General features: G+C 46.0%; 3 protein-coding genes across 9 annotated transcripts; 1 reads left to right on the plus strand and 2 right to left on the minus strand.

The window, feature by feature from the left end:
- Window positions 1-79194: 79194 nt before the first annotated feature.
- CNOT6 (CCR4-NOT transcription complex subunit 6) lies at window positions 79195-149942 on the plus strand. 5 transcript variants are annotated; one of them, XM_062188585.1, is made up of 12 exons: window positions 79195-79444; window positions 101918-102031; window positions 115761-115947; window positions 118034-118119; window positions 134549-134638; window positions 134736-134804; window positions 136266-136423; window positions 137431-137585; window positions 139572-139726; window positions 140571-140801; window positions 144404-144606; window positions 145875-149942. In XM_062188585.1, the coding sequence occupies exons 2-12, from the start codon at window positions 101920-101922 to the stop codon at window positions 146085-146087; spliced, it is 1659 nt and encodes a 552-aa protein (XP_062044569.1). In that variant the 5' UTR covers window positions 79195-79444; window positions 101918-101919; the 3' UTR covers window positions 146088-149942. The 5 variants fall into 5 exon arrangements, with proteins under 5 accessions (XP_062044569.1, XP_062044565.1, XP_062044566.1 ...); XM_062188581.1 differs by having other exon boundaries at window positions 79196-79444; window positions 134549-134653; XM_062188582.1 differs by having other exon boundaries at window positions 79196-79375; window positions 134549-134653.
- A 6573-nt stretch (window positions 149943-156515) lies between these two features.
- On the minus strand, window positions 156516-157551 carry SCGB3A1 (secretoglobin family 3A member 1). Its single transcript, XM_062189900.1, has 3 exons — window positions 157491-157551; window positions 157015-157250; window positions 156516-156665 (listed from the first exon to the last, which is right to left on the minus strand). The coding sequence occupies exons 1-3, from the start codon at window positions 157549-157551 to the stop codon at window positions 156516-156518; spliced, it is 447 nt and encodes a 148-aa protein (XP_062045884.1).
- Window positions 157552-169107: 11556 nt separating this feature from the next.
- Window positions 169108-207805, minus strand: FLT4 (fms related receptor tyrosine kinase 4). Of its 3 annotated transcripts, XM_062188587.1 has the most exons (31): window positions 207723-207805; window positions 197293-197389; window positions 196688-196932; window positions 196381-196493; window positions 196085-196247; window positions 195776-195915; window positions 195368-195536; window positions 194951-195068; window positions 191828-191982; window positions 191585-191747; window positions 188925-189054; window positions 187764-187872; window positions 186541-186903; window positions 186250-186396; window positions 186019-186150; window positions 185809-185915; window positions 185411-185546; window positions 184892-184996; window positions 184469-184582; window positions 184197-184285; window positions 183941-184091; window positions 183482-183576; window positions 182991-183113; window positions 181938-182049; window positions 181125-181224; window positions 180431-180536; window positions 179445-179599; window positions 178030-178150; window positions 176531-176616; window positions 170574-170786; window positions 169108-170123 (listed from the first exon to the last, which is right to left on the minus strand). In XM_062188587.1, the coding sequence occupies exons 1-30, from the start codon at window positions 207778-207780 to the stop codon at window positions 170585-170587; spliced, it is 4104 nt and encodes a 1367-aa protein (XP_062044571.1). In that variant the 5' UTR covers window positions 207781-207805; the 3' UTR covers window positions 169108-170123; window positions 170574-170584. The 3 variants fall into 3 exon arrangements, with proteins under 3 accessions (XP_062044571.1, XP_062044572.1, XP_062044570.1); XM_062188588.1 differs by having other exon boundaries at window positions 169108-170786; window positions 195368-195494; XM_062188586.1 differs by having other exon boundaries at window positions 169108-170786.
- Window positions 207806-286829: the final 79024 nt, after the last annotated feature.

A 286829-nucleotide genomic window follows, 5' to 3' on the forward strand; every position in this document is an offset into this window, starting at 1 on the left:
GGTGCACTGCTTTTGAGAGCAGGGACCAGCAAGTATGTTGTCTCTCTTCCCCCAAGCAAGCAGGTGGCCAGGGCTGGAAAGGGAAGAGTCACATCTTTGGGGTGCCTTTTCCCTTCCAAAGCACTTCGTGTGGCCACTTTGTGCAGTCTACACTCACGCTCCAGACATTTTTTATGATCACAGAATGTGAGTTTAGCATGCCTGGTTTATGAGGGTTTAATAATTGTTTTTTCTAACTGTAAGTAATAAGGTTCATCAGAGAAAAGCTACCAATTACCAAAGAAACAAGTAAAAATCTTCCTTAAGTCCCACCACCCAGAAATAGCTGGGGATATGTTGCCAAATGTCCTCTCAATATTTCTGCCAGGCGTGTATGAGTATGTCTTGCATTTTGTCCCCAAACCAAGCTGGGATAAAGGTTGTGGTGAAGAAGGAATAAAATACCCTCTAGCCTTCCTCTCCCGGTAAATCCAATTAAAACGCCTGCACACACCTGCAAGGCAGTCTCTAAGTAATGGAAGAGACTTCTTATTTCCCATCCAGCAGGAAGAGCTTGGGAGTTATCACTTTACCCTGATGATGGGAGAGCCAGGAATGCACCTCTCAGAACAGGCTGGGTGCTGGCTTGGTGATTTCACCGGGAAACCATCGACAGAGGAACCTGAGAGGGCCGAATGCTCTGTCTCTCGCAGGAAGCCAAGGGCTCCTCTGGGAGGGATGGCCTTCCTGCATCGAGGCCCAAACCGCCCAGCCCAGCAACCCAGCTGACCCCAGCTCCAGATGCCGTGTGCCTGTATGCCTCAGCGCTGCTCCAGGGAGCCAGTGTATTATCCCTGCAGTGTGTGGCTCTTGCACAGGGTATTATTCTTTGTCTATAGAGTCCAAGAGCGCTGGGCCTCACTCTCTAGGTAAGATACCCCTGTATGTGTAAATTAAAATTTTTTAAAGATTTATTTTATTTATTTGAAAGGCAGAGTGACAGAAAGAGAGACAGAGAGAGAAAGATCTTCTATGCATTACTTCACTCCTCAAATGACCACAATGGTCTGGGCTGGGCCAGACTGAAGCCAGGAGCCAGGAACTCCATTTGAGTCTCCCCTGTGGGTGGCAGGGACCCAAGCACTTGGGCCATCTTCCCCTGCTTTCCCAAACACATTGGCAGTGAGCTGGATTGGAAGCAGAGCAGCCGGGACTTGAACCAGTGCTACAAATGGGATGTCGGTGTTATAGGCGGTGGCTTAACCCTCTGTACCACAAAGCCAGCCCCTGTATGTGTAAATTTAATAAGGCTTATATGTGTTTCTCTTGTTAATCAGCTTTTGTATTAACTGTGCTCCTAGATCCAGCCAAAGAACCCACCTAAGAGCTAAACTGGGGGGGTCCAGGGCATCTTTCCCTCCCCAGCACAAGGGAGAAGCTGACCAAACTGAACGCTTAGCAAGGCTGGGAGCAGCATGGTACATTCTGTCAGAGACGTGGCCCCCAAGCAGAAGAGATAGGCTGGCAGACTCAGAGACTTACAGCTTGCCAGAGGAGAAGCACAGGAGCAGGGACCTGTGCAGGCAGGAACACCTGAACTGCGAGACAAACTCCTGGTGTCCTGGTGCGGACAGGAGTTAAACACTCCTGGAAGACCCGCTCAGAGAGGAGCCTCCGTGTTTTGTGAATTTTACCTTCAGGAGCTCAACCAGGTTCTCACAATGAAAAAGTGAAGAAAATCCCTTGTGAGGAAGGCACTTGGTGTGGCAGTTAAGTTGTCTCTAGAGATGCTTGCCGCCCATTTCAAAGAGCGCCCGCGTTTAAGTCCCAGCTCTGCTTATGATTCCAGCTTCCTGCTAGTATGCACCCTGGGGAGCAGCAGGTGATGGTTCAAGTCCTTGGATCTTTGCCACCCACATTGGAGACGCAGATTGTTCCAGGATCCTCCAGCCCCAACTCTTATGAGAATTTGAAGAATGAATCAACAGATGAGAGATTTCTCCAAGTCTGTCTCTTTGTTTTATTCAAATAAATTTTTTAAAAAGTTTTTTAATCCCCTTGTGCTTTCAGTAGGGGTTTGGGCACAGGAACTATTTGAAATATAGCAGAACATTCTGTTCTTAACAAGGCCTGTCCTCTAGAGAAACTATTTAACCAGAGTCTAACTTGTTAAAGTCTCACCAGAGCCTCCCTGAGATGGGGGAAAACACCCAGCTGCTTCCCCCTCCAGTCTTCCTGCCCCACCTGAGGGCAAACCAGCTGAGAGGCACATGTGAAGTTCCCAGTATAGAGGCCAAGATTTGTGGACTCGTCCTGTGAGGCCCACATTGTTGGGATGGTAGAGTGATGGCGTTCTTCGACAAGAAGCACCAGAGAGAGTTTCAGTGAACATGTCTGTTCATTAACAGTTGGGTATAAGCTTTTATAGGGCAGGCAAAGGAGAGTAGCTAGCTCAGGGTAGCAAGACTAATTCTATAGAATAAAGCAGATACTGGTGCCACTACGCTTCTCCAATCAGCTTGAAGGTCACTTAGCCTACATAGCCTTCCAGGTGGTCTTATGGGGCTGGGCCACAACTGGGAGCTGTTTACCTAGTAGACAATTACAAGGCCCTTCAACAGGAAGTGGGGGTGGAGGAAATGTGCCTAGGGTCCCTGCCTTCTGCCAGCAGCCAGGACATGTATGGGTCTCAGTGTGCTGAGCCCTCAACAAGGATTTTTCCCAGGTGGCATGGTGTGTCATGCCCTCTTAACCTCCTTCGTGGGCTAGGTAGACAGTCTCCCAGCCAGGCACAGGATCACCCACACAGGCTTATGAGAAGACTGAGACCCAATCATAGGACAAGAGAATGTACCCTTCTTCCTATTCCCTTCCAGCACAGTGATTCCTCTTACCTTGTGAATCATGTCTGACTTTCAATAAAAAAAAGAAAAAAAAAAAAAAAGAGGTAGAACAGGCATCAGGCTCATGCTCCAGATATGGCAGGGATGTTGGGATTATCAGGATGTGAACTTAAAAGAACTGTAGTCAACATGTCAAAGACTTTATGGTGAAAAATAGATCACATTCAAGAGCAAAGGTAAGCAGAGAAATGAACACTATAAAAAAGAATTTAAAAATTTAGAAATAAAAAGAACACCATAAGAGGCTGGCATTGTGGCAAAGCCAGAAAACCCCCTGCCTACAACACTGGTTTGCATCTGGCTGCTCCACTTCTGATCCATCTCTCTGCCAGTGGCCTGGGAAAAAGTGGAAGGTGGCCCAAGTGTTTGGGCTCCTGCCCCCCATGTAGGAGACAGGTTGAAGCTCCTCACTCCTAGTTTTGGCCTGGCTCAGCCCTGGCAGTTGCAGCCGTCCAGGGAGTGAATCAGTGGATTGAAGGTGTCTGTCTCTTTGTCTCTCCCTCTCTTTCTGTAATTCTGACTTTCAAATAAACAAATATTTTTTAAAAAACAACACTGTAAGAAATGAGGAATACTTTTGATGGGTCTGTTAGTGGCCTGGACATGGCTGAGGAAAGAATCTCTGTGCTTGAGGACATTAATAGAAACCTCCCTCTGCAGAAAGAGGAATTAATGTGTTAAATTGTAACATAATACCCAAGTACCATCACACAACTATAAAAGGAACAATTCTAACCTTTGTGGGATTCCATGAAAGGAGCACCTAGGGAGAACGTCATAGCATTAAAGTATATAAAGTATATACTATATCATATTAGAAAAGAAGAACAATCTAAGATCAATAATCCCAGCTTCTACCTTAAGCGAGTAAAAAAAGAAGAGCAAATTAAATCCAAAGTAAGCAGAAGAAAAGAAACAATAAGAATTAGAGTAGAATTGAAGTGGAAATAGAATGAGATAGCAATGAAATGGAAAATGTTAAATTAGTAGACTTTCTGCTCTTGAGAAGATAAAAAATTTATACACATCTCTCCAGGCTAACCAGAAAAAGAGAGAGAGAGAGAAGACTCGGATCACTAATACCATAAAGGAAAAAGGGGCCATCACTACAGACCCCAGGGACATGAAAGGAGAATAAAGGAATATTTTTTAAAAAGATTTATTTATTTATTTATTTGAAACTAGAGTTACAGAGAGGCAGAGATACAGAGAGAGAGAAAGAGAGAGATCTTCCATCATTGGGTCACTCCCCAAGTGGCAGCAACAGCCAGAGCTGGGCTGATCCAAAGCCAGGAACCTGGAGCTTCTTCCAGGTCTCCTGTATGTATGCAGGGGCCCAAGCACTTGGTCATCTTTCACTGCTTTCCCAGGCCACAGCAGAGAGCTGGATCCAAAGTGGAGCAGCTGGGACTCAAACTGGTGCCCATATGGGATGCTGGTACTACAGGGAATGGCTTTACCTGCTACACCACAGTGCTGGCCCTAAAAGGAATAATTTTGACAACTCTGTGCTCACAGACTTGATAACTTAGATGAAACAGTCCAATTCCTTGAAAGACACAATTTGTCAAACTCAGACAAGAAGAAAGATATGTTGAGGAGCCCTATATTGATTAAACTGAATCAATAATTAGAAAGCTTCTAAAATAGAAAGCACTATGCTTGGCTGGATTCCTTGGTAAATTCTACCAAGCATTCTGGGAAGAAATTATAGCAATTTTCCATAATCTCTTCCAGATGATAGAAGCAAAGGAAATACTTCCTAACTCACTTTATGAGGTCAACATTATTCATGCTAAAACCAGACAAAAACATTACAAAAAAGGAAAACTGCAGACCAATATCTTTCATGAACAGCAATGTTCAAATTCTCGACAAAACGTTAGTAGATCAGATCCAACAGAGTAAAAGATTTCTACATAGTGACTGAGTGTACAAGAGTGATTCAACACCTGAAAACCAATTAATGTACCACATCAACAGACCTAAGAAGAAATACTCACATGATTGTAATATTAGATTTAAAAAAGCATTTGACAAAAACCCAGACACATTCATGATTTAAAAAAAAAAACAACCCTTTCAGTAAATTTGAATTAGAAGGAAACCTCCTCTTCTCTCATGTTTTTTTTTTTTAAAGATTTATTTTATTTATTTGAAAGTCAGAGTTACACAGAGAGAGGAGAGGCAGAGAGAGAGAGAGAGGTCTTCCATCCGCTGCTTCCCTCCCCCAATTGGCTGCAACAGCCAGAGCTGCGCCGATCCGAAGCCAGGAGCCAGGAAATTCTTCCTGGTCTCCCACCTGGGCGCAGGGGCCCAAGGACTTGGGCTGTCTTCTGCTTTCCCAGGCCATAGCAGAGAGCTGGATTGGAAGTGGAGCAGCCGGGAGTCAAACCAGTGCCCGTATGGGATGCTGGCTCTGCAGGCGGCAGCTTTACACCACAACGCCGGCCCCTCTGCCCTCATCTTGATGAGGAACACTTACCAACATCCTTTTGCGAACATCATGGTTAATGGTGAGACGTCTGAAGGTTTCCTACTGACATCAAACAAACAAACAAACAAACAAACAAGGATGTCAGCTCTCAGTGCTTCCTTTCAACATCTTGTGAGTGCAACAAGACAATACTAGGAACTAAAAAGGGATTCAGATTAACAACTTACATGATCATGTTTTCAGGTGTCAAGGTTAATATGGGGCTGGAGTTGTGACACAGAAGGTTAAGCTGCTGTCTGCAATACCAGCATCCCATATGAACACTGGTTTGAGTTTTGGCTGTTCCACTTTCAATCCAGTTCCCTGCTAAGACACTTGAGAAGGCAGCAGAAAATGACCCAAGTCCTTGGACCCTTGCCACCCACCTGGGAGACCTGGATGGAATTCCTGGCTCCTGGCTTTAGCCTAGACCAGCTTTTGCCATTGCAGCCATTTGGGGAGTGAACCAGTGAATAGAAAATCTCTCTTTCTATCTCTCTCTCTCCCCCGACCCCTTCTCTCCCCTGTCCTCTCTCTCTCTAAGTCTTCCTTCAAATAAATAAAATAAATCTTTTTCACAAAAGGATTAATGTGCAAAAGTAAATGACTTTTCTAAGTACTAGCACCTAATTAGAATTTGAAAGTAAAAACATAACACCATTTACATCAGCACCTGAAAGAATGGAACACTTAGGTATAAATCTAGCAAAATATGTACAAGAGTTATATAAGGAAAACTACAGAACTCTAATGAGAGAAATCAAAGAAGAACCAAGTAAAAAGAGAGATTTCATGTTCATACATAGGAAGATACACTATTGTCAAAATGCCAGTTGTCTTAGTTTGGGTTGTTATAACAAAATATATTAAACTGGGTACTTTATAAACAACAGCATTTCTTGCTCACAGTTACAGAGGCCAAGAAGTCCAAGATTAAGATGTGAGCAGGTTTGATTTCTCATGAGGCCCTTCTCAGAAATGGAGCCTTCTGCTTGTGCCCTCAGGGGATGTGTTGTATTTCATAAAACAGCCCCACTCCTTCTATAAGGGCAATAGTCTCATTCGTTTGGGTGGAGCTCTCATGACCTAATCATTTCCCAGAGATCTATGTCTCTTAATACTATTGCATTGCAATTAGGTATCAATACATGAATTTCTGAGGGCATTAGGGAGATGCAACCTTCAATTCATAGTATCGGTTATTCCCAAATTGAGCTAAAGATTAAATGCAATCCCAGTCAAAACTATAGCAAGTTATTTTATGGGTATTGACAAACTGATCCTGAAGTTTATATGGAAAGGCAAAAGACCCACAACGATCAATATAGTATTGAAGAAAAAAGTTGAAGCAGTGATATTGCCTAACTTCCAGAATTCCTATTTAGCTACAATAATCGAGACAGTTTGGTCTGCTCAAAGAATAGACAAATAGACCAATGGAACAGAATAGAAAGCCCAGAAACAGTTCCACAAAGACACAGTCAAATGATGACTGACAAGGGAACAAAGGCAATACTATGGAGCGCAAGCAGTCTTTAAGAAATGGTGATGGACATACATGTGGGGAAAGAAAATCTAAGCACAATCCCTCTGCCTTTCACAGAATTCACTCAAAATAGATCAGACTTAAATGAAATGTAAAACTGTCTTAGAAGATGACATAGGAAAAAACCTAGGGGGTGGTGTTGACTTTTCAGCTGCAACACAAAAGCGTGGCCCATGAAAGAAAGAATTGGATCAGCTGTATTTCATTGAAAATAAAATCTCTGGGAGCCAGCTCTGTGGTGTAGTTGGCTAAATCCACCATCTGCAGTGCTGGCTGGCATCCCATATGGGTGCTGTTTCAATCCTGGGCTGCTCCACTTCTGATCCAACTCCCTGCTAATGCGCCTGGGAAAGCAGCAGAAGATGTCCAAGTGCCTGGACTCCCGAACCCACACAGGAGACACAGAGGAAGCTCTTGGCTCTGGCTTCTGCCTGGTCTAGCCCTGGCTGTTATGGCCATCTTGGGGAGCAAACCAGCAGATCTTTTTCTGTCTTTCCCTCTCTCCTTTATAATTCTGACTTTCAAAAAAGTAAATAAAATATTAAGAAAAAGAAAAGGAAAACCTCTGTTCTGCAAGGAAAGCTGCCAGGGGGTTGAGAAGATAAGCCACAGACTAGCAGAAAATATTTGCAAAAGAAATGCATGAATAAGAATTGTTATCTAAAATATGCTTAAAACTTAACAGTAATAAACAAACTCTTTTTTAAAATGAGTGAAGTACATATGAAAATACACTCAAACATTGTCACTAGAGAATTGCCATTAAAACAATGGGACACCACTACACCCCTGTTAGGCCAGCCAAACTCCAAAGCCCTGACAACATCAAATGCTGATGAGGATGTGGAACAATAGGAGCTCTTACTGCTGGCCAGCAGAAGTACAGGGTGCTACTGCCACTTTGGGAGACAGTTTGACAATTTCATATAAAATGCATTGTGTTCTTACCATGTGATCCAGCAAACACGCTAATGGCATCAACCCAAAAGAACTAAAAACTTACATCCACACACACACACACACAAATGTTTCTAGTGTGTCTTTCATAATTGCCCAAACTTGAAAGCCACTAGGACTCCCTTCAGTAAGGACATGGTTGGAGTAAGTGTAATACATCCAGACAATGAAATATCATTCAGCACTTAATAAAATGAGGGAAGTGTATCAGACATGAAAAGAAGTTTAAATTCCTGCTAATAGGTAAAAGAAACCAGCCTGAAAAGGCTACATATACCCTGTATGATTCCTGCTGTACAGAGTTCTAGAAAAGGCAAAACCACAGCGACAGTTAAAAGACTGTCTGAGACCTGTGGTTTCCATGAATTAGGAAGTGGGAGAGATGCATAGGCCAAGCACAGGTGACTAAGACAGCGAACCCACATAGTGGGACACCATGATGGTGGACACAAGCCCTTGGACTGTTGTAAAATCCATAGAACACACAGCACCAAGAGTGGCCCCCATTACAAGCTATGGACTTTGGGTGATAGGGATGTGTCAAGGTTAGTTCACTGATTATCAAGGTCATATCATTCTTTAAATGATAGCAGATGTATCAGGAAAGAAAACAGATTGCTAAACACTACTGAACCAGTTTTAGTCCCTTCTTTCACCTCCCTTTGGTATTACCTAGCCTAGACTCAAAACCTGCACTGGGTATAAGTAGAAGTGGCCCTCAGAGAAAGTGTGGGAAAGAGGATGGGGAAAACCATCTGTGTCCATCTCTTCCACCCCATGCACTATCAAAACCCATAGAGGGCAGCCACAGTGGTAGCTAGGAAGGTACCTAAAACCCTGAAGGAGGAAAACCCTTTCTGATCAAAGGAACTGCAATCCCAAGGGTATGGGGACATCCCCAGAGCTTTCTCCGCCCTCAGTCCTCTCACTGCTTGGCTCCAGTTAAAACCCAGGAAGTTAAGACGTGGGGGAGTGGGATAGGATGGGGGATGGGCTGGAGGCTGGTGATGGACTGGAGGCAGGAAGGTGCTGGAACAACTCCCCAGAGGAAGAAGTTCAAAAAGTCCATCTGATCCCCGTCAAATTGGTTGGGAGCTCTTGGACTCGCTGCTCAGCTGTGCTTGTGCTTGAGGGCTTCTGACTCTAACATCAAATCAGTGGTTTGGAGACCTGAACCCCAGAGGAGATCAGCACTCGGCTCCAGATCAGCCACTTGGTGGAGCCCCCGAAGGACGTGTGAGCACAATAGCAAAAACTGAACTGAGACAGGAAGCATAGGCATCAGAAAGCAGGTTAGAAGTTGCCTGCTAAGACATACAAACCAAATCTCAACACTGTCTACAGGGTTTAAACAAGAGGTCTGTAACGTGACAGCCCAAATGGCCAGGAGACTACACAAGATTGCTCCATATAAAAACAGGGAAACCTCCACAACCACAGCAGGTGACCCAGAGATAGCAGAGATGCTAGTAAAAGACCTGGACGCGGCTTCAGCTTTGTGCTGCAGGAAATAAGGGCAAACAACTCTTGATGGAAAGACAGAAAGCCTCAGGAAAGAAAGATATTGTTGTGAAGAATCAAGTGGAAATTTTAAATCTGAAAAATAAAATAACCAAAATAAGAAAAATCACTAATTGAGACAAGAATCTCCGAGCTCACAAGATACAGCAGCAGCAATTATGCTGAATTAATAACAGAAAAAAGTGAGCAGAGCCTCAGGAACTCGTGGGACAATACTCGAAGGTCTAACGTTGCTGTCCCCAGAGTGCCAAGAGGAAAGGACAGAGAATGAAAACTGCAGAAGAAACATTTGGAAAACAATGGCTGGAAATTCCCCAATTCTGCACCCCTCAAGCACCCTTAAACTTACAGATTCAAGAAACTAAGCAAATCCCAACAGTATGAACTCGAAGAAATCTATGCCCAGGCACACTATAATCAAACTTCTGAAAACTAAAGCCAAAGACAGATATCTTTAAAATAACCAGAAAAAGAGAGAGAGTGAGAGAGAGAGAGAGAGAGAGAGAGAAGGGGAGAGAGAGAAGGGGAGAGAGAGAGAGAGAGAGAGAGAGAGAGAAACATTTATATTGTCAGACTCTGGGTCTGTGGTTTCCGAATCTGCAGATTTAGCCAAGTGCAGATGGAAAATATTTGGGGGAAAATTGCATCTGTACTGAACATGTGCAGACTTTTTTTGTTGTCCTTATCCCCTGAGCAACACTGCTTAACACCACTGATGTTTTGTTAGGTGTTAGAAGTAAGCTAGAGCTGATATAAAGTATATGGGAGGATTTCTTGGGGTCTATGCAAATGTTGAACTGCTTTGTAGAAAGGACTTGAGCATCCTCGGGATTGGGTGTTCTGGAATGAATTCCCTGAGGACTCCAAGGGATACTTTCAAACAGAAAGCTGCTCACAGAACTGACTTTTTTTTTTTTTTAGATTTATTTATTTTTGAAAGGCAGAAAGTTACAGAGAGGCAGAGGCAGAGAGAGAGAGAGAGAGAGAGAGAGAGAGAGAGATCTTCCATCTGCTGGTTCACTGCCCAAATGGCCTCAAGGGAGCTTCTTTTGGGTCTCCCACGCTGGTGCAGGGGCCCAAGGACTTGAATAATCCTCTACTGCTTTCTCAGACCATAGCAGGGAGCTGGATCGGAAGTAGAGCAGCTGGGTCTCAAACCAGCACCCAAATGGGATGCCAGCACAACAGGCGGTGGTTTTACCCAGTAGGCCACAGTGCCGGCCCCAGAACCGACTTTTAATATAGCATCTTCCAGCACATGAACAAAGCACACCTCTCCATTTACTTCAGTATTTCATTTCTCAGGAATGCTGTACAGAGCAATATATAGGTCTTTCACATCTCTTGTCAAGCTTAACAATATTTTCAGGATAATTTTAAATGATATTTGTTTTGACTTTTAGTATCTGGTTGTTCTACTCTTGTATATAGAAATTGATTTTTGTATACCTAGTTTGAATTCTGCAACCTTGCCACACCCACTTAAGGATTCTGGGTAGTAAGACGGGGACTGCAGTGCAGCAGGTTAAGCTGCCATCAGGAACGCTGACATCTCATAGGAGCACTGGGTTCGAATTCTGGCTGCTCCACCGCTGATCCAGCTCTCTGCTAATGTGTCTGGGGTGGCAGCAGAAGATGGCCCATGTGCTCGGGCCCCTGCCCCCACGTAGGATACCTGGTTGGAATTCCTGGCTCCTGGCTTCAGCCTGGTCCTGCCCCAGCCGTTGCGGTCATTTGGGGAATAAACCAGTAATGGAAGATCTCTCTTTTTTCCCCTCTGTTTCTCTGTAACTCTGCTTTTCAAATAAATAAAAAAAAATCATTTTTAAAATTTTTAAAAAAAGAATTCTAGTAGGTTTGTAAGATGGATCTCATCAGAACTTTCCCATAGGAGACCATTTGTGGATGGAGCTGGTGTTTGCTGTCCTTTCCCAGTCTGGAAGCCTTTCACTGCTTTGCCACACCTGGTGACCTAACTGTGGCCCCCGGCACTGTCGGCGAATGTCCTCATCGCTTTCCTGGCTGTAAGCTGGGGAGACATTCAACCTTTCACCTTCCATGTTGTGTTAGCCAGAGGTTTTCCACAATGCTCTCTATCAGGCAAAGGATGTCTCCTTCTATTCCTGATTTGCTGAGATTTTTTTTTTTTTAAATCAGGAGTGCATGTTGGTTTTGTCAAATACTTCATCTTCTCTGGCAGAGGTGATCACACTTTTTCGTTTTTTGTTAGTGTGGTAAACCAGTACTTCCTAGGACTGCTGTAGCAAATCTTTAACACACAGGACTTACTCTCCCCCAGGTAAGGAGGCTGGACATGTGTCCTCACAGTGTCAGGCAGAGCCAGGCCCACGCTGCAAGCGCTAGGAGAGACCCCTCCTTGCTTCCTCCAGCTGCCGGCGGCCTCAGGCCCGGGCTATGGCAGCGTTCCTACCATCTCTGCCTAATGCCTCTTCACTTGCCCCTTCTCCAGGTTTGTCTCTTTGACTTCCTCTCTCATCTTCTTATAAGGACACCAGCCACCTTGCATCCAGGACAATTTCTTCTCTAGATATCAAATATTGTAATCGTCATCTCTATAAATTCTGCATAGCTAATTAACTTACGGTAATAGCTGCTTCAATGTCCTTGCCTGCTAATTCTCACCTATACGACAGTTCTAGTTAGTCTTGATTGATTATTCTTCTCATTATGCTTCTTTGCATACCTGGTCATCTTTGGGTTTAGATACCATGGATTTCATCTTGTTTTGTGTGCTATTTATTTTTGCATTCCTTGTTCTGGGATGCAGCTAAGTGACTTGGAAATAGTTTGAGGCTGCACGCCTTGTTTTGATGATTTTTCATGCAGGTTCAAGGCAGTGCGGTCTAGAGAGGATTACTCCTGAACCTTCCTGAACACTTCGTCTAACATCTCATGATTTATGAATTTCCCCAGTGCAGCTGTTAGGAAGAGGTAGTATTCCTAGCCCTGTCTCCATCTCAGACTGTTTTTCCTGTAATCTTGTCACAAGGTTCTTTCCCTGGTCCTGGGTGGTATCCTCCCATGCATGCACTGAGCAGTGCTCTGGTGGATGCCAGGAAGGCCTCCTCCCAGTCTCCTGGGCTCTCTGTCTACACAGCTCTCTCCCGTTTTCTCTGTCTTGTGACCTTTAGCTGACCTGTTACTTCACTCTTCATGTCTCCTCAACTAGGGCTTCTACGGGGCCTGCCCAGTATCACCTCCTGCACCATGCCCTGCAGTCTCAGAGCACGCTGGGTTCACTATAGGATTCATCGTGTTTGTTTCTCATCCGCAGTGGATTTCTGTCCTGAATGGACTGATGTCCTGTGTTTGGAAAAGCATTTTCCTGATTTTGTTTCCTGGAAGAGGGTAAACCTGGCCCCGTTCATCTCTCCTGGCCAGAAGTGGGCGTCCACACTGCCTGGTTTGAAGACTTTTTATAGAGTGATAATGATCAATACAGGGCAGCATTGGAGATGAACTAGACACATCAATAAATAGAAAGCAATGGAAAAGTCCAGAAACAGACCCTTACAATTATGGCCAACTGAATGTTTACAAAGGTGCATAGGCAATTCCAGGGAGAATAGGTGGTATTTCCAGCAACTTTGTTGGGAAAATTAGCCATCTATGCCCAAAACAGGGAATCTGGACCTAAACATCACATGTTATACAAAAATTAAGTCACAGTGGATCAAAGATCTAAGGCAAAAACTTTTCAAAGACAGCATAAGAGGTAATCTTCATGATCCTGGGTTAGGCAAAGAGTTATTAGATAAAAAAAACATGATCCCTAAAAGTGAAAGTGGATAAATTCGAATTCATTAAAATGTGACACTTGCTTTCCAAATTAAAACCAACAGATACCACTGCATACCTTTGAGAAGGTATGGAATTAACCAAACAAGCAAACAAACAAAGCAGAACAAAACCAAGTGCTGCGTAACAGTGGAATCTCATCCACTGTTGACGAGGGCGAAGGATGGTGCATCTGTTAGCGGACCCAAGGGATATATCCGCTTGGGGTGTCACCAGATAATCAGCTACAGCAGGACTTGCTCAGAGGGCAGCTTTGTTTACCTGTGGTTGGTGAAGGAGACTGTGGGAAGGTATAGCAAAGTTAGGGAGTGTCCGGGATATAGATAGGGCAGCAAGAGGATCCTTCATAGCAACATTCAATTTCACACATTGTATGTCCGAAATTCCACTCAGATTTCCTGTAGCTTTCCTTGCTTGTGGTGGTCTGGCCCAGCTCTGAGCTCAATGTTGAAAGACAAACTTTCGGGGCCAGCGCTGTGGCGTAGTGGGTAAAAGCTGCTGCCTGCAGTGCCAGCTTCCTTTATGGGCGTGGACTCGAGACACGGCTGCTCCACTTCTGAACCCAGCTCTCTGCCATGGCCTGGGAAAGCCATAGAAAATGGTCCAAGTCCTTGGGCCCCCACACCCACATGGGAGACCCAGAAGAAGCTCCTGGCTCTTGGCTTTGGATCCGCACAGCTCCAGCCGTTGCAGCCATTTGGGGAGTGAACCAGCAGATGGAAGACTCCCCCCCAATGCATCTCCTCTCTCTGTGTAACTCTCATTTTCAAATAAATAAATCTTTTTTTAAAAAAAAAAAAAAAAAGATAAGCTTTCCCAGAACAACCTCTGAAAAACAAGCCCAAGGGAGTAAATTGTTTCAGATTCTCCACCTGTGTTCCTGTACCCTCTTCTTGCCTAAATCTTACAACCTTCCCTAAATCTGTACATCCACTGTGGATAACAGTTTGGCAGTTTCTTATATGAAGTTAAACATATACTTACATGTGAACTTGTGCTCCCAACTCTTATGTATTTAAACAAGCAAAAATGTACATCCACACACACAGGACGTTTATAGCAGCTCAATTCATCCCTGCCACAAGCTGGAAATAACCCAAATGTCCATAAACAAGTGAATGGATAAGCAAACTCTGATCATTACTAGAACAGAAGACTACTTAGCAATAAAAGCAACGAACTCTTGATCCATGCAACAAGACATACAGATCTCAAATGAATGACATTACATAGTGATTCCGTGTACATGACATCCTGGAAAAGGTGAAATTACAGGACAGAGGACCTAGCAGGTGGGTATCAGGACAGACTGGGGAAGGTTTTGGGGTGGGAGATGTGAAAGTATTCTATATTCTAGAAATCTGAATATAGACCTACCATATGACCCAGCCATCCCACTCCTGGGAATTTGCCCAAGAGAAATGAAATCAGCATATGAAAGAGTGATCTGTACCCTCATGTTTATTGCAGCTCAATTCACAATAGCTAAGACATTGAATCAACCCAAGTGCCCATCATCTGAAGACTGGATAAAGAAATTATGGGATATGTACACCATGGACCACTACACAGTGGTAAAAAAAAAAAAAAATCCAGTTGTTTGCAACAAAATGGATGAAACTGGAAATCATATTTAGTGAAATAAGCCAGTCCGAAAAGGGCAAATACCATATGTTCTCCCTGAACTGTGATAACTGATAGAGCACCTAAAAGGCAACCTATAGAAGTGAAATTGAGACTTTGAATAGCCCTAGTCCTGACTGTTGAGGAACAGTGTTTGTTTGTTTGTTTCAATACTATTTGTTGAACTCTTTACTTAACAGAGTTAATCATATGTGTATAAAGGTAATTGAAAATAGATCTTAGTAAAAAAAAAATAAGAATGGGAATAGGAGAGGGAGGAAGAAGAGGGGTGAAAGAGTAGGGGGGAAGGGTGGGTAGGGTGGGAAGAATCACCATGTTCCTAAAATTGTAATTATGAAATGTATGAAATTTGTACTCTTTTAATAAAGGGTTTCTGTGGGGTGGGGGAAGTGTTCTGTATTACTGTGGCCAGTCTACCCCAAAGCTAGAAGCCGGACTCCCTCATCCAATTGTACAGCCAAGAGATATGTGCTTGCTTGGTCCTGTAGTTGCAAGAACCAGGGCTGCATGGTGTGGGGAACACAAGAGACCCAAATCCTGCCAGCTGTGGGGCTCCCCAGAGATGAGCAGGAGAAGGCAGGACACGAACTCTGCAGGGCATGAACTCTGCAGCACCCAAGTCAGGTGGGCAAGGCTGTGACCCCACTCTCCACTGGCCTTGTTGGTCTCCGCCCTGAGGTCTGTGCCACAGAGCCCTTGTCCAGGCACCCTGAGACCAACACTGCCCAGTTCTGTAATTCCTCAATTACTCTGTGATTGAGATAAATTCCTGCAGGGCTCTCTCTCTGCCCTTCTGCTGAGGGGCAAACAGGTGATAGGAAGGGGGGGGGGGTAGAAGGACACCTGCTGAGCAGGCTCTGTGGACAGCTCCCCAGCCCTAGTGCCTCTTGAGTTGCGGGGATGTCCACACTTTCCCCAGCCCAGCCTCCCCACTCAGTGCTGCTCCCCATGCTGGGGGACTCTCAGAGCTTCTTGCCTCTCTCACTCCCAGCCCCCAGCACCAAGCACCCTAGTGACTGCTCTCACACCTCCCTCCTTAGGTGCCACACTCAAGCTCATCCTCCCAGAAAGGCCCTGCGCCTGGCTGTGCTCTGGCCTGGGGCGCTTGGCTTGAGCTGCCTGTGGGCTCCTGGCTCCCTGGAATCAGCTGGGAAGCAAGGCCGGGTGCCTCTGACCTGAGTTCCTAGAACCTCTCTAGGCTCTGGTCCTGCCTTGCCCTCTAGGAGTTGGAAAAGTTGAATGTAGGGTCCCTTTGCAGAGGCTCAGAGCAGCCCCAGGGAGCTCCACACCTGCCTGGGGACACCTGGCTCTGGCAACATCACACTCACCAGCGCCTCACACTCGACTTTGGCATCCAACTTCCCCTATTTGCTGTACCTAAAAGCCTTTCCCTAGGGTCTGTGGGTGAGCCGAGGCACGGATTTCAAACGTCTCCCAGCAAGCGCCTTACAGCCTGGTGTGCTCCCCTGACTGTCTGTCTCTCCAGGACCCATCTTTCTCAGAGGGCCATGAGGATTGAAAACCGCCTGAACAGGGAGAGACAAGGAGCACGGGGAAGGACATCTTCAGTCATTCTGCAAGACGGCTTTGGGGACAACCAATCAGAAGCAGCTGTGAGGGCCGGTGCTGTGGCATAGCAGGTAAGGATCACCATCTGCTACGCTGGCATCCCACGTGGACACTGGTTCGAGTCTCAGCTGCTTCATTTCTGGTCCAGCTCCCTGCTAATGAGCCTGGGAAAGCAGTAGAGGATGGCCCAGGTCCTTGGGGCCATGTACCCAAGTGTGAGCCTGGATGAACCCCTTGGCTTTGGCCTGACCCAGCTCCAGCCATTGCAGCCATTTGGGGAGCTAATCAGCAGATGTAAGATCTCTCTCCCCAAATCCTCTTTCTGTAGCTCTGTATTTCAGATAAATGAAATAAATACTTTAAAAAGAAGCAGGTTCGGGGCCAACACTGTGGCGTATAGGGTAAAGCCACCTCCTGCAGTGCTGGCATCTTATATGGGCCCCGGTTTAAGTCCCGGCTGCTCCACTTGTGATCCAGCTCTCTGTTATGGCCTGGGAAGGCAGTGGAGGATGGTCCAAATGCTTGGGCCCCTGCACCAGTGTGGAAGACCCGGAGGAAGCCCCTGGCTCCTGGCTTCGGATCAGTGCAGCTCTAGCCATTGTGGCCATCTGGGGAGTGAACCAGTGGATGGAAGACCTCTCTCTCTCTCTGCCTCTCCATCTCTCTCTGTGTAACTCTGACTTTCTAATAAATAAATACATCTTTAAAAAAGCAAAGAAAAGAAAGAGCTGTGAACAAATAATACCTTACTCACTTCCTGCATGACCTCAGTCGCTTCCAGGACCTCAGCCACTGTTTCTTGGCTATGAACAGGGAAGGGAGGCAAGGCAGGCTCCAGGGGCTGCTGTGAGGGGCCAGGAATGGTGGGAGTGGCACACAGAGGGAGCAGCACAGTGGCAATTGTGAGTGGTAGGGGCCTCAATGGGGACACACTGTAAGTGTCTCGAGGGGTCAGCAAGCACCTTGGAAGCAAGCCCAGCGACAATTCCCCCAGGCGCTGAGCCTGAGCCTGAGTGGGTTCTGTCTTAGAAGGGGAGCCACTGGGTGTGGCTAGAACCTCAGCTGCTGCTGCTGCTGCTCCTGGCGGAGAGCAGGCTCTGCCCTATATGCTGCCCACAGCCAGACACTGCTCTAGTGCACCCAAAGGCAGCGTCTTGCCCCAAAGCAACCCCCACAGGAGGCCCTCAGTTCTTGTCTTGGTGCCCCTGAAAGATGAGCAGTAGAACATTAGCAGGGCCAGTCTGCAACAAAGGACAGCAGACCGGGACCATAGGTCATCCCAGTGCAGCAGACAAGGACTCTGTATCTAAGGGACTTCCCAGCACTGTAGGGCTGTGGGGTCAGAGCTCCTGCCATGGAGCCATGTCACACTGGAAAAGATCCAATCTCTAAGATGAGCCTCAATGTATTAGTCTTGAATGGGGCAATAACAAGACAACACGCACAGGGTCACTGTGCAGATCAACAGAGACCAGCCGAGCAGAGTGCATCTAAGCAGCCTCGTTATTAACTCTGCCCTGGTGTTGTCAAGGATGATAGTGATGACGATGGTAGTGGTGGTGGTGATGACACTGTTGCTGCTGCTATGGTAGCGGTGGTGGTGGTGATGGTGATGGTGCTGGTGGTGACATTGTTGCTGCTGCTATGGTAGCGGTGGTGGTGGTGATGGTGGTGATGGTGATGGTGATGGTGGTGGTGGTGGTGGTGATGGTGATGACACTGTTGCTGCTGCTATGGTGGTGGTGGTGGTGATGGTGGTGGTGATGTTGGTGGTGATGTTGGTGGTGGTGATGACAATGGTGATTGTGGTAGTGATGGCAATGACAGACAGGGAGAGCCCCACAACCCAACTGGTTCATTCCTTAAATGCTCACAGTTGGCTGGGGCTGGACCAAACCAAAGCCAACCACCAGAAACTCAATCCAGGTCTCCCATGTGACTGGCAGGGACTCAATTTCTTGAGCTCTCACTACTGCCTCTCAGAGTGTGCATTAGCAGGAAGCTGGAATCAAGAGTGGAGCTAAGACTCAAACCCAAAGCACTCCAATATGGGATCCTAACCAGTAGGTAAAACCCCTGCCTCCTGATGCATTTTTGCTTAGGATATTTGCAGCTTGTGATAGTTTGTAGGTAGGGGGCAGCCTCACTGTAAGTCCAGGACCACCTGTAATCACATATCACCCACAGGCTGTTATTGTTTATTTGATTTGCTTGCCTGGCAAAGCTACTTCTTTCCATCCTGCTTAGAAATTTACCCTAGAATCCTTCCAACTGAGTAGGCTTGAATTGCATCCATAGTTCCAACCCGCCTAATCTTCCATTAACACTTGTGCCAAAGATTGAATCTCTTCCCAATGGAGCAATCTCTTTTTACCTCTACCTTTTCTCCCATTGCTGTGAAACAAGGAAATTAAAGCAGAGCAGCACTGATTTGGGGTACTCAAAACAGTCAGGGAGCCCTTGCCCTAGTGGGCCTCAGGTGTGTCTGCAACTGGGCTGCTGAACTGGGCTGTTTTGCACTTCCCCGCCTGGGCCCACACAGACCTTGTGACTGGGGTGAATAACAGGCTGTGATGGTGGCACCCTTGTTTCTTGAGACTGCATCCTGTCTCCTCCTTATAAGACAGTCAGGAGATGTAATTAAACAACCCTCCTGGTAGTTCTCAGGCTATAAAACGAGTTCCGTTTTGGAAAACCTTGGAGCACATTTTTTAATGTGCTTGGACTTTATGTCTCCTGGGTTGCAATCCTAATAAACTCTCAAATGAATGTTATTCTCTTTGTCCTCAGTGAGGCTGATTCTTTCTTGGTCAACATTGTTCATGGTGTATTAATTAGCAGTTGGTGGGGGAGACCCCTGGTGGTGGTGGAGGAGCTCCAGGGAGGAGGAAGGATTGATGGAGACTAGGCAGTCGATGGCAGTTATGTTTCCAGCAATCTCCAAGTGCCAGGCGCTCTGTGGGAACAATCTTACATCTGGGAAGTCTTCGGAATGTGTCTGATTTAGGAACCAGAGCACAGTTGTCAGCTAAGTTTCTGGGTCAGTGACTTCCTTGCATGGATTTCTGTCCTGTTTGCAATTACTGGGGTTGCTGTGAAGACAGAACCTTGGAATGGGAGAAGGCTAAAGGCACAGGAAGTGGAGGATGCAGAAGGCCCAGTTCCGGGAACCCAACTTGGGCTCATTTCTAAGGAGAGACAGAAGCTAAGTCATTTTTCCACACTGCAAGCACCCAGTGAGGCAGGGCAGGAATTGAGACAGGGGGTCTGGACCAGCAGAACCTGCCACCAGCAGAGGACCAGGATGTCCCAGCCCCTGAAGGAGACTCAGAAGATCTGGGGTCCATCTCAACACAGGGAAGATGCAACTAAAGATCCCCAAAAATGCAGAGGGCTGGATAGACAAGCAGGGGCTAGGGACTGGCTTGCTCAGACCGGGTGTTAGGAAGGCTAAGGAGCAACTAAGGGAAAGGGCAGAACAGGGTCCAGGCCTCCGCACACGCCCAGCTGGAGCCCTCAGCCTGCAGCTTGTCCCTGGAAGAGAACGCTGGGGACGATGGCCCCAACCACCATGCATGAGGGCCTGCTGCAGGCCTGGCCCATGATGGGAGACATACATGTGTCCCCTCCTTTACTCATCAGTTATTGAGATGGGGCCATGGGCTGGGTCCTGGCAGCCATGCATCCTACTTCCTTCTGGGCCTGGGTTGTCCCTGCCCTTGGCAGTCTCCGGGTGGAGATGACAGCAGATTGCTGTTTGTATTGTTCAATTAAGTTCAAGTGCTCAAGTTACAGGTGGATACTTCTCTGTACAAAGTCATGTCAGTAAAGCTGAGGACCCCTGATTTCTCTCCGTCCCTAAATCTCAGGTGCCAGGCAGCACCTGCTTGTTTGCTGTCTCTCCTTGCAGACCGCTTTTACACATTGAGGCCCCCTAGCAGGTGAGAAGAGTTCCTACATATGTCATGTGTCAGCAGAGGCTGCAGCTCACCCTTCCCTGTCTGCCTGTCTCACTGAGTGTGTGGTCCCCCTGCTGGCTCTTTAAGAGGGGTTGTGTTTCCCAAGGTAAAAAGACCAGTGTAGTCTCTCCTACTAGGAGGCATACCTGTGGCTTCTGGGTAAGATTTTGCATTCCCTGCTACTGTGCTCCAAATGCTTTGTTCCCCTCAAAATGCACACCTTGAGGGGTGGGTCCTGTGGCATAGTGAGTAAAGCCACCGCCTGCAGTATGGGCGCCACTTCAAGTCCCAGCTGCTCCACTTCCTATCCAGCTCTCTCTTATGGCCTGGGATAGCAGTAGAAGATAGCCTAAGCCCTTGGGCCCCTGCATCCATGTAGGATACCCTGGTTCCTGGCTCCTGGCTTCGGATCGGCGCAACTCTGGCCCTTGTGGCCAATTGGGGGTGAAACAGCGGATGGAAGACCTCTCTCTCTCTCTCTCTCTGCCTCTCCTTCTCTCTTTGTGCAACTCTGACTTTCAAGCAAAATAAATAAATCTTTAAAAAAAAAAAAAAAGCCAATACCTGCAGAAAACACACACACACACACACACCCCTTGAAACAATCTGCAGGCGGCTGGCATAGAAGGTGGTGGAGCCTCTGTGGGTTGATGAGGTCAGGAACGGGATGAGTGCCCTTACCCTGCTGCATGGACCAGGTCATAGGCCTCACCAGACTGGAACCTGCCAGTGCCTGAATTCAGGCTCCCAGGCCCCAGACATGAAAACCACATTCCTGCTGTTTGCTGTCGGTCACCAAGTTTGTGACATTATGTTGTCACAGGTTGGATGGCCATCTCAGATTCCCTCACTCTCTGCCCCCAAATGGATGTGGTTTGTCCCCCAAAAGTTCATGGGCAAGAAGCTTGGTATCCAGTGGACAGATGTGAGATGCCATGGGGCCTTTGGGTGGTGGGATAGATCACTGGGGGCGCTGCCCTTGGTGGGGATTAATTCTGACCTTGGGGAACCAGTCAGTTCTCAAGGGTAGGCTGTTTAAGGGGAGGTCGCTTCTCATGCTTGGTCCCTTCTACACACAGCCAGTTCCCTCCCCTCTTCTCCACAAGATTGTGATTCAGCCAAGGAGATCCTGGCCAGAGGCTGAACAGGTGGAGCTGCCTGGTCTTAGACTTTCAGCCTCCAAAGCTGTGCACTAAATAAGGTTATTTTCTTTCCTTTTTAAAAAGACCAATAGAGAGAAAGGAAGAGACAGAGAGAGAAACCTTCCATTCACTGATTCACTCTCCAAATGGCTGCAACAGCCAGGACTGGGCCAGACTGAAGCCAAGGAGCCAGGAACTCCATGAACTCTGAGTGCCCCCACACAGATAGCCTGACTACTTGGGCAATCACCTGCTGCCTTCCCAGGCTCATCAGTAGGAAACTGGACTGGAAGTGGAACAGCCAAGACCCCAACCAGCTGCTTAACCTGCTGTGCCACAATGCCAGCCCCTAAACTTCTTTTCTTCTTAACGTACCTGTCCTCAGGTATTTTGTTAGAGCAGTGAAAAGTGGAGTGGTGCTTTCCATGCAGCCTGGCCACCTCCAGTATCTGCCTCAGCTCCTCCCTCTGTGCCAGTGAGCCCACACCTCTGGCTCCTGTGTGACCCTCACCTGCCACCAGAACTGAATGCTCTGGTACCAACAGATTGGACTCTGTGTCTCACAAGAGCAGGGAGAGTAGCCAAACGTTTGGCTCATTTTGTCAGTCCTGCTTGTATCTTTCTAGAAGAAAACTTCTGCTCTTAGCTCTCTCCTGCTCTCTGCTCTCCTTTCCTCCTCTCTTCTCTGCTCTATCTTCTCACTAGCTCCTCTCCTCTGGCTCTCTCTCTTATACTTTCTCTCCCTTTCCCTTCGCTGCCCCTTCACCTCCGTCTGTAGGGTGTTCCCCAATAAGCCCTTTCCCTTACTCCAGTGTCCTGTGTGTTTTGCGATGGCTAGCATTAATATATAACATTGGTGCCGTGACTCGGATAGCCTCACATTGGTAATCCAGCGTCCCCCAGTGCTCTGGGGTCCTGGATTCCTGCCGGTCACAAAGCACACCTCTGGAATTCCTTCCACGCCAGTGAATGCTCTGCGATCTCCATCCACACATCGGCCTTCCAAATTCTGAGGTAAGATGTGGAACGGGAAGCCCTCACGGCGACTGCTATTTGAGTGGTGGTCTACTGTCGGATACTCGCCTGACTCTCGAAAAGGTTGCAGCACTGAGCTCTAGCCACCACTCCTACTTCTCCTACTTAAGGCCTTTAGCCTCTACGGACACTGTGTCCAGGCAACAATGGGTGCGAGTGACTTCATCTCTGTTCGCCTCCTTACAGGCTAGGCCCTGGGCTCCAGCGGGCGCTTGGGTGACGACCCCGCCTTCTGCTCCCATATTCTCTCGCTAGTCAGATAGCCGGGATGCAAGGACGCTTGCAATCCACGGATCTGACTCTACAGGTCGCAATGGGAACTTTTCTCTAACCGCGTTCCGTCTGATGGTCCCTCTAAAAATCAAATTGGCCCCAGCCCTCAAAAAGAGGCCCCTCCCTGGTGGCGCATTTGGCCCTGAGGGATCAGAAGTCTGAGTAGTTTGACCCTGATAACATCTTTATCACTTCCATATGTTCAAGCTTTTTTCCTATCTTCAAACTAAACCTTCCCTGTGTACTTCTGGTCTCCAAGATTTGCAGTAGGGGTCAGAGGCCTGAGCAAAAAATCCTTTCTTCTGCCCCGATCGTATTCCCGCCACTACCACAGCCTCCTTTGATCCTGCAGAAGACTTCCTCCCTAGCTCCTACCCCCACTCTCACTGTATCTCCCCCTCCCACCTAGGAATTCTTTATCTCTGAACCAGTCAGGGCCCAAAGTCTACTATCTCTGTCTTATAGGTTAGGGAATGGCGTTTTCCATACCTTCCAACTGGTCTTTTGTCCCGCTCTTGTCCCAGTCTTACCATAAGAATACCAAGGGAAAGGTTAGTCGCTTCCTTTTGGGCTCCCTGCTTATTGAGAAACAAATTAGGTATCCCACCCTTCTGATGGCTCTTGTTTTATCATAAGCAATGCAAACAGGAAAATCAGGTTTCCTGCATGGACCTAGCCCACTGTAACTAATTTTTCTTTGAATCTAGGGAGATCACTACCTTTAAAAATATTGCTTTGTAACTTGCTGAACTTATTTTGCAATTTATTTTAATAGGTTTCCGGGTAATCAGTACTCAATGAAACAGCAATGGGTAATTAGTACTTGTTTTAGATGAATGCAATTTTAATTTTAATTAAATTCAGATAAAAATATATCAGCATCCTAAGTCATTTAGGTGTAAATGCTAATTTAAATTGGGTAAGGCAAATGAGTGTCTAAATGTAAACTTTCATATACTCAACATGTTATATTCTATAAAAACTATTTGGGCTAGTTTATAAACTGTCTATGAAAATAGTTCAACACTGTTTAAAGTAACTCAGGCTGAAATTTGATGCATTACCTTAATCTTAATTTGGAGGTTTTTTTTTTTTTTTTTTTTTTTTTTTTAATTTTGACAGGCAGAGTGGATAGTGAGAGAGAGACAGAGAGAAACGTCTTCCTTTTTGCCGTTGGTTCACCCTCCAATGGCCACTGCAGCCGGCGCATCTCGCTGATCCGAAGCCAGGAGCCAGGTGCTTCTGCTGGTCTCCCATGCGGGTGCAGGGCCCAAGCACTTGGGCCATCCTCCACTGCCTTCTCGGGCCATTGCAGAGAGCTGGCCTAGAAGAGGGGCAACCGGGATAGAATCTGGCGCCCCAACCGGGACTAGAACCCGGTGTGCCGGCGCTGCAAGGTGGAGGATTAGCCTGTTAAGCCATGGCACCGGCCAAATTTGGAGATTTTTAACAGTTTATCTCAAAATGTAAATCAAGGAAAACATCACAAGTATACTAATCGATTTCTCCTTGACATAAAATTAAAATCTGATTCTCTGTTAAAGCAATGAGTTAAAGTAATATATTCTCTTGATGTCTGTTAAATTCTAATTATTTAAAAACAGCTGAATTTTTATTAAGAACTATGGGTTATTTAAATATGTGCTTATTTTCAAATATTTAAATAATCACCTTGTAACAATGATCAAATTTAGTCTATATTATGCCATGATGTTAAGGAATCCTATTTCAACCAGATATTTTGGGTTTTGAGCCTTCTTGGCATTCTTGACAGGCATTCAAAAAATCAAAAATCAAAGTTTCAAAGAATTTGGAATCTGAAATTTCCAGTAAATTTTGGACTTCGGTTATTCCAGTTCAGGCCCAATTGAAAAAATTGAAGGACCTATGTCTCTCATCTTGCAAAGAACCAACTAATCAGGCTATCTGGATTATATTAGAAGTACTGTCAAGATGTGAAGTGGTGCTAAATTTTAAGTTTCTATAAAATGCTATTGATACAAATGTCTGAGAATTAAAAAGTCTAATGATATTGTATTACTAGACATGATAGTTATGTTAATAAGAAAGCCCCAGAGGCCTAAAGGGTTAAATGCTTTGTAAAATCCTACAGGTGCTTTCAAAAATACTGTGAAGTATGCAAGTGCCTCTTGTTGGTTAATGAGTTTATAATTTTAAACGTGGCAACTTAGTCTTTTGTCATCCACAGTTTTATATATCAGATTTGGTGCTCATAAAACTAAAGTATTGTTGGTTCTGTGTTTAGCTGTCCTCCTATAGGTTCCAATGAACTTTTTCCAGCCACTTCTATTGTATTCTATTGGGACAGCTCTGTAAACAAATGAAGCCAATAATGTATTAAAGGTACCAACTGAGAGAAAGTATGGTTAACTGAGGTTACTAAAAACAAAAAGTAATTCAAATCAATTGGTAATTTACAAACAGGATTTAGATTTTTTTTTAAAAAAAGCTGTTATTGAAACTGCTATGGTCTATTATGTCATGTTATATGTGTATACAAATTGTATGCCTACGTGGAAAATTTATTAAGAGTTTTATTTTAATTGACTTATAGATAAGATTGCCCATAAATTTAAGCTGCTAAAATTAATCAAAGATACATTTTAATTCATGTGACCTGAATCTCTGTATCATATGTTTTAAATTTGTTGGTAGAAAGAAACTAAAGACATTTTATACGCTTGTGCTTAAATTTGCTGGTTAAACAAGCTACACCATGTTAGATATTTAAGAGATGTTTTCAAATTTATGTATTCTTAATATTTATGGAAGGCATTGGACCTTCTGGTAAATGTTTTCTTAAGTTGTTATCTAATGGATGAAACTGTTTGCTAAATTTTCATGTGATATTGCTATTGTCAGCAAGAGATCTGGGACTGGCACCCCCATTTCTCTATTCTAAGCCCGACCTGTTCTATCATTTCTCTGTTCTCTTCAAGGTAGGAAACCAATTCTATACTGAAGGACTCTCTAGGACGCACAATTTAATCTTTAGACCTTATAAAAGAGATGGCTAACATTTTCTGTAATAATGGCATAGACAAAATGAAAACTTAAATTATAATTTCACAGCTAGATTTACTTTGCCATCATCGAAGTAAACAGGGAAAACTCCCTTTCAGACCAAACAGAGAGAAAGAAAGTTTTGAAGTAAGGACATAGCTTTCCTGACGGGCATTATCTACCTAGAAAATGACTATTAGAACATGCCTGTGACTATAGACTTGTAGTTCAGGCCACTGAAGATTATAGATGGGACTTGAGCACCCCCTTGACTTGCATCCTCTGGTCTGCTTTAACAAAAACCAGGAGGAAAAGAAAGCTAGGCATCAGAAATGTAGAGATAGGTGGCAGGCTTATTAATGGCTATTCTGTACAGTGATCTGCCCTCAAGGAGACCAAACAGGCCAGTCCACTGCAGTGACTTTTGATGTGGTAAGCCTGAGCTTCAGCAGAAGTCAGCTTGTGATGAGCCCTGGCAGCTCTGCCAGCCAAGAGTTGCATCACTGGAAATGGAACTGCCCTGGAGTCGAAGGATGCCCAGGTCAGAGCCACAGATCTTATTGGCTCTAAGCTGAAAAGCCCTTCACTCAGCCCAACTTCCAAAGTGACCACCGCAACAGAGGAAATGGCCAAATAGGGTCAGTAACAGTGTAAGCAGAACTGTATATTTCCTGTTGGAGTTGCCACCTGCATTTACCTGGCCAGCTCTCCTTCCAGGCCAGCTAGGTAATGGAAGTCAACAGGGTGCCTTCCCCAAGGAGGTTCTCACCTCCCTTAGGATATAGGCTATATGAAGAGATAGATGAGTCTGAGCCTCATAATTTACAAGGCTTTAAAGCCCACCCAATTATTATCAAGTCCCTTCTGTCAGGTTCTATTTGCCTCTCAATCAGAAAACTTATTTGTAGCTTAGACAGCACCTTTCTTAGCTCCTCTAATAATGACTCTGTCCTTTGTTCTAGACCCTGTCTAGCCCACTTGGCCCTCATTCCTTTGTAATCATAACCTCTACTCTACCACCAATGGCTCTTCTCCCAACCTGTGTGTACTGATTTTCCTCTTCCCCACTTAATGCTGTATAATTGTTCAAAATTTTTCTACAGACAAACCCCGCTACCTGTAAAAGTTAAGTGGCTTTTCTCCCAGTCTTGGCTGGAATCAGCTTTAAGCCACATCCATCAAACTGTCCCCACAAGGGTCCAGAGACCCCCCCCCCCCCCCATTTCCTCTCTATGAAATCCTCTCATTACCTGGTTAATGCTAATCTTAGGAACATTGGTTACTATTCTCACCCTGTCTTTTATGCTACAGTGTCTAAGTGTTTACAGCAGGTTATAATGGAACAAACGAAGGCCTTCAGCAACCAGGCAGTCAACCAAATGCTGCTTCGGGAATATACTCGGCTCCCCACCCAGGAGACTGCAGCTTGAGACATCGCCCCACGCCAGCGAAGAGTACCTCGTCGCCCCATGTTAGCAGGAAGTAGCTCTAAAGACAGATCATCGTCCCTCTACCCCTTCTGGACTTTTGGGACTAATGTAATCCCATACAAATCCTGCTTTATAAAAAACAAAAGGGGGGAATGTTAGGAAACTGGTGCAGTTTTAGCCAGGTGGCCGCATGGCCCAGGCAGCTGAGCCAGGCTCCACCCCCCCATCCTAATGGGATTCCCTGCTCCTGCTTCCCTGCAGGGCCACCCTCAGGCAGTTTTAAAAGGGCCTGTTTCTGAACAAGTGCTCTCTTAGCTCTCCTCTCCTGCTCTCTGCTCTCCTCTCCTCCTCCTCTCTTCTCTGCTCTATCTTCTCTCCTCACTAGCTCCTCTCCTCTGGCTCTCTCCCTCCCTCTCTCTCTCTCTCTCTTTTTTTTTTTTTAACTTTTATTTAATGAATATAAATTTCCAATGTACAGCTTATGAATTACAATGGCTTCCCCCTCCCATAACTTCCCTCCCACCCACAACACTCCCCTCTCCCGCTCCCTCTCCTCTTCCATTCACATCAAGATTCATTTTCAATTCTCTTTATATACAGAAGATCAATTTAGTATACATTAAGTAAAGATTTCAATAGTTTGCACCCACATAGAAACACAAAGTGAAACATACTGTTTGAGTACTAGTTATAGCATTAAATCAAAATGTACAGTACATTAAGGACAGAGATCCCACATGAGGAGCAAGTGCACAGTGACTCCTGTTGTTGACCCAACAAATTGACACTCTAGTTTATGGCACCAGTAATCACCCTAGGCTGTCATCATGAGTTGCCAAGGCTATGGAAGCCTTCCAAGTTCGCCAACTCTGATCATATTTAGACAAGGTCATAAAAGACAGGGTGAGGATTGTAACCAATGATCCTAAAAGTGGCATTAACCAGGTCTGAACAATTATACAGCATTAAGTGGGGAAGAGGAAAATCAGTACCCACAGGTTGAGAGTAGAGCCATTGGAGGTAGAGTAGAGGTTATGATTACGAAGGAATGAGGCCCAAGTGGGCTAGACAGGGTCTAGAACAAAGGACAGAGTCATTATTAGAGGAGCTAAGAAAGGTGCTGTCTAAGCTACAATTAAGTTTTCTGATTGAGAGGCAAATAGAACCTGATAGAAGGGGCTTGATAATAATCTGGTGGGCTTTAGGCCTTGTAAGTTAAGAGGCCCAGACCTATCTATCTCTTCACATGGGGTACATCCTAAGGGAGGTGTGAACCTCCTAGGGGAAGGCACTCTGTTGACTTTCATGACTTAGCTGGCCTGGGAGGAGAGCTGGCCAGGTAAAGGCAGGGGGCATCTCTAACAAGAAATTTACAGTTCTGCCTCCAATGTTGCTGAACCTACGTGGCTGTCCCCTCAGCTGCAGTGGTCACTTTGGAAGTTGGGATGAGTGAAGGGCTTTTCAGCTTAGAGCCAATAAGATCTGTGGCTCTGACCTGGGCATCCTTCGACTCCAGGGCAGGTCCATGTCCAGTGATCCAACTCTTGGCAGAGCTGCCAGGGCTCGTCACAAGTTGACTTCTGCTGAAGCCCAGGCTTACCACATTGAAAGCCACTGCAGTAGACTGGGCTGTTGGGTCTCTTTGAGGGCAGATCACTGTACAGATCAGCCATTAATAGGCCTGCCACCCATTGCTTCTGATGCCTAGCTTTCTTTTCCTCCTGGTTTTTGTTAAAGCAGACCAGAGGATGCAAGTCAAGGGAGTGCCCAAGTCCCATCTCTAATCTTCGGTGGCCTGAACTACAAGTCTATAGTCACAGGTATGTTCTGTAGTAGTTTTTCTAAGGTAGACAATGCCCATGAGGGAAATTATATTCTCACTTAAGAACTTTCTTTCCCTTTGGTCTGAAAGGGAGGTTTTTTCTACTTACTGTATACTTCGCTGATGGCGAAGTAAATCTAGCTATGAGATTATTATTTAAGCTCTTATTTTGGCTATGCTATTACAGAAAAATGTTAGCCATCTCTTTTATAAGGTCTAAAGATTAAATTGTGCGTCCTACAGATTCCTTCATAATGGAATTAGTTTCCTACCTTGAAGAGAATAGAGAAATGAAAGAACAAGTTGGGCTTAAATAGAGAAATGAGGGAGCAAGTCCTAGATCGCTAGCTGACAACAGCAATATTACATGAATACTAGCAAACAGTTTCAACCATTAGATAACAACTTAAGAAAACATTTACCAGAAGGTCCAATGCCTTCTATAAATTTTAAGAATCATGTATTTGGAAACACCTCTTAAATATCTAACATGGTGTAGTTTGTTTAACCAGTAAACTTAAGCACAACCATATAAAATGTTTTTAGTTTCTTTCTACCAACAAGTCTAAAACATATGATACACAGATTCAGGTCCCACAAATTAAAATGTATCTTTGATTGATTTTAGCAGCTTAAATTTATGGACAATCTTATCTATAAGCCAATTAAAATAAAACTCTTAATAAAATTTCCCCATGTGGACATACAATATGTACACACATATAACATAGTATAGTAGACCAATATAGCAATTTTAATAATAGCTTTTAAGATCTTTAACTTTTTGTAGATTGCCAATTGATTTGAATTGCTTTTGTTTTAGTAACCTCAGTTAACCATACTTTCTCTCAGTTGGTACTGTTAATACATTATTGGCTTCATCTGTTTACAGAGCCATCCCAAAGTACTGAATACAATAGAAGTGGCTGGAAAAAGTCCATAGGAACCTATAGGAGGACAGCTAAACACAGAACCAACAACGCTTTAGTTTTATGAGCAGCAAATCATATATAACTGTGGATGACAAAAGACTTTAAGTTGCCATGTTTAAAACTATAAACTCATCAACCAACAAGAGGCACTTGCTTACTTCACAGTATTTTTGAAAGCACCTGTAGGATTTTACAAGTATTTAACCCTTTAGGCCTCTGGGGCTTTCTCATTAAGATAACTATCATGTCTAGTAACACAAGATCATTAGACTTTTTAATTCTCAAACATTTGTATTAATAGCATTTTCCATTATAGAAACTTAAAATTTAGTACCACGTCACAAATTGACAGTACTTCTAATATAATCCAAATAGCCTGATTAGTTGGTGTCTCTATAAGATGAGAGACATAGGTCCTTCGATTTTTTCAGTTGGGCCCAAACTGGAAAAACCAAAGTCCAAGATTTACTGGAAATTTTAGAGTCCAGATTGTTTGGAACTTTGATTTTTTGAATGCCTGTCAAGAATGCCAAGAAGGCTCAAAATCCAAAATATCTGGTTGAAATAAGATTCCTTAAAATCATGACATAACATAGACCAAATTTGATCATTGTTACAAGGTGATTATTCAAATCTTTGAAAATAAGCACATATTTAAATAACCCATAGATCTTAATAAAAATTCAGCTGTTTTTGAACAATTAGAATTTAACAGACATCAAGAGAACATAATAGATTACTTTAACACATTGCTTTAACAAGCATCAGAGTTTAATTCTATGTCAAAGAGAAATTGAGCTTCCTGTGATCTTTTGCTGTGAGGTTTCCTTCCTTTACCTTCTTTCATATTGATGAAGATGTTTCTGTGTATAACACATCTTTAAGCATCTTTTGCAGGCCAGGACGAGTGGCAACAAATTCTTTCAATTTCTGTTTGCTATGAAAAGTCTTAATTTCACCTTCATTCACAAATGAGAGCTTTGCAGGATATAATATTCTGGGCTGGCAGTTTTTCTCTCTTAGTACCTGGGCTATGTCTCGCCATTCCCTTCTAGCTTGTAGGGTTTCTGATGAGAAGTCTGCAGTGAGTCTAATTGGAGATCCTCTGAGAGTAATCTGACGTTTCTCTTTTGCACCTTTTAGAATCTTTTCTTTATGTTTCACTGTGGTGAGTTTGATTACAACATGTCGTGGTGAGGATCTCTTTTGGTCATGTTTATTAGGGGTTCTATAAGCTTCCTGTACTAAGATGCCTCTGTCCTCCAAACCTGGGAAATTTTCTGCTAGTATCTCACTAAAAAGGCCTTCTAATCCTTTCTCCCTCTCCATGCCTTCAGGAACTCCTAGAACCCGAATGTTAGGTTTTTTAATAGTATCCTGTAGATTCCCAACAATATTTTTTAGATTTCTAATTTTCTCTTCTTTTCTTTTGTTTGCCTGTTTCCTTTCCTGTTCTCTGTCTTCTAAGTCTGATATTCTCTCTTCTGCTTCGCCCATTCTGTTTTTAAGGCTCTCTAATGTGTTTGTCATTTGATCTATTGAATTCTTCATTTCATTATGATTTCTTGTCACTATCACAGTTTCTTGTTCTACTAGTTGTTTCATTTCATTTTGATTCCTCCTTAATATTTCATTTTCACGAGAGAGATTTTCTATCTTGTCCATTAAGGATTTCTATAGTTCAAGAATTTGTTTTTGAGAACTTCTTAATGTTCTTATCAATTTTTTGAGATCCACTTCTTGCATTTCTTCTATCTCATCATCTTCATAATCTTGAATTGGGGTGTCTTTTTCATTTGGGGGCGTCATAGTGTCTTCCTTGTTCTTGTTACCTCGGTTTTTGCGTTTGTTGTTTGGCATGTTGGAGATATTTGGTTTCTTCACTGTGGTGTTTTTTCTTGTTACACTATGGCTCTATATTAAGTGGACTGTCTGCTTTCAGTGGAGCCTTAGAGGCTTGAGATGAGTGTGGCCTGAGAGCTGTGTTTGGTTCCTCAGGGTTGAGGGTATGTCAAAGATGACACTCCCAGGTTAGGCGTGGTAAATCTCTTTCTTTCTTTCTTTCTTTTTTTTAGATTCAAAAGGGAAGTAATTCCGCACAGCTGAACGTAATTGGAGGTAGTTAGCAGGCGAATGATATACCCACAGGATCCAGAGTTTGGAAACTCTTTCCCAAGGACCACACAGGGAATCTGTGCTGCCCTCAGTGTGGGCTCCAATTCTCCTGCAGTCTCCCACTGGGTTGCCAAGTTAGATCCTAATCTCCTGTTATTTCACCCCTCCCCCCAGAGTCAGGTTTTTCTGCTAGGCTCTGGGCTGATGCACTCCTGAGGTCGCCCTGCTTATGACGTATGTCCAAAATGGCGCCTGCTCTTTGTCTTGCTCGCCTTTGAGGGGTGAGCGGAGAGGGAGAAACTCGTGTTCGTATCGGTCACTTTTTTTTTCCCTCTCTCTCTTCTAGTTAGCCTGGTGAACTTTTCCCCACGGAGTTTCAAGCCTCGTTCCCTCTAGTCTCCTCTTTCTGCTTGCCCGCTGGTGTCTCGGGCTATTGAGGTTCGGCTCACCTCGCGTTCCAGCGCTGGTGTGTTGAATCTGCCACTGGTGTCCCGAACTTGGGCTCCCATGCTCTCCACGCAGGTCCACTGTGAATCACTAGTTCCGGAAGAGTTTCCTCTGCTGTTTCTTCCCCTACTCTTCCTTGACCCTGCAGTATCTCCACTTTTATTAACCCGTGTCTTCCCGAACTATCAGTGTGCTCCCTTCCTATTCCGCCATCTTGCCGCTCTCTAGGGCTCTCTCTCTTATACTTTCTCTCCCTTTCCCTTCGCTGCCCCTTCACCCCGGTTTGTAGGGTGTTCCCTAATAAACTCTTTCCCTTAAAAAAAAAAAAAAGAAAACTTCTAAGGGCAGCTGTGGGTGCTAGCTACTGACCCTCAACAGAGCCTGAGCCAGAAAGAACAGCACTGCAGAAGGCAAGAAACCCATGTCTACATCCTGCCTTGCCTCTCCCTGGGCCTGTACCCTTGGGAGAGTCAGAACCATATCTGAGCCAATTCTCTCCCTGGTGAGTTAAGAATAATAGTATAGAGTCTACCACAAGGGTAGGATCCCAATTCTCGCTGACTGGTAATCCTACCCGGATCATATCAGTTTTCTCCTTTACCATGTTGTTGTAGAGATCAAATACAGCCCTGTGTCGCTTAGCGTGGGGACACATTCTGAGAAATGTGTCACTGTGGAAATGTCACAGAGTGTGTTCACGCAAGCCTAGATGGTGTAGTGGGCTACCCACCTAGACTCAGCAGTCTACACATATGGTCTACACTAGTGCTCCCAGGCCACAATGAACAGGACACAAGATGAAATTAGGTAATAAAGAGATGCAATCCACGTGGCATATTTGAAGCCACTGCTGGCCTTACAGGGCACACTGTCTAAAGGAAGCGTGTTTATACGTGGAAGTTCACTGTGAAAGAACAGCACAGAATATAAGGAATAGTACAGAAATCCATAAGCCAGTAGCATAGTTATTTATTATCATTATCAACTGCTGTGTCCCATATGTGCTTGAGGATGCTACACCTCTCTGTGACCAGCAGCCCAGTAGATGCCTTTACATCAGTGTCGCAACACACTCGAGGAATGTGTTGTGCTGTGATGTCACAAGGGCTGCAATGTCCCTGGCGACAGGATTTCTTCAGGTCATGATCATCTCGCCACCACATGTGAAGTCCCTTGTTGACAACAACATCATCTTGCAGCACACGACTCAGCAACAGAGGACAGCCAAGCATCAGAATTTTGCTGACACATTAGTAGGTACTCAGTAAGTGGTGGCTTTCCTCCTATTTACAATTTATCTTCAACAGGAAAATGAATGAGTGAGTGAGTGACTGAATTGTGGTGCCCAGCAGCCTCAAGCTGATGAGCACACCCTTGTTGGTTGCTAAGCAACGGGCACCAGTCAATACCTGAACTGTTGATGTGTACATTTACCTGAAGTGGTCAACGTGGGTACCATCCAGAGAGATGCTATGGAATTTCATGTGCCCAAATGGCAGGGCGTGGGAACTCCCAGACCTAATGTTTTTAGCTGAAATGTTGAGTCAAAATCCAATGAATTAACTTTAGAAGTGACTTTCAATTCTTTCGATTTCAAGGAGGAAAGGGAGATGGCAGGTGCAGTTACACTATGTTGGAAGGAGGTGCACTGGGTGGGACAACTGACCTGACTCATGCAACTGCCTGGATCCCGGTGAAGCAAAAATGCGAAAGGACTTCATTGTTTAGCATTGGGGAAATGTGCATACGGATTGGGCATTAGAGGACTCTGAAGACGTCTTGATCACCTAGAGTCGTGAAGGCATTGCCACCCTCTGGGAAAATGTCCTCACAAAGTTTGGAAGGGCAAAAAAGGATTTGCTTTCGATAAAGAGCTGTGACAGCATGCTAAACACTTAGCTGTTTTGGGTGTCTGTTTACCACTGGCCTCTTTGTCCATAATAAAAGAATATTTTGACAAGAAATTTTTCCTTCCAAAACACGAAAGAATGGAGCTATTTGGCAAAAATTTTGAAAAGTTAGGAAGAATCAATGCCAATAACATAGCAAAACCCGCATATTCATTTACTAATAGCAGAAGTACAACAGACACGTGGAGAAATAATTTGACCAAAAGCAGTCAGAATCACAAAAATATTCATGTTTTCTAGCTCAAGAATCTGACTGCTGGGAATTTGCTTTGAAGAAATAATCCCAGAGAAGGGGAAAGCCTTTCACAGCAAGGGTGTGGCCCTGTGAGTTCTGGATTCGTGGCCTTGGAGAGCCCAGTTCCAGGGACTGTGTCGCAACCCGGGAGCTGGAGCCAGAGGCTGGGAGGTGCTGTGTGATGGTGACAGCACGAAGAGGATGCGTGCCAGCAGACAGCAGACAGCCCGGACAGGGGTGGCCCACCGCTCATGACTGGAAGGCAGGGCGAGGGTGGGAGTGAGGGTGTGTTTCAGGCAGGTACCAAGCTGGCATGGCCATGAGCATAACTTCCCTGGAACTAGACAGTGAGTCTGGAGCAGCTGCGAACAAGCCTTCCTGCAGTGAGAGCTGAGCCACCTCACGACGGGGCCGAGCTGGACTTTCAGGGGTTCCGGGGAGGCCCATCCTCAGCAAGTCCCTCTCTGCCCACTGTGAGGCCCTGTGCTGGCACACAGACCTGCTTCTCCCAACAGGAGACCCTTCCCTGGACATGAGAGAGCGTAGAAGCAGAGTTCACAAAATTGAATCCCTCCTGATCCAACCATGTATCCGCCTCTTACCCCAGGTCTTCCACCTAACTCCAAGCCAACCAGGAGCAGTGAGCATCCAGACCCTAACCACAAAACACCCCCCCACTGCCCTGTTAGGGTCTTTACCAACCAAGCATATGACCCAAGTAGCCCAATACAATGCTATATGACCTTCCAGGGGAGGCAGTCATGAGCAATACTGCCAAATTGAGCATGCAACTGCGCCTGTGCAGAACATCGAGCTGGGTGCAAACAAAAGTGCCGTGTGCCGAGGGGGACAAGTCAGAGATGAGGCGGGCAAGGCCATGCCTCTGGAGCCGGTTAAAAGCTCTGTTCAGCTCCTTTGGTGAGCCAGTCAGAAGCAGAACCTCTTCCTGCTGTGCTGTCTCCCTTTATGCTCCAGCGGAAGCTCCCAGCAAACATTGTCCAGGCTAAACCTTGGCCACCTGCAACTCTGTTATGAGAGTCGAGAAGTTTAAGTTGGTGCAATATCTTGAGTGGGAAGTAGCGAGCTCACAATGGGAGAGTGGGAGGAATCACGCTCAGAAGACTTACTGCTGAGGCCAGCGCTGTGGCTGGTAAAGCTGCCGCCTGCAGTGCTGGCATCCCATATGGGCGACAGTTCGAGTCCTGGCTGCTCCACTTCCAATCAAGCTCTCTGCTGTGGCCTGGGAAAGCAGTGGATGATGGCCTAAGTCCTTGGGCCCCTGCACCTGTATGGAGACCTGGAAGAAGCTCCTGGCTCCTGGCTTTGGATCGTCGCGGCTCTGGCTGTTGTGGCCAACTGGGGAGTGAACCATCAGATGGAAGACCTCTCTCTCTCTCTCTGCCTCTCCTTCTCACTCTGTGTAACTCTGGCTTTCAAATAAATAAAAAAATCTAAAAGAAAAAGAAGACTTACCGCTGCTGTGTCCTTCACATCAATTATCACGCTGTCTTGGAACTCTTTTGGAATGAGACCTGATATAAAACCTTCCTTTGCCATAGTCTACAGTAGACGTTACCACCCCTATTTTACAGATGAGGAAACCAAGGCTCCAAGAGATTGGCAATTTTATGACTGAGTGTAGGTGTAGAACTAAGATACAGTGGTTCCCCTCCCGCACTTACCCAGTTCACTTTCTCTGGTTTCAGTCACCTGTGCCCAGTGTGATCAGAATATACTACATGGAAAATTCTACAAGTGAACAGTTGATAAATGTTAAGTTATAGATCATTCTGTATAACATGAGGAAATCTCAAGCCTTCCTGGTCCATCCTCCCCAACCAGGATGTGGCTCCTCCTTCTATGCAGCGTATCCATGCTGTATATGCTACCTGCCCTTTGTCACCAGAGATCCACTGTGTTTGTGTTCAAATAACCCTTATTTTACTTAATAATGGCCCAAAGCACAAGTCTGGCAATGCTGCCAACTCGAATATACCAAAGAGAAGCCCTAGCGTGATTCCTTTCACTAGAAAGGGGAAATTTCTTAGTGAGGGAAGGAAAGCATCATCTGTGGGTGTCGCTAAGACCAACAGTAAGAACAAATTTTCTGGGGCCAGTGCTGTGGTGCAACGGGTTAATGCCCTGGCCTGCAGTGCCGGCATCCCATATGGGCATGGGTTTCAGACCTGGCTGCTCCACTTCCAATCCAGCTCTCTGTTATGGCCTGGGAAAGCAATCGAAGGTAGCCCAAGTCCTTGGGCTCCTGCACCTGCGTGGGAGACCAGGAAGAAGCTCTTGGCTTCTGGCTTTGGGTCGGTGCAGCTCCGGCCATTGTGGCCACTTGGTGAGTGAACCATTGGATGGAAGACCTCTCTCTCTCTCTCTCTCTCTCTCTCTGCCTCCCCTTCTCTGTGTAACTCTGACTTTCAAATAAATAAATAAATCTTTAAAAAATGAAAAAAAAAATCTTCTATCTGTGAAATTGTAAAGAAGCAAAAAGCAATTTGTGCTAGTTTTATTGTTACACTTCCTAACTGTAAGTACTACAGCCACAGTGCTAAGATGAGAAAGGTGTTAGATTTGAGTGTGTATGTGTAGAAAAACACAGTATATATAAGGTTCATATGATCTGCAGTTCCAGGCATGCGCTGGGGTGTTTTGGAACAACCTCCCCACCATGGATAGAGGGGGACAACCTGTGTCTGCTGTATCCTCTGTGTAGCCATAGCTCTACCCTCCCAGAGCTCCATGTTGGCAAAACAGAGCCAAGCTCCCTGTGTCAGTCCTTCAGGCACTGCTAGTTAGGCCAAAGAGGCAAAGGCAAATCCTGGGGAACAAGGATCCATCTGCCCCGGGTCCCCACACTGGGAGTGTGGATGGCTGGCTCCAGATTGGCCACCCCCTCAAAGAGGGCCTGGACCAGTGTCAGGGCCTCGGCCACAAAGCGCCTCTCTGCTCCCGTCCTGCGTGGCAGCTATGCTTCAGGCTGCTGTACATCTCTGACCACCATCCAGAGTGCTGAGAAGTTGCTTTCAGCACGTTTTACACCTGCACTTGAAAATGGTGTGTGACCTGAAGCTGTTACGGTAGAGTGTTCAGTATCCATTGGCTGAGAATATTGTTGAAGGCACCCACCCACTGCTCACTGATTTTTGGTTCACTTTGGTTTTCATCAGTTCTCAGGGGAGAGTGTAGAACTCCTCAGCTCTAACTGTGAATTTGTCTAATTAATCCTCCATCAGACCACTCTGATTTTGCATCATGAATTGTTCTTAAAGATTTATTTGTGTATTTGAAAGGCAGAGTTACAGAGAGGCAGAGGCAGAAAGAGAGAGTTCTTCCATTTGCTGGTTTACTCCTCAAATGGCTGCAACAGCCAGAGTTGAGCTGATCCAAAGCCAAGAGCCAGGAGCTTCTTCTGGGTCTCCCACATGAGTGCAGGAACCCAAGGACTTGGGCTATCTTCTACAGCCTTCCCAGGCAATAGCAGAGAGCTGGATCGGAAGTGGAGGAGCGGGGACTTGAACCCATGTCCTGAAGGAATGCCGGCACTGCAGGCAGTGGCTTTATCTGCTATGCCACAGCTCTGGCCCCTTGCCACACGAATTTTTAAAGTCCTCTATCAAATGTATGTACATTTATAATTACAGTATATTCCTGATGAATAGAGCCTTTTAACCTTATGAAAAGTCATTATTTGTCTTTGGTTACAGTGTGGTCCTGAAATTTAATTTGTCTCATATGAGCCACACTAGATTTCTAATGGTTGATCTTTGCTTGGTATTTTTATTAAGATTTATTTATTTATTTGAAAGTCAGAGTTACAAAGAGAGAGAAGGAGAGGCAGAGAGAGAGGGAGAGAAAGAGAGAGGTCTTCCATCCACTGATTTACTTCCCAATTGGCCACATAGGCTGGAGCTCTGCCATTCCGAAGCCAGGAGCCAGGAGTTTCTTCCAGGTCTCCCATGCCGGTGCAGAGGCCCAAGCACTTGGGCCATCTTGTACTGCTTTCCCAGGCTATAGCAGAGAGCTGGGTCAGAAGTGGAGCAGCTGGGACTCGAACTGGCACCCATATGGGATACCGGCACTGCAGGCGGTGGCTTTACCCACTATACCACAGCATCGATCCCTGCTTGGTATATTTTTAAAACAACACAATTCTTTTTTCTTTTCTTTTCTTTTCTTTTCTTTTTCTTTTTTTTTTTTTTTTTTTTTTTTTTTTTTTTTTGACAGGCAGAGTGGATAGTGAGAGAGAGACAGAGAGAAAGGTCTTCCTTTTTGCCGTTGGTTCACCCTCCAATGGCCGCTGCGGCTGGCGCATCTCGCTGATCCGAAGCCAGGAGCCAGGTGCCTCTCCTGGTCTCCCATGCGGGTGCAGGACCCAAGCACTTGGGCCATCCTCCACTGCCTTCCCGGGCCATAGCAGAGGGCTGGCCTGGAAGAGGGGCAACCGGGACAGAATCCGGAGCCCTGACCGGGACTAGAACCCGGTGTGCTGGCGCCGCAAGGCGGAGGATTAGCCTTTTCAGCCACGGCGCCAGCCAAAACAACACAATTCTTTACAGAGTGCATGTTTGTAAAGTGGATAGCTGGATCTTGATTTTTTAAAAAAGATTTATTTATTTATTTGAAAGTCAGAGTTACACAGAGAAAGAGAGGCAGAGAGAGAGAGGTCTTCCATCTCCTGGTTCACTCCCCAAATGGCCGCAAGGGCCGGAGCTCCAAAGCCAGGAGCCAGGAGCTTCTTTCAGGTCACCCACAAGGGTTCAAGGGCCCAAGTACTTGGGCCATCTTCAACTGCTTTCCCAGGCCATAACAGAGAGCTGGATTGGAAGTGGAGCAGCCAGGACTTGAACTGGCGCCCATATGGGATGCCAGCACTGCATATTTTAAACCCACTCTTGGAGCCAGCATTGTGGTGTAATGGGTTAAGCTGCTGTTTGCAATACCAGCATCCCATATGGGCACTGGTTCGAGTCCCAGCTGCTCCACTTTCGATCCAGCTCCCTGCTAACGCACCTGGGAAAGCAACAGAGGATGGTTCAAGTCCTCGGGCCCCTACACCCACATGGGAGACCTGGATAAAGCTCCTGGGTTCAGCAGCCATTTGGGGAGTGAACGTGGATGGAAGATCACTCTCTCTCTCTCTCTCTCTCTCTCTCTGCCCCCTAACTCTGTAACTTACCTTTCAAAATAAATATTTTTTAAAAAAAATCACTCTTGTATTTTTTGTAGTGTAGGTCTGCTATTAATGAAGTTTTTTTTTTTTGCTTTTGTTTGTTTGAAAATGCCTTCTATTTCACCTTCATTTTGAAGGGTATTTCCAATGGTTGCATAATTCTGCATCCATTTCTCTTTCGTAATTTAAAGGAGCCAGACCATTTTCTTGGTGTTCTGTCATTTCTGGTGAAAGCTCCAAGGTCATCTTGATGGCTGTGTACTGGGTACACTTTTTTTTTTAAAAGATTTATTTATTTTACTTGAAAGTCAGAGTTACACAGAGAGAGGAGAGGCAGAGAGAGAGAGAGAGAGAGAGATGTCTTCCATCTGCTGGTTCACTTCCCAATTGGCTGCAACAGCCAGAGCTGCACCAAACTGAATCCAGGAGCCAAGAGCCTGCTCCAGGTCTTCCCATGCAGGTGCAGGGGCCCAAGGACTTGGGCCATCTTCTACTTCTTTACCAGGCCATAGCAGAGAGCTGGATAGGAAGTGGAGCAGCCGGGATGTGAACTGGCACCCATATGGGATGCTGGCACTGCGGGCGGTGGTTTTACCTACTTTGCCACAGCGTGGGCCCCTGTGTACACTTTTATACTGTGTCTTTTTTCTGACTTTTTTCAGAATTGGCTCTTTATCTTTCAACTATGGCAATTCTACTGCAATGTGACGTTAGGATGTGCATCTTCACACTTCCTGGGTTCTTTGAGCTTCACAGATATATAGAAATCATATTGTCCATCAAAATTAGAAAAATTTTGACCATTCTTTGAGTATTGTTCCTGCTGCCCCAGGTTGCTCCTGTCTTTCTGAGGCCCTCATGGTGCTGCAAGTGTTCTTAGCTCAGATCACTGAGGCTCCGGTCCTTTTGCTTTGCTCTGATTCAGCTTGGCAAGCTTTTAATGATTTTCTTTCAAGTTTACTAATCCCTTCTGCGTGGCTTATTTTGCGGTTAAGCCTGGTTCAAATTTTAAATTTCAGACATTGTATTTTCAGCTCTAGAATTTCTGGTTTTTCCCTTTACATGCTTTCATTTCTATGCTGAGTTCCCATTAGTTCACTCTTTATTTCCATGTTTTCCTTTAACTCCTCAGCTCTCTGTGATAGCTGTTTTTTGTTTGTTTGTTTGTTTGTTTGTTTTAGACAGGCAGAGTTAGACAGTGAGAGAGGCAAAGACAGAGAGAAAGGTCTTCCTTCCATTGGTTCACTCCCCAAATGGCCGGTAAGGCCGGCGTGCTGCACCGATCCAAAGCCAGGAGCCAGGTGCTTCTTCCTGGTCTCCCATGTGGGTGCAGGGCCCTAGCACTTGGGCCATCCTCCACTGCCTTCCCGGGCCACAGCAGAGAGCTGGACTGGAAGAGGAGCAACCGTGACAGAACCGGTGCCCTAACAGGGACTAGAACCTGGGGTGCTAGCACCGCAGGTGGAGGATTAGCCTAGTGAGCTGAGGCGCCGGCCTGTGATAGCTGTTCTAGGAGCCAATTCCAACACATTCGCCATCTGCAGCATTCTACTGAGCTTTCTTTTTTATTTTTATGGGCTTCCTGATACTTCTAATGTTTAGTAATTTCTGGTGGTATGCTGAACATCATTGTGCTGCACTACTGGGGGCCTAGACTCTGTAGGGAGTAGTATGATTTGGTTACCTTTAGGCTATCTGATCTGAATGCTTGCATTCAGCAAGTCCTTCAAATGTTACTACAGTTGTATTGCTGCTTAAGGCAGGAGGGTGAATCCAGTACTTGTTTCTCTACATGGAAGAAACTCTTTTCCCTTTCTCCATTTAATGTAAACCAATAGTCAAGGATACCACACTCTTGAGCAAAATTTCTTATTTTAAGTCTAGAGGCCAAAACTAATAAGCAAACAGACAAATAATCTCAAGGAGGCAGAAACAATAGAAGGAAAGAAAATCTTTAAAAGGAAACTTACTATTAACATCCCTAGGGAAATGTTGCACCCATGACCCAAGGGCAAGATTTTGCATTTTTAAAAGAGCAGAAAATTATTCAAACAAAATGAATTGCTTTAGGAAATAAAAATAGGATCCCAGAAATATGAAGTTCAAGGAAGAAAGAGAAAACATGAGGGGAAGAATATTTTAAAATGTCTACGCTAGTCCAGGAAGACTAACGACTGAGTAGCAGGGGTTTCAGAGGTTACAGAAGCAAACACAACAGCAGAAAGCAGAAATACTGAAGAAATAATCCCATACATTTCCCAGAAACACAAATCTCTGGAACGAAAAGCACACTCCCCTCCAACACACACGCATAGTAAGGGCAGTGCATGCTGAAGAAAACACACCAACACAAAGCACAGCACTGTAGCATTTTAGCAAACTGAAAAAAAGCACACATTTCACAAGCTTTCCGATAGAAAAACAAACGTGGGATCCATAAAAGGAGGTCATCAATAAAGATGCTCCATTTGTCTCAATAGCAGCTCTGGAAGGAAGCAGACATCTTTAGAATAATGAGAAAAAGCGCATTTCCAGCCCCTGAAGCCCACGAAGTTGCCAGGGGTGACATGGGCGGGGGATGAATTAGCAACATTTCACATGTGCAAGTTCTGTGAGGTCCTTATCTCCCATGCTTCTGGATTCTAAAAGTTGTTATAGAGTCTACTTAAAATACTCTGCAGAAAATCCGGACAGAGGACTAGAAAGGATCCTTGAAAGAGAGGTCCAGCTCAGGAGAGGCCCTGATGGTGGTGCAAGGGGTTCTTGGGGGACACAGAGGCCCTGGGAGAGAGTTCCTTAAGGTGTTAAAGCTGCAGGGACATCTAATGTTTTTATGCAATAGGAAGTAGATTTGCCTAACTGGGGAGAGTGTGAGGATAAAGTTAGTGGTGAGTTCGTAGGGAAATAGATGACTGTCATTACCACTGGTGCAAACAAAAAGCTGTTCTAGGGAAGGAAAACCAATTACGGCCCCGGCGCCAGCCCCACATTGTTCAGCCACATATAGCACCTACACAGTCACAGCAAAGTTACTCCTGGATAGCAATCCCCCAGAACGCTGACCAAACTGCTGATAACGGAAACACAAGCAGCTAGAAGAGGTGGAGGAGGGGAGGCAGGGACCCGGGGGAAGGGAAGAGAGCTCACTTTTCTTCTTGCATTATGGAAACACAAGAAATGGAACCATCAAAAAGTTGCAATGTAGGGTACCATGGCTCACTTGGCTCATCCTCCGCTTGTAGTGCCGGTATCCTGTATGGGCGCCGGGTTCTAGTCCCGGTTGCTCCTCTTCCAGTCCAGCTCTCTGCTGTGGCCCAGGAAGGCAGTGGAGGATGGCCCAATGCTTGAGTCCCTGCACCGGATGGGAGACCAGGAAGAAGCACCTGGCTCCTGGCTTCGAATTGGCGCAGCACCGGACGTAGCGGCCATTTCGGGGGTGAACCAATGGAAGGAAGACCTTTCTCTCTGTCTCTCTCTCTCATGGTCTATCTCTATCTGTCAAAAAAAAAAAAAAAGTAGCACTGTTACTTATGCATTGGAAGATAATGCCCAAAGAATCGACTAGAAGAGCTGAACCGGAAGTGGAGGGACTGCTGCTCTTGGTGGGACTCCTGCACATCATATGCATGATGTGATGGCCAATACCAGATTTAAAGCACGGAAGACTGCGATAAGCACCACTACAGGGAAAATTGCTTTGACATGGGGTTTTGTTTTTGACTTTTGTTTTTGAGGAATTAATTTCAGGGGCTGATGCTTGTGAGGCCAGCATCCCATATTGGACCGAGCACCTGTTTAAGTCCCAGCTACTCCACTTCCAATCCAGCTTCCTACTAATGCGACTGGGAAAGCAGCTGGCTCAAGTACTTGGGCCCCTGCCACTCATATGGGAAACACTGATGAACTTCTTGGCTCCTAGTTTCAGTCTGTGCCAGCTCTGGCTGTTGTGGCCATCTGGAGAGTGAACCAGCAGGTGAAGGATCTCTCTCTCTCTCTCTCTCTCTCTCTCTCTCTTTCTCTCTCTCTCTCATTTGGTATTTCAAATAAATAAGTTAATCAGTTTTTTTTTTTTTTGACAGGCAGAGTGGACAGTGAGAGAGAGAGACAGAGAGAAAGGTCTTCCTTTACCGTTGGCTCACCTTCCACTGGCCACTGCGGCCGGTGCTGCGCCAATTCGAAGCCAGGATCCAGGTGCTTCTCCTAGTCTCCCATGCAGGTGCAGGGCCCAAGGACTTGGGCCATCCTCCACTGCACTCCCGGGCCACAGCAGAGAGCTGGACAGGAAGAGGGGCAACCAGGACAGAATCTGGCTCCCTGACCAGGACTAGAACCTGGTGTGCCAGCGCCGCAGGCGGAGGATTAGCCTATTGAACCATGGTGCCGGCCAAGTTTCAGGCCGGTGCCGTGGCTTAACAGGCACACCGGGTTCTAGTCCCGGTTGGGGCGCCAGATTCTATCCCGGTTGCCCCTCTTCCAGGCCAGCTCTCTGCTATGGCCCGAGAAGGCAGTGGAGGATGGCCCAAGTCCTTGGGCCCTGCACCCACATGGGAGACCAAGAGAAGCACCTGGCTCCTGGCTTCGGATCAGCGAGATACGCCGGCCGCAGTGGCCATTGGAGAGTGAACCAACGGCAAAAAGGAAGACCTTTTTCTCTGTCTCTCTCTCTCTCTCACTATCCACTCTGCCTGTCAAAAAAAAAAAAAAAAAAAGACTTTCAAAAGGTAGATTCCCAGAGGTGAAGGCATGGGGCCAATGACTTGCCATTGTCAAAGTTTTTGCATTAGCTTCAATCCATGGGCTGACCTGTTATGCCCCCCAAGTCCGTGGTCCCCCGAAAGTCACACCACCAGAGACCGAAGTTGAAGCTAATAAGCAGGGTCGTTTTTATTTCGAGTTCGAACTCGGGCCTCTCAGTGCCTCCAGGAGAGGAAGCCCTCCGAGAAGCCCCGAGCCTAATTGTTACAGAGTTTTTATTACCCCTTACAAGCAAGTGTTAAGGGGATGCTGTAGATCAAGTTGACACTTCTGATAAGTCCCGGCATTGCAGCTGCTGACTCCGGGGGTAGTGGCTAGTTGTTATCTAAAGCTTTGAACCCTATAGGTATAGATAATTGCTTTACATTCCTGGGCCTGGGTCAGGGTAGGGTCACATCTGGCCAGATGGAGGGAAGGGGAGGGTACAATAAAGAGTGCCAGGAATGGGCAGCGGTTCAGGTCGTACAATAATCAACTTAATATAGTTACTGGATTACTTAGCTCATCACCTAACATAATACATATTATAAAGTCAAAGACATCTAGCATTGCTTCTTTTTACTAACGGTTGCCTAACAAGCTAACGTGGTTACACTTTAGGTTACATTGAAATAATAAAGGCATAGTAAAAGCTGGTTGTGCAGGTGCCTTCTCAGACCTACACTTGCCTCTGCTTCCTGAACTTTGTGCTGGGCTCTGGTGACACAGGCATTGGGCATTTCCATCTAAGTTTGCTTCACTGTGGGTTGCAGGACCCCCAGAGGATAGAGGGAGCTCTGGCAGAGGCCCCTGGGGTGGACGTTGTGGAGGTGACATCCAAACTGATCTTAAAGAAGCAGGAAGAGGTTTTTGGTTTTTTGTTTGTTTGTTTGTTTTTTTAATTTTTGACAGGCAGAGTGGACAGTGAAAGAGAGAGAGAGACAGAGAGAAAGGTCTTCAGGTTTTTTTTTTTTTTTTTTTTTTGACAGGCAGAGTGGACAGTGAGAGAGAGAGAGAGAAAGGTCTTCTTTTGCCGTTGGTTCACTCTCCAATGGCCGCCGCTGCCAGCGCGCTGCGGCCGGCGCACTGCACTGATCCGATGGCAGGAGCCAGGTGCTTCTCCTGGTCTCCCATGCGGTGTAGGGCCCAAGCACTTGGGCCATCCTCCACTGCACTCCCTGGCCACAGCAGAGAGCTGGCCTGGAAGAGGGGCAACCGGTTCAGAATCCGGTGCCCCGACCGGAACTAGAACCTGGTGTGTCAGCGCTGCAAGGCGGAGGATTAGCCTAGTGAGCCGCGGCGCCGGCAGGAAGAGGTTTTTTTACATGTGGGAAAGGCAGGAGGCAGGCTTTCTGGTAGGATGTGAGGGAACCGTGTTCCGTGTTGTTCTAATGTGATGGCCAGTGAGGCGTGGCCACAAGGAGAGGCACAGGTGGTCTGAGAGCCAGGAGTAGATGTTTGGTACAGCAGTTAACAGGCCACTTGGGACACCTGCACCCCCGTCAGAGTACCTGAGTTTGAGTCCCAGCTCCTGATTCCCTGTGAATTCTCCTGATTCCGGATTCCTGCTAATATATACCCTAGGAGGCAGCAGGTGATGGCTAAGGTACTTAGGTCCCTGCCACCCAGGTGGGAGACCTGGTTTCAGCCTGGCACAGCTATGGCTGATTGCAGGCATTTGAAGAGTGAAACAAGTCTTATGTGTCTGTCTGTCCCTTCTGTTTCTCTCTCTGCCTTGCAAATAGAAAATAAATAGGGGCCGATGTTGTGGCAAAGCAGGCTAAGCTGCCCTTGTGATGCCAGTATCACAGTGCCAGTCTGAGTCCTGCTACTCTGCTTCTGATCCAGCTGCCTGTTAATATACCTGGGAAAGCACCAGGAGATGGCTCAAGAACTTGGGCTACTACCATCCATGCGAGGGACCAGGATGAAGTTCCTGGTTCCTGGCTTCAGTTTTGACCGGTCCCAGCCATGGCGGCCATTTGGGGAGTGACTCAGTGGATGGAAGATGGATGTCTCTCTCTCTCTCTCTTTCTCTCCCTCTGTGTGTGTCACCCTGCCTTTCAAATAAATAAATGATTTTTAAAAATAAAATAAATAACTTTTTAAAAGAGGCAGAGAGGGGCTGTTGCTGTGGCATAGGAGGTTAATCCTCCTGCAGTGCCAGCATCGCATATAGTCTCTGGTTCTAGTCCCAGCTGTTCCTCTTCCAATCCAGCTCTCTGCTATGGCCTGGAAGAGCAGCAGAAGATGGCTCAAGCGCTTGAGCCCCTGCACCCCCATGGGAGACCTGGAAGAAACTCCTGGCTCCTGGCTTTGGATCGGCACAGCTCTGGCTGTTGCAGCCATTTGTGGAGTGAACCAGAGGATGGAAAACCTCTCTCTGTTTCTCCTTCACATTGTCTGTAAACTCTACCTCTCAAATAAATAAATAAATAAATAAATAAATCTTTTTTAAAAATGAGGCAGAGGGGCCAGTGCCATGGCTCACTTGGTTAATCCTCTGTCTGTGGCACTAGCATCCCATACGGGTCCTGGTTCTAGTCCTAATTGCTCTTCTTCCAGTCCAGCTCTCTGCTGTGGCCCGGGAGGGCATTTGAGGATGGCCCAAATGCTTGGGTCCTGCACCCGCATGGGAGACCAGGAAGAAGCACCTGGCTCCTGGCTTTGGATCGGTGCAGCGCCAGCCATAGTGGCCATTTGGGGGGGTGAACCAACGGAAGGAAGACCTTTCTCTCTGTCTCTGTCTCTCTCACTGTCTATAACTCTACCTGTCAAATAAAAAAAATAATCTGAAAAAATGAAGCAGAGGACAAGCATAAGATAAAGTCTAGGCTAGAATCTTTACTGGGATTTCCACAGGAAAGGTGGGTCAGGGGGCGGGGGTTTGACAGTTTAGGATTGGCTAGTTTGACTCTGAACTTCAGAGGTATGTGGGATGATGAAGGCAAAAAATGTTGCTTCCCAGCATGCACAGACAGGTAGGGGAGGTCTGGCCCCAGTTGTTGCCAGTTAAGCTTCTGCTTTCTCTAAGAACTGGCTATCCAGGGGCTGGCGTTTAAGCTGCATCCCACATGGATGCCAGTTTGAGTCCCTACTGCTCCTCTTCTGATCCAGCTCCCTGCTAATGCACTTGGGAAAGCAGCAGAGGGTGGTCCAAGTGCTTGGACCCCTGAACCCATGTGGGAGACCTGACCCTGACCATTGCAGCATTTTGGAGGGAACCAATACATGGAAGATCTCTGTCTGTCTAGGTCTGTAACTCTGCCTTTCAAATAAATAAAGTAAATCAAAAAGAAGAGGAGGACGAGAAGGAGAAGGAGGAGGAGGAGGAGGAAGAGGAGGAAGAAAAAGAAGAAGAAGAAGAAGAAGAAGAAGAAGAAGAAGAAGAAGAAGAAGAAGAAGAAGAAGAAGAAGAATTGGCTAACCCCAGGAGGAACATTCTATCCCCAGCAAGAAGTTGTTGTTGTTTTTATTTTATTTTATTTTATTTTTATTTTTATTTTATTTTTGACAGGCAGAGTGGACAGTGAGAGAGAGACAGAGAGAAAGGTCTTCCTTTTTGCCGTTGGTTCACCCTCCAATGGCCGCCGCGGTAGGCGCGCTGCAGCCGGCGCACCGCGCTGATCCGATGGCAGGAGCCAGGTGCTTCTCCTGGTCTCCCATGGGGTGCAGGGCCCAAGGACTTGGGCCATCCTCCACTGCCTTCCCGGGCCATAGCAGAGAGCTGGCCTGGAAGATGGGCAACCGGGACAGGATCGGTGCCCCCACCAGGACTAGAACCCGGGGTGCCGGCGCCGCAAGGCAGAGGATTAGCCTAGTGAGCCGCGGCGCCGGCCCTGTTGTTGTTTTTAAAAAAAGAAAGAGGGTAAATACAATATGTAGAAAACCTGAGTGACACTGAGTTGGAGAACATGCCTTGGAGCAGGTTGTGGCCCCCAGATCAGCAGCTCCTGGCCAGATTCCCCTGTGCAACCCTCTTCCCCTATTCAATAGTTTCAGTGAGACACATCCTGGTGCACAAAAGGCCACTGGCAGAGGACACCCTGGAGCCAGGAGCTGAGGTGAGGCCAGGGACCAGTACAGACACGGCTGAGGCTTCCTGGGCGCAGTGCCTCCCTTGGTAGGCAACTCGCACCCTCTCAGGGCAACCTCTTGTAAAAGCTCCATGGGGGAAGGACCCCACACTGCGGAGTCCCCCTCGCCCACCCTGCTCTGCCCGTTTCCCCTGCAAGACTGGGACAGGCAGCACCCGCCTTTGCTTCCGCGGCTAACAAGGCCCCACTCAAGCATCCACCTTCAGCATTCCAGGCCTAATCCACTCCCCGGGGAGCAGAACTGGAGGGCAGAGGTCAGTGTGGTTGCTCCTGCGTGTGTCTGGTCCTGTCCAAGGCCTGCCCCAGGGTTTCCCAGAGCTCAGCTGGCCTCACCAGTCTGTGTGTACACAGAGGGGTGCAAGCAGCCCCCAGGCCCTGGCACTTGGGCAGACACACAGTGGATACCTTTGCTCCATAAAGCAATGAATAAACAGAAGCCATTCTGTTATCTCCGCCTTCCCAGGGCTGTGTTACTCAGCTCCTCACAGGAAGACAAATTCCTGGGGGCTGAGGGATTGGATGGCAGAAGAGGGTGGTCTGGCCAGGCTGCGGGGGCATAGGGGAGGCAGGGCACAGTGGCGTGGGCTGACCCCAGCAAAGGAGCTTGGTGTTCCGCGGGCCTTCCCAGAAGCCAGGGAGCCAGGTGGAGTGGGTTTTCCCTCCTTCCCTGTCCTCCTGCACTGCCAAGCCATCACCAGGGTGCTGCGTGGTTGCTCCTGGGTACCTGGCGCATTCTGCCCTTGGCAGAGAACTGAAGTGAGCTGAGAGGACTGGTGGGAGGGAGGCTCCGGGGTGAGGCTCTGCCCTGTGCTCAGCATAGAAGTCCAGGGAGCTAGCAGGAGAGGGTGAGGAGCTGCCCTGTCCAGCTGTGGTGCCAGGGAAAAGGCACATCTGGGGTCAAGTTTCAGGGCCACCAGGAATGCAGCACAGCTCAGGTGATCTGGACACAGGAGCTCAACCCTTACCTGTGGATTCAAGTTGAGCTCTCTAGGCCTTGTTCAAGTTCAACCCAGCCCCTTCTTGCGCTTTCTCCCTTGCACACCCCTTCCTTGCTCCCCTGCCCCTACCTCTGCCACAGCTGACACAGCAAGAAGACCCTGTCTAGCCTCCAGAACAGAGAGATCCATCAGTTCCTGTAGACTACCCCGTCCATCGGTGGTGCTCTGCTACGGTGCAGCTGGGCCCATGCAGGAGGAGCCAGGCTGGGAGGGGCCCCAGGGCAGGAGCCAGGAGCAGGGCTTCCAGCCCCAACACCTGGACGGCCCCGCCAGGAGGTACCCGAGGCCTCCTGTGTTCACATCCTGACCTCTGAGCATTCCCAGGCCCTCCCTGCACAGGTCAGTTTCCACCTCAGCTCTCACACTTGACCCTGACTGAGACCGTCTGCATGAAGCAAGGACCCTCGGATGCTTTTCCTGAGCACTCTAGCCCCCTGGGCTTGGATGTCTCTGGATGCTGCCCTGCGGTGACCGCTCACTCGGCACCCACAGAAGGTGAGAGGCAGTCACTCAATATGCAAGAGTCGTGAGGGAGAGAACGGCACAGCTGGGGACTGAGACAAAACCTGCAGCCGCAGCCGCGGTGACACAAGGCATCCTCAGTGCCACCTGCTGGCCTGCATGAGGGAACTCCTCAGTGTGCTGACAGCAGAGGCAATGGAAAGCCTCAATGAGCTGGGAGGGTGGGGCCGGGGCCTGCCTTGGAGTCTGCACTGTGGGTCCTGAGACTGAGAAGAGCCAGCCTGCCCAAGGTGCAGGAGGCAGGCTGAGGGGACTGGAGCCATGGCCGTGGGGACAGAGTTGCAGAGGTTGCTGGGCCCTGGAGACAGCTTTGGGCTTTGTTCTACAAGCCAGGGGGCACCACCTGCTCCCCACCCTGCATGGAAGTAGTCAGTGACAGCCCTGAGTTTGGGGAGGGCGAGACCAGGAGGCCCCTTGCAGGATTCTAGATGATGCTCTTGGATGGGTGTGGGGGCCTGAGTGAGGGTGAGCAGCAGGGACCTGGGGACTTGAGGGGGGAATGCCCAGGGTTCTGGCAGAAGTGACCCCTGCTGTGTGCAGTCCAATGAGGGAACCTCAGGAAGGGCAGACTCTGGCCACCCTGTGAGAAGCCCATGACAGACTAGGGGAGAGGGAGGTGACCACACTGTCACAAGGGTCTGGCATCTCTAAGGAGGGAGCTGGGCAAAAGCTCACTCACCAGCAATTTCTTTTAGCACAGAACCAGAGGAACTGAGTCTGCCCCCTGCACCCAGGCCAGTAGGTCACCCTGTCCCCTTCCATGCCATCCACTCTCCCAAAGGACTCACCTGTACTGGGGACTCCCAGCTCCCCACCACCACAACTTCAGAGACAGAGACTGTTCTGGGTAATTCTCCAGGCGAATTCCATAGACCCAAATGGAATTCACCTGTGTCCCCCCAGCCCCACATGCCTGCTCCCACTCCTCCATCCTGCGTCATGGGTGACGTCACTGTCACCCACCCACCGCAGCCACAGTGCTGCTCATCACCACAGACCTGGGCTCCATGGACGTCGATGTAGGCACAGATCCCTGGGGGTCTTGCTGAAGCACAAGTTCTGAATCAGCCCAAGAGCCTGGACTGCTGGAGGCCTGGACTCCCTGGCAGGATGCACCCAGCTGGTGAGTCTTTCCACAAAGGGAACTAAAACCACTTGTTAAATATGAGGGGTCCTGGGGCCGTCACCATGGCTCACTTGGTTAATCCTTTGCCTGTGGCGCCGGCATCCCATATGGGTGCCGGGTTCTAGACCCAGTTGCTCCTCTTCCAGTCCAGCTCTCTGCTGTGGCCCGGGAAGGCAGTGGAGGGTGGCCCAAGTGCCACCATGGCAGACCAAGAGAAACACCTGGCTCCTGGCTTCAGATTGGCGTTGCACGCCGGCCTTAGCAGCCACTTGGGGGGTGAACCAACGGAAGGAAGACCTTTCTCTCTGTCTCACTCTCTCACTGTCTATAACTCTACCTGTCAAGTAAAAAAAATTATTTAAAAAAATATGAGGGGTCCTCATGAAAAATGCATGTGATGAAAAAACTGCACCGATTCCCAAAATGTTTGCACCAGCAGCTTCCAGTTCCTTTTCCATGAACTTTTTGAAGTACTTGCAAATGTATGCCCTACTGCACAGAATGGTGCTTTTTATAAGTGATGATGCAGTGCCTACATCTAAATTGCTAACAGAGTAGATTTTAGTGTTTACACCATAAGGTGATCGATCAGTTTGCCAATTAGCCCAATTCCACACTGGGCATCACTTTGTACCCCAAACGATAATAACTGTTATTTAGGTAAGAAAGCTACACAAACTACAACACCGTGGATTCCGATTCTGCCTCTCTGGGTAGCCATTATTTTAAAAGAAAAACACAAACAACCTACTAAATCCTCTCCGAACTGCCTAGCCAGGATCTCAGCGAGGTTGCTCTTCCTCGCTGATGCCAATGGCTCCACCTAGCGGCCATCTGAGGAGTTGCACCCGTCCTTCTTGGACGGTGGACTGGGTCTCCACGCACTCCTAATCTTCTCGACAATTCTGCAGCTGAGATCCTCATTCCTATTTCCCTGTTGGTGAAAATCAGACGCAAAGAGTGGAGGAGACGTCTCCAAAGTCACACAACTGGGAAGGGAGGAGAGACTGAACCCAGACCTTGCAAACCCTGCTGGCAGTGACAATCACGTCCCTGCCTTCTTGGGCTCGAGGTGAGACCCCCAGGATCACCCCCAGCACGCAGCTCCTGCCCTGCCGCTCAAGGCAACATGCAAACAGCGGGAGCAGGGAGACTGTGGCCACCTGGCCAGACAGTGGCTCTGGGGCCGGATGGGCTCTAGAAGCCCCTCCCTGCTGGGCTATGGGGACAGTTGGGGCTCAGGGAGCTCCAGTTTACCACAACCAGGTATTTCCTCTTAAGGACAGGGCTGTATGCGTGTGCATACTTGTGTGTAGACCTCAAAAAATTTATGGAAACTATTTCTTAATTCATTTTCTATGAACTTGTTGAAGCCCTTTCATATGTCCAATATATATTTTAAAATGCATTAAATCTGTATTTAAATATATGTTATAGCTGTGCATGTATACCTAAGAGCATGTAGCTTTCAAGTCCATTTTCCGTGAGCTCTTTGAAGTACCCCGGCAGATTTAAACTGGGGACATCAGTGTATATACTTAGATATAGAATGGTCCTTGGTTTCCAAAGATCCATTACAGGACATTCAGGGATGCCACTGTCCGTGGATGTTCAGGTCTCTAACAGAAAATGGTGCAGTGCTTGCACAGAATTTGTGCACATCCTCTAGCATCTCTTAAACCATCTCTAGATTATTTGTAGCACCTAATATGATGCCTTTCCCCATTTCATTGGTGTGGATTCTGCATACTTGGTGTGGGACAAATTCAAGGTTTGTGTTTGTAACTTTCTGAATTTTCTTTTCCCAATATTTTGGATCTGCAGTTGGTGGGATCCACAGATGTGGAATCAAGGGACACACACACACACACACAGGTGCACAAGGAGGACTGAAGAGGGGACAGCAGCAACATGCTTTGGAAGCCAGATCGCAGGGACCCCAGGGGCCCGTGGCTTCTAAATGTGATTGGCAGGATGCCTGCTGTCAGATGGGGCTCCGTGAGAGTGGAGGCATGTACTCCCCAAGCTCCCCTAACACAAAGAAAAGGGCAGATTGCAGGTAAATGTTTCCACAAAGGAACGGGGAGGGGTGGACTCCCTCGGGTCCTCAGAGCTGCACCCCTCTTCCTGGCAGGACCCGACAATACCAGGCTAGCCAGGAGAGGAGAAGGGAGTCTGCCACCCACACCCTGGTCTCTAAAGGCAAAGTCAGCCCCATGGTGACAGCTGCGAGTCAACAACAATTCCTACCCTCAACACCTGGGAAGTTTCTCCCATGTAAATGTGAACAGAGCATGAAAGAGTTGCACAGGAGCCCCTGGGGAGGGGCCACAAAACCCAGGGTGAAACCAAGGACCCTGCTCTCCTCCTGGGGCCCAGCCAAGGCTGCCCACTTTGTGGTTTCCCTTGTGGTTAAAATGGGAACTGATTGCTAGTCATCAGGGAAATGCAACTCAAAACCACAATGAGCTTCACCTCACCCCCATTAGAATGGCTTTCATGCAGAAATCAGCAAACAACAAATTCTGGCAAGGATGTGGGAAGAAGGGTGCCCTAACCTACTGTTGGTGGAAATGTAAATTGGTACAGCCACTGTGGAAGACAATATGGAGATACCTCAGAAATCTAAATACAGACCTACCATATGACCCAGCCATACCACTCCTGGGAATTTATCCAAAGGAAATAAAATCAGCATATGAATGAGTGATCTGTACCCATATGTTCATTTCAGCTCAATTTACAATAGCTAAGATATGGAATCAACCCATACGTCCATTAACTGAAGACTGGATAAAGAAATTATGTTGTATATACACTATGGAAAACTACACAGTGGTAAAAAAAAAAAAAAAAGAAATTCTGTTATTTGCAACAAAATGGTTGCAACTTGGAGCCATTACACTTAGTGAAATAAACCAGTCACAAAAAGACAAATACCATGTGGTCTCTCTGATCTGTGGTGACTAATAAAACACTTAAAATGTAATCTATAGGAGTGAAACTGACACCCTGAGATGTGATGATTTTGAACAGCCCTAGTCTTGACTGTTGAATAACAATGCTTTTCTTGCTTGTTTTTTTGTTCTTTTTCTTTTTTCTTCATACTGTTAGGTATACTCTCTACTTAGTGTACAGTTAATCTTATGATTATAAAAGTAACTGAATATTGATCTCTGTAAAAAACAAGAATGAGAAAGGGAGAGGGAGGAGGATGAAGGGTAGAAGTATGGGGAGGGAGGAAAGTGAGGGGGGAAGAATTGCCATGTTCCCAAATTTGTATATATTAAATGCATGAAGTTTATATTTCTTAAATTAAATTTTAAAAAGAAAAGAAACAATGTAATTAACACTGTAGTTTCACCCCTCCCAGCCAGGGGCATTCCCCATGCTTGCTGGGAAGCTACATGTGCAGAAAGTTCAAAGTATGCAACTCCCAGATGTCAACCAAAAATGCCAGTTGTGAGGATCTCGGCTACCTCACTAGTCAACGCCCTTCACGCTTCAGGGATAAAGCCAGAGGAAAGCAAGGCCACATTCTTGCTCTGCTGGCCTGTTCCCCTCCTTATATACAGTAATAAACTTCCTACTTTCATCTCGCTGAGCTGTAACTCATTACTCCACTGACAAAGAAGAATGGGGCAAGCGGGCCCAGTGGTGATGGACACACAGGAAGCTTCAACACCTGCCGGGAGGCAGCTTCCCATAAGGGAAAGACCAAGAGGCAGAGGTCCCGGGCTGCAGCTCCCGTGCACACAGCATCTCTCTGGAAACAGAAAAGGAACTGCAGAAGCGACTCTGATCAGAGCCCTCGGAGACATTACAGGGGATATTGCATGCTTTATCCTCTCTAAAATGTGTAGGCAACTTGCTTTTTTTTTTTTTTTAACATTCACTTCCTTTTATGATTTATTCTTAAATTCATTTTTTAAAGATTTTTTTCTTTTTATTTGAATAGCAGAGTGACAGGGACAGAGCTCTTCCATTCACTGGTTCACTCTCCAAATGGCCGCGTGGCCAGGACTGGGCCAGACCGAAGCAAGAATCCAGGAGCTCCATCCAGGTCTCCCTGTACATGGGTACAGTGGCCCAAGACTTGGGCCATCTTCTGCTGCCTTCCCAGCAGAGAGACTCAAACTGGCCCCCTTATGTGTTGCTGGTGCTACACCATTATTACATTACTCCACAATGCCAGCACCTTAAATTCATTTTTTTAGTATAGTATAGTTTTAAAGTACAAGAGAAGAAAATTACCTAAAAACGTTTTCTCTGTGGGGTTGATGTTCCTCTGGAATGAGGAACAGGAAGAGCAGGGCCACTGTCCTTGTTTCTGTCATCACTGCACTAGTGCTCTCTGTGTTTACACTGCTTCTCCCCATCACTGTAGTTGTTTTTATCCACCTGCACTGTTTTTCCATATCTCCATAACAGTTTCTCTTCATCACTCACTGCTGGTCAGGACCTGTATATCAAGACCAGAAAAAGATGGACCGAACAATGCTCACAACTTGCACAAGATGTGTAACTAGCTACAGAAAATTCGAGTCTACTAGTGTAATTTGATTTTAAATCTTTCTACATTTTTTGAAGCAGGTACTTGCCTCTTATTACTGCTTTTGGTGTTTCCCATAGTTTTACTATGTTGTGTTTTTACCTTTATTTGTTTCAAGACATTTTTTAATCTTTCTTTTGATTTCTTCATGGGCCCATTGATCATTTGAAGTAATGTTTAATTTCCAAATGTTTGTACAATACTTGGATTCTTGTGATTTCTAGTTTTATTCCATGTGGTCAGAGAAGACACCTGCTATGGTTTCAACTTCTTTGAATTTGCTGAGACCTGTTTTGTGGCCTAATATATTGTCTGTGCTGGAGGATATCACACGTGCTGCAGCTGCGAAAAGAATGCTGCACAGACGTCTATTTGGTCCATTAGATCCATGGTGCAGTTGAATTCCCATTATGTCTGTTGATTTTTGGTCTTGGTGATCTGTCAGTTGACCAAAGTAGGGTGGTAAAGTCCCCGCTGTTACCGCACTAGAGTCTCTCTCTCCTTTTAGATCTCATGTTTGCTTTGTATAAATGGATGTTCCAGTGAGACCCAAAAAAACAGGTGCTGCATGCTCAGAGATCCCTGGTGTCCCAGGTCTACTCTGGCACTCCCTTTCCCACCCCTCTCCTAGTGGGCAGGGTCTTCCTCCTCACTGTGCTGCCATTGTCTATGGGAACCAGCCTGGGGCCAGAGATCATAGGTCTTTGTCCAGCACTGGGTTTCATGCAGCACTGGGTTTCACTGTGGTGGATGGGATCTGAGCCTGCACTTGATTCTTGGTCCCTCCCCTGAGCAGAGATGACTACTCCCTGCAATGCATCTTTTCTTGTTATTACACTGAAACCAGGCACTGTGGTCTTCCACCTGGCTTCCCCAGCTCTTGGAAAAGTGGTGGATACTTGGAAAGCTGCTCCAATTGACATCTCTGCAGGCAGCCAACCCATGGAGACAGGATCTTATTCAGCTACCTGCCTGTTCTGCCTCCTGCAACTCACCTTTTCCTCTCAGTCTTGTTTCCGGGATTTATTCATCACAAATGAATCAAGCAGTTAATTTGTTCTATATTCCTTTGTGTACATGCTCTACAATTTCTTTCATTTTATTTTTTGAAGGTTTATTTATTTATTTATTTGAAAGGCAGAACAACATGCACACCGAGAGAAAGAGAGAGAGAGAGAGAGAGAGAGATGAATCTTCCTTCTGCTGGCTCACTCCTCAAATATCAGTGACAGTTATGTCTGAACCAGGCCAAATCTGGGAACCAGAAATTCCATCTAGGTCTCCCGCATGGGTGGCAGGGGCCCAAGCAGCTGGGCCATCTTCCACTGCCCCCCCAGGTGCACTAGCAGGGAGCTGGATCAGAAGCAGAGCAGCTAGGACTTGAATGAACCAACAACAAGATATGGGATGCTGATGCTGCAATCTGCTGTTACACAATACTAGCCCCAAGAGAATATTATATCTGTAAAAAAACCTGTTGAATGCAAAGTAAAACTTAGAAGATTTGTAACATTTTATAAAATAAAGAAAACTGAAAACAAAGGAGTTGCACATTCACTTGTAGAAAGAAAATAAATAACAATAAGTACCAAAATGTGGAGGTCGCCCCACAGCATCTGGCAGGCAGGAAAAATTCCCCAGCAAAACCTTCCCAGTTCTACCTAGAACAGCAAGTTGCCTCACTGGGAGAGCCATTGGACTGCAAGAAGACAAACCCAGAGGAGGCTGCTCTTACGGGTGTACCCCAATAGTTAGCTTCTGTCTGTGCCGCCTGCTCACTGCTCATTACGGCTGCTTTGGTGAGTTCCTTCACCGCCCACAACTGGTCGTTTCCCACAATGCAAAAGAGTAGGAGGAGGAAATCATGAAGAAATTAATGACATACCAAAAAAAAAAAAAAAAAGTAGTAGCCTCAATAAGGAACCACTTTTAAAAGTAATAATAGAGATAAAGAAAGGGGGTCCTGCCCTGTGGTGTAGTAGATTAAGCCTCCACCTACGGTGCTGGCATCCCACATAGGCACTGGTTTGAGTCGCAGCTGCTCCACTTCCAATCTAGCACTCTGCTGCTGATGGCCTGGGAAAGCAGTGGAAGATGTCCTAAGGGCTTGGGCCCCTGCACCCACATGGGAGAACTGGAAGAAGCTCCTGGCTCCTGGCTTCAGATCAGCCCAGCTCCGGCTGTTGTGGCCATTTGGGGAGTAAACCAGTGGATGGAAAATCTCTCTGTCTCTCCCTCTCTCTATCTGTAACTCTGCTTCTCAAATAAATAAATAAATGACTCTTAAAAAAAAACTGAGAGGGCAAGGATTATGTCATATTTAATAAACAAAAATAAAGAAAGAGAAAACTCCAACCATCTGACTTCAAGGGAAAATGAATTATGAACAGAAATAAGCAATATTAGAAACAAGGGTGGCCGGCGCCGCGGCTCAATAGGCTAATCCTCCACCTTGCAGTGCCGGCACCCCGGGTTCTAGTCCCGGTGGGGGCGCCGGATTCTGTCCCGGTTGCCCCTCTTCCAGGCCAGCTCTCTGCTGTGGCCAGGGAGTGCAGTGGAGGATGGCCCAAGTGCTTGGGCCCTGCACCCCATGGGAGACCAGGGAGCCAGGAGATGCACCTGGCTCCTGCCATCGGATCAGCGCGGTGCGCCGACCACAGCGCGCCTACCGCGGCAGCCATTGGAGGGTGAACCAATGGCAAAGGAAGACCTTTCTCTCTCTCTCTCTCTCTCACTGTCCACTCTGCCTGTCAAAAAAAAAAAAAAAAAAAAAAAAGAAAAGAAAAGAAAAAAAGAAACAAGGGTAAGGATGGGACCATAAACACAAGGATACTAGGCAGCACCGCGGCTCAATAGGCTAATCCTCCGCCTTGCGGCGCCGGCACACCGGGTTCTAGTCCTGGTTGGGGCGCCGAATTCTGTCCTGGTTGCCCCTCTTCCAGGCCAGCTCTCTGCTGTGGCCCGGGAGTGTAGTGGAGGATGGCCCAAGTCCTTGGGTCCTGCACCCCATGGGAGACCAGGAGAAGCACCTGGCTCCTGCCTTCGGATGAGCGCAGTGCGCCGGCCGCGGCGGCCATTGGAGGGTGAACCAACGGCAAAGGAAGACCTTTCTCTCTGTCTCTCTCTCTCACTGTCCACTCTGCCTGTCAAAATAAATAAATAAATAAACACAGGGATATTTCAAACAAATTCGTGGGAAAATGCAATTGAAAGATAAGTTGACTTGGTGCAGAGAATTTGAAATCTGTGCATAATTTTACTGTGATATGTATTTTCCATTAACTTTTTGAAACATCTTCTCACATAGGAGATTAAAAATTATAAGAAGGAACTTTTTAAGGAGTAGTGACTATATCCATTTGATTTCACCCATTTCCCCAAACCCGATTAAAACTGTATTAATGGGAAGGTTCCAGGATGGTCCGATTTATGTGGGATGAAATTAATGTTTGAAAAAGGGAGAAGGTAGGATAGAGCTGCAGGAGAACCCCAGTAGGACACGCAACAAAAGCAATAGAAAAGGCCCAGACCTACACCAAAAAAGCAAATTCGTGACATAAAAGCAACCAAAGCTTGAATCCATGGAGGAAGACGCCTGTCCCAGCAAACCAGGGAGAGGGGAATCCCCAGGCCCTCAGCACTACTGATCCAGCAGGAGGGAGAGCTTGAGGACGCCCTAAGACAGCAGAGGTGGGAAGACAAAGAAAAGGGTGGCGCATGTCTCCCCCCACCCCCAGCTACAGCAGAGACCTGCAGCCAGCAGAGGGAGGGTTCAGGCAATTCTATCTGGACACAGGCAGGTAGCTGCCGCCCCCCGTCCTGTGCGTGCACTTGGCAATAACAGGGCTCAACCCGCACCCAAGCAGTGAGGACCACAACAATTCAGAAGAATTCCTTCCCTCTCCGTGCCAGCTGCATCGGGAGGGGCAGGGGAGCAGCCCCTAGAGGGGAATTGTCGCCTGTGGGACTCTCACCATCTAGCACCATGAAGAAGTGATAGCTAGACGAATGGAACAGAATAGAAATGCCAGAAATCAATCCACACATCTATAACCAACTTGTTTTTGACAAAAGAACTAAAATCAATACCTGGAGCAAGGACAGTCTATTCAACAAATGGTGCTGGGAAAGCTGATTCATGCAGATCCAGTTTTGCAGAAGACCCCTACCTGTCACCTTTCCCTAAAATCCACTCAAAATGTATTAAAGACGGGGCAGGCACTGTGGCTTACTTGGTTGATCCTCCGCTAGCGGCGCCGGCATCCCACATGGGCACCGGGTTCTAGTTTGGTTGCTCCTCTTCCAGTCTACCTCTCTGCTGTGGCCCCGAAAGCAGTGGAGGATGGCCCAAGTGCTTGGGCTCCTGCACCAGCATGGGAAACTGGGAGGAAGCACCTGGCTCCTGGCTTTGGACCAGCGCAGTCTTGGCCGTAGCAGCCATTTGGGGAGTGAACCAATGGAAGGAAGACCTTTCTGTCTCTCTCTCTGTCTGCCTGAAACTCAACCTGTCAAATAAATTAAAAAAAAAAAAAAGTATTAAAGACCTAAATCCACAACCCAGTACAATCAAATTATTAGAGAACATTGGGGAATCCTGTAAGACGTTGGCATAGACAAAGTATTCTTGGAAAATATTCCAGAGGCACAGGCAACAAGCCCAAAATCAACAAATGTGATTACATCAAATTGAGATGCTTCTGTACTGCAAAAGAAACACTTAGGGAAGTGAAGAGGCAACTGACAGAATTGGAGAAAATATTTGCAAACTATACAACTGATAAAGGATTAATATCAGAATATTTAAAGAGATCAAGAAACTCAACAACAACAACAAAAAACCAAACAACCCAGTTAAGAAATGGGCAAAGAACTTAAACAGACATTTTTCAAGAGAAGAAATCCAAACAGTCAACAGACACATGAGAAAATAGCCATCAGGGAAATGCAAATCAAAACCACAATGAGGTTTCACCTCATCCCAGTTAGAATGGCTTTCATATAGAAATTGGCCGGTGCCGTGGCTTAACAGGCTAATCCTCCGCCTTGCGGCACCGGCACACCAGGTTCTAGTCCCGGTTGGGGCGCCGGATTCTATCCTGGTTGCCCCTCTTCCAGGCCAGCTCTCTGCTATGGCCCGGGAAGGCAGTGGAGGATGGCCCAAGTGCTTGGGCCCTGCACCCGCATGGGAGACCAGGAGAAGCACCTGGCTCCTGGCTTCAGATCAGCGCGATGCGCTGGCCGCAGCGGCCATTGGAGGGTGAACCAACGGCAAAAAGGAAGACCTTTCTCTCTGTCTCTCTCTCTCACTATCCACTCTGCCTGTCAAAAAAATAAATAAATAAAAAAAATCAACAAATAAATGTTGATGACGATGTGGGGAAAAAGGTACCCTAATCCACTGTTGGTGGGAATGTAAACTGGTAAAGCCACTATGGAAGACAGTATGGAGATACCTCAGAAATCTGAATATAGATCTACCATACGACCCAGCCATCCCACTCTTAGGAATTTATGCATGGGAAATAAATTCAGCTTATGAAAGAGTTATCTGTACCCTCATGTTTATTGCAACTCAATGCTAAGAAATGGAATCCGGCTGGCGCCGCGGCTCAGTAGGCTAATCCTCCGCCTTGCAGCGCCGACACACCGGGTTCTAGTCCCGGTCGGGGCACTGATCCTGTCCTGGTTGCCCCTCTTCCAGGCCAGCTCTCTGCTGTGGCCAGGGAGTGCAGTGGAGGATGGCCCAAGTCCTTGGGCCCTGCACCCCATGGGAGACCAGGATAAGCACCTGGCTCCTGCCATCGGAACAGCGCGGTGCGCCAGCCGCAGCACGCCTACCGTGGTGGCCATTGGAGGGTGAACCAACGGCAAAAGGAAGACCTTTCTCTCTGTCTCCCTCTACTGTCCACTCTGCCTGTCAAAAATTTAAAAAAAAAAAAAAAAAAAAGGAAATGGAATCAACCCAAATGCCTGTCAGCTGAAGACTGGATAAACAAATTATGAGAGGAGCCGGCACTGTGGTGCAGCGGGTTAAATCCCTGGCCTGAAGCACCAGCATCCCATATGGGTGCTGGTTCTGGTCCCGACTGCTCCTCTTCTGGTCCAGCTCTCTGCTGTGGCCTGGGAAAGCAGTAGAAGATGGCCCACCCGCATGGGAGACCTGGAAGAAGCTCCTGGCTCCTGGCTTTGGATTGGCGCAGCTTCGGCCATTGTGGCCATCTTGGGGGTGGATCAGCGGATGGAGGACCTCTCTCTCTGTTTCTACCTCTCTCTGCAACTCTGTCTTTCAAATAAATAAAATAAATCTTAAAAAAAAAAAAGAAATTATGGGATAGATATACCATGGAGTCCTACACAGTAGTATAAAAAAAAAAAGAAAAAGAAATCTGGCCATTTGCAACAAAATGGGTGAAACTGGAAAACATCATATCTAGTGTAATAAGCCAGTCCCAAAAGGATGACTACTGTATGTTCTCCCTGACCTTTAATAACTAATAGAGCACCTAAAGGCAACCCATAAAAGTGAAAGTGACACTTTGTGAAGCAAGACTTTGAACAGCCCTTGTCTTGACTGTTGAGGAACAGGGTTTTTTTGTTTTTTTTCCCTTTTCTTTTATCTTATTTTACTTAATTTTTTTCTTTCATACTAATGGTTGAACTCATTACTTAACATAGAGTTAATCATATGTATATGAAGTTAATTGAAAAATAGATCTTAGTAAAAAAGAGTGAGAATAAGAGAGGGAAGAGGAAGGGAAGTGGGAGTGTGGATGGGAGGGTTGGCATGGTGGAAAGACTCACCATGATCCTACAGTTGTAATTGTGAAATGTATGAAGTTTGTAACTGTAAATCAGTATACTTCTACATACATTCCTATGGATTTAATTCTAAGGGCACAGTTTAAAAACTTGCCATGGATCCAAATCCCCTTAAGCTGAGTGGTAAAAATAACATTTTAAGTGTTATAGAGATCATATGGATAGGATTAAGTGTTAAAGTGATCATATAGATAGGATCAAGTGTTAAAGGACTAAGTCTTTGATAATAATAATAGATAGAATTAAAAAAGGTGTGACTGCTCCAACATGGGAAGCAGTCCATACAGCAGACTCATAGAATAACAATTGCCCTAAGTAGTACTCTGACCTCAGAATCAGCTGTTACCGCATTCTGGTCTGGCTGAAAAGCCCATGGGAGCATTTCAGAAATGGAAAGCCAAGACACCGTGGCAAAAAATTCTACATTGCTGTACCTGAGTGAGTGCAAACAGAGGAGCACCACACATTGATAAAATGTGATGGTCCTTTATTGCTGGCGACCAAGAGTTGGCTCATGCCACAAAGAACTCTGGACCCCAAATCCCAGAGCAACAGGGTTTGTAAAGGCAAAAACCACATAACCAGGGTGGGAGTGGAATACATGGTTACTAGGATCGTGGGAAATACATGGTTACTGGGGCCAAGCTAATCTAAAGCCTATATGAAACTAGTATCAGTTATAATCTTAACAATTTCAATTATAATCTTTATATTAATCCAGGTAGTGGCCTAAATCATATGTGGGATATAGACAAATTACAATCTAATCATTAACCCAGATGCAGCCTATCTGTTTTTAAGCTTGAGCAATCATGCTAGTGGGTTTATATGCTTTGCCAAGTGTGATATAGTGGACTGCTATTGTCTGGGTGTTTTAGGTCATAGTTTCAGACCAGAGTCTCATAGTGGGGGTGCTGCTTTCTCAGATGGAGTCTCGGGTGCTTCAAAATTGAGTTCCTACTGTCAAGGTGTTACTTCAACATGAAGGACCTCTGTGAGTGAGACTCCAGCAGAAAGAAGCGGCCACCAAAGAAGGATATACTTTTCTCTGAAGAGAGGAGGGAACTTCCACTTTGCTTATGGCCTTGTCAAAAAATTGAAGGAGTTTGTGGATCCAAAAGGCTTCCATAACCTAGGCAGCTCATATCTAGAGCCTCGGGTGGTCATTGAAGTCATACATAAGAGTGTTAATTATTAAATTAACAACAGAAGTCACTCTGCACTAACTCCCCATGCGGGACCTCTGTCCTCAATGAGTTGTATTATGAGAGTTAACTGTAAAACTTGTTCTCAAAGAATTACTTTGTTTTAGTCTATTAAGTGGAGGGTAATTTTATGTCTCATAAGTTATAGTTATGTCTGGGGCTTTTCTTTAAAGATAATTAAGTTTCTTTAAAAAAAAAAAGCGAAATTATCTTAGAGATGCAATGACTTTGAACAGCCCTTGTCTGGACTGTTGAAGAACATTTTCTTCTTCTTCTTTCTCATACAAAGCATTGAACACTTTACCTAGAGTAGAGTCAATTTCCTGTGTATAAAGTTAATTGAAAATATATTTTAGTAAAAAATATGACTGGGAACAGGAGAGGGAAGAGGAAGAGGGGAGGGAGTGTGGGTGGGAGGGTGGGTACAGTGGGAAGAATTACTATGTTCCTAAAACTGTATTTATGAAATTCATGTAAATAAATAAAAAATTGTATTAAGGGTGTGAGGAGAGGTAAATAAACCTACAAAACAAAAATAGGGAGAAGGAAGGAGGGAAACAGTGATAATACCTTGGAAGCCAGAAAGTAGATGTTTGATTCCTTTTTTTTTTTTTTTTAATTTATTTATTTGAAAGGCAGAGTTCGAGAGAGGCACAGGCAAAGAGAGAGAGAGAGAATGGGGGGGAGGAGGTTGCCTCATGGTTCACTCCCCAGAGGGCCACAATGGCACGAGCTGGGCTGATCTGAAGCAGGAGCCAGGAGCTTCCTCTGGGTCTCCCACACAGGTGCAGGGGCCCAAGGACTTGGGCCATCTTCTACTGTTTTCCCAGGCCATAGCAGAGAGCTGGAATAGAAGAGGAGCATCTGGGACTCAAACTGGCACTCATATGGGATGCCAGCACTGCATCCCATATGGCTATACCTGCTATGCCACAGTGCTAGCCCCAGTGCTTGATTCTGATACTTGATTTAGACTCCAGACTCTACAAAGTCAACCAGGAGAGAGGAAAGCTGAGGAACTGGATTAAAACCTCAAGATGTAGCCTCTGCACCACAGTCTGGGCTGTGCAGTCTTCTGGGACATAGAGTAGCAAAGCCCTGGGCTACTCCAGCTCCCACTCCAAGGCCAGATGGCAGCCACAGGGCTGTCTGCCTGTAACTGTGGCAGTGGAGCCTCGGAGTGACCTAGTCGTGGTGTGCTATCTACCTTGGGCACTGGTGGCTCTGCCATGACAGCATCAGCAAATCCTCTTTCTGCTCACCAGCCAGGGGCTTAAGGAGACCCAGGTCTGGTAGCTTCTGTCTCTTCTTCCAAACAATGTCCCTTGACAATACCAGCAGGCCTGGGAAGTGCCTCTTGTTCCCACAAAGGCACCAGCAGAGAATGAGCAGGAGCCCCCATAGAACAAAGCAGACCGGAAGAGTATTGCAAGGACTTGGAAAACTAAATTGTCAGCGCAGGGGGCCTGCATTGTAGCTAGCAGGTAAAGCTGTCCCCTGCAACGCTAGCATCCCATATGCGCACTGGTTCAAGTCCCGGTGGCTCCATTTCAGATCCAGCTCCTTGCTAATGGTCTAGGAAAAGCAGTGGAAGATGTCCAAAGTCCCTAGGCTCCTGCTACCCTCATGGTCAACCTGGAAGAAGCTTCTGGTTCCTGGCTTCTGCCTGGACCAGTTCCAGCCATTGTGGCCATTTGGGGAGTAAACCAGTAGATGGAAGATCTCTCTCTCTCTCTCTCTCTCTCTCTCTCTCTCCTTGTCACTTTCTCTTCCTGTAACTCTGATTTTCAAATAAATAAATAAATAAATATTTAAAAAAAGAAAACCACAATGACATGAGTAATTGCAAAGCTCTTCAATCCAAAATAGTTTCACTGGAGTATTTCACTATTCAAATAGTTAATATCAATTAAATCTACTTCCAAAAATAGGATAGGAGGAACATTTGGCAACTCACTGTATGGCCAGTGTTACTTTGACACTAAAACCAGACAAAGACAGCACACACACACAGAACACACACAAAACTGTAACTGATATCCCTTTTGAATTGAAATGTAAAAATCCTCAGGAAACTTTTAACAAATCAAATCCAAAGATACGTGAGTATTAAAAAACAAAGCACACCATGACCAAGGTAGTCATACTATGTATGTAAGATTGGCTCATATTTCAAAATTAAGAAGAAAATCATATGATTATTTCAAATTTATGCATGAAAAGCATTTGACTAAATTTAGCAACCATTTATGGCTAAACATTAATTCTAAAAATTCTCGGTACACTTAGAATAAAAGGGAGCTTTTCCAACATTATAAAGAGCATCTACAAAGCGTGTTGCCAGCATCAGACTTGGTGCTGTAGACTCTAAAATTGGGAGCAAGGCAAGGATTCTGCTCTCACCACTGTTATTCAACACAGTTCTGGGAGTACTAATCACTGCCAGGAAAAGCAAAGGAAAGCAGAGCCTGGAAAGGAAAAAATAATATGGCTTCTGTTTGTAGACAACATGATTGTCTGCAGAGAAAACTCTGAGGAATGTGCAGAAGTCATAGAGCTAACAAAACTTCTCAGCAGGGTGCCAGGAGCCTGGATTACCATGCAAAACCCAACTGAATTTCTGTATACCAACAAAAAAGTATAAAGTAGGGGCCAGCATTGTGGCACAGAAGGTTAGGTTGCCACCTGTGATACCGGCATCCAATAATGGAACCCATTTATGTCCTGGCTGCTCCACTTCCTATCCAGCTCCCTCAATGCACCCGGGAAGGCAGTGGTAGATGGCCCAAGTACTTTGGCCCCTGAACCCATGTGGGAGACCTGGATGGAGTTCCAGGCTCCTAGTTTCCACTTGGTCATTTGGAGAGTGAACCAGCAAAGATCTCCCTCTCTCGCTCGCTCTCTGTAACTCTGGGTTTCAAATAAATAAATAAATCTCTTTTAAAATAAGCATAAAACACACAGAACTACAAAGGATATTAGTTACATTGAAATAGAGTTAACAAAATGTCTTTGGTAAAACAAACAACATTTGTGCATTTAATAGCAGCCCTCTCTTTCTGGCCATCTCAAGGTGAGCTTCTCTAGTTGTGGGCTTCCCTACACTAATGCCTGAATGTACACTCACTCTCTCTCTTTAAATAAACCCTGCTGTCAATGCACTTGATGTATGCCTCTGTATTAAATTCTTGTCTCACATAGGAGTCTGGAATAAAAACTGGGAAACACATTCCTACAACACATACATATTCTTTTAAAAAATTATTCATGTATTTGAAAGGCAGAGTGACACACACACACACACACAGAGAGAGAGAGAGAGAGAGAGAGAGAGAGAGAGAGAGAGAGAAAGAAAGAGAGGACTTCTATTTGCTGGTTCACTTCCCATACGCCTGTAACAGCCAAATCGATCCCAGACTGTAACTATGTACCAGGAACTCTGGGTCTCCCATATGGGTCACAGGTTCCCAAGTACTTGGGTCACCTTTTGCTGCCTTCTCAGGCACATTAGCAGAGAGCTAGATCGGAAGTGAAGCAGCCAGAACTCCAGTACCCTGATATAGGATGTCAGCACTGCAAGTCGTGACTTAACAAGCTATGCCACAACAATGGCTCCTGGTGACAGCCTTCTTGTCGGTAGAACCCAAGGCAGTACTGTGCATCACGTGGTGAGAGATAGGGAGCACATGAGAGACCCAAGCACACTGGCTTTTCCAGCAGAATCACCCTTGGGACACGAACCCAATCCTGAGGGCAGAGGCCTGATATCACCTCTAAAAGGCCCACTTGGTCCCATCTCTTCGTATCTCATCATGAGGAATAAATTTCAACATGAGGCTGTGTTTTGTTTTGTTTGGAAAGTCAGAACTACAGAAAGAAAAAGGGAGAGATAGAGATCTTCCATCCATTGGTTCACCCCCCAAGTGGCCACAATAGCCAGGGCTGGGCCAGGCCATAGCCAGGAGCCAGGAGCTTTCACCTGGTCTCCCATGTGGGTGCCGGGACCCAAGCACCCAGGCCATCCTCAACTGCCTTCCCAGGCCATTAGCAGGAAGCTGGATGGGAAGTGGAGCAGCTGAGACTTGAACCAGTGCCCATATGGGATGCTGACATTGTAGGCTGTGGCTTAACCTGCTGTGCTACAGAGCCAGCTGTGTGAGGATTTTTTTTTTTTTTTCTTTTAAAAGATTTATTTTTAGGCCAGCACCATGGCTTAACAGGCTAATCCTCCACCTTGCGGCACCGGCACACCGGGTTCTAGTCCCGGTTGGGCTGCCGGATTCTATCCCGGTTGCCCCTCTTCCAGACCAGCTCTCTGCTATGGCCCGGGAAGGCAGTGGAGGATGGCCCAAGTGCTTGGGCCCTGCACCCGCATGGGAGACCAGGAGAAGCACCTGGCTCCTGGCTTTGGATCAGCATGATGCGCCGGCCACAGCGGCCACTGGAGAGTGAACCAACGGCAAAAAGGAAGACCTTTCTCTCTGTCTCTCTCTCTCTCACTATCCACTCTGCCTATAAAAAAAAAAAAAAAAAAAAAAAAAAAAAAAAAAAAAAAAAAAAAAAAAAGATTTATTTTATTCACTTTAAAGGCAGAGAGAGAGAATGAGAGAGAGATCTTCTATCTGTTACCGGAGAAATTGCAGGGTTCTTGTCTTCACGCAAGAAAGAATTCAGGTGTGAGACATAGAGTAGTGGGAGGTAAAATAGCAAGGTTTATTAGGGAAGGGACGTCCATAAGAACGGATGGGCACTTCTCCAGACAGGACCTGGGAGAGTGCAGTTGCCCAGACTGGGCGGGGTGGGGGGAGGAGCGAGGTTACATGTTGAGTGGGGAGATTACACCTGGCCAGACCAGGCGGGCGGCTCAGCAGAGAGGCAGAGGGCTGAGCGCGCAGTCCGGTTGAGGCCAGGGCAGGGGTGGGGTGGGGGTGGGGGTGGTGGTGGTTAAGGAGATGGGTCTTGCTTCCCCACCTCTGCTCCTCTTGGAACAGAGGGCTATCAGACAGGAGGTATCAGACAGGAGGAAGCCTAGCTGGCGCCATCCTGAGTTTAGAGGAAGGGTGAGCAAGACCCCTGGAGAATGGGGATCTGGAGCAGGGTGTTTGAAATGCAGATACTGGGCTGCACCTGGGAGATTGTGGAAGATTTGTCAGGCAGAAGGAGTGGGGACCTCCACCTGGCAGGTTATCAGGTAGAAGGGGGCAGGGCAGGATGCGAATACCAGGCTATCCCTGAAACATTGTCAGGATGACTTTGAGATGCAGATGCATATGCTGGACATATGCTTCTCTTTAGGCCTTTATGTCACACACACATAAGCTCATAACTGACTTCCTACCTAAAACATCCATTGGTTTACTCCCTAAATGGTCAAAACAGCTAAGGCTGGGCCAAGCTGAAGCCAGGAGCCAGGAGCCTCTTCTGGGTGCAGGGGCCCAACCACTTGGGCCATCTTCTGCTGCTTTCCCAGGTTCATTAGCAGGGAGCTGGATTGAAAGTGGAGCAGCTGGGACTCGAACCAGTGCCCATATGGGATTTCTTCACGCCTAACTTGATTCATGGGCCTCTATCTCAATTTAATGGGGTTCATTCTAATTCTAGAATAGAATCCTGATTCAACGTAACTTAAGCAGAAATGGGAATTCACAGGTGCTGCAGGTGGCAGCTTTACCTGCTATACTGCAGCAGTGGCCCCTCAATGTGCGTTTCAGAGGGGAGAGACAATATCCAAACCACAGCATTACCTGTATCCAAAATGGCAGGAAATGCTAACTTTCTTCCCCTTCTCTGAATTTTGTGTACAGATCTCGTGGAATTCCATGGACCCCAGAACAGAACCTCTGTTCTAGGAGATGACAGGCCCATGTAGGAAAGGGATCTGGGTTGGTGGAGAAGAAAATCACCCACTGAGCAGATACACCTCGACAGAGGGCCAGCAGCAAACGAATTGCTAGTGTGTTAAACTGTAGAAACGTCTGTATCTGGTTAGCATTACCCAAAGCCAGTGAATTCCCATTTTGCTTTAAGTTATGTTGAATCAGGCTTCTATTCTAGAACTAGAATGAGCCCCATTAAATTGAGATGGAGGCCCATGAATCAAGCTAGGTGTGAAGAAACCTGAGACTTCTGGGAAGACCCACATCCTCTGGGTCTCTTCATATTTTTGCCTTCAGCCCTACTGAGGTTCCCCCAAGGAGATCCCTGCAGGGTTCTGGGCCAATTCCTCACCCACAAAAGCAGAGGCGCCACAAAGGGGCCATCTGTCCCGTGAGCAGGACCCCTGGAGATGTCCCCATGCCTCAGCTGCCCACAGTGGCTTCTGGGGGGCTGGGAGGTCAGTCGGTGAGGTCAGGTTTTGGAAACGTAGCCTCTTGTTGCCTGCCAAGAACAAGAGTCGCTGTTCCCTAACCTCCGGCCATCATGCTGGAGTTTGTAGCAAGATCTCTGTAAATGATTGTCTCAGGGGAGGGTTAGAAAGTGATCTTCCTGTGGGCCGTGGCATCTGGTGATGCCAGAGTGGGAGAAATCACCAGGCTGTCCTGAGAACTCACAGGCCCCTCGCACAGCCTACCTATTGCCTCCAGGGCTGCTGACGCCAAAAGCCTTGGTTGAGATCATCCCTCACTCCCCTCTGCCTCTCACGTCACACACCCAGATGGCCAAAGAGTCCTGGCAGGAGGACAGGGAATATTGATACAGAGCAGTGCACACAATCAGCAGCTCTGTTTGGTCCTTTTTCCCCCATTGACAAATGGACCCTCTGGTTTACATGTCAAGATTCATTTATCTACAATGGTATCTGACAGTTGAAGAAATGCATATTGGGCATATTATTTGAAATACACCTAAGTGAGAAGGTGGATATGGTGGGAAGAATAACTATATTCCTAAAGTTGTACTTATTAAATTTGCATTCCTTAAAAATAAATTTAAAAAAATATGCCTACGGCGCTGTGGCTCACTTGGTTAATTCTCTGCCTGCAGTGTCAGCATCCCAGATGGATGCCAGGTTCTGGTCCCGGCTGCTCCTCTCCCAGTCCAGCTCTCTACTGTGGCCTGGGAAGGCAGTAGAGGATGGCTCAGGTGCTTAGGCCCCTGCACCCGCATGGGAGACCCAGAAGAAGCTCCTGTCTCCTGGCTTCGGATCAGTGCAGTTCTGGCGGAAGCAGCCATTTGGGGGGTGAGCCAACGGAAGGAAGACCTTTCTCTCTGTCTCTCTCTCACTATCTGTGGTTCTACCTGTTGAATAAAAAAATAATACGCCTAACATACTATCTAAAAATAAATTTGTTCTGTTTCTAGATTTTTTCAATACCTACATTAAGCCTTGCATCAAGCAACTCTCAAGGCTACTCTACACAGGGTGTCAGGGTGGTGGCTGGTTTGCAATTTAAGGTTGAAGCATTGCAATCAGTTCTGATGCCTGTCTTGGAGACTGGGGTAGGGAGAGGAATGAGGTCTCTCTCTTGTTCATGCCTTTCTGCTTTTCAAGTTTTAATTAAAAAAAAAAAAGACCACAAATGATTTTTAAAAAAGGTTTATTATTTATTTTGAAAGTCAGAGTGAGAGAGAGAGATTGATTTTCTTTCCATCTACTGGTTCACTTCTGAGATGACCACAATGGCCAGCCCTGGGCCAGGCCAAAGCTAGGAGCTAGGAGCTTCTTCTGGGTCTCTCACATAGGTGCAGAGGCCCAAGGACTTGGGTCATCTTCCACTGCTTTCCCAGGCACATTAGCAGGGAACTGGATGGGTAATGGATTAGCCAGAACTTGAACCAGCCCTGCTGTGGGATGCTGGCCTTGCAGGTGGCAGCCCCACTTGCTATGCCACAATGCTGGCCCCCACAAATGATTTTTCTAACAATGAAAAAAGGAGGCTTAATGTTTTAAAAAGTAACATATATTTAAAAACAGGAATGGGGGTGTGCTGCTGGGCATAGTTTGTAAAGCCAACGCCTGCAGTGCCAGCAATCCCATATGGGTACTGGTTGGAGTCCTGGCTGCTCCACTTCCAATCCAGCTCTCTGCTGTGGCCTGAGAAAGCAGTGGAGGATGGCCCAAGTGCTTGGGCCCCTGCACCCACGTGGGAGACCTGGAAGAAGCCCCAGGCTCCTGGCTTCAGATTAGCCCATCTCCAGCTGTTGGGGCCATTTGGGGAGTGAACCAGCAGATGGAAGATCTCTCTCTCTCTCTCTCTCTCTGTCTCTCCCTCTGCAACTTTGTCTTTCAAATAGAAAAATACATCTTTATTTTAAAAAAATCAGGAATAGGTTTGATGTCTTTTCCTCTTCCCATCAGATGCACCTGAGCCTCAGTTGACAGTCCTCTAGGTCTCCCAAACCTGAGGCATCAAGGCATCCTGGGAGTGAGCCCAGACCAAACAGGTGCCTGGAGAAGTAGCTTGAGGGAGGCCCACGCATGTATAAGGCGGATGCACAAGGGATCTTGGACCTCTGCGTTTCTGTTTTCTTCCAATAACGGTAGCCCCTATTCTTCTCTGGTCCCTGTGGTGATTTGGGTATGCTTTGAGTGTCCGCCAAGGATTCATGTGTTGAAATTTAATACTCATTGTGAGGTGTTAAGAGAATAGAAACTTAATCTAACCATGTTTGGAGATGGGGCTTTTGGGAGGTGATTAGGTGTAGATAATGTCATCAGGGTGGAACCCCCATGACTGAATCCTGGTGGTGTTTACACCTGAAGCAAGTCACAGGGAAGCGCCACACACTGAGAATTTGGAATGAGTCCTTTATTAAGCCCCGGCTGAGAGCAACCCCTCAAGATTTCCCGACTCCACCCCCATCCCCAGCAGAGGCAAGGGTTGGTCTTTTAAAGCTGAAAACCACAATTGCATTTGGGGAGGAATAAATGGGAGCAAAGTACAGAGGAGTAACACTTGGCTGTTATTGTGTTACAAAACAACTGCAGGTGCAATTCAGAACAATTATACATGTTGAATGTACTGCCAAACAGGATTCTTGGGGAGATTTCCTGGAGCTGGTCACATGGCAGGGGGTGTGAAAATGGAGTCATCGGGCACTTCAGTGGCTTTTTAAGAAGAGTGAGAAGGGCCAGCACCGCAGCTCACTAGGCTAATCCTCCGCCTTGAGGCACTGGCACACGGGGTTCTAGTCCCCGTCAGGGTGCCGGATTCTGTCCTGGTTGCCCCTCTTCCAGGCCAGCTCTCTGCTGTGGCCAGGGAGTGCAGTGGAGGATGGCCCAAGTGCTTGGGCCATGCACCCCATGGGAGACCAGGATAAGCACCTGGCTCCTGCCTTGGGATCAGCACGGTGCGCCGGCCGCAGTGTGCCGCCCGCGGCAGCCATTGGAGGGTGAACCAACGGCAAAGGAAGACCTTTCTCTCTGTCTCTCTCTCTCACTGTCCACTCTGCCTGTCAGGAAAAAAAAAAAAAAGGAAGAGTGAGAAGGGGAGGGTATTGTGATGGAGCAGATTCGGCTGTCTCTAGCGACACCTGTATCCCACACTAGAATGCCTGGGATAAGTCCTTCTTCCATTTCTGACTCCACTTCTAGCTAATGTGCCTGAGTGGCAGCAGGTGATGATTCAAGTGCTTGGTCCCTGCCACCCACATGGGACACCCGGATGGCGTTCCTTGCTCCTGGCTTTGGCCTGGCACAGCCACAGTTGTTGCAGGCATCTGGAGAAAGATAGCAGCTGACAGAAGATCTCACTGTCTCTCTCTCTCCCTCTGTCACTCTGCCTTTCAAATAAATAGATAAACTTTAAAAGGGAAAAGGGAGAAGAGAGAGGGACCAGAGGACACAGCCAAACACTTGCTCCCTCTCACTATGTGACGTCGTATGCTGCCTTGGGACCCTGCCAGCAAGAAACCTTTACCAGAGATAGGCCCTCAACCTGGGACCAGAACCGTGAGTGCATATAAGCCTTTTTTCCTTCTGAAGTACTCAGCCTCAGATGTTACATTATAGTAATACAGCAGGACTAAAACAGCCCCTGGCTGCCTCCACATGTGCTCTGGGTGGTGCTAAAGACAATCCACCTGTAGGAGTGGACATGCAACTTTCCCAGCCAGGATACGACATTCCTCAAACATGGCATTTGATTCAGGAATGGACAGAGAGTCAGGCTCGCGACGTTTGTTCAACTGTTGCTGGAAGCGCTCTCCTCTTTGCTGGGCTTGCCTTTCCTAGAAGTTGGCATCCACGTGGCATCTGATAAGTTCACCACGGAGGTGAGCAGAGTCAGTCGCATTAGCCCCCAGATCGAGCCACACCCGAAACTGGAAAACTCTTCCTGGCCTTTTAAATTCTTCGGGTCAACTAATTCCTTTTTTCCCCCTTGAAGCTCTTTGAGTTGGGGTTTCTCTGAATTGCAGATTAATACATTGTGTCCAGAGACAAAGAGTAAGATGTGGGAGATACAGTTGGGATCTACACCTTCTCCTGGTACACAAGACCCAATCTGAGGAAAACTGGAACAGAGACCTTGAGCTCAGAAGCGAGGCAGCCAGCCAGGTTCTACCCATGTCCTTGCCAGGCATTTTTTTCTTTTTTGAGATTTATTTTGAGAGTCAAAGTTAGAGATTGAGAAAGAGAGAGAGAGAGAGAGAGAGAGAGAGAGAGAGAGAGATCTTTCATCCACTGGTTCTCTCCCTAAAAGGCCACAATGACCATTGCAAGACCAGGCCAAAGCCAGGAGCTTCATCTGGGTCTCCCATGTAGGTAGCAGGGGCTCAAACACTTGGGGCACCTTCTGCTACCTTTCCCAGACCATTAGCAGGGAGCTGGATCTGAAGTGGAACAGCCAGGACTCGAACCAGCACCCATATGGGATCCTGGCATCACAGGAGGTGGCCCTAGCTGCTGTGCCACAACACTTGCCCCATGAGTGAGGAGTTTTGGTTATCAGTGCTGGCCCCTGACTACAGGGTCTCCAGCCCTTAGAGAAGTATCCCACTGTCAGAGCTGAATGAGCCCACGGGGTCCATGCCTTAGGCTTCCCTGCAGGAAGAGGGCTCCTGGATCTTCCAGCCAAGCATTTTGGTCACTAAGTGTTCACTTTGTGTTGCAGATAGACCTTAGGACCTGGCTTACTCAGCAGTCTCCTGTGAAACTTAGTTGCTGTAGGCAGTCTGATCAACACTGCCTGTCTCTAAGGATCCTGGCAACTCCTGAAGCTGGATCCCTAAGGTTATAAGCCACATCCTGCATCAAGCCTAGGTTTGTATTGCAATTCTCCAGGATGGTTGAGTACTCGAGACCACAGCAATATCAGTGACCATGGTTTTGGAAGGGTTTGTCCCTGAAGAGTTCATTTTTTTTTTTTTTAAGATTTTATTTATTTATTTGAGAGGTAGAGTTACAGACAGTGAGAGGGAGAGAGAGAGAGAAAGGTCTTTCATCTGCTGGTTCACTCCCCAAATGGCTGCAACAGCTGGAGCTGCGCTGATCCAAAGCCAGGAGCCAGGAGCTTCCTCTGGGTCTCCCATGCGGGTTCAGGGGCCCAAGAACTTGGGCCATCCTCCACTGCCCTCCAGGGCCACAGCAGAGAGCTGGATTGGAAGTGGAGCAGCTGGGACTAGAACCGGCAGCCATATGGGATGCTTTTGCTGTAGGTGGAGGATTAACCTACTGTGCCACAGTGCCGGCTCAATGTGTTTTGAACTTGGTACGCAGTGTGGCTATGCTAAGAGGTAGGTGGGAGGTCCTGAGCTTGGCGGCTGCCCTCAGAAGGGTTAGGGTGGTTCTTGAGGGACCTTGACTCAGTTCTCACAAGAGCAAGTTGTAAGGATGAGCCCAACACCCACATTGCCTCTCGACTTCTGATCTGGCAATGCTATTTTTTGTTCTTGTGGGTGCTCCCACCAGTTTGCCATCAGCCATTAGGCCCTCACCATAGAACACACCAGTGCGGGGGTGGGGGGGAGGGGGGAGGCCGGCACTGTGTTGTAGCTGATAAAGTCGCAGTCTGTAGTGCCAGCATACCATATGGGCACTGGTTCAAGCCCTGGCTGCTCCACTTCTGATCCAGCTCTCTGCTATGGCCTGGGAAAGAAGAAGATGGCCCAAGTCCTTAGGCCCCTGCATCCATGTGGGAAACCCGGAAGAAGCTCCAGGCTCCTGGCTTTGGATCAGTTCAGCTCTGGCCTTTGTGGCCAATTGGGGAGTGAACCAGCGGATGGAAGACCTCTCTCTCTGCCTCTCCTTTTCTCTCTGTGTAACTCTGACTTTCAAAATAAATAAATAAATCTTTAAAAAAATAACACACCAGTGGGTCCATCTGACCTTGGACTTCCAGCCTCCTATACTGCGAGCAACCTGAACTTCTTTCCTTACAGCTGGTCTGCCTCAATTATTTCATCATAGTAGTGAAAATGGACTAATACAGTGGCTACCACCTGGCTGTTTATCTTGATTATTCACCCACCCAATGCATTGCTTGAGCATCAACTTAAAATTACTTTGATTGTGCATGACAGAAGCCCAACTCAAACTGCCTTAAGCAAAATTTAATTATTTGGGTCACACTTGGGATAGGTTAGGACCTGAGACTGACTCCATGTTGCCACAGCTGTCTCCCTTCAACAGTCTCTGTCCACTCCATGTGATAGGGACAATGGTGCTGGCTGCCACTAATTCACACACAATGCAAGAACTCTCTTCCAATATCCCCCCATCAATCGCTGACTGGTCCTGCAAGATTCTCTTGACAGAAGGAACAGGGAAAAGCCTGCCAAGTGGCAAAACCTCAAAAGCACCCCAGGTGATGGTGTGCAGGCCCAAAGAGGAATGGAACAGCTCTCAGCCTGGCAGGGGCAGTGGTAAACAAATGGCAGGCACACTGTTTGGGAAGTGCTGCCACCATGGATGTGGGCAGTGAGCCTGCAGGAGAGAATGCCAGGGAAGGTCTGTGTCCCTTCTCCTGGCCGTCCCCACCAGCTGTGAAGAATCAGTTCCCACTCTCGGCACTTCTGATTCATGAGGGACTGACCTCACGGTTGGCTGCGGGAGGAGAAGCAGGGTGCATTCCACACCAGTCCTGCCTGGGGCCTTCCGCTGGGACTTTTAGGAAAAAAACGACTCCCTTGATCCACATGCAGAAGCAGGCAGAAGCTAAACACACAGGTGCAGGTGGCCATTTCTCCCACTGTGTGAAGAGGCCAGCTGGGAGAGCAGAGTGAGATTGATTTTTTTTTCAAGATTTATTTATTTATTTGAAAGGCAGAGTTACAGAGAGGCAGAGGTAGAGAGAGAGAGAGAGAGAGGTCTTCCATCCGCTGGTTCACTCCCCAATTAGCCGCAATGGTCGGAGCTGCACTGATCTGAAGCCAGGAGCCAGGAGCAGGAGCTTCTTCCAGATCTCCCATGTGGGTGCAGGGGCCCAAGGACTTGGGCCATCCCCTACATTTTTTCCCAGGCCATAGCAGAGAGCTGGATCAGAAGTGGAGCAGCTGAGAATTGAACCGGTGCCCATATGGGATGCTGGCACTGCAGGTGGCAGCTTTACCTGCTTCGCCACAGTGCCAGCCCAGAGATTGATCCTTGCTGACATCTTGTGGTGCCTGCAAGATTTAGTTATGTAACACCTGAATAAAGAAATATCCTTTTTTTTTGCATAAGCCAATTTGAGTGACACTGCAACTGGATCTGAAAGGATGAACAGGCATTTTATGGAGTTCTCCCCAGCTATGCAAAGAACATAATGTGCACAGGTTGGGTCGATGCAGTTTCCACCCCCACCCCATGGGGGCTAGTTCAGAGTCGACTCCAAATAAGTCTGTGGCATGGCTGCTTCCGTGCTACCAAGTATTTTGTGATGCAACCATTCTTCCCGTCCACCATACATACTGTGCCAACCATGAGAAAATAGCCCACTGTGGGCTGAGGAATTACAGAAAAGCACCCCTTTCGGTAGGCCAGAGCGCTGGCTGCCGGGGCACAAGCACACATGCCCGCCCCGCGGGCCACCGGGGCACGGCACACACGCCTGCCCTGCTGTCCCCTCAGCCTGGTACACAACTCCAGCAGCCTAGGGGCTGGTGGCCACGCTGGGCTGCTTGTTTTTACTGATCCCCACCTGCGCTGGGCTTACTGCCAGTGCCCTGCCCTGTCCCTTGTTCCGACCCTACCATTCCAGGCTGTCACTGCTTATGTCTTGGCAAAGGGCAGGCAATGCCCATCTCAAGGCAATTCTGGGGAGGAGCAAGTGTGGAGCTCTTGCCTCTTGGGCCTATCCTTGTCCTGCCAGGTCTGTGCCCAAGCAACAGCCCCTCTCCTTCCACACCCCCTGGAGCTGGAGGCAGTGGGTGAGTGAGGATCTCACTTGTTAGCTCTTGGAAGCCATCTCATGCTCATCTCTCAGGGTTGACTTTCCAGGCAAGATCCTGTCCTAGTGTGTCATTTAGGTGGATGGGAAGTAGCTTCAGTTCCTTTGTACCATACACCTCTGACTTTCCAGCTGTCCTGCCCCTATCAGTAGTTCGGGCAGGGTGAGGTCTGAGTCAGCCCTGTGTCCTTTCTCTGTTCACCAAACTCCACGGCCTGCCCTGAATAGAACCTCTTGGTCTTTGAACACAATTATGGGCGGTTTCACAGGCATGGCCAATACCACCAAAACTGTCCATTAACTTACAGGACTGAAACGGGCCTCGTGCATTTTTTTTCTGCATAATTGGGCCAGGCAGAATTACTGGGCTGCTCAGGACCACCCGAAGTATTGCCTTTAGGCAGATTAAGATACAGGTTTAAGGTCAAAAGTCCCGAGCCTGTCTGTGTTCCCACGTGTTGACAGGCTAAGGCTTAAGGCAAAGGAGGAGACTCAAGGAAGAAGAGGGAAAAAGATGAGATAAAGGAGAACCACCTGAGGCGAAAAGAGCAAGAAGGAAAAACGAAGAAGCAGAAAACAGAGAGGCGGGGCAGGGACCCAGCGCTCAGAGGGAAGAGAGGGCGGGCGGGCGGGGCGGAGAGCGCCGGGCCGGCTCACTGCGCTCCTGCGCGGGGGGGGGGTAAGGGGGCGGGGCCTGGGTACCCTCCCGGGGGAGGCCGATGGTACCTCCCGGCGGCGTCGGCCAATGGGCAGCCGGGATGTTAGAGCGGCGGCGGCGGCCGGGCTGGGGGACGGCGGCCGCCGCCATGATGCTTGTTTGCTTTCAATGAAAACGAGGGGGGCGCGGAGGAGGAGGCGGCGGCGTCGGTGGCGGCGGCGTCGGCGGCGCGGAAGCGAAGGCGGCGGCGGGCGCAGCGCAGAGGGCGAGGCCGGGAGCCGAGAGAGCAGGAGGGTGTAGCGGAGGCCCGTCGGGGCGTCTGAAGCCGGCGGCTGGAGCGGCAGCGCTCGGAGGGGAACAAAAGAGCGGCGGCTGAGGCGGCAGACGAGCGGCGGCGGCGCTGCAGCAGCGGGCGGGACTGGTATGGTGGTTCCACAGGTCAGACCCCGCTGCACTCACAGGGAGGAGGCGGCGGCAGCGGCGGAGGAGGGCGGCGCCCCCCGAGAGGTGAGCGAGGCGGGCCCGCGGGCCGGCCGCGCTCGGAGCCCGCTCGGTCGTGCCCGGGCTGGAGTTCCGCGGGCGCTGGGCCCGCTGCCTCGGCCGGGCGGGCGGCTGTGGCGGCCCGCGATCCCGCCCCCCCGAGCGCTGGCTGGGGGCGCTGCTGGACGGCGGCGGCGCGCAGGGGGGCGGGCCCGGCCCCGCCGAGCCGAGGAGCAGTCCCGGGCCCGGGGTGCCGAGGCGGGAGTGGCGCGCCGTGGAGCGTGGAACGTCGCAGTTACTGCCGAGCGGGAAGCCGACTGTTACCCCTCCCCCCGAATTGTTTACCATTCAGTCTGACGCCGACTTTCTTTTGGGGAGGGGGTGTTGCGAGGGTAGAGCTTACCTAGCACCTGGTGAAGAGATCTGTTTTACCGTGTTGCTAAGACTCGCATGTGGGCAGCCGCGTCGCTGGGAGCAGTTTTCTCCAGTAGCCCCAGGCACATCTCATTTTTTATTTTTCAACACCGATCGTTATTTTCGTTGGAAACTTTTTCCCCACTGACTCTTTTCCTCCTCTGCCTGGCAACCAGCACCTGTAACCTTATTTTATTTAACTTACTGCAGATGACAACGGTGTGACTGGTCATCTTGCTCGGCCACCTCGGATTTGTTGATGTGTTCAACTGACACAGTTTATCGAATGCTTGGATTTGAGTTCTTGTACTTAAAACCTGTTTTCTAGGTACATTGTCTCATCACTCCTGCTTGAGCGTCTTGCCTGCTTGTGTCTGGGGCTTTAACTTTGCAGTGGGTATGAATAAGGGAAAAATAAACTAGTGTGTGGTAGCGCTTCGTATTTTTCATAATACAGTAGACTTTAACATTGCTCTAAAATAGTTCTGAAGGCTGTAGGAGCTGATGTGGCCTGTGAGAAATCGGCTTTTTTTTTTTTTTTTAAATTGTAGTGAAGACAGTCACCACAGTCTTTAGAATGTGATGAAGTCGTAAAGACTGCTTAGTATCTTTAGACCAGTGATCTAGTCCAGTCTTCTTGCCTCAAGGGAACTATTTGAACAGCTGCTGACGAGGAAACTGAAGTGCACAGTGGTTAAAGCCACTTGCCCGAGATACTGCAGTCAGGAGGGAAAGGACCAGGTTTTGTGTGCATGAGCATGTGATGTGACTGGGTGATGTCACTGCCTGACATTCTTTGAGGAGAGCAGGGGGTGTTTGGCTGAAGTTACTTAAGGTTGTTTACTCTGATCAGTTCTCAATAAGTGACCAAGATGTTTAAAGACATGGTAAAAAGAGTTTGTGACTTAAGACATATATTTTCTTTTGAGACTTCACATTCTCTGTGAAATCTATCCTTGGCATAATTTTAAGTGTATTCATCAGTGGTGATGTGGTTGAAGAAGCTGGGTTTGAATGCCTGTTCAATTGGAAGGTATTTTCACTCTTTTTTTTTTTTTTTTTTTAAACCTGTTGGCAAAGTCACACTACAATTACTGGGAAACTTCAGATTGTTTTCTTTTGAACAGACAAGGCTGTGGTTTGTAAGAACTTGGGCTGCAAATAAAAGTGTTACAAGAATTTGCCCACTAGTAGTATATAAATATATATTTTGGTTGATACCCAGATATTCATTCCACTCTACACATATTAACCTTATAGTCTTTTCATATCAGTGGTGCAACAGGAAAGAATATTATTATCTAAGGCCTACTGGAATAAATGTTGAGGGCTGCTTATAGCAGGAACCTTGGGGCTGTGAGGGGTGAGAGTTCAATATCTTTTTTTTTTTTTTATTATTTATTTATTTGACAGAGAGACAGAGAGAAAGGTCTTCCTTCCGTTGGTTTACCCCCCAAATGGCCGCTACAGCTGGCGCTGTGCTGATCCGAAGCCATGAGCCAGGTGCTTCCTCCTGGTCTCCCATGCGGGTGCAGGCCCAAGCATTTGGGCCATCCTCCACTGCCCTCCTGGGCCACAGCAGAGAGCTGGACTGGAAGAGGAGCAACTGGGAGTAGATGCTGGCACCGCAGGTGGAGGATTAACCAAGTGAGCCACAGCTGGCCCCATCAATATCTTAAGCACTTTGTTTTTTTTTTTGAAAGGCAGAGAGGGGGAGAGACAGCAAATCTTCTATTTGCTGGTCCCCTTCCCAAATAGCTGCAATGACCGGGGCTGGGCTGGGCCAGGCTGAAGCCAGGAGCCTGGAAATCTATCTGGGTCTCACTTGTGGGTGGTAGGGGCCCAAGCACTTGGGCTGTCTTGCTGCTTTCCCAGGTGCATTAGCCAGAGGTAGATTGGAAGTGGAGCAGTGAGGACTCGAACCAGTGGTTGTATGGGATGCAGGTGGCGGCTTAACCCACTGCATCACCACATCAGCCCCTTTTCAGCACTTTTGTAACCCATTTCCATGTGCTAGGTTCACTGTTGGAGAGAAACACTGCTTTTAAAGCATTTATCACTTTGGAAAAGTTCAGGTAGGTTTAGACAGGAGCATGTATTTTACTGGAGAAAAGATTTTTATTCGTGTATATGCAGAACTGTTTGCACTTTTGTTGTGATTGGAAATTAGTACATTATCTAGAGGAGTTTTCATTTTAATTTTAAAATTCCCTATCTTCTACAAAATGATGTACCCACTAATCACTTTAGGAAGGAGCCATTTTACAGTGAAGTGCAGTTAATAAACTCTATTACACTGTAAACATACTGTACACCCAGTCTGTGTATCAGAGTTCAATGGAATGTGCTGTATTTTGATATTTGAACAAGAGGAGAAGGAGGATTATATCTGCAAATGGGGACTCATTTGGGCTGCTTTAGCTGTATCCTTTTCCTGGCTTTTCTTCTCCCTCATTTATTTATATTTTTGTAGTAAGTAACATGGCAAGAAGTAGTACTTGTTGGCCACGGTGATGGACACTGCACATTCAAACACATAATACTCAGTCTCTGCCTTCTTGGAGTGTGTAGACTTAGAAGGTGCACCAGATGCTGTGAGAGAACAGAAGAGAGAGGATTAAATTTGTGGAGGGAATGGGAGCAGTTTACAGAGAATAGCATTGAACAGGAGTTCAGCAGACTAAAGAGAGGGGGGTCATTTCTTAATAGAAGGAACAGTGGAAACACTCAGGTGTCTAGTGTTGGGGTAAGGCTAGTGATAAGGTGTTACTGGAACAGTGGGAGTGACTTCAGATGCCTGCAAAGGTGTGTTCCACCCTGGATTTTGAAGGACCATGTTTGTCAAGCTAACGTGAAGTTATACCTTTATTCTATCGCCAAGGGGAGAGACAAAATATTTTTAGCAAGGGGGCAAGGTGATTTAGACTTCATTTTTAGGTCTGTGTTGTGAATAGAGTGGAGGTCCTACAAGTAAAACTCAAGTCACATTTGAGATAGTATAGAGTTAGTGATGGAGTCCATTTCCAACTTGGGTGTTGGTGTCTCTTGTATCTGTAGTCCCTTTTGTGGTGGGCTTGAGGACCGTGCCCAGTTGCTCTGTAGTATAGGGTCATTTAAATTATTTTGTTTAAAGATTTATTTATTTATTTGAAAGTCAGAGTCACACAGAGAGGAGAGAGAGAGAGAGAGAGAGATCTCTTCCATCGCTGGTTCACTCCCCAAATAGCCGCTAATCTGAAGCCAGGAACTAGGAGCTTCCTCCGGGTCTCCCATGCAAGCACTTGGACCATCTTCCACTGCTTTCCCAGGCCACAGCAGAGAGCTGGATTGGAAGTGGAGCAGCTGGGACTCGAACCAGCGCCCATATGGGATGACGGCACTGCAGGCTGGGGCTTTAACCAGCTGTGCCACAATGCTGGTCCTCAGAATCCTTTTAAGTGACATGATGGTTGAAGATGGTAGACTTAGGCAGATTGTGGACTTCAAGCTGGAAAAATCAACCTTGCACTCACAAGTCACAGCTTAAAGACACACATGATGAGGGTCTGTTAGAGTATGGGCTATAAAGATTTTTTGGAATTTGAGAAGGCAGAATTTCCTGACCTGTAGATTATTGGAATTGGAATATTGAGACTTTCTTAACCTAAGAACTCATACAGCTGTTAATTTATGCAGTTTTGTTGTAAAGTCACATATGTTCTGAAAAATCACCAACCTATGTAGAATTGTGTAGTGGAAACTGTGAATCTTAAACTATTATGTCAAATATGGTACTTTACCTTGAAAAGGACTTAGTTGCTTGTGAAAATGGACATTGAGAGGAATGCTGTTTGGGAGTTTTTGTGAAGCAGGGAGAGTTACCCGAAGTCAGATGGGTAACTGTGAGTGGATACAGCTCATAACACATAGTGAACTTACTCAGCTGGTAGAATTTGAGTGTGGTGTTTGTGTGTGTGTCTGTATTGTATATTCTTCACAGCTCAGTTCAGTTGGGTGTGATTTTCTACCCTCAGTGTGTGTGCTTGCAGACAAAATAACATCTAAAAAATCTGTTATACCCAGATTGTTCCCTAATACGTTAGTCATATTGGAAAAAATCATTTTTAAAATAAGTATTGTAGCAGAATTGGTTATAATTGAATATAGCTTTTTAAAATAGTGCTATAAATCAGTTCCAAAAATACTTGTTGAACAACCCATATATGAAGCACTGTGTGTAGACTCAGTCTTTCATCCCAAGTGCGTTTAGAGAGAGACAAATGAAACAAGAAAGCATCCTTCAGGTTATGCAGTAGTAGTTAGGAGTATGTAGAGTGTTTTGGGATTGCTAAGGAAGGAGTAACTAAATTCTGCCTGGGAAACTGTAGACCTTTAAGCTGGGTGTTTAAGAAGGATGAATAGGGGTTTGTCAGGCTGAGTGGAGTAGATGGGGAGGAGCATTGTGTCCAAGATCAAATTATATACAACTGGGTTGTGAAGCATAGAATGCTGCAAGGATGTGGACAAGAAGAATGGTCAGAAACAGCTTGGTTTTAGTTTTTTCCTTGAAGCTGTTGGGACTTCCCTTTGTTTATGAAGAGAATGTATTGAGAATTTGGGTGAATAGGGGTGGGAGAAAGGTGTGTATGAGACCCTTTTCAGGAGGAACATGAAAATATAGAAGCTAGATAAAAGGAGTCAAGATGGTGGGGTAAGGGCCAGTGCTGTGGCATAATAGGTTAGGCCTTTGCCCGCAGTGTCGGCATCCCATAAGGGCATTGGTGCATGTCCCAGCTGCTCCTCTTCCAATCCAGCTCTCTGCTTATGGCTTGGGATAACAGTGCAAGATGGCACAAGTGCTTGGGCCCCTGTACCCATGTGGGAGACCTGGAAGAAGCTCTTGGCTCCTGGCAGTGGATCAGCCCAGCTCCGATCATTGCAACCATTTGAGAAGTGAACCAACTAGTGGATGGAAGACCTCTTTCTATCTCTTCCTCTCTGTCTCTGTGACTCTGCCTCTCAAATAAATAAATAAAATCTTTAAAAAAAACAAGAAAAGATAGTGGAGTAAGAGTTCATTTTTAAGTCGTGTAAGATGGACATCAGCATAGGAGTAGAAAACCTAGAATGATGTTGAAAGATAGCAGAGTTAGGGACAGGCAAGCAGTGAGCTATAAAAAGAGGAAAGGATTGATCATGAATCAGAAGTTAATTAGCTTAGGGAGCTGATGGTATGTTTTAACATGAGAAATAAAGGAAGAAGAGCAGATTTGGGTAAGGGAAGTTAGAATTGTTTGATAATTTTTATGTTAAGTTTAACAAACCTCTCATTTAGGTTGCTATGTCTTAATAGGCATCTGGAACAGTCATGAGGGATTCGATAGATTTGGTCATTATGTAGTAGTTGGCAGTGGAAGTTAGGCAATCATTCAGGAAGCACGTATGAACATAAGTTTTTTGCCTTTTGAAGGGAGGTAAGGTCCTTACTTGAGGATGAGTTGAGAATTACAGACATTGGTGAAGAGATTGAAAATATGTGCATACACAAATGTGAAACTCACTCATGGACCACAGATTAATTAATACAGGAAGGAGGAGGACCAAGGGACCCTAAGAAACAGCCAATATTTAATTTTGGACAAGGTTATTTAAGGAGGTGGGAGGAAGACAGATTACAGATGCCTGAAGAGCTAAGAGTGTCCAGAGAAAGAGGTGGTTTTCATTGGTGAAAAATGGTGCCCAGGTTTATGTGAAAGTGAGGTTTAACCATGAGATTTGGCAGGCAGGTGAATTTAAGCAGAGCAGCTTTTCATGGGATCAAGGAAATAAAAGTCAGATTGTACACTGAGCTACCAAGCAAATGGGAGGTTAAGAGGAAGAAGGTAGTAGACTGCGGTTTGGAAATATTTAAAACGGAAGAGAAGGGAAAGAGGGTACTAGTAAAGAAGAGGCAGTGTAGAAAGAAGACAAGCACCTAGTCACCAGCTTTGTTTCCTTAGGTCTAAACTTAGGAAATAACTTCCTTCCTTCCTTCCTTCCTTCCTTCCTTCCTTCCTTCCTTCCTTCCCCCTCCCTCCCTCCTTTCTCTCTTTCTTCCTCTCTTCTTCTTCTTTTTTTTTTTTAATTTATTTAAAAGGTCAGGAGAGTGAGATCTTCCACCTTCTGGTTCACTCCCCAAATGTCTACGACAGCCAGGGCTGGGTCAGGCCAATGCTGAGAGCTTGGAAATCAATCCAGATCTTCCTCCTGGGTGGCAAGACCCATGTACTTGAGCCATGAACTGCTGTCTCCTAGGGTATGCATTATCAGGGAACTGGAATCAGGAGCAGAGCAGGAGTTGCACCCAGGTGCCCGCCCCTAGAAATAAATTTTATTTTATTTTATTTTTTTGTTTTTGACAGGCAGAGTTAGTGTGAGAGAGAGAGAGACAGAGAGAAAGGTCTTCCTTTTTCATTGGTTTACCCCCCAAGTGGATGCCACGGCTGGCGCGCTGCGCGGATCTGAAGTCAAGAGCCAGGTGCTTCTTCCTGGTCTCCCATGCGGGTGCAGGGCCCAAGCACTTGGGCCATCCTCCACTGCACTCCTGGGCCACAGCAGAGAGCTGGACTGGAAGAGGAACAACCGAAACAGAATCTGGCGCCCCGACCGGGACTAGAACCGGGGTGCTGGCGCTGTAGGCAGAGGATTAGCCTAGTGAGCTGCGGCGCCGGCCTAGAAGTAAATTTTTAATGTACTATGTTACATATGTATTTTTCAAGCTTTTCCCTGATAGATGGGCTGAAATGACTGAGGTTTTATTTGATTACATAAAATTATCTTATTTGTAGACTTTATATAATTTAAAGCAGAATAAAAAAAACTTTCCCCATTAGTGGTGAAGCTTATCTGGGATAAAATCACAGTATTAAAATTTTTTATCTCCAGTTTCTAGAAGACTAAGAATATTCATATTCTCTGCCAAGTTTGTACTTGTGCTGTACTCCACAGCCCAAAGTTCATTTAAATATTGGTGCATTTAGCCATATTTACCCACAGGATGGCTGTTAAATTGCCTAGTTGTTTGTTACCTTTCTACCTGTTTGTAGCAAATAGCTTGCTATATAAGTTATTGTAGCAAATGACTATATGTGATGGTTCCTTCCTTGCTGGTATTCTACATTTAAAACTGCACCAAAAATTTTTTTAAAAGCTAAAATGTAGCATATATATATTTATTTATTTACTTGAAATGCAGAGTTACAGAAAGAGAGCTTCCATTCGCTGGTTCACTCCCTACATGGCTGCAGCTGGGCCAGGCTGAAGCCAGGAGCCCAGAGCTTCTTCTGATCTCCTGTGTTGGTTCAGGGGATCAAGCACTTGGGCCATTTTCCACTGCTTTCTCAGGCACATTAGCGGGGAGCTTGATCAGAAGTAGAGCATCTGAGTCTCTGAAACCAGTACCCATATGAGATGCTGGCATTGCAGGTGGAGGCTTTACCCACTAAGCCACAATGCTGGCCCCAAAATGTGACATCTTGAGTGAGGTTATTAGTGCTTTAAAGCAAACCACTGTTCTTAGTACTCATTTCTCTATATACTATTTCCTAGGTCACATGGGCATTTGATGTAGGTTTGATAATATAGGGAGACTCTGTTTCTCCTGGTAGCTTTTCATGTTGACACAGTAGATCTCATTGGCAATATCTTTTTTATTTTTTAAAGAGTTATTTATTTGAAAGGCAGAGTAGGGGCCAGAGCTGTGGCGCAGTAAGTTAATCCTTTCTTTGTGGCACTGGCATCCCATATGAGCGTCAGTTCTAGTTCCGGCTGCTCTACTTCCAGTCCAGCTCTCTGCAATGGCCAGGAATTCCATCCCTGTCTTCCAAGTGGCTGGCAGGAATGCAAGAACTTGGGCAATTGTCCACTGTCTCTCAGGAGCATTAGCTGGAAGCTAGATTGGAACAGAGGTGGGACTTAACCCAGGCACTAGGATATGGGGTGTGAATGTTTGAAGCAGGGATTTAACCCACTGTGCCACAGTGCCTGTTTTCCCCATCTTTCTTTTTGGTTTGGATCAAAAACTTCACTAGAGTACGCTTAAAAATACTCTTTATGTTGGTCAAAAATCCAGTTTCACAGCATGTTCAATATTTTGGAAAAGCCAATAATGTACACATCTGCAGTGAAAAAGCAATGTGTAGCAGAGCTCCATGAACACAAGTGCTTTAGATTACCTGGCAAATTTTTTGAAACTGTATCATTTGTTTTGGAAAAAGATTTTTGTGTACTTTTTAAAGGTTTATTTTTATTTATTTGAAAGCAGAGTGACAGAGAAATCTTCCATCCTCTGATTTCACTCCCCAAATGTGTGCAGTAGCCGGGACTGAGCCAGGCTAAAGCCAGAAGCCAAAGACTCCATCTGGGTCTTTTATGTGGGTGGCAGGGTTCCAGTTAACTTGAGCTATTAGCTGCTTCTTCCCATAATGTGCCTTAGCAGGAAGTTGGATCAGGAGCAGAGGCAAGACTAGAATCTAGGCACGCTGATAAGGGATTTGAGTGTCACAAGTGGGTAGCCTAATCGGCTGCAATGCTGTACCTGCCCCTAGTGTTATTGATGCTTTGTAAGGTCAGCATTTCATGAGTAATTTTCTTTTATAGTTTTAGGGGAAAATAGGAGTAGTGAGTCCAAAGTGTTTGCTAATATTTAGAAACTCTTAAGTGATTGCATATGTGAGTTAGCAGCTGGAATAAATTAACATTGACTACCTCAAAAGGCCACAGTTGCTGTTAGATGGTGGTAACTAGAATGAATGTTATTCATTGTGAGAAAGGGGAAAGTAAATAGATGTTGGAAAATCTGGCCAAAGCTAAGGAAAGGAAATGATGTTGGCAGCCAGAAACTAGATGGTTGTTGCTTGGTTCATGATAAGGAGACAGATTTAGAATTGATGGCCACTCTCTCAATTTTTTTTTTTTTTAACAGTCATTTTACTTATTTGAAAGAGTTACAGAGAGAGGTAGAGACAGAGAGAGAGAGGTCTTGGATCCACTGGTTCACTCCCCAAATGATCGCAGTGCCTGGAGCTGAGCCCATTTGAAGCCAGGAGCCTCCTCTGGGTCTCCCACGCAAGTGCAAGGGCCCAAGGAGTTGGACCATCTTCTACTGCTTTCCCAGGCCATATTAGAGAGCTGGATTGGAATTGGAGAGGTGGGGACATGAACTGTTGCATTCATATGGGATGCCGGTACTGCAGGGGGTGGCTTTACTCGACTAGCCACAATGCAGGTCCCCCTCTCCTTACTTTTAATCTTGATGAGTTTTGTCCACATAAATCATGATTTTGACTTCATACCCTGTATATTAGTGGGTGGATGTTAAAAAGATTTTCAAAAATGCATGTCACTCTTCTTACTATATTTTACTTTGTTTTTAAAAGTAGTTATCTTTCATATCTTTTGAATGTGATTTGCTATTTTTATTGAGTTCATAAATAGTATAGTTGGAAATTTCTGATTTCATTTGTTATTGACAGCTTTAACTCAAAAAAAGGAAAGTCCTTTGAGGTACTGGTTAGTTTTTAAATGTGAAGGGATCTGGAAATGATACTATGTGAGATTTGCTTTATCAGTGTTTTAGGGAAGACTTGGAGTAGAAAGCACAGGTAAAAATAATATGATAAAGATGATACAACTGAGATGTAAATTAGAACCTTGGTTCCAGCAACATAATATCTGGAGAATGAACATGAGATCTTGATCTTGTAAAGTCACCGTTATGAGGACTACAGCTTTGGAGCTAAATTGTCCTACATTCAAGTCCCAGCTGTTACTTACTATATAATCTTGGGCAAATTAAACTAGTCTCAGTTTCTCATCTAAAAAAACCTCATCTCGTGGGGTGCTAGGAGAATTGAGATAACATAGGCAAATTATTGCTTAGTAGTTAAAAGCAGTCTTGAACCAGACTCTGGTTAAAGTAACAGTTGTGCTATTTTAGTATCTGTGATCTCAGTCAAGTTCCTCATTCTCTGGACCTTCCTTTCTTTATGTAAGGAGAATTATGGCATCTACTTAAGAGAATTGGTGGTTAAATGAGTTAACTGCATGTAAAGTGCCTGATAGGCCTGATAAGATGTCAGCTGTCACATACCTAGTGCAGTGTGTGGCAGATAGGTGCTTAACACAGTTTTGCCAGGGTGTCACTAAGATTAAGTTTATACAATTTAACCTTTAAGTTGTCTCTATCTAAAATTGGTATTCTCAGTTTCCTTGGATCTTTAGTTACTTTTAGTCTGGTTTCTCTAGATTCTGTCTTAAAGGTTATAAGCCTAGACATTAATTTTTCTTAATTCATGGTGAGATGGGCACTGCCTCTGATCCTTTTTTAAAACAAAATTATTTATTTATTTGAAAGGCAGAGATACAGAGAGGCAGAGGTAGACAGAGAGACAGACAGACACACAGGTCTCTCATCCACTGTTCATTTCCCGGGATGGCCACATCAGTTGGAGCTGGGCTGATCCTAAGCTAGGAGCTTGGAGATTCTTCCAAGTCTCCCACACAGGTGCAGGGCCCCAAGCCCTTGGGCCATCTTCTACTGCTTTCTCAGGCCATAGCAGAGAGCTGGATCAGAAGTGGAGCAGCTGGGACGCGAACTGGTGCCCATATGGGATGGTGGCACTGCAGGCGGTGGCTTTACCTGCTACACCACAGCACCAGTTGCTCTGTTTGTTGCTTTTTGTTTTGGCAACAATGTTTGCCTTTTAACTATCATAGCTTCTCCCCTTGGAGTCATGTAAGTGCAGGGAGCCCACATTAAAAAGTAGGTAAGATATACTAAAAAACAACAAAAAAAATTAAGATGGGTTAATTAATGCCATAGTAGATAAATTTTCAAAGTTTAGAATAGCTCAGTGCAGGGAACAATAATTGCACTGTTTGGGAGGGATAGGGAAGAAGGTTGTAATGCTTCTTTTGAAATTGGATATTTGAGCTGGGATTTAAAAGATTATTTGGGGTCATTTCATGCAGAGCCAATTGTACAGGCTAAGGCATGGAGGTTTGTGAGAAGTAAGTGGGAACTGGGGAGATGAGAGAAGCACAGAGGGGCAGGTTGTAAGCACACTATTTAGTGAATGAGCCAGGGTTTCCTTTGTTTAGTTCGTCACACATGGACTCCAACTGTGGATTGGAAATATTTTTAATAGATGTGTCTGTACTAAACATGTACAGGCTTTTCCTGTCATTCTGTAAACAATACAGTATAATTTTTACATAGTATTTACATTGTGTTAGGAATTGTAAGTCATATGGCTTGGTGCTCATTTCTTGTTAATCTGTTTTGAAATTTGTAGAGTTTTCATTGAGTCTTCTTTCCACAGTAAGTTCTGAAAATAATAGACTGTAATAAATTTGTCATAGGATTATTGAAAGCCTGAGTTTTATTTTTAAAATTTTTTTAAAGATTTATTTTATTTATTTGAAAGAGTTACAGAGAGACAGAGAGAGGTCTTTCATCTGCTGGTTCACTCCCCAGATGGCCGCAATGAATTGGAAGAGGAGCAGCTGGGACCAGAACCTGTGCCCATATGGGATGCTGGTGCTTCAGGCCAGGGCTTTAACCCGCTGCGCCACAGCACCAGCCCCAATTTTTAAAAATTTTTGAGACACTGAAAGACACACACACACACACACACACACTCTGAAGGAGAGAGAAAGAGCAGGTGAGCTCCCCTGTCCCCCATCTATTGGTTCACTCCTCAGATAACTGTAACAGCTGGGACTGGGACACGATGGAGTGAAGCCAAGAGCTCAGAATTCAATCCAGGTCTCATGTAGGTGGCAGGGACCCAACTACTTGAGCAGTGACCACTGCCTCCCAGGATCTGCGTTGGCAGGAAACTGAAGTTGGAAGCTGGGTATCAGACTCAGCAGTAATGGGATGAAAATCTGGAAAAGCAGGGTATATTGAATTCTAAACTACAGGATTTGAATTTGTTTTCTAAACTGTAGAATTTTTTAATTTAATTAGCCGAGAGGTAGACAGGAGAGAGTTCCATTTGCTAGTTCGCTCCATAATGGCCCTAGGCTTGGTCAGGCTGAAGCAAGGTAAGAGTAAGAACTCAATCCAGGCCTCTTGTTAGTGGCAGGAACCCAATTACTTGAGGCATCACTTGCTGCCTCCCAGGGTTATCATTAGTAGGAAGCTGGAGTTAGGAGTGGAAAAGGGTGTCCAATCCAGGCATTACAAGAATATGGGATGCTGGTACTTCACCACTAGACCAAATGCTTATCTTGCTTGCTGTAGAGATCTTAAAGGGAAGAGTAGCGGATGCCATATAATCATCCTTTTAAAGCTAGTATAGGAACAGAGTCACTCCGGTTAAACTCTTCAATTTTTTAGTTTGAAGTCTGCTCTACAAAAGATGGTTCTTCGGGTTGGTACTGTGGCACAGCAGGTTAAAGTCCTGGCTACTCCACTCCAATCCAGTTCCCTGTTAATACACCTAGGGAAGCAGTGGAGGATGGCCCAAGTTCTTGGTTCCCTGCAACCACGTGGAAGACCTGGAAGAAACTCCTGGCTTCAGATCTGTAACTCTATCAAATAAATAAAATAAATCTCTTAAGAAAAAAAACTTGGCTCTTTTTACTGCAATTTCCAGTATGACTAGAACTTGGTCATTTAAGAATTTAAGAGTGGTATATAGATATATAGGTTAGTTGTACTCTTAATAGCATAAGTACCAATTATAAGAGACTATCATAGTAGTTGAAGAAATGGGAACCAAAGTCCTAAATTAGAGTGGTGTCAGTAAAAGTAAAGGGTTGTAGTGTGATTGTGTGTTGATGAGATTTTTGATGGCTTCTCCAGTAGATGAAATGCTAAGATCATATATTTCTTACTCTTTTTTCTAGCACCTAGGAGAGTGCTTGATACTTAATGCTCAGATAGTATTTGTTGAATGAATGATTCTATAAAGAAAACTCTCTTAAGAAAGCATGGCTGGGGCCAGTGCTGTGGTGCAGTGGGTTAAAGCCCTGGTCTGAAGCACCAGCATCCCATAGGAGCGCCGGTTCTAGTCCCAGCTGCTCCTCTTCCGATCCAGCTCTCTGCTGTGTCCTGGGATAGCAGTGGAGGATGGCCCAGGTCCTTGGGCCCCTGCACCAGCGTGGAAGACCTGGAGGAAGCTCCTGGCTCCTGGCTTTGGATCAGTGCAGCTCCGGCCATTGTGGCCAACTGGGGAATGAACCCTCGGATGGAAGACCTCTCTCTCTGTCTCTACCTCTCTCTGTAACTCTGAATTTAATTCATTAATGGATTTTTCTCTCTGAAAACCTAATTCTGGATCATAAAGGAAAGAATAGACTGGTTCATTAGTGTAATATGGTATAATGTAAACAGATAACGTTTGAGGTGATAGATGCTCCCATGAATGTTTGATGTGCAAGGAGGTAGTTTGAGCTTGTGCCTGCCTTTGCTGTGAAGGGGAAGGGCTTAAGAGTTCAAGTGAAGATTGTCTTTGTTAAAGGGATTAACATGTATTGAATGACTATGTCTTTTTTTTTTTTTTTTTTTTTTTTTTGACAGGCAGAGTGGACAGTGAGAGAGAGACAGAGAGAAAGGGTCTTCCTTTGCCGTTGGTTCACCCTCCAATGGCCGCTGCAGCCGGCGTACCGTGCTGATCCGAAGGCAGGAGCCAGGTGCTTATCCTGGTCTCCCATGGGGTGCAGGGCCCAAGCACTTGGGCCATCCTCCACTGCACTCCCTGGCCACAGCAGAGAGCTGGCCTGGAAGAGGGGCAACCGGGACAGAATCTGGCACCCCAACCGGGACTAGAACCCAGTGTGCCGGCGCTACAAGGCGGAGGATTAGCCTAGTCAGCCGCGGCGCCGGCCTGAATGACTATGTCTTAGAAGTAGATTTGTGCCCATTAATATAAGACTTTATAGGGTGGCTTGTGTGGATATGGTTGAAGATGGCCAAGTCCAAATTGTGAAGGAATTTTGTAGGTAGACAGGGCCTTCTTCGGTTCTTTTCTTTCTTTTCTTTTTAAAGATTTATTTATTTGAAAGGCAGAGTGACAGAGATGTCTAGTGACAGAGAGATATTTTCATTTGCTGATTCCCTTCCCAAATGGCTCAACCAACTGAAACCAGGAGCTCCATTCTGGTCTCTTCTGTAGGTGGCAGAAACAATCAACTGCTTCCCAGGTGCATTAGCAGTGAGCTGGTTCTGAAGTAGAGTAACCAGGACTCAAACTGGTACTCTGATATCAGGTACTGGTGTCACATAACCCTTTGCACCTCAGCATCCACCCATCTTGGGTTCTTAACAGGAGAGTGATGTAAGCAAGCACTTAACTAGAAGATAATCAGTAGCACTGTAGAGAAGGTTATTTAGTAGCAGAAGCTGAGAAATGAGTGAAAATGGAGAATACAAGATTGTCTAAAGAAGTACAATTCAATAGAAGTTAGTGAGAAATTAGATGCGGGGGCCAGCGTTGTGGAATAGCAGGTTAGGCTTCTGCCAATGATGCCGGCATCCCATGTGGGTATTGGTTTGAGATCTGGCTGCTCCACTTCCTATCCAGCTTCCTGCTAGTGTGCCTGGAAAGGCAATGGAAGATGGCCCAAGATGGAAGAAGCTCTGGTCTTCAGCCTGACCTGGCTCAACCTTGCCTGTTGTAGCCATTTGGGGAGTCAACCAACAGATGGAAGATCTCTGTCCCTCTCTCTCTCTGCCTCTTAAATAAATAAAAATAAATCTTTTAAAAGAAATTGGATGTGAAGTAGTGAGAAATTGGAGTTGAAGAACTAAATTGGCATTGAGGTAATATTATATATAGTTATATACAGCATATATATGATGATGATTATTATTACATATATGTAACTGGTGATAGCTCCAAGAAGTGCCTGAGCAGTCAAATTAGGGGCTCTTTTGCACTTGAGTTTATTTCTTCCAGCTTTTCTTCCTTCCTTTTCTCTACCTGTGTTGCTTTTTCCCCCTCCTTTATGATTGGGAATGAAGTAAAATACAAAGAATAGAGAAGACTTGTAAAAGGAAAGATGGTGGGGCCGGCACTGTGGTGTAGTGGGTAAAGCCACCGCCTGCAATGCCGGCATCCTGTATGGGCGCCAGTTTGAGTTCTGGCTACTTCACTTCCAATCCCGCTCTCAGCTATGGCCTGGGAAAGCAGTAAAAGAGGGTCCAAGTCCTTGGGCCTCTGCACCCGTGTAGGAGACCCGGAAGAAGCTCCTAGCTTCTGGCTTCAGATTGGCACAGCTCCGGCTGTTGCAACCAATTGGGGAGTAAACCAGCAGGTGGAAGACCTCTCTGTCTGTCTCTCTTTGCTTCTCCTACTCTTTTTGTGTAACTCTGAATTTCAAATAAATAAATAAATCTTAAAAAAAGAAGGCAGTTCATCATTTTCTTTGTCTTGTCAATTAAGATTGGCTGTAACTCGATCACATTTCTCTTGAAGAAAATTTGACCAATTAAATTTCAGAGAACCTTTAATAAAAAACCATGTTTATTTTACATGGCTGAAATAGCATCATATAATTATTAATATTATAAATATGAAGTAGCTATTAAATGTTTTCTCTAATGTTCTTTATTGCTAACTTGTGGATCCAATGTAGGGACCATTCATAGCATCTGTTTATGTCCCTTAGTTCTCTTCAAATCTAGACTGGCCCTGACAACAACTTGTTGAAAGCTGCAAACAGATTTACCTGCGGAAAGTCCTACATTCTCATTTTGCCTGAGTGCTCTTTTGATCTCATCTGGACATTTCCTCTAATTTTTAATCATGGAAGCATTTTTGATGTGTATTTGTATTCCCATCACGTGTTTTCTCACCATTAGTTTTGCCAGGTCTGATGAAGGGGGTGACAGGTTATTCCTCCATTGAACATTCTGTAATTTTTTTTTTTTTTTGTGACAGGCAGAGTGGACAGTGAGAGAGAGAGAGAGAAAAGTCTTCCTTTTGCCGTTGGCCGCCGCGGTAGGCGTGCTGCGGCCGGCGCACCGTGCTGATCCGATGGCAGGAGCCAGGTGCTTCTCTTGGTCTCCCATGGGGTGCAGGGCCCAAGCACTTGGGCCATCCTCCACTGCACTCCCTGGCCACAGCAGAAAGCTGGCCTGGAAGAGGGGCAACCGGGACAGGATCGGTGCCCCGACCGGGACTAGAACCCGGTGTGCCGGCACTGCAAGGCGGAGGATTAGCCTAGTGAGCCGCGGCGCTGGCCATTCTGTACTTTCTGATCAGAAAGTAATCTGTGTGATGTTAGCATTAAGTTAGTACCAGTGATTCATCTAATGGTTTTAACCTGGTTCATAATCTTTGCTTGAATAGTATTTAGTATTCAATAGAGATTAGAAAATGATTGTAGTTTGTACATTGTAATATTGCTGTTTTCAAACTTTTTTTTGTTTTTTAAAAATGTATCTATTTGTTAGGTGGAGTAACACACACAGAGAGAGAGAGAGAGAAAGAAAGAGAGAGAGAGATCTTCTATCTGCTGGTTCACTCTCCAAATGGCCACAAAGACCAGGGCTAAGCAGGCACCAGGAGCTTTTCCTGGGTATCCAGTGTAGGTGGCAGGCCCAAACACTTGGCCCATCTTTCGTGTTTTCCCAAGCCATCAGCAGGGATCTGGATTGTAAGTCCAAGCTGGGACATGAACAGATGCCCATATGGGATGCCAGCATTGCAGGCAGCACAACTCCGGGCCCTTCAAACTTTTGTTTTTCATACTTTGTATATTAGCGATCATTCTTTTGTAAAGTAGGACTTCACTTCATTGGTGCTATTTGAGTACTCTGAATGTAGTTCCTGCTGAGGGAATGACTTTAAATATTTCTCTTTGGTTAACAGTTTTTTTTAAAGATTTATTTATTTGAAAGAGTTACACAGAGAGGAGAGGGAGAGGGAGGGAGGGAGGAAGGGAGGAGAGAGGGGGAGAGAGAGAGAGAGAAAGGTCTTCCATCTGATGGTTCACTCCCCAGTTGGACGCAACGGCCAGAGCTGCGCTGATCCAAAACCAGGAGCCAGGAGCTTTCGCCAGGTCTCCCACACAGGTGCAGGGCCCCAAGACCTTTGGCCTTCTTCTACTGCTTTCCCAGGCCACAGCAGAGAGCTGGATCGGAAATGGAGCAACCGGGTCTCAAACTGGTGCCCATATGGGATGCCTGTACTTCAGGCCAGGGTGTTAACTCACTGTGCCACAGTGCTGGCCCTGTTTTCATAGTTCATTAGCTGCCACATACGGTGTGTGCATATACTCTCTCTCTTTGTCTTGCTTCCTTGGTTTGATTATAGTAGTTTCCTCTGCTGCTAATTCATCTTTTACATCATACATCATTGCCAGCTCTTTCTGAGGCACAAACAGGAGCATGTTTTCCTTTGTTTTAATTTTCTTTGAGGTACCCATAAAATGTTATTGGTTAAGTGTGTTTCAGTCTACTATAATTGTGATTGTGTTTGCTTAAATTGGCTGGTGAAGGGGACCCTTCTAGCTGGTTCTTGTATCATGTTGACATGACAGCCCTCATTAGTCTTAATTTTTGGGCCCTGAAAGATGTCCCATGCTCCTCTTAAACATTTCCTCTCCAAGACATGTAATTGATTATTTTACAAAAAACTTTGCCTTCTTGTACAGTACAGTAGTCCTTCTTTATCTGTGGTTTTGCTTTCCAGAGTTTTTAGTTATCCACAGTCAACTGTAGTCTAAAGATATTAAGTAGAAAATTTCAGAAATAATTTGTGAATTTTAATTTGCATGCCATTCTGAGTAGTGGAAAAATGTGCTGATCCCAGAAAGTGAATGAACCATGCCTTTATCTGTTGTATTCCTGCTATGTGCTCCCTATCCATTAGTCACTTAATAGCCATCTGGGATATCAGATTGAAAGTTAGAATATCGCAGTGCTATGTTTAAGTGACCATTATTTTACTTAATAATGACTCCAAATCACAAGACTATGATACTGGCAATTTGGATATGCCAAGGAGAAGCTGTAAAGGGATTCTTTTAAGTGGAAAGATGAAATTTCTCAATAAGGAAATAAAGAAAAATAGGGTGCTGATACTACTAACTGTGATGGAAAGTAATCTGTGGAATTGTGTGAATTGAGGAATTTGTGCCAGTTTTCCTACCACACCTCAAACTGCAAAAGTTAGGACCACAGATTGTGATTAAGTGCTTAATTAAGATTAAAAAGACATTAAATTGTAGGGTTTAATAAGTTGTAGAGCTTCAGGCATCCACTGGGGGCCCTTGGAACATGCTCCTTGTAGGTAATGGGGGACTACTCTGTTAAAGATCAGAATTGAGGATTTGGAGGGCTTTTATTCCAGAGGTAACATTGCTTCTAGTACACCTAAATAAACAGTTGGAAATAAATTAAAAAGCATGAGTCCCTATTAATAGTCTCAAGTTAATTTCAGAGAGACCAAATAGTTTATTTGGGAATAAATAGCTGGGATTGCAATCAAGGATATGCATGCTATGCTGGGGGCCACAGGTGTATTGGTGGGTGTTGGGGCACAGGGGAAGCTTTTAAAGCCAAAAAGAAGACCAGATAAGCAGTTTTGAAATAAAGATGATTGGTTACAGGGGCTTTAGTGTAGGAGTTGGCATTAGTTCAATGCTAGAGATGTGTTGTTACAAAAGTGGCTTTGTGCAAGTGGCTTATCTGAGAAACCAGAGTTTCCCTATATCTGAGGAGACATTTTCCAAGACCCCCAGTGGATACCTGAAACTGAATAGTACTGAGTCCTATATATGCATGTTTTTTTTCCTATACATATATAACTGTTATAAAGTTAATTTGTAAATTAGTCATAGTCATAGATTAATAGTAAAACAGCATGGATTTCTTATTGAGTTGAGAATCTTTTCACTTAAAAGAAACACTTTATGGCTTTTTTGCAGCATGTCTGAATTTTCAACATCGTTACTTTTGGACATTAGGGCACTTACTAAGTAAACTATGACTTGAATACAAGTAATTTGATATATCAACAGCCCATCTGATCCCAGAGACAGCTACTAAGTGACCAATGGAGGAGCAGTGAGTTTGCCACAGTGTGGCAAATACAGCCTGGTTAAAAAGCATTGTTCAGCCAGATGTTGATGCACAGTGGCTTTTCATGCTTTGCTTCAGATCGAGATCCCTGCTAATGCACCTGGGAAAGCAGCAGAGGATGGCTCAAATGCCCAGGCCTACCACCTGTGTGGGAGACCTGGATGTAGTTCCTGGCTCCTGGCTTTGGCCTGGCCTGGCCTGGCCAAGATTTGGCTATTTTGACCATCTGGGGAGTGAACCAGCAGCTGGAAGATCTCTCCATCACTCTGCCTTTCAAATAAAATAAAAATTTAAAATTTAAAAGAAATCATGACTGACAGAGTGACCACATGTCCAGGACATGGTGTTAAGGTTTCTGAGTTCAGTGACACCTCTTTGAAGTGTGGTCAGTTTCTAGACATGGGTTTATATCAAGTTAACATGAGAATTGGTAAACTTCCAAGCTTTCACTGAAAAGTTGAATGATTAATAGGACTAAAATATTGATCTCAGGTGGTCAGAGCAGTTTCTTACTGTTTGAACATTTTGTTTGGGAAAGCTAAGAAAGATCATACGGTTGTTCTGTAAGTAGAATCTGGTTGGAATGTTGGCATTTGGGTAATCTTAGGTGATATCAAGTTGGGTACACAACATTTCCCATTTCCTAGAAAGGACCCTTCACAGATTGTCCCTCTCACAGAATGGATAGTTCTTTACTGTGTAACTTTCTGTATCATCTATTTTGTATCAGTATGAAAAATAGTTATTGTATTTTTACACGGAAGCAGTTGACATGTAAGTCAGAAAGCCGTTTTTAGATGTGCTGTTTCTTATGCAGTTAAATAATCTCACCATTTATATATTCATATTTCAAGTAGCTTGTTAGGATTACTTATCTCTTGTGTTTTGACTACATGGTCAAAGCCCACTTCTGTGTTGCAAATTAGTTCTGCTTTTGATTATTAGGGAGGCAGCATAGCTTCAGAGAGAAACTCCCATTGGCTGACTTAATTGTCCAGAACTACTGAGGCTGGGCTTGGGCCCAGGCCAGAGCTGGGGACTTAGACCAACCCTCTTTTGTGAGTGGCAGGATCTCAGTCACTAGAGCCATCACTGCTGCCTCCCAGGGACTGCTTTAGAAGGGATGTGGAGTCAGGAGCCAGAGCTTGATATTGAACTCAGGTACTCTGGTATGGGATGCAAGCATCTTAACTTGTATGTTAACCAGTAAACCAAGCCCCCTTGTATTTAGTCCAATTATTGGTCAGTTTTCCACTGCTATAACAAAATAATTAAGCTTTGGTAATGTATAAAGAAAGGGTTTAGGTCACAGTTTTGGAGGCTAGAATTTCAAGATCTGGCAGCCCCATTAGTGCGGCCTCTGGTAAGAGTCCCCTTGGTTGAGTCACAGCTGTGGAATAGCATCATGGTGACATCACAAGACATGACAGGAAGCAAGACAAATTCAGGATCAGGTTCACTGTTTTCACTCTTGTGAACTCAGGTTCACAATTCACTGTTGCCTGAGATCCCACAAGAATTTTGTTAATCCCTTCCAAGGCCAGCATCCTGCTGACCTAACAACCTCCCACTAGGCCCCACCTCTTAAAGTCCCACTACCTCAGCACCACCACACTGAGAACCAGACCCTCAACAAATGAACTTTTGAAAGACAAACCATAGTATGCGATCTTCAAATTTATCTGATTCTCAAAAAATGCCATTTTATACTTAATTTGTTCAAATTGGAACCAAACAAGATCTACATGTTGCATTTTTTGCTGAGTCCCTTAAATCACTTATTCTGTGTCAGTTTCCTTTTTTTGTTGAAGAAATTGGGTCCGTTGTCATTCTGAACTTTCCATATTCTGCATCTAATTGTATTTTTGTGATTTATAAAAAAAGATTTATTTATTTGAGAGGCAGGTTAACAGAGGGAGAGAGGAAGGGAAATTGAAGTTCCATCTACTGGTCTCTCCCCAAATGGCCCAACAGCCAGGTCTGTGCCAGGCTGAAGCCAGGAGCCAGGAACTCCATCTTGGTCTGGGCCATCCTCCACTGCCTTCCCAGGTACATAAGGAGGAAGCTGAATCAGAATCACTGCAGCTGGAACTTGATCAGGCTCTCTGCTGCAAACAGCAGCTTAATCTATTTTGCCAAAATGCTGGCTCCGCCTTTTTTTTTTTTTATATATATAATTTTAACTGTGATGAAATACATAAAATAAAAGTTGTCACCATAAGCAGGTATACAGTTCTATAGTGTTAACTTTATTCATATTTTTTAAATTTGTTTGTAAGGGAGAAGGGACGTAAGGAGTGTTGTGTGCTCCCTGTAGTATGTCATCAGGAGGCACATTCAGTACAGTTGCGCTTGCCATGAGATTCATCACTGAGTTTAGGTCTTACAGCATTTTTTTTTTGTTGATTTGTTTTAATAGTTTTATTATTTTTTTAAGATTTGTTGATTTATTTGGCAGAGAAAGACCGAGACAGACAGATCTTCTATCTGCTGGTTCATTTCCTTAATGGCTACAACAGCCAGAGCTGGACCAGGCTGAAGCCAGGAGCCAGAAACTCCATCCTGATTTTCCATGTGGATGGCAAGGACGCAAGCATTTGGGTCATCCGTCATCCACTGCCTTCCCAGGCACATTAGCAGTAAGCTGGTTTGGAATTAGAGTAGCCAGAACTCAAACTGACATTCTGATGTGTGTTGTTAAGTTAAAATTAATATTTCATGCAATTTATAATGATTCAGTTAAGATTATTCTTGTGATGTCCAGATTGTCTTACATTTGGCTGGTGGAAGCTTCTTCACATTGGCTCCCATGTCCTACAAAATGGCACCCCCTTGTTGGTATCCAGGTTTGTTTGTTTCTGCTTGTCCTGGACTTGAAATCACCTGTTTCTCTAAGGAGCCCCTTGTTCATTATTTAGTGGGAAATGATATTTAAAGGCCATAATATGTGTCCACTTAAAAAAAAAAAAGTATTGTTTTTTACTTATTTGATTCTTTAGAATGCTGATTGGTTTCTTTTCTTAATTCAACAGGCATGCCCAAAGAAAAATACGAGCCCCCTGACCCTCGGAGGATGTACACGATCATGTCCTCTGAGGAAGCAGCAAATGGAAAGAAATCACATTGGGCAGAGCTTGAAATAAGTGGTAAGACATGGAAGCGTGAGTTTATGATATGGAAGTTAAAATATGGTAGGAAATTAAATTTTCTAATGCCAATACACAAGAGAAGCAATGATTGTGTTTTATACATGGTAATTTATTTTAGAAACGGGAGGTTCAGTGAAAAAGAACATGGCTTGAAAATTTAAAGCTCATTCATTGCTCAGTATCATTTCCTGTTATAAAATGAAATGAAAACAACACATGTGAAATAACCTAGTGCCCAGAAGTTTGTTCTGATACTTAATTCTCTGATAGTAGAGTCTCAAAGTGGGACTGTTCTTTTACATTATGAAATAATAGATAATCTACTGGGTTGGGAAATGACTGTTGTGTATAGGTTTTGGGATAGATTCATTTCTCATTTTCTTTATTTGCTTTTAAGTCTGAGTCTCTATATAGCCTTACTCAGCAACTCGAAATCTTTTTTGTTTATTTCTGTGGATTTTTTTGTTTGTTTTTAAGATTTGTTAATTTGAAAGGCAGAGTTACAGAGAGGAGACATCTTCTGGTTCACTTCTCAAATGGCTGTAGTGGCTGAAACTCCATCTGGGTCTCTCATGTGGGTGCAGGGGTCTAAGGACTAGGTCATCTTCCACTGCCTTCCCAGGCACATTACCAGGGAAGTAGAGCAGCTGGGACTTGAACCGGTGCCCATATGGGATGCGTGCGTCACAAGCAGAGGCTTTACCCACTGTGCCACAGTGCTGGCCCCATGAACCTGTGCTCTTGTGGGATGCTGGCATTGCAGGTAGTGATTTAACCCATTGTGCCACAACACTGGCCCCAGAAACAAAATCTTGAGCTTGAAGCAGATCTTTAAGGTTCTTCCTACCATTCATGTGCTGTAGACATATTGAAATAAATATATGAGCCACTAAAGATATCTTTTCAGCATCCTGCCAGTGGGCATCCAGGTTCTTTTTAAATATTTCAGAAGTAGTGAAGTGGCATGATTTTTTCTTGCAAGCAGTGCTAAATAAGTTTTGTGTTCATGTTGGCCTGATATGCTCCCCTAAACTTCCAGATTGTCCTGAGTTTTGCCTTCTGGGATAGTGTAGAAGAAATTTTCTCTTCTTCTACCTATTGATTTTCTTAAATTTAATGTTGTAAGCACATGCTAATGTGGAAAACATTACCTGGCATTGTCTTAGGCATACGCAAGATACATAGCTGAAAAAACTATAGGGGCCGGTGCTGTGGCTTAACGGGTAAAGCTGCCGCCTGCATTGCTGACATTCCACATGGGTGCCAGTTCGAGTCTCGGCTGCTCTACTTCCAATCCAGCTCTCTGTTGCTGAGCCTGGGAAAACAATAGAAGATGGCCCAAGTCTTAGGGCCTCTGCACCTGTGTAGAAAACCCAGAAGAAGCTCTTGGCTGCTGGCTTCAGATCAGCTCAGCTACGGCCATTTGGGGAGTGAACCAGCAGATGGAAGACCTGTCTCTCTCTTTCTGTAACTCTTCCAAATAAATAAAAATCTTAAAAAAAAAAAAAAAAAAAGGGAGGAAGGGAGTGCAGAAGTATGAGACAAATTAGAAGCAACACGCCTAGGTAAAAAGAGACTAAACAGGAAACAAAGAGGATGTCATGGTAACAGTATAATTCAGGATTTCTGGTTAAACTGTTGAATATACTTCTGTCCTCTGCAGCCATAGCAGAAGTTGGTACCACGTGAATCTCTTCTGTTTTCCCACTTCTGATACGTCAAGTGCAGGAATTAGTTAAACCAAGTTTAGTTCAGTAAAGTAGATGTAGTAATGGAGAGTTTTCCCCTTTCTGTCAAATTGGTCTTTTTGTGTCAGGGGAGCCCAAAAGAGAAACAGTCTCTCGTTGAGTAGTTATCTCTCAAAGAAAGGGCAATTACTGTCCCCACTTTTTTAATTCATGCAGAATTAGTATATTGTATTTTTTCCTCCATTTTCAGCCTGTACCAGCAGTTGGTTGGAGGGAAGGTTCCTCTAGAAAGTACTCACTTAGATCATTGAGACTATATATTTGAGGCTCTTCTACTCTTCTTTCCATGCGGGGAGGCTCCTTGGCAATTTTGAGTCACTGATTTGGAGTAGGGGAGACAGCTTTAACATTTTTAACATTTAGTCATGTCTTTATCAACTGTCTTCATGGAGGATAAATTATTGGTTTAAATAGGTTGATAGAATGAGACCTTGTAACTAAGAAAGCCACCATAGGAAAGTTACTTTATTCTCATAGCCCTGATACCTAAGCTAACATGTGTACAAATTATGTAGGTTGAGTTATTCATGCTAAGATAGTTACTTCATGTGGATAATTTAGCGCTGGTTGCTTTAGATCCTGTGATAAAGTTCTAGGGATCCTGGGTCATTGAATTCAAACCTGTGGTTTGCTCTTGTGCTGTTCTGGTTCCAGGGAGATGGGTATTGACTTCCTAGTGCCACTTTGAGGTAAACAGATAAGCTGGATGACTCACCATTGTTTGCTTTTAAAAGAAAGAGTTTTTAAAGATTATTATTAAAATAAAAAGGACAAAAAAAAAACCCATGTCATTGATGTATTAATTATTAAAATATCAGAAACCACAAAATCACCATGCAGGTTAAGAAATAGAATTTTCAACTTTTCCATGTGCCACATCCAGTCACAACCATTTAACATCAAATTATGTATACGTAAACCACAGAGGTAGACATACAGGTATATGTAAGAAGTATTCCATTTTTAGTTCTTTGACCCTTCTTAGTGTGTCTTTTTTTTTTTTTTTTTGACAGGCAGAGTGGACAGAGAGAGAGAGAGACAGAGAGAAAGGTCTTCCTTTGCTGTTGGTTCACCCTCCAGTGGCTGCTGCGTCTGGCGCGCTGTGGTCGGCGCACCGCGCTGATCCCAAGGCAGGAGCCAGCTGCTTATCCTGGTCTCCCATGGGGTGCAGGGCCCAAGTACTTGGGCCATCCTCCACTGCACTCCCTGGCCACAGCAGAGAGCTGGCCTGGAAGAGGGGCAACCGGGACAGAATCCGGCGCCCCGACCGGGACTAGAACCCGCAAGGCGGAGGATTAGCCTGTTGAGCCACGGCGCTGGCCCAGTGTGTCTTAATTTGTCAGTTCCCTCTCCATCCTTTTCTTTTTTGCCTTGCAGCTTCTCTAATGAAGACCAGGCAGTTTGACCTGTTTTTAATTTGATTTTCAATAAGCTTTTTAAAGTATTAGTCCATTTTCAGTTACTATAATGAAATATATGAGGCTGGTAGTTTATAAAGAAAAGAGGTTTATTTTGATTCTTGGCTCTGGCCCAAGGTCAAGCAAGGGCCTGCATCTGGTGATGTTTGCTGGCCAGAGTCCAAGAGTGGCACAGAACATCACACAGCAAGGAATAGGAGTTCATGTGTGTCTGTATCCACTTCTCCCTGTCTCCTTTTTTATTTAAAGATTTATTTATTTATTTATTTGAAATGCAGAGTTATTCTGAGAGGGGTGGGAGAGAGATGTTCTATCCACTGGTTCACTCCCCAAATGGTTGCAATGGCTGGAGCTGGGCCAATCCTAAGCCAGGAGCCAGGGGCCTCCTTGAGGTCTCCCACATGGGTGCAGGGGTCCAAGTTCTTGGGCCATCTTTTACTGCTTTCCCAGGCCATTAGCAGGGAACTAGATTGGAAGTGGAGCAGCCAGGACTTGAATCAGAGCCCATATGGTATGCCAGCACTGCTTACCTTCTGTGCTACCGCAGTACCAGCCCCTCTCCCTCTTATAAAACCACCAGTGTTTAATCCTAGGGCACTACCCTGATGACCTTATTTAACCCTAGTCACTTCCCAGAGACTTCACTTCTAAACTGCTTAGCTGGATTAAGTTTCCACTTTGTTAATTCCTCAAAATGGGGTTAAATTTCAGCACGTGAAGCCTAGGGGTAAAATCCACCATATCCCAACTGCAGCAGGCCATTTTGTGCTTTTTCTTCAGGAGGCACTAAGGTCTGTATGCCTTCCTTTCTCTTGCTGTTCATTGTCTAGAGCCTTTAATTCTTTGAAAGTTCCAAATAGTGATACTCTAGTTTTGTCATTGCTTTTTCATTAGCTAATGTATGTTTATGTTTTGATTTACTTAGCATTTCCAAAGTTCTTCATTGCTATGCAAGTGTAAGTTTCTGTGTTACCTACTGCCTTTTCCAACCAAAGTACTTGAATTGGAGGCATATGTCAACTCTTTTGTTTGTTTCTAAGAAGTCCACTGTCATTCTGGTTAATATGTATGTCCTTTTTCTGTGGCTACCTTTAGAGTCTCTATCATTGCTTTTCAGCAGTATGATTTTGATGTGACTTTTAGTTTTGTTTTTTTACTTCTGTTGTGGTCAGGTTTTGTTAAGCTTCTTGGATCTATGGGTTTATAGTTAAGGCCTCTTTTTTCAGAGTTTGCTTTTCTTCATCTGGTCCTTTGAAAAGTGTAATTACTTGTATTTAAGACTACTTGAAGTTGTCTTGTAGCTTAATGATGCCATGTTTAACTTACTATGTTTTTTTATTTTTTTATCATTGTGGACAGTTTTTAATACTGTGTCTTAAATACTTTTCTTGTGGTATCTAATGTGTTGTTAATCCCCTCTAGTAGTAATAGTGTGTGTTTTCATCACTGGGAGTTAAATATGGGTATTTTTTTTTTAAAAAAGATTTATTTATTTATTTGAAAGGCTGAGTTACAGAGGCAGAGAGAGAGACCTTCCATTTGCTGGTTTATTCCCCAGATGGCCTCAATGGCCAGAGCTGAGCTGATCTGAAGCCAAGAACCTGGACCTTTCCCCAGCTCTCCCACGTGGATACAGGGGCCCAGGCACTTGGGCCATCTTCTGCTTTCTCAGGCCATAGCACAGAGCTAGACTGGAAGTGGAGCAGCCAGGACTCGAACCAGCGCCCATATGGTATGCTGGCACTACAGGTGGTGATTTTACCCACTGTGCCACAGCACCGGTCCCACATATGGGTACTTTTAAAAAACATTTTCCTTTTTTCTATGGCATAAATAATATGGCTGTAATTTTAATGTCATTAATTTTGTCATCTTTTTTACTTCTAGATTTGTTTTAATTCATTTCTCTGTGTGGCTGACAATTTCTGATTGGACACAGTACTTTGTGAAACTTAAGCCTTTTTTTGATTTTTTTTTTTTTTAAAGATGTATTTATTTGGAAATGTTAAAGAGAAAGAATGAGATACAGAGAGCTCTTCCACTTGTTAGTTCATTCCCCAGATGGCTGTAATGGCTGGGTCTGGGTCAGGCTGAAGCCAGGAGCTTTTTTCTGTCTTTCATGTGGGTGGTAGGGCCCCAAGCACTTGGTCCATCTTCTGCTTTTTTCAGGCCATTAGCTGGGAGCTGGATTGGAAATGGAGCAGCCGAGACATGAACCAGCACCCATTTGGGAGGCCAGTATTACAAGTGGCTGTTTACCTGCTGTGTCACAATGACATAAGATACTTTCGTGTTCCTGGTAATACTAATTACTTGGAAACAGTTTGACTCTCTTGGAGTTTACTTTAAATAGACCTCCCTGAATCCTACCTTACTTTTGGACACAAACTGTTCCTGACCCTTGTGATCCCCGATTGTTCCCTCTGCTGTTTTTGGTTTGTCTCTACTCCGATATCCTGGCCTTAAGTTACTCCTCACATGTGTTTCATGTGTTTGCTAATTGATACTTAGATCACCAGAGCTTTCTACCAGTGTTCTCTCCTGTTAGCACTCTGTGAACTGTGGGCACCTTGGCATCTGTCAGTTTTATCTCAGCTTAGGTCAGCCATCCACCCTGCCTGGGTCCTGTCCATCTGCACTGCCATCATGAAACTGGCAGGACAGTAAGCTAGAGCTGTTAGTTCTCACTGTTTATTTCCCATCTGTTACTGTGCTGCCTGGTGTCCAGTGTCCAGTTCATATATTTTGTCTGGATTTTTAGTTGCTTTGGGTGGGAGGGAAAATCTAGTCCCTATTACTGTCTCTTGGCTGTGTAAGTCTATCGTTTTTTTAAAGACTGTATCTGGTGACTTCAATATCTATGCCTTGGGGATCTTTTTTTTTTTTTTTTTTTTTAGTCCTTCAATTTGATCATTTATCTTGAATACTTGAAATTATATGTGAAATAATAGAATAATTTGGTGTTCTCTTCTTCAGGGATGAATTTATGTTTATGTTTTCCAGGCAGTTGTGGTAGGAGGTAGGGGGTTTTTATCTACTCAGGAATTCAATTTGAATCTACCATTTAAGTGGTTGTGAGGGTTGGCCTATCGTTGGAGCAGCTGTGTGCTATTTATAGCTCCAAACTGAGTTCAGGTGTCCCCCCCCCCAAGATTTATGTATTTATTTGAAAGGGAGAGTAATAGGGAAGGGTTTTTAAAATTTTTCAATTAAAAAAAAATTTTTTTTTTACTTGAAAGGCACAGTTAGGGGAGAGACTGAGAAAAGGTCTTCTGTCTTCTGGTTCACTCCTCAGATGGCCATAATGGCTCAGGCCAGGCCAAAGCAAGGGTCTTGGAACTCCATCTGAGTTTCCCACTTGATTGGTAGGAGCCCAGGGAGTTGGGCCATCTTGTGGAGTCTTTCCCAGGTTCGTTAGCAGGGAGTGGGATTGAAAATAGAGTAAAGCTGGTACTTAAGCTGTCACTCTTATATGGGATGCCAGTATTGGCTTAACAACTGTACCACAACATTGGCCCCTGAGAGGTCTTTGAATCGTTGGGAGCCTGTAAATCCACCCAGTCTCTCACACAGGTGGCCAGGGGCCCAAATACTTGGCCAGCTTATACTGCCTTCCCAGGCACATTAGCAGGGAACTGGATGGGAAGTGGAACAGCCAGGTCTCTAACTGGCACTCTGATGTAGGATGCCAGGATTGCAGGTGGCAAGCTTAACTCACTGTGCCACAACGCCAGCCCTATGAATTTAGGCTTTTTGCAGAGACTTCTTCCCTATTGGTCCCTGAGTTTCTTTTCTTGTCCTCTTCGCTTGTAAAATGGTTTAACATCTCAGCCTCCCAGCCCCGGCTTTCGTTCATCTCATTTCTGCTTAGCTGCTCCTTGGTGATTTCTCACGTTCTTCAAGAAGTAACTTCTCTGTGCTTCTCTTCAGCTTCTTTTTTCTTCTTTTTTTCTTTGTTTTTTTTTTTTTTTTATTAAGAGAATTTAGACATTTAATTACCAGTGGATGTTATTTGATGAAACCTCCCATTCCATTACATAGCTTCCACAAAATCTTTTCCAAAAAATTGGCCTCTTGGAGAGGCATAAAATTATCGAAAGAAAAAACATCACATTCCAAATCTGTGATATTCTCTTTTTTATTTTATTTTTTGAAGGTTTTATTTATTTATTTGAGAGGTCAACTTAATAGAGAGAGGGAGAGACAGAAAGGTCTTCGATCCAGTGATGGAAGCAATGGCCAGAGCTGAGTAGATCCGAAGCCAGGAGCTTCTTCGGGGTTTCCCACATGGGTTCATAAAATCCCTATGTGGTTGCTCGGGCTCAGGGGAGAGGGTAATGGCAGGTGAGAACTTATGGGTGTGGAGACTCTCTAGGGAGACTGCAGCAGTGTTCCAGGATCAGACAGCTGTGATGGTTGAACAACATTAGGAATATTTGTTTTGTTTTCAAGATTTACTTATTTGAAAGAGCCACAGAGAGAGAGGGAGAGACAAAGAAAGAGTGGTCTTCCATATGTTGGTTCACTTCCCAAATGGCTGCAGCAGCTGCAGCTGAGCCAATCTGAATCCAGGAGCCAGGAGCTTCTTCCAGGTCTCCCACGTGGGTGCGGAGGTCCAAGCACTTGGGCCAACCTCTTCTGCTTTCCCAGGCCATAGCAGAGAGCTGGGTTCGAAGTGGAGCAGCTGGGACTTGAACTGACACCCATATGGGATGCTGGTGCTGCAGGCAGAGGCTTAGCCTACTACCTCACTGCACTGGCCCTTGTAATGTTCTCTTTAAGTATGAATTTTTGTGTACACTGGACCTTAGGGTAATTTGTAGAGGAGTTTCCCTCATTGCATTTACATAATTTCATCTATAATTTACAAAAGGTTTATACTACTAAGCCACTAGGATCAGAGTGAGAACATCAGAAAACTTCCTAAATATGCACTCAAAAGTTAGGGCCCTGGGTCCAGCTGTCAGGAAGGAAAAAAAAAACACTCACCTAAGGCAAGGTCTCTAGAGACATCCAAGCTGGTGGTCATTAGACCAGTAGTGACTCCCCAACTACAGAAAAGGAAATTATGTCCTTGCAGCCCCTGCGCAGAAGTGGGACAAGGACTCGCTGGCCCTGGAACACCAAGGCCTGAGCTCTCAGGATGTCAGGAATTGGAGAAGTGATGGCTTCAGTCATCCCCTCATATCTTTATCTCCAAATCGGCCCCTTTTCAAGCCCTCTGCATAGTACCTGTCCTCAAGACTATCTGTTCTCTTTTCCACTGCCGCAGGGGCGGTACTACCAGCTCTCAGATGGTAGTGCATGTGGCCACCTTGCTGTGGTTGAGGGAAGACCTGGCCTAGGGGCATGCAGCACTTTGTCCTATTGATGCCACTGGCTACTGGGGTATGAGCTGTGGCTGGGAGAAATACGTATATGTTTGCCATCATGCTGCTGGGACTCAGGGAAGCTGTCAGAGCAGAGGTCACATCTGGTGAGAGCCTCCATGCTGCGTCTAACATGATTGAAGGCATGATATGGCAAGTGAGCATGTGAGAGGACAAGATGGGGCCGGATGTGCTTGTATAACAATCTAACTTCTAAGGTAACCACAGTGATCTGTGACCTGTGCACTTCCCATTAGGCCTCACGCTTGTTTCATTGCCTTCCAAGTCCTTTTTTTTTTTTTTTTAACCTTACTGCACTGGTTAAAACCTCCAGTATAATGTTCAGGGGGAATCTTGAGACTGGGTTTTTTTTTTTTTTTTTTTCCCCTTAAAGATTTATTTATTTGAAAGTTAGAATTAGAAAGGTGTAGAGATAGCGATGTCTTCCATATACTGGTTCACTCCCCAAATGGCCACAAATAGCCAGGACTGAGCCAGGTGCCTGGAACTCCATCCTGGTCTCCCATGTGGGTGACAGGGGCCCAAGTACTTCAGCTGTCTTCTGCTGTTTCTTCAGGTGTTGGATTGGAAGTGGAGCAGCCTGGACTTCCAACAGGCATTGATATGGGATACCAGCATCACAAGATGCAGCTTAACCCACTGCAACAAAATTATTTTTAAGATAACATTTTTAATTTACCTTATTGTCAGAAATTTAATGCTCCACTAAATAAAGAATTCAGTAAATGAAAAATCAAAAGACCATAGTTGAACAGGAAAATAGACAAGGGCTATAAACCTTAATTAAATGAAAAGATATTAAAAATCACACAAAAACTTTTTTTAAATAATCACAAAGTATTAAAACTGTAGTAGTATATGATTCTTAGCAATTTGTTTGACAAAGATTTAAAACAGTTTGATGAAAGTCAATTTTTATGACATACATTCAAGTTAACTGTTTCTGAGTGTGTTTTGGTAGCTATGTCTTTCTATGAAATTGTCTAGTTCATCTAGTTTGTTAAATTTGTTAACATAATGTTCAAAATACTCCTTTATTATCTTACTATGTATTTATTAAGGTATACGTTGCAGTAAATTTCACCCTTTTTAGTGTACAAGCTTTGACAAACCTATTGTTAGTTGTGTGACTCTCTAACATAAAGAAATACAACAGTTCTGTTATCCTCTCAAAATCGTTTCACCCACACCCTCTGGCAGTCAGTACTCTATTTTTATTTTGTATCCTTCTAGTTTTGTCTTTGTAAGAATGTCATTTTATATATATATGTGTGTGTGTGTATGTATGTGTATATATAAAACCATAAACACAGTAAGAGGCTTTTGCATTTCTTACAAGTTGTGTAAATTAGTAATTTTCATTATTTACTAGCAGTTTAATGTCAGCATTGCATCACTGTGTGTTCATGCATATCATAGGTAGAAAACATTTGGGTTATTTCTTGTTTCTGCCACTGGAAACAAACCTTTTTTTAATGATCCTTATCCTTTTAATACTTTAGAATATGTAGTGATTTTTTTCCCTTTTATTCCAAAATTCCAAATTTTGTATATTTTCTTCTTTTACCTGATCAATTTGGCTGAAGGTTTCTCACTTTTGCTCAGCTACTCAGAGAACAAGCTTTTGATCCGTTGGTCAGTCTGTTTTTCCTTCTTATGACTTTTCCTTCTTATTGACTTCTGCTCTCAGGTTTATCTCCTTTCTAATTCTTCTCTGGCTTTAATATCTTTGCTGGTTTCTTAAGGTAGATCATTGATTTGAGACTTGACTTTTTTCTAGTACTTGAATGGGTATATAGTATTATAAATGTGTTTCCCAATACTGCTTTGCTATATCCTACAAAGTTTGATATTGTTCTACATTCATTTTATTCAATTCAAGATACTTCCTAATTAAATTACTCTTTTGCTTGCTCATGGCAGGTGTTTTATTGAATATCCAATGTTTAGGAATTCTCCTGATATCTTTTTTGATGACTTAATTCCAACATGCAGAAAACATTCTTTTTATTATAGTATCTTTGAATTGATTGAGGCTTTTTTTTTACTTATGACCCAGTAATGTCATTTGTCTTGGTAAATATTCCTTATGCCCTTGAAAAGAAAGTGTATTCTGCTATTATTAGGTTGAGTATTCTGTAAGTATTATTTAGGTCAAGCTTGTTGGTGTGTTCAAATCATCTATATCTGCTCTGATTTTTTTTGTTGCTAATTGAGAAAAACATTCTGAAATCTGTGTATTTGTTTTTTTTTCCCTCAGTTCTATTTTTTTTTCCAAGTATTTTGATGCTTTATTAGTTGTATAAACAGTTAGGATTGCATATCTTCTTGATTTCATCTCATTTCTGGTGTTCTGAAATCTATTTTAACATAGCCACTTCAGTTTTGTTTTGGTTGGTATCAGCAAAATTTATTTTTCTTTTAAGTTTATTTGAGAGAGTGACAAAGATCTTTGATCTACTGGTTCACTCTCCAAATGGCTGCAATGGCAGGGGCTGGGCCAGGCTGAAGCCAGAAGCCTAGAACTTACTTCTTCTGGATCCTTTGTATGAGTGGCAGGGCCCCAAGATGTGGGGCCATTGTCTGTTACTTTCAGGTTCATTAGCAGGGAGCTGGATTGGAAGCAGAGCAGAGAGGACTCGAGTTACCACTTCTATATAAGATACCTGCATCAGAGATGGCAGTTTGACCCACTGCAGCACGGTGCTGCCCCAGCCTAATCTATTTTTTTATGTTCACATTTATTTTTATTTCTCAAATGAAGAACATTTCTTGTAGAGAGTGTATAGTTGAGTCTTGCTTTTTATTTAATTTTGTGGTGGTTGTTTGTGCTATCAGTGTCACAACTAACAGTTGCCGAAAACTTATGTGTATGTTTTCTTCCAAGGGTTTTTGAGTTAATTTTTTTTTTTTTTTTATTTTACAGGTAAAGTTATGGACAGTGAGAGAGAGAGACAGAGAGAAAGGTCTTCCTTCTGTTGTGCACTCCCCAAATGGCCGCTACAGCCAGCGCTGCGCCGATCCGAAGCCAGGAGCCAGATGCTTCTTCCTGGTCTCCCATGCGGGTGCAGGAGCCCAAACACTTGGGCCATCCTCCACTGCCCTCCCAGGCCACAGCAGAGAGCTGGACTGGAAGAGGAGCAACCGGGACTAGAACCTGGTGTCCATATGGGATGCTGGCGCCGCAGGCAGAGAATTAACCAAGTGAGCCACGGCACTGGCCCCTTGAGTTAATTTTTGTAAATAGTGTGATTATGGCCCCAGCTTCATTCTTTGTATATGAATTACTCAGTTGTCTCTTGTTTATCTTTCTGAATATATTTTTTCTGTCCCCTTTCTATCCCTGTTTTAAGAACTCCAAGTACATACATACAGGCTGTTAAAGTTGTCCCAGACTTTACTGATCTACTTTTCTTTTTTTTTTTTTTTTTTTTCAGTGTATTTTCTCTGTTTCATTTTATATAGTTTCTGTTGCTGTCTTCAAATTCACTTATCTTCCAATCCAATCCTGTTTTTTCTTTTAGACACTGAATTCAATTTTAGAATAAAATTTGAGGGACCAACGCTGTGGCATAGTGGGCTAATAAGCCTCCACCTGCAGCGCCGGCATCCCATATGGGTACTGGTTCCTGTCCCAGGTGCTCCTCTTCTGATCCAGCTCTCTACTGTGGCCTGGGAAAGCAGTGGAAGATAGCTCAAGTGTTTAGGCCCCTGCGTCCACATGGGAGACCTAGAAGAAGCTCATGGCCATGGCCCCTGGCTTTGGATTAGCCCAGCTCCAGCTGACAAGGCCACTTGGGGAATGAACCAAACTTCTAGCTCTGTCTCTCCATCTCTCTTTCTGAACTCTACCTCTCAAATAAATAAATAAATCTTTTAAAAAAATGAATAAATAAATTTTTTTAAAGAAGTTGAGTTTGTGGGGCCTGCACCGTGGCTCACTTGGTTAACCCTCCGCCTATAGTGCTGGCATCCCATATGGGTGCTGGTTCTAGTCCCAGTTGCTTCTCTTCCAGTCCATCTCTCTGCTGTGGCCCGGGAGGGCAGTGGAGGATGGCCCAGGTCCTTGGGCCCCTGCACCCGCACGAGAGACCAGGAAGAAGTACCTGGCTCCTGGCTTCGGATCGGCGCAGTGCCGATATGAACCAGCGCCCATATGGGATGCTGGCACTGGCTGGTCCCTCACATAGTTCTTGATACAGTTATTATTTTGTACTGTGGCCTAAGAGCTCAACTGAGACTATCTTGTTTTCTATTTTTTTTTTTTTTTGTAAGGTAAAATTTTTGTTCTTTTTCAACAAAATTCTTGTTTTAGCCTCTGAGATAACTAGAGTTTATGTTTTTGCAAATCAGTTTTATGATGCCTAAATATTGTATCTATCATCACTATTAAGCATTTATCTTTCTGTCATATAACAGGCCATTTTAAAGGATAAAATCTTTCCCATTGTGCAGATAAATTTCAAAATGCAATTTAAGTATTGCTATTCAAGGATGCCTCAGAAAGTGAAATGAAACATTGTTTATTTGGGTGTGAAAAAGTTTTGAGGGGCCGGTGCTGTAGCTAAGCGGATAAAGCCACCACCTGCAGTGCCGGCATCCCATAAGGGTGCCAGTTTGTATCCTGGCTGCTTTACTTCTGATCCAGCTCTCTGCTGTGGCCTGGGAAAGCAGTAGAAGATAGCCCAAGTTCTTGGCCCCTGCACCCATGTGGGAGACCAGGAAGAAGCTCCTGGTTCCTGGCTTTGGATTGGTGCAGCTCCAGCCGTTGTGGCCAGCTGGGGAGTGAATCAGTGGATGGAAGACTTCTCTCTCTGCCTTTCCTCCTCTCTCTAACTCTTTCAAGTAAATGAATAAATTAAAAAAAAATTTTTTTTTTGAAATTCACGCACAGTTTTTCATAATAGATTTTTTCATAATACTTATTTTCCATGAACTTTTTGAAGAGCTGTAATATAACTTTAATATGTTAAAAGGTTATAACTTAATCATATAATGAATTGTTTTAGAGTAAATAACATTTCTTGTTAAACCATTCTCAGAGTTTTTAGATAAATTTTATGATTTGAGCTACTCATAAAAAAAAAAACCAAAATGTTACGTTAATAAACTGACCAGACCGTAGAGAACACTATTATAATCCTTCCCCTGTTTTTTCCCTCTCTTTCAGGTAAAGTAAGAAGCTTAAGCTCATCATTATGGTCGCTAACACATTTGACAGCTTTGCATCTGAGTGATAATTCCCTGTCCCGAATTCCTTCAGACATTGCCAAGCTTCACAATCTGGTATATCTGGACCTGTCCTCTAATAAAATCCGTAGTTTACCAGCAGAACTCGGAAACATGGTATCACTCAGGTATGCAGATTCCACTTAGTGCTGCTGTACTGTATACCCCTAAAACAAGACAGCATTCAGTTGGTTAGGAAGTAGACTATCCATTTAATAACATTGGAAGAAATGTAAACATTACTATATTCTTTATGAAAAAATTTAAGGCAAATTAAATGTCTGCTAGTAAATAATAAATTGAATAGGTCCGTTGCTTGAAACTTGTTTAAATTACTGTGTTTTGTGTGACGTATTTTATTCTTGAACTGAAAGTTTTGATCAGAGTGAGGGTAAACCATTGTAAGGCACTGTGTTATCCCAAAGACTCACCTGTTACAGACATTTGGGGCATCATCCATCCTTAACACAGGGTCCAGGAAACCAATGCCAATTGGTGAAACTATTTTGCCGTCTCAGTACTGCTATACATCATAGTAGTAAAGTCTGAACTTGAAGGATCCTAGAATTAGTTCTTAAATTTGGAAGACTTTAATGTGGTATGTAGAATTTGGGGTCATACAGAATTCAGGTTAAAATCCTGACTGCTGTTTACAAGTTTCATGATCTCAAGCAAGCTTCAAAGCCTGACATTAGAGATGTTTTAGATAATGAGTAAAAAGCTGTTTGTACCCTTCCTGGTACCTATTTTTTAACAAATGATAATTGCTTTTTTAAAAATTTGTATCTTTTTTATAAGGTAGAGAAGATCTACCCAAATTAAATATAAAGCCAAATTCTAGCTGCTATGTTAACCTTAACGTGATATTACCCCCCTTGTCTTTGTGGTTTTTCTATCATTAGCCACATAGTGAAAAAAATAGGATCCCCATGAAAATTGTTTCGTTTCTATAGCTTCCAGTGTTTTGGCATTTTTCTAGGCTTAACTATTGAGTATATACTATATTTTTAATTTGCTGAGACAGAGTTACTTAAAGAACCTCCTTCCTAGGTAACACACTTCAAAGTAAATAGGAAGTAATACTTAGAACTAAATATTCTTTTTTTATTTTTTAAAGGTTTATTTTATTTATTTGAAAGAGTTACAGAGAGAGAGAGAGGTCTTCCATTTGCTGGTTCACTTCCCAAATGGCCTCAATGGCTGGAGCTGAGCTGATTTGGAGCCAGGAGCTTCTTCCAGGTCTCTTATTTGAGTGCAGGGGCCCAAGGACTTGGACCATCCTACATTGCTTTGCCAGATGCATTGGTAGGGAGCAGGATCAGAAGTGGAGTAGCTGGGACTCAAACTGGCACCCATATGGGATGCTGACACTGCAGGCTGGAGCTTTAACCTGCTTTGCCACAGCTCCAGCCCCCAAAACTAGATTTTCTTACTCAGTGTGTGGCTCCATAGGTCTGGTTTACTTAGTAGTAGTCAAAGTTCTTAAACATTGATTAATAAAACTTAATGTAGGGAATTGCTAGTGTTGGGGTTGGGTTTCTGTTTTTTTTTTTTTAACACTGCTACTGAAAATTCCTTTTATATTTTTATTACAGTTGTCTGTACAAAATAAATAATTAAAATAATCAGTAGTTAAGATAGCTGACTTTTCTAAAGTGAAATCAATATATTGGAGAAATAGTAATCATAGGCTTAATTATGCAGCTATAATAAACTCTTTTGTGTGGTTACAATCTGATGATTTTACTTGTCTTAACTACTCACGTGGTAGACTATCTTGTCATCTCTGCTTTCCTAAATGTGGGTAGTAGACCCCAGGTATACTAGACCAGTACTGTTCAGCAAGGCTTGAGGATTGGTGCAGTCTGTACCACGTGTGTATGCCAATCTGCAGTAAGACATGTGCAGTAACTGAGAGTTGATTTGATATGTCTGTTCACTCTTAATAATTTATGAAAATGGGGGCTTATATTTTGTCTCCCCCCCCCCCCCCCCCCCCCCGTTTCATTTTTAAAGACTCCACTTTTTCTTGTACTTAGCCTAAGTATTCATCTGTGGCAGTTTAGTTACCACTTATAGTTCGAGAAGCACTGTACGAGATATTAGAATACAAGATTTTGTCATTTGTAGGTGCTTATATCCCTAGAAATTATATTGTTCATTTTAGTTAAAGTTAATATATCTTTTGACATCCTGGAATTTTTACATCAACAGGGAACTCCATTTAAATAACAACCTGTTACGAGTTCTACCTTTTGAGCTGGGAAAACTGTTTCAGTTGCAGACTTTAGGCCTGAAAGGTATGGCTTCCATGTTTGTGCTTCTTACTATGTATGTCTTTAAAGAATCTAGAAACTCCTTTTCTTGGGGGATTGTTTTTCCTGTAGGCTCACTTTTAACCAGATTTTATCAGTTTCTTAGATGTAGTCCATTGGTTTTCCTTCTTATCTGTAGACTGTATACTACTCTTTGTATTCTTTTGCTCCTAGACCAACCTTGCTTATTCAGCTTCTGTTTTCATCAACTCTGTGTTCTGATGATAAATTTTTGAGGCCTTACTTTCTTTATTTTGTCATATTACAAACAGCTTTTTTCTTGAAAACTGTAAAGTGCAGTACTGTAGAAACAAGAAATAGAAATTTTTTGTTCATTTGGACCTGTTGATGAAGAACATTGAACATAATATTTTAAAACTTGATTTATGAGGGCTTGATTAATATGTTAGGAATTAGGAGCATGATTGATCCAATAAAAATATTAGGCAATATATAAATATATTTTTTAAAGATTTATTTATTTGAAAGACAGAGTTATAGAGAGAGGGATAGACAGATTTTCCATCTGCTGCTTCACTCCTTAGATGGCCTCAACAGCTGAAGCTGGGCCAGTCTGAAGCCAGGAACCAGGAGCTTTCTCTGTGTCTCCCATGTGGGTGCAGGAGCACAAGGACTAGGACCATCCTCTGCTGCTTCTCCAAACACATTAGCAGAGAGCTGGATCAGAAGTGGAGCGGCCCGAATCTGAACCAGTGCCTTTATGGAATGCTGGCATTGCTCATGATAGCTTTACCCGTATACTACAACACCAGTCCTAGGAAAATGTAAAAAGAGTGACAGAAAGGAGAGACAGCAAGATCTTCTGTTGAGTGGTTCACTCCCCCAAATGACCCCAAAGAGCCAGGGTTGGGTCAGACCAAAGGCAGAAACTCAGAACTCTATTCAGGTCTCCCATGTGGGTGACAGGGCCCCAGGTACATGGACCATGTCCACTAGGTGCATATTATTATGTGTCCCAGGTGCATAATTAGGGAGTTCTGATAGGGGGTACTGACAGTGCAAGTGGAAGCTTAATCTACTTGCCACAACACTGGCCCCAGAAGTCATATTTTGACATTGTCAGTGCCTATAATTTTTAAAAATTACATTAAAGATTCTTCACCAGTCTTGGTTAGTTATATCTATTTTGTTATATAATTCGTTCCTTTAAAAATGTCACAGGATGAAGTCTTCAAGAATTATACTCTCTATTCCTAAAAATATAATTGTAAAATGAGGTTTTGGGGCTAGTATTACTATATAGTAGGTTAAGCTGCAGCCTACCAGCATCCCATATGAACACCAGTTGAGTCCTGGCTGCTCCACTTCTGATACACATCTGCTGATGTGCCTAGGAAAACAGCAGAAGATGGCTCCAGTGATTGGGCCGCTGTCACCTTTTTGGGAGACCCTGATGGAGTTCCTGACTCCAGCCTGGCCCAGCCCTGGCAGTTGCAGCAAATTGGGGAGTGGACCCGTGTATGTAAGATCTCATGTACTCTTTTTTTTTCTTTTATAATGTATTTATTTATTTGAAAGGCAGAGTTACAGAAAGGGGGAAGGTAGGAAGAGAGAAAGAGCGAGAGAGATCGAGATCTTCCATCTGCTGGTTCACTCCCCAAATGCCTGTAATGGCTGGGGCTGGGCCAGACCAAAGCCAGGAAGGAGCTGAGAACTCCATGTACATCTTCCACATGAGTGGCAGGGACCCACACGCTTGGGCCATCTTTTGTTTTCCCAGGCACATTATTAGCAGGGAGCTGGATGGGAAATGGAGCAGCTGGGACTTGAATTGGTGCTCCTAAGGGGTGCCAGTGTCACAGGCAGTGCCTTAACCCACTCTAGCACATCAGGCTTCCCCCCACTGCCCTGTTTCTCCCTCCCTCTCTGTATCTCCGCCTTCCAAATAAATAAATAATCTTTAAAAACATACAAAATAAGGTTTTAGTCTTTTAAGATTATTTCATATATCAAAAATAATAGTATTCAAAAAAATAAATTTAAAAATATAAGCATACATTTACAAATGTATGTAAAATCATTTAACAAACAGGTTTTTTTTTTTTTTTTTAAGATGAATTTATTTTAAATGGCTGAGTTACAGAAAGTTTTTTTTAAAGATTTATTTATTTGAAAGAGTTACACAGAGAAGGAGAGGCAGAGAGAGAGAGGTCTTCCACCTGCTGGTTCATTCCCCAACTGGCCGCAGTGGTCAGAGCTGCATCAATCTGAAGCCAGGAGCAAGGAGGTCCTTCTGGATCTCCTACTCAGGTGCAGAGGCCCAAGGATTTGGTCCATCTTTTACTGCTTTCCCAGGCCATAACAGAGAGCTGGATTGAAAGTGGAGCAGCTGGGACTTGTACTGGCGCCTATATGTGATACTGGTACTGCAGGTGGCAGCTTTACCCACTATGCCACAACACCGGCCCCAAGAAAGATATTCCGTTTGCTGATTCACTCCCCAAATGGCCACAGTGGCTGGGGCTGGGCCAGGCTGAAACCAGGAGCCTGAAACTATCTGGTCTCTCACGTGGGTATAGGGGCCCAGACTTGGGCCATTGTGTGTGTTTGTGTGTGTGTGTGTGTGTGTTTTTTTTTTTTTTGACAGGCAGAGTTAGAGAGACAGGTCTTCCCTTCTTTGTTGGTTCACCCCCCAAGTGGCCACTACAGCCGGTGCGTTGGTCTCCCATGCGGGTGCAGGGCCCAAGGACCTGGGCACTCCACTGCACTCCCGGGCCACAGCAGAGAGCTGGACTGAAAGAGGAGCAACCGGGACTAGAACCTGGTGTGCCAGCGCCACAGGCAGAGGATTAGCCTATTGAGCCGTGTGCCAGCGAGCCATCTTCTAAAATTGTTTTTGCAGGTGGATTAGCAGGGAACTTGATGGGAAGTGGAGCAGTGCGAACACAAAACTGTGCACATATGTTATGCTGGTGTCACAGCCAGAGGCATTACCCTCCAGTGGCTTTACCACCCCAACACTAGCTCCAAACATCAGTTTTGTAAATAGTTTTTGGAAAGTTCATTTTTTTTCCTTGAGACCCAGACTGGCTGAGGCTTCTTTCTTTCTTTCTACCTATCTTTCTTTCCTGTTTTTCTTCATTTTAAAAATTCTTTGAGAGGCACAGAAAGAGAGCTAGCAAGAACTGCCATCTGCTTTTTCACTCTTCAAATGGCCTAGGCTGAAGCTGGAATTTAGGAATTCAGTCTAGGTCTCCCACGTGGTCTCTCTTCCTGCTCTCTCCCAGAGTCTGTACTTCAGGAAGCTACAGTGTGGAGCCAGAGGCAGGTATCAAATCCTTATGTCCTTAACCAGTCTTTAACTTCTGGGGCAAATGTCTGTTTCCTGGCTGAGGCTTCTTTTTCTTCTTCTTTTTTTTTTTTTTTTAAACTTTTATTTAATGAATATAAATTTCCTGACTGAGGCTTCTTAAAATGAAGGCCAGTGAAATGTAGGCTGAAGTTGCCTTTTTTCTGGTATATCTCCCAGCCTGGCTCCTTTTTTTTTTTTTTTTTTTTTTTTTTTTTTTTTGACAGGCAGAGTTAGAAAGAGAAAGAGAGAAAGGTCTTCCTTTTTCCGTTGGTTCACCCTCCAAGTGGCTGCTCCGAAGCCAGGAGCCAGGTGCTTCCTCCTGGTCTCCCATGCGGGTGCAGGGCCCAGGGACCTGGGCCATCCTCCACTGCACTCCCGGGCCACAGCAGAGAGCTGGACTGGAAGAAGACCAACTGGGACAGAATCTGGTGCCCCAACCGGAACTAGAACCTGGGGTGCTGGTGCCACAGGCAGAGGATTAGCCTAGTGAGCCACGGTGCTGGCCCCAGCCTGGCTCTTTTAATTTATATTCTGTCTATAAATTTGAAGAACAGAAAAGTGCTTGAAGTAGTAAAGCATAATACATTGTCATTTTTGTTAATTTTTTGATGCAAAAGAAATAGAATGCTACAGAATGTTGAGGCCTTTGTTTTCCTTTCCCTCTCATGGTGGAGGTAGTTAACTGTTGTATGTCCTTCTACTTCAAGGGTTTATAATCTTAGATTATGTGCTTTGCAAACTGTAACTCAGATTCATTAAAGATTTGCAAACTTTATTTGAAATTAGGATCATCAGTTGTACATTTTCATACTGAAGTAGTATACATAAAAGCTTCTGAATGTAAATGCTCTGAAAGAATGGGTAGTGTGCAGTCTTTATAACATTTTTGTTTTTATTTTTAACATTTATTTATTTATTTTGGAAGAGCAACAGGGAGAGAGAGAGAGAGAGACAGATCTCCCATCCACTGTTTACTCCCCAAGTGACTGCAACATGCAGGAAAGCCAAGAGCCAGGAACTCCATCCACATGGGTGGCAGAAGCCTAAGTACTTGAGCCATCTTCTTAGTGCCTTCCCAGGTGCATTAACAAGGGAGCTGGATTGGAAATGGAGCAGCCGATTTGATGTGGCAGCTTAACCTGCTACGTTGTGATGCTGGCCATAGCACAATTTTGTTTTTGATGATCTCTTTTCTCCTATTTCAGAAAGTTCCTTACGGTTTCTTTGGGAGTTTTGGTTCATTGAGATAAGATGGTCTGTTGGATGATGTTACGTGTTTGTAATAGCAGTCTTCATTTCACTAACTTCACCTTCTTGGGACAAATCTTACTGTTTTTCTGAATTTTTGCAGTTTATACTCATAATTCTTTTTTTTTTTAAACAGTTACCAGATTTTTTAAAAATATATGTATTTATTTGAGAGGTAGAGCTATAGACAGTAGGAGGGACAGAGAGAAAGATCTTTCATCCACTGGTTCACTCCCCAAATGGCCACAATGGCCAGAGCTGGGCTGATCTGAAGCCAAGGGCTTCTTCCGGGTCTCCCATGGGTGCTGGGACCCACATCTTCTACTGCTTTCCCAGGCCATAGCAGAGAGCTGGATTGGAAGAGGCATAGCCAGGACTAGAACCAGTGCCCATATAGGGTGCCCACCCCAACAAATTACTTCTGAAAGAAATTCTATCTTCCTTGTTCCCTGAAAAGCTACTGTCTTTGATTTCTTGTGCCACCTGTTATTGGGAAAAGAGAAATTGCATCACCTAATTCAGCGTTATTCATACAGACAGCCTTATAAGGCTTCTGTGTTTCTTTTATTTAACATTGTTCCCTGTTCTTCAAAATTCATGCTACATTTAAAGGCAGGACTGTGACATTGGGTACTCATTCTTTTTTTTTTTTTTTAGTTTTTAATTTTTTTAAAGATTTGGTTATTTATTTGAAATGCAGAGATGGGGAGGGAGGTCAGTCTTTGATCTGCTGATAACTCCCAAATGGCTACAAAGAGTCAGGGCTGGGTCAGACCAAAGCCAGGAGCCAGGAACTCCATGCAGGTCTCCCATGTGATTGGCGGGGATTCATCATTCTCTGCTTCCCAGTCACTAACCAAGGGAACTGAATCACAGGTACTGGGACTTGAACTGGCACTCCAGTAAGGGATACAGTTTCCCAAGCAGCAGCTTACCCTCTGTACTACAATGCCTGCCCCTAAACCTTGTGTTTTGAAATACTTATTGATTTATATGCAGTTAAAAGGAATAATGCATAACAGTCATTACACAGTTTCCCCAGTTTCCCCTAGTGCTAGCATCCTTCAAGACCCCAGTGCAGTATCACAAGCAGAACAGTCAAGGTACAGAACATTTCATGAAGTAAGCTTACACAGAGAGACAGACACTGCATGATATTCTTTTTATGTGGAATCTAGAGAAGTCAAACTCACACAAGTTGAGAGTAGAATAGTGGTTATTAGAGGGTGGTGGTGAGGGTGGGATGAACAAGAAAGGGGAAGTGTTGGTCAAAGATACAAGTTTCAGTTAAACAGGACTAATGGGTTCAGGTGATATATAACATTTTGAAATTGGCTTTCTTTTGCTCAGGTTAATTTTTTGACTGTCCACCCAAGATGTTATTATTCATAATTTATTCCTTTATATGGATGAGTAGTATTATGAGTGTGTGTCTTGAGGTTTGTTTAACCATTCACTTGTTGAAGAACATCTGAGTTGCTTCTGCTTTTTGGTGTTTATGAGTGAATCTGCTATGAACACATCTTCATTTCTCTAGAACAGGTGCCCAAGAGTGCAGTTACTAGATCGTTGTATGTTTAGTTTTTTAAGAAACTGGCAAACTGCTTTCCAAAGTGGCAGTACTATTTTACGTTCCCTCTAGCAGTATATGGGTAAAGTAGTTTCTCTGCCTTCTCACTAGCTTTTGGTGGTGTTACCATTTTTATTTCAGTCATTGTGACAGATGTGTTATATTTTATGGTCTTAATTTACTATGTTTCTATGATAGCTAAAGATAGTGAACATCTTTACATGTGCTTACTTGTCATGTGCATTTCTTTGACATATCTCTTGGTGTCCTTACCATATTCTAACTGGATTATTTGTTTTTTGTACTGTTAACTTTAGGAAATCCCTTATATACTGTAGTTACTAGTCTTGTGTTGTATATGTGGATTGCACATATTTTTTTCCCTGTAGGTAGCTTGCTTTTTCAACCTTTTGACTCTTTATTTCAATTTTAATCTTAATTAATCTTTTATGGATCCCACTTTTGGTGTCAAGTTTAAAAACTTTGTAAATTGCTCTAAATCCCAAAGATTTATGTTGTGCATTTAATTTTTTATTTGTTTATTTTATTTATTTTTTAAGATTTATTCATTTATTTGAAAGAGTTAGGAGAGAGAGAGGGAAAGAGAGAGATATCTTCCATCTGCTGGTTCACTCCCCAGTTGGATGCTGTGGCCTGAGCTGCGCCCATCCGGAGCCAGGAGCCAAGAGCCAAGAGCTTCTTCCAGGTCTTCCACAGGGGTGCAGGGGCCCAAGGACTTGGGCCGTCTTTTTCTGCTTTCCCAGGCCATAGCAGAGAGCTGGACTGGAAGTGGAGCAGCCGGGACTAGAACTGCTGGGCATATGGGATGCCAGCACTGCAGGCTGGGGCCCTAACCTGCTGTGCCACAGCGCTGGCCTCAAGTACATTTAATTTTTAAAGATATATTTTATTTATATGACAAACAGAGTTAGAGGGAGAGATCTTCTGTATACTAGCTCACTCCCCACATGTCCTCAAAGGCCAGGAGTGGGCTAGACCAAAGCCAGGAGCCTGGATTCCATCAGAGTCTCCCACATGGGTGGCAGGGCCCAAGCACTTGGGCCATCATCTACTGCTTTCTTAGGCATGTTAACAGGGAGTTGAATTGGATTCAGAGCAGCCAGGACTTCAGTCAGCACTCCAGTATGGGATGCTGGATTTACAAACAGCTTGCCCTGCTGCATCACAGTTCTGGCCCTGGTAACTTGTTTTAAGAAGGGACAAGATGTTATTGAAGATGAAGCCAGCTTCGTTTATGAGGAAAAAATGTAATCTTGTTCATGCCCTTGTTGAAGGGAACCAACTAAGTTTAATAGCAGAAACAGTGGCCAACACTGTAGACATCTCAGTTGGTTCATTAATTAAAATTTGAAGTTGAGCAAACTTTCTGTCTGATGGATGCCAAAACTGTTGCACCTAGATGAGCTTCAGAAAAGAGAACTTTGAATGAAAATTTTAGGTGGCATCAAGATCCATCAAGATGCATGTCTTTGAAACATTGGATAAGGAGATGAAACCTGGTTTTATGCATGATCCTGAAGGGATGATGCTGATGGTTGGCAGCAAGAAGTGGAATGGTCAAATCAAAGCAAAAGCAAAGGAATGAATATCAAAGGTCATGACAGCAGGTAACTTTCTGGAAAATCAAGAAACAGTAACATCTGCTTATTAGGAGAGTGTTTTGAGAAAGTTGCCCAAAGCTTTAGCAGAAAATCTCAGGAAAGCTTTCCCAGAGAGTCCTCCACCAAGACAGTGCTTCTGCCCATTCCTCTCATCAGACAGGGGCAGCTTTGTGAGAGAGAATTTTGTGGAAACTCATTAGGCATCTGCCTTATAGTCCTGATAGGTCTTCTTCTGCCATCTTAAAATATCTTTAAAGGATCATCTGTTTTCCTTAATAGTGTAAAAAGAAAAGACTGTTGATACAGTTAAATTTCCAGGACCCTCAGTTCTTTAAGGGATGACCAAATGGCTGGTATCATTACTCAGCAAAAATGACTACCTTGGTGAGGTTTATGTTGAGACATACTGTTTATATTTTTCATTTTTATGTTTTTATTCTGTTTCTCCATAAACATGTTGAAGTCTCCTGTACAAGGAGTTTTCAAAAATTACTTGAGGGGCTTGCTCCATGTTATAGAAGGTTAAGCCATTGCCTGCAGTGTCAGCATCCCATATGGGTGCTGGTTCAAGTCCTGGCTGCTCCACTTCTGATCCAGCTCCCTGCTGATGTGCCTGGGAAAGTAGTAGTAGATGGCCCAAGTATTTGGGACCCTACCACCCACGTAGGAGACCTGAAAGAAGCTCCTGGCTCCTTCCTGGCTTCGGCCTGGCCCAACCCTGACCGTTACAGCCATTTAGGGAGTGAACCAGCAGATGGAAGATCTCTGTCTTTCTCTCCTGTGTATTTCTGCCTTTTAAATAAATAAATAAATATTTCAAGAAACAAAAAAGTTCTTGGAAAATACATGTTATATATTAAAAAACTGCTTGATTTTTCAGTATTTTTTTTAAGATTTTATTTATTTATTTGAGAGGTAGCGTTACAGATAGTGAGAGGGAAAGACAGAAAGGTCTTCCTTCTGTTGGTTCACTCCCCAGATGGCTGCAACAGCCAGAGCTGCATGGATCTGAAGCCTGGAGCCAGGAGCTTCATCCGGGTCTCCCATGCAGGTGCAGGGGCCCAAGGACTTGGACCATCTTCTATTGCTGTTCCAGGCCATAGCAGAGAGCTGGACTGGAAGTGGAGCAGCTGGGACTAAAACTGGTGCCCGTATGGGATGCTGGCACCGCAGGCTGAGGGTTAACCTACTTCGCCATTGCGCCGGGCCCCAGTATTTTGTTTTTTTTTGCACCAAAATAAAACTCATAATTTGATTCGATTTTTCCATGAACTTTTTAAAGTACTCTCAAGGCTGGATTTTGTTTTTAAATCTACTTTGTTAATCTGTCTCTTAATTGGTGTATTTAGATAATTTATATTTACTGTAATTATTAGTAAGATAGGCCTTATGTTGGCTATTTTATTTTGTTTTCTGTTTGTTCATCCTTATTTTTTCTGTTTTCTTTTCCTTGCATTCTTATGGGTTACTAAAAGAGGTGTTTCTAAGATACCCGTTTAGATTTATCTGTAAGGTTTTTGAATGTTACCTATTTGTGCAGCATTTTTAGTAGATGCTCCAGGCATTACATTATTGTCTGTGTAAAACTTACTGTACTGTGCTGGTGTTGTTAATTTCCTTGTTCAAATGGAACGTAGTAATCTTACTTCACTTTACAGTCTTTATTTACCTCCATTTGTAATATAAATCTTTAAAAAATATTTTCTTAGTGTAGATTTAGAATTGAATCAGTCTTATAGAATATTTTTAACTCTCAAACATGATTCTGAAGGAACCTTCCATATGTGTCCATATTTTTTTGGTTATTGTACTGGTTTTTTTCTTCCTTTCGAATATTTCACGATTTTTTTAAAAATTATTTCCTTTCTGTTAGAGAACATCCTTTAGTGGTTCCTTTAGGGCAGGTCTGCTGGCACTAGATTCTCTGAGTTGTTTGTCATTTGAGAATGTTTTTATTCCTCGTTCATTCCTAAAAGATGTTTTCACTGGATGTAAAATTCTGGGTTGATATTTCTTACAACACTTGAAAAATGTTGTGTCACTTTTTTGGCTCCTGTGGTTTGTGATGACAAATCTGTCATTCAAAGTGTTCCTCCTACAGGTAAAGTGTTACTTTTCTCTGGATGCTTTCAAGATATTTTACTTCGGCTGGCGCTGTGGCTTAACAGGCTGATCCTCCGCCTTGTGGCGCCGGCACACCGGGTTCTAGTCCCGGTTGGGGCGCCGGATTCTATCCCGGTTGCCCCTCTTCCAGGCCAGCTCTCCGCTATGGCCCAGGAAGGCAGTGGAGGATGGCCCAAGTGCTTGGGCCCTGCACCCGCATGGGAGACCAGGAGAAGCACCTGGCTCCTGGCTTCGGATCAGCGCGATGAGCCAGCCGCAGCGGCCATTGGAGGGTGAACCAACGGCAAAGGAAGACCTTTCTCTCTGTCTCTCTCTCTCGCTATCCACTCTGCCTGTCAAAAAAAAAAAAAAAAAAAATTTTACTTCGTTTAGCTTTCATAAGTTCAACTATATTGGGTCTTGATATAGATTCTTTTGATTTTGTCCTGTTTGGGGATTTGCTTAGTTTGAATTTATAGATTTACATTTCCTGCTTACTTTTGAGAGTTTTCAGCCATTTTTATTTTCTTTTTAAGATTTGTTTATTTTAAAGTCAGAATTATAGCAAAAAAGGGAGAGACAAGAGAGAGATCTTCCATCTGCTGGTTCACACCCAGATCGCTGCAACAGCTGGGTCTGGGTCAAGCTGAAGCCAGGAACCAGGAGCTTCATCCGGGTCTCCCACGTGGGTGGCATGGGCCAAAGCGCTTGAGCCATCTTCCACTGCTCTTCCCAGGTTATTAGCAGGGAGCTACATCAGAAGTGGAGCAGCCAGGACTTGAACTGGCACCCATATGGGATGCCAGTGTCACAGGCAGCAGCCTTATGCACTATACCACCATGCTGGCCCTGATTATTTTTTTGAATATATTTTCAGGCCAGTGCTCTTTGTCCTCTGCTTCTAAGACTCATGATGACGTGAGTGTCAGGTCTTTTTGTTACAGTCATACAATCCCTGAGACTTTATTTCTTTGGCTTCTTTTTCAGTTTTTGTCATTTCTGTTGTTCTGTTTTCCAGGTCACGGAATCTTTCCTGTGACCTTTTGTTCTGCTGTGGAGCCCCTACACTGGACATTTTTATACATTCTGTCTTTCAGCTCCAGTTTTATTTTTTTAAGATTTATTTATTTATTTGAAAGAGTTAAGAGAGAGGGGGAGAGACAGAGAGAGATCTTCCATCCACTCCCTAGATGACCGCAGTGGCTTTGGGTGAGGCAGGCCAAAGCCAGGAGCCTGGAAATCTATCTCAGTTGCCCACATGGGTAGCAAGGACCCACACACTTGGTCTGTCTTCCACTGCTTTTCACAGGCACATTAGCAGGGAGCTTGGTCAGAAGCAGAGCAGCTGCGGCTCAAACCAGCACTCATGTGAATGTGGCATTATGGGCAGCAGCTTAACCTACTATACCACAGTGGTAGCCCCCCAATATTTTCATTTGAGTCTTCACATGTTTTTTGTTTTTTTTTTTTTTTTTTTTTTTTTTTTTGACAGGCAGAGTGGACAGTGAGAGAGAGAGACAGAGAGAAAGGTCTTCCTTTGCCGTTGCTTCACCCTCTAATGGCCGCCGCGGTAGCGCGCTGCGGCCGGCGCACCGCGCTGATCCGATGGCAGGAGCCAGGTGCTTATCCTGGTCTCCCATGGGGTGCAGAGCCCAGACACTTGGGCCATCCTCCACTGCACTCCCTGGCCACAGCAGAGAGCTGGCCTGGAAGAGGGGCAACCGGGACAGGATCGGTGCCCCGACCGGGACTAGAACCCGGTGTGCCGGCGCCGCAAGGCGGAGGATTAGCCTGTTGAGCCACGGCGCCGGCTTCACATGTTTTTATTGAGTTTCTGAAATTTTACTTTTGTTTTCTGCATTGTCTAGCACTTTTTTCTTCTGTTTATCTCAAGCATGTTTGTAATTTCTTGTTGAAGCATTTATATCATGAGCACTTTGAATTGGTCATGTAATGCTAACGTTTCCATGGTTCGGTGATGGGATCTATTCTTTATCTTAATTCATTTGAATCTTCCCAGTTCTTTTTTTTTTTTTTTTTTTTTTTGGACAGGCAGAGTGGACAGTGAGAGAGACAGAGAGAAAGGTCTTCCTTTGCCGTTGGTTCACCCTCCAGTGGCTGCTGTGGTGGGCGCACCGCGCTGATCCCAAGGCAGGAGCCAGGTGCTTATCCTGGTCTCCCATGGGGTGCAGGGCCCAAGTACTTGGGCCATCCTCCACTGCACTCCCTGGTCACAGCAGAGAGCTGGCCTGGAAGAGGGGCAACCGGGACAGAATCCGGCGCCCCGACCGGGACTAGAACCAGTGTGCCGGCGCTGCTAGGCGGAGAATTAGCCGGTTGAGCCGTGGCGCCGGCCTGAATCTTCCCATTTCTTGATGTGCTGGGTGGTTTTCAATTGAAACTGGGCTTACTCATGTTCTAGCTGGTTTTCTGTCATTGCTCTGGCAGGGAAGTAGCCATACTATCTACTTCCAGGAGAGGTGGAAGTTCTGGTCTGCTTTGCCTCTGTTAATATCCAGGAGTAGAAAGTTCCTTGTTACTGTTGGCTGGAGGTCACAGTTGGGACTCTCCACATGGTTGCCACACAGACTGCCTTGGTGTGGCCTCATTCCTGCCAGGAAGTGCTGAGTGAAGGTCTTGACTGTACTTGACAGCCTCTGACAGCACTCCCTAAAGGGTGGCGGCGGCGGACAGGCTCCTTAGTGCCTGCCTGGGCCCTCTCCAACATTGCCCCCTGGGGGTGTTGACGCGCCTTGCTTCTACTTGAGTGGAAGTCCAGGCTCTGGCATGGGCTGTGTTTTTTTTCTTTGATGTTTAGCTGGAGTAGAGTGATCCTCATCTGAAACTTTGGTCTTTTTGGGTATACCGCTCCTTCTTGGTCCTTTGGCTTTTATTGTTTAGTTGGATTTTTTTTTTTTTGCAGGGCCCAAGGGCTTGGGCCATCCTCCACTGCACTCCCTGGCCACAGCAGAGAGCTGGCTTGGAAGAGGGGCAACCGGGACAGAATCCGGTGCCCCGACCGGGACTAGAACCCGGCGTGCCGGCGCTGCAAGGCGGAGGATTAGCCTAGTGAGCCGTGGTGCCGGCTAGTTGGATTTTTATTCTTGTTTTTTTTTTTTTTTTTTTTGGGGGGGGGGGTCTTCACCCATTCAGACATCGTTGGTATTTCTGTATTACTGACTTATTTTACTTTATTTTTTTAAGGTATATTTATTTACTTGAGAGGCAGAATTACAGACTGAGGGAGAGACAGAGAGGTCTTCTATCTGCCAGAGCTGAGCCAATCCAAATCCAGGAGCTTCTTTTGGGCCTCTCACGTAGGTGCAGGGTCTCAAACACTTGGGCCAAATTTCACTGCCTTTCCAAGTCATTAGCAGAGAGCTGGATTGGAAGTGGGGCAGCCGGGACTCCAACTGGCTCCCAGATGGGATGCCAGTGCTGTAGACAGATGCTTAACCACAGCACTGGCCCCTGTTGACTTCTTTTAGCACCGTGCATGGGATATATGAGGCAAAAAGTAAAACCAGAGAACTTAGCACCATTCCTCAGGGTCTAGGGTCTCTAGCCATTCTGCCTTCTGTTCTCATATCAGAGCCTTGTGTTTTCACACAATGTGCAGTGTTTTTATTCATACTTTGGAGGATTAGTAGTTACCCCATCTGCCCTGAAGCAGCTTATCTTCATATCCCTTTATTCTTACTTATGAGGACTCAGTAGGATGTTTTAATTGCAGAATTTCAGGGGCCAATGCTGTGGTGTAATGGGTAAAGCTGCCTCCTGTAGTGCCAGCATCCCATATGGGCACCAGTTTGAGTCCCAGCTACTCCACTTCTGATCCAGCTCTCTGTTTGTGGCCTGGGAAAGCAGTAGAAGATGACCCAAGTGTTTGGGCCCCTGCACCTGTGTGGGAGAGCAGCTCCTGGCTCCTGCCATTGCAGCCATCTGGGGAGTGAACCAGCAGATGGAGGACCGCTCTGTCTCGCTCTCACTCTCACACTCTCTGCCTCTGTCTCTGTAACTCTGCCTTTCAAATAAATCTTTTTCTAAAAAGGGAATTTCAGAGAGCAAACAGATGTAGGAAGAAATGCACTATTGAGGTTTGGATGCACTTATGAGAAGGGGCATAAAGCTGTTTGGGAATGGTTTTCAGTGTATAAAGACCTTAGAGAGCAGAAGCACAGGGTCATAAGGAGTCATCTCTAATGCCTTTGTCACTGGGAAGTAGGGACAGCAGTGTCTGTGGGGGTTTCTTCAGGGTGTGCTGCTTAGCTAGCTGACAAGCTTTCATTTGACTCCATTCTCTCAAGATGGGCTTTAACAAAGGGTCCTGGTGACTTCCATGTTATGAGCGAGCCTGTCTCACAGGATCGTGACTAACAAGTGTAAGGGCTGTGTAGGACTAAAGAACTGTGCTTATGTGAGGGATTGATGCTCTTGGAACTTGTCTGCAAAGACATACTTGGCATTTAGAGCAGCACAGTTTTTCCTTTCTAATTCTTAGAGTCTAGAATCTTGAAACTGAAAGAGTATGTAAAAATCAAACCAACTTTGCTGATTTTCCCATCCGTGTAATGCAGCTTGGAAGGATGTTTAGCTACTTCACTGAATGGGGCATTTTACCCTCCGTAGCTCTTAAGATTCACCTTCCTTTTCTGTCCTGAGTTGCTATCCCTTGTCCTCATTCTGCCTTTCAGTCTAGTCTTTCATAAGAGAATAGGAAAAAGCTGCTTTTTTCCCCTGGGCTGTGCTTGTTACTATATACCATACTCTTTGATTTTTATTCATTGTATGATTACAGTCTTTTACCACTTTATGTGTCTTCCTTAGTCTGTAAAATTTTTTTTTAAGATTATTCATTTGAAAGGCACAGTTATGGAGGGGGAGGGGGAGAGAGAGAGAGAGAGAGAGAGAGAGAGATTTTCCGTTCGTTGGTTCACTCCCCAAGTGGCTGCAGCTGCCAGAGGTGGGCTGATATGAAGTCAGGAGCCAAGAGCTCATTCCTGATCTCCCATGTAGGTAGCAGGAGCCCCCAGCCCTTGGGCCATCTTCTATTGTTTTCCCAGGTGCATTAGCAAGGAGCTGAGTTGAAAGTGAATTGGCTGGGACTCAAACTGACACCCATATGGGATGCCAGCTCCGCTGGTGGTGGCTTTACCCACTTTACCACAGCACTGGCCCCATTTGATGTTTCTTGAAATGGAGCTGTAACATCCCGAATCACATGCACAGCACTTGTGTGGGGATTTTTCTGTTTGAACATTGCTGCACATGGGGGATCATCCTGAGAATCCTCTCGTCCATACATATAAATAACCGAGTTTGCTTTTATTTTTGGCACTTAGAAAAGAGTTATTGAAGTGACAGATGTTTTGTGACTCTGGGGTTTTTTTCCCCCTTCCTTAATACATTAATTTCTAAACCAGGCCTGCCCTATCTTGTTAATTTATTCAGAAAGGATTTTAAAAAACTAAGGGCCAGACTACAACTGTAGTATTTGTAGCATTCTTGAATTTTGATTCTCTGATTCATTATACTTTCTGTTTTTGTAATCTCTCTTGCCACCCCTTCACCCAGTCTAGTTTCACTTGCTTTTTTTTTTTTAAGATTTTTTTTTTTTCTTTTGAGAGGGAAGGAAAGAGGGAGAGAGATCCTCTATCTGTGGGTTCACTCCCTAGATGGCTGCAATGGCCTGAGCTAGGCCAAAGCCAGGAACTAGTGGCCTCTTCCCAGTCTTCCTCACAGGGGCAGGGGCCCAAACACTTGGGCCATCTTCTGCTTCTCTCCAGCCATCATCAGGGAGCTGTATTAGAAATGGAGCAGCCGGGACACAAACCAGCACCACATGGGATGTCGGCGTTGCAGGCAGTAGCCTTACCTGCCATGCTACAATGCTGGCCTCTTCACTTGCTTTTGATCGTTATACATATCTGTGCTGTTGAAACTGTTGGTGAGGCTCATGGCCACCACTACCAGGGCACTTCTAGATGATAGCTATCTATTAATAGTTTTTAGGTACTTCTGTGGAACATAGCACAAATCATTTTACTCATCATGTCAAAAACTGAAAAATTTCTGTAATGTTATAGATGATCTGGGCCGGCGCCGTGGCTCAACAGGCTAATCCTCCGCCTTGCGGCGCCGGCACGCCGGGTTCTAGTCCCGGTTGGGGCACCGGATTCTGTCCCAGTTGCCCCTCTTCCAGGCCAGCTCTCTGTTGTGGCCAGGGAGTGCAGTGGAGGATGGCCCAAGTGCTTGGGCCCTGCACCCTATGGGAGACCAGGAGAAGCACCTGGCTCCTGGCTTCAGATCAGCGTGGTGCGTCAGCCGCAGTGCGCCGGCCGTGGAGGCCATTGGAGTGTGAACCAATGGCAAAGGAAGACCTTTCTCTCTCTCTCTCTCTCTCTCTCTCACTGTCCACTCTGTCTGTCAAAAATAATTTAAAAAAAAAATTATAAAGAAAAATGTTATAGATGATCTGATAATTGTACATTTTTCAGTTTCGAAATATTTTAGTACTTTGTCTTGGTTTTCATTTTGCCTATTTAAAAATATTTTCAGGAAATCCACTTACGCAGGCTATCTTGAACCTCTATCAAGAACCTGATGGAACAAGAAGGTTACTGAACTATTTGCTTGATAATTTGTCAGGTACTGCAAAAAGAAGTAAGTGGTCATTTATTTAAGCCTTTTTATTAGGAAGACGTGTAAGAATATTGTTTTAATTCTGTGTTTTCTGTTCAACTAGTTTCAGTAGAACAGCCACCTCCAAGATCTTGGATTATGTTACAAGAACCAGACAGAACAAGGCCAACTGGTTGGTAGCTTCATTTTATTTTAAAGATTATTTCTTTATTTATTTGAGATGCAGAGTTTACAGACAAATGGAGAGACAGAAAGGTCTTCCATCCTCTGATTCACTCCAAATAGTCGCAAAAGCTGGAGTTGGGCCGATTAGGAGCCAAGAGCTTCTTCCAGGTCTCCCACGTGGGTGCAGGGGCCCAAATAATTTTGCCATCTTCCACTGCTTTCCCAGGCCGTTAAGAGGGAGCTGGATCAGAAGTGGAGCAGGCAGGACTTAAACCAGTGCCCACCTAGGATGCCAGCACTGCAGGTAGAGGCTTAGCCTGCTATGCCACAGCACTGGCCCCTTGGCTGTATTTTTTAATTTATTTAATTAATGTTCTTGGCAAAATTTAGATTATAGGCAACATTAAAGTAGAATGCTTGAGGCCGGTGTCGTGGCTCAATAGGCTAATCTTCAGCCTGCGGCGCTGGCACACTGGGTTCTAGTCCCGGTTGGGGCGCTGGATTCTGTCCTGGTCGCTCCTCCTCTTCCTGTCCAGCTCTCTGCTATGGCCCAGCAGTGCAGTGGAGGATGGCCCAAGTGCTTGGACACTGCACCCACATGGGAGACAAGGAGAAGCACCTGGCTCCTGGCTTCGGATCAGTGCGATACGCTGGCCGCAGCATGCCTGCCGTGGTGGCCATTGGAGGGTGAACCAACAGCAAAAGGAAGACCTTTCTCTCTGTCTCTCTCTCACTGTCCACTCTGCCTGTCAAAAAAAAAAATTTTGATTTGGTCTGGGAGATAATAATAAAGACTTTATTCTAGACCATCTGCACTCTAAATATAGATATGGGCAGTATGTTATAAAGCAGTACTTTTCAAAATGAGGTAATTTTGTCCCCCAAGGGACTTCTGGCAATATCAGGTGACAGTTTTGGTGGTCACGGCTTGAGGAATCCATTGGCATCTGATGGGTAAAGGCCAGGGAGGCTACCCAACATCCTCTAGTGCACAGCACAGTTTCCCCACACCAAAGGCTTTACCCACTCAGAACGTCAATAGTCCTACTGTTGAAGCCCTGTAGTCTGTAAAGTATTGGTCTGTGATAATTCTCCTTTTTTGTATGAGTTAACATCACATAGTTGCTTTATAGAAGAAAACTAGACATGCCTATTAAGGAAACTTAATAACGTGTCAAGTTTCCACAATGCCTGGAGGAGGGGGTATGGAAATTAGGAATGTGAATCCTAGAGAGTAAAGGATCCAGCATCTTAGTCTTTTTAGCTTCCAAACATTCTGCACCTACTATTTTGGTTTGTTCACCACCTCTCCTCCTTATGTTATCCCCCTTGTCTGGCATACGATAACTGTTCAGAGAACATAAATTAAATAATAAAGTGAAACTTAATATTTACATGAAAGTTTTACTGAAATTACATTTTTGTTTTCTGTCACGTGTGTGAATAAGTAAAGTTATTTTTCCTACAGCCTTGTTTTCTGTCATGTGCTATAATGTTCTTTGTGATAAATATGCGACCCGGCAGTTATACGGCTACTGTCCATCATGGGCACTAAATTGGGACTACAGGAAAAAGGCCATTATTCAAGAAATCTTGAGCTGCAATGCTGATATCATAAGCCTTCAGGTAAGTCGTACATAAGTGTATAAATAGCATAAATTCCTCAGCAGTGATAAAGCAAGGTTCAGGTATACTGGTAGAAGTACATGGACACATTTGAAGTCATAGCTTCAGTGGTTCTTAAAATACTGCCTATTTTCTTATTTTAGTGAACTTTTTTTTTTAAAGATTCTATTGATTTATATAAAAGGCAGAGTTACAGACAGAGAGAGGGAGACACAGAAAGGTCTTCCATCCACTGGTTCATTCCCTCAAATGGCCGTAACAGCCAGAGCTGGAAGCCAGGAGCCTCCAGGTCTTCCATGTGGATACAAGGGCCAAAGTACTTGAGTCATCTTGTACTGCTCTCCCAAGCCATTAGCAGAGAGCTGGATTAGAAGAGCAGCAGTCTCGACACAGACTAGCTGTACCTGCTTTGCTTTGTAGCCCAGCACTGCCAAATAAAGCAAATAGGTTAAGCTGGGTTATAATCATTTGCTCTGACAGCTAAATACTTACCTTCTGTCTCCCTCCAGTGTCCCTATGCACTTTTTTAATTGAATGGCAAAGTCATTAAAATTGTGATATTGCCAAAGTATAATTTTGCCTTGCCATCAGAATAATTAGGGCATAGTGATCAAAGGATCAGACCCAGCACGTGCTATCATTGGGTTTCCATTACTTCTTTCGTAAGGACATGTGAAATCCTGGGCAAGTCGCTTTCTCCTCATGGATCTGAAGTTGTGATGTGTGAAGCTTTGTTCAACTCTGATTCTTAGTTTACATCGTTTCTATATTTGTAGGGATATATGATTGTCCATTCATTACTCCTGAACAGTAGGGAATTGACCCTGGCAACTAGTATCTGTAAAATGACAAGTAGATATTCAAGTTTTGTTTAAATGATACTACATTTTTTAGTTTACAGATCTGTCCTTTGGAGTTACTTCAGGTTCTCAAACTATTCATATAAAGTTAGTACCTAGAACTGATTTTTGTCTTATGTAATAACTTTGCCATTAACCATTTTTCAGGAGGTTGAAACGGAACAGTATTACAGTTTCTTTCTGGTAGAACTGAAAGAACGTGGGTATAATGGATTCTTTAGTCCTAAGTCTCGAGCTAGGACAATGTCAGAACAAGAAAGAAAACATGTCGATGGCTGTGCAATATTCTTCAAGATAGAAAAGTAAGTCATCTTAAAACTTTTTTTATAAAGATTTATTTATTTCTGGGGTGGGGAATCTTTTTTCTTTTTTTATTTATAGTACCATTCATGACCCATTAAAAAATTTTTTTTTTATTAAAGACTTATTTATTTATTTGAAATGCAGACAGACAGAAGTCTTCCATCTGCTGGTTCACTTCCCAAATGGCCACAATGGCCAGAGGTGGACTTGATCTGAAGGCAGGGTCCAGGAGCTTCTTCCGGGTCGCCCATGCGGGTGCAGGGGCCCAAGGACTTGGGCCATTTTCCACTCTTTTCCCAGGCCACAGCAGAGAGCTGGATCCTAAGTGGAACAGCTGGTACTCGAGTCGGCGCCCATATGGGATGCAGGCACTGCAGGAGGTGGCTTTACCTGCTACACCACTGTGCTGGCCCCCTGGGCCATAAAAAATTATCAGAAATTAGCCTGCTGTAGATTTACTGAATTTCAAGTCCCGCCTATGATTGCCTTGGGAGGGTCAGACCAAATGATTTTGTAGGCCAGACATTTCACACCGTTGATTTATTTGAAAGGCAGAGTGAAAGGCACTCCCCAAATGCCTGCAACAGCTGGGACTAGACAAGGTGGAAGCCAGGAGTCTGGAACTCCATTCTGGTCTCCCTCATGAACTGATCATTATCTGCTGCTTTTCCAGGCACATGAGTAGGAAGCTGGATCAGAAGAGGAGAAGCTGGTGCTCAGCTTGGCATTCTGATACGGGTCCTGGCATTGCAAGCAGCAGCTTAACCTGCTGTACCACAATGTCAGCCCCTTTATCTTGTTTTCTAAAAAGAAAAAGTTCTCAAGGGCCATTATTTGATAAATAACAGAAATTCATTACTCAAGAAAACAATGCTATTGACTTAGGGGTGTATTTTTTGCCTTCTTAAAAAAGTTTTATTTATTAGGGCCCTCATTGTAGCATAGTGGGTAAAGCTGCTGTCTACAGTGGCAGCATCTCTTATGAGTGTATTAGTGTCCTTCCTGGCTGCTTCACTTCCATCCAACTCCCTGTCAATGGCCTGGGAAAAATGGCAAAAGATGGCCCAAGTGTTTGGGCCCCTGTCACCCACATGGAAGACCTGACTGAAGCTCCTGGCTTTGGCTTGGCCCAGCCCTGGCCGTTGTGGCCAACTGGGGAGTGAACCAGGAGATGGAAGATCTCTCTGTATCTCCCTGTCTGCAACTGAAGCTTTCAAATAAATAAGTCTGTTTTATTTAAAGATTGACTTGTTTATATATTTGAAGAGTGGAGTGAGAGAGAGAGGGATCTTCCATCTGCTGGTTCACTTCCTAAATGGCTGCAGCAGCTGGGGCTGGGCTAAAGCTAGGAGCCAAGGAATCCCTACATGTCTCCCACATGAGTAGCAGGAACTAAAGTCATTGGACTATCATCCACTGCGTCCCAGGTGCATTAGCGGAGTAGCCCAGACTTAAACTGGTGATCTGATACTGGATGCAAGCTTCCAAAGTGGTAGTTTATACTGCCATACCACCACACTTGCCCTGAGTTTGTTTTTATTTATTAAAAATAACCTTGTTTTGCAGAGATGTTTAAAGTGCTGCTGTTTCTTCAGGTGTTTACTAGGATTTAACTCCAGTTGTTAGTTGAAAACACCATGTAGTTAACATTCCTCTAGGATGGTAGAGGGATTCCTAAACCCATATTTTGGGAAACAATTGTTTAAAAATCACAAAATGGGATATACCAGTATTGAAATCTAAAGATGACTACATTATCTTAAGTTATAAAGATTCTAAAAAGTTATAAAGATATTTCAAGGTGTTATTTGTGTTGGTCACAAAATGAGAAGAGCTTTAAATGGATGTGGGTTAAATGGATGTGAAGGTTTTCCATAATTTGATTTAAGTGCTAATCTGTTAAGGAAGTTTGAGTAACTACATTTCCCACATAGTTTTGGTAATCCCAATTTATGTTTGTGTGTGTATGTTTGTTTTTGTTTTAGATTTACCTTGATTCAGAAACACACTGTTGAATTTAATCAGCTAGCAATGGCAAATTCAGAAGGGTCTGAAGCTATGTTGAACAGAGTCATGACAAAAGATAACATTGGAGTTGCAGTACTACTAGAACTTCGGAAGGAATTGATTGAAATGTCATGTGAGTGACCCTTTCACTTCCTGGAAAATTGACCTCCAAAATTTAGTAGTTTTGACTAGACATCTTCAAAATGAATAGAAAACAGAAATTTTATTTATACATTAATGGTCTTCTTTAACACTTGAAAAAACTCAGTGAGAATTCTTCTTTTTAAAATCATACCTCTGTTGCTCTGCATCAGAGCTTAAGATGAGGAATCATTGCCCAGAAAAGTATTATTTGCTTGCAAGAATTTTTCACATAAAAGAAATACTGATGTAAATGCTGATTTAAATAATTGCTCAGGGATAAGAGCTCCATATACTTCCATAGTTCCTTGGTAGCAGAGAGACCATGTAAGCTGACTCCTGACCTACTCACTGTTTTAGTTTTGGTTAGATGGACCACTTACTTGGTACTAAAAGTACAGTTAGAGTGACCATCATTTGAGATCTGAAACGGTAGTTACTTGAGGAACAGTTTCACTGGGGATATTTAATTTAAAGATAGGAAAGATAAAAGCTTAATGATTATTTTAAATACATTTAAGAGAGAGAGTTTAGATTTACTTTTGTGAAGCTTGATTTAGGACATCTGAGCTAAGGCCAAAAGTTTTAAGCAGACAGAACTGTTTAAAAAACGAGAATTGTTCCAAATAGAATGAGTCCTGTGCTGAAAGTGTCAAGCCAGGGTTTTGGAGTGTTTCTCAAGTTTATGGCGGGTCATATTCATTTGTCAGATGGGAAATGCTTAGGTGCATTTGAGGGTCCTTTTGTGTTCTAAGACTGAGATATCAATTCCTCAGACTCTAAGAAAATATGGGCTGACGGGCAGGTTTTATCTGTTTTCTTTTTATCTAATGTAGCTGGAAAGGCACATCTTGGAACAGAGAAGCAACTCATTCTTGTGGCAAATGCTCATATGCATTGGGATCCAGAGTACTCCGATGTGAAGTTGGTACAAACTATGATGTTCCTCTCTGAAGTGAAGAACATTATTGATAAAGCTTCTCGAAGCTTGAGATCTAATGTACTGGGAGAATTTGGAACTATTCCACTTGTGTTATGTGCAGACCTTAATTCTTTGCCAGACTCTGGTAAGAAAAGAATCCTACTTTATATGAATGCTTTTTTGACTTAAAATGTTTTCATAATGCATTATTGCCGACAATTCCAAGTTCAGTCAAAATGAAAATTTAACTTTTAGTGGCAGCTGTGATTAGGTTTTAAAATGTTGGGTGTGTGGGATGTAGAGACTGTTTTTGAAAATGGGATGGCATTATGGAGACTGAGGAGAAAGGATATTAATCACCATTGATAATTTGAAATAACTTGGTAAAGAACACAGAGTTGTATTTTGTAAATCATACATAATCCAGACTCTGAAAACATTAAGACTGTTTCTTTGTAATTTCAGCATGTGGAAGTATAAGTTTGATGACTTGATTAGAATACACCTTAAGGGGAAATTGAGATTGTTTATATAAATTGTCAGGTGATTTCAACAAAAAAAGAGCAAGAATCTTTATAATCACAAAGTAGAATTAAAAAAAAAAAGAGCCTGATTTTGTACGTTTCCATAGATGGTACAGAGAATATATATCATAGTCCTTGTAATATCAAATTATTCTTTGTTTATTTTAGTATGAATTCCTTGCTTATATTCATTCACACAAGAATACTTTTGCTTGAATTTGCATGCATGCATAAATACACACATTCATGTTTGGAATAAATAGCATATAATTGGCATAGATAAAAGCCATTAAGAAGAAAAAAACTACATTAAAATTTGTTTTCAGGGAAAATACAAGTGCCTGAAATCTGAAATTATATAATATGTCACATCAGATTGAAAGATTGGGGATTATTGCCATTGAAACAATTGAGGATTTATCTCTTGTCTAATTCTCTACCTATGTGTAAGCTATGAAATACCTAAGGGACAAGACAATCTTTTTTTTTTTTTTTTTTTAAGATTTATTTATTTATTTGAAAGAGCCACACAGAGAGAAGAGAGGCAGAGAGAGAGAGAGAGAGGTCTTCCATCCGACGGCTCACTCCCCAATTGGCCGCAATGGCCAGAGCTGCGCCGATCTGAAGCCAGGAGCCAGGAGCTTCTTCTGGGTCTCCCATGCGGATGCAGGGGCCCAAAGTCTTGGGCCATCTTCTACTGCTTTTCCAGGCCAAAACAGAGAGCTGAATCTAATAGGAGTAGCCAGATCTCGAACCGGTGCCCCTATGGGATGCCTGCGCTTCAGGCCAGGGTGTTAACCCACTGAGCCACATGCTGGCCCCATGGGACACCTAAGACCCGTTTGAAAATAGTTTTTGTTTTTTGACAGGCAGACTGAGACAGAGAGAAAGGTCTTCCATTTCCGTTGGTTCACCCCCTCAAATGGCTTCTGTGGCTAGCGTGCTGCGCCAGTCCGAAACCAGGAGCCAGGTGCTTCTTCCTGGTTTCCCATGCAAATGCAGGGCCCAAGCACTTGGGCCATCCTCCACTGCATTCCCGTGCCACAGCAGAGAGCTGGACTGGAGGAGGAGCAATGGGGACAGAATCCAGCGCCCCAACCAGGACTAGAACCCGGGGTGCCGGTGCCGCAGGTGGAGGATTAGCCAAGTGAGCTGCGGCACCGGCCAGAAAATATAGTGTCTTTATAGCAACCATGAGAAAGATATTTGATTTTTGCTGACTAATTTATTAAAATTAAAATATTTTCATATGGGGCAGACATTTGGCCTGATGGTTAAATAAGGCTTAGAACTCAATAAATAAAGACCCACATCCCATGTTGGAGTGCCTGTTTCATCCAGGCACTAGCTTCCTGTTAGTATGTACCCTAGGAGATAGCAGATGATGCTCAGGCATCTGGGTCCATGCTACCCCATGGGAAGCCTGGATGGCTCCTGGCTTTGGCCTGGTCCAGCCCCAGCTGTTGGCGGTCTGTGAACATTTGGGAAAATGAACCAGTAGAGCTGGCACCACGACTCACTAGGCTAATCCTCCGCCTTGCGGCGCTGGCACACCGGTTCTAGTCCCAGTCGGGACGCCGGATTCTGTCCCGGTTGCCCCTCTTTCAGGCCAGTTCTCTGCTATGGCCCGGGAGTGCAGTGGAGGATGGCCCAAGTCTTTGGGCCCTGCACCCCATGGGAGACCAGGAGAAGCACCTGGCTCCTGCCATCGGATCAGCGCAGCGCGCCGGCCGCAGTGCGCCAACCGCGGCGGCCATTGGAGGGTGAACCAATGGCAAAGGAAGACCTTTCTGTCTGTCTCTCTCACTGTCCACTCTGCCTGTCAAAAAAAAAAAAAAGAAAAAAAAAAAGTGAACCAGTAGATAGGAGATACCTCTCTTTCTCACTCTTCTGCTCAAAATACAATGAAAATTTAAACGGTAAAGCTGCCGCCTGCTGCACCAGCATCCCATATGGGCACTGGTTCAAGTCTAATGAGCCTGGGAAAGCAGTAGAAGATGGTCCAATGGCTTGGGCCTCTGCACCCATGTATGTGGAAGACCCAGAAGAAGCTCCTGGCTTTGGACTGGCCTTGCTCTGGCTATTGCAGCCATTTGGGGAATGAATCAGTGGATGATGTGTCTCTCCCTCCCTCTCTATAACTCTTTCTTTCAAGTAAATAAATAAATAAATTTTAAAGCCTATTTTATGCACATAACATCAGACCCTGTTTTTATTTTTTAAACCTTTTATTTGAAAGGCAAAGAAATTGAGACACACAGAGGTATTTTATTGGCTGGTTTACCCTTAAATGTCAGTAACAGCTAGGGCTGGGCCAGGCTGAAGCCAAGAACCTGGAACTCATTCTATGATTCCCATGTGGGTTTAAGAGACCCAAGTACTTCAGCCATTCCTGCTGCCTTCCAGAGTGCACATTAGCGGGAAGCTGGAATTGGAAGTGGAACCAGAACTCAAACCCAGGCACTCTTAAATGGGGTGCAGGCATCTCAAGTGGTGGCTGAATTGCTGAGCCAAATGCCCATCCCTAACTGCATTCTCTTCCAGAGTGCTAGCGTTGAGCCGTACATCAAGTAAATAATTTAGTGTAAATAGAGACCTGTGTACTAAGATGACAGTTGTGATGATAACTTTTAATTCGTTTAAAGTGAAAACAACCTGAATTTTCGAAAATAAAGAACTAGTTTAGCAGGCACTGGACCTTATTATGTAGCCATTAAAGAAAATAATAGGAAGATGTACCTGCTCATGTGATACAGTTTTAAATGAAAAAAGAAAAATATATAGAATATTCAGTGTACTAAAACGAGTTTAGACAGAGTCTGGCAAAGTTTTTAAAAGAAATCTTGTAGGGGCCAGCCCTGTGGTATGGTAGGTTAAGGGCACCGGCATCTCACATGGGCGCTGGTTCGTGTCCAGCTGCTGCTCTTCTGATACAGAGATGGCCCAAGTGCTTGTGCCCCTGAACCCACATGGGAGACCCAGAAGAAGCTCCTGGCTCCTGGCTTCAGCCTGGCCCAGCTCCAGCCATTGTGGCCGTATGGATATAAGACCTCTTTCTCTGTCTTTCCCTCTGTCTATAACACTGCCTCTCAATAAATCTAAAGAAAAAGAGAAACATTATAGAAAGTGGGAATATTTATGCTATTGCATGATCTTTTAAATTGCATCTTGTGCCCTGTATATTGTACTTGATAATGAAAAAGTACATTTCTTTTTATTTTAGGTGTTGTAGAATATTTGAGCACTGGTGGAGTAGAAACAAATCATAAAGACTTTAAGGAACTGAGATACAATGAAAGTCTTACAAACTTCAGCTGTAATGGGAAGAACGGAACAACCAATGGAAGGATCACTCACGGTTTCAAGTTAAAGAGTGCCTATGAGAGTGGCCTGATGCCTTACACCAATTACACATTTGATTTCAAGGTGAGTCCTGAGATTGGTAAGCTTATAAAACCTCAGCTTACCAGCAAGCCCTTTAACTTCTGTATGTCGTTAAAATGGGGGTATGGGAGTGAGCATTTAGCCTAGCAGTTACGATGCTGTGTCCCACATAAGAGCAACTGGGTTCTAGTCCAAGCTCCTAACCTTGGTCCTGCTAATGCAAACCCTTGAAAGCAGTGGTGATGGCTCAGGTAGTTGATTTCTTGCTACTCATGTGGGATACCTGGATTGAATTCCTTGCTTTGGCACTGGCTAGTATAAGCATTTGGGAAGTGAACCAATAAAATAGGAGTAAACAGGGCTCTGTCTCTGCCTCTCAAAAAATAAAAACAGTGGATATATGTTCAGACTAGAATTAAACAATCTTAAATTTGTCGGCAACAATATTCTTCTGTTAGTCTTCTGTAGAATACCTTACTAGCAGTTGGATATGCTGTACGGTGTTATCTAATTCGTTTGGGGTGAGGTGTTCCTTCTATTATATTTTAATTTAACCAAAACTGTACTCCTTTGAAAGATAGCATATGGTTTCTCTAGCTATTCGGAGATTTTTATTGTTTTAATATTTAATTTACTTCAAAAAGAGAGGGAAAGAGACATACAAGAGAGAGAAAACCCTTGGTTTACTTTCCAAATGCCTGTAACAGTGGGCCTGGGCTCTCCTCTCCCCCTCTCTGTCCCTCTTTCCCTCTCTCTCTTTTAGCTCTTTCAAATATATAAATCTTAAAAAAAATTCAGATGGGAAGAAGAATGCTTTTTTGTTGCATTTGACCTTTGAAGGGATCATTCCATTTGTATAGTACTAGTAAGTTTCTTTTTTCTTTCTTTTCTTTTTATTAACCCAACCTAACATAATGGTAAGGCTATGTCTTTGAAAGCATTCAGGCTGGTGCCGTGGCTTAACAGGCTAATCCTCCGCCTTGTGGCGCTGGCACACCGGGTTCTAGTCCCGGTTGGGGCGCCAGATTCTATCCCGGTTGCCCCTCTTTCAGGCCAGCTCTCTGCTATGGCCCGGGAAGGCAGTGGAGGATGGCCCAAGTGCTTGGGCCCTGCACCCGCATGGGAGACCAGGAGAAGCACCTGGCTCCTGGCTTCGGATCAGCGAGATGCGGCAAAAAGGAAGACCTTTCTCTCTGTCTCTCTCACTATCCACTCTGCCTGTCAAAAAAAAAAAAAAAAAAAAAAAAAGAAAGCATTCAGTATTTTGGTATTAATCATATGTGGGGCTTTGTCTTTTTCTTGTTTTTCAGGGTATAATTGACTACATCTTCTATTCTAAACCTCAGCTGAACACATTAGGCATCCTGGGACCTTTGGACCACCATTGGTTAGCTGAGAATAATATCAGCGGCTGCCCACACCCTCTCATCCCCTCTGACCACTTCTCACTTTTTGCACAACTGGAGCTCTTACTGCCTTTCCTGCCCCAAGTTAATGGCATTCACCTTCCTGGCAGGAGGTAGTCAAGTACCTTCAGAGGACAACCTCAGTTTTACTTGTAAACTCGTGAAAATCTGATGATGGGGGAGTGAGGTATGGCCACTAGGGATTGTTTTGGTTTTTTTCTTAATGATGATTTGAAATTTCTGATTACTTGGTAAGGATTTAGTATGAAAGCCAGGTGCTAGCAACAGACAAATTCTGAGCCCAATATGCTTTATATACTGCTAGACAGGGATTGGTGTGTTTGCACCTATCTTTAATTTGTTACAAGTAATTTTCCTGTTTCTTCTATCCAGTATATTTTCATGCCTTGAAATAGGAAAATGTTTGAACAGCATATTCTCTTTGCACAGAAATCTGTAGCACTACTTTTTTGAGGCCAGTAGTAACATCCAGAGACCATTCTTCCATACTTTTACTCCCTCCTTTTTCAGACTTGTTTGTAAAATATAGAATTGAATTTAGCCTTTATGATTGTATATGATCCATGAAGACCTGATTTATGAAATTTTTGTACTAAAATCAGATTTGAAAATGATTGTATTGTAACCTAAGGCTAAATTTTTTTTACCTGTTTCATGTGTTATTATAAAGGCCAGCTTGTAAAAGAAGTTGCAACAGACTTTCTCTGCTAATGATTTGCACTGTTAGGGTTTTGTTAGCCCTTTTATTACTACTTTATTTTTAAGTTGAGAACATTGCTCTTTAAATCCAAATCTTGAACCAGATGCAACTTATTCATGAATTGCTGAATTTTTATGAAAGCAATCTACCAGGACAGATAAGCTGAACAGTGTGTGATCTGTAGACATTTGTGGACTGAATGTAATGGTCGATATATGTACATTCTGATATTTTTAAATCTTTAACTTTTTTAAGTTAAACAATTATAGCTGCTTGGGTACAGCTTCTTAGCTCCTTTTTGAGACACTTCCTGTTCTATCTCCACTGTGCCTGCCTAAATTTATTCTCACCAAGCACTGCCTGTGCATGCAGAGAAATTCTGTGCATCTTCTTTTCTATTTTTTAAATACTATTTAACATTTGTGAGAATTTTATGGAAATGCTTTTGTATGAGCTGTGGCTTTTTTCCCATTGTGAAGCATTGAACACCATGTTTCGGAACATGTTCATAGGATGGGTCCCTGGGTCTTGTCTTTGCTCACCAGACCCGAGCACTGCTTCTTGGTGTCATTGCACAGTGCTGTTTGTCACCCAGAATACTACTATCATGTGAATTCTTTTTGTTACCCATGTATTCGTTAGTCTTTGTGTTTTTTTAATCATTCCTTTTTTTAAGAAAAGTAATTTTCCATTTATGAAGCAGTATAAATTAGATGCATTTTTAAAGCAGGTCCCTAAGACAATTCTTCAGATCAATTTTGAACTAAGTCATTTTAATATGTCAACCAAGGTAAAACTTGTATTGCACCGTGAATTTCACCTTTAGTGCTGTAGATTAGAGATTATAGCCAGCTTTAACGTTGCAAAGTTAACTTTTATACGTTCTGTTCTCATTTGTTCATTCTTCACTCGAAAATCAAATGAATTTAGAGGGATCCTGGTCTAACTGCTTTTGTTTCAACTGCAGGCAGGGGAGCAAAAGGACACTATGTGAGCATTAAGGAAAAAAATGTTGAATGTTATTAGCAATTTTTATACAGAGAATGAGTCATTTTGGATAATGACTTAAAATTTTATGAAAAATGTTTAGCACTCAAATGTGCTTATTCTGTTTTTAAGAGAAAATAAAATTACATGTTGTTTAAATAAATGATTCTTTTTTTTTTTTTTTCTTTGAAAAAATTCTTCAGAAGGTTTTGATCTTGAATCTTTGTCTTGGACCTGATTTTTCCTTTGAGGGTTGTGTTTTGTTTTTTTTTTTTTTTTTTTTTTTTTTTTTTTTTTTTAAGATTTTGTTGTGATCGTTTTTTAAATTTTTGCTTTTTAAGTTATGCTGATATCAGACACATCCAGTTTATAATCAGTACATTGAAAACCTTGGTATTAGTGATGTAGAACCAGTGCATAACTTTTTACGGGGTTTTTTGGTTTTGTTTTTTGTTTTGTAAAGTGTGAATAAAAGATGTGTTTACTTATTGTTTTCCTAAACACTGTGTTGGTAACATGCATCATGACAATGTCCAGGGAGGGTGAGCCAGAGCTGGTCGGAATGACCAAGGAAGCCACTCCTGTGAGCTGCACTGTGCAGCCCCAGGTCCAGAGAGCTTCGCTGAGGAGGGAGGAGCACTTACTCATCTTGTACTTGTTCATGGAAGGTGTGTTTCTTCATAGATGCTGGAACGAGAGTGCACTTGTTAGATGCTAAAAGGTTTGAGCTTTACACAAGATGTTTTCATCTGTATTTGTTATTGTCTACAATATATTTGAATTTGGGGACAGCATATTAAGGCATGTTGTGTCCCGAAAACACTTTTTCTTTCTTTCTTTCTTTCTTTTTTTTTTTTTTTTGTCTCTTCCAAGTATACTGCATTCTGTGGATCACTTTGAACAGCTTTTCCACCTTACTTGGATAGTGATAAATTGAACCAAGAGTGTAGATTACAACTGTAATCTTCAAAAGAAAGACTTACAGGTCTCAGAGGGATAAATGGTCACACCAAAATAGACTGATGCTTTGTTAAGTAAGGTTTTCTGTTTTAAGTATTTTCTGTGTCCTGAATAATTTTCAATGATCCACACTCCTGAAAATGCAATAAAAGCTAGTGTTTTTACAGCATAGTTTTTTTTTTTTTTTTTCAAAAGTTCTGTAACAAATATATTTAATGTGTTGCCATAATGTAATCTCAGTGTTCTTGCTGGATAAATCCTTTTTAGGAATCTTTTACAGAAAATTTGGGGTATGTTTTTTAAAGATCAGAAATCTGGAGACGCACAATTCCTTGTCGTACTCTCTTGAACATTTTACCGTATTGGTAATTATTTATGCTTTGAGAATTTAAATAATGTTCATCAAAATTAATTTATGGCATAATTTAAACTAAAGTTATAGAAATAAATTGATTGCAACTTTAATAGTCCAAGAAGATAGACAATGAACATTTCCAAGCAATGTATTTCCGTTTTTATTATTTGATTTAGTGACAACCAGGAAAATTTATTATGAGTTAGCACTTTGAAAGCTGAGGACATCATTCATTTGAATGGAATGCACTTCTAAATGTTGAAATTAAAAGTTCAGAGCTCTTCTCATAAGATTCAGGTTTTTAGTAATAATGCTCAAATTTTGTAGAGTTCCACTTTTTTTAATTAACTATTTAAACTTACAAAGTTATTTTCCATAGTAAGTTTTAAGGTTATGGGTCATGTTGTATATGGACAAAAGCCAAGTTAGCCAAAACAATTAGAGCAGTTCTTTTAATGAACCAATCAAGAACATTCAGTACAAAAGTTGCAAATAATTCAAACACCTTTTAGCAGGTGTTTCTCCCCCATTCATAAGCAGTGTTTTAAGATGTTTACTTTTCTCCTTTTCAGTTACATAAATTTAATATCTACTCTGTTGAAGTAGTGTCTAAAATAGAGTTTCTAGTGCTTACTCACATTACATTATATTGTGTAATGCACTGGACTAACTCTTGTTTACCATTCATGCAACAAAACCCAGCACGTTATCTGCACTAAGCTCAAAGAATGTCACATTGCCTAGGCAGCTCTTTGGGAGGGGGATGGGAAACTGAATATATACCATGTGGACTGGTGGTAACAAGGGCTTTTACTGTTCTTTTTGGTTTGGAACTTTCTTGGTCAAATTGTAACTAGCTAGTATTATATTTATATACAGGGTCTCTTTCTTTACCTGATGTATTTTCCTATTCATAGCCAACCAATAAATTCAGTATCTGTTTCAAATATTTTAAAAGTGTAATTTGTATAGCTGTAGTACTGAAGTTTGAGAACAATAATGTTGGACAGCAGACCACCTATTTAAAATTCTCAGTCATCTGGGACAGGGTTATAACTCACCCTTTCGAAGGGAAGAGTGGATGGGGACAGGGCCATGGTATGGGGAAATTGTGTAAACTTATGTATCTCCTTATTGGTTGTGTTATTCTGTATAACACTCATATATCTTTGCCAAAGTTCACTTTTATATTTAGACGACTGATGGTCCTTTTACATTTAGAATTTTTGTTGTTGTTGTTACCATAATACCTCATAATATAAGAAATGGGCTCGTGTGTCTTCCTGTCTTTTGGAAGAAGGTTGACATATTTTAAATAAATGCTTTTAAATACAGTAGCAAACATTGTGTTGGGGTTATACAATTTGTTAAGTATTTTACATGTTACCTGTGTATTTTTTTTGCATAAACTTTTAAAATATATGGCTTCCCAAGTCTTCAGATGTTGGCTTACAATTGAGAAGGAAACTTCAAGTCTGTTTGCTTTGTAGAAACTACTTCTTTAACAAATTAATGTGATTTTTTTTTGTAGAGCTGGAGAAAAGTCATTTAAAACCAGAAAACAATTTAGATAAAGTGAAATTGTGCTGAGATGTTCAGCTTTTTTTTTTTTCCCCCCAAGATTTTATTTATTTATTTAAAAGAGTGAAAGAGAGATCTTCCATCTGTTGGCTCATTCCCCAGATGGCTACAGCAGCCAGCACTGAGCCAGGCCAAAGCCAGGAGCCATGAACTTCATCTCAGTTTCACACAAGGGCTCAAACAACTTGGGCCATCTTCTCCTTTTCCAAGGCCATTAGCAGAGAGCTGGGAGATGTTTTAAAGTAGGCTGCTCTACCCAGTCCGTCATAATCTCACCTATAAACAAGCTTCCTCTAGGTTTCCCACGTGGGTGCAGGGGCCCAAGGACTTAGGCCATCCTCCCTGCTTCCCCAGGTACATTTGCAGGGAGATGGATCAGAAGTGGAGCATCAGACCCGAACTAGCACCCACAATGGGATGCCAGCATCACAGGCGGTGGTCCTACTCTTCAGCTCTGGCCCCTAAAAGATTTTAATGTAACAGGTTTTGCGTAAGAAGAATCTTCTAGCAGGGTCATTTTGGGCTAAAATTTTAGAATTTGAGAATTAAATAGATTGTTCCCCAAATAAGTGCCCAACTAATCTATGGCTGGGAACTGAAGAAACTGCCAGGATGTTTAACATTTGGAATCAAATGAAGTGATGTCCATTTTCTCATTTTCCTTGAACTACAAATTTCAAATTAGTCTAATCTCCTTTAAAAGGTAGTAAGTTATATTGGATTTTTGTCATGAGAAACTGCTTCAGCAAGAGCTGTAAGGGCTCTTACACCAAATACTTTCCAGCCTCATTCAGAAAGTGACCCTTAATGTGTGCAGAGTCCCCTCAAGTCAGTGAAGGACAGCTTAGCCAGCTTCTGAATAGACCCCGTGAATAGAAGGACTAAGTGGTTGGCTCATTTTGGTGAATCACAGGTGTTCACCCAGTTTTCTAGGTCACATACTGATTGATTCTCATCACTGAGACACTTGGAATCACCAGGTGCTGTATTTAGTTCGATAATAGATTGACAGGGACAGTCCCTGACTTCAGGTTGCTTGCTGACCACTATAATCCAGTGCCGTACAGGCTAAAGATACTGGCATTGCAGCACAGCAGGTTAAGCTGCTGCTTACAACTCCAGCATCGAGCATCCAGGTCACATCTGCTCTGTTTCCTGTCCGGCTTCCTGCTAAGGAATGCCCTTGGGAAGGCAGAGGAAAATGGCGCAAGTACTTGTCTGCTACCCATATGGATGGAGCCCCTGGTTTGGCCCGGATCTGGCTTTTAGGATCATTTGGAGAGTGAAGGTGGAAGATCCCTCTCTCCTTTCCTTACGCCTTGGTCACTCTGCATTTCAAATGTATAAATATATTTTTAAAGGTAAACCAAGTGTGGCAGGAACAAATAAGCCTACTTGGGTCTATAAATTATTACAAGGTGACCTTTGACCTTATTTGCTATTTAGTGCTATCTTTAAACCTTTATGATATATGTGTGGCTATTGAGCGGGATGAGATCAGAAAATAAACTGGATCCCAGGGTACCTGTGGAGTGGTTGGAACACACCACCTTCTGAACCCAAACCATGTGGTAAAGTTTGAACATCTTGGCAGGAATTGTGAAGAGAGCATCACACAGTTTTTTTGTTTGTTTTATTTTTGATAGGCAAAGTTAGAAAGATCTTCCTTCTGTTGGTTCACACACACACACACACACACACACACACACCCAATGGCTGCTACAGCTGGCGCGCTGTGCCGATCCGAAGCCAGAAGCCACGTGCTTCTCCTGGTCTCCCATGCGGGTGCAGGGCCCAAGCACTTGGGCCATCCTCCACTGCACTCCCGGGCCAGAGCAGAGAGCTGGACTGGAAGAGGAGCAACTGGGACAGAATCCGGGGTGCCAGCGCCGCAGGCGGAAGATTAGCCAAGTGAGCCACATGGTGGCCCGTCGCAGTTTTAAATGGGGGCGGGGGGTGGTGTGCCAGATTTCTGCTTGGAAAAGTCACAGAGCCATGGGCAGCGCGGAGAGGGGGTAAGGAGAGGGAGACTTGCAGGTCAGATGAGTCAGCAACTTCAGTGGATGGGGCTGATGAGCTGAGAAGGGGTTATAGTGCAGTGAGATGAAAAAATGAATTTCATTGTAACAGATGCCTAACCAAAATCATGATAATTTCTAAAGTCTGGATGCACAGAGCATGGGTTACTAAAGCTGTGTAAGTTAAAATTGCTAATTAAGATATTTAATTGTCATACTAGTTTTTCTAGGGTGGGCATTTGACGCAGCAGCTTAAGTTACTGCTTGTGATGCCCACACACCGTGTCTGAGCTGGTTGGAGTCCCAGTTGCTATGCTTCTCTCCAGCTTCCTGCTATCGCACCTCTTGGGGAGGCAGCTTATAGTGTCCAAGTGCCTGTGTCCCTCCGGTCCGTGTGGGAGACCTGGCTGGAGTTCTGGACTCTTGGCCTTAGCTTAGCCCAGTCCTGGCCATGAGCATTTTGGGAGTGAGCCAGTAGTTGAAAGATCTTTGTGTGCCTTTCAGATAAAATGAAGAATAAAAATTCATAATTAACTTCCCTAGTTTAAAAGATGTGGACAAGTTCCTGAATGTAAATGTGCAAGTTGAGTGGAAATGCAAACCTAGCGCCACCTGTGGGAGCAGTAAACCACAGAAGGTATGCCACAGGCTTTGGGATGAATATAGCTGCCATTTGCTGCACCAGAACAAAAGAAAACCCTGTTTGTCAAATGTATACTGAATTAATGCTTCCTTCCCAGGGTAAAAATAAATTAGTCACCTGAAGTCATAAATGTCCACCAGGAAGTTTTTAGATGATGCATAACAGAATTGTAACTGGTTTTCAGTTTAGCCAACAGTGTCCTTTGCTGATGGTCAAAGTTTCCTTGTCTGGCTCCATTTCTTTAGAACATAGGCAGCTTGGGTACCTGCCTCCTATTCTGGACTCCAGTGGTGTTGCAGGTTCACCTCTCATCTTCCCCGCTCCACATTTCTGGAGAGTTTCTCCCAAGAGCTTTGGTTCTTTGTGGGAATAGAATCCAGAGACCACAATCCAGAAAGACACCTCTTGCTACTTAGTGGGCCAGTTTCTAGTTCGGCTTAGTGGACAAAGATAAGAGTTTTTTTTTTCCTCAAAGAAGAGTACGTCAGGCATTTGCAATTACACTTCCAATTCTAATCTAATTGACAAAATGCTGTGATATTTTTTCATAACCTTAATCATCGTACGTCAGCATTTCCTGACTTTGCCAGAAATCTTGTTTCAGCGACACTGAGTTAGCGTCAGCCCTCCTGCCCGAGTTACCGCAGAGAATGGCTTCAGCACAGCATCACCACACACAAGAAAGATGTCAGACTCTGCTGTTCTTGTCCTTGAGGGTAGACCTGTTCCCACCCCAGGATGTGGAGTTAAATTTCCATATTTTCCTGCTACGTTGAATTATTCCTCTCTGGCAGTTATGTCACCACCAGAAACAAAGCTTTTTTTAAAAAAAATTTTCCATTTTTAGAGGTTTCTTTAAAAAAACTTTCGGTCTTCTATAAAAAGTAATGTGAAATATTCCTGTTACCAATTGGCTAAATAAAATATATTTAAAGAAATCTAGCTTTCTACTTCTGCTTCCTCCCCAACATGTCATCATTTAAAAAAAAAAAAAGTTGTTTTTTTTTGTTTGTTTATTTGAGAGACATGTCTCACATCTCCCATTGACTGAATTTACTCCCAGATGCCTGACAGCCAGGGCTGGTCAGGCCAAGGCTGAGAGCCAGGGCTTCGTCCAGCTCTCCCGCATGGATGGTAGGGACCTGTCTCCACCTGCTGCCTCCCACGGTGTGCATTAGCAGGAAGCTGGAGTTAGGAGCTGGGAACCAAACCAGGGACTCTGACGAGGATGTAGAGTGAGTGTGCCTGCCCCAAGTAACCATTTCCAGGAAGGCCTGCTCCTGTTTCTGATGCACCAACACCATGCTTAGCTGAACAGTAGTGCATTGTCTGAGACTCAGCTTGGCCTGCAGTGTGGCAGAGCCATCTGGAACGGGGAGTCCAGGTCCTGTGTGGGCGGGAGCCACTTTCCAGAACACCCTAAGTGGGCAGCCACTATGTATTGGGTGGAGAAACGAAGGACTTTTTTTTTTAAAAAACATTTATTTTATTTGTTTGAAAGAGTTAACAGCAAGAGGTCTTCATCCACTGGTTCACTCCCCAGATGGCCACAATGCCTAGAGCTGAGCCGATCCGAAGCTAGGAGCCAAGAGCTTCTGCTGGATCTCCAACATGGGTGCAGGGCTCCAAGGACTGGGGTCATCTGCTGCTGCCTTCCCAGGTGCATTAATGGGGAGCTGGATCAGAAGTGGAGCAACCAGGACTCGAACCAGCATCCATATGGGATGCTTACAATGCAGGCTGCAGCTTTAACCTTCTGCGCCACAGCACCAGCCCTGAAGGACTGTATTCTGTTCCTTCAGGGGCAGCTCCTGGTCGTCCGGGCACCACCTCAGGCTGCCTGGCTGCTGACATGGCCTTTCCTTCTGACCCATCCCTCCAAGAGACTGGGACGGCAGGCCTTCTCGGAGGTCCCCTCTCACCAGCAGATGGCCACTGGGCGAGGGGCGTGAACTCGGCGCAGTCTGAGGTGGATTTCTCTGAAGGCAACTCCCAGCACCCATGAGCGCCATGGGTACGCTTACACCATTGTGGCGGAGAGGGCTGGGGTGGGCAGCCTCTCTGCCCCCACCACTTGCACTGCTCATGTCCACTCCTCACACTGCTTCTCCTGGACACTGAATCCAGCTCATTAATAAAGGAATTGTGACCAGATGGCCGGCGAAGAGCCTAGCTGTGTCACCCTGGAAGAGGTTTGCCGGGGGTCATGTTGGGGTCTGTGTCCTCACCAGAGATGTGGTAGGGGCTCGTTACTGTCCAGAGGGGAGCCTTCTATGGACACAGGATCCTTGACCACCTCAGGGGCAATGCTTTGATAATGAGATTTAAACTGAATTTGAATCTTTGAATCTAGGTGGCTCCTCCCTGCGCTGGGTTGACTCTGAACTCAACGCTCATTTAATACCCTGAATATCTTTGTCAAAATAGGGGCAGAAAAGGCCAGACCCATGTTTTAATTTCAAATAGCTGGAGATGGCTTATGTTTGTCCAGCACGCGTGAATAGTGAAGATGGACAGCTGTGCCCCAGGGGACGTGAAGCAGCTGCAGCGGTGCCGCCTGGTCCCGGCCCCTCACATGGTCATTGTGTCTGGGTTCTGGGGTGCCCTCCTGCCAGCACCAGGGGTGGACGGTCCTTCTGGTGAGACAGGAGGAGCGCCCCAGGGACTGGGAAGAACACACAGACACACACACCCCACAGAGGAGTCCATCCACCAAGGGAGCAACAGAGGCTTCCACACGGGAGGGGGCTTGAACTGCTTCTTGGGAAATGCATGATCTGAAAAGCTTCATGGATTTCAAAACCTTTTGCACCCATATAGACTTTTTATTTTTTATTTTTTTTATTTGAGAGAGGTCTTCGGTCTGCCGAGTCACTCCCCAAATGCCTGCAATATTGGGGCTGGGCTGAGCTGGGAGTCAGGAACTTAGTCCAGGTCTCCCATGTGGGTGACAGGGACCCAACTACTTGAGCCCTCACTGTTGCACGTTAGAAGGGAACTGGAATCAGGAACAGGGCCAGGACCCAAACCCAGGTGCTCAGCTATGGGATGCAGGTCCTGAGCAGCATCCTAACCAGTGCCAAATGCCATGAACTTGTCAGGGTACCTTCTGGTTAGCAACAAATGGCCTTGCTTATTTGCTGCGTTCTCACCAGCTTTCAACAATCAGATCATTTCTGTGCTTCATGAACGAGTACAGAGCATAACAAGGATTCTTCGTAGTTCTGGTCCCAAATCCAGTGTAACTGATGTTTGCCATTCCCTGTCGCCTTCGGAATTGTCAGCCCCCCACGGCGGCAACATGCAGGCAAGAAACACTACTCCAGGCTGCTGTGGCCACGTTTATTAAAGAGGCAGGGGAGGGGCAGCTGCTCAGGACCCAGCAGCAGGGATCCCATCTCTGGACGGGCAGCACCTTGTCCTGTGCGAGCTACTCCAGACACCATTCACCCTGTGAGTGTCAGGGCCCCCTGGGAAGGAGAAGCCAGGCTGGGGGTGGGGTGCCTTTCACAGCCTCCAAGGACAGCGGGGTGACGAGAAACCCATGTGGGAAGAAAGGGGCAGCTGCCTTCTTTGGGGAGGGGGCACTGGGGCAAAGCAGCATAGCTCACTGGCCACCACCCTAGGAAAGGAGCCACCAAGTAGCCCCTGCACCCTTCACAGTCCCCCACTGTTAACATGGCCCTGTGGAGGACATGGAGCTTCTCTCCGGGCTGGCTTGGAGAACAGGTTGGGGAGCAAGGTGTATCCACCCAGGAGGGGCCCAGGACCCTAGTTACCAGCAGCGTCTTCATGGCACCCACGCTCTTGGGGCCCAGCTCAGCCACACACCTGCGGGAGCCCTCGATGAGGTGCTCCACAGGGATGCCCAGGCTGGCCAGGATGAACTTCAGGAAGCTGAAGCGGCTGAAGGCCGGGCTGCCCACAGCCCCAGCCCCAGCCTCCACAGCAGAGGCCAGGGCAGCTGCAGGCTGGGCCACAGGCTTGGCATCAGTGTCCATAAAGAAAGCCACGGCTGCAGACAGAAGCAGGGAGAGTCAAGCACCTACGCACAGGGTTCCCGAGGAAACCCGTGGGAGGACCTGTGTCCTCCAGGAGGTGCCATGGGAGCCCCTACAACCTGCCCAGCATCTGTGAGCCCCACTGTGCCCTGGGTATGGGAGCTGCAGGAGCTGCAGGAGTCAGGGCCAGGAAAGATTAGGCACCAAGGCCAGGTCCCAGCCTCGCAAAGGCTGGGAGCCAAGGCCCCAAGGGCTCTCAGCAGAGTCACTGAGCAGGACCAGGCAGAGCACCAGGCCGTCCGCGGCGAGCTTCATGCTGGTGTGGGCTTGATGGAGCTGCCTGGGAATGAAGACGACCTTTCCTCAGTGGCCCCAAGGGGCCTCATATACCTTAGCGGGAGCCTCACCCCATCTTCTCCAGTAGGCAGTTTGCTCAGGCAGAGCCCGGCCAACTTCCTTGCGTGGCGGGTGGGCCCTGGGAAGCCTGTGCCCCCTAACCTGCCAGGACCTTGGGGACTTCCTCTTGGCACAGCCTCTTGGGGCCCAGAGCTGAGAGCAGAAACCCAGGCTATGCTTTGTCTCCACAGGGGCCCCCAGCGCTGCCCCTTTCCTTTATGGGCTAACCTCGTCTCCTCTGCCCCACGGTGAGGCCCAGGGGAGGCGCTCAGACCGGCAGGTCTGTCCTTACCCACATGGAGGAGCCCCCATCCCAGACCACGGAGATGTCCTGTAGGGGGCGGGTTCCTGTGCCCCCTGGTCCTGGGGAAGCCAGGGTGCTGCAGCCACCAGAGAGGCCTCTCCATGTGGCTATGCAGGTGATCGGCTCTCTCTGGCTGGGCCACTGGCAGCCACTAATGTGAACCAAGGCCCTGCTCCTCTGCCCGTCCTTGAAGCCAGTTGTGACTTGGATCAGGTGGTGGTTAGGGGGCGGGTCTGGGGTACTTAAGAACCCCTTTTGCAAATCCTCAGTCACCGGCCACCTGCAGAAGGTCGGTAGCTGGAGGGTATAGCCTGTGCTTACCCTGGGCTGGGCTCGTGGGTGGGAGGCCCTGCTGCCATGGCCGCCCAGCCTGGGAGCAGCAGTGAGGGCCGTGTGAGTGCTCCCTGTTTCCACACAGGTGCACCCTTGCCCCTGGTGGCTGCTCGGAGCTGGCTGTTGCATCATAACCCCGGCATGCAGTTATGTAGCGTGTTGGTCGTTGTGGAAGTTAACTTCAATGGGAGATGAATTTTCAGCTTGGGAAGATTCAGCCCCTTCCAGGAATTTTCTGGAAGGGATGTTGTTCACCAGGCAGGGGCCACGCTACCTGCCTTGTTATGGAAGCAGCAGGTCCTGTGGCCATCACCTGTGTGCCCCAAGCCTCCTTCTCTGAAGATGACACATGCCAGCTGGACTCTGCTCTGGCTGGCCTTCCTTATTGACACCCCATAACTGGTTTCATTCTCTATAGTGGGAAATTCCAGAAACAAACAATTCCCAAGTTGAAAATGGCATGCTGTGGGGCCATCACTGTGGGCATAGAAGGCAAAGCCATATAGGATGCGGCATCCTATATGGGTGCCAGTTCAAGTCCCGGCTGCTCCACTTCTGATCCAGCTTCCTTCTAATGCACTTGGGAAAGCAGCAAAAGATGGTCCAAATACTCGTGCCTTTGCCACGCATGTGGGAGACTCGCTTGGAGTGCTAGGCTCCTGGCTTCTGCCCAGGTGTTGTGTACATTTGGGGAGTGAATCAGCAGACAGAAGATATCTGTCTCCCCATCGCTACCCTTTTTCTGATGGTCTTTCAAATAAATAAATCTATTTTTAAATAAAATATTATTATTGAGGTATTGACATTGTGGTGTAACGGGTTAAGCTGCCACCTACAGTGCCGGCATCTCATATGGGCGCCAGTTCAAGCCCCAGCTGCTTCACTTTTGATCCAGCTCCCCGATAACACACCTGGGAAGGCAGTGGAAGATGGGTCAGGTGCTTGGGCCCCTGCACTCATGTGGGAGACCCAGAGGCTCCTGGGTTTGGCCTGGCCCAGCCCTGGCTGTTGGCAGCCCACTGGGGAATAAGCCAGTGGATGGAAGACCTTTCTCTCTCTCCCTTTCTCTCTTTAACTCTACCTTTCAAACAAATAAAATGAATCTTTTAAAAAGTTATTACTGAGTTGAGATTAACAGAATGTTAGCCATTTTCAAGTGAGCAATTCAGTGGCTGGGGCAGTCAGTGCATTCATGGCGGTGTGCAGCCACCAAGTCTGCTCAGTCCCCAAATGCCTCCCTTACCTAACCCAAGAGGAAATGCCTCCGGTCCCTGGCCCCCGGCCCCATCCTCCAAGCACAGCCACACACTGCTTTTCGTGGCAGAGTGATATCCCGCTGTGTGATGGCGCCGCTCTCCCGGTGATGGGCACCTCTCGGCCGCTGTGAATGGTGCTGCTTTGAACATCTGTGCTCGGGGTCGCGTGGAACAGTTGCTTTCATTTCTTCGGGTGCACACTTAGGAGTGGAATCGCTGGGCCCTCTGAAAATTGGATGTCTCATTTATCGAGGGGCCACAGAACATGTTTCCACAGTTGCTCCACTGTTCTCCATTCCCACCCCAACGGATGTGGGTTCTCCTGTGCTCTTGTAATTTTTTTTTTTTTTTTTGACAGGCAGAGTGGACAGGGAGAGAGAGAGAGAGAGAGAGAGAAAGGTCTTCCTTTTGCCGTTGGTTCACCCTCCAATGGCCGCCGCGGCTGGCGCCCTGCAGCCGGCGCACCGTGCTGATCCAATGGCAGGAGCCAGGTGCTTCTCTTGGTTTCCCATGGGGTGCAGGGCCCAAGCACTTGGACCATCCTCCACTGCCTTCCCAGGCAGGCCACAGCAGAGAGCTGGCCTGGAAGAGGGGCAACCGGGACAGAATCCGGTGCCCCGACAGGGACTAGAACCCGGTGTGCTGGTGCCGCAGGCGGAGGATTAGCCTAGTGAGCCGCGGCGCCAGCCGCTCTTGTAATTTTCTATATTACTACAACGACCTTGCCCTCCAAGATGGGGCAGAATCACCTAACTGCGATTGGGTTTGGGTTTGCTCCATGACTAAGGTCGCTGAGCGTCGCTCCCGTGCCTGTCGGGTGTTTGTGTATCCCCGTGGAGAGACGTCTGTTCAAGTCCTTGTGGAGGGTGATGACCTTTCCTTGCTCTGTGGTGTGACTGTGGCCTGAGCGCTTCCCCCTCTCGAGGGTTCAGGTACTGGGAGCTTGGTCCTCCTTGTGTGGGGCCTTGCCAGGGGTGGGGCGGAAATGAGGCAGAGCCCTCAGAAGGGAGTAAGGTTCTCTCCCGGGCCGAGCTCCTCACAATGAGGAGTTGCTGTACATCCTGGAATGACTCTGGCTTCCTATTCTGTGACTTCTCCCCCGACACAAGCTCCTGTCACTGCCGCTCACCAAAGGGACACAGCCATGGGGGCCCTGCCCAGGGTCTGTGCTGTGCTGTTTGGACTTCAGCCTGCCAAACGGAGAGCTAAATAAGCCTCTTTTCTCTATAATCTGCCTCACTTTTTTGCTATAGCAACAAAATCAGATGAATCCACCTGCCTAGCATGCTACCCCCACCCCCAGGCACCACCCCAGCACAAGCAGCCAGGTCACCTGGAGTCTGTGCAGGAGCAAAGTGCTGGTGGTGTGCAAATCCCAGCCCTGCCCTGATGCTCAGTCAAGGCTTCCAGATTCCTGCAGCTGGCATCCCATACGGATGCCTGTATAAGTCCAGCCTGCTCCACTTTTTTTTTTAAGAAAGATTTATTTATTTATTTGAAAGGCAGAGTTACATAGCAGCAGAGGCAAAGGCAAAAGCAAAGGCAAAGGCAGAGAGAGGGGGAGAGAGAGAGGAGTCTTCCATCCATCCTCTGGTTTACTCCCCAATTGGCCACAATGTCTGGAGCTGCACCCATCTGAAGCTGGGATCCAGGAGCTTCCTCTAGGTTTCCCACATGGGTGCAGGGGCCCAAGGACTTGGGCCATCTTCTACTGCTTTCCCAGGTCACAGCAGAGAGCTGGATTGGAAGTGGAGCAGCCGGGACTTGAACCGGTGCCCATATGGGATGCTAGTACTGCAGGTGGTGGCTTAACCCACTACACCACAGCACAGGCCCCTCCTCCACTTCTGAACAGCTTAGTGACTGATTGAAAGGGAGAAACAGAGTTAGAAATGGATCTTCCAGGAGCTGGCTCACCTTCCAAATGGCTGCAATGACAGGAATGGGCCAGGGATGCCAGTGTGTCTATGTCCTCTCCAACACTGTCCCATGCCAGGGAGGCCATGGCCCAAGGAACCCAAGCAGGTAGATTTGGGAGCTGACCCAGGGCCTCTCCCAATGTGAGGCCTTGAGGACAGAGGGAGCCGACTGCAGAGGCCAAGTGGAGTGGAGGCTGAGAACCCACAGGCTCCCAACAGCTCATGGGTCGCTGTGGCCGCCTGCACCCCCTTCTTGGCTGTCTCTCTCTGTGAGATCACCTCCCTCCACCACTGCAGCTGCACTGGCTCAGGGGCAGGGTGCTTCTGGGGAGCCCAGAGTGCCGACAGCCCTCCTCCACGTACCCCAAGGTTTTTGTCCCGAGAGAACAGCTGCACAGTGCCCCAGCAAAATGCATTCCATTGCATCCCCATCCCACCGTGGAGGGGCCGGGGAGGGCAGACTCCTGAGCCAAGGTGAGGCTCTGCCTGCTGGACTACTCTTTCCCCAACACAGGCTCTCAGTGCTGCTCCTTGCAAACCATCTGCAGCAGCGGCCGTGGAGGCAGCTGGGGCCTGCCAGAGCCCAGGTTGCTCGGGTGGCCGGTAGATGCCCCTTTGTGGTCTCCCGAGGCTGCTCTCACAAATGGCTGCTCATCTGATGTTCTCGCTCACAGCTCTGGAGCCCAGCATGGGGGTGGGGGTGGTGGAGAAGTCAGGTGAGGGCTGAGCTCCGCTTCTCCTGGAAGTGCTGTGGCCAACCTGCTCCTCATCTCCCCCAGGCTGCTCGCAGCTCTGCCTTTGTGCTCACGTTGCCTCCTCCTCCTCCTCCTCCTCCTCCTACTCCTCCTCCTCGGTGTATGTGTGTACATGTGATGTGCATGAGCCCGTGTGTGAAATCGCCCTGCCTCCTCCTAAGAGTCCACATGATTGTGTGTAGGACCCCCCCAGGAGCATCCACAAGAGTCTTCTTCCTCTAAGAACCACACCTCACGATGGCCAGACTCCTCCCGAGTGAGGTAACACTAGAAGTTCCCAGGAGCCAGCACCGGGGTACTTTTGCAGGCTGGCCATGCCCTCCAAGCCCTGTGCTGTCTCCCTGCTTGCCAGGCCACTCGAGGGTCTCCAGAGTGGACATCAGACTCCACCTGGCACAAAGGGAGGGTGCACGTGGGCAGCAGCCGTCAGCACCCAGCCCCTGCCTGCCTGTCTGCCTCCAGCTGGCTGTGACTCTGAGAGAGCACTTGGCATCCTCTGCAGGTGACAGGGTCAGCCTGAACTGGGCAGTGTCTGCAGGATGTCCTTGAAGCCAAGACAAACATTCACACCTCAACCGCTGCTCCGGGAATGCAGGAAGTGCCCGAAGTAAACAAGAGCTTGGTGGCCCTGAGGCCTGGGCCAAGAACCAAGCTGGGGCCTGTGGAAGGAGCACACTGGCCTCGGGCCTGGCACCCTGCCGACAGGTGCTCCAGCGTGGGAGCTGAGAGGGCCATGCCAGCTGCCTCCCCTGGCATCACGGCTTGTGGCCTCAACAAATCACACTTGGTCACTGGGGCGCCCACTAGTAAGAAGGGGCCCTAGCATAGACTCGGCCGACTGTGAGGAATTGTCCACTCCTGGGAGACAAAGCAACCAGCGCCCCTGTTTGCAAGGAGCTCCTCAGGCTGCTGACACCTCCTGGAGCCCGCCCTTCTCTTTCCAAGGCCTGATCGGGGCTATGTCGGGCCCACGATGCGGCTGCTGCGGGCGTGAGGACTGGAGCCTCAACATGCAGGCTGGCACGCCACCCTGTCCCCAGCACCCTAAGTGTTCCCCAGGGTCCCAGGAGCTCTGGTTATTCTTTTCTTCTTGTCTTTATGATAAACTAGCATCTGTGGTTCTTTTTTGCTGTTTTTTTAAAAGAAAGATTTATTTATTTATTTCAAAGGCAGAGTTATGGAGAGGGAGGAATGGAGGAAGAAAGGAAGAGAGAAAGAGAGAGAGAGAGAGTGGGAGAGTGAGAGAGAGAGAGCTAGAGAGGAATCTCCCATTCTTCCACCTGCTGGTTCCCTTCACAAATGGTTGTGGTGGGCAGAGCTGGGGTTTCCCATGTAGGTGTGGGGACCCAGGCATTTGGGCCATCCTCTGTTGCTTTCTCAGGTGCATTATCAGGGAACTGGATCAAAAGTGGAGCAGCTGGGACTCGAACCAAGATACCAGAGTTGCAGGCGGTGGCTTAACCTGCTGCACTGCAATGCTAGTCCCATTTTTTCCCTCCAGATTTATTTATTTATCTGAAAGGCAGAGTTAGAGAGAGAGAGAGAGAGAGAGAGAGAGAGAGAGAAACATCTGTGTTTCTTGGTTGTCACCCAGGAGCCCTCTCTGATGCCATCTCTAACAGCCAGCTAAGTAAATTATTAAGCAAATTGTTGGGAATGTTGGAACCCAGCTGTTGTGTGGGGGGGGTCCCGCGTTTTCTGGGCCAGGCACCACTGTGTGGTGTCACAGAGCCCACTGAGTGGCTGCTGTGCCCTGGGACATGTGTGTTCCTATAAAACTATTCCTATCACACTCTGCATTTCTAAACCAATGTGTGAGTGAGATGGGAACAGACCCTGTGCGGCCTCCCCTGCTCTTTCCAGTTCCTTGACCACGGGACGGTAGGGATGGGTGGGCAACCCCGAGAGGCTCGGTCTGCTTCCTGCTGCTTCCCACAACCCCAGGGTCCCTCCTCAGGCACCCCTAGCCAACTCAGCCACACTGCTCTCTCTCTGGGGACATCTTTCTGGTCAGGACCACTGTAGCAGCCAATGCAGGCTCTCCCTCATCACGGGGTCAGGTGGGCATATCTGGGGCTCTGCTGGGAGCTGAACTGAGGCCGCCAGTGGGACCTCATTGGGGGGCTTGAAGAGGAGCAGACTAGCATCTGGTACAGCCAGGCCATGGGCAGGGCCAGAGCAGTGAGGGCTCCTGGGCTCTCCTAGCTCCCCAGATCACCCAGGAGGCACCAGGGGTCGGTGTCCTGCCCAGGATCTCTGCCAGCACTCCTCAGCTTCCTTCTTGCTTCCTCCTAGCTCAGCCATCTGGGCCCTGGGGCTCTGGGCAGTGCTGGCTACACCTGCTGCTCCCCCTTGTGTGTGTGCCTGCCCTTAGATCAATATTGACCTGGCTCTCTCAAGCACTTCCTCTGCCTTTGCCTTGGTAGGGACCCTCCTCCCCTTGGGGCTCCATCCTGGAGAGGGACAATGGATGCCATCAGGAGGATTCTGCTTGCATGGGCTCCAGGCATTGGTGACAGTGATAGTGACAGAAAAGCTGACCTATGTGGTTTAAGCAAAGACAGAAATTCCAGGGATGGTTCTACCTTCAGGCAAAGCTTGATCCAGGTTCCAGGGATGTCACCAGTACCTTGCTGTTCTCTGCCATCTCTTGGTTCTCATTTCTCAGGTCACTATCTTCCCTGGGGGTGACAGGCTGGCAGCTGGCAGTGTCAAACCTTACACACTGGATCAGGACCAGGGGAACGGGACCTGCCACCATTCCCAGGGTTCTTCTATGTGGTCTCACTAAAATCTGCTGCTCTCAGAGGCTGTGCTGACTGTGGCAGTGGGGGCCAGGAAAAGCATTTCATCATTAGGTCCAGTCTAGCTGCTTCATCCCAGGCTAAGGCAGAGCTCTGCCAAGCCGGCAGCGGTTCCCTAAGTGAAATGTGTGGGGGCAAGGAGTAGGGATAGTGCAGCCCTCATGACCCAGAAGAAACAGAGCTGCCTGGGACACTTGGACAGTTACAGGTGCAGGGGGCTTTGCACAGTGCCCAGGTCACGTGCTGTCCAGCTCCAGTGCCCTGCCCTGTGCTCCCTCCACACAAGGGATGTGACTTGGTGGGCCAGACCCTGGGGAGGGGGAGCACTCCCATCCCAGACTTCAGACGAGGGTCCCGCCCTCATCCGAGATATCCTCCTGCCACCTCAAAGCAGCTGAGAACCCCAGAAAGCCCTAGCGATCCCTTTCTCACTCCTATCTCTCAGGGACATGGGAGGGGTCAGACACAAGGGCATTGAGGTCCGGGGACAAGGCCACTCCCGACTACTAAGCTGTGTGGCAGCCAGCTCTGATGGGGCTTCCTGCAGTGCCCACAGCAGCCCAGAGACAGGTGCCCAGGGCTGTGCCCACCTGCTGACCTCCCATCTCACAGAGGGAATTCTGGGGCTGTCCAGGATGCTGTGTCCTGACATGCTCCAAATCCCTGAATTCCCTCTCTCTCGGTCTCTAGTCGCTGAGCACCTCCCTGAACCCCAACTCAGTCCCCATTGTGGATGAGCAGCGTCTGGGTTACAGCACGCACTGCAGCCCTGGGTTCCAGCCGGAAAGTGTATGCATGCTTGGCCCAGGACCAACGGTTCTTGCTCTCAGCCTTGATGGCTGCAGCCAGGGGCAGAACTGCAGTGGCTTGCTGATCCGGGACACTGCCCAGCCTGGTCTCCTGATGGATGTCTTTCCTCCCCAGCCTCACTTGATCCCAGCTCTTCCCACATCGTCCTGAGGACGCCTTTGCCTACACACTCCACAGCTGCAGCCTCTGGAGGATTCTCTGTGGCCCCTCAGCGGCTGGGATGATGGATGGCAGGATGGCGTCTTAGCCAGGAGGTTCACACTGCACACTTCCATTTCTCCCAGTCTGGGAGGCTGGAGTCTAAGGTCAAGGGACCACAGATCTGGCGTCTGGTGAGTGCCACTTCCTGGTTTGCTGCCAGCTGACTTCTGGAAAGGCCCCACCCTAGTGGCACTATCACCCCAAGGCTCCCTCCCAAGACCATCACCTTGGGACTAAGGTTTCAACAGAGGAATCTGGTGAGGGAGAGGCCTGAATATTCACCGCATTGCAGGTGGGCACCTGGGGCAGGGGATGGAGCGTGTGTTGGTTGGGTGGGTGGGGGACGTCAGATGCCATGGCTGATGTGTCTTGGTGGAACCGGGGCTTCCTACTGGGTGCAGCCACTCTAATTTCCCCAGTAGTGCACTGTGACTGTCACCATCAAGGTGTTGTAAAGCAAGCAGCCAAGTTACAAGTGAGAAGCTGAGGCTCTGAGGGCCAGGGTGGGTCCCCCAGTCTCCACGCTCAGCCCTGGGCAGCCCCTAGTCACGGCTCTCTGCCCTGGAGTCCCAGTGCTGGCCTCTCTCTCAGTGATGCTCTGTCTTCTTCTAAACACGGGGCAGCACCTCGGACACTCTGTGGCCAATTATCTGGGAGGGCCCATGGCTTTGAGAGCAATGTGGGGCTGCAGGGCCTGGGGGTGTGGTGTATGTGGAGCCAGGGTTCTGCTGGAGGCAGCTCCCTGGATCTCCTCCCAGGCACACAGACCACAACAGGCAGGAACTCTGTGGGTCTGGAGGTACTGTCTTTCCACCTGCAGGGGGAGTAGCAGCTGCCTCCCTGCCCCCAGACCTTCCTGAGCCTGCTCTCCGGATTCCTTCTACTCCATCTGGACCTCGGCACCTTCCCAGGCCAGAGGAAACCATGACGTCCCTGTCTGTGGGGTGAGACTCTACCTCCACCTCCTTCTGTCCTCCCAGCCTACCCTTGGCACATGGCCTCACCTTTCCTCCTCAGTCAAGGGCATCCAGGTTTCAGGTGGTGTGGGTGGAGCAGGTCCTGGGACCCACTGTGGTTGAAGACTAATTTGGAAGGTTTTTTTTTTTCCATAGGTCCAGACTGGATACCTGCAGACACCACAGACCCACGTGAGAGTGGACTCTCCCCTCCTCTGTGCCCATGTGAGCTCTGCAGCAGACCTTGCTCCTGCCCTTGGAGCTGCCCAGCCGCAGCCCAATCCCTCCTGGCCAGGCTCCTTCAAGATCCCTTCTTTTGGGGGCAGTGTTGTGGTCCAGTGAGCCAAGCAGATGGTTGCAACTCCAGCATTGCATACTTGAGTACCTGTTTGAGTCCTGGCTGCTGTGCTTCTGATCCAGATCCCTGCTAATGCACCAGGGAAAGCAGCAGAAGATGGCCCAAGAACTTGTGCCCCTGCCACCTATGGGGTGGGTGGGGGAGCCCGGAATGGAATTCCAGGCTCCTGGCTTCGACCTGGCCCAGCCCTGGCTGTTGCACCCATTTGGGGAGTGAACTATTAGAAGGAAAACTTCTCTCTCTATCTCTCCCTCTCTCTCTGTAACTCTGCCTTACAAATAAGTAAATAAATCTTTTTTTTTTTTTAAATGATCCCTTCTTTTCAAAGCATCACTGACCCAGCATGTTGCCCCTGTAGCCTTAAAGTAAGAAACAGAATGGGGAACTCTGAGCTCCCAGACCCTACGGGACAGGTCTTCTGTCCCACCTCAGACCACGTCCTCTGGTTCCACTCTTCCTCCTGGTCCCAGACCCGTTGCCACCACCTTTGTCCCTGCTTTCCCTGTTCATACCCATCATCAGTCACCCCTCCAGCAGGCCCCCCAGCCTAGGTAGTGCCCCAGGTCAAGGGACGCTGTGACCACAAGACAGAATCGCTGCCATCAAGGGACTGTCCAGGGTGCCCCAGGTTCCCGCTTAATGCTCTCTAGCAGAAATGAGCAGGAGAGAGGGTCTGAGAAGGGACAAGCGGAGGATAGGTTTTGCCTGGAGGACTAGAGCCTGGAAGGAGAAGGCAAGGCTCCTAGGGGTGGGAGATGCTGGGAGACCCTCCAGGGCGAGCACCCGTGCCCGGAAGCCTGGTGTGACTCCCCCTGGCCCAGTCCCCTGGCCAGCGGGGTTCCCAGCCGGTCCGGGTAGTGAGGGTGCGGCAGGGAGCTGCCTAAGGCTCCAGGTAGGACCAGAGTGTGAGCACAGCCCTTGCCTCACCCCAGTAGACCGGCTGCGCAGCACAGGCTGGGCAGGAGCCCACAGCAGGTGGGCATTTTGGGGTTGATGACTAGGGCAATGGATGTCCCCTGAGGACATCCCATTGGACGGTACCAGAGTTAAGCCCTGGTCAAAGTCCATCCTGGTGTTTTCTGCATCCCCATTTAGATTCATTTTATTTGCCTCCGGGGGTGGCTCTCCCCAGGACAGCTGCGCTCCAGGACGCGACCAGAGGCGGCGCGGGCCCCGGGCGCTCCTTCGGATTCCGCCCAGCGCCTGTGCCTGCGTGGGCGACCCGGCTTTCCCGGGCTGGCCTGTGTCCGCCGCAGCCGCTCGTGGTCGTTGCGGCCCTTCTCCCTAAGGCCGCTTCCAGACGGCGGGTGTCACACCGCGATCCGTGGCCTCCACACCTCAGAGTCCAGGCGAGCGCCTAGGTGCGTGGTCGCACGACCCGGGTGTACACCCGAGCGCCGCCTCCACCTGAGAGGGGCAGCCAGCGGCCTGGACTGCGCTGCCGCTACACAGACCTCCCGCCGAACCGCTGATGCAGCGCGGGGTGGCGACGCGCCAGGGAAGGCGCTTGCGTCCGCGGCGGAGCTGAGCTGTGCGCTCGCTCGGACCCGGGCCGCTCCCAGCGTCCTGCTGCCTTGCCGACGCTCTCTGAGGACGACTCTGGAGGACCCTCGCCCCTAACCCCCACCCCAGCCGCCATAGGGAGAGACGGGGCCTCAGGCTTAGCAGCGAGAGCCAGGGTCCCTGCCTCTTAGCATCGCTTCCTTTGAGATCTCCAGGAACTAGGTTAAGCCCGAATTTTCGGAGCGCTGACTTTACTTCGAGTCTATTCACTGTAACTCAAAGACTGGCATCAGATTTATTATTATCTTTTGTTAAATATTTTAGATCTTTTCAGAGAGCGCGGTCTACGGGGAGGAGGTGGTCGGTTTTCCTCCCCAGGACATCTCTGCGCGTGCTGTAACCTGGCAGGAGAGGTGACACGGGCAGGTGGTGTGCACGTGGTGGGGTGGGGTGTGGGGTTTCACGGACCTGCCCAGACTGCCACTAGATAAGCCTGAAGCCTGGGCCCACGGTGAGGGGACAGGAGAGGAAGGAGGCCACGGGACGCCGAGGATCAAGGCCAGATGCACACGCAGGTTGGCGGAGGACTCCACCCTGCTCCCCGCTCGGCGCCTGTCCTGCAAGCGTCTCAGCGTGCGGGTTGGGTGGCTGGGGGCTGATCTCTGGGAGGAACTAGCTCGGGGGCGGGGCCTTCTCTTGGTGGGGTGGTTGGGCAGGGCAAGCTGGGCTGGCGGCCTGAGCAGAGCTGTTCTCTGGGCTGCTCCCCTCTGAGGGCAGAGGCTTGGCCTGCTGGGGTGTCCACAGGACAAGCAAGGAGGGTGCCACAGGTAGGATACCCCCAGGGCTGGGTTGCTGGGTGGCATGGGCAAAACGGCGGTGCAGGCATGTTCAGGTCTTGGGTGGCAGATTGCAAGGCACCAGAGGAAGAAACAAGTGGGCAGCTATCGACCATCCGTCCACTGCTTCTGGGGGGCCTTCTCTAGGGACAAGTGACAATCTGACTTGGGGGTCTGAGGCCAGAATCGACTAGATTTGGTAGGACCGTCCTGGCTAAAGTTCTGGAAGGTGAATTCTTCACAGCGGCCAAAGAGTCTGTGAAGTTCCAATGAAAAAACTGTCGATGGGTCCTTTCAGTCCTTGCAGACGGCCGCTCTGCCTTGCTCTAGGTGCCTGGCTCATCCTGGACAGACGAGGCTCGGCTCAGGAAGGGGCCTCCACAGCCGGCCTCTGTGGCTCTGAGATGGCGCCTGGTCCCTTAGCAGGTGAAGGAAGTCACCGCCCATAAGGAGAGACTGCGTGTGGGTGGAGGAAAGCGATTTCGTGGGGCTGGGAGGGGTGGCACTCATCCAGCTCTGCCTCAACCGCACGGGACTCAGACCCACGTAGGAGTCATCAGAAAATGGCACCACGCCGCCCCCTGTTGGTGATGCAAGGAGGGGACCAAGGGCTGTTCATGGAAGTGCCCAGCCCAGAGGCTGCAACTGCAGACATGGAGCTAAATGGCATTGGCATCTAGTGGACTGCTGGGGGAGGCTGGGGACAGGTATGGTGGGAGTTTGCAGGGGAACCCGTGAGCCAGGAGTTCTACTCTTCCTGGCTCTGGAGGCCGCAGAGGGAGAGGAAGCTCCTCCAGGGTTAGAACCAAAGGAGAGGCGTTTCCAGCCGGGGGCCCCTGCCAGCACGCCCCGCACTCCCTACCCCCAACTGTCAGGGCCCAGGCTCAGGAGGGCAGAGGGTCTTGCCTGCTGCTGCCTTAGTAGCTGCTGTCTGTGAAGAAGGGTGGGCCGGCAGACCCTGGGGAGCTGTCATTGTCGTCGCGTGGCCGTGACAGCTCTCCATACTCGCTGTTGTAAAACACCTGGCCTCCTTGTGCTCCCCGGTCAGGCCGCCGCCGCCGCCCAAGGGGGCCAGGGTGCCCCCTGGTCACATCCACAGTCTGACCAGGTCCTTTACAGCTGCCAAGACAAGGAAGGTGGCGTTAGCGGGACCGGAGGCGAGGGAACTGGCCCGGGGTCGGGGATGGATCAGGATCATGATACAACTGGAGCAAGAAGTGTGCATAGGGGCTCTGGGAACCACACAGCCCAGCTGTGACTGAAACAGACACCACACCGGTCAGATTTGTCCCAGGCCTGGACAAGGAGCCATGGAGAAGCTCCAACTTCATCCCCCAAACCAACCCTTTGACCTCTCAGGCCCATCTCAGTAAATGGCATCAATGTTCACTCGGCCACTCAAGCCAAGCACCTGTTTGAAGTTCCTGTGTCCTTCCTTTCCCTCCCACTTCACACCCAGTCCATCCAGAAGTCCTGTCCACTGTACACCCAGAATGCACTGCGCTCAGTTGCCTACTGGTGCCCCTACTGAAGAGCAGGCTGCTGTCTCTGTAGGCTCTGCCAGATCTTCACCCCTGCAGCCAGACTCCTTAGGTTAGATGTGACATCAAGGTCTCCTGTCACACTTTCTAATGGCTTCCTGTAGCTCTGGGAAGAAAACCCGAGCTTCTTCCCTGGGGCCTGCGGGGCCCTGCCGGTTCCAGTGCCACCCACCTCTCTGCCCTGCTGAGCTTCAGCCTTGGCTCTCGTTTTCTTTGATTTTTTGAAAGAGTTGGTTTAATTATTGCTTTGTTTTGCATGGAGCTGTTGAGATAAAGTCTGTGGCCAGTCTGACTCTTTTCTTTGTGATTTGTTCTTTATGCCTGAATTTCCAGAGTGCACTTCTTTTTATATTTATTCATTCAAGAAGCAAGAAGCAGCATGCACATGGATATCTGTGTGTATGCTGAGAGAGAGAGAGAGAGAGAGAGAGAGAGAGAGGCATTCCTACTCACTGGTTCCATCCCCAAATTCCTGCAGCAGCCAAAGCTGGGAGCTGGGAACTCCATCCAGGTCTCCTGTGTGCTTGGCAGGGACCCAACTGCTTGAGCTACCATGTGCTGCCTTCCAGGGGTCAAAAGTAGGAGCCAGGAATCGAACCCAGGAACTCTAATGTGGATCATGGATCATCTTAGCTGGAATCTAAGCTGCAAAGCCAAACACATGCCCCAGAGTGTCCACCTTTAAAGTTGAATAGCTCTGATATCTCTCACAATTTTCCATCCTGTGCCAGTTTCTCCAGATATTCTTGCCGACATGTAGAGTCAGGTCTTCTTTTATTTATTTAATAAATAAATTGAGTTGTAGGTTTCAAATATTAGGTCTATCCCATTGTTTGCATATTCTTCCCCAGGGACTGCAATTTCACTTTTACTGGATCTCTCCATGCCTTCTATAACCTGCCACTTTCTCTAACCCTTTTTAACCTCATTCAGGTTCATTATCTTGACCCCTTTGGCATCCGTCCCACTGTGCAAGTCTGGTCATGTATACAGCATCCTCCTTCTCTAGGGGGATGCATCCATCACCCCAGTAGCTGCCTGAGACCTCGGACAGTACTGAACCCTATATATGCTAGGTTTTGTCCTATGTGTACATGCCTATGGTAAACTTTTATTCTCTAGTTTAATTTTCATAAACTAGGCAAGAGATGAACAGCGAATAATAAATTATTACAATGATAGACTGGAATAAAGGTTTCCATGCATGCATTCTCTCTGGAAAGTGACAGCAAATGTTAGCACTTTCAGATGCATGGAAGGGGACCCTGCGGGGCAGGGGATGGCTGCACTGTCCCTGGCATACTCTACTCTTTGTTTCGAGCGGATTTGTCTTTTGCTTCAGTTTCTTCCCTGAATTTCGTCGGCTGTCGTTTTATGTCTTTATCTTGTCTGTATGTTTGCACGTGTGTAGCTCCTGCTTCATTCCACATTTAGTTCCTGTAGTGTAGCCTTACAGTGTCTCTGCTCAGCAAGTTGCTACTGCGACATTCAGATTCTAATATCCTGTTTTATTCTTACAAGAACTTTGTATGGATACTGCTTATTTTTTCTGTTCATGATTATTCACTTTGGAATTTCCTACACCAGAAATGGCAGGTTCTCCCATGCAAGGCGTGAGGGGCCGAGGTGGTGTTGTGGTTTGAATGTGTCCTTCTAAGTTCATGGTTTGGAAACCCAGTGCCCAGGACAGACAGTCTGGACAGCTGGGACCTTGAAGAAGTAGTTAGATCCCAAGGGCTCTCATGAGCAGATTCACATTGTCATCTCTGGAGTGTGTGGATTAGAAAAGCGGACTTCCCAGTCTCCAGCACCGTGAGTCAAAGAAATTCCTACTCATTCTAAATTATCTAGGCCCAGGTATTTTGTTACAGCAGCAGAAAATGAATGAAGATAGGTGGCTTTTCCTCCACTGAAAAATGACATAGCACCCTGCCTCTTTGGTGACACTCAAATCCCTTTGACTGCATCCTTCTTTCAAAGGCTCCTTTCAGATCCTGCATCACACCACTGCCAGGGTAATCCAGTGCCTGAGGGAACGCAGGGCTCTCTCCTTGGCTCTCCCATCAGCCACCTGTAGACTCAGATAAAAGGCCATAGGGAAGGGAGTGGGATCTGGCATCCTGGCTGCTGAAAGGGCCAGATGAGGCAACCTGGAAATGAGGGGAGATTAACTCCCCAACGGCGTGAATCTGACCAAGGGTTAGCAGGAAAGGACCGGGCAGATAAACTCCTCCCTTCTTCCCACATAGACCTCTCCAGGGGCATGCATCTGCCCAGTGATCTGCTGCACCTGGGTCTCAAGGGAACCTGTGGGAAGAACAGTGCCCTCTGTTGCCATTGTCGTGAGGAGCATTTTTGGTAAGAACCAGGCACTCTGTGTGCGTGTGTGTGTGTATGAGAGAGAGAGAGAGAGAGAGAGAGTGCGAGCGAGCTGTCTTCTGAATTTTGGACACTATCATCCTTCCATAGGATGGTTATCTTCTGGAACTTTCTTCTTTGACCACCCAGCAGCACTCCCTGCCTGCTCATTGCTCTTCTGGAAGCAGTGCCCTCCCCAGCCAACCACTCCTTGTGCCTCAAACGTTCACAAACACGGCTCTGCTCCTCCTCTGTTGGGCCTCAGTCTCTTCCGCTGTGTCCCCTGTCAGTGCAGCCCCTGTCCCCAGGGCTTTGCCATGTTCCTCTTCTTTCCCCAACTGACTCCCCTTCTCCTGTGGCTCCTGCTTGGATGTGCTGGTCACTGTGTGGAGGGCCCTACTCATGATACACGGAGTCTGCCTACTTCACAGGCTTGGGCTGAATGGTGGCCCTGTTTGATTCCGAGCGAGATTCAGAGATCAGCATTTAAATGGTAGTCCTCTCTGGTTTACCATTTTACTTGCTTTTTTTGAACACTAGCATGCTGTTTGGGAACGAAACAGCCCTTATAGTTCTGCAGGTGTAACTTCTGCTGCCTTTCCAAGCCCATGTTGCTCACAGAAAATAGAAGTCACCTGGTGGAACTGATCAGAGAGAAAAGAGACAGGGAGGTAAAGGTGCAGGATGCAGATGCAGGGGTGGTTCCTGGGCAGGCCCCACAATTGCCAGGGCCAGCCATGCCGCCAACATGGCCTTTGTAGGCTGGTGCAAGACACAAGCAAGTGGTTGGCTTAGTTATAAAGTCATAAATACACCTGTGAGAAAAGCAGAACCAAAAGACACCAACCATCAGAAAGTCAGACAAAGGTCTTAGCCCTCAGCTGCAGGGGTGAGAGCCAAGACTGGCCATGGAAGCTTGAGACCACAGACGGCACGAAGCCCTGTCCCTTAGGGCCTTCCCATGTTCACTGAGCACCTGCCACACACCAACAGTGTACCTCGTGCAGTCTGAGGCGTGACGGCAAAGAGGGCACCCATTCTTTTTCTCCTATTTTACATCACAGTAACCTCAGCGTAGGGTTTTTTTCTATCTAAACTTGCAAACTTCCACCTTGTCTCTTCAAGGAGGCACCTTTCTGCTTCTCTGTAGCATCTGTGGAACTGCCAGCATCACCACTCCCGCATGTTGAGCCATTCTCAAGGGTTATGTAAACACCAGGGCCAGGGCCAGCAGTGGTGAGCGCATGGCGGTGGCAGCAGCGGCAGCGGCAGTGTGGATGCGCTGCACAAGGGCAGGGTGGAGTGGAGGCTGTCAGATTGCATCATCCAACTCAAAATGGTGTGCACATGAAAAGGGGCTGCCTGTTCATTTCTGGCAGTTTTCACTTAGTGTTTTCAGGCTGCCATTGACCACAGTCCAAACAGCAAACACAAAACTAGGATCAGTGCAAATGCTCACGGCGGAGGGTAGAAGATTCAAAGATTCAAAAACTGCAGGGCTGGTGCTATGGCATAGAGGTAAAGTGGCGGCCTACAGTGTCGGCATCCCATATAGGCATTGGTTCGAGTCCTGGCTGCTCCACTTCTGATCCAGCTCTCTGCTATGGTCTGGGAGAGCAGAAGATGGCCCGAGTCCTTGGGCCTCTGCATCCATGTGGGAGACCCGGGGTAAGCTCTTGGTCCTGGCTTCGGATCGGTGCAGCTCTGGCCATTGTGGCCATCTAGGGAGTGAACCATCAGATAGAAGTCCTCTCTCTCTCTCTTCCTATGCCTCTCTGTAACTCTGCCTTTCAAATAAGTAAATGAGACTTTAAAAAAAAAACTGCACAGGTATAAGTAAAGAATTGTCGCTGGCAAACTGTGTCAGACACCCCCATGTGGGCCCCCGACAAAGGTCCCCATGTCAGAGCTGCTGGTGAATGATTTGGATAAAATGGCTAAAGAAAGGGGAAAAGACTAATGTTTCACAAAATATTGCAGGTCCTGTCATTTAAACAGGTATGTGTTAGTAAACTGACAAAATAAATATTTTAAGTAGACGTTTAGTATTTTTGTCTGCACCCTACAAAGTCTAAAGATTCAAGTTGACAAACTTCTTTTTTTTTCCTGGTTATCTTGTTGGGGACACAGAGATCATCTTCAATCCAGACTCCCTCTGTTAACAAAATACAGTGCCAGAGGCCAGTGCTTGGTGCAGCAGTTAAAATGCTACTGGCGTCATGTAGTTAAAATGTCCAACTCCAACTCCTGCCTCCAGCTTTCTATTAATGCAGACTGTGGAAGGCAGTAGTGATGGGTCCCTGCCACCTACGTAGGAGACCCAGATAGAGTTCCTGGCTCCTGGCTTCAGCCTTGGTCCCGTCAGGGCTGCTGCAGGCATTTGGGGACTGAACCAGTGGACAGAAAGTCTCCCCCTCTCTCTATCTTGATCTGTCTCTCAAACGAATAAATAAAAATCAAACCACAATCATAAAACAACTCCATAAGGATGTTCCCAAAAGGCCAGAAACCATGAACAAAAACGTGACACCAGCAAAAGTTATAACGATCTGTGTGGCTTCTGTGGTCACCAGCCACAGAAGGTGGTTCTGCGGGGTGCTGGAGGTTTGAGGCTGGGGGTGACCCCCATGGCTATGGGAGGGGTGCATGTGCATGGTGGCTCATGCACACTTTCAGCATCTGAATGTCTGTCAAATGAAAGGGAGATGTTGGGACAGGAAACAGATGCTGCCGGGTCAAAATGGTGATGGGGAATTGTGCGGTGGGGCTAGACAGCTGAATGTTTCGAGCCTCAGAGAGGCCCACCTTCAACATCCACACAGGGAACAGGGACGCGTGAAAGGTTTCAGGTAGGAGTGACGGGGCACACCCAAGCCCCAGTCCCCTCCCTGGGCCCCTCTGCTTCTTCCTCTCCCCGGAGGGCGCCATTCACCTTGGCAGGGGAGGCAGTGCCGCAGCCCTTACCTGAGCCCACCTTCTGGTTTATGCCTGTCCTCTATCTGCTCCAGCTCCTCTGAGGCCAGCACCATCCCACTGTCTGTCTGGTTGTCCTGTGCAGAGAGAAAGTGAGGCTGTGGGCCACACGGGGGGTCCTGCTGCAGACAGCTACCTCAGCTAGGAGACAGGGCCACTGGAGCCTGCGTCCTCAGGCCCTACACGGTCCCTCAAATGGGAACTTGGTTCATCGCCAGGGCACATGGCAGAGGCTCACATGTCCCTGTCATGGACAAGGGAAACTGCTTGGTCCATGGGCCACTGTGTGCTGGGGTCCTGCAAGAGGCCAGCCTGGGTGTGGGAGAGATGGGGCAGGCATGGCAGTGTCTGGCAGCTCGTCATTTAAAGGCTCAGTCCCCCTCGCTGTGAACCACGCAGGAGGGAAGGCTGCAGCCTTCTCAGAGCATGGGGGCCCCCCAGGCCTTCTGCTGGTCTTAGTCTGTGCCTGTTGGCCAAGGGTTCCCACTGCTGCCCACTCCCCACCCCACCCCCACGCCCCCCGCCAACCCAGGCTCTCTGGGGCCCCGAAAGGGGATTGACAGGGAAGTCCTGCCTGGTCTCCTGGCCGTGTGCACCCAGAACAAGGTCTTGGGGCCTTGGTCTTTCCTCTGATCAAATGGACACGCTCCAGCCTCATGGGGCCAGCTGAGCTTAGCTGGGCGGCCCTGCCTGACACCTGAAGCTTTCCCATGTCCCCCCTCTTCTAGTGACACTGTCTCCTACTCTCAGGCCACATGGCTCGGAGGTGCCTACTGCCACCAAAGTGGGCCGAAGACTCAGGTGGACACCATGAGACTTGCTGGGGCAGGAGCTGTCTCTGCACTAGAGTTTCTGTGCTGCTGGAGGGTCGCAGGGACCAGGGGAAGCTGCAAGTGGGAGCAGCAGCTTGCTGGGGCACTGTAGGGCCTGTTCCCTGGAGGACCTGTGTTGGAGGTCTGGTCCTCGGTGTGGCGCTGCTGAGAGGCCGTGGGGGATTTAGGAGGGAGCTTTAGTACCTTGGGCAGGGAATTAGGTCTCTGGAAGGGATCAGCGTGGCTCTCCAGGCCCCAGTTAGTTTCCTGGAGAACAGATAGCTGGGGAAGAGGTCGCCTGGCCGCTGAGTCTGTCTCCGGCTTCCTGTCTTGCAGTGAGATTTTTTCCGGCATGAACTCCCCCACTGGGATGCCACCTGCTTTGCGGCCCTCACAGAGGCGGCCCCTGGTCTTGGGCTTTCAGCCTCCAGTACCGTGAGCCAAGAAAACCTCTTTTCCCTCTTCAGGGATTGTATTGCAGCTATACAAGCATACTATGACACATCCCATGAGCACCCAGACCTAAGGGTACCTGGCCTTGACCTAGCCCAGGTATGATCTGTCCTGTTTTCTTTGTCCCAGGTGGTTTCTGTCACTGGCATGCCTTGCTCCCCATGGGGTTCAGTAGCCCTGGGGCCTGAGGCACACAGCTCCTCCCCTCCCCCAGCCCCACCTTACCCCGGAGGCTTTGTAGGCTGTCGGGGTCATGGGGAACTCCTCAAACGTTTTCATCCCGGAGGCACCTTGGGCCTGAGTCCCTCTGGCTAGGCAGCCAGGGAAGGATACACAATTGTAGTATCTGCGGGGAGAAGATGGAAGGTGCTGAGCAAATGCACCCAGGAGTCCTTCTGACAGCTCCTTCCCCCTCTCCTCCTGGGAATGACCCCCAGCCTGGGTCTGAGTGCTGGTCTGGGACCTGCCTTAATGTCCATCGTGAAGCTCTAGGGGAAGGACCTGGGCTGTGTGCCTCCCCACAACACCCACCCTGAGCTGTGTTTCCACTCCTGTACAGGAGGAGGGACAGAGCTTGGCGAGTACACGGCTGGTGCTCAGCTGCGGGAGGTGAACGGTCGTCCCCAGCCCGGCTGTCTCCCCGGGATGGGCCGCCATGCCAAGGCAGGCTGTGTAGGGGGTAGTGATGGTGGAGAGAGCCTGGCCAGGGCAGATCCCTGTTTGTGTCACCCAGGTCTGGCCCTGTTCTGTGCTGAGGACAGCCCTCTCAGGACAATGCCTGTCAGCCATGCTGGTGGGAACGTGGAGGGCCGCTCACCCGAGAGCTTGGATCCAGAATTCTGGGGGACTCGGGCTAAGTTCTGACTTCGGAAAACAGTTACTGAGGGGTCTTTCTGCTCACAGGGCCCCTGTGGCCCACAGAGCTTGCTTCTGAGGCATGGGAGGGATCCTGGCCCAAACCCAGCCCATTCCACTCTCTCGCCTACTGCGAGAAAATGTGCCTGGGATGGCTGTTCCGCAAAGTTGGGGTGAGGGGGCTTTCAGGGGGCCAAGAGCACAAGGAACTGGAGGGTGGCCCCAAGGTCTGGTCCTCAGTGTGTTGAAGCTAAGAGGTGGGCCTGGGGAAAGTCATCAGGTTATAGGGACAACACCCTCAGAAGGGACTATTGTAGTTCTCTGGGACCCCAGTTAGTCCCCAGGGAGTTGTCATAAAGGAACCAGGCTGGGCCTGAATCTCCCCGGCCTCCTATCCTGCCTTGTGGTCCTTCTCGCACTCGCTCCATCGTGGAGCCCTCTGCCGTGAGGCCCTCCTCAGAGCTGGGCCGGTGCTGGCACTGTGCCCCCGAATCTCTCTAAGAGTGAGTTGAGTGAGTGTCCTTTCTCGCTAAAGCACCCAGCCTCGGGAATCCGGTCACGGCAACACCAAACACCTGCGGCACTGGCAGGCATCGAGCAGGGAAGCACAGCGTAGGCCACGTGGCCCTTAGGCGTCCCGACCCCATGCTGTCATTTAAAGCTGCTCTGCTTTTGGAGTCGGTGTCCCACGGTCTCTCAGGTTTGTAGTTTGCCTTTCCTCCGTGATGCCCTGTCCGAAGCACTCTCCCCCTGCCCCATGCCAGGCCCCAGGGAGCACTGCTGACCTGGCGGCCAGGCTGTGGCGGTGCAGGCGTGGGGGGCTGTCGTCCGTGTCAGCCTCGGTGACGTGCAGGGCCGTGGTGGACGCCTGCAGGAAGCTGCTCTCCTCCTCCGAGCTCTGAGAGCCAGCGTGAGGCGCAGTGCAGCCTTCTTCTCCCTCCTGGCAGGAACAGGAGAGGAGGCCAGGGTCACAGACCTGCACTGCCCCTCTTCCCCCAGCCCTGAGCTCAGGCCTTCGTGGAGCCCTAAGCCCTGGAATGGGAGCGAGTGAAGTGCTGAAGTTACAGAAGCCCAGGCCAGGTCCCCAGCACACGGCAGCTCTTGAGGCCAATGAGGTGTCAAGCACACTGACTACTCACTGTGCCAGGCTTGTTAAATTCTCCTGACAGCCCGCTCAGGCCCTGGTCACAGCCCCTGCTTATAGAAAGTGCGGGAGAGGTGGCGGGACAGAGCTCTGCTGGGGTGTCCTGACAGCAGCCTGTGGCTGCTGCTGCAGGCTTAGCATCCACTACTCGCCCTTTCTGTCTTGTTTTTGCTGTGAAAACAGCCCCACACTGCCTGTCGCCAGCCCCTGAGGCCTGGGCTGCAGATGGCTTTCTTGTGACTCCTCTGGGTCCCAGAGCCCGGGGTGCCTGCTTTGTCTCCCACCCCTGTGCCACTCCAGCATGGACGGAGAGACGCAGGACTCACAAGTCCAGGGCCTGTGTGCTGGGCAGGGGCAGAGGGCAGAATGGGTGCAAGGGGAAGGAAGGAATAATACGTTAGTGAGAGGAGGGCTGCCTGGAAGGTTGGTGAGTACCAGCCAGCGGTTCCCCAGGGGCAGGAAGAAGCTCTGATCTTCACTTCAAGGGACATGGGGGCATGGGCAACAGGCATGAGAGGGCAATGCTCGAGGTCTGGACATGCCTGCCCCTGCCAGATAGCTGAGCGTGGGCAGGGTTTGGAGGGGCAGCGAGGGTGGGAAGTCAGGGCAGGGGCAGAGGGGACTCACCTGCCGGCCCCCGGCTTGGAGCAGGTCCCCCAGTATCTCCACCAGCTCTGAGAAGGCAGGCCTTGCTTTGGGGTCTCCGGACCAGCAGCTCAGCATGATGTGGCGACTGTGGGGTACAGCTGGCTGCTGGACTGGGGTCTGAGGGGGTCCCAACCCCCTTTGCCCACCAATCCTGGTGGACCCCAGCTTTCTTGCTGTAGGCTTAGGCTCCTGCCTGGAGCACCCTCCCCTCTGCCTCTAGTGGCCTCTGGCTCCTTTCTCTAGGGTGTGCTTGCCCTGGTCCCCCTGACTCTGCGGCTCCAGTGTTCTCAGAGCGCTTGTGCCCCCCCATCCCCTCCCTGGCTTGTGCCCCTCGCAGTTACAGTGCAGTTCTCTGTTTGTCCTCTAGGGTGGAGGCCAGGCCTGTGCTATTGGCTCTGGCCTCCCTGGGGTCAGCATACAGCACCGGTAGAGGAGAGATACAGAGGCACAGGCAGTGAGTAAGTCATCCGCTGGGTGAGAAGCCCTGGGCCTGCACACTGCCCCCAGCCCCCAGCCCCACCCGACCTGTGCCCCTTCCCACATCTGCCCATGGCAGCATAGCCCTCTCCTGCCTCAGCCCTCTTCTACGCTTGCACACAGACCCCCACCCACAGGCAAGCCTCTCTCCCTGTACCCATCTCCCCACCCCCACAGGCCAGTCAGGGAGACTCACATGGCAGGGGTGGCCAGCTCTGGGGCCCGCATCCGGGTGCCATCTTTCAGCCGCTGGCAGAACTCCTCATTGATCTGCACCCCAGGATATGGGGAGGCCCCTGGTGGCAGGAAGGGGAGGGGTGGGGCGTGGGCTGCCAGCTTCTCAGCCCAGCCTCCCATCACCCCTGTCCTGTCTGCTCCCCCTTTTTGGGGGGATAGCTACCCCCAACCACAAGCAGCTGCCCTTCTTCAGCTCCAAGTTCTCCATGTAGTTAACAGATCACAATGGCCTGCTTTCTGGGGGTGCCAGGAGCACCCACACATTCCAGACACGTTAGCAATGCCTCCTGCAGCAGCCCAGACCCCGGCCCCTCCGGCTCACAGGCAGCTCCCCCTCCAAAGCCTTGCTGCTCTTTCACTTTCAGGCATGGTGCCCATTGCCATGGCCATATGAGGAGACTAATTTTCCCATGTGTTAACTGCCTCCCCTGCTCTGGTGTGGGGACCCCACTCTGTTACCCTGGTGCCCGGGTCCCTTGTGGGACTTGCATCAGCAGGAGTGTTTAGAGTAAACACTGAGGCTCCTCCAGAACCTGCAGTGACCAGGGCTGCTATGTGCACCTGGGCTCTGCCCTGGCACAACCTCCTGCAGGCTGCCCCCAAGGGTGGTGCCAGGGTGGCTCCTGTTGGAGGCTCAGGCCCGGAGGATCCTGGGCCAGGCTGGGGAGAAGTGGGTGCTCCTGGTGATCTGTGAGCCCACTTGCCTCAGAACGGCCTGGGCTGCTTGCTTGCGGGGCTGGCCCCCGAGCTGGGCACCTCACTGTGCACTCACCCAGAGAGAAGATCTCCCAGAGCAGTACCCCGAAGGACCACACGTCACTGTGCGTGGTGTACACCTTGTCAAAGATGCTTTCGGGGGCCATCCACTTCAGGGGTAGTCGGGCCTGGGGGACGCAAGTGTGTCACACGGGGAGAGGGAAGACAGGACTGCAGCACCCCCACGCCCCACAGCAGGTCCCTTCTGCCCCCGCCTCCTGCTGTTGGCCCAGGACACAAGTCCCCTCCCCCAGATTCCTCCAGCTCCAGGCCCTCAGCCTCACCCTGTCACCCTCTACAAACCTCTACAAACGCGCTCTACCCATTCTCTCCTCCTCCTGTGGGCCTTAGGCATCTTTCTCATCACCTTTCCCTCTCCCTCTCACACCCTCCACCTGGGGGCCCTTGTGGACTGGCCTGTGTCTCCATCCCAGCCACCCCCACTGCCTTCTCTTCACAGCTTATGGGGGAGCTCCTGCGGACACATGACCGTCACCTGCCGGTGCCCCCACACTTGACAGTTAGAATGAAGGACCAACACCTCTCACACAGCAGCCATGTAGGGCAGGCGGCCATCACTGCACATCCTGTACCCAGCCTGCTCCTTTCCTCCAGTCCTACCCTTTCTTCCTGTCCCCAAATCAGAGAGCGGGCTACCAGGCAGATACTCTGCAGCTTGTGTGCAGATGGACTTCCTTTGGTGCCCTGCACCAGGCCTGCCCGTCTCTGTTCTACCACCCCACGGAGCAGGTGCAGGAGTCAGTGTCCACCAAAGGGACCAGGCCCCAGTGCAGCACGGTGCTCCATGCTTGTCAACTCCTCTGCCCCAGGATGCCTCAGTGGGCAGGACTGTTAGTGCCCTGACCTCAGATTCTCAGAATTTGCTGGGGCCCAGGAGGACAATGGGTCTCCAGTATTTGGGCAGGTGGCCTGGCAGACCAAGAAGCACATGCCACCCTGTGCCAGCCTCTCTTGCCCACTCCCAGTCAGGAGAACCGTGGTCTTCCCCTTCCCTCCCCCGACATCTGCCCAGCCCTCATCTCTGCTCCTCCTGGTGGCCTGCACTCACACTGCCCTTGCGGACGTAGTCAGGGTCTTTGTAGATGTCCCGGGCAAGGCCAAAGTCACAGATCTTCACCACGTCACTTTCTGACAGCAAGATGTTCCGAGCAGCCAGGTCCCTGTGGATGCACTGGGGGTGCAGAGAGGTGGGAGGGGGCAGTCAGCCAGGGTGGAGCTCCTGGGGTGCCCCAGGCAGTCAGGGCCCTGGGTGTGCCCTGCCTGAGCCTTGCTCTTTCAGGTGAAGACTTCTGTGTGCCCCCTGGGATGTGTCAAGTGTGGGACGGCAGAGACCATCAGTCAGCTGTGCACTAGCTCGTGAGAGGGCCTTGGAAGTCATTTCCAGGCTTCGGGCTTAGTTCCCCACTGCAAAAGGGTGAAAACCTGCTGGCTCCCAGGACCACTGTGAGGTGAAGCACGGGCAGAGCACAGCTGGCTGGTGGCAGGATGGGCCCTCTTCCCCACTGAAGGGCCCGTGGAGGTGGGGAGAAGGATGCTCACTTTCCGGGAGGCCAGGAACTCCATCCCTCGGGCCACCTGGAAGCTGTAGCAGACAAGGTCTTCCATGGTCAGTGGGGTCAGCCACAGGTCCTCGGCTGCACGGGGAAGGAGGGTGGACTCAGGAGACGCCTCTGTCCTGGCTTCCCTACTCATCCAGCCCCAAGGGGGACATCTGCTCACCCAACTGCATCTCTCCTAGCTGGGTCCCTGAAGCTCCCAGCACTCTGTCAGCCTCCACTCTCTCCAGGACACCTGCTTACCTCCCGGCCTTTGCACCTGCTACTTGGCCCTGGACTACTCCCTTACTTTGTCAATTCATCCCAAGCCAGATGTCAAACATCTGTGAAATCTGTCCCTGAGGGCGGATTCTTCCCTTCCTTGGCAGAAAGCCAGGACCTGCTCTCCCGTGGAAGTCCCGCAGACCCCAGCGTCCCCTGGAGGGGCGGGGCAGGCTCTTACCTTCTTGAACTGGAGGAGCCCGCCCTGCCCCGCCCTTGCCCATCAGGAGCCTAGCGAGGACGGCCCTGTCGCTGCTCCTCGGCCCCCTTCGATCAGCCTTGGCCCCCTCCACCATGGCGCGGAAGCGCCTTCGTTGCTCCGGAGACTTCTCCTGCGGGTGCACAAAGCCGGGCGGGTCCCAGGGTTGCCGACCACCCGCGGGCCCCGCCCGCCGGCTCGCCCTGAAGCTCTGCGTCCAGGCTGGGGAGCCACTTACCGCGAAGGGACTGAAGGCGTCCCGCTTGGCTCGCAGGAAGTTGGAGAGGTTGCCGTACTTGCAAAACTCCACAATCACCATGAGGGGGCCTGCAGAGGGGTCGGCCCTGGGTGACCCAGAGCACTAGGGCCCCGGGTGCGCAGCCACACCCTCGCCCAACAGGATGCCCCACCCAGTATTCCCTCCTGCCCTTCAAACCCAGCAGGCTCCTCCCTCTCGGAGCGCCAAGCGCCCGACGCCTGGGCTTCCTCGAAGGGCGCCCGAACGCGTACCGTTGGGTTTGGTGCACGCCCCTAGGAGGTTGACCACGTTGAGGTGGTTGCCGATGTGGATCAAGATTTTGAGCTCCGACATCAGGGCGCGGTGCTCACTGGCTGTGGCGCCCTCTGTAGGGAACACAGGACCTTAGCTTGACCCAGGCTCTGCCCCAATCCCTGACGCCCCTCCTCCCTCGCTACTGAAGGCATAGTCAGGCCCCAGGCTCTTTCTGGGGCCCCAGCATGTTCAGCTGGCTCCTCGCTCCCCACCCTCCGAGGAAGCGGGTGAGCTTGGCTGTACTCTCACAGATCTCTCTGCAGAATCTTGGATGAGAGTCTAGTTCTGAGCTTCAGGTTCCCTTCTGGCATCACAGTCCCCAGCCCCGGCCCCCCACCCCCACAGGCCTGCTGACTCCCATCCCCCTGCCGTTCCCACACCTTTGAGCATTTTCACTGCCACGGTGTCGCAGCTGCTGCCCTTATTGATGCCAAAAGCAGAGGCTTCTACCACTTTCCCAAAGGCCCCATGGCCCAAGACTCTCCCTGTGGAGGCAGAGGACGGTTCAGGTGAACTGTCTGGGGGGTGAGGTTGGGCGGCAGGGGCAGCCTGTCCCAAGGGTCTGGGGCAGGAGCCTCTGCGCCAAACAGGAAGCGCGTGGGCAGCTGCAACGGGAAAAGAGGGAGAGGACAGGCAGACAGGAAGCCCCCCGGCATCCTCTCCGGGCAGGTGTGACAGGCCCACCCAACTCAGAGCAGCAGGAAGTGACCCCAGGGCCTGGGAACTGGGAGCCCTGGCCGTGGCTCTGTGGCTTTGGGAATGCACGCCCAGATGAACAGGTCAGCCAGGTGGGGGTCCGGCGGGCCTTCCTGGCAGGAGTTCTGAGAAGGGTGGGATTTCTGGCTCCAGCCTGCTCGACTGTGCAGGGGCTGGGGGGGCAGAGAGGGTGCTGGCCTCACCCAGGTGCAGCCGCTCGCGGGGGAACTCCCACTGGCTGGCGTCGTAGGACAGGTATTCACATTGCTCCTCCAGAGGCACCTCCCCGGGGTCCATGATGATGGACAAGTAGCCCGTCTTGATGTCCGCGTGGGCTGGCTGGGGACCGGGGTGGGACAGTTCTTTGCTTTGGCCATTCCACTGCGGTTTGGGCAAAGTGGATGGCACTTCCTTGGGGTTTCTCATTGACTCGAGAGGACAGAGACCAATCTCTTTAAAGCCTGGCATGGAAAGGTAGGGGAGGTTTCCAGGGAGACGAGGCTGCCAGGTGAACCAAGGTAGGGACCCTATTTGGAAGGCTGGCAGCAGTGGGCGCAAGGGCAAGGGAGACCGTATTAGGAGCTGGGGGAGGAGCACTCACCCTCCTCATGTTACAGAAGATGAGCAGGAGGAGGACCCAAAAGAACACGGCAATGACGCCGGTGCCCACGAGGATCACGATCTCCATGCTGCCTCTATCTTCGGCACCTGCGTGGGCAGAAAGGGGCAGGTTCTGGTGCACGCCGCGCGCAGGAGGGGCCGCGAGGAGCCGTACCAGGGCGCTGGTCGAGGGGCGAGGCGGCGGCCGGACCTCCCACAGCCACGCTGGCGGAGGAGTTGACGCAGCCCTTGGCGTTGCACACGCTGCACAGGTAGCGGCCCGCGTCCTCCTCGCGCACGCGCTGGATGCTCAGCCTCTGGTTCGAGTCCGCGAGGTCGATTCCTATGGCAGGTGAGTGGCGGGTCGGGCTCAGGCGGGTCCTGGCGCGTGGGACTCGCAGACCGCCAGACCCTGCCCGCCGCCTGGGGCTACCCTGCCCACCAGATTCTTCTTGCAGCAGCCTTTCATCTTTGTACCATACGATGCTGGGCACGTGCGCCCCGGCCACCGCGCACCGCATTTCCAGCGAATCGCTCACGTTCACCAGGAGATCGGTCAGGTTCTGCGTGAGCCGCGGGGCTTCCAGGGCTGGGACAGGGGGTCGAGAGAGAACTAAGCAGAGCTAAAGAGAGCACCTTGGGGTTGGGCGCAGATGATGCGGAAGAGGGGCAAGGGAGGAAGACAGGGACGAGGTGGAGCTGGTGAGGGAGAGCTCCCCGCCCCGCGCCTCACCCTGCACCGACAGGTACTTCTTATGGCAGTGTTTGTCGCGGCTGCGCCGGTCCTGCACCTCGCACACGTAGTCACCCTCGTGCTCGGGGGCCACGCGGGGGATGCTCAGGCTGAGCGTGGCGTGGCGCGCCCCGGGCTCCGCCTCCTCTAAGCTGGCGGCCAGCGGCGTGGCGAAGAGGTGCACGTTTTTGCAGTCGAGCAGCAGCGGGTTGCCCTGCGCGTCGTGCAGCGTGGACAGGTTGAGGCGGTACCAGCGCAGGTGCTCATAGGTGAAGTTGTCGGCGCGGCAGCTCAAGCGCACCGCTTGGCCCTCCAGGGGCTCCTCGGACGGCTCAGATTCGATGCTGAAGCCGTCAGGGATGGCTATGGAGGGCAGAGGAACCCCTGTGACTCTGCTGGGAGCTCGTTCCTTTTCCCTGTCAGCCTTTGAATTCACTCAGATCTCAGCCGAGAGTGTGCACCACGTGGAGCAGGGCCCTCTGCACTCCAGGGTGTCTGCTCTCGGAAATCAGCCCCATAGCTCCCCTCCTGCTGCCATCTCTCTCCTGGACAAGCCCCATTTCTCCCCGGAGCCCAGATGTCTGTGAGTGCCTCGCACCACACTCATCCGGGACCTGACTTTCTTCCTACTGACCACACCCTGCGCCATCATCCTCTCCTTGCAGTGGTTTCCCCACTAGCTTGGCCCTGTCGTCCTGATGACCTTTTGTCTCTCTGGCTGCTTCTGGTCAGGTTCTGGTGGCCCCTTCTCTCTGGCTCCATGCCTCTGGAGGTGCCCTCATCTACCCTCCTGGGCCCATGACTGCTTACTCCTGGGCTTCTTGGCTGTCCTGAGGGCACTAACACATTTGAAAATCTGGGTCAACTCTGGAACTCCTCCCCTCTGAGCAAAACACATCAGTGGGCTGCAGGGCTCCAGGGCTTGGGGTCGGGGTGGGTTGGGTGACAGGGAGGTAGGGCCAGGTGGGGCTTCTGGGAGCAGGAGGACATCCCTGAGGGCAGAGCCTCCAGGGTTGGGGGGCAGAGAGTACCATTCCACTCTGCTGCACCAGGACCTGTCTAGATGCTGGTGAGCTCAACTCCCATGATGACCCAGTGGGCCAGCAGGCCGTGGATATCTGTCTTGGGCATCCTATGGTTGCTTGAAACTCAGTGCCTCCTCACCTGGATTCTGACCCTGCACCCAGGCCTGCCCAAGGGGTGGGGGCTCTCGGGCCACTCACTGGTCACGTAGAAGTAGATGAGCCGCTCGTCCCGGCCCACCTTGTTGGAGACCACACACTTGTACATGGCAGACACGTTGGCATCTTGGATCACCAGCTTGCTCACCGTCTGGGCAGAACACAGGCAGGAGGTGGGTCCATTTCTCCTGAGTCCCCCTACCAGGACCTCCCTGTCTGCACAGGGGCCTGCTATGCCCACCAGAGCAATGGGGGAAGTGGAGGCACTGGGAGTAGAGATGACCGGAGCTCTGAGGCAGGACTGGGAAGAGAAGATGAGGCCCTCGGGCTGTCCAGCACAGGCAAGGGCAGCACATGGATAGCTGGCCCAGGCTGCAGCTGAGGTCAGAGGGCAGTGCGTGGAAGACCAGAGAGACCTCTGGCACTAAGGAGGAGTCAGGAGCTTGCTTGCCAAAGGAGTCAGCTCAAGCCACAGCGACACTTCAGGCTGTGGTTGCATGGAGAGTCCAGCCCCTCCTGTGCTAGGGTCAGCAGCTGCGAAGTGTGTGAGCTCCTTGTGCTTGCCATGCCCACATCGGCCCGTGGGCTGTCCACAGCACCTCTCCTGCAGTCCTGGGGATTTGCCAGGGGAGAGGGTGGTCCCAGGATTCCAGAAGGACTCTGGCCTCAGGGAGTAGGAAGCTTGAGAAGGGTGGGGGTGGGGGAAGAGAGGGCCACAGGCTCTGCCTACGTCCCAGGACCCCCACCCCCACCCCAAGCCGGGCACTTCCTGGCCAGGCCTGGAACAGGAAGAGGCTCTGGAGGTGTGTAGGAAAACAGGAAGTGACTGTAGGAAGTGGGTGCCTTTGTTCATTCCCCTCCCCCGCCTGGCGGCTTGTCAGCATTGCCCCCAGGCTGGTCCACTGGCTCAGCAGCCCTTCTATGGAGACCTGGCCAGCCCCCACTCCCTCCCTTCCTAGCCCTGGGGCCTGTGGGTAGCTGGGGTCACCTTGGATCTCAGCATCTTTGTGTTGGCAGCAGCTGGAGGCGAGGCCAGGCCCCGTCCACACGCAGGCAGAAGGGCTGAGGCCCAGATGTTGTAGAAAAGGTACCTGACCCTCAAGAACTATCTCCAATCCTTAGTTGGCCAGGTAGAAGCCAAGAGAGGCAGAAGAGGCCCTTTCCCCTCTCCCCCCACTCCCCTGGTGGCACCGTGGACTGTACCTTGTTCTTCCCCTCCACAAACTCTGACCAGGTGTCCAGGCTCTCAATGGGGTTCACAGCGTCCTGTGTGGTCACCTCCCTCCAGTCCTGGCACTGTGGCATGCGGTCTCGCTGCCGCCGCCGCCGCCGGCTGCCAAGGGTCAGGAGAGGCAAGGGTGGATGCGGGATGCGGGCAGGGAGGCCCACAAAAGGGGTCAGGTTCATCTTCAGGTTCATCTCCCATCATGGTGAGTGAGGGGGATGGGGTGCCCTGCCCCTTGTCCTCCACAGGATGCCAGACACAGCCCTCCTGTGGCACTGCTCGTGCTCATGTGGGCGCCCTGCGTCCTGCTTCTGCTGGCCTCTTCCTGCCCACTCCACCTTGGAGCTGCCTGCCTAGCTCACCAAGTCACCATTTCACCCTGCTCTCCCTCACTCCCCCTTCTTGGAACTGCAGGCTCCCCTGCAGGCTGCTGTGCAGCCCTGGCACATCTGGCCTCCTCCTATGATGAATTGGGCATTCCAGGGCCCCAAAGGAGGTCCCTGTCTGCCAGCACCAGGCAAGCAGGGGGCCCCAGGCCTCCCTTGCTTGGCACAGATAATGATAGTGGAGCCCTGGAAGGAAGCACATTTGTAGAGGCCAGTGCTAAGCTGCAGCCCACGTGGCTCAACACAATCCCTTAGGGGCCTTGGACATTTCAGGCCCACAGTCACTCCTACTGAGCCTGTCCCCAACCACACCAGAGGTGCAGTCCTCACCTCCTGCCTGGGTTCCCAGCTTCTGTCCTTCTCTGGCCTGTGATGCAAGGGTCTCTGGCTACATGGCACACCTGCCCTGGCATATCCCCTGCTCAGTTCCCTGGCTGGTTCCCTGGTGCTGTCAAGATCCTGGCCCGGGGCCAGTGCTGTGGCACAATGGGTTAAAGAACCAGCCTGCAGCGCCAGCATCCCATATGGGCGCCAGTTCAAGTCCTGCCTGCTCCACTTCCAATCCAGCCTGGGAAAGCAACAGAAGATGGTCCAAGTCCTTGGGCCCTTGCACCTACGTGGGAGACCCAGAAGAAGCTCCTGGCTCTTGGCTTTGGATTGGCTCAGCTGTGGCCGTTGTGCCATCTGGGGGGTGAACCAGTGGGTGGAAGACCTCTCTGTCTCTCTGTCTGTAACTCCACCTCTCAAATAATCTTTTTTTTTTTTTTTAAGACACTGAGCCACCTCAGCACCTGCTCCCCATGCCCTGCTTGTCTGAGCCCTCAGTCTGTCCATGTGCTGACAGCAAGCTCGGGAGGGTCCTGTCCCAGCAGAGGAGCACGCTGTGTGGCTCACAGTTGGGACCTTGGGAGAGTCACCTGTCTCCTCTTGTGTAAGGGGGATTATGAGTTGCATGGATTAGCAAAGCGTGTGCAGGTACCTGGATTGCCACACGGCTCAGTGCAGGTGTCACAGCTCTACCCAGGTCTGCCCACTGGGCCAAGCACTGTCCTTGCTGCATAGAGGCCTGCCCTTTTGTCTGCTTCTGATGATGCAATTATGGGTCTGGGGACTTTGTTCTCAAAGGAGGTGGTATGAGCAGGCCCAGCTCCGGTGTCCTGCCAGGCTTCTTGGATTGACAGAGAGAGAGAGATTGAGCCTGGCTCGGGAGGTGAGGCCAGAGATTGGCTACAGCAGGTTAGATGAGTTGGAATTGTTAAAATGCCCATACTAACTGAAGAAATCTACAGATTTAATGCAATCCCGAAGACATTCCTCACAGAAGTAGATAAACATTTCTAAAATTTGTGTGGAGGGGCTGGCATTGTGGCATAGCAGGTAAAGCTACCACCATGTGGGTGCTGGTTCCAGACTCCTCTGTTCCACTTCAGATCCAGCTCCCTGCTAATGCACCTGGGAAAGCAGCAGAAGACAGCCCAAGTGCTTGAGTCCCTGCACTTGCATGGGAGATCTACAAGAAGCTCCTGACTCCTGGCTTTAGCCTGGCCCAGCCTCAGCCATTGTGGCCATTTGGGGAGTGAACCAATGGATGGAAGACCTCTCTCTCTCTGTCTGTTCCTCTCTCTGTGTATCTCTGATTTTCCAATAGATAAATAAATCTTTATAACAAAATTTGTGTGGAATCACAGAAGACGCTGAATAGCCAAAGCGATCCTGAACAGAAAGAACAAAGCTGGGGGCAACGTGACCTAAAAGCTCACTATCGAGCTCCTTTAACCACCATAACTTGGCACTGGCATAAATCAGACATGCAGCCATGGAGGCAGAATCCACACACCTGCCCCAGATCCCTGAAAGAAACCCAATATCTGCAGCTGATGTGTCTTCAACAAAGCTGTAGGGGAACCCACCCTGGGGACAAGACAGTCTGTTCTATACACGGGACATGGAAAACCAGAAATCCACATGTGAGAGAAGGTATTAGACCTCTGTCTCTCACCTCTTTCAAAAACCAACTCAAATGGATTAAAAGGTTTAAAAAACTAGGTTTCTAGAACCTAATTGAAGAAAACAGAGAGAAAATGTTTCATGACACGATCTGGGTGGAGATTTTTATGAATAAATCCTCAAAGGCACAGGCAACACAAGCAAAGATGGGGTGCAAGTTTAGAGCAGGGTACCCTGGGCGGTGGGTGAATGGGGCTGGGGCTGGGACCTAGACTGGGAAGCAGAGGGGCTGCAGCCGTACTCACAGGCTGTGCTGGGCAAACGTCTTGCACGGTGTCCAAGGTCTCCAGTGCCACTGGATGCCGAGCGGCGGGGGCACCCCAGAGGCGGTGCATGTGAGGGCCTGGCGACTGTGGCGGGAGTAGATGCTGGGGGAGGCGGCCTCCTTCTCGTGGATGTGGGGGGGCACTGCAGGGCACAGGCAGATGGCTGGTCAGCTGGCCTGCCCCCAGACACCTGGGCCCAGCCCTGGCCCTGGCCCCATGTACCATTCACCACCAGTTGCAGGCTGATGTTGCATCTCAGGCCGGCTGCAGAGTTCCACAGGGCAAGGGTGTAGATGCCCGCGCTGGCTTCAGTCACCTCTTTGAGTACAAGGGCGTGTGGACTGTGGCGCCCAGACATTGCCTTCCTATCTTTGTACCTAGAGGCCAGGAGGGGAGTTCAGTGACCATGTGGATCCTGCTTTAGCTCCAGCTGGTAGTCCCATCCCCTCCAATGTGATGCAGCTGTCCCTTGAAATCCATAGGACCCTCCTGGATTCCAGAATCTGCTACTGTTTGAGTCACCTTATGTACGATGGCATGTTGGATCTGCATAGAAACTGTGAAATCATTATAGCACTGGATGACTGATAATGCCTAACACAATATAAATGCCATGCAAAGTTGTGCTGTATTGTTTGGGGAATAAGAATAAAACATTCTGCACATACTCGGTACAGACACAATTTTTTTCCTCCCCAAATATTTGCTATCCCTGGTGGGTGGAATCCATAGAGGTGGAACCCATGGCAGGTTCATGTTTACTGCTGGGAGGAAGGAAGTAAGGGCCCTGAGGCTTGTCCTGCAGTCCAGGCAGCTGCACACTTCTTCCTGGGCCAGGCCGAGAGGGCCCAGCAGCAGAGGTGATGTCCCCAGGCCTGATCTGCCTGTTCCCACAGCCACACCAGGCACTGGGCTTGGGTCTGGACTCACCTCCAGAGCCTCCAAACTGTTTTTACACACAGTGAGAAGAGACCATGACCCGTGTGTGGCAGCCTCCTTCTTTTCCCTTGCCCTGCCTGTGGCCATGACCAGCCCTCTGCAGCCAGGTCACCAGGCCCAGCCAGGAGGGTCCTGCCCCCTGCAAGTCTTTGGCAGCGGCTCTTCCACCCTGCCTTGGGGACCAACTGCAGGGGCGTCCTTTGGTCCTGTCCTCCTTCAGGACCCCGGGAAGAAGATTCAGTCCCCATGCAAGACAGCCCAGATCCTGCCCACGAGGGGCGGTCCCTGCCGGCTTTCTGCCCGCCGCCTCTCGAATCTGCCTGTAGTTGATTTCTCTAGAGTTGGGCACCTTGCTTGCGGGTCAATCTTCCGGGGCAATCAGCACATTTCCTTCCTTCTGCTTCCTTGGGGTTTGGCTATTCCACTCATCAGAGTAGCCCTACTCACTATCTTGATTAGACAGCCCTAGTCAGCAACAGTGGTTCCTGTGTGTGGCTGTTGGCTGCCACCCCCACTCCACCTCCACCGAGCTGTGAGCCCTGGGGGTGGAGATTGTCTCCTCACAGCTGCACCCAGCACACGGAGGTCCCTTGCAGCCAGGTGCCTGCTGTCTGTGTGTCAGAGGCCTCATATCTCAAGGGGGCTCCTCCCCAGTCCTGAGCCAGACTTTTTGCAACCTGAGTGCTGGGAAATGGTCCCCTTGGGACATATTGGCCAGAGAGGTGCTACGGTGGGGTCTGGGAAAGAGGCGCAATGCCCCTCTGGCAGAGACCAGCAGCGAGGGCAATGTAGGGATCTGCTTTTGACTTTCCACTGTGATGCCATGGCTGGGACTAGAGGGAGGTGATTGGTCTGGGATCACAGCGCAAGGCAGAGCATGGGTGGAGCCGAGGCTGTGCTGTCTGCCTAGCTCTGGTGAACAAGGCTGCAATCCTGAGTCTGTCACCAGCCAGATCTGTGACCCCAGGAAAACCCCTCACCACCATAAGCTTCTGTGTCCTCCCCTAAACACTGGGGAAACCACCTTGTAGTGGGCATGGAGCCCAGCTGCAGCGGTGTCAGCAGGTGGCACTGCTATTGTGTTGGGCATGCTGTGGGGCTTCTAGAGCCGAGGAGTGGCCTGCCTGTCTGTCCTCGGGGACTTCCCTCTATGTACTGGTGTGGTCCTCGTTGGAAGAGTGGCACCTGTGTGGCTATGCTGGCCGCTGGTGCCCTGGGGCAGCTGAGCGCTTCCTGGAGGCAGGTATTGGCCAAGCCGGAGGAGAAGGGCTGCACATGCTGCGAATGCTCCTGAAGGAAAGCCATGTGAGACTCATTGCCTGGGGAGTGGGCTGGAGACTGATGTGGCACAGCGAGTGGCTTGGGGGTTCCCACGTCCCCAGGAGCTGCACCTGTGAGTGAGGCTCCAGGCAGCAGCAGTGTCCTCAGGACCGTGCCCAAGGGCCCCTGTACTGCACCATGTGTCTCCAGAGGACCCCAGGATCTGTGGCTTCAGAAGGGTCATCCTGGGCCTTGGGTGACCAGAACCCTCCCAGGAAAAGCTTGCTTTTCCACCTCTGGCCAGAGCAGGGGATACTGGCTCAGGATGCCTGGGCCTGTTGTTGCCCTGCTGGGAGGGTGGTGCCCCAGGCTGGGAGGAGTGTGGTTCCTTTGGTCAGAAGGGGAAGGACAGACTAGGAAGGGCTCCAGGCCCAGGTTGGACTGCGGTTCCTTTCCCTGGCTTGGACTACAGTGCAATATATCAGGATTGGAACTGAGGATGGCTCACATGGCCTGAGGGTGCATGGCGTGGTGCTATGCCCTCCTGAGCTCTCTGGGGAGCACCTGGTGGGGTCAGAGCCACTACTAAGAGTCCCATCAATGCCTCTGGCACTCTCTTCCGGGGGTAACAACATTCTTTCAGCTCAGAGACTGGCAGCCTGGCCTCAGGCTTCCTGGATGTTCTCCTGCTCACTGCCATGCAACCCAGCTTGGCCCAAGGCTGGGCTGCACGACACTGGGTCAGAGCCACGTAGCATCTCCAGATTTCTGGACAGGAGGCTCCTGGGAGAGGCAGGAGCTGGAAAGAGGCCCAGAGAGCCTGAAGCTGTTGCCATGGGGCAAGCCCTGCAGGTTACCCAGAGTACAGGTGGGCTCAGGGGACATAGGAAGCAGGAGATAATGCAACATGAGGCGTTGTCACACCCACCCATGCCAGAGGGTGCTGTTCAAACTCTTCACAACTCAGCAGCAGCGCAGGCCACCTCCTTGGAGTTGGAATCTCGCCTCATGTGCATGCCCCTTGGGGGTCTCCCCAAAGTCCCCAGCAGGACTCAGCACATGGACTCTAGTGAGGAAGGACACTGCCTTTCTCGTCCCTGGGCCCAGTGTGGGCTGGGCTTGGCAGGGAGGTGCCGGGGAGCTTACCACTGGAACTCGGGAGGGGGGTATGCTGCCAGCTTCACGGGCAGCTTCACCAGCTCGTCTCCCGCGGTTGCCTCCAGGACAGGTCCTTTGAGCCACTCCACGCTGATGAAGGGCTTTTCTGCCAGATGGGAGGCATCGATGTAAATCCTGGGCTGACCAGTGCTGAAAGGGGGTGGGGAGTCGCAGCACGGCTCCTGCATCCCCAGCAGCCAGACACCGCAGACTGGTGCTTGCTGGGCCATCCAGCGCGTGCGAGCCGGGTAGGGCCTTCCGCTCACCACCCTCCCTTCCCCTTGCTCAGGTGCAACATGAACTCTGACTCCAGACCCCACTGCCCAAGGACCCTGGTTCTTCACCCTTGATGCCTTTCCCACCCTAGGCAATGTGGGGCACAAGAACCCTGAGCTCGGGCCATACCATGCACGATGACCTCAGTGCTCTCCCGGAAGCGCTGCACGCCGTTGTTGGCCTCGCACACGTAGGGGCCTAGGTCACGCAGGCTGACGTTGTGGATGGTCAGGATGCTGGACAGCTCTGTGTGAGTCTGCTGGGAGCGCCGCTCGGGTACCCACTTACCCCGCTCTGCCTGCCCGCCCCAGGGGAAGCCCGGGGTCAGTCGCTGGGCCTCGGCAGGGCTAACCCACGGAGGGCACAGGCCCGGTCCCAATGGTGGGGGCTCCGGGAGCCTCAGACCCAGACCCAGATTTCTCCTTGGGGTGAAAGACATCCCCATTGTGCTGGGGCACGTGGGGCTGGCCGACCTCCTCCACGCAGTGGCCCAGAGCGCACCAGGCACAGGTAGGCGGGGGCAGCTGCTGAGCTCACCTGCTTGCCTGGGTAGTCCCAATCAAAGGTGACGCCTGAGTTGAACTCAGCCCACACGGTGCAGTTCAGGACTAGCTTCTCCCCCACCAGCAGCTCCAGGGACTTCTTAGGGAACAGCTGGATGTCGTAGAGCTCGTTGCCTGGTGACACAGGAGCAGTGATCCCCAGGGCTCTCGCGCGGCGGTGCACACAGCATGCCAGCTGCGGCAAGGACAGCACGCTTCCAGGGGTGGTGGGTGTGGCCCATGTCCTCCTGCCCAGGCACTGGAGCAGTCATGGGGCTGGGTTAGTTACTAGGGTGCTTCCTACCTGTGATGTGGACGAGGAAGGGGTTGGACAGGAAGTCCCGGCCGCCCCACGTGGTCTCGCATTGCAGATAGAGGGCGTCTCGCAGCAGCGGCGTTGGCACCCGCATGCCTTGGCGGTCGTCCCACACCACCTCCTGCCCGTCGGGCCGCAGCACTGAGTTTTGCTGCAGGGACATGGCCACCATCAGCAGCTGGTCACTCCCTCTCTCCCTCCCAGCTAGGAGAGTGGCTGCCTTGCCCGGATAGGGTGAGAGGGCCAGATCCCAGGGCAGGGGTGGGGAGCTGGGGGCTGTGTACCGAGCGCAGTGTGACGTTGAGGCCAGGGACGGACACCAGGCAGGGCACCCACATGGAGTCCTTTCTGTTGACCAGGAGTGTGTCGGGCTTGTTGATGAACGGCTGCTCGAAGTCTGAGGAGAGGGTACGGGTGATGGGGGAGACTATGACCAGGACTGGGGCAGCGAGGCAGACCTGTGGGACTTGCAGCTGCTGCTGCTGCTGCCCGCATGCCACCCTCCTGAGCAGGATGAGGTCCCCTTCCCTCCTGCCAGTGCCAGGATCAGCAGGCCGGCAGGGAGGGGACGCAGGGGCCTGGCGGCCTCACCTCTCACGAACACATAGGTGCTGGCGGCTGTGGTGCCCTCGATGCGGGCCTTGATATACTTGTAGTAGCAGAGGTAGCTGCCTGTGTCGTTGGCGTGCGCCTCGCGCAGCAGCAGTGCCTTGCAGTAGGGCCTGGTGTCGCTGCCCTCGCAGTCTCGCATGACGCCTGTGTCCTCGCTGTCCTTCTCCTCCGTGGCTGGCACTGCCGGAGCCCCTGGCCAGGCCCACTCGAGGGGGTGCTGTCCCCTGGCAGGGGACCGGGGGAGGTCAGAAGAGGACAATCCCCAGAGAGCCTCCCTCAAAAGCCAAGCCTTGCAGATCGCTGTCTACGGCGGAGGACTGGATGGTGCAGGGGTCAGGTGCACACAGCACACACTCAGGGCAGGGCAGTCACGAGCCCCAGGGGGCCAGTGTCTGGATCACAGCCAGGGCTGGAGGGAGGCCACCATCTCAGGGCACACAGAGCACCTGGGGGTGGGTGTGGCTGAGGCTGGATGAATGCAGCCTGTCTATGTCTGTAGGGCTTCCAGGCACCCACACCGGGGATAGGCTGCCTTCTGCATCCTCAGCCATCACTTCCTGCCATGGGGGAGGGGGCCCACATACCTGCAGGAGATGGACAGGCTGTCGCTGGTGTCAATGACGTACACCTCATCTGTGATGTTCAGGGTCGGAGGGGTCATGGAGTAGCCACTCACCAGGCCTGAGGTGGGAGACAGGGTTAGTGTGGCATGTAGTCTGAGATTCACCTGACAATGTCCATCAGGTGCTGTGAGGTCTTCTTGGCCCACGGGAACAGTCCCCAGCCTGGGGCAGGGGCAGCCTGGTCTTGCCATGTGCACCCGGAGCAGAGAGGCAGAACGGCTCCAAGACACCACATCCTCCACCAGAGCCTGCCTTGATGGCAGATCTGCCCTAGGGGAACTGTGGTCAAAGCGTGGACTGAGCCCAGGCACCTGGCTCCAAGCCAGCTGTGGTGCTGGCAAGGAGAAGGCCTCCTCCTACACCGGCCCTGTGATCCTATAGCTCTGCCTGAAGGCCCCTCCTTCTTGAACCCCAAGCAAACATTCCCTGATCATGAGTGAGTCTTGCACATCCTAGAGCCTGCCCCTCTGTTCCCTACCTGTGACTCCACCCTTGCCCAGGCCCCATGGGCGATTCTCTGGCCCATTCAGCTTCTCTGCACCTGCACAGCCTCCCACTGGCTGCCCCAGCCTCCTCCATGGGCTCCTGACCTGGGCCTCCCCCGACGCCTCATTCTCATAGGTCATCTCCTTACTTGCACAGAGAAACCTGCCTCCTTGGCTGAAACCCATCCTTGGCAGGTGCAGGCTGACTGGGACTCAGCCCTCTGTCCCACGGGACCCCAGCCTGCATTTGTGTGTGTTGACAGGTGTGGGTCCATGTTAGTTTCTGTGGGTCTGGGTGTGAGTCTCTGTTGTGTGTCCATGAGGATAGTGTGTGGCTTTATGCATGTACAGGAGTGCAGATTTATGCATCAGTGACAGGGTGGTGTGTGCACCCACATGTACATGTATGTGGGGGGTGGGACTCTGGTGGGGCGGGCCGGGCCCTGCAGGAGGTCTGGGCTTGGCGCTCTGGCAGATGTATCCTGCCAGGGCCAACCTGAGACAACAGGAAGGGAGGACTCTGTGTGGCCAGAGGCCCAGAGCTGCGTCCTGTCCCTCCCCCAAGTCCCTGTCCTGGAGGGGGGAGGGAGACACAGCCTCGTCTCTCGCCTCCAGTGATTTCTAGTCCCACAGGCCCCTTGGGGTTCCTGCATTCCCTTCCTGAGGCTCTCCTTCGCAGGGTCCAGGGCATGTACCCCTGCCTTGGGGACCAGCTGCTCTTACTCAGGTGGCTCCTACCTCATCTGTGCCCCTTGTGGCTCCTGCTATTAGAGCACATGGACTGAACTGTGGTGGCCAGATCTGGACACATCTTACTAAGCCCCAAACAGAAGCTGATGAGCAATATGGTTCCAGCAGGTGAACACAGGAGTGGCTGGATGGATGATGGAGGGAAAAAAGACTGATGGATGATGGATTATTAGATGACTATAATGGATGGGAGATGTGTAGATGGATGGATGAATGAGTAGATGAGTAGATGAATGGGTGGGTAGGTGGATGGGTAAATGAACGGATGGGTCAGTTCTGAGTGTGTGTATGTGTGTGTGTGTGTATGGATTCATGGATGGGTGGTGGGTATGTGAATGTGTAGGAGGGTGAATGGATGGATGGATGGATGAGTGGTGTGTGTGTGTGAATGGATAGGGGAGGGAGCCTTAAGGACAGTACACCAATAGAGGAAGCATCCATACCACTGTGCTGAACAGGACCATCCATAGTTCTTGCCAACCCTTTCCTCCCATCCCCGCAAGCTCGCCTTTGCCTTCACCAACCTTCCACAGTGCCCTCTGTGATCACCAGATTTTGCTGTAGACCCTGATGTCCTCTGATGGCTCCTCTCATCTTATCTGCAGCCTGGCTTTCTGGGGACATCACTGCCCTGGGGCAGCTGCTGCTATCACCCGCATGCCTGAGGGGATGATTCCTGTACACACCTGACGGCACCACCCTCTGCCCCTCTAAACCCTTCAGCAGAGGCTGTGCTGCTCACTTCCCCTTTTCTCTGCAGACCGTAGCTCACCATCCCCTCCTGGCCCAACTCAGCCCATTCTACATGATGTCATCATCCACCGATGACTCACCAGCACCCTAGCCTCTCCCCTGGCCACGCACACTCATAGGCATGTCCTGAATCCTCCCCACCTTCAACCCAGCACTGGGGCCCATCTTCTCTCTTTCCTCCTGGCTCAACGCCCCTGTTCCACTGCCACTCAGCCCTTCAGCCTCATCAGAAGCCCATGCTCCTTCCTCCCACCCACTTGGCCCTGTCCTGGTCCATGGAGATCCAGGGCCCCACACTTGAATTGTGCCCTGAGGGGAATCCCCAGACTCAGACCCCCACCACCTTCCTGCCAAAAGCTCTTCCCTTGACAGTATCCATCTCCTCCCATGGGACACGCTGTGGACGGCCACCTCCCCTCCCCCTGCCCACTTGTCTACCACCAGCACCTGTCGGGCCAGAGGCATCCCAGAGCCAGCTCCTGCTGTCCTGCTGGGGTCTGTGCAGCTGCACCCACCCCCTGCAGCCCTCTTTCACACCATTATCTGTGGTACTTTAAAAACATAAATGGACTACATCAGGCTTACTTTACCCCACTGTGGGCTTCCCACTTCACTCTCCCAAAATCCAAACTGCAGACTGGGGCCCAGCCTTTCCACCTGCCACCTAATATTCATGTCATTCAGCCACCACAGCCTCCAGACTGTTCTGCAACACACTGGCTGCCCTTTCCTACCTCAGGGCCTTTGCACACACCTCTCCTCCCATCGCCTCTCCTCTTCCTGCCCTGTGGCCTCCTCTCACCTCAGGTCTCAGCTTAGATACAACCTCCTCACATCCTACAAAAACCAGCTCCCTTCAGCTTCCTGGTGCTTACTCGGTCCTCTGGCCTACTCGTGGTGCTCTCATGAACTTCTTTGTGTGTCTAATTGTGTGAGTCTATGCTGTCTTCAGAGCAGTTTCAGTAGGGCAGGAACCAAGACAGCTCCCTTTTCTAGCCCATCCCATGGCTGGCACAAGGCTGGCACAGCAAATAAATGTTTGTTGAATGACTGAGTGCATGGTTGGATGGATGGAGTGACAGATGGGAGGAAGGGAGGATGGACAGGTAGGAGGATGGACAGAGGAGGGGACATCCTACAGAACCTCCATCATCCATCTTCCTTCCGGCTGGAAGTGTGCCAGACCCCGTCATTCCCGTGGGAAAGATGCTCCCTGGTGACTGCATGCCCCTGGCCACTCAGCAGCGGGCCAGATTTGGGCCTGACGCTGCTGTGTCCACAGGCTCTGGGGCGGCCCAGCCCCCACCTGCAGCTCTGAAGAAGGCGCATCCTTCCTGCCTGGCTGTTGTCTGTCTCTGCTGGCCTTCCCTTCCCGCAGCAGGAAGTGCTGTCATCCCGGCCTCTACCACACTCACCCTGCCTTCCTGTTCCTGGCCCGGGAACTGGCTTCTTCCTTCCCCCGGCCAGCATGGCCCTGGCCCCAAGGCCTGCAGCAGAGGGGCCCGGGCAGGCGCCGGCTGGGGTCAGCGGGCCAGAGCGCACGCCTCCTCTTCTCTGTACTGTCAGCAGCCCTGGGACACCCTTTGGCCTGGGGCCATGGGGACCTGTGTGTCAGCCACAGGAACAGTGGACAATGGGGGTCCTGCTGCCTCCTGCGGCAGCACCAGCACCCCTCGGCAAGGGACAGGGTGGGTGGGAAGTCCTGTGGGTAGGCGCTGGTCATGAGCCAGGCAGCGGTCGGCTGTCGCTGTCTCGTCTCATCTGGTCTTCCCAAAGCCTGGGAGCGGGGCTGGTAGGGATCATAGGAAGTCTACAAATGTGAGGAAACAGGCTCCAGGCCTGGCAGCAGCGGGCTGCTCCGCAGCTGTGCAGTGACTGGCCCGTCCCTGCAGGGGGCACCCCAGCCTCCTTTCTGCAGGCACAGGGTGGAGGGGCTCAGACAAGAATCTGGCCCCTCTGGGCCTCAGCTCCCCCAATCTGAAGCCCCACAGCCGCTCCTCCCCCACGGGAGAGCACATGGCCACCTGGGCCCTGGTCACTGCACTCCTCCTTCTGGGGTCTGTTCTCTGCATGGCCTGGTCCCTGCAGTCAAGGCCCTTTAAAGCACCAATGCCAGGCTTCAGAAGGATCTCTCCTGGGAAACTGTGGCACAGGCAGAACTGAAACAAGAGAGTGAGGCTGACTTTCACCTCATGGACATCTCGGTGTGGCCCTGGGGAACTGCCATCCCCTCTGCCCTCCATCCCGCACAGAATTCCTATTTTCCTCTGCGTCCGCCTCTATGGGATTTGGGGACATGGTCTAGTGAGACAGGGCCCGGTTCTCTCTGCAGTGCGGGGGACAGCACTGCTCTGAGCTGCTCCTGGGAGCTGTTCCCAGGAGCTGCTCCTGGGAACTGCCTGCAGGTGCATGGCTGAGTCCACAGGGCAGTGAAGAGGGAGAGGGCTGGGGTCACAGCAGCACCTCTCCCACAGCTTCCCTGAACTCAGCCTTCTGCCTGGGTTCCATCCCCCACCTCAGCCCAGTGGAGCATCAGGGCCTGAGGGTGCCCTCACCGGCTCTTCACAGCCATCTGAACCCAGAGATGCCCTCGACATGGCCTCCTGGCAGCCCCCACCATCCTGGCTGGCTGCATCTCTCAGTCCTGCCACATCAGGACCTCGCCCACTGCCCTGCCTGGGTTTGCCTTGTGCCCTCTGCCCACCTCTGCTGCCCGGGCCCAGTCAGTGTGCTCCAAGGCCTGTGCACCCATCCCTGGTGATGAGGTCAAGAGCATCCAACCCCTCTCAGCTATGATCTGCAGCAAGGAGGGTTTGTGTCTCTAGGTAGTTCCCAGGCTATGATGGCACTGGCCCTGACTGCCTCCCTAGGTCCTGCACACAATGACACCAGGATCCTCTGTGAGCTTGGGGTCACTCTGGCTGAGAGTATGAGCAGGAACAAGGGGACAGCTGGCCAGGCATAGCTGGGCTTGAGGTCTCTGTGCATTGGTTCTGGGTCTGGGCAGAGTGGAGAGACCTATGCCAGCTCTGTCTCTTCTCTGGGTCAGGCATATGCAGAGTCCTGGCAGGGTGGGGTTCCTCCCTAATTCGCGGGCAGTCCCTGTGCCTCCAAACCTGGAGTGTGAAGGCCAGGAGGCCACCAGCCTCCCACTTCACCCTGTAGATCTGGGACGGTGCAGTGGGAGGGGCTGTGGCTGGATCCCATGATGCCCCTCTCTCTGGCTGCAAGGCCTTAGGCAAGTCGCTTCTTCTCTCCAAGCCTGTTTCCCCACGGTGAAACAGGGCTTGCTAGGACCCACAGGCTGCAGAGAGCACAACAGCACCTCAAGAAGCCCTGTGAGCAGAGTGCTGCCAGCTCTTCCACACTGAGCCTTTGCTGTCACCACCTGCTGAGTGTGAGGTCGGAGTACAGAGGCGTGGGGGTCAGGGAACACCTTGCTGGCACAATGTGGTCTTTGTAACCTAGGGCTTTGTAGGTGGATTAGGAGCTTGCTGGTCCAGGAGGTGGCATCGGTGGTGGGGTAGCTGGGAATGCCAGGCTCCTGCCCCTCCCCTCTGCTGGCCGGGCTAAAGAAGCACTTGGCAGTCATAGTGTTCAGACACGTACATTGTCCTGGCCACAATGTGAACTCTCTCCCCACCTCTCCCCCTGTCCCCACCTTCTGTCCAGCTTCAGTGTCCCTCCCATGGACCAACCCCTGGTGTGGCCCCATTGGTCCTGTCCTTACCTGACATACTTTCTAGAACACTGATCCCTGTCTGGCCTAAAACCATTCCCGGCTTCCCACTGTTTGTGACTGGAATCTGAGCACCTCTTGGCCTCCTTGCCCCTCACTTAGTGCCCTGCCCACCCCAGGAGACTTCACTATCCATGTGACATCCATGACGTCACAGCTGCCCCCCTTCTCAGAGCCCCTAGGGAGGCTCCTCTCCTCCTTGTAGCGGCTGCCTGAGTTCCTGTGTCTTCTCACCCTTGCACAGCCAGCATTGGGCTTGGCTGGTGATTGGCCCAGGACTGGCCCAGAGGATCCAAGGGACAGAAAGTACCTAAAATATGGGTAGGTGTGGAAGGTGAGGGAGGCAGTGCCAGGGAAGGTCAGCTGCCAGGTACTGGGGGAGGGGCCATCAAGCGAGCAGTGGACCTGGGGGACAGACGATCTTACAAAAGGTCTCTAGGGCATCAGGGTCCAATGTCCGAGAGGTGGCATCCATCCACCACTCAAGGGCTTTCCTTGAGGAATGCAGCCAGCTACCTGCCTGCTGCTCCCTTCTTATCCCTTGATCCCCATGGCATTCCGGCCAGACACCAGACATCTGCCACCTCCGTGACCTGAGCCACTTTGCCACTAGCATCTAGTGAGCTACTGGCTCCTTTCATCTCATTTTCCCAGTTTCTAGGTTGGGTCCGACTAGCCCTAGTGGGAGGCAGTTTGTTTAACCATTTCGACACCGAGGCGTGTTCACTGTTAGAAATTCAAGCGTGGGCGTGGCAGGCGTGGGCCCTGCCTCATCAAAGCAGTCTCTTCCGTTTTATAGAACTGAGGGCAACCTTGGGCTGAGAGAGAATAAAGCCTTCCCTAAGCCCATCCGAAAGCCTGGGTTTTACAGAGAGGGTGGAGTGCAGAGCACGTGGGAATGAAGCCCCCTCCAGGCCTGGCAGACCTCTGGGGGCGGTGTGTGTGTGTGTGTGTGTGCAGCACCTTCTGCCTGGCCTCTTAGCTGCCCCCCTGCAGGGCATCTGTGGGGCTTGGGAAAAGCCATGGTGCTGGGGTCAGGATGTGCAGTGGCTGCCACTGCTAATCTTTTGGGGGTCACACCTGTGATGCAGACGGTCCCTTGGGGTCAGCCAAGGAGCAGTGGGAAGGCTGAGGCAGGACTGGACCTGCCAGGGAGCTGGGGTACCTGCACACCCCATGCAAGTGGCAAGGGGGAAAGGGCCTGAACAGATGCTGAGTGCCCAGCGTGGGGCAGCTGCCCCGGCCTCCCTGGGGTCAGGGCTCTGCTGGCAGCCGGCAGGACGAGCTGTGTTATCAGGCAGCCCAGCTGGCTCAGAGGTGGCCCCCAGTGCTGCTAAATCGGGGCCACCGGCTCCTGCCGCAGGAAGAGGGAAACGCAGGCAGGATGTCCTCTTCTGTGGCCGACAAGTCCTTTCCCATGAACCCCTGCTGACCCTGTGGGCCACGTGGCGGGGCTCCCCCATCTGCCACCCCGACCTGGCCAGCCATGGACCATGGTGGGGCTGGGCCCGAGGTTTGCCCTGCCCCCCCGCTCTCCACCAGAGCACTTCCCCGGAGCGCCTCGGTGACGAATGCCCGCACTTTCCTGCTCCCACACTGTCCCCTCGGCGTGACCGGAAAACTGAGATCCCAGAGGAAGCCAGTGTCTGAAAAGGATCGAAACTCAGGAATCCCTGGCTCCAGCCGGGACCTGTCGCCTGGGTCTCACTCAGAGGCCGAGCCGGGGAGAGCGAGGGTCCTCTGGAGCCCTCTGCCTGCCCACTCCCCCACCTGCAAGGGGAGTCTCAGAGGGCCATGGGGCTGAGGCTAGGCCTGGGCCACAGAAAATCCGCCCAAATGCCAGCAGGAGGGATGCAAGCCAGCACAGAGAACCTTCCTCCTCACACTAGGACCTCACTCATTTTCCTGGATAACCTCGTTCCACTCTGCCCCATCACACCTGCGTGCTCCCAGCCTTCCTCCCTCCTTGTCTGGCTTAGTCACGTGACCTGGGGTCTGCAGGACAGCCCGATGGACACCTCCAAGGGGAGGCTATGGGTTCCTTCCTCCTTCCAGGGTCCCCACCTGCTGCACAATCTCAGGACCCCCCTGGCGCTCTTCCCTTCCACCTGCCTTGCAGAGAAAACGGCTTCCTTGCTGCTACTGCCCTGCTGGCTCCTGTCACTGTCCCCTGTGTGTCTGACTGTCCTCTCGTCCCATTCACCAGATCTACTTTCCTGCTTGTGGCACTTTGAGACAGTCGTTGCCCTGCCTGGGGTTCCCTTTCCTGGAGTTCTGCAGGAAGCTGGTGGCTGGAAGTGACATCGCCTTCCTGTGCAGTCTTACAGTCACCTGCTGGCCGCACAGAGGCCGCTGAACACTTTCGTCCCTGAGCCACAGGTGTCTGTTGCCATGTCTGTGTCCCTGCCAGTCTGGCATCGGGAAACCTCTGCAGAAAGGGTGCGGGTCCAAATCCTCCCTCAGCCACCCTGAGCAGGCACCATGGTTCATGGTTTGTATGGAATTGCAATTTCCTTCCTGGGCCAGTGAGCCACTGCTTGGGGTCAGGCTGGGGAGGGCATGCTGAGGAGTAAGCCAGATAGTTCATCATCTCGGGCCTGGCCCCAGAGATGCTGTGCACTGGGGAGGCAGCAGGGCCCCTCAGCCGCAGTCCTGGCCTCAGGTCTGCACTGGAGTCCGCAGAGTACTTGGGCCCCTTGCATCCTGCCTCATCCCTCACACTGCTGTCCGCCTTGGGTCTGAGGCAGGGCTGAGGGGCAGGGACTGGCCCCTGCATGACTCAGGCCACAGCAGTAGCCAGTGTGCTCAGCCTCCCATACACATCCCTGAACTGACCAGTGGTGCACACAGCCCTCTCTGCAGGCACTCTGCTGGGGTGGGATTGCGGACCTGGCTGGGTTGTGAACCTGGCAGTGCAGCCCAGGCATGCACAGCCCTTGGGGGCTGCCAGCCTGCCCCACTGCTGTTCTCAGGGAGGTGGAGGTGCAGGGAGAGGAAAGGAGCTGAGGCCACAGAGCAAAGGCACTTTGGGGCACAGCAGGGGCCAGAGACCACTTCTATAACCATTCTTACACCTTGAAGGGTCAGCTTAGCGTTGTCAGGCTTCTCGCCTGCCTCCTGCTCTGGCTATCCTGACACTTGACAGTACTTGGGGGTACAGGACACAGCATCCCTTAAGACTCAGGGCTTCTAGGGTTCTGCTTAGCACAGCTGGCGCTGGAGAGAGGTGAGTCTCTGTCTCTTGCCATTTCCCTGCCAGCCTGGGACACCTCCTTTCCTGGGTGTCTCCTTGTCTGTCCTTTGCTGGTTGATTTGATCAGTCACCTGCACGGACTGTGGGATGCGGCCTTGCCTCCTGAGGCTCCTCCACCTCCCACACCCTCTGGCCTCCCCGGGTTCTTTCCTCCTCCTGTGGAATCTTCCTCATTTCTCTGGAAGCTCCCCTCCCCCCTGGCCTCCTGACCTTAGTGTCCCCTCCTGGACCCTTGCCTCTGCTTCCTGCCCAACGTCCCAGTCCAGCCTCTCTCCCAAGTCTCAGTTAATGTCGCCTGAAGGTGAGGGGGGACAGCTCCCATTCCACACCCAGGCGGTCCAACCAGGGCCCCATTCACTCCTCCACTCACACTCACTCAGTCACTTAACACACACAGCCAGAGCACCTGGGAGAGCCTGGCCGTGGGATGGGTGCAAGGGTCCTGGGAGACCCTCCTCCCCCAGGCTCAGCCACGCTTCCCTCTCCTCCCCTGTCCTGGGTCCTCCAGCCTGGGGAGGAGGGGACAGAGAGAGCCGAGCTCTGTGGTCCTAGAGACCTGGACCAGAGGAAGCAGCAAAGCCACCTCCATCTGCATATCTCTCCCTTCAGGCCTCTTCACGCCTCCCTGCACCTGGGGCACCCGAGGCCCCGTGCCCGGTGATTCCCAGGGCCACGCCATCTCCTCTGCCGTCCCATCCAAACCTCCACTCCCGCCCACACCTGAACTCTCTCCTCTGACCCTCGACCCTCGGCCTCAATCTCCACAGCCCCCTTTCCCAACACACCTGCGCTCTCCCCCCAAGGGCACAAACCCAACCCCGCTTCTCCTCTGCTTGGTGGCAGACTCTGCCTTCCGGTCCAGACTCCTTGGTCCTCCTTCCTCCTGTCCCCTCAAATCTGAAGAGTCCCACGTTTCTGCCCTTTCTGCGGCGCTGGTTGCCCACGAGAAGCGGACCTTGGATTTGCCTTAAGTCCGTGCGGGCACCTGCGCCCTCGCGACCGAGGTTGCGCCGCGGAGGTCCAGAGCCCCTGCGCCTGCACCGCGCCTCCCGGCTGGAGGAATGATTTCCAGCGCCCACGCAAAGCGAGCTCAAGCCTGGGCCCGGCCAGGTCGGTCGCTCCGGCTCCCTGCTACGATCCCGGGGATTGCGGGTCGGGCCGTACTGCGCCGGGACCCAGGGGACAAGGAGAGGGGAAACGCAAGATCCGGGCTACGGCTGCAGCCCGACGGAGCCCCGCTCCGAGAACATTGGACGCAGGAGCCGGTCGGGCACCCAAGGCGCAGCCCGCTCGCCTCCCCGGCGCCGGGACAAACGTCCCGCCGACTCTTCCTCCTCGCCGCGCTGCGGGCCCGCGGATCCCCGCCCGTCCGCGCCGCGCGCACCCCCTTCACCTCCAGCCCCGCGCTCACCGTCGAGGAATCCGAGGCAGAGCCAGAGGAGCAGGCCCGGCGCGGCGCCCCGCGGCATCTCCGGCCGCTGCGGCGCGGGTGCGACCTGCGCGGCCGCAGCGAGGGGCTGGGAGTGAGGGCGCCTGCGGGCAGCCCGGGGCGGGCCGGGGCGGGGCCGTCGCGGAGGCGGGCCGGGGGGAGCCCCTCCGACCGCCCCTCGCGCCTGGCGCAGGACCTCCCAGCGGTTGCTGGAGAGTGCGGGGTCGGCGAGAAGGACCTCCGCTTTGCTCGGCCGCTCTCCAGAGCCCGCACTTCCCAGTCTGCGGCGTCCTTGTCCGGCGTGGCCGCCCCGGGCCGTGGAGGTCACAGGCGATGCCCACCCCTCGCTGCGCTGGGAAGCAGCTGGGGCCTGGCACCAGGGATGGACGGAAGGAGGTCGCTCGTGTTTCTCCGTCCTTTGCTCTGAGCAGCAAGGACAACAGCGAGCTACTTGAAGCAGCAGTCGGTCCCATCTTCGTCACCGTCCCGCAGATGTCTCCTTCCCGAGCGCGAGGCGTGCGTGGGGGCTGCGCCCATCCCCGACTGCAGGCCTGGCCTCCGCTGTGGGTCCCCTCGAGGTCTCCGTGGCAGACTCGTGCCCACATTGGCCCCTGGGGTGACACCCGTGCTTTCTAGCCCGGCCACCCTCCCATATGCCTCCTTTCTGTTTTCAATTCTCCTTCTCAAAATTTCTTTAAAAATAAGTCCCGCGACGATGACTGTCTCACCGTCTTCCCCTGCGTGTGCTCACTTGGTTCACACTTCCCCATGGGCCCCCAAAGCCGGTTTATCCTCGCCCCCAAATGACCTCAGAGGGTCGGCTGCAACCACTACTGCTTTCAAGGAAGAGGCAGAACCACTAATCGTGGAGACCGTTTTGCTGATTTAATAAGTAACGTTGGAGGAATTAAGACAACCAAATAATGAATGGGAAGACTTTTCCCCTTTAGTCCTATATTTTGTTGCTTTCTTTCAATTTTAAAACAAAACTTACTGTGATATGTAACACTTGGACGAAGTATATAAGACATCGGTGTATTATAAATGTGAATTTTAGAGCAAACACCCGTGTTTGCACTACCCAGGCCAAAGGATATGGAATGGCACTGGCATTCCAGAAACTGCCTGCCTTCTGCCCCCACCCCACCAAAGATTTCCACTATGCTGGCTTTATCACTTACCTGCTTTTTTCATTATTTCACCCAAATACATGCTTTGCTTGTTTAAAAAAGTTATTTAAATAGATACGTAGCAAATATATTTTATCCTTAAACACGTTTGTGAGATTCATCAATACTGCTTTGCTCACTTGCATACTGTAGGATAAACAGTTTATTATGCATCTACTACTGATGGAAGCTATTGCTTGCTGTTATCAGTTTCCAGCTTTAGCTGCCATGAACAGTTTTGCATATTTCCTGGTGTTTATGTGCCCTGTTCCTCTCTCTCTCTCTCTCTCTCTCTCTCTCTCTCTCTCTCTCTTTCTCTGTCTCTCTCTCTGTCTCTCCATAGCTGCAAAGTGGCAACTGTTTTATTCTGCTCCTGTTTTTATGGGTCAGGAATGTGAGAAGACTTGGCAGGGTAATTTCTGCTTGGGTCCTTCAAGCTGTTGTTGTCAGCTGGTGAAGGTTTGACTGGATTGGATGGACGGTGGTTGGTGCTGGCTGTCATGAGTTCAACTGGGACTGGCAACCTGTGCACCCATTCATGGCCTTCCCAGCATGGCAAGCTTGGGATGGTTGTTTTGTAGGATGCTGCTGGCTTCCCCAGAATGAGCATCCCAAGGGAGCCAGGTGGAAGTCTTACCATCTCAAAGAAGTCAAAACCTGCCTAGGAGACATACTCGTCAGCGCTTGATGGGAGAGGCAAAGTCCTCCAGAAGAGCATGTGGAATGGGAGGTACTGCTGAGGCCATCTTTGGAAAATACCCTTAACCACCATGGGCTACATCCCGTTTCCATTCCGTGTCCCACTTTTCACTCTCTTATTGGTATCTTTTTATTTTTTTTCCCCAGGCAAGGGGAAGATCTTAATTTTAATGCAGCCCCCCTTATGACTTTTTCCCTTTTTGTTAGTGCTTTTAAGTCTTCCCTCTTGATGTTGTGAAGAGAGTTATCTTTTCTATCACTCAAAATTTTTAATTGGTTTTTCTTTCACATTTAGATAATTGATTTTTCTCTGTGATGTGAAGTAGACAGGGGCCAAGTTTCTTTGTCCCATGATCACTGATGAAAAGGTCATTCTTTCTGCACTGTTTTCTAATTCTAATTTGCTCATAAATTTCAGGCCTACACTGAATGAGTTATTTTCTGGGTTTTATTGTTTTTTTTTTTTTCTGTACCGATGCTATGATGTCTTAATTACCTTGGCTTTATAAAATGGTGTGTCTGAGAGCATAAATCCTCCCAATATACTCTTCAGAGGTGACTTTGCAGCACTTTACAAGTTGCTTTTCTATTCAAATTTCAGACTTGTTTTGTCAATTTCTACACACAGGTGATATGCCGTGACTTAGAGACTTCAGTGGTAATTAAGCTATAATCAGTTTGAGAGAAACCAGCTTTTTATTTGATTCATAAACAGAATCTCTATTTTTAAATGTTTGATTTCTGCCAATAATATTTTATTGCTTTTGTGTATATCACATGGGCATATTTGTTATATTTATTCCTTGATATCTATTATTCTTATGCAATTTTAAAGAAAATGTATATTGGCATTTCATTTCCTTGTTTGCTATTTGTGTATAATTATACATTGTTTTTTGAAAAAATCAGGTAAGTTTTTTCTCTATGAGTGAGTTTTTAGGTTTTTTAATATACCATAGATACAAATTTTTTTATCAGACCTATGATTTGCACGTATTTTTCTAGATATTTGTTTTCTTTTCATTCTCCTCAGAATGTCCTTTGAGTAGTAATTTTTAATTTTCATGATGTTTAAGTTATTATTATTTTTTGTTGTTGTTGTGGATTTCACTTTGTCTAACATTAATATAACCACTCCAACTTTCTTAGCATTAGTGTTGGCCTGGCACCTTTTTGGGGACCTTTTACCTTTAACCCATATGTGTTTTTATATTTCAGTTGTGATTAGGTCTTGTTTTTATTTTGCATTTGACACTTTCAGCTCTTTGATTGTTGATGTGAATTAAGTTAAATTTGCCATCTTGATCATTGTTTCTTATTTGTCCCATCTGTTATTTGTTTACTTTTCCCTCTTTCTCTGCCTCATTTTTCTTGGATAGAGTATTTTTATGATTTCATTTTATCTAATTTACTGTCTTATTAGCTACACTCTCTTTTATAGCTTTGGTGTTTACAATATACAACTTTAACTTATAACAGCCCAGCTTCATATATACAACCTCGCATATAATGCAAAACCTCACAAAAGTCACCGGTGTTTCTTCCCTCCAAGCTCTCAAGCCAGGTATTGTTGGTCTCATACCTATTGTTGTATTTCATAATGCAGTTTCAGAGTTTTTGTTTAGTTACTTATCTTTTATAAGCACTTAACTAGTAAGAAGCAATCTTGTATCCTTACCATTTTTTGACATTATATTTTCATCAGGTAGCATTTTCCTTACACCCAAAGAACTTCCTCCAACACTTCTTACAATGTGAATGTGCAAGTGATCAATTCTTTCAGCTTTTGAATGTGTGTCTAAAAAAGGCTGTTTCTCCTCCTTTCTTCTGCAGGTACTCCAGTTAAAAGTTTATTAGACCACCTAATATTATTTCATAGTTTCCTAAAACCATCTTCATTAATTTTTAGCTTTTTAATGTTTTAATTTCATATTTTAAATATTGTGGTAAAATACAGCATACAATTTATCATTTTAACCATTCTTTCTTTATTTGTGTATTTTTAAAAATATTTTATTTTTTTGAGAGGTAGAGTTACAGACAGTTAGAGGGGGAGAGAGAGAGAGAGAGGTCTTCCAACTCTTGTTCACTCCCCAGATGGCCGCAGTGGCCAGAGCTGGGCCGATCTGGAGCCAGGAGCTTCTTTCAGGTCTCCCACGTGGGTGCAGGGGCCCAAGTTCTTCAGCCATCTTCTTACTACTTTCCAAGGCCATAGTAGAGAGCTGGATTATTGGAAGAGGAGCAGCCAGGACTGAAATGAGCACCTATATGGGATCCTGGTGCCACAGGCAGAGGATTAACTTACTGTGCTTCAATGCCAGCCCCACCACTCTTTCTTTTAAAAAAATTAAATTTTATATGAAAGAGTTACAGAGAGAGAGAGAGAGAGAGAGAGAGAGATCGATCTTCCATTTGCTGGTTCACTTCCTAAGTGGCTAAAAAAGCCAGGAGCCAGGAACTTCATCTGGCCCTCCCATGTGGGTATGGGCACTCACGCTCTTGGGCCATTCTCTGCTGCTTTGCCAGGCCATTAGCAGAGAGCTGGATTGGAAGTAGAGCAGCTTGGACTTGAACCAGTGCCTATAAGGGATGCAGATGGTAGCTTAACCCACTGTTCCACAGCACTAGCCCCATCTTAACCATTCTTAAGTGCACAGTTCTGTGGCATTCAGTATGATCACATTGCAATCCTACCATTACCCCCAAAGAGCAACACTATGGTGTTTGTGTGAATAAACCTCACTGAAATAGTAAGCAAATCATTAAACAGTGAGTAAGCAAATAATGGCACCATGTCCAAGATTTATTTTACAAAATGATGAGACGTGCAGAAACACAGGAAATTTTTATCTATACACAGGAAAGAAAACAAGCAAGAGGAACTGTCTGAGAGACCAGGTATTTGCTTTAATAGACAAAAACTTCAACGTACACATTGGAAATAGCTCAAAAAATAAAGGAAACCACTTTTAAAGAAATAAAAGAAGCCTGACAACAATGTCTCATCAGACATACAATGTCAATAAAGGAAAAGGCATAATGAATGAAAAAGAAAGGACCAAGAAGGGATTTGAGAACTGGAAAGTAAAGTAACTGAGATGAAAAACTCGCTATATAGGCTCAATAATAGACTTTCCTTGGCTGAAGACAGCATCTGAAATCAAAGCAAGATAATAGACATGCAGTCTGAAATACAGTGAGAAAAAAGGAAAAAAAGGAAAAAGAATGCAGAAAATTATGAAGATCTTTAGAGAAGTGTGGGCTGACATTGAACACATCATCTTATATGTAATGATGGTGGCATTAGGACAGGGAGAGGGGGCCGTGAGACAGGGAGATAGTAAGAGAGAGGCCCAGAGCAGAAAAACTATTTGAAGAAATAATAGTTGAAAACCGTGAATTTGAAGAAAAAAATATGTACACACACACACACACACACACACCCCTCAATGTACTCCAAGAAGGTATAATGTATAAAGAGATCTATTTATATATTTATATAAAATATATTTATATAAAATATATAGAGATCCACAAGCTGATGCATCACAGTAACAATGATGAACCCCAGTGATGAGAAAATCTTGAAGGCAGCAAGAAAAAACAGCTACGTAGAAAGTAACCCAAGAAAGATTTAATTCAACTTCTCATTAAAAACAATGGAGGCCAGAAGGCAATTAGATAACATGTTAAAAGTGCTCAGAGAAGACTTGATAAAGAAATTATGGGATATATACTCTATAAAATACTATACAGCAGTAAAAAATGAAATCTGATCATTTGCAACAAAATGGAGGAATCTGGAAAACATCATGCTGAGTGAAATAAGCCAGTCCCAAAGGGACAAATATCATATGTTCTCCCTGATTGGTGACAACTAACAGAGCACCAAAAAGGAAACCTGTTAAAGTGAAATGGACACTATGAGAAAGAGTGACTTGATCAGCCCTTGTCCTGTCGAGGAACAACTTACTACTTTATTCCTTTTAGTATTTTTTTTTGTTCTACTTAATACCATTGGTTAAACTCTTCAATTAAAACACAATTATTCTTAGGTGTTCAAATTTAACTGAAAAGTAATCCCTATTAAATATAAGAGTGGGAATAAGAGAGGGAGGAGATGTACAGTTTGGCAGAGGCTCAATCGGACTTACCCCTAATGGTAGAGTTAGAAATGTGCCAGAGGATTCCAATTCAATCCCATCAAGGTGGAATGTACCAATGCCATCTCACTAGTCAACGTGATTAGTTTCAGTTCATAATTGATCATGATAGAATTAAGAGTCAAAGGGATCACACAAACAAGACTAGTGTCTGCTAATACTAACTGATTGAATCAAAAAGGGAGAGAACGATCCATCATGGGAAGCGGGATACACAGCAGACTCAGAATAGCAGATGTCCTAAATAGCACTCTGGCCTCAGAATCAGCCCTTAAAGCATTCAGATATAGCTGAAGAGCCCGTGAGAGTGTTTTAGGCATGGAAAGCCAAGACACCCTGGCAAACAAAACAAAACAAAACAAAACTAAAAACCAAACAAACCTAAATGAAAGATCTCTGTGAGTGAGATCCCAGTGGAAAGAATGGGGCCATCAAAGAAGGAGGTACCTTTCTCTGAAGGGAGGAGAGAACTTCCACTTTGACTATGGCCTTGTCTAAATAAGATCAGAGTTGGCAAACCCAAGAGGCTTCCCTAGCCTTGGCAGCTCATGACAAGAACCTTGGGTTATTACTGACGCCATAAATAAGAGTGTCAATTGTTAAATCAACAACAGGAGTCACTGTGCATTTACTCCCCATGTAGGATCTCTGTCCTTAATGTGTTGTACTATGTGAATTAATGGTATAACTAGTACTCAAACAGTACTTTACACTTTGTGTTTCTGTGTGGGTGCACACTGTTGAAAGCTTTACTTAATATATACTAAATTGATCTTCTGTATATAAAGAGAATTGAAAATGAATCTTGATGTGAATGGGATGGGAAAGGGAGCTGGAGATGGGATGGTTATGGGTGGGAGGGAGGTTATAGGGGAAAAAGCCACTATAATCCAAAAGTTGTACTTTGGAAATTTATATTTGTTAAATAAAAGTTAAAAAAAAGAAAGAAAAAAAGTGCTCAGAGAAAAACATTGTTAACCTAAGAATCTCCTATTGATAAAGCTATCTTCCTAAAAGAAAGCATATAAAGGCATTTCCAGATTAAAAAAAAAGTTGAAGGAATTTGTTGCCAGCAGATCCACCTCACATTAAATAACATCAGAAGTTTTCTGGGCTAGAAGTAAGTAACCCCAGACAATTATTTGAATCCACTTGCAAAAACAAAGAGCGTCAGCAAAGGTTATTATCAAGACAGAATAAATGTATATTTCTAGTCTTCTCTTCCCTTCACTGATTTAGAAAGCAATTGTACAAAGCAGTGAGTATGTTAATGTATTGCTGGGCCTCTGACATATAGAAATGTATTATATTTCAGGACAGCCCAATGGAGGAGATTGACAGCAAAGCTGTATTGGGTTAAGGAAAGACTTCAGATGGTAACTCATGCCACAGGAATGCATGAAGAGAACAAGAAATGATAAATAAGAAAATCTTTTCATATATACGTTATATATCTTCTTTCTTTTCTAGTCTTCTTCAAAAGATATAAAATTATAAAGAGTAATAATTTTAATAGTACATAGTATGTATTTGTAACTTTAAAGATTATATATCACAGAAAGCAAGGTAAGGAATTCAGAGACATAGTGGCAAAATTTCTGTATTTTATTGGAATTTAGATAGTATAAATCTGAAGTAAAGTCTTTGCACATTTTAAAATTCTTTTTATTGTTGAATTTTACTTCTTGGTGTACTTTGGTTATAAATCTGTAAGATACATGATTCATAAATCTTTTCTCCTCCCATTCATTCCATCAGTTGCATTTAATTCTAGTAATAGCATTTTCTTAAATTTTATCTATGGGGACTGGTGCTGTGGTCTAGTAAATTAAAATTCTTCCTGCAGTGCCAGCATTCCATATGCAGGCCAGTTCGAGTCTCTGCTACTCCACTTCTGATCCAGTTCCCTGCTTATGGCCTGGGAAGGCAATGCAGGATGGCCCAAGTGCTTGAGCCCCCGTACCCTTGTGGGAGACACTGAGGAAGCTCCTGGCTCCTGGCTTCAGATCAGTCTAGCTCCAGCCATTGTGGCCATTTGGGGAGTAGACTAGCAAATGGAGGACCTCTCTCTATCTCTCTCCCTCTTTCTGTAACTCTGCCTCTCAAATAAATAAATAAATCTTTACAAATTTTTTATTTATGTATTTATTTTATAGGTGTGGGAGAGAGGGAGAGGAGACAAAGGGAGAGGAGAAGGAGAAGGAGGAGGAGGAGGGAGAGGTGGAGGAAAGGGGGAGGAAAGGGGGAGGAAAGGGGGAGGAGGAGGAGAAGGAGAAGAAGGAGGAGGAGGAGAAGAAGAAGGAGTAGGGAGAGGGAGGAATTGCTTATCCATTGTTTCACTCCTCAAATGCCCATAACAGCTGGGCCTGGGCCAGGTTGAAGCTGAGAGCCAAGAACTCAGTCCAGGTCTCTCACATGGGTGCCAGAGATCCAACTACTTGAGTCATCACCTGTTGCCTCCCAGAGTGCACATTAGCAGGAGGTTAGAATTGGGAGCAGAGCCATGACTTGAACCCAGGCGCTTTAATATGGAGTGTGGCAATCCCAGTGGTGTTTTAACTGCTAGGACAAATGCCTGCACAAATAATATCTTTGATGCACAAAAATTCAAAAATTTTTATGAACTCTAATTTGTCTATTTTTTCTTTTGTTGCCTTGTCATTGATGTCATTATCCAGTAAATGACTGCCAAGTCTAATGTTATGAAGCTTTACTCCTGCAATTTCTTCTAAGAGTTTTATGGCCTACATTTAGGTTCATTTTGAATTAATTTTTGTATATGGTGTTTGGTAAGGCTTCGATTTCATTCTTTTAAATGTGGATATGCAGCTTTCCTAGCACTATTATTGAAAAGATTGTCTTTTTCCTATTTAATGGTCCTGGCACGCTTGTCAAGAATCACTTGGCTCACTTGCAACTCTTACCCTGTTCCATTGGTCTACACATCTGTCTTTGTGCTAGTACAGCACTGCTTTGACTATTATAGCTTTGTACTGAGTTTCGAAATCAGAAAGTATGAATCCTCTGGCCTTGTTTAGCTATTCGGGATCCCTTTAGCTTTCATATCAATTTTAGGATGAGTTTCTGTTTCTGAAAAAAAAAAAAAAAAGTGCCAGTACAGTGAGAGGATGGGACCGGCATTATGGCATAGCAGGTAAAGCCTCCGCAGTGATATGGGCATCTTATATGGGCATCGGTTTATGTCCCGGCTGCTCCATTTATAATCCAGCTCCCAGCAGGTGGTCTGAGAAAAGCAGTAGAAGATGACCCAAGAACTTGGGCCCTTGCCACCCATGTGGAAGACCTTAAAGAAGCTCCTGGCTCCTGGCTTCGGCCTGGCCCAGCGTTGGCTGTTATGCCCATATGGGGAGTGAACCAGCGGATGGGAGATTCTCTCTCTCTTTCTCTCTATATCTATCTCCCCATTCTCTCTGTAACTCTTTCAAATAAATAAATCTTTAAACAAACAGTGGGATTTTGATCAGGATTATATTAAATATATTTAATAGATCATTTTGGGCAGTATTGGCATCTTTTTTTTTAAAAAAATTTTTTTGACAGGCAGAGTGGACACAGAGAGAGACAGAGAGAAAGGTCTTCCTTTTGCCATTGGTTCACCCTCCAATGGCCGCCGCGGTAGGCGCGCTGCAGCCGGCGCACCGTGCTGATCCGATGGCAGGAGCCAGGTGCTTCTCCTGGTCTCCCATGGGGTGCAGGGCCCAAGCACTTGGGCCATCCTCCACTGCACTCCCTGGCCACAGCAGAGAGCTGGCCTGGAAGAGGGGCAACCGGGACAGGATCGGTGCCCCGACCGGGACTAGAACCCGGTGTGCCGGCGCTGCAAGGCGGAGGATTAGCCTAGTGAGCCGCGGCGCTGGCCAGTATTGGCATCTTAACAACATTAAGTCTTCTAATCCATGAACATAGTGTGATTTCCATTTATATCTTATTTTTTTATAAGGTAAGCAGGCTTAGGTATTTTGTTATAACAATGGAAATGTATTGAAACAACTCCCTAACATATTATTTGACAAAATGACTCATGTCCATTTATTTCTTCTTTAATTTCTATCAGGAATTGTTTATAATTTTCATTTGCAAATGTATTACCTCACTGGTTGAGTTAATTCTTAAGTATTTTATTATTTTTGACTTTTTTGTAAATGGGAGTATTTTCTTAATTTTATTTTCAGAATATACATTGTTAGGTATAGAAATACAGCTGGTTTCTGTCTGTTGATTTTGTAAACTGCTTCTTCTCTTAACACATTTGTTGGTTCCAACAGAAAGAGAGAAAGAAGGGAGAGAGAGAGAGAGAGAGAGAGAGAGAGCGAGCAACCTTTAGAGCTTTCTATATATAAGGCCATGTGATCTGTAAATAGAGATAATTTTACTTTTTTTAAGATTTATTTATTTTACTTGAAAGGGAGAATTACAGAGAGGCAGAGGCAGAGAGAGAGAGAGAGAGAGAGAGAGAGAGAGAGAGAGAGAAGCCTTCCATCCACTGATTCACTCCCCAAATGGCCACAATAGCCAGAGCTGCACTGATCCCGAGCCAGGACCCAGGAGCCAGGAGCCAGGAGCCAGGAGCCAGGAGCCAAGAGCTTCTTTCAGGTCTCCCACGTGGCAGCAGGGGCTGAAGAACTTGGGCCATCTTCCACTGCTTTCCCAGGCCATAGCAGAGAGCTGGATCAGAAGTGGAGCAGCCGGGACTCAAACCATCACCCATATGGGATGCCGGCACTTCAGGAGGTGGTTTTACCCACTATGCCACAGCTCTGGCCCCAATTTTACTTCTTCTTTTTTTTCCCCTAGTGTAGATGTTCTTTATTTCTTTTTCTTGCCTAATTTCTCTGGTTGGGACTTGTACTATTGTGTTGAGTAGAACAGCATTGTTGCTTTATTTGTGTTCTTCTAGCACTTTTCACTGGATGTAATTGTGGGAGGGTTTTTATGTATGGCTTTTATTGTGCTGATTTGATTACTTACTACAAAGCTACAGTAATGAAAACAGCGACAAGAAGACAGCAAACCAATAGATTATCATAGAGAATCATGAAACACACACTCGGGTATATATCAAATCATTTCATTATTATTTCTATTCCTAGTTTGTTGAATGTTTCTATCAGAAAGGGTGTTGAGGGGCTGATGTTGTGGCATAGCAGATAAAGTTGCTACCTGAAATGCTAACATCCTTTATGGGTGCTGGTTTGAGACCCTGCTACTCAACTTCTGATCCAGCTCCCTGCTAATGCACCCGGGAAAGCAACAGAATATGGCCCAAGTGCTTGAGTACCTGTACCTATGTGGGAGAACTTGAAGAAGCTCCTGGCTCCTGGCTTTGGCCTGGCTCAGCCCCGGCTATAGGGGCCATTTGAGGAGTGAACCATTGGATGGAAGATCTTTTTGTCTCTCTTTCCCTCTCTCTCTCTAAAACTGCCTTTCAAATAAATTAAAATAAATAAATCTTAAAAGAGAAAGGGTGTTTAATTTTGTTGGGCTCAACTGAGATGATTATTATGGTTTGGATATTTGTGTGCCCTCAAAAATTCATGTTGAAATGTATTAGAGGTGGGACTTTCAAGTAGTGAGTAGGCCATGAAGGCTTCTCTCTGTGAATGACTAGTGCCTTATAAAATGGCTTGAGAGGGTGAATTTGCCTCCCTTGTCCCTCCACCAAGTGAGGACAGAGTGTGTCCCCTCTGCAGGATCCAACATTGAGGCACTAACCTGGAAGAATAAAGAAGACTTCACCAGACACCCAAGCTGACAGTGTTTGATCTTGGACTTCCTTACCTCCAGAAGTATGAGAAATATATTTCTTCTTAATATCAGTTACTCATTGTCATGTATTTTGTTACAGTGGCACAAGCTAATTAAGATAATGATCATTGGGGCTGGTGGTGTGGTGCAGTGGGTTAATACTACACCTGCAAGGCTAGCATCCCATACTGGTTTGAGTCCTGGCTATTCCACTTCTGATGCAACTCCTTGCTAATGTGCCTGGGAAGACAATGGAAGATGGCCTAAATGATCAGGCCCATGAAACCCATGTGGGAGATCTGGGTGGAGTTCCTGGCTTCTGGGGCTTCAGCCTGGCCCAGCTCTGGATGTTGCAGCCATTTGGGGAGTGAACCAGCAGATGGGAGATTCTCTCTCTCTCTCTCTCTCTCTCTCTCACTGTGCATGTTCTCTCTCTATAACTCTGCCTTCCAAATGAATAAATAAATCTTTAGTAAAAAATTACAAAATATAATGATCATGGAGTTTTTCTCCATTCTATAATGTGATATATTGCATTAATAAAATCACTGTACAATTCAGGAATTAGACTCACTTAATCATGGTGTATAATCCCTTAAACATTTTTCTGAATCCAGTTTGCTAATATTTCATTGAGGATTTTTACATCAATGAGTATACGGGACATTGATCTGTAGTTTTCTCTTCTTGTAGTGTTTTTGTGTGATGTTAGTATAGGTCAGGCTGTACTTACAGAATATAATAAGGAGTTGTTGTTTATGTCTTTTTTTAAAGATTTATTTATTTATTTGAAAGTGAGAGTTACACAGAGAGAGGAGAGGTAGAGAGAGAGGTCTTCCATCTGGTGGTTCACTCCCCAATTGGCTGCAACGACTGGAGCTGCGCTGATCCGAAGCCAGGAGTCAGGAGCTTCTTCCAGGTTTCTCATGCTGGTGCAGGAGCCCAAGGACCTGGGCCATCTTCTACTGCTTTCCCAGGCCATAACAGAGAGCTGGATGGGAAGTGGAGCATCCGGGTCTCGAACCGGCACCCATATGGGATGCCGGCGCTTCAGGCCAGGGTGCTAACCTGCTGCACCACAGTGCCAGTCGCCATGTTTTTGTCTATTTCTATGGCTTTCATAAAATACCCAGGGCTGGGTACTTTATAAAGAAAAAGTTTATTTAGCTCACAGTTTGTATAGTTTCAAGAGCATGTTGCCAAGCATCTGCATGGTTTCAGTGACAGTCCTCTTGCTACATCAAATCCTGATGAAATGGGCAGAGAAATGGCTATTTGCAGAAAGGGTCAGTCACCATGGGTTGGCCTTGCTCTGCAGCAACTTGTTCTCCTGAGGGCCCCATGAGAACATCAGTCCCTTCCCGGGGCAGTGACCTTCATGACTCAACAACCTCCAACGAGGCCCACCTCCTACAGGTTCCACCACTTCTCACATCATCACACTGGGGACCCAGCTCCCAGCAGCACACCCATACTTAGGGGAGAAACCATATCAAAACCATAGTAGACGTGTTCTCTTGTTTGATTTCTTTGGAAAGCTTGAAGAGGATTCATGTTCATCATTCTTCAAATATTTGGTAGAATTTACTAATAAAACCTTTGGGTCCAGGACTTCTCTTTGTTGGGAGATTTTTGATAACTGATTCAATCTTCCTACTACAGATCCCTTGAGATTTTCTATTTCTTGATTGCTTGGCTTTGGTTATTTTTGTGTTTTTAGTATTTGTTCATTTCATTTAGTTTATCCAATTTATTGGTGTACAATAGTTTATATTACCCTCTTACATTCCTTTTTATTTCTGTAGAATCAGTACTCATACCCCTACTTTCAGTCCTGATTTTAGTAACTTGAATCTTCTCTCTTTTTCTGTAGCCTGTGTACCTAACATTTTGTCATCTTATTTGACAAAAGTCAAATAACAAATAACAAGAGTCAGCTTTAAAAAAATATTTACTTGAGAGACATAGTTACAGACAGAGAGAGGGAGAGACAGAGAGAGAGGTCTTCCATCTGCTGGTTTATTCCCCAAATGACTGCAATGACTGGAGCTGAGCCAATCTGAAGCCAGGACCCAGGAGCTTCTTTTGGATTTCCCACATGGGTGCAGGGGTCCAAGCACTTGGGCCATCTTCTACTGCTTTCCCAGGCCATAGTATGGAGCTGGATTGGAAATGGAGCAGCTGGCACTCGAACAAGTGCCCATATGGGATGCTGGCATTGCAGGCTGATGCTTAACACCACATCTCTGGCCCCTAAGAGTCAACCTCTGGTTTTTCTGGTATTCTCTATTATTTTTCTATTACTTCTTTCATTTATCCCAGCTTTAATTTTTGTTGTTTCCTTCCTTCTATTGATTTGATTTTACTTTGTTCTGTTTCTATTTACTTAAATTATAAAGTTAAGTTATTGTCTTGAGGGCTTATATTTTACTTCATGTGTTTATAGCTATAAATATTGCCCCACCAATGATTTTGCTGTGCCCCCAGAAATTTTGGTATGTTTTATTTCATTTTCATTCATCTCTGAGTAATTTATAATTTCCCTTATGATTTCTTTTTTGATCCAGCATTTACTTTAAATGTGTTACTTTATTTCCACAAATTTGTGGATTTTATGGATTTCCTTCCTGATGTTGTTGGAAAAGACACAATGTTTTAAAATTTCTTGAGGCTTATTTCGCATCTGTTCTGGAGAAAGATTCATTGTAAATGAGAAGAATATTCTGTTGTTGTTGGGGGCATGTTCCGTGTATGTCTGGTATAGCTGGCTTACAGTGTTGTACAAGTCCTCCATTTCCTTACTGATTTTCTGTCTTGTTGTTATGTCCATTAGTGAGAGCAGAATATTGATGTTTCTGAATGTTGTGAAGTTACTTCTCTTTTTAAAATATGTATGTTTTCTCTTCATATGGAGCTCTTTTGTTAGGTGCACACACTTGAAATTGTTATATCTTCCTGATGGTTATTCTTTTATCAACATCTAATATCCTTATTTTTTCTGTTGTAGCTATTTTTGACTGAGGTTTATTTTGTCTGATGTCAGTATAACCACACCAGCCTCTCTTTTGGTTACTACTTGCATGGAATATAATTTTCCTTCCTTTTACTTTCAACTTTGGATCTAAATTGAGTCCGTTATAGATATGTAGTTGATAATTTTTTGGTCTATTCATCCAATCTTTTTTTTTATTAGGGGAGTTTAATCAACTAACATTTAAAGTAACTACTGATAAGGAAGAACTTAATTCTGTCACTTTGCTATTTGCTTTATATGCCTTTGCTTTTTTTGTCCCCTATTACCCTTTACCATCTTCTTCTTCTTTTTTTTTTTTTAAAGTCAGAGTTACACAGAGAAAGAAGAAGAAGAAGAAGAAGAAGAAGAAGAAGAAGAAGAAGAAGAAGAAGAAGAAGAAGAAGAGAGGTTTTCCTTCCACTGGTTCACTCCCCAATTGACTGCAACGGCTGGAGCTGCGCTGATCTGAAGCCAGGAGCCAGGAGCTTCCTCCTGGTCTTCTCATGAGGGTAAAGGGGCCTAAGGACTTGGGCCATCTTCCAATGCTTTCCCAAACCATAGCAGAGAGCTGGATCGGAAGTGGAGCAGCTGGGTCTCAAACTGGCGCCCATATGGGATTTGGGCACTGCAGGTGGCAGATTTACCCGCTATGCCACAGTGCCGGCTCCTGCCATCTTCTTTGTTTGGTTGATTTCTGGGTGGTAGTGAGGCATTTAAATCCCATTCTTGTGTCTTTTGATGTATATTCTTTAGCTATTTTGAAAAGAAATAGAAAATCAGAAAATGCCCGTGATAAAGAGACTGAGTTATATTTTAAAAATTAATTTGATTGTCAGTGACAGAAACAGAGATAGAGATGTTAGAGATGATATAGCTAGAGATAGAGGCAAACACAGAGAGATCCTATGTGCTGGTTCACTTGCATAGAAGGGACCCAACTACAGCCATAACCTGTTGCCTCCCAGGGTGCACATTAACAGGAGACTGGAATTGCACTCAAACCCATGCACTCCAGTGTGGGATATAGACGTCCCAACTGGCAAATTAACCACTAAATCATTTGTCAACTCCAAAATTACGTTTAACATCCTAAATTTGTGGGACTCTCATTTGAGTTTATATCAGCTTGACTATAATAACACAAAACCTGCTCCTTTCACTGCTCTACCCCCAACACTTTGAGTTGTTGTGGAATTACATTTTTACACATTTTGTGCACCAAAAATAGTCTATTCTAAAAAAATACATTAGGGGCCAGTGCTGCGGTGTAGTGGGTTAAGCTACTGCCTGCAGTGCCAGCATTCCCTATGGATGCTGATTGGATTCCCAGCTGCTCCACTTCCAATCCAGCTCCCTGCTAATGTACCTGGTAAAGCAGTGATGACCCAGTTGCTTGGGCCCCTGCACCCACGTGGCTCCTGGTTCCTGGCTCTGAACTGGCTTAGCTCTGGCCGCTGCAGCCATCTGGGGAGTGAAGCAGCAGATGGATGATCCCCCAACCCCCACCCTATAACTCTGTCTTTCAAATAAAATGAAGAAACCTTAAAAAAGTGTTTTAGCCTTTTAGGTTATGTTGGAACCAAAGCATTATTTATTCAGATACAGCAATCAACAGAGCATGATCTCCAGTGTTTGGAAGACAGAGTCCTTTTTGCCCACCCTGGCTCCCACAGGCTGTGTGTAAGCTGCTACAGGAATGTTCACATAGGCTGCCAGCAGGGTGAGAGGTGGGAGATTAGTAGTTGGTCCTGTGCTAAATTAGATGAGCTTCACTTCCTTTTTTTTCTTTTTTCTTTCTTTTTTTTTTTTGACAGGCAGAGTGGATAGTGAGAGAGAGAGTCAGAGAAAGGTCTTCCTTTTTGCCGTTGGTTCACCCTCCAATGGCCACTGCGGCCGGCACATCTCGCTGATCCGAAGCCAGGAGCCAGGTGCTTCTCCTGGTCTCCCATGCGGGTGCAGGGCCCAAGCACTTGGGCCATCCTCCACTGCCTTCCCGGGCCATAGCAGAGAGCTGGTCTGGAAGAGGGGCAACCGGGATAGAATCCAGCACCCCAACTGGGACTAGAACCCAGTGTGCTGGCGCCGCAAGGCGGAGGATTAGCCTGTTAAGCCACGGCGCCGGCCTGAGCTTCACTTCCAATCCTTCTCCTGGAAGCCTTCAGTAGTCTTCAGAATTCCACAGCACTGGCATCTCACAGGTTCTGCCAGGGCCATTTTCTAGGTGAGGACAGATTATGGTGCTTCCTACTCTCCCATCTTTTGAGTCAATTAGTTTTTAAAAAAGATGTATTTATTTTTATTTGAAAGTCAAAGTTACACAGACAGAGGAAGGTGTAGACAAAGAGACCTTGCATCCTCTGGTTTACTCCCCAGATGGCCACAATGGCCAGGACTGGGCCAAGCTGAAGCCAGGAGTCAGGAGCTTCAGCCAGGTCTCCCAAATGGGTGGCAGGGTCCCAAGCACTTGGGCCATCTTCCGCTGCTCTTCCTGGGCATTAGCAGAGAGCTGGATCAGAATTGGAGCAACCAGGATATGAATCAGTGCTTTTATGGGATGCTGGTTTTGCAGGCAATGCCTTTACCCAATATGCACAATGCCGGCCCTGGTCAATTAGTTTTGACAAGGCTCCCAAGACCATTCGATGAGGGAAGAAACAGCCTCTTCAATGAATGGTGCTGGACTTTGATCACACACATTGCACACTATACACACAAATAGACTAAAAATGGATCAAAGCCTAAATCAAAAGTGAAACTATTAAACTCTTTGAAGAAAACAAAGGCGCAAGTATTTCTGGTCTTGTATTTGGCAGTGGATTCTTAGTACATCAAAAACAGAAGCTAGAAGAAAAAATTAACTGAATTATACATCAGCAAAATTAAGACATTTTTGTGCAACAAAAACACAAGTGACAATCCATACAATGAGGAAAAATACTTAACAGATTCTATGGAATCCATACAGAACTGCTTTAAGTCAACAAGAAAATCACAAAGGGAAAAGATCTTAATATCTATTTCTCCGAAGGAGATACAAATATGGCCAACACACTCACGACAAATGCTTACCTCATGAGCCATCATGGAAACACACATCAAAATCACTCTTCACTCCCCATGGGATGGCCAAAATCAAAACTATGGACAATACAACCCATTTTTTGGCAAGGATGTAGAGAAATGAGAATTCCCCTTCAGGGCTGGGGGTAATGTTAAAGGGTGCAGCCACTCTGGAATCACTCTGGCAGTTCCTCAGAGTGGAACATAGAGTTACTACATGAGCCAGGCACTTCACTCCTAGGGGTGTACCCGAGAGAGATGAAAATGTGTGTCCTTCAGAAATGGCTCCATTATCCAGAAAAAGCTCAGCAGTGGAAACTACTAAAATGTCTGTCTATTAAGCACAAATAAATTGTGTTGTATCCATACAATGGACTGTTATTCCAGTATAAAATAAAGTGTTACATAGATGAATCTTTAGAACCTTACACTGAGAGAGGAGCCAATCACAAAGAACGTGCATTATGCAATTCCACTTGTATGTATTGTCAAAAACAGAAAGATATGAAGAAGCAGTGGCTGCCTATGGCTGTGGCGGCTGGGGGAATGGGAGCATGCAGGCTGATGCCTCAGGAGCATAGCGTTTCTTTCCAAGGTGATGGAACATTCTCACATTGATTGTGCTGATGATCACCCAACTTTGTGAATACAGGAGAAGCCACTATTATTATTATCATTATTATTATTTTTGACAGGCAGAGTGGATAGTGAGGGAGAGAGATAGAGAGAAAGGTCTTCCTTTTTGCCGTTGGTTCACTCTCCAATGGCTGCTGCGGCTGGCACATCTCGCTGATCCGAAGCCAGGAGCCAGGTGCTTCTCCTGGTCTCCCATGCGGGTGCAGGGCCCAAGCACTTGGGCCATCCTCCACTGCCTTCCCGGGCCATAGCAGAGAGCTGGCCTGGAAGAGGGGCAACCGGGATAGAATCCGGCACCCCAACTGGGACTAGAACCCGGTGTGCTGGCGCCGCAAGGCGGAGGATTAGCCTGTTAAGCCACGGCACCGACCACCACTATTATTTTTTAAAACATTATTTGTTTATTTTGAAGGCAGAGTTAGAGAGGGAGAGAGAGAGAGAGAGAGAGAGAGAGAGAGAGAGAGATCTTCCATCTATTGGTTCACTCCACAAATGTTCACAATAGCCAGTGCTAGGCCAGGCCAAAGCTTCATCTGGGTCTCTCATGTGGGTGCAGGGACCCAAATACTTGGGCCATCTTCTGCTGCTTTTCCAGGTGCATTAGCAGGGAGCTGGATTGGAAGTGGAACGGCTGGGACTTGAACTGGTACACATATGTGATGCCGGCATTGTAGTTGGCAGCTTAATCTGCTATGCACAGTGCTGGCCCCCATGGTGTATAAATTTATCTCAATGAAACTGATACCAAAAATATATCCACGCAGTTTTATGGAGCATAAATGTGGCATTTTCCGATGTAAAAGAAAGACCTTGGGTTGCTTGTCTTTAAAGTGGTGGAAACTTTGAAATCAGGTGAGATGGAAGGTTGTCCCAGCAAAGGTGGATGGGTGTGGCACACACTCTGAAGGCAGGTGGTTGGCACACATGTGTGCATGCATGTGTGCTTTTTGTGCTCTTTACCAACGTGGACTGGGAATAATTTTCTGTGTTCATTCAGTTTCCTGTAAATGAAATTCAGCATGTGCAAAATTTGCCTTATGCTCAGATTCTCCCTAGGGTATCACTGGACAGTGTTCAAATAACCAATACAACCGTTATGTAATTGTGGCACTCACATTTAGAATGTTTCCTGTAAGTCTCATGGAATTGGCTTCTTGACCAACAATTTTGAATTTAGTCCAGTGGCATTTAATGTAATTAGTGATATATTTGGGTTGATATTTACCATCTTGCCCTTTGCTTTCTATTTGTTCTGCTCTTTCATCATTCATTTATATCTTCTTTCTTATCTTTTATTGATCAGTCAAGTGTTCTTTATTGTTACATTTTTGTCTTTTCTCCTAATGTGGGAGACTGTAAAGATGGTAGACAATCCCCACCCTTCATTCCTCCCTGTATCTGCCAATTTTACAATAGAACTGTGTAGCTCTCCCATCAAGATTTAAAGTTGGGTTTTCCTCCCTTTGATTATAAGATGGCCTCTTATTTTTAATTAATTAATCAATTAATATATTTATTGATTTTACTTGAAAAGCTGAGAGGTGAGGGAGATTTTTTCATTTGCTGACTTACTTTCCAAATTCTCACATCAACTGGGGCTGGGCCAGATCAAAATTGGGAGCCTGGAACTCAATTTGGGTCTCCCACTGGGATGGAAGGACCCAACAACTTGAACCGTCACCTTCTGTCTCTCAGGCATTAGCAGGAAGCTGGATTGGAAGTGGAGCTAGGGTTCATACCCAAGGGCTCCAATATGGGTTGCAGGTGTTCCAAGCAGCAAGTTAACCATTGCACCAAATGCCCACCCCCAGGTCTCTAATCTTACTTTAGCCAAGAGAAGTCAGCAATAGTGACAAAGGGAAGACTTTGTCCCATTCACTCTATGACCCTGCCACAACCGTGTGTAGTGTGTCCAAAGGGGCTGCTGGAGGATGAAAGCTGAGCAAAGGTGTAGTGACTCCGCTGTGAATGACCGATGACATGAGTCCTGCAATCTTAAAGGCTTTGTAATGCAAGTGCCACTTATGGGACAGAGAAATAGTTTTGATTTGACCACCAGCAAAAGCCAGTGTGGCGGACTCAGACCACAGAGTTTCTAAAAGCCGCAAAGTAGGAAGGAAGCAGCTCTGGCAGAAAATGCTTCCCCATGGGAAGGCCGAGCATACCACAGTGGACAGGAAGCAGGGAGCGAGAGAGACAGGAACTGAAGAGGAGTCATAGGAGGCCTGCATCCTCAGAAGAACTCAGTGTCCCCGGGGGTGACAGGGCAGGAGAGGACGGCTGGAGGAGATCTCGGGATGCAGGCAGTGCCTTGTTTGCATGGAGGTGGGGGCAAAAATAGGGTGGGTGCCACGGAGAAGCCCACAGCCTGTAGACCTTTGTAGAGTAGTCACACCCATGCAGAGGCAGATGCCCAAGTGAGAGCCCCTTGGCTGCCCCCAGAAGAGCCCAGCTCAGGGCAGGCCAGAAGGGCTGGAGTGAGGTCCCTGCACCACTTCCTGCAACACACAGTTGGGCTGGCAGCCTGGGGAGAAACAGGCACACATAGGGCACAGGCCTATACCTCTTCACTGCCATCGTCCCAGGGACAGTGGCCGGCTGTGGGGGCTCAGGAGGACCTCGACAGCCAAGGGTTTGCTAAAAGGAGCCCAAGTCAGCCAGGGGAACTGAGGATTACTCTAGAGTTGGCTTTGGCTCCCTGAGAATGAAGGTTTGTTATCATCATTGGTGGAAATGGATTCTAAGTTCATTCACTTACGGGTAAAGAAATGTGTGTTTGTGCATGAGAGAAAAGCCCTAAGAGGGGATTTGGCTAAACCCAGTAACCCAGTTACCCAGGGTGGATCCTGGCCAGCCATGGAAAAGTGTGACTTGCCTTCCTGTTCCAAGGCAGAGACATACAGGAGGGTTCTGTTGACAGAACAAAATGTGCAGAGTCCTTCCCTATGGCCAAGGAAATGCATCTGTCTCCATCCGTGTCCTGTGCAGTGCAGAGCACTAGAGCCCAGGTGATTCACACAGTATAGAAGTTTGTTTGGCTCACAGCTCAGGAGGTTGGGCAGCCTGAGAGCATGGGACCATCCAGTGTGGGTCTCGTGCTGCATTCTGCCATGGTGAGGGCATCACACACCCAGCTGGATGCTGGCTCAATCCTCTCTGCTTCTTCTGAGAAAGCTGTAACCACCACCATGGAGGCCCCGCCCTCACGACCTGACCTGCTCCTGATGGCCCCCCAGAGGTTCCATCTCCAGGTCCCATCAACACAGAACTTTGGGGACTAGGTTTCCAGTACATGAGCTTTTGGGGGCCATATCCAAAGCCCAGCTGGAGAGAATGAAGAGGAAAGGAGGCAGACCGGATGGATCTAGGGAACCGCCTGCCTGTTTCATGGTCAGGGACAACTGCTGCCCCAGGCTCAGGGCACCCAGAACAGAGGAAGGAGGAAGAAATCCCTTTGGGGAGCCTCCTGCCCCACAGCAGCCCTGGCCTGCAGTACCAGGCCACCTTGCGTGCTCATCTTCCACCCTGCCCCATAGCCCAAGGTGTGCCTGTGATTTCATTACCCCTGAGATGGACCCACTTGGGGATACAGGACAGTGTACCATCCTCAAATAGCTAAAGGGATGTTGTTGTGAGGAATGGGATTGGATTCCTTCTACCTGGCTCTGGGGGATAGATTTAGGAAGAGGGCGTCAAATTTTCAAGGTGGTTCTATCTTATTGAACTACTGTGCTTCTGAAGACTCTAGGAATTCAAAATACACATTTGGTAAGACGAATGTTCCCCTTTGACATGTGTGTGTGTGTGTGTGTGTGTGGTGGCTGTGGCTGTGATCATGCATATCTGTGTCAATTCTGTCTGTCCTCTTCTGCATATCTCACACTACCCTATAGACTTTCACTCTTGTTTGCCTTGCTCAGCTCTGGCGTAAGGACTGCTGCCTGATGAATTTCTGTCTTACCTTGCAAAAAGAATTGTAAACAGCAGTCAGGGAGCACTTGCAGATGAGTTGCTGGGATTTAGCTGCTTGTGCTACAAGACACTGACCCTGTAATGAGTCACCAATTTGTGGACTGTGTAAATGCTGCCACCGTGTGGCCATATTATGTCATGTGGCCTCCTGTCCAACATGCGTCTGTATTTATATAATTTAATCATTTATTTTTCGTTTAACTTGAAAGATGAGAGAGAGAGAGAGAGAGAGAGAGAGAGAGAGAGAGAGAGAGAGAGAGGAAGATGGAGACAGATCTTTCATCCAGTGATTCACTTGCTAAATATCTGCAATAGCTAGGGCTGGACCAGACCAAAACCAGGAGATTGGAGAACTCCATTCGGGTCTCCCATGTGGATGACAGGGACCCAGCTACTTGAGTCACCACCTGCTACCTCCAAGGATGCACATTAGCAGGGAGCTGGATCAGAAGCTGAGGGTTTGAGTTTCGAAGCAGGCACTCAGACATGAGAAATAGGTGTTCCAAATGGCAACTTAGCAGCTGCCACACACCCACCCCCTCACATATTTAAAACCACTCCTCCAGTTATACTTTTCAATGACTTAGAGGAACAGTTGTGCACACCTCTATGAAGGTTAGTCTTTCTTATCTTTTCCACCTGTGCCCTAGAGGAAAGGAACCCTCTTTAGAGCAGATGGCAAGGTGAGTAATGGTCATTATACTTACTAGGTCCTGCCTGCGTTCTAAGGACTCAACATGTCCATCTATCTACTGATTTACAGCTAGATATGAACAGAGCCTGACTGTCCCAGGAAATCTCAAGGGCTTTCCTCTTCATAATGACCTAGAAACTATAGGGCTGGCAGGTGTCCCAGAGAAGGCAGCCACACTGTCACCTTTATTAACCCTAAGCTCATTATAATATCATTAGCGCAGCAGTTTTGACTGAGACCCACCTCCAGTCACCAGGACAGACCTGAAAGGAACCTACTAAGAAAGAAAATAGATGCTACCCCTATTCCAGGAATCCCTGACTCTTTCCCAGAACTCTCCTCCCTATCTCCCATCATTGCTGGATAAAGAGAAATCTCCTCAGACTCTCTGGGCAGATGCTCTCCTTCCAGCTCCAGCCTGCCTGCTCTCCTTATCTCGAGAGTACAGTTATTGCTTATGATAAATTCTGCTTGCCAGCTCAGTTCAACCCAGACACATCCTAAAATTCTTTCTTTTTTTATTTATTAAACTTTCATTTAATGAATATAAATTTCCAAAGTACAGCTGATGGGTTACAATGGCTTCCCCCCTCCCATAACTTCCTTCCCACCCGCAACCCTCCCCTTTCCCGCTCCCTCTCCCCTTCCATTCACATCAAGATTCATTTTAAATTCTCTTTATATACAGAAGATCAGTTTAGTATATATTAGGTAAAGATTTCAACAGTTTGCCCCATATAGCAACACAAAGTGAAAAAACTACAGTTGGAGTACTAGTTATAGCATTAAGTAACAGTGTACAGCACATTAAAGACAGAGATCCTACATAATATTTTTTTAAAATTAATTAATTTTCTATGCCATTTCCAATTTAACACCAGGTTTTTTTTATTTCCAATTATCTTTATATACAGAAGATCGATTCAGTATATAATTAGTAAAGACCTCATCAGTTTGTACCCACACAGAAACACAAAGTGTAAAAATACTGTTTCAGTACTAGTTATAGCATCACTTCACATTAGACAACACATTAAGGACAGATCCCACATGGGATGTAAGTACACAGTGACTCCTGCTGCTGACTTAACAATTTGACACTCCTGTTCATGGCGTCAGTAATCTCCCTAGGCTCTAGTCATGAGTTGCCAGGGCTATGGAAGCCTTTAGAGTTCGCTGACTTTGATCTTATTCCGATAGGGTCATAGTCAAAGTGGAAGTTCTCTCCTCCCTTCAGAGAAAGGTACCTCCTTCTTTGATGGCCCCGTTCTTCCCACTGGGATCTCACTCACAGAGATCTTTCATTTATGTCTTTTTTTTCCATGGTATCTTGGCTTTCCATGCTTGCAATACTCTCATGGGCTCTTCAGCCAGATCCTAATGCCTTAAGGGCTGATTCTGAGGCCAGAGTGTTGTTTAGGACATCTGCCATTCTATGAGTCTGCTGTGTATCCCGCTTCCCATGTTGGATCCTTCTCTTCCTTTTTGATTCTATCAGTTAGTATTAGCAGACACTTGTCTTGTTTGTCTGATTCCTTTGACTCTTAGACCTATCAGAGCCATCAATTGTCAGCTGAAATTGATCACATTGACTAGTGAGATGGCATTGGTACATGCCACCTTGATGGGATTGTATTGGAATCCCCTGGCACATTTCTAACTCCACCATTTGAGGCCAGTCAGATTGAGCATGTCCCAAATTGTACATCTCCTCTCTCTCTTTTTCCACTCTTAAATTTAACAGGGATCACTTTTCAGTTAAAATTTAAACACCTAAGAATAATTGTGTGTTAATGACAGAGTTCAACCACTAGTACTAGAACAACAACAACAACAACAACAACAACAAATACTAAAAAGGATAAAGTATTACATTATACATCTAGAGTCAGGACAAGAGTTGATCAGGTCATTGTTTCTTATAGTGTCCATATCACTTCAACAGGTTTCCCCTTTGGTGCTCAGTTGTCACCGATCAGGGAAAACAAATGATATTTGTCTCTTTGGGGCTGGCTTAATTCACTCAGTATGATGTTTTCCAGATTCCTCCATCTTGTTGCAAAAGACCGGGTTTCATTGCTTCTTACTGCTGTATAGTATTCTATGGAGTACATGTCCCATAATTTCTTTATCCAGTCTACTGTTGATGGGCATTTGGGTTGGTTCCAGGTCTTAGCTATTGTGAATTGAACTGCAATAAACACTAATGTGCAGATGGCTTTTTTATTTGCCAAATTAATTTCCTTTGGGTAAATGCCAAGGAGTGGGATGGCTGGGTTGTATGGTAGGGTTATGTTCAGGTTTTTGAGGAATCTCCAGACTGACTTCCATAGTGGCTTAACCAGTTTGCATTCCCACCAACAGTGGGTTAGTGTCCCTTTTTCCCCACATCCTCTCCAGCATCTGTTGTTGGTAGATTTCTGAATGTGAGCCATTCTCACCGGGGTGAGATGGAACCTCATTGTGGTTTTTTTTTTTCTTTTTTCTTTTTTTTTTTTTTTGACAGGCAGAGTGGACAGTGAGAGAGAGAGACAGAGAGAAAGGTCTTCCTTTTTGCCGTTGGTTCACCCTCCAATGGCTGCCATGGTAGTGCGCTGCGGCCGGCGCACCGCGCTGTTCCGATGGCAGGAGCCAGGTGCTTATCCTGGTCTCCCATGGGGTGCAGAGCCCAAGCACTTGGGCCATCCTCCACTGCACTCCCTGGCCACAGCAGAGAGCTGGCCTGGAAGAGGGGCAACCGGGACAGGATCGGTGCCCCGACCGGGACTAGAACCCGGTGTGCCGGCGCTGCAAGGCGGAGGATTAGCCTGTTGAGCCATGGCGCCGGCCCTCATTGTGGTTTTGATTTGCATTTCTCTGATTGCTAGGGATCTTGAACATTTTTTATGTGTCTGTTGGCCATTTGGATTTCCTCTTTGGAAAGATGTCTGTTGAGGTCTTTGGCCCATCTCTTAAGTGGATTGTTTGTTTTGTTGTTGTGGATTTCCTTGATTTCTTTGTAGATTCTGGTTATCAACCCTTTATCTGTAGTATAGTTTGCAAATAATTTTTCCCATTCTGTCGGTTGCCTCTTCACTTTCCTGACTGTTTCTTTTGCAGTACAGAAACTTCTCAGTTTGATGCAATCCCAATAGTTAATTTTGGTTTTGACTGCCTGTGCTCCTGGGGTCTTTTCCAAGAAGTCTTTGCCTGTGCCTATATCTTGCAGGGTTTCTCCAATGCTCTCTAATAATTTGATGGTTTCACGTTGTAGATTTAAGTCTTTAATCCATGTTGAGTGAATTTTTGTGTAAGGTGATAGGTATGGGTCTTGCTTCAAGCTTCTGCATGTGGAAATCCAGTTTTCCCAGCACCATTTATTGAATAGACTGTCCTTATTCCAGGGATTAGAATTGGATCTTTGATCGAATATAAGTTGGCTGTAGATGTTTGGGTTGATTTCTGGTATTTCTATTCTGTTCCATTGGTCTATCCATCTGTTTCTGAACCAGTACCATGCTGTTTTGACAACAACTGCCCTGTAGTATGCCCTGAAATCTGATATTGTGATGCCTCCGGCTTTGTTTTTGTTGTACAGGATTGCTTTGGCTATTCGAGGTCTTCTGTGTCTCCATATGAATTTCAGCATCATTTTTTCCAGATCTGAGAAGAATGCCTTTGGTAATTTGATTGGTATTGCATTGAATGTATAAATTGCTTTTGGGAGAATGGACATTTTGATGATGTTGATTCTTCCAATCCATGAGCATGGAAGATTTCTCCATTTTTTGGTATCCTCTTCTATTTCTTTCTGTAAGGTTTTGTAGTTTTCATCGTAGAGATCTTTAACGTCTTTGGTTAAATTTATTCCAAGGTATTTGATTGTTTTTGTAGCTATTGAGAATGGGATTGATCTTAGAAGTTCTTCCTCAGCCATGGCATTGCCTGTGTATACAAAGGCTGTTGATTTTTGTGCATTGATTTTATATCCTGCTACTTTGCCAAACTCTTCGATGAGTTCCAGCAGTCTCTTAGTAGAGTTCTTTGGGTACCCTAAATAAAGAATCATAACATCTGCAAAGAGGGATAGTTTGAGTTCTTCCTTCCCAATTTGTATCCCTTTAATTTCTTTTTCTTGCGTAATAGTTCTGGCCAAAACTTCCAGAACTATATTGAATAGCAGTGGTGAGAGTGGGCATCCCTGTCTGGTACCAGATCTCAGCGGAAATGCTTCCAACTTTTCCCCATTCAATAGGATGTTGGCCGCGGGTTTTTCACATATTGCTTTGATTGTATTGAGGAATGTTCCTTCCATACCCAGCTTGCTTAGAGTTTTCATCATGAAAGGGTGTTGTATTTTATCAAATGCTTTCTCTGCGTCTATTGAGAGAATCATATGGTTTTTCTTCTGCAGTCTGTTAATGTAGTGTATTACGTTGATTGTTTTGCAAATGTTGAACCATCCCTGCATACCAGGGATAAATCCCACTTGGTCTGGGTGGATGATCTTTCTGATGTGTTGTTGTATTCTATTGGCCAGAATTTTAAGAGTATTTTTGCATCTATGTTCATCAGGGATATTGGTCTATAATTCTCTTTCAATGCTGCATCTTTTTCTGGCTTAGGAATTAAGGTGATGGTGGCTTCATAGAAAGAATTTGGGAGGATTCCCTCTCTTTCAATTGCTCTGAATAGTTTGAGGAGAATTGGAGTTAGTTCTTCTTTAAATGTCTGGTAGAACTCAGCAGTGAATCCATCTGGCCCTGGGCTTTTCTTTGTTGGGAGGGCCTTTATTACTGTTTCAATTTCTGTGTCAGTTATGGGTCTGTTTAGGTTTTCTATGTCTTCCTGGCTCAATTTAGGTAGGTTGTATGTGTCCAAGAATCTGTCCATTTCTGATAGATTTCCCTGTTTGCTGGCATACAAGTCCTTGTAATAATTTCTGATGATTGTTTTTATTTCTGTGGTGTCTGTTGTTATGTTTCCCTTTTCATCTCTGATCCTATTGATTTGGGTCTTTTCTTTTTTTAGTTAGTTGGGCCAATGGGGTGTCAATTTTGTTTATTTTTTCAAAAAACCAGCTCCTCGTTTGGCTGATTTTTTGTAATTTTTTTTTGATTCAATCCTGTTGATTTCTTCTTTGATTTTAATTATTTCTCTTCTCCTACTAGCTTTGGGTTTGGTTTGCTGCAGATTTTCTAGATCCTTGAGATGACTTGAAAGCTCATCTATTTGGTGCCTTTCCAATTTCTTGATGTAGGCACCTATTGATATAAACTTTCCTCTTAACACTGCTTTTGCTGTATCCCGTAGGTTTTGGTATGTTGTGCTGTTATCCTCACTTACTTCCAGGAAATATTTGATTTCTCTTTTGATTTCTTCTATGACCCATTGTTCATTCAGGAGCATGTTGTTCAATCTCCATGTGTTTGCACATGCTCTAGGGATTCCCAAGTTGCTAATTTCCAATTTCATTCCTTTGTGGTCTGAGAAGCTGCATGGTATGATTCTAATTCTTTTGAATTTGCTGAGACTTGCTTTATGGCCTAGTATGTGGTCAATCCTAGAGAAGGTTCCATGTACTGCTGAGAAGAATGTAAAGTCTTTAGATGTAGGATGAAATGTTCTGTAGATATCTGTTAGATCCATTTGGACTATAGTGTCATTTAAATCTACTGTCTCCTTGTTGATCTTCCGTCCTGTTGATCTGTCTATCTCTGAGAGTGGGGTATTGAAGTCCCCCAGTACTATTGTGTTGTGGTCTAAGTCTCCCTTTAATTTCCTTAACAAGTCTTTTAAATAAACTGGTGCCCTGTAATTAGGTGCATATACATTGATAATCGTTATATCTTCCTGTTGAATGGATCCCTTGATCATTAAATAGTGCCCCTCTTTGTCTCTCCTAACAGTTTTTGTGGTAAAGTTTATGTTGTCTGATATTAAGATGGCTACGCCCGCTCTTTTTTCATTTCTGTTGGCATGGTATATCTTTTTCCAGCCTTTCACTTTCAGTCTGTATGCATCATTGTTGGAAAGATGAGTTTCTTGTAAGCAGCAAATAGATGGGTTTTGTTCCTTAACCCAATCAGCCAATCGGTGTCTTTTAACTGGACAGTTGAAGCCATTAACATTCAATGTGACTATTGAGAAGAGTAACTTTGCCCTACCATATGCCAAAGATATTTTCTAATGTATGGTTTGAGATTCCTGTGATCTTTTGCTGTGAGGTTTCCTTCCTTTACCTTCTTTCATATTGGTGACCGTGTTTCTGTGTTTCTGTATGTAACACATCTTTAAGCATCTTTTGCAGGGCTGGACGAGTGGCGACAAATTCTTTCAATTTCTGTTTGCTGTGAAAGGTCTTTCTTTCACCTTCATTCACAAATGAGAGCTTTGCAGGATAGAATATTCTGGGCTGGCAGTTTTTCTCTCTTAGCACCTGGGCTATGTCTCGCCATTCTCTCCTGGCTTGTAGGGTTTCTGATGAGAAGTCAGCTGTGAGTCTAATTGGAGATCCTCTGAGAGTAATCTGGCGTTTCTCTCTTGCACATTTTAGGATCTTTTCTTTATGTTTCACTGTGGTGAGTTTGATTATGACGTGTCATGGTGAGGATCTCTTTTGGTCATGTTTATTAGGGGTTCTATGAGCTTCCTGTACTAGGATGTCTCTGTCCTTCTCCAAACCTGGGAAATTTTCTGCTAGTATCTCACTAAAAAGGCCTTTTAATCCTTTCTCTCTCTCCATGCCTTCAGGAACTCCTGGAACCCGAATGTTGGGTTTTTTAATAGTATCCTGTAGATTCCTGACAGTATTTTTTAGATTTCTGATTTCTTCTTCTTTTCTTTGATTTGACTGTTTCCTTTCCTGTTCTCTGTCTTCTAATTCCGATATTCTCTCTTCTGCTTCACCCATTCTGTTTTTAAGGCTCTCTAATGTGTTTGTCATTTGATCTATTGAATTCTTCATTTCATTATGGTTTCTTGTCACTATCACAGTTTCATGTTCTACTAGTTGTTTCATTTCATTTTGATTCCTCCTTAATATTTCATTTTCATGAGAGAGATTTTCTATCTTGTCCATTAAGGATTTCTGTAGTTCAAGAATTTGTTTTTGAGAACTTCTTAATGTTCTTATCAGTTTTTTGAGATCCACTTCTTGCATTTCCTCTATCTCTTCATCTTCATAATCTTGCATTGGGGTGTCTTGTTCATTTGGGGGCATCATAGTGTCTATCTTGCTCTTGTTAGCTCGGCTTCTACGTTTGTTGTTTGGCATGTTGGAGATAATTTATGTTTTTTTTTTTGCTGTGGTGTTTTTTTCTCGTTATACTATGCCTCTAAGTGGGCTGTCTGCTTTGATGGATCCTTAGAGGCTGTGATGGGTGTGGCCAGAGAGTTCTGCTTGATTCTTCAGGTTTAAGGCTGTGCAAAAAGTGACTCACCTTGCTCCTTACTGGATCTCTCTCTCTCTCTCTCTCTCTCTTTTTTTGACTCAGTTGGGAAGTAATTCTGAATGGCTGAGTGGAATTGAGGGTAGTTGAAATCTGGCCTCTGTGAGTATTCGTTTGATCTACCCCTGGGACCACACAAAGAGTTTATGCAGCCCTCAATGTGTTCTCAAGTTTCACCAAAGTTCCAAAGTTACTGAGTTTGTGTACTAGTTGGCGGCGCTTTACATATGTAAAATGGCACCTGCTCTTTGTTTTGCTCCGTGAATGAAGATAGAGGTTTCTGCCTTTCCCCCCCAATGTCTCGGGTTTCTGATGTCTTTGTCTTACCTTCCGTTCGTTCCCGCACTGGCAAGATTCTGCGGCTCGGCTCCCGTGGTTTGGTTTCCACCTGGTGGGCTCCCTGTAGGTTCTCTGTGTCACATCCACTAGATCCGGAAACGTTTCCTCTGCAGTTTTTTTCTGGAGTCTTTTCCTGACCCTACAGTAATTCCACTTTTATGAAACTTTATTTTCCCCAACTATGGCGCAGGTCCTCACTATCTGCCATCTGGGCTCTGCCCCCCTACATGATATTTTTAAAAAAAATTGATTAATTTTCTATGTAATTTCCAATTTAACACCAAGTTTTTTTTTCACTTTCAATTATCTTTATATACAGAAGATCGATTCAGTATATAATTAGTAAAGATTTTATCAGTTTGCATCCACACGTAAACACAAAGTGTAAAAATACTGTTTCAGTACTAGCTATATCATTACTTCACTTGGACAACCCATTAAGGACAGATCCCACATGGGGAGTAAGTACACAGTGACTCTTGATGTTGATTTAACAATTTAACACTCTTGTTTATGGCGTCAGTAATCTCCCTAGGCTCTAGTCATGAGTTGCCAAGGCTATGGAAGCCTTTAGGGTTTGCGGACTTCGATCTTATTCTGACAGGGTCATAGTCAAAGTGGAAGTTCTCTATTCCCTTCAGAGAAAGGTACCTCCTACCTTGATGGCCATGTTCTTTCCACTGGGATCACACTCACTGAGATCCTTCATTTAGGTCTTCTTCTTCTTCTTCCTCCTCCTCCTCCTCCTCCTCCTCCTCTTCTTCTTCTTCTTCTTCTTCTTCTTCTTCTTCTTCTTCTTCTTCTTCTTCTTCTTCTTCCTCTTCTTCCTCTTCTTCTTCTTCCTCTACCTCTTCTTCCTCCTCCTCCTCCTCCTCCTCCTCCTCCTCCTCCTCCTCCTCCTCCTCTTCTTCTTCTTCTTCTTCTTCTTCTTCTTCTTCTTCTTCTTCTTCTTCTTCTTCTTCTTCTTCTTCTTCTTCTCCTCCTCCTCCTCCTCCTCCAGAGTGTCTTGGCTTTCCATGCCTAAAATACTCTCATAGGCTCTTCAGCCAGATCCAAATGCCATAAGGGCTGATTCTGAGGCCAGAGTGCTATTTAGGACATCTGTCATTCTATGAGTCTGCTGTGTCTCCCCTTTCCCATGTTGGGTTGTTCTCTCCGTTTTTGGTTTTATCAATTAGTATTGGCAGACACTAGTCTTGTTTGTGTGATCCCTTTGACTCTTAGATCTATCAGTGTGATCAATTGTGAACTGAAATTGATCACCTGGACTAGTGAGATGGCATTGGTACATGCCACCTTGATGGGATTGTATTGGAATCCCCTGGCACGTTTCTAACTCCATCAATTGGGGCAAGTCCGATTGAGCATGTCCCCAATTGTACACCTCCTCCATCTCTTTTTCTCATTCATATATTTAACCGGGATCACTTTTCAGTTAAGATTTAGACACCCAAGAATAATTGTGTGTTAATTACAGAGTTCAACCATTAGTACTAGAACAAAAAAATACTAAAATGGATAAAGTATTACATTGTACATCAACAGTCAGCACAAGAGCTGATCAAGTCACTATTTCTCATAGTGTCCATTTCACTTCTAAAGGTTTCCCTTTGGTGCTCAGTTAGTTGTCACCGATCAGGGAAAACAAATGATATTTGTCTCTTTGGGACTGGCTTAATTCACTCAGCATGATGTTTTCCAGATTGCTCCATCTTGTTGTAAAAGACCAGGTTTCATTGTTTTTGACTGCTGTATAGTATTCTATGGAGTACATGTCCCATAGTTTCTTTATCCAGTCTACTGTTGATGGGCATTTGGGTTGGTTCCAGGTCTTAGCTATTGTGAATTGAGCTGCAATAAACATTAATGTGCAGATGGCTTTTTTATTTGCCAAATTAATTTCCTCTGGGTAAATTCCAAGGAGTGGGATGGCTGGGTTGTATGGTAGGGTTATGTTCAGGTTTCTGAATCTCCAGACTGACTTCCATAGTGGCTTAACCAGTTTGCATTCCCACCAACAGTGGGTTAGTGTCCCTTTTTCCCCCACATCCTCTCCAGCATCTGTTGTTGGTAGATTTCTGAATGTGAGCCATTCTCACCGGGGTGAGGTGAAACCTCATTGTGGTTTTGATTTGCATTTCTCTGATTGCTAGTGATCTTGAACATTTTTTCATGTGTCTGTTGGCCATTTGGATTTCCTCTTTCGAAAACTGTCTATTGAGGTCCTTGGCCCATCTCTTAAGTGGATTGTTTGTTTTGATGTTGTGGTTTCTTGATTTCTTTGTAGATTCTGGTTATCAACCCTTTATCTGTTGCATAGTTTGCAAATATTTTTTCCCATTCTGTTGGTTGCCTCTTCACTTTCCTGACTGTTTCTTTTGCAGTACAGAAACTGCTCAGTTTGATGCAATCCCAATAGTTAATTTTGGCTTTGACTGCCTGTGCTCCTGGGGTATTTTCCAAGAAGTCTTTGCCTGTGCCTATATCTTGCAGGGTTTCTCCAATGCTCTCTAATAATTTGATGGTGTCTGGTCATAGATTTAAGTTTTTGATCCATGTTGAGTGAATTTTTGTGTAAGGTGAAAGGTAGGGATCTTCCTTCATGAATCTGCATGTGGAAATCCAGTTTTCCCAGCACCATTTATTGAATAGACTGTCCTTACTCCAGGGATTGGTTTTGGATCCTTGATCAAATATGAGTTGGCTGTAGATGTTTGGGTTGATTTCTGGTATTTCTATTCTGTTCCATTGGTCTGTCTACCTGTTTCTGTACCAGTACCATGCTGTTTTGATAACAACTGCCTGTAGTATGTCCTGAAATCTGGTATTGTGATGCCTCCGGCTTTGTTTTTGTTGTACAAGATTGTTTTGGCTATTTGAGGTCTCCTGTGTCTCATATGAATTTCAGCATCATTTTTTCCAGATCTGAGAAGAATGCCTTTGGTAATTTGATTGGTATTGCATTGAATGTATAAATTGCTTTTGGGAGAATGGACATTTTGATGATGTTGATTCTTCCAATCCATGAGCATGGAAGATTTCTCCATTTTTTGGTATCCTCTTCTATTTCTTTCTTTAAGGTTTTGTAATTATCATCGTAGAGATCTTTAATGTCCTTAGTTAAGATTATTCCAATGTATTTGATTGTTTTTGTAGCTATTGAGAATGGGATTGAACTTAGAAGTTTTCCGCAGCCATGGCGTTGCCTGTGTATACAAAGGCTGTTGATTTTTGTGCATTGATTTTATATCCTGCTACTTTGCCAAACTCTTCGATGAGTTCCAGCAGTCTCTTAGTAGAGTTCTTTGGGTACCCTAAATAAAGAATCATAACATCTGCAAAGAGGGATAGTTTGAGTTCTTCCTTCCCAATTTGTATCCCTTTAATTTCTTTTTCTTGCGTAATAGTTCTGGCTAATACTTCCAGAACTATATTGAAGAGCAGTGGTGAGAGTGGGCATCCCTGTCTGGTATCAGATCTCAGTGAAATGCTTCCAACTTTTCCCCATTCAATAGGATGTTGGCCGTGAGTTTTTCATATATTGCTTTGATTGTATTGAGGAATGTTCCTTCTATACCCAGTTTGCTTAGAGTTTTCATCATGAAAGGGTGTTGTATTTTATCAAATGCTTTCTCTGCGTCTATTGAGAGAATCATATGGTTTTTCTTCTGCAGTCTGTTAATGTGGTGTATCACGTTGATTGTTTTGCGAACATTGAACCATCCCTGCATACCAGGGATAAATCCCACTTGGTCTGGGTGGATGATCTTTCTGATGTGTTGTTGCATTCTATTGGCCAGAATTTTATTGAGTATTTTTGCATCTATGTTCATCAGGGATATTGGTCTGTAATTCTCTTTCCATGCTGCATCTTTTTCTGGCTTAGGAATTAAGGTGATGGTGGCTTCATAGAAAGAATTTGGGAGGATTCCCTCTCTTTCAATTGCTCTGAATAGTTTGAGGAGAATTGGAGTTAGTTCTTCTTTAAATGTCTGGTAGAACTCAGCAGTGAATCCATCTGGCCCTGGGCTTTTCTTTGTTGGGAGGGCCTTTATTACTGTTTCAATTTCTGTCTCAGTTATGGATCTGTTTAGGTTTTCTATGTCTTCCTGGTTCAATTTAGGTAGGTTGTATGTGTCCAGGAATCTATCCATTTCTGATAGATTTCCCTGTTTGCTGGCATACAAGTCCTTGTAGTAATTTCTGATGATTGTTTTTATTTCTGTGGTGTCTGTTGTTACGTTTCCTTTTTCATCTCTAATTCTATTGATTTGGGTCTTTTCTTTTTTTAGTTAGTTGGGCCAATGGGGTGTCAAGTTTGTTTATTTTTTCAAAAAAACTAGCTCCTCGTTTGGCTATTTTTTGTAATTTTTTTTTGATTCAATCCTGTTGATTTCTTCTCTGATTTTAATTATTTCTCTTCTCCTACTATCTTTGGGTCTGGTTTGCTGCTGATTTTCTAGATCCTTGAGATGACTTGAAAGCTCATCTATTTGGTGCCTTTCCAATTTCTTGATGTAGGCACCTATTGATATAAACTTTCCTCTTAACACTGCTTTTGCTGTATCCCATAGGTTTTGGTATGATGTGCTGTTATCCTCATTTACTTCCAGAAAATTTTTGATTTCTCTTTTAATTTCTTCTATGACCCATTGTTCATTCAGGAGCATGTTGTTCAATCTCCATGTGTTTGCACGTGCTCTAGGGATTCCCGAGTTGCTAATTTCCAACTTCATTCCTTTGCGGCCTGAGAAGCTGCATGGTATGATTCTAATTCTTTTGAATTTGCTGAGCCTTCTTTATGGCCTAGCATGTGGTCAGTCCTAGAGAAGGTTCCATGTACTGCTGAGAAGAATGTAAAGTCTTTCTGTGTAGGATGAAAAGTTCTGTAGATATCTGTTAGGTCCATTTGAGCTATAGTGTCATTTAAATCTACTGTCTCCTTGTTGATCTTTCCTGTTGATCTGTCTATCTCTGAGAGTTGAGTATTGAAATCCTCCAGTACTATTGTATTGGGGTCTAAGTCTCCCTTTAATTCCCTTAACAAGTCTTTTAAATAAACTGGTGCCCTATAATTAGGTGCATATACATTGATAATCGTTATATCTTCCTGTTGAATGGATCCCTTGATCATTAAATAGTGCCCCTCTTTGTCTCTCCTAACAGTTTTTGTGGTAAAGTTTATGTTGTCTGACATTAAGATGGCTACGCCCGCTCTTTTTTCATTTCTGTTGGCATGGTATATCTTCTTCCAGCCTTTCACTTTCAGTCTGTGTGCATCTTTGTTAGAAAGATGAGTTTTTTGTAAGCAGCAAATAGATGGGTTTTGTTCCTTAACCCAATCAGCCAATCGGTGTCTTTTAACTGGACAGTTCAGGTTATTAACGTTCAATGTGACTATCGATAAGTAGTAACTTTGCCCTACCATTTTTGGGTTTCCTGTGATCATTTGCTGTGAGGTTTCCTTCCTTTACCTTCTTTCATATTGAGGACCATGTTTCTGTGCTTCTGTGTGTATCACATCTTTAAGCATCTTTTGCAGGGCTGGACGAGTGGCGACAAATTCTTTCAATTTCTGTTTGCTGTGAAAGGTCTTTCTTTCACCTTCATTCACAAATGAGAGCTTTGCAGGATAGAATATTCTGGGCTGGCAGTTTTTCTCTCTTAGTACCTGGGCTGTATCTCGCCATTCCCTCCTAGGTTTCTGATGAGAAGTCAGCTGTGAGTCTAATTGGGGATCCTCTGAGAGTGGTCTGGCCTTTCTCTCTTGCACATTTTAGGATCTTTTCTTTATGTTTCACTGTGGTGAGTTTGATTACGACGTGTCATGGTGAGGATCTCTTTTGGTCATGTTTATTAGGGGTTCTATGAGCTTCCTGTACTAGGATGTCTCTGTCCTTCTCTAAACCTGGGAAATTTTCTGCTAGTATCTCACTAAAAGGCCTTCTAATCCTTTCTCCCTCTCGATACCTTCAGGAACTCCTAGGACCCGAAAGTTAGGTTTTTTAATAGTATCCTGTAGATTCCCGACAATATTTTTTAGATTTCTAATTCCCTCTTCTTTTCTTTGGTTTGACCATGTACTTTCCTGTGCTCTGTCTTCTAAGTCTGATATTCTCTCTTCTGTTTCACTGACTCTGTTTTTAAGGCTCTCTAATGTGTTTGTCATTTGATCTAGTGAATTCTTCATTTCATTATGGTTTCTTGTCACTATCACAGTTTCATGTTCTACTAGTTGTTTCATTTCATTTTGATTCCTCCTTAATATTTCATTTTCGTGAGAGTGATTTTCTATCCTGTCCAGTAAGGATTTCTGTAGTTCAAGAATTTGTTTTTGAGAACTTCTTAATGATCTTACCAATTTTTTGAGATCCACTTCTCACATTTCTTCTATCTCATCATCTTCATAATCTTGAATTGGGGTGTCTTTTTCATTTGGGGGCATCATGGTGTCTTCCTTGCTCTTGTTACCTTTGTTTCTATGTTTGGCATCTTGTAGGTGTTCTTTGTATCCTTCGCTGTGGTGTTTTATCTCATTATACTATGACTCTATAGTATGTGGACTGACTGCTTTTGATGGATCCTTAGTGGCTTTGCTGGGTGTGGCCAAAGAGCTCTGGTTCTTCAAGGTTAAGGGTGTGCCCAAGGTGACTCACCCAGATTGTTCTCTGGCTTGCTCTCTTGCTTTCTCTCTCTCTCGCTCTCTCTCTCTCTTTTTTTTTTCAGTTTGGAAGAAATTCCACACAGCTCTCCAGGTTGCCTCGGTTACGGAGTTTGTTTTACATATGTAAAATGGTGCCTGCTCTTTGTCTTGCTCGTCATTGCAAGGTGAGTGGAGAGAGAGGCTAGTGACCCTGCTGGTTCCCCCTATTTATTTGCTTTTTTTTCTCTCCTCCAGTCAGCCTGTTGCACTTTCCCCCTGTGTGAGTTCAGACCACGCTCTAACCTTCCCGGCCAATGTCTCGGGTTACCTCTCCTTCCAGTGCTGGGGCTCAAATTCTGCGGCTGGGCTTCTGTGGCTGGGCTCACTGGGTTCCCCGCTCCTGCAGCTCCTCTCTCGCGGCTCCGGTCCCACAGCGCGGCTCGGCGTGGCAGTGGGCCACCTTGCTCTCCCCGTAGGTCTTCTGTGACACATCCACTAGATACGGAAGAGTTTCCTCTGGAGTTTTTTTTCTGAGTCTCTTCCTGAGGGTACAGTAACCCTACTTTTGTTAAACTATCTTTTCCCAGACTGTTGGTGCGCACCCTCACTCTTCTGCCATCTTGGCTCCGCCCCCTGTGCCATTTTAAAAGAAATCCTAAACATTACATCTTGCTCCATAATAAAGGATTGACTGGAGATTCAACTGGAGAAAATAACAGAAAAAAATGAAAATGTAAGTAATCTAGACTGTGGTTTATCTTCAGTGTGCACTTGTTGGATACCCTGTTGTATCTACTAACCAATGTAAATGTAAGTAAAATGAAAAGTAAAATGTAACTAAGTGAAAAGTAAATGTAATCTGGGCCAAAGAAGAAAGGTAGAAGTCATTTTCTTCTGGAAAATGTGCATTGGTTTCTCCTCATGAGCTTGTATTTGATGAGACATATGGCCATACTCTTGAAATCACGAAAATAACCTTTTGTTGTTGCATTTGCCAGATTCCTAAGGAGACCAGCTGGGGCCCGGAGGAATATGGAAACCAGATTAGAGATCAGAGACTTCAGAATCCTAAAGGTTCACTTTACCAATAGCCTCAGTTGAGCGCAACAGTTACTTTCCTATAGGTAAAGGTCTCTCTTTCCCTCACTCACTCGCTCCTAGCTACCCCCCAAAGTCATCCAACATCCACCGATCTTGGAAGGTAAAGCACTCTACCCCTCAACATCCTATTTGGGACGCCAGGGCCTAGCACATGCGCGCTGGACGTCCAAGGCCCACGGGCCTGTGTGCGCGCGCAGCTGCGCAGCGCGTTTAGGAGCACTGCTCCGTCTTCCCTTGTGTTTAACGGGTTGCCTCGCTGCCGTTACAGAGATAAGACGTTGGGACGAGACGGGCGGCGAATAGCCCGCATAGCCCGCCGTAGCCTCCGCAATGAAAAGTATTTTCACCTGGGCGGGTAAGAAGCACAGGTGGTTCTTGAGGGACTCCGTAGGATGTGAAAATAGTTTAGGGCTTCAGTCCCAGTTGGGCTACCACATCCGAGACAAGGATCTCAGGCAGATCCACAAAGCCGCTTGTGCTGGCGACGTAGCCAGGGTGCAGCAGCTGCTGGCGCTGGGGAAGAGCGGAGTAAACGCCAGGGACAGGAAGAGCAGGTAAGGGTCGCGCGGCCGGGCTGGGACCCTGGGCGCCCCCCGTCTTTCCCAGCGGCAGAAGCAAAATGAGAACTGGAGCTCGTGTCGCGGCTGCTGCTGTTTCCCTGAGCGTTGTACTGGCCGTTTACAGCGATGTAACGAACAGAATTAACTCCAGACCTCGGTTTACCTTCCGTGTACTCGTGTCCGATACCCCGTTGTATGCAAAACCCAAACCAAACCAAACCAAAACAAGCAAAACAAACAAACAAAACAAAAAACAAAAAAACCCGAGAATTTAAAAGTTTTGAGTTACACACGTGCCTCCTACTTAATGCTGTGATAATACCAGCTTGTAATGTAGTGAACAAAGATGTGTCTGTCTAGGTACAAAATATGGTATTAATTTCCAGAAATTAATCATTTACTGATAGTTGAAAGAACAAATAAATGAGTGGAACTGAGTAAGGTATCCGGAAACACCAAAATGTATGAGGATTTACAGCTTGATTCTGATGACATTTCTTATTACTTGGAAAACGAATTATTTATAAATGAACCGACCCTTAATGGGAACTTGCTAGATTTTTGTGTCACAAAATTAAGTTCCTGATGAAATAGAAAGCAAAAATTTTCATTATACAAACTGAGTAAATTACCAGAAGAAGACACAAATGCCTATCAATACATTTTCCTGTTGATAAAGACGTTACAAGAAAGACACCAAAAAGAAATATTCGGAAGGTTTACTGAACGAAATAAAAAGTAAAACTGCACAGCAAAATAAAATACAAAAATTTTACAGCTATATAATTCAGATAAAAAATTTATCTTCATTTTACAGAAAATTTTTTGAAATGAGCAAGAAAAAAATTTATTTTTTAAATTAAATTTTAATTTGAAATTGGGAAAGTACTTTTTTTGCAGATCTGTAACCCAACACTTAGCGTCCCTGGTAAGAGAAGGAATTTAAGTTGAAAGACGAGTTAAATACTGCTTTCCTTACACGTAGCTTGTGAGAATTAAGAGCAGTGTTATATATACTGCTGTGTGAAACTTGTAACATTTCAAATAGACAATTTGGTGGTAACTACTGTGTCACATTTTAAAAATGCATATGCCCTCCATCCTTCAATTTTATTATACTAAAATATCGTTAGGATATACAGACATACATCTCTTTCATCATTTTATAGTGACAGTGTATTAAGAATAAGCCATATAATGTATAGGAAGCATTGTTATGTGACCACTGAAGAAGGGATTAACACAGATGTGTGTATGCCATATGGTATATCAGGTGGGAACAAAAGCTTGATTATATGTACACGTAGATTATGGCTCTGTGTTAGGCAACAAAATGTGATAAGATCTGTCATTTCCATGTATTTGAATTTCATGTGAGATTTTCTTATCTGTGATTTCTACAAGGAACATGTGCAGACACTAGCAAAGTTTATTGATGAAAATTTTGGGGAGAGGCAGAAATATGAATCTTGCACAGATTAAAATAATTTTTTAAAAAAGATTTATTTATTTGCTTGAGAGGCATAGTTACAGACAGAAAGAAAAAGAGAAAGAGAGGTTTTCCCATCTGCTGGTTCACTACGTGAACTGCTACAATGGCCAGAGCTGGGTCAATATGAAGCCAGGAGCCAAGAGCTTCTTCTGGGTTTCCTATGCAGGTGCAGGGACCCAAGCACTTGGGCCATTCTCTACTGTTTTCCCAGGTCATTTGCAGGGAGCTGGATTGGAAGTGGAGCAGCTGGGACTCAGACCGGTACCCATATGGGATGCAGACACTGCAGGCCAATGCTTAACTTGCTATGTTAGTGCTGGGCTATTAAAATAATTTCTCAGTTTATTTGTGTGTGTGTGTGTGTTTGTATGTATGTGTTTCTGGATTGGTATATTCTTTATAATATATTTATTTATTTAAAATTATTTACATAAAGGAAACAGATTTCGTGTTTTTGTATATGCAGCTTTATGAACATAATGATATTCCCCACTCTATTCTCCCTCTCCCCCTTTCTCATACCTTCCTTCATCCTTTTCTAATTTTCTTTAATTTTTGCAATGACATACTTTGAATTTAATTTGTAATCACAAGCTTAACCCTCCACTAAATAAAGAATTTAACAAGTAGTAAGTAGAAAAACCACTGTTTCTCAGGAGTATAGTCAAAGCTGTAAACAATAATCAAATCTCAAAATGTCAATTTCATTTATATCTTTTGTTTGTATTCTGTATATTAGATACAGCAAATCAGAGAAAACATATGATATTTATCTTCTTGGTAGTGGCTTATTTCTCTAAGCAATTGTATCAATTTTGTTGCAAAAGGTAGGATTGCTTACATTTTTATGGCTGAGTATTATTTCATCATATACATATACCACATTTTCTTTATCCATTCATCAGTTGATAAACATCTGTGTTGATTCTATATCTCTGCTATTGTGAGTTGAGCTGCTGTAAACACGGGGGATTACTGATAACATTCCCAAGAGTAGAATGGCTGGGCCATATAGTAGATCTATTTTCAGATTTCGGAAGCATCTCCATACTGTCTTTCATAATGGTTATACTAGTTTATATTCCCAACAGTGTATTAGGGTACGCTTTTCTGCACATCCTCACCAGCATTTGTTATTTTTGGATGATATCCATTCTAACTGAGGTGAGGCAAAACCTCATTGTGGTTTTTATTTGCATTTCCCTGATGGAGAGTGATCCTGAGCATCTTTTCAGTGTCTGTTGGCCATTTGTATTTCAATCTTTGGAAAATGCCTGTTCATATCCTTAGCCCATTCCTTAACTGGATTGTTTTCTTTGTTGTGTTTGAGTTTCTTGGGATCCTTTTCTATATATTTTGAATATTAATCCTTTGTCAGATGTATAGACTGCAAATATTTCCCCTGTTCTGTTGGTTGCCTCTTTGTTGCATGTTTCTTATTGGTGTGCTGAAGCTTCTTAGCTTGATATAATTCCATTGGTGTGGTTTTTGCTTTTACTGTATGTGCTCCTGGAGTGTTATCCAAGACATCCTTGCCTATCCCAAGATCAAGATCTTGCAGTGGTTCCCTTGTGTTTTCCTCTAGTAATTTGAGGGTTTCAGGGCTTAGGTTTAGATCTTTGATTCATTGTGTGTTGATTTTTGTATAGGGTATAAGATAGGGGTTCTGTTTTATACTTCTGCATGCGGAGATTCAGTTTTCCCAACACCATTTGTTGAGAGACCGTTCTTTCTCTAGGGAGTGATTTTAGCTCATTTGTCAAAGATTAATTTTTTGTAGATGCATAGGTTAATTTCCAGGGTCTCTAATCTGTTCCATGGATCTACATGGCTATAATTGTCCCGGTACCAGACTGTCTTGATTCTAACTGCCCTATAATATGTCTTGAAATCAGGTGTTGTGATGCCTCCTTTTTTTTTAAAAGAATTATTTATTTTATTTGAAAGTCAGAGTTACATAGAGAGAGAAGGAGAGGCAGAGAGAGAGAGAGAGAGAGAGAGAGAGATCTTCCATCTGCTGTTTCACTCTCCAATTGGCCACAATGGCTGGAGTTATGCTGATCCAAAGGCAGGAGCCAGGAGCTTCTTCCCAATCTCCCACATGCATGCAAGGGTCCAAGGACTTGGGACATCTTGTACTGCTTTTCTAGGCCATAGCAGAGAGCTGGATCAGAAGTGTAGCAGCCAGAACATGAATCCGGCAGCCATATGAGATGCTGGCACTGCAGGTGGCAGCTTTACTCACTATTCCACAGCGCTGGCCCCTTTTATTTTGTTTTTATTATTTTATATTGCTTTAGCTTTTTGGGGTCACTTGTGATTCCATATGAATTTTAGGGTAGTTTTTGTCTAGATCTGATGAGAATATCTTTGGTAAGTTGATTGGGATTGCATTGAATCTGAGTTGCTTTGGATGCTATGGACATTTTAATGGTATTCTTCCAGTCATCAGTATGGAAGACTTTTCAATTTCTTGTATCTTTTATTTCTCTCCTTATTCCTTTGTAATTTTCATTTTAGAAACTTTTCACATCCCTGGTTAAGTTTATCCCAAATTATTTGAATATTTTTAGTAGCTATTGTGGATAGACTGATCTTCTTTCTCAGTGAAGGCATTGTTTGTATGTACAAACAATGATTTTTATGTGTGGATTTTATATCCTGAAACTTTGCCAAACTCTTCTGAGATCTAATAATCTCTGAGTTGCAGTCTTTCAGTTCCCTTTTATATATATCATGTCATCTACAAATAGGGATAATTTAATTTCCTATTTTCCCATTTGTATCCCTTTGATTTGCATTTCTTCTCTAGTGGCTCTTTCAAAAGCTTCCAGACCTATATTGAATAGTAATGGTGAAAATGGGCAGCCTTGTCTGGTTCCAGATCTTGTGGAAATACTTCCAGCTTTTTCACATTCAAAATGATACTGACTATGGGTTTGTCATAGATTTCCTTGATTGTGTTGAGGTATGTTCCTTTTATACTCAATTTGCTTAAGGTTTTAATCATGAAAAAATGATATATTTTTTCAAATGCTTTCTTTACATCTATTGAGATAATCATATGATTTTTCTTCTTCAGTTTGTTAATATGGTGTATCACATTTATGAATTTGCATATGTTAAGATATCTCTGCATCCCAGGAATATAAATTACTTGGTCCAATGGATGATCTTTTTGATGTGTTGTTGGATTCTATTAGCTAACATTTTGTTGATGATTTTTACATCTATGTTCATCAGAGGTATTGGTCTCTAGTTCTCTTTCTTTGTTGGATCTATTTCTGATTTTAAAATTAAGGTGTATCTGAATCTGGTGCCATAGGAGTTTTACGGGATTCCTTCCCTTTCAGTAGTTTTGTATAGTTCAAGAAGATTTGGAGAGGATTTCCAGAAGGAAGAATAGTGAAAGGATGTATTGCTTTAGGCTAAGGGAAAATAATACCAAAAAGAGAGGAGGAAATGCATTCCCTGGGGAGACTTGGAGAGAAATCTGCAGTGGAAATTCTACAGAAGGAAGAGGGACACTATAGATCAGTGTGGAGGCTATGGGTTTGCAGCAACAAGTGCAGACACAACACTCGATCCCCACAGCTAAAAGCTGAAGGAAGCACCAGCTCTGGAGAGTGAGACGTTAGAGATGTACCACGTCCAACTTGGGTGTCACCATGGATACTTGCCCCAACTTGGAGCACTGACCAGAGCTCCCAGGCCACATCCAGCACATACCAATGGGTATTCATTGACAGGGCAGACACTCCACTAAGCAACAGAGTTCAAAGATAAAAATGACCAGAGGAGAAAACCAATAAGCATTTCCACAAATGCCTAAACTAAACACAGAAATTCAAAAAACAGGAATAAGGAGGACAAAATAACTCCCCCAGAGGAGCACAACAAAACTTCAGTATTAGAATCTGGAGGTGAAGAGGTTGATGAAATTCCTGAAAAAGAATTGAAAAGATTAAAGATTAATCATAGGATTACTCAGAAGCATTGAGAAGCAAATTCACAAGTTAAAGAAATCCATACATGACATGGAAGAGAAGTGTTCCTGTGAGATTGAGATATTGAAGAGAAATCAAACAAATATTAGAAATGAAGAATTCAATATGTCAAATAAAAAATACAGTAGAAAGCCTTAACTATAGACTTGGTGATGTAGAAGAAAGAATATCAGAGCTATATGACAAATCTTTGGAAATTTCTCAGACCAAAAAAAAAAAGAAATTAGAAAAATTAAAAAAAAACAGTGGTTGAGATTTATAGGATACTATCAGATGACTCAACATATGGGGTTTAGGAGTTCCTGAAGGTGTAGAACTAGAGAATGGTGTAGAAATAGAGAATGGATTAGAAGGCCTATTCAGTGAAATAAATACAGAATACTTCCCTAATTTGAAGAAAGGAATGTCCAAGTACATGAGGGACATACAACTACTAATAGATGTGACCAGAAAAGATCTTAATCATGACTCATTATGGTCAAACTTTTGGTAGTAAAACATAAGGAAATTATTCTACAATGTGCATGAAAGGAATGCCAGATAACCAGATTACTTTCAGAGGATCTCCAGTTAGACTTACAGCTTACTGCTAGTCAGAAATCCCACAGGTTGGGAGAGAATGGAAAAACACTGTCCAAGGCTTAAAAAACTGTCAACCTGGAATACTGTATACTGCAAAGCTCTCATTTATGAATGAAGGTGAAATAAATATCTTCCTCAGTTCCCTTCTATATATATCATCTTGCACTGGAGAGAATTTTTCACTTCTCCAGCCTTACAAATGATGCTTAAAGGTGTGCTGCACACAGAAACACAGAAAGATAGTCATCATTGTGAAAGAATGTGAAGGCAGAAAACCTCCCAGTAAAGTACAAATGAAATCCAAAGCAAGCAATAGGAATATTAATGGAAAAATGGCTAAGCTAATTTTTTAGTTATGAATAGAATAGAATAGAATAGAATTTATTCCTGAATGTAAATAGCATAAATTCTCCAATTAATGGATACAGACTCACTGAATGGTTTAAAAAACAAGACTCATCTATTTGCTGCCTACAAGAAACATCCCTCACAAAGAAAGATATACAAAGACTGAAAGTGACAACCTATTAAGGACAACCTATTAAGGACAGATCCCACATGGGACGTAAGTACACAGTGACTCCTGATGTTGATTTAACAACTTTTTTTGTTACTTTTTTTTATTTAGTGAATATAAATTTCCTAAGTACAGCTTATGGATTACAAAGGCTCCCCTCCCCCCACAACTTCCCCCCCACCCACAACCCTCCCCTTTCCCACTCGTTCTCCCCTTCCATTACCATCAAGATTCATTTTCAATTCTCTTTATATACTGAAAATCAGTTTAGTATATACAAAGATTTCAACAGTTTGCTCTCACATAGCAACACAAAGTGAAAAAATACTTTTGGAGTACTAGTTATAGCATTAAATAACAGTGTACATCACATTAATGAGAGATTCTGCAAGATGTTTTTTTAAAAAAGATTGATTATTTTTCTATGTAATTTCCAATTTAAAACAAGGGTTTTTTTTTCATTTTCAATTATCTTTATATACAGAAGGTTGCTTTAGAATATACTACGTAAAGATTTCATCAGTTTGCACCGACACATTACCACAATGTGTAAAAATACTGTTTCAGTACTAGCTATATCATTACTTCACCTTCGACAACCTATTAAGGACAGACCCACATGGGACGTAAGTACACAGTGACTCCTGATGTTGATTTAACAATTTAACACTCTTGTTTATGGCGTCAGTAATCTCCCTAGGCTCTAGCCCTGAGTTGCGAGGCTATGGAAGCCTTTAGGGTTCGCCGACTTCGATCCTATTCCGACAAGGCCATAGTCAAAGTGGAAGTTCTCTCCTCCCTTCAGAGAAAGGTACCTCCTTCTTTGATGGCCCCAGTTTTCCACTGGGATCACACTCGCTGAGATCCTTCATTTAGGTCTTCTTCTTCTTCTTCATCTTTTTTTTTCCAGAATGTCTTGGCTTTCCATGCCTAAAATACTCTCATAGGCTCTTCAGCCAGATCCAAATGCCATAAGGGCTGATTCTGAGGCCAGAGTGCTATTTAGGACATCTGTCATTCTATGAGTCTGCTGTGTCTCCCCCTTCCCATGTTGGATCCTTCTCTCCTTTTTTTTATCAGTTAGTATTAGCAGATTTTAATCTTGTTTGTGTGATCCCTTTGACTCTTAGGCCTATCAGTGTGATCAGTTGTGAACTGAAATTGATCACCTGGGCTGGTGAGATGGCATTGGTACATGCCACCTTGATGGGATTGTATTGGAATCCCCTGGCACGTTTCTAACTCCATCATTTGGGGCAAATCCAATTGAGCATGTCCCCTATTGTACATCTCCTCCCTCTCTTTTTCTCATTCTTATATTTAACCGGGATCACTTTTCAGTTAAGATTTAGACACCTAAGAATAATTGTGTGTTAATTACAGAGTTTACAAAAAATACTAAAATGGATAAAGTGTTACATTGTACATCAACAGTCAGCACCATAGCTGATCAAGTCACTATTTCTCATAGTGTCCATTACACTTCCACAGGTTACCCTTTGGTGCTCAGTTAGTTGTCACCAATCAGGGAAAACAAATGATATTTGTCTCTTTGGGACTGGCTTAATTCACTCAGCATGATGCTTTCCAGATTGCTCCATCTTGTTGCAAATGACTGGGTTTCATTGTTTTTGACTGCTGTATAGTATTCCATAGAGTACATGTCCCATAGTTTCTTTATCCAGTCTACTGTTGATGGGCATTTGGGTTGGTTCCAGGTCTTAGCTATTGTGAATTGAGCTGCAATAAACATGAAGGTGCAGATGGCTTTTTTGTTTGCCAATTTAATTTCCTTTGGGTAAATTCCAAGGAGTGGGATGGCTGGGTTGAATGGTAGGGTTATGTTCAGGTTTCTGAGGAATCTCCAGACTGACTGCCATAGTGGCTTAACCAGTTTGCATTCCCACCAACAGTGGGTTAGTGTCCCTTTTCCCCACATCCTCTCCAGCATCTAGGGTTGGTAGATCTCTGAATGTGAGCCATTCTCACCAGGGTGAGGTGAAACCTCATTGTGGTTTTGATTTGCATTTCCCTGATTGCTAGTGATCCTGAACATTTTTTCATGTGTCTGTTGGCCATTTGGATTTCCTCTTTGGAAAGATGTCTGTTGAGGTCTTTGGCCCAACTCTTAAGTGGATTGTTTGTTTTGATATTGTGGAGTTTCTTGATTTCTTTGTAGATTCTGGTTATCAACCCTTTATCTGTAGTATAGTTTGCAAATATTTTTTCCCATTCTGTCGGTTGCCTCTTCACTTTCCTGACTGTTTCTTTTGCAGTACAGAAACTTCTCAATTTGATGCAATCCCAATAGTTAATTTTGGCTTTGACTGCCTGTGCTCCTGGGGTATTTTCCAAGAAGTCTTTGCCTGTGCCTATATCTTGCAGGGTTTCTCCAATGCTCTCTAATAATTTGATGGTGTCTGGTCGTAGATTTAAGTTTTTGATCCATGTTGAGTGAATTTTTGTGTAAGGTGCTTCATGAATCTGCATGTGGAAATCCAGTTTTCCCAGCACCATTTATTGAATAGATTGTCCTTACTCCAGGGATTGGTTTTGGATCCTTGATCAAATATGAATATGAGTTGGCTGTAGATGTTTGGGTTGATTTCTGGTATTTCTATTCTGTTCCATTGGTCTATCCATCTGTTTCTGTACCAGTACCATGCTGTTGTGATAACAACTGCCCTGTAGTATGTCCTGAAATCAGGTATTGTGATGCCTCCGGCTTTGTTTTTGTTGTACAGGATTGCTTTGGCTATTCGAGGTCTCATGTGTCTCCATATGAATTTCAGCATCATTTTTTCCAGATAAGAAGAATGTCTTTGGTATTTTGATTGGTATTGCATTGAATGTATAAATTGCTTTTGGGAGAATGGACATTTTGATGATGTTGATTCTTCCAATCATGAGCATGGAAGATTCCTCCATTTTTTGGTATCCTCTTCTATTTCTTTCTTTAAGGTTTTGTAATTTTCATCGTAGAGATCTTTAACGTCCTTGGTTAAGTTTATTCCAAGGTATTTGATTGTTTTTGTAGCTATTGAGAATGGGATTGAACTTAGAAGTTGTTTCTCAGCCGTGGCATTGTCTGTGTATACAAAGGATGTTGATTTTTGTGCATTGATTTTATATCCTGCTACTTTGCCAAACTCTTCGATGAGTTCCAATAGCATCTTAGTAGAGTTCTTTGGATCCCCTAAATAAAGAATCATATCATCTGCAAAGAGGGATAGTTTGAGTTCTTCCTTCCCAATTTGTATCCCTTTAATTTCTTTTTCTTGCGTAATAGTTCTGGCTAATATCCAGAACTATATTGAATAGCAGTGGTGAGAGTGGGCATCCCTGTCTGGTATCAGATCTCAGTGGAAATGCTTCCAACTTTTCCCCGTTGAATAGGATACTGGCCGTAGGTTTTTCATAAATTGTTTTGATTGTATTGAGGAATGTTCCTTCTATACCCAGTTTGCTTAGGGTTTTCATCATGAAAGGGTGTTGTATTTTATCAAATGCTTTCTCTGCGTCTATTGAGAGAATCATATGGTTTTTCTTCTGCAGTCTGTTAATGTGGTGTATCACGTTGATTGTTTTGCGAACATTGAACCATCCCTGCATACCAGGGATAAATCCCACTTGGTCTGGGTGGATGATCTTTCTAATGTGATGTAGCATGCTAGTGGCCATAATTTTATTGAGTATTTTTGCATCTATGTTCATCAGGGATATTGGTCTATAATTCTCTTTCAATGCTGCATCTTTTTCTGGCTTAGGAATTAAGTTGATGTTGGCTTCACAGAAAGAATTTGTGAGGATTCCCTCTTTTTCGATTGTTTTGAATAGTTTGAGGAGAATTGGGGTTAATTCTTCTTTAAATGTCTGGTAGAACTCAGCCGTGAATCCATCTGGTCCTGGGCTTTTCTTTGTTGGGAGGGCCTTTATTACTGTTTCAATTTCTGTCTCAGTTATGGGTCTGTTTAGGTTTTCTTTGTCTTCCTGGCTCAATTTAGGTAGGTTGTATGTGTCCAGGAATCTATCCATTTCTGATAGATTTCCCTGTTTGCTGGCATACAATCCCTTGTAGTAATTTCTGATGATTCTTTTTATTTCTGTGGTGTCTGTTGTTACGTTTCCTTTTTCATCTCAGATTCTATTGATTTGGGTCTTTTCTATTCTTTTTTTTAGTTAGTTGGGCCAATGGGGTGTCAATTTTGTTTATTTTTTCAAAAAAAAACAGCTCCTCGTTTGGCTGATTTTTTGTAATGTTTTTTTTTGATTCAATCCTGTTGATTTCTTATCTGATTTTAATTATTTCTCTTCTCCTACTATCTTTGGGGCTGGTTTGCTGCTGATTTTCTAGATCCTTGAGATGCGTTGAGCTCATTTATTTGGTGCCTTTCCAATTTCTTGATGTAGGCACCTATTGATATAAACTTTCCTCTTAACACTGCTTTTGCCGTATCCCATAAGTTCTGGTATGATGTGCTGTTATCCTTATTTACTTCCAGAAAATTTTTGATTTCTCTTTTAATTTCTTCTATGACCCATTGTTCATTCAGGAGCATGTTGTTCAATCTCCATGTGTTTGCACGTGCTCTAATTTCCAATTTCATTCCTTTGTGGTCTGAGAAGCTGCATGGTATGATTCTAATTCTTTTGAATTTGCTGAGACTTGCTTTATGGCCTAGCATGTGTCAATCCTAGAGAAGGTTCCATGTACTGCTGAGAAGAATGTAAAGTCTTTCTGTGTAGGATAAAAAGTTCTGTAGATATCTGTTAGGTCCATTTGAGCTATAGTGTCGTTTAAATCTACTGTCTCCTTGTTGGTCTTCTGTCCTGATGATCTGTCTATCTCTGGGAGTGGGGTATTGAAGTCCCGCGGTACTATTGTATTGGGGTCTAAGTCTCCCTTTAATTCCCTTAACAAGTCTTTTAAATAAACCGGTGCCCTGTAATTAGGTGCATATACATTGATAATCGTTATATCTTCCTGTTGAATGGATCCCTTAATCATTATATAGTGCCCCTCTTTGTCTCTCCTAATAGTTTTTGTGGTAAAATTTATGTTATCTGATATTAAGATGGCTACGCCCGCTCTTTTTTCATTTCTATTGGCATGGTATATCTTTTTCCAGCCTTTCACTTTCAGTCTGTATGCATCTTTGTTAGAAAGATGTGTTTCTTGTAAGCAGCAGATAGATGGGTTTTGTTCCTTAACCCAATCAGCCAATCGGTGTCTTTTAACTGGATTGTTCAGGCCTTTAACGTTTAATGTGACTATCGATAAGTAGTAACTTTGCCCTATCATTTTTGGGTTTCCTGTGATCTTTTGCTATGAGATTTCCTTCCTTTACCTTCTTTCATATTAATGACCGTGTTTCTATGCTTCTGTGTGTATCACATCTTTAAGCATCTTTTGCAGGGCTGGACGAGTGATGAATTCTTTCAATTTCTGTTTGCTGTGAAAGGTCTTTCTTTCACCTTCATTCACAAATGAGAGCTTTGCAGGATAGAATATTCTGGGCTGGCAGTTTTTCTCTCTTAGTACCTGGGCTGTATCTTGCCATTCCCTCCTATCTTGTAAGGTTTCTGATGAGAAGTCAGCTGTGAGTCTAATTGGGGATCCTCTGAGAGTGGTCTGATGTTTCTCTCTTGCACATTTTAAGATCTTTTCTTTATGTTTCACTGTGGTGAGTTTAATTACAATGTGTTGTGGTAAGGATCTCTTTTGGTCATCTTTATTAGGGGTTCTATGAGCTCTCTGTACTAGGATGTCTCTGTCCTTCTCCAAACCTGGGAAATTATCTGCTAGTATCTCACTAAAAAGGCCTTCTAATCCTTTCTCCCTCTCGATACCTTCAGGAACTCCTAGGACCCTAATGTTAGGTTTTTTAACAGTATCCTGTAGATTCCTGACAGTATTTTTTAGATTTCTGATTTCTTCTTCTTTTCTTTGATTTGCCTGTTTCCTGTCCTGTTCTCTGTCTTCCAAGTCCGATATTCTCTCTTCTGCTTCACCCATTCTGTTTTTAAGGCTCTCTAATGTGTTTATCATTTGATCTATTGAATTCTTCATTTCATTATGGTTTCTTGTCACTATCACAGTTTCATGTTCTACTAGTTGTTTCATTTCATTTTGATTCCTCCTTAATATTTCATTTTCGCGAGAGAGATTTTCTATCTTGTCCATTAAGGATTTCTGTAGTTCAAGAATTTGTTTTTGATAGCTTCTTAATGATCTTACCAATTTTTTGAGATCCGCTTCTTGCATTTCTTCTATGTCATCATCTTCATAATCTTGAATTGGGGTGTCTTTTTCATTTGGGGGCATTATAGTGTCTTCCTTGCTCTTGTTACCTTGGTTTCTACGTTTGTTTGGCATCTTGGAGTTGTGGCCAAAGAGCTCTGTTTGGTTCTTCAGTGTTGCCTAGGCTAACTTATGTAAAGTGGTCCCTGCTCTTTGTCTTTCTGGGGTTTGTAAGGAGAGTGCAGAGAGAGGCTAGTGTCCCAGCTGGTCCCCCACCCTTTTTTTTTTCTTCCAGTCAGCCTGGTGTAGTTCCCCCTCCTCCCCACGTGAGCTCGGACCACAGTCTAACCTTCGCGGCCAATGTCTTGGGTTACCTTTCCTTCCAGCGCCGGGGCTCAAATTCTGTGGGTGGGCTTCTGTAGCTGGGCTCGCTGTTTCCGAACTCTCGTGGCCCCCGTGTCCATGACGCAGCTCAGTGCGGGTCAGGTCGGTGCGGCGCGGCTGGGCGCTGCTTGGTGCAGCTCAGCGCAGCTCCGTGTGGCTCGGCAGAGCTCGGCGCGGCTCGGCGCAGCAGTGGGCCACCTTGCTGTCCTCGTAGGTCCTCCGTGTCACATCCACTAGATCCGGAAGAGTTTCTTCTGCAGTTTTTCCTCTGAGTCTCTACTTAAGGGTACAGTAACTCCACCCTATTCAAAATTTCTTTTCCCAAACTGTTGTGTGCGCCCTCACTCTTCCGCCATCTTGGCTCCGCCCAGATTTAAAAATTTAACACTCTTGTTTATGGTGTCAGTAATCTCCCTAGGTTCTAGCCATGAGTTGCTGAGGCTATGGAAGCCTCAGGTTCGCCGACTTCGATCCTATTCCGACAGGGCCATAGTCAAAGTGGAAGTTCTCTCCTCCCTTCAGAGAAAGGTACCTCCTTCTTTGATGGCCCTGTTCTTTCCACTGGGATCACACTCACTGAGATCCTTCATTTAGGTCTTCTTCTTCTTCTTCATCTTTTTTTTTCCAGAGTGTCTTGGCTTTCCATGCCTAAAATACTCTCATAGGCTCTTCAGCCAGATCCAAATGCCTTAAGGGCTGATTCTGAGGCCAGAGTGCTATTTAGGACATCTGTATTTCTTTGATTCTGCTGTGTCTCCCCCTTCCATGTTGGATCCTTCTCTCCCTTTTTTGGTTTTATCAGTTAGTATTAGCAGACATTAATCTTGTTTGTGTGATCCCTTTGACTCTTAGACCTATCAGAGCCATCAATTTTGAACTGAAATTGATCACCTGGGCTGGTGAGATGGCATTGGTACATGCCACCTTGATGGGATTGTATTGGAATCCCCTGGCACTTTTCTAACTCTATCATTTGGGGCAAGTCCAATTGAGCAAGTCCCCAATTGTACTTCTCCCCCCGCTTTTTTTCTCATTCTTATATTAAACCGGGATCACTTTTCAGTTAAGATTTAGACACCTAAGAATAATTGTGTGTTAATTACAGAGTTTACCAAAAATACTAAAATGGATAAAGTGTTACATTGTACATCAACAGTCAGCACAAGAGCTGATCAAGTCACTATTTCTCATAGTGTCCATTTCACTTCAAAAGGTTATGTGCCAGGGATTTCCAATACAATCCCATCAAGGTGGCATGTACCAATGCCATCTCACTAGTCCAAGTGATCAATTTCAGTTCAAAATTGATGGCTCTGATAGGTCTAAGAGTCAAAAGGATCACACAAACAAGACAAGTGTCTGCTAATACTAACTGATAGAATCAAAAAGGAAGAGAAGGTTCTAGCAAGGGAAGCGGGATACACAGCATACTCATAGAATGGCAGAAGTCCTAAACAACACTCTGGCCTCAGAATCAGCCCTTAAGGCATTCAGATCTGGCTAAAAAGCCCATGAGAGTATTGTAGGCATGGAAAGCCAAGACACTCTGGCAAAAAACCAAAAAACAAAACCTAAATGAAAGATCTCTGCGAGTGAGATCCCAGTGGAAAGAATGGGGCCATCAAAGAAGGAGGTACCTTTCTCTGAAGGGAGGAGAGAACTTCCACTTTGACTATGACCCTATCGGAATAAGATCAAAGTCGGCAAACTCTAAAGGCTTCCATAGCCCTGGCAACTCATGACTAGAGCCTAGGGAGATTACTGACGCCATGAACAGGAGTGTCAAATTGTTAAGTCAGCAACAGGAGTCACTGTGTACTTACATCCCATGTGGGATCTGTCCTTAATGTGTTGTCTAATGTGCAGTGATGCTATAACTAGTACTGAAACAGTATTTTTACACTTTGTGTTTCTGCGTGGGTACAAACTGATGAGATCTTTACTAATTATATACAGAATCGATCCTCTATATAAAGATAATTGAAAATGAAAAAAAACTTGGTGTTAAATTGGAAATGGCATAGAAAATAAATTTTTTAAAAAAATATCATGTAGGATCTCTGTCTTTAATGTGCTGTACACTCTTATTTAATGCTATAACTAGTACTCCAACAGTATTTTTTCACTTTGTGTTGCTATGTGGGGGCAAACTGTTGAAATCTTTACCTAATATATACTAAACTGATCTTCTGTATATAAAGAGAATTGAAAATGAAACTTGAAGTGATTGGAAGGGGAGAGGGAGCGGGAAAGGGGAGGGTTGTGGGAGGGAGGGAAGTTATGGGAGGGGGGAAGCCATTGTAACCCATAAGCTGTACTTTGAAAATTTATATTCATTAAATAAAAGTTTAATAAATGAAAAAAAAGAAAATTATATCTAGACCTTACATGTCTCAAAAATGGCATAATAATTTATGGCATATTTCATATTAAATATTATTTTAATGAATTATTAAAAAAAGGTTTCCCTTTGGTGCTCAGTTGTCACCAATCAGGGAAAACAAATGATATTTGTCTCTTTGGGACTGGCTTAATTCACTCAGCATGATGCTTTCCAAATTGCTCCATCTTGTTGCAAATGACGGGGTTTCATTGTTTTTGACTGCTGTATAGTATTCCATAGAGTACATGTCCCATAGTTTCTTTATCCAGTCTACTGTTGATGGGCATTTGGGTTGGTTCCAGGTCTTAGCTATTGTGAATTGAGCTGCAATAAACATGAAGGTGCAGATGGCTTTTTTGTTTGCCAAATTAATTTCCTTTGGGTAAATTCCAAGGAGTGGGATGGCTGGGTTGTATGGTAGGGTTATGTTCAGGTTTCTGAAGAATCTCCAGACTGACTTCCATAGTGGCTTAACCAGTTTGCATTCCCACCAACAGTGGGTTAGTGTCCGTTTTTCCCCACATCCTCTCCAGCATCTAGGGTTGGTAGATCTCTGAATGTTGGCCATTCTTAACTGGGGTGAGGTGAAACCTCACTGTGGTTTTGATTTGCATTTCCCTGATTGCTATGGATCTTGAACATTTTTTCATGTGTCTGTTGGCCATTTGGATTTCCTCTTTGGAAAGATGTCTGTTGAGGTCTTTGGCCCATCTCTTAAGTGGATTGTTTGTTTTGATATTGTGGAGTTTCTTGATTTCTTTGTAGATTCTGGTTATCAACCCTTTATCTGTAGTATAGTTTGCAAATATTTTTTTCCCATTCTGTCGGTTGCCTCTTCACTTTCCTGACTGTTTCTTTTGCAGTACAGAAACTTCTCAATTTGATGCAATCCCAATAGTTAATTTTGGCTTTGACTGCCTGTGCTCCTGGGGTATTTTCCAAGAAGTCTTTGCCTGTGCCTATATCTTGCAGGGTTTCTCCAATGCTCTCTAATAATTTGATGGTGTCTGGTCGTAGATTTAAGTTTTTGATCCATGTTGAGTGAATTTTTGTGTAAGGTGCTTCATGATTCTGCACGTGGAAATCCAGTTTTCCCAGCACCATTTATTGAATAGACTGTCCTTACTCCAGGGATTGGTTTTGGATCCTTGATCAAATATGAATATGAGTTGGCTGTAGATGTTTGGGTTGATTTCTGGTATTTCTATTCTGTTCCATTGGTCTATCTGTTTCTGTACCAGTACCATGCTGTTTTGCAATGTACAGCTATGGATTACAATGGCTTCCCCCCCCCATAACTTCCCTCCCACCCGCAATCCTCCCCTTTGCTGCTCCCTCTCCCCTTCCATTCACATCAAGATTCATTTTCAATTCTCTTTATATACAGAAGAGCAGTTTAGTATATATTAAGTAAAGATTTCAACAGTTTGCCCTGACATAGCAACACCAAGTGAAAAATACTGTTTCAGTACTAGTTATAGCATTAAATCACAATGTACAGCACCTTAAGGACAGAGATCCTACATGATAGTTTTTAAAAATTGATTAATTTTCTATGCCATTTCCAATTTAACACCAAGTTTTTTTTCATTTTCAATTATCTTTATATACAGAAGATCAATTCAGAATATACTAAGTAAGGATTTCAACAGTTTGCACCCACACAGACACACAAAGTGTAAAAACAGAGTTTCAGAACTAGCAATAGGATTACTTCACATTGGACAACACATTAAGGACAGATGCCATATGAGATGTAAGTACATAGTGACTCCTGTTGTTGATGTAACAATTTGACACTCTTTTTTATGGTGTCAGCAATCTCCCTAGGCTCTTGTCATGAGTTGCCAAGGCTATGGAAGCCTTTAGGGTTCGCCGACTTTGATCTTATTCTGATAGGGTCATAGTCAAAGTGGAAGTTCTCTCCTCCCTTCAGAGAAAGGTACCTCCTACCTTGATGGCCCCGTTCTTTCTACTGGGATCACACTCGCTGAGATCCTTCATTTAGGTCTTCTTTTTTTTTTTCCAGAGTGTCTTGGCTTTCCATGCCTAAAATACTCTCATGGGCTCTTCAGCCAGATCTGAATGCCTTAAGGGCTGATTCTGAGGCCAGAGTGCTATTTAGGACATCTGCCATTGTATGAGTCTGCTGTGTCTCCCACTTCTCATGTTGGATCGTTCTCTCCGTTTTTGGTTCTATCAGTTAGTATTAACCCAGAGCTAATGAATGAAATATCCAGGAAATACCTGCTAATGGGACTAGGAAACAAAGTTTGTAGGAATTGAGAACAAGGTTCAGAAAGCGTTAGAGAAACAGAGTGGGACTGATATCTTATTGGGATCTGGGGTAAGGGAAAAAGTAATTGAAACATGGAGCCTGGAGCCCATGGCCTTGCTCCAAGCTGTGCCCAGTCTCACCAACAAATTAATCTCCAAGGAAAGAAGAACAGAATGTAGATTTTGGCTGATACTCTTATGGGCCTTCGGGGTATGGTGTCTGATCAGGGAGTCCTTGAAAAATGCCAGAGAGTGGCCCTGGCCTTAATTTCATGATTACTCCAAGCCCTTCTCCCAGTCCTGCATTTCAGGCTGATCCCCATGAAAGGAAGCTGAGTTGGACCAGGCCAACATTTCCAGAGCTGAGAGAAGAAGTATGAAGAGCTGAGCCTCTGGCTTTATGTTCATGAGGACTCCAAAATGGCAGGGGACTTGCTCCTTGCAGGAAAGTGCCATTCCTGGCCCAACACCATTTCAGCTGTCTAGGTCTTGTGCCTGGCCATGAGACCTTCTGGAGCACTTCAGTGTGGCCCCAGCCAGGGTCTATCAATTATCCCAAGGCCTTCTCCCAGTCCCACATGAAGGACCAATCCACACAAGAGATAGGGGGAGGTATTTTACAGCCCAGCACCATTTCGGCTATTGAGTTGGTGTCTGGCCAAGAGACTTTCTGAAGGCACTGGGGTATAGCCCCAGCCAGAATCCATTAGTTGTCTTGGTGCCTTATTCCAGTCCCACATGAAGGGCTGATCCACCCTGGAGGAAAGAGGGGTTAGAATACAGTCTGAACTTCAGGGTATTGCTGTAGCCTTTGTCAACAAGCCTTGCTCCTGAGACTTAAGACTGACAGCCACACTAATCACTTTTAACTGGCTGACAGGGACCCGTTGTTTTTGAAAAAAAAAAAAAAAGAGTCACTATAAAGGAGATTAAAACTAAAAAAAAAAAGCAAGAGCAGTCCGTATGCTCATGGGTCTAGCAGGATGATCTGATGCTGGCTGGAGTCAACCTCAAGGAGGATCTGCATAATGTTGGAGTGGCAGTCTGAGCTATGGCACCAAAATGTTACAGGTGAAATGGTGGCACAGAAGACGTTATTACTTCGGTGCTTTGTCTCACATGGAAGAAAAATTTCCAAGTGGAGAAGCAGAAAGATTTAAAAGAAAAATTTATTAGAGTCAGAGACCTCCAGCCAGAGTGGCAATGGAGGGGAGCTTCCAAGAGAGGGAAAAACTCTGGAATTAGTTCTTTAAAGTTTGGTAGAATTCAGCAGCAAAGTTATTCAGTATGTCTTGGTTACTGGTTTATTAAGGTTTTCCATATCTTTGGGCTTCAGTTGTATTAAATTGTATACAAGAATCTATCCATTTCTTCCATATTTTATAATTTATTTGCATATATCTGTTCATAGTAATGTCTAATATCCTTTTTATATATTTGGTATCTGTTTTAACATCTCCTTTTCATCTCTGATTTTATTAATTTAGGTCTTCTTTTTGTTTGGTTACTTGGGCCAATGGTTTATCAATTTTGTTTATTTTTTAAAAAACTTTTTCAGTGATGTCATTTTCAATTTTGTTTATGCTCTCATTTTAATTTTTTCTTCTTACTAATTTTGGGATTGATTTATTCTTGTTTTTCTAGATCCTGGAGCTGCATTGTTAGATCATTTATTTGATGCCTTTCCAGTTTCTTGATGTGGGCACTAAATACTATGAATGTTCCTCTTAACACTGTTTTTGCTATATCCTCTAAGTTTTGATGTGTTGTGTTGTAATCTTAATTTACTTCTAGGAATTTTTAAATTTCTCTTTTGGTTTCTATGATCCATTGTTCATCCAGGAGCATGTTCTGTAGTCTCCATGCGTTTGAGATATTTCAGAAGATTTGTCTTTAAAAATTCTTTCTTCTGTCTCACCAAGTCTGTTGTTAATGCTTTCCACTGTGTTTTTTAGTTGACATATTGAATTCTTTATTTCTAATAGTTCAGTTTAATTTTTCATCCATATGTTTATCTCAGCAGAATTTCTCATTGATATCATGTATGGATTTTAATTTCTCATCAATGTCATGTATGGATTTCTTCAACTCATGTCTTTGCTGCCCTTGTTTTTGAATAATCTTATGATCATTCTTTTGAATTTCTTTTTAGGAATTTCATCAGTCTCTTAGTATTCACACATTCTGAGATTGAAGTATTGTGTTTCTTTTGGCGATTCATTTTGTCTTCATTGTTGATGTTTATTGTATTTCTACATTTATTTTCAGGTATTTTTAGAAACACTTGTTGGTTTTTCTCCTTGAGGGCTTTTTTCTTTGAAATATGCCTCTATGGGTTAGTGGAGTGTCTGCTCTTTCAGTGGCTATCTAGAGGTGTGTGGTGGGTGAGTGTGGCTGTGGAGCTCTGGCCAGTGCTCAAAGGTGGGCAAAAGTTTAGAGTGACACCAAAGTTGGGTTGGTTGATCTCCTCTATCATCAGCTGGGGAGAAGGTATGACTGTGTTGGATGGCATGTTCACAGTCCCAGCCCTCTCTCAGCCAAGGTGAACCAACTTCGCAGGATGAGTCTACAGTAGTTATGCACCACACCCACTGAGGTGACATACAGCACAATGGATCTATATGGTTTTCAGTGGGAGTGCAGAGCCCTCTGTAATGACCCTACTGAGCACTCAGGGAACTTTGAGCCTCTAGGGCCAGACCCAGTGATTGCCCAAATCACCCACACTCCACCCTTCACATAGTCACAGGATCCCCACAGTCACAGGGTGCAGAGCTTCCACAGTCTCAGGGATGAGGATCCACTCTGTGCCCTGTGGTCCTCCCCATCCATGGAGAGATCTATCCCATTCTTGGAGCCAGCTGCCTGCCCATTAGTTGTTGATCAGTGCTCTGCCTTGTCAAGCTTATTCTGGTGCCTTGGTGGAGTGAGGGGAGGGGAGCAACATGCCCTTGCTTCCTGGACCTAAGTGGGCTTCCCACCTGGCACCTACTCTCTTGGTCAGATTCAAAGTAAGTGGGGACCATGAGATTCTCCCTTAGACAATATCACTGGTAGCATTCAGGCTGCTGCAGGTTCCTCTCACCTCACTCTGAGAAGATGGTGTCCTTATCAGCCACTTGCTGTGGGAGTCACTGGTAGTGACCCACACTAGCTGCTGCATGGTTGTACCATCCCTGCTTCCCTACAGAGTCATCTCTCTTTCTGTAGCCCTTTTACTGAAAACTTCTTTCCAACTGTCTCCTGGGAATGCAGTTTTGCCCTTATTTCCATGATCAAAATTAGCATGTCTTTTCCTATTCAGCCATCTGGGATTCCTCAACATTTAGTCTCTTGCAAAGTAAAGGCAATATATCTGTGCTTGTATGTTTTATTATGTATAACTTTTGTCCTATGCATGTTTTATTATATATATATTTATTACATTATTCCAACAATTGTGGATTCATCATTTCATTTTGGTTGTGCTCTAGAATAAAAAATTATTGTGGAGGTATTGCTTTGTGTTAGAAAAGTTGTCCTGCATGCTCAATCTCACCTGCCCCAAATGGTAGAGTTAGAAACTTTCCAGGGGATTCCAATTCAATCCCATCAAGGTGGCATGTACCAGTGCCATCTCAATGCCAACTGATCAATTTCAGTTCACAATTGATCATAATGATAGGTCTAAGAGTCAAAGAGATCACATAAACAAGACTAGTGTCTGCTAATACTAACTGATAGAATCAAAAAGGGAGAGAACGATCCAACATGGTAAGTGGGATATGCAGCAGACTCATAGAATGGCAGATGTACTAAACAACACTCTGGCCTCAGAATCAGCCCTTAAGGCATTCAGATCTGGCTAAAAAGCCCATGAGAGTATTGTAGGCATGGAAAGCCAAGACACTCTGGCAAAAAACCAAAAAACAAAACCTAAATGAAAGATCTCTGCGAGTGAGATCCCAGTGGAAAGAACAGGCCATCAAAGAAGGAGGTACCTTTCTCTGAAGGGAGGAGAGAACTTCCACTTTGACCATGACCTTGTCTAAATAAGATCAGAGTCGGCAAACTCAAAAGGCTTCCATAACCTTGGCAACTCATGACAAGAGCCTAGGGTGATAACTGACGCCATAAACAAGAGTCTCAATTTGTTAAGTCAACAACAGGAGTCACTGTGCACTTACTCCTCATGTAGGATCTCTGTCCTTAATGTGCTGTACATTGTGATTTAATGCTATAACTAGTACTCAAACAGTATTTTGCACTTTGTGTTTCTGTGTGGGTGCAAACTGTTGAAATCTTTACTTAATATATGCTAAACTGATCTTCTGTATATAAAGAGAATTGAAAATGAATCTTGATGCAAATATAATGGGAGAGGGAGTGGGAGAGTGGAGGGTTGCAGGTGGGAGGGAAGTTATGGGGGGGGGAAGCCACTGTAATCCAAAAGCTGTACTTTGGAAATTTATATTTATTAAATAAAAGTTAAAAAAAAAGAAAAAAGAGAAAAGTCCTGAAAATATTGAAATCCCCAAATATATTTGCTCATTATTCCAATTTATTTATTCATCAAACATATCCTGAATGTGGGGCCCTAGCATCCTTCAAAACTTTGTTTACCCCCCAGTCTGAGCAAGTTAAGAGATTTAAAATTAAAGTAATAAGACTCAATTTCAATCGAAGCTTTCCTTTTTCATTTCAAAAAAAGGATATGTGAAGTTTAGAAATTATAAAAGATAACATTTAGCTGCCCTTTTGGAAACACATAAGAGTACTAAATACTATTAGTAATCATTGGAAGACCTGGTTTTCATCCATACTGTATGTCTAAATATTGAATAAAAGGAATCCTATTTACTCATTTCAGTCCCAAATTTCCTTTGGGATTCTTAAAAAATTCTTGAACATTGGCAAATTATTTTGTTTTTAAACATTTTGTAACTTAGCCCTCTTTCCATATAGAACTTTTAGGAACTAAAATGTCAACCATATGGCTAGAATTGCCCTATAGCTGTTTTATAAACCATATTGTATTTAATGTTATCACCATGGATTGCGTGATAAACCATTATTTTATGTATCAGTGAGCAAATTTTTTCAGTTGTTGCCAACATAGTAGGGTAATCATGAATGAAGATAAGCAGCAGTCCAATGTTAAAGTGAGAAGAAACATCTTATTGTCAATGAGGTACAATGTTATCTCTAATCCTCCAAAAATACCTGCAAAGTCAGGGTACTTGTATTATTTTAGTCAATTAAAATGGTGTGTTTTTTAAGGAAGTAATTTTTAAATTTTTTAATTTTTTATTTCATAAATGTGAATTTACAAAGTGCAACTTTTGTATTGTTGTGGCTTCCCCCCCAACCTCCCTCCCTCCCGTGGCCCTCCTCTCTCCCTCTCCCATCCCGCCCTTTATTGAGTTTCATTTTCAATTACCTTCATAATACTAAAGATCAACTTAGTATGTACTAAGCAAGGATTTCAACAGGCTGCATTCACACAACCGCACAAGGTATAGGGTATTGTTCCACTAGTAGTGTTTTTAAGTTTCATAGTAAAACACATTAAGGACAGAGATCCTACTTGGGGAGCATGTACCCAGTGACTCCCGTTGTTGATTTAGCAATTGGCACTCTTATTTAAGACGTCAGCAATCACCCAAGACTCTTGCTATGAGCTGTCTAGGCTATGGAAGTCCCTTGAGTTCACCGACTCTGAACTTGTTTAGTCAAGGCCATGTCACAGTGGAGGTTCCGTCCTCCCTTCAGAGAAAGGCGCCTCTCTAAGGAAGTATTTTTAATGAGTATATCTAACAATTACTGAGCTCTTAGTTGTGACAGTAACTGTTCTAAATGCTTTCTGCAGATTCTCATTCAAGAATCGTAGTGTTAAAGTATGAGATAACTACTGTTTTTCTCCCCATTCTATTGATCAGGAAATTGAAGCATGCAAAGGCTAGGTGATAGCTAGTAAGAGGCAGAGCTTAAAAGAATTCAGTCAAGGTGTGATGAATGTCAGAGCCATGCTTTCTCTGTAAATAGTCTGCTTTCTCATTAGGGTAGTGATAAAAAAGCTCATAAATACTGTGCTTTCTTCAGAAGAAGTGTAAGTATTTCTTTTGACGGCAAGGTGATATTATGTCATTTGATGCTTACAGTAACACAAATAATTGCCTGTTTGAGACTGTGCACTATAATTTCCTAAGAATCTCTTTCATGTTCACAGGACCCCTCTGCATTTAGCCTGTGTGAGTGGCCATCCAGAAGTTGTAACTCTGCTAATAGAGAGAAATTGCATGATTAATGCCACTGATGATGAAAACATGACAGCTCTGATGAAGGTATATGGAAACCAACCATTCCAGCATAGGAAAGATCTGGTTAAATAATGAGAATAAAAAGCAATTTATTTATCTCATTTACATACAACTAGTTGGTGAAATCAGGGGAATATTTACTTTGAATTACTGGAATTTGTAATCTATTTATTGGTGTCTTACTGACAGGCCATACAATGCCACCAAGAGGAGTGTGCTACTATCTTACTAGAACATGATGCTGATCCAAACCATATGGATGAAAATGGCAACACTGCCCTCCACTATGCTGCATATATTGAGAATTTAGAAATTGCAAAAAAATTGCTTTCACACAATGCAGACATTGAAGGAAGAAATAAGGTATGGGTGAACTTTTTCAAACAATTTGGAATACATTTTTTAACATTAAAATACTTAGAGTCAGTTCTCCATATTTGTAAGTTCAAGCATTCATTGTATGAACATATATTAAAATAATCATCTAGGATCTCATTTAAATATTGGCCATTTTACAGAAGCATTACAGGTTATAGATTTCCATGTATTTATGACCAATATCTTGAAGAACGCTGAATTTGACAAAGGTAAGACTCTTTCTTCAAATATATTTCCCCACTCACATTTTTTTCTAGTGACAGTAAAATTAAGGAAAGTAGGTTTTGTCTTCGAAACAGGCTTTAATTTAAAACAATAGGCAAGAGCATGCTACCGTAAATAAAAATATCGCTGTTATTGATTTTCTACACGTATCTTTGTGGCAAGGCTTGAGGGAAACTTGGAAAGGGAAAAGGAGAAGTCAATCAACAATTGAGAAATTAGGTGATTGAGGGAAAATACTAAGATGGCATTTTTTGTTTGGTTTTGTTTATTTTTTCCAGTTTTCTTGTGTAGACAAAATGGTTTTCAGTTTTGAGTGTAATAATTCCTATTTTGGTAAATAAGAGTTAGTGAATTGCAGACTTGCCTTGAGATCCATTTTAAGAAGATTCTTGAGAAACCAGATTGTGAATGAATATATGGTGATTAAGTGTCAAACAAGAGGAAGACAAAATAATTAACTGACATATTATTCTGTTTTGTTAGAATGAGTTGCTAAGAGAAGAGTCATAACTCATATTTCAGATCTAGAATGTCTTGATGGGAAGGTTGGAGAAAGGTATCTTATAAATAAAATCAGGTTGGATTTTTTTAAAAACTTTTATTTAATGAATATAAATTTCTAAAGTACAGCTTATGGAATACAATGGCTTCCCCCCCCAAACTTCCCTCCCACCTGCAACCCTCCCTTTTCCCGCTCCCTCTCCCCTTCCATTCATATCAAGATTCATTTTCAATTCTCTTTATATACAGAAGATCAATTTAGTATATATTAAGTAAAGATTTCAACAGTTTGCACCCACATAGAAACACAAAGTGAAACATACTGTTTCAGTACTAGTTATGTTAGGTAGGAAGTCAGTTATGAGCTTATGTGTGTGTGACAGGCCTAAAGAGAAGACATCTATATGCATCTGCATCTCAAAGTCATCCTAACAATGTTCCAGGGGAAGCCCAGATTTTCGCATCCTGCCTGCCCTGCCCCCTTCTACCTGGTAACCTGCCAGGTGGAGGCCCTCACCCCTCCTGCTAAATCTTCCACAATCTCCCAGGTGCAGCTCAGCATCTGCATCTCAAACACCCTGCCCTTTCCTCAGGTCTGATAACATTTGCATCCATAAAGTCCTTTGTTTCAGACCTTCAAGAGAAGTTTTTCTATTTACATCCAAAAAGCCCTTTGTTCCAAGAGGAGCAGAGGTGGGGAAGCAAGACCCATCTCCTTAAAACCCCCAGCCTCAACTGGACTGGGCGCGCTCAGTTCTCTGCATCTTTGCTGAGCCGCCCGCCTGGCCTGGCCGGGTGTACTCTCCACTCACCCATGCAGCCCCGCTCTCCCCCAGTCTGAGGGACTGGGCACTCTCTCTCAGGCCCTGTCTGGAGAGGTGCCCATCCGTCCTTACAGATGTTCCTTCCTAATAAACCTTGCTATTTTACCTCCCACTACTCTCTGTCTCACGCCTGAATTCTTTCTTGCGCGAAGACAAGAACCCTGCAATTTCTCCGGTAACAGTTATAGCATTAAATCACAACGTACAGCACATTAAGGACAGAGATCCTACATGATATTTTTAAAAAATTGATTAATTTTCTATGCAATTTCCAATTTAACACCAAGTTTTTTTTCATTTTCAATTATCTTTATATACAGAAGATCGATTCTGTATATACTAAGTAAAGATTTCATCAGTATGCACCCACACAGAAACACAAAGTGTAAAAATACTGTTTCAGTACTAGCCATATCATTACTTCACATTGGACAACCCATTAAGGACAGATCACATGGGACGTAAGTACAGAGTGACTCTTGATGTTGATTTAACAATTTAACACTCTTGTTTATGGCGTCAGTAATCTCCCTAGGCTCTAGTCATGAGTTGCCAAGGCTATGGAAGCCTTTAGGGTTTGCCAACTTCGATCTTATTCCGACAGGGTCATAATTAAAGTGGAAGTTCTCTCCTCCCTTCAGAGAAAGGTACCTCCTACCTTGATGGCCCCGTTCTTTCTACTGGGATCACACTCACTGAGATCCTTCATTTAGATCTTTTTCTTCTTCTTTTTTTTTTTTCCAGAGTGTCTTGGCTTTTCATGCCTAAAATATTCTCATAAGCTCTTCAGCCAGATCCGAATGCCTTATGGGCTGATTCTGAGGCCAGAATGCTATTTAAAGTAATTTTTGATGATTCTTTTTATTTCTGTGGTGTCTTTTGTTACGTTTCCTTTTTCATCTCTGATTTTATTGATTTGAGTCTTTTCTTTTTTTAGTTAGTTGGGCCAATGGGGTGTCAATTTTGTTTATGTTTTCAAAAAAAAAAACAGCTCTTCGCTTGGCTGATTTTTATAATTTGTTGATTTCTTCTCTGATTTTAATTATTTCTCTTCTCCTACTGGGTTTGGGTCTGGTTTGCTGCAGTTTTTCTAGATCCTTGAGATGCGTTGAGCTCATTTATTTGGTGCCTTTCCAATTTCTTGATGTAGGCACCTATTGATATAAACTTTCCTCTTAACATTGCTTTTGTTGTATCCCATAGGTTTTGGTATGTTGTGCTGTTATCCTCATTTACTTCCAGAAAATTTTTGATTTCTCTTTTGATTTCTTCTATGACCCATTGTTCATTCAGGAGCATGTTGTTCAATATCCATGTGTTTGCATATGTTCCACGGATTCCCGAGTTGCTAATTTCCAATTTCATTCCTTTGTGGTCTGAGAAGCTGCATGGTATGATTCTAATTCTCTTGAATTTGCTGAGACTTGCTTTATGGCCTAGTATGTGGTCAGTCCTAGAGAAGGTTCCATGTACTGCTGAGAAGAATGTAAAGTCCTTAGATGTAGGATGAAATGTTCTGTAGATATCTGTTAGATCCATTTGGACTATAGTGTCGTTTAAATCTACTGTCTCCTTGTTGATCTTCTGTCCTGTTGATCTGTCTATTTCTGAGAGTGGAGTATTGAAGTCCCGCGGTACTATTGTATTGGGGTCTAAGTCTCCCTTTAAGTCCCTTAACAAGTCTTTTAAATAAACCGGTGCCCTGTAATTAGGTGCATATACATTGATAATTGTTATATCTTCCTGTTGAATGGATCCCTTAATCATTATATAGTGCCCCTCTTTGTCTCTCCTAATAGTTTTTGTGGTAAAGTTTATGTTGTCCGACATTAAGATGGCTACGCCCGCTCTTTTTTCATTTCTGTTGGCATGGTATATCTTTTTCCAGCCTTTCACTTTCAGTCTGTATGTATCTTTGTTGGAAAGATGTGCTTCTTGTAAGCAGCCAAAAGATGGGTTTTGTTCCTTAACCCAATCAGCCAATTGGTGTCTTTTAACTGGACAGTTCAGGCCATTAATGTTCAATGTGACTATCGATAAGTAGTAACTTTGCCCTGCCATTTTTTCCATAGACATTTTCTAGTATATGCTTTGAGATTCCTGTTATCTTTTGCTGTGAGGTTTCCTTCCTTTACCTTCTTTCATATTGGTGACTGTGTTTCTCTGTGTAACACATCTTTAAGCATCTTTTGTAGGGCTGGACGAGTGGCGACAAATTCTTTCAATTTCTGTTTGCTGTGAAAGGTCTTTATTTCACCTTCATTGACAAATGAGAGCTTTGCAGGATATAATATTCTGGGCTGGCAGTTTTTCTCTCTTAGTACCTGGGCTATATCTCGCCATTCTCTCCTAGCTTGTAGGGTTTCTGAAGAGAAGTCAGCTGTGAGTCTAATTGGAGATCCTCTGAGAGTAATCTGGCGTTTCTCTCTTGCACATTTTAGGATCTTTTCTTTATCTTTCACTGTGGTGAGTTTGATTACGACGTGTCGTGGTGAGAATCTCTTTTGGTCATGTTTATTAGGGGTTCTATGAGCTTCCTGTACTAGGATGTCTCTGTCCTTCTCCAAACCTGGGAAATTTTCTGCTAGTATCTCACTAAAAGGCCTTCTAATCCTTTCTCTCTCTCCATGCCTTCAGGAACTACTAGAACCCGAATGTTGGGTTTTTTAATATTATCCTGTAGATTACTGACAGTATTTTTTAGATTTCTGATTTCCTCTTCTTTTCTTGGGTTTGCCTGTTTCCTGTCCTGTTCTCTGTCTTCCAAGTCTGATATTCTGTCTTCTGCTTCACCCATTCTCTTTTTAAGGCTCTCTAATGTGTTTGTCATTTGGTCTGTTGAATTCTTCATTTCATTATGGTTTCTCGTCACTATGATAGTTTCATATTCTACTAGTTGTTTCATTTCATTTTGATTCCTCCTTAATATTTCATTTTCGCGTGACAGATTTTCTATCTTGTCCATCAAGGATTTCTGTAGTTCAAGAATTTGTTTTTGAGAACTTCTTAATGTTCTTATAACTTTTTGATATCTGCTTCTTGCATTTCCTCTATCTCTTCATCTTCATAATTTTGAATTGGGGTGTCTTGTTCTTGTTACCTCGGTTTCTGCGTTTGTTGTTTGGCATATTGGTGATAATCTTTGGTTTTTTTGCTGTGGTGTTTTTTTCTTGTTAAACTATGCCTCTAGATTAAGTGGACTGTCTGCTTTCATGGATCCTTAGAGGCTGTGATGGGTGTGGCCAAAGAGCTCTGTTTGATTCTTCAGGTTTAAGCGTGTGCCAAAGATTACTCACCCAGATTGTTCTTTCCGTCGCTCGCTTTTTTTTCTTTTTCTTTCTTTTTTCTTTTGACACACTTGGGAAGTAATTCCGCACAGCTGAGTGGAATTGAGGGTAGTTGAAATCTGGCCTCTGTGGGTATTCGTTTGATCTACCCCCGGGACACACAAAGAGTGTATGCAGCCCTCTATGTGTTCTCAAATTTTTCCACAGTCCCAAGGTTACCGAGTTTGTGTACTCGGTGAGTTCTCTTGCCCCACCCCCCGGATTTTCACAGTCTCAGATCATTAGCTCCACCTACTTTCACTAGATTCTAACCTCCTGTTACTTCTCCCGACCAGAGTCAAGTTTTTCTGCTTGGCTACTCACTGTTGCTGCTTTACATATGTAAAATAGCGCCTGCTCTTTTTCTTGCTCGGCTTTGTAAGGTGAGTGGAGAGAGAGGCTAGTGTCCATGCCGGGTCCCCTTATTTATTCATTTTTTTTCTCTCCTCCAGTCAGCCTGGTGAACTTTCCCCAGTGGGGCCTCAGGCCTCGTTCTGTCTTTCCATGCAATGTCTTATGTTTCTGAGGTTTTTGTCTTACCTCCCCTTCCCGTGCTGGCGTTATTCTGTAGCTCATCTCGCGTGGCTGGGCTTCCACGCGGTGGGCTCCCCGTAGTTCCTCTGTGTCACATCCACTAGATCCAGAAGCATTTCCTCTGCAGTTTTTTTCTTGAGTCTTCTCCTGAGGCTACAGTAACTCCACTTTTATTGAACTATCTTTTCCCGGACTACTAGTGCCTGCTCTCACTATCCGCCATCTTGGCTCTGCCCTCAGCATGATGTTTTCCAGTTTCCTCCATCTTGTTGCACTCTTGGAAAAGACCCCAGAAGCACAGGCAGTCAAAACCAAAATTTACATTTGGGATTGCATCAAACTGAGAAGTTTCTGTACTTCAAAAGATACAGTCAGGAAAGTGAACTGACAGAATGGGAAAAAATATTTGCAAACTATACTACAGATAAAGGGTTGATAACCAGAATCTACAAAGAAATCAAGAAACTCCACAATATCAAAACAAACAATCCACTTAAGAGATGGGCCAAGGACCTCAGTAGACATTTTTCAAAAGAGGAAATCCATTGCCGGCACCGCGGCTCAGTAGGCTAATCCTCCGCCTTGCGGCGCCGGCACACCACCTTCTAGTCCCGGTCGGGGCACTGATCCTGTCCCGGTTGCCCCTCTTCCAGGCCAGCTCTCTGCTGTGGCCAGGGAGTGCAGTGGAGGATGGCCCAAGTTCTTGGGCCCTGCACCCCATGGGAGACCAGGAGAAGCACCTGGCTCCTGCCATCGGAACAGCGCGGTGCGCCGGCCGCAGCGCGCCTACCGCGGCGGCCATTGGAGGGTGAACCAACGGCAAAGGAAGACCTTTCTCTCTGTCTCTCTCTCTCACTGTCCACTCTGCCTGTCAAAAATTAAAAAAAAAAAAGAAAAAAAATCAAAAAAACAAAAGAGGAAATCCAAATGGCCAACAGACACATGAAAAAATGTTCAAGATCACTAGCAATCAGGGAAATGCAAATCAAAACCACAATGAGATTTCACCTCACCCTGGTGGGAATGGCTCACATTCAGAGATCTACCAACTCTAGATGTTGGAGAGGATGTGGGGAAAAACGGACACTAACCCACTGTTGGTGGGAATGCAAACTGGTTAAGCCACTATGGCAGTCAGTCTGGAGATTCCTCAGAAACCTGAATATAACCCTACCATACAACCCAGCCATCCCACTCCTTGGAATTTACCCAAAGGAAATTAAATTGGCAAACAAAAAAGCCATCTGCACATTAGTGTTTATTGCAGTTCAATTCACAATAGCTAAGACCTGGAACCAACCCAAATGCCCATCAACAGTAGACTGGATAAAGAAATTATGGGACATGTACTCTATGGAATACTATACAGCAGTAAGAAGCAATGAAACCCAGTCATTTGCAACAAGATGGAGAAGCAAAAAATCTTGTAACCAGTAAATGTTTGAAGTGAGTGTGGAGATGAAGTGAGTGTGGAGCAATTGAGAGCTTTGAAAGGAAGGCAGAGCATATGTGAAAGAACAAGGGTAAAAGGGAAGAGTCTCTTTTCTTTACTTTCCATGTTGTATATTAAGGCTTTTGGGTCATTTCAAATGTTATCAGTTCAGTGAAGAAATATGTAATGTTGTGAATTATAAATTGCCTTACAGGATGGCCTCACACCACTTCTAGTTGCGATGCATGAGGAGAGAGAGAAAATGGTGGAATTTCTAATAATGAATAAAGCAAATGTTCATGTAGTTGATAATATGAATAGGTACAGTATTTCAATTTTCTTTCTTTTTAAAGCTTACTGATGGTCTATTGGTAGGAGTCATTCAAACCCCCAAAAATGAAGTTAATAAAAAAGATTAACATTTTAATTGAGATATTATGAAAAATAGTCACACAAATCATGTTAGGGAGAAGAAAGGCAATTATTTGGTCTGGGCAATACAAAGAACAACATATAGTAGTAGTCATAGTCCCTTGTAATAGTGATTGGTACTTTTTTCCCATAATCTGACTTCTTTAGGTTATATGAGCTTATATTATCTAAAGAAGATTCATTTCAATTTTACTGGTTTCATAAGGTATGTACTTTTAGTTTATGATTTCGTATTGAGCTTTTGAATCTTTATGTAATATTTAACATTTTTCTTCTTATATGCCTTTCATTTAAAAATGCTAGGATAGGGGGCCAGCACTGTGGCACAGTGGGTTAACGCCCTGGCCTGAAGTGTAGGCATTCCATATGGGCGCTGGTTTGAGACTCGGCTGCTCCACTTCCAATCCAGCTCTGCTATGGCCTGGGAAAGCAGTGGAAGATGGCCCAAGTCTTTGGGCCCCTGCAGCCACATGCTTAAGGAAGCTCCTGGTTCTTGGCTTTAGATCAGCGCAGCTATGGTCGTTGCAGCCAATTGGGGAGTGAACCATCAGATGGAAGACCTCTGTGTAACTCTGACTTTCCAATAAAAATAAATAAATATTAAAAAAATAAAAATGCTAGGATAGGAAATGAAAGTCATTTTTTCTGTAGGGTGACTTTTTGTTTTAAATTGCTTTATTTGAAGAATATTCATGTTAGGATATCCCTGAGTGACTATAGCTTGTTATTACTAGATACTGTGGTTTCATCAGTATTTTTCTTCTTCATGTCAGCTGTATTCTGATATTTTTATTTATTTAAAAGAATTTATTTATTTTTTGCAAAGTCAGAGTTACACAGAGAGAAGGAGAGACACATAGAGAGAGCTCTTCTTTCCATTGGTTCACTCCCCAGATGATTGTAACAGCCAAGGCTGGGCCAGGCTAAAGGCAGGAGCCAGCAGCTTCTTCTGGGCCTCCACATGGTTGCAGGAGCCCAAGCATTGGGCCATTTTCTGCTGCTTTTCCCAGGCTGTTAGCATGGAGCTGGATTGAAAGTGGAGCAGCTAGGACATGAAATTGATGCCCATATGGGGTGCAGGCATTGCAGGCGGTAGCTTTTACCTGCTATGCCACAATGTTGGTTCTCTTTATTTAATTTTTAAAGTTGTATTTTAAAAAATTTTTATTAGGAAGAGAGACAGAGGGAGAGGGAGAGAGGGAAGAAGGGAAGGAGATGTGGGGGCGAGACAGATAGATAAAAGAATGAGCATGCTCTCTTTCATTGTTTCTTTGCCCAAATGCCTGCAACAGCCCGGGCTGGGCCAACTGGAAGCTTAGAGCTGAAGACACAATCAAGTCTCCCATGTAGGTTACTAGAGTCCAATTACTTTTTTTTCATTTATTAAACTTTTATTTAATGAATATAAATTTCCAAAGTACAGCTTATGGATTACAATGGCTTCCCCCCTCCCATAATTTCCCTCCCACCCACAACCCTCCCCTTTCCCGCTTCCTCTCCACTTCCATTCACATCATGATTCATTTTCAATTCTCTTTATATACAGAAGATCAGTTTAGTATATATTAAGTAAAGATTTCAACAGTTTGCCCCCATATAGCAACACAAAGTGAAAAAAAAATACTGTTGGAGTACTAGTTATAGCATTAAATAACAGTGTACAGCACATTAAAGACAGAGATCCTACATGATATTTTTTTAAAAATTGATTAATTTTCTATGCCATTTCCAATTTAACATCAGGTTTTTTTTTCATTTCCAATTATCTTTATATACAGAAGATCGATTCTGTATATAATTAGTAAAGATCTCATCAGTTTGCACCCACACAGAAACACAAAGTGTAAAAATACTGTTTCAGTACTAGTTATAGCATCACTACACATTAGAGAACACATTAAGGACAGATCCCACATGAGACGTAAGTACACAGTGACTCCTGTTGCTGACTTAACAATTTGAGACTCTTGGTTATGGCGTCAGTAATCTCCCTAGGCTCTAGTCATGAGTTGCCAGGGCTATGGAAGCCTTTAGAGTTCGCTGACTTTGATCTTATTCCGATAGGGTCATAGTCAAAGTGGAAGTTCTCTCCTCCCTTCAGAGGAAGGTACCTCCTTCTTTGATGGCTCCGTTCTTTCCACTGGGATCTCACTCACAGAGATCTTACATTTAGGTCTTCTTCTTTTTTTTCTTTTCCATGGTATCTTGGCTTTCCATGCCTACAATAGTCTCATGGGCTCTTCAGCCAGATCCTTATGCCTTAAGGGCTGATTCTGAGGCCAGAGTGTTGTTTAGGACGTCTGCCATTCTATGAGTCTGCTGTGTATCCCACTTCCCATGTTGGATCGTTCTCTCCCTTTTTGATTCTATCAGTTAGTATTAGCAAACACTTGTCTTGTTTGTGTGATCCTTTTGACTCTTAGACCTACCATTATGATCAATTGTGAACTGAAATTGATCACTTATAGAGTCCAATTACTTAACCATCACTACTGCCCTCTAGGGTATGCATTAGTAGGAGACTGTAGTCAGAAGCTGGATCTGGGAATTAAACCTGGATAGTCTGATATGGGGAAAAAAAGCATTTAACCAGTGTCTTAATGGCTAGGTTAAATGCCTGCCATTGATATTATTATTTTTAATTAGTTTGGACAGAGGGAAGAAAGATCATTTAGATAAGCTTTTTGTTTATTTATTTATTTATTTAATTTTTAAATATTTATTTATTTGAAAGAGTTATAGAGAGAGAGAGGAGAGGCAGAGGGAGAGAGAGAGTGGGAGAGCGAGCGAGCGAGAGCGGTTTTCCATCTGCTCATTCACTCCCCAAATGGCTGCAACAGCCAGAGCTGGGTCTATCTGAAGCCAGTAACCAGCATCTTCTTCCAGGTATCCCATGTAGGTGCAGGGTCCCAAGTAGTTGGGCCATCTTCCACTGCTTTCCCATGTCATTGCAGAAAGCTGGATTGTAAGAGGAGCAGCAGGACTTGAACCGGCACCCAGGGCACTGCAGGTGGCAGCTTTACCCACTACGCCACAGCACTGGCTTCTACTTATATAAAATTTAATGTATTACCCCCAAGATTTCCTTTAATGAAGCTAAGTAATAGGTGATAAAAAAGAGACAGACTAGATTTAATTCCTAGATGTCACACACCTATTAAGTGTGTGACCTTGAGAACATTACCAAAAATTTTTTTATTAAACTTTTATTTAATGAATATAAATTTCCAAAGTACAGCTTATGGGTTACAATGGCTTCCCCCTCCCAAAACTTCCCTCCCACCCACAACCCTCCCCTTTCCCGCTCCCTCTCCCCTTCCAATCACATCATGATTCATTTTATATTCTCTTTATGTACAGAAGATCAGTTTAGTATATATTAGGTAAAGATTTCAACAGTTTGCCCCCATATAGCAATACAAAGTGAAAAAAAATACTGTTGGAGTACTAGTTATAGCATTAAATAACAGTGTACAGCACATTAAAGACAGAGATCCTACATAATATTTTTTTAAAATTGATTAATTTTCTATGCCATTTCCAATTAACACCAGGTTTTTTTTTCATTTCCAATTATCTTTATATACAGAAGATCGATTCTGTATATAATTAGTAAAGATCTCATCAGTTTGTACCCATGCAGAAACACAAAGTGTAAAAATACTGTTTCAGTACTAGTTATAGCATCACTTCACATTGGACAACACATTAAGGACAGATCCCACATGGGATGTAAGTACACAGTGACTCCTGTTGCTGACTTAACAATTTGAGACTCTTGGTTATGGCGTCAGTAATCTCCCTAGGCTCTAGTCATGAGTTGCCAGGGCTATGGAAGCCTTTAGAGTTCACCGACTTCAATCTTATTCCGATAGGGTCATAGTCAAAGTGGAAGTTCTCTCCTCCCTTCAGAGAAAGGTACCTCCTTCTTTGATGGCCCCGTTCTTTCCACTGGGATCTCACTCACAGAGATCTTACATTTAGGTCTTCTTCTTCTTTTTTTTTCTTTTCCATGGTATCTTGGCTTTCCATGCCTATAATAGATCATGGGCTCTTCAGCCAGATCCGAATGCCTTAAGGGCTGATTCTGAGGCCAGAGTGTTGTTTAGGACGTCTGCCATTCTATGAGTCTGCTGTGTATCCCGCTTCCCATGTTGGATCCTTCTCTTCCTTTTTGATTCTATCAGTTAGTATTAGCAGACACTTGTCTTGTTTGTGTGATCCCTTTGATTCTTAGACCTATCAGAGCCATCGGTTGTGAACTGAAATTGATCACTTGGACTAGTGAGATGGCACTGGTACATGCCACCTTGATGGGATTGTATTGGAATCCCCTGGCACATTTCTAACTCCATCATTTGGGGCAAGTCTGATTGTGCATGTCCCAAATTGTACATCTCCTCCCTCTCTGTTTCCACTCTTAAATTTAACAGGGATCACTTTTCAGTTAAAATTTAAACACCTAAGAATAATTGTGTGTTAATTACAGAGTTCAACCACTAGTACTAGAACAACAACAACAAGAACAACAACAACAAATACTAAAAAGGATAAGTATTACATTGTACATCTAGAGTCAGGACAAAAGCTGATCAGGTCACTGTTTCTTATAATGTCCATTTCACTTCAACAGGTTTCCCAATTGGTGCTCAGTTGTCGCCGATCAGGGAAAACAAATGATATTTGTCTCTTTGGGACTGGCTTAATTCACTCAGCATGATGTTTTCCAGATTCCTCCATCTTGTTGCAAAAGACCGGGTTTCATTGTTTCTTACTGCTGTATAGTATTCTATGGAGTACATGTCCCATAATTTCTTTATCCAGTCTGCTGTTGATGGGCATTTGGGTTGGTTCCAGGTCTTAGCTATTGTGAATTGAACTGCAATAAACATTAATGTGCAGATGGCTTTTTTATTAGCCAAATTAATTTCCTTTGGGTAAATTTCAAGGAGTGGGATGGCTGGGTTGTATGGTAGGGTTATGTTCAGGTTTCTGAATCTCCAGACAGAATTCCATAGTGGCTTAACCAGTTTGCATTCCCACCAACAGTGGGTTAGTGTCCCTTTTCCCCCACATCCTCTCCAGCATCTGTTGTTGGTAGATTTCTGAATGTGAGCCATTCTCACCGGGGTGAGGTGAAACCTCATTGTGGTTTTGATTTGCATCTCTGATTGCTAGGGATCTTGAACATTTTTTCATGTGTCTGTTGGCCATTTGGATTTCCTCTTTCGAAAACTGTCTATTGAGGTCCTTGGCCCATCTCTTAAGTGGATTGTTTGTTTTGATGTTGTGGAGTTTCTTGATTTCTTTGTAGATTCTGGTTATCAACCCTTTATCTGTAGTATAGTTTGCAAATATTTTTTCCCATTCTGTCGGTTGCCTCTTCACTTTCCTGACTGTTTCTTTCGAAGTACAGAAACTTCTCAGTTTGATGCAATCCCAAATGTTAATTTTGGTTTTGACTGCCTGTGCTCCTGGGGTCTTTTCCAAGAAGTCCTTGCCTGTACCTATATCTTGCAGGGTTTCTCCAATGCTCTCTAGTAATTTGATGGTTTCGGGTCATAGATTTAAGTCTTTAATCCATGTTGAGTGAATTTTTGTGTAAGGTGAAAGGTAGGGGTCTTGCTTCAAGCTTCTGCACGTGGAAATCCAGTTTTCCCAGCACCATTTATTGAATAGACTGTCCTTACTCCAGGTATTGGTTTTGGATCCTTGATCAAATATGAGTTGGCTGTAGATGTTTGGGTTGATTTCTGGTGTTTCTATTCTGTTCCATTGGTCTATCCATCTGTTTCTGTACCAGTACCATGCTGTTTTGATAACAACTGCCCTGTAGTATGTCCTGAAATCTGGTATTGTGATGCCTCCGGCTTTGTTTTTGTTGTACAAGATAGCTTTGGCTATTCGAGGTCTTCTGTGTCTCCATATGAATTTCAGCATCATTTTTTCCAGATCTGAGAAGAAGGTCTTTGGTATCTTGATTGGTATTGCATTGAATGTATAAATTGCTTTTGGGAGAATAGACATTTTGATGATATTGATTCTTCCAATCCATGAGCATGGAAGATTTCTCCATTTTTTGGTATCCTCCTCTATTTCTTTCTGTAAGGTTTTGTAGTTTTCATCATAGAGATCTTTAACATCCTTGGTTAAGTTTATTCCAAGGTATTTGATTGTTTTTGTAGCTATTGTGAATGGGATAGATCTTAGAAGTTCTTCCTCAGCCGTGGCATTGCCTGTGCATACAAAGGCTGTTGATTTTTGTGGATTGATTTTATATCCTGCTACTTTGCCAAACTCTTCGATGAGTTCCAGTAGTCTCTTAGTAGAGTTCTTTGGGTCCCCTAAATAAAGAATCATATCATCTGCAAAGAGGGATAGTTTGAGTTCTTCCTTCCCAATTTGTATCCCTTTAATGAGGACATTACCAAATTTTAAACAATATGAATTGGGATAGTAAGATATCCTTGAAGAGTGAACATATATAAGATTATATGTTTATAAATATCTTATATATTTATATAATTTTTTAAAAGATTTATTTATTTATTTGAGAGGTAAAGTTATAGACAGAGAGAAAAGTTTTCCATCTGGTGGTTCACTCCCCAAATGGCTACCATGGGCAGAACTGGGCCGATCTGAAGTCAGGAGCCAGGAGCCTCCTCTGGGTCTCCCATGTGGATGCATGGACCAAAGCACTTGGGCCATCCTCCACTGCTTTCTCAGGCCATAGAAGAGAGATGAATCAGAAGAGGAGTAGCCAGGACTCGAACTGACACCAATATGGGATGCCAGCACCACAGGTGGAAGCTTTACCTCCTATGCCACAACGGTGTCTCCTATTTCTATAAACTTTAATGTATTACCTGGCACATGTTTATCAGCATTGTTAGTTAGCTGAACCTACTATGACTATTATGACCTTATAATACTCTAGGTTTAAGTCTGTAAATAGCTTTTTAAAAAAAGATTTATATATTTATTTGAAAGGCAGATTTACAGAGAGGCAGAGAGAGAGAGAGAGAGAGAGAGAGAGAGAGAGAGAGAGAGATTGGTTTCCATCTGTTGGTTCACTCCCTAAATGGCTGCAACAGCAAAGATATGCCAGTCTGAAGCCAGGAACCAGGAGCTTCCTCTGGATCTCCCATGTGGGTGTCAGGGACAAAGGACTTGGGCCATCTTCCACTGTTTTCCCAGGCCATAGCAGAGAGCTGGATCAGATGTGGAGCATTCTGGAATCAAACCGGTGTTGATATGGGATGCCGGCACTGCAGGCTACGACTTTACCTGCTATGCCACAGCACTGGCTTCTGCAAATAGCTTTTTTTTGACAGGCAGATTAGACAGTGAGAGAGAGAGACAGAGAGAAAGGTCTTCCTTTGCTGTTGGTTCACCCTCCAATGGCTGCCACGGCCGGCGCGCTGTGGCCGGCACACCATGTTGATCCAAAGGCAGGAGCCAGGTGCTTCTCCTGGTCTCCCATGGGGTGCAGGGCCCAAGCACCTGGGCCATCCTCCACTGCACTCCCTGGCCACAGCAGTGAGCTGGCCTGGAAGAGGGGCAACCGGGACAGAATCCAGCGCCCCGACCAGGACTAGAACCCGGTGTGCCAGCTCCGCAAGGTGGAGGATTAACCTATTGAGCCACAGTGCCAGCCACAAATAGCTTTTATTTACCTAACTTCTAGTTGACTGATATATCAAACTAGGGAAAAATGGAAAATTTTGCATTCAAATCTTGCCCAATTCAATAAAGGATCTCAACAATTGTTCATTAAGGGACTTTAAATTAGTAACTTCCATGGAATACCTCAGTTGGACAAAAGGCTTCCTTTGGGTCCTTTTTCTTTAGCCCTGGAGTTATCTTAGATAACTTGAGATCCCAAATGCTCATGTCTGTTAATACATTTAAATGGTCAATTGTACATAGTCAGGGAAAGGATTACTGTGGTGAAAATATGTTAAGTTAGCTGTTTAAGTCACTCCATTAAAGTTTCTAATGGTGAATTTA

Source organism: Lepus europaeus, chromosome 4 (assembly GCF_033115175.1).
Source record: "Lepus europaeus isolate LE1 chromosome 4, mLepTim1.pri, whole genome shotgun sequence".
NCBI classification, from domain to species: Eukaryota; Metazoa; Chordata; class Mammalia; order Lagomorpha; family Leporidae; genus Lepus; species Lepus europaeus.

Coding starts and splice junctions, on each gene's coding strand:
- FLT4 (XM_062188587.1), bottom strand. CDS start 207,780: ATGCCGCGGGGCGCCGCGCCGGGCCTGCTCCTCTGGCTCTGCCTCGGA. Junction 196,933..197,292: donor AGCCTGTCCATCTCCTGCAG/GTATGTGGGCCC, acceptor GTCCCCTGCCAG/GGGACAGCACCCCCTCGAGT. Junction 178,151..179,444: donor CGCCACAGCCTGGCCGCCAG/GTCAGCAGTGCT, acceptor TTCTCCCCGCAG/ATACTACAATTGTGTATCCT.
- CNOT6 (XM_062188581.1), top strand. CDS start 101,920: ATGCCCAAAGAAAAATACGAGCCCCCTGACCCTCGGAGGATGTACACG. Junction 118,120..134,548: donor GCAGACTTTAGGCCTGAAAG/GTATGGCTTCCA, acceptor AAATATTTTCAG/GAAATCCACTTACGCAGGCT. Junction 139,727..140,570: donor GGAATTGATTGAAATGTCAT/GTGAGTGACCCT, acceptor TATCTAATGTAG/CTGGAAAGGCACATCTTGGA.
- SCGB3A1 (XM_062189900.1), bottom strand. CDS start 157,551: ATGAAGCTCGCCGCGGACGGCCTGGTGCTCTGCCTGGTCCTGCTCAGT. Junction 157,251..157,490: donor GCTCAGTGACTCTGCTGAGA/GCCCTTGGGGCC, acceptor TTCTGTCTGCAG/CCGTGGCTTTCTTTATGGAC. Junction 156,666..157,014: donor GTGCCATGAAGACGCTGCTG/GTAACTAGGGTC, acceptor TGTCTGGAGTAG/CTCGCACAGGACAAGGTGCT.